General features: G+C 37.9%; 4 protein-coding genes and 1 long non-coding RNA gene across 9 annotated transcripts in view; 1 reads left to right on the top strand and 4 right to left on the bottom strand.

Annotated features, from left to right (window-relative positions):
- tomm7 (translocase of outer mitochondrial membrane 7 homolog (yeast)) overlaps positions 1-39 on the bottom strand; it is a 247-nt gene extending 208 nt beyond the window's left edge. The window contains exon 1 of the mRNA XM_039737407.1: positions 1-39. This exon is cut by the window's left edge and continues 208 nt beyond it. The gene's annotated coding sequence lies outside the window, so the exon portion shown is untranslated.
- Positions 40-10,330: 10,291 nt separating this feature from the next.
- On the top strand, positions 10,331-24,241 carry LOC120515845. The gene is made up of 6 exons (XR_005630713.1): positions 10,331-10,394; positions 15,647-15,725; positions 19,742-19,960; positions 20,640-20,712; positions 22,393-22,563; positions 23,473-24,241. It is a non-coding gene; the product is annotated as an uncharacterized LOC120515845 (long non-coding RNA).
- Positions 24,242-32,018: 7,777 nt separating this feature from the next.
- Positions 32,019-56,649, bottom strand: si:ch211-254p10.2 (solute carrier family 40 member 1). The gene is made up of 8 exons (XM_039737450.1): positions 56,368-56,649; positions 50,068-50,135; positions 49,019-49,178; positions 48,669-48,784; positions 44,364-44,490; positions 40,117-40,380; positions 36,000-36,677; positions 32,019-32,744 (listed from the first exon to the last, which is right to left on the bottom strand). The coding sequence occupies exons 1-8, from the start codon at positions 56,573-56,575 to the stop codon at positions 32,485-32,487; spliced, it is 1,881 nt and encodes a 626-aa protein (XP_039593384.1). The 5' UTR covers positions 56,576-56,649; the 3' UTR covers positions 32,019-32,484.
- Positions 56,650-96,108: 39,459 nt separating this feature from the next.
- Positions 96,109-224,657, bottom strand: fam126a (family with sequence similarity 126 member A). 5 transcript variants are annotated; one of them, XM_039737701.1, is made up of 12 exons: positions 224,517-224,657; positions 215,707-215,952; positions 159,533-159,614; positions 150,995-151,096; positions 137,880-138,059; positions 133,253-133,333; positions 132,168-132,283; positions 130,017-130,112; positions 111,728-111,844; positions 108,835-108,922; positions 107,208-107,367; positions 96,109-97,841 (listed from the first exon to the last, which is right to left on the bottom strand). In XM_039737701.1, the coding sequence occupies exons 3-12, from the start codon at positions 159,581-159,583 to the stop codon at positions 97,276-97,278; spliced, it is 1,557 nt and encodes a 518-aa protein (XP_039593635.1). In that variant the 5' UTR covers positions 159,584-159,614; positions 215,707-215,952; positions 224,517-224,657; the 3' UTR covers positions 96,109-97,275. The 5 variants fall into 5 exon arrangements, with proteins under 5 accessions (XP_039593635.1, XP_039593633.1, XP_039593632.1 ...); XM_039737699.1 differs by lacking the exon at positions 215,707-215,952 and adding an exon at positions 180,338-180,434; XM_039737703.1 differs by lacking the exon at positions 215,707-215,952 and adding an exon at positions 102,323-102,597 and having other exon boundaries at positions 97,737-97,841.
- A 23,750-nt stretch (positions 224,658-248,407) lies between these two features.
- On the bottom strand, positions 248,408-282,738 carry si:ch73-345f18.3. Its single transcript, XM_039736847.1, has 4 exons — positions 282,564-282,738; positions 272,774-272,828; positions 258,771-258,980; positions 248,408-250,288 (listed from the first exon to the last, which is right to left on the bottom strand). Exons 1-4 carry the CDS (start codon positions 282,636-282,638, stop codon positions 249,921-249,923), a joined length of 708 nt encoding a protein of 235 aa, XP_039592781.1. The 5' UTR covers positions 282,639-282,738; the 3' UTR covers positions 248,408-249,920.
- Between the last annotated feature and the right edge of the window lie 5,620 nt (positions 282,739-288,358).

Raw genomic sequence — 288,358 nt, 5'->3', positions numbered from 1 at the left:
TCGTAAATCAACGTCCCGGTCTGCTTGCCAGCCGGGGTTATTTCAGCAGCCCCGAAGACTCCACATGGTTATTTCAAACGCGTTGTCCTAGTCTTTATACTGCCACCTAGTGCGCAAACGGGGTTTCATTAGCTCTTCACAAATTGTACTTTAATCTGTGTTTCTCTAAACCAGGAGTTCCCAAACGTTTTTTTGCCGCAGACCCCTTTACCAAAAACTTTTAAAACCATTGACCCCCCTAGTCACATGCAACGGTTTTTCATGTCCACGCTTGCTTTGATAAGTTCGTTAAGACAATGCACAGACATGTTTGTGCTACATGTATTTTCATGCATTCTTACGTGTGACACACATTTTACCTTTTCGTTCACAAATTTGGTATGTAATGTGTTTTTAAAGTGTTTTTTTGAATTATTTTGCTTCATAATTAGGTACCTATTGGAATCATAGATATTTTGAAGTAACAAACAAATAGCAGTAGTAAGGGGGTCTATTTTTGCTGTCGTCGACCCCCAAATTTTTTTATTGAAACTATCGACCCCAGGGGGTCAATATCGACCACTTTGGGAAGCCTTGCTCTAAACTATATTTCAAACATACACGATTGATGTGTCATCACTGCCTATTTTCAGACTAAAAAATTATCGGTAAGAATTTGTCCTATTACCCTCATCAGTACATTCAATAGCACACCAGCTTAAAGGAGGTATTATGTTTTATTACAAAATACTCCAGGGAATCTATTTCAAAACAGACGTCAACATTCAATTCTTTCTTATAATGCTGTACGTCCACCATCATGAAGATCTTCGAAAAGCTGGTGCAGAACTGTAGGTATCCACTTGTGAAAGACCACATGGATCCACTGCAGTTTGCCTATCGGACAATGAGTGGGGTGCAAGAAAGAATTCTTTACCTGCTGTACCTTCAATAGGGTTAATCCCATTTGGACAAAGGTAGCCACATTCTGAGCGTTATGTTTTTTGATTTATCTAGTGGCCTCAGTACCATCAAGCCATCCCTGTTAAGGGGTAAACTCAGAGATATGCATGTGCATAAGCTTTGGTGTCCTGGATAATGGACTATTTATCAGGCTGACCAACATTTGTGCGACTCAAAGACTGTGTCACTGATGTGAATGGGATAACACTGAAGCACCTCTAAGGAATAGTCTTGTCGCCTTTTTGTCCTCCCTATACACCTCGGGCTCAAAATGTAAAACAAGGTCCATCCACTTGCAGAAATTCTCAGATGATTCTGCACTAATGCATTGACAAAGGGGGTAAGACCGAGTATAGGAGTCAGGCAGAGAATTGTTTCTTGGTGTAAAATAATAATAATTTACATCTCAGCATCAACCAAACCAAGGGACTGCTTCCCCAAAGACCCTTTGTGCCCAATCACTATTCATGGAGTAGATGTAGAGGTGGTGCACTGCTGCAAGTACTTGGTGGTCCATATTAATGACAAGACTGGTCTAGTAACACAAAGGAATTATATAATGAAAGGAAGAGTCGAATCTTTTTTCTTAGGAGAATGCAGTCCTTTAATTTCATTACTGTGTAGTGACTTCTTTTACATATTCTACAACTCTATGATGGCCCATGAGAATTTCAGCATTTTGGTGTGATTGGCTAGTAATGTCACTTTAAGAGAGGCCCACCAAAACAACACAGTAATTAAGAAGGCAGGCTCAGTTGTGGGACACATTCCTGGTCCACTGCAGTTAGTAATGGGGGAGAAAATGTAGACAAAACTGAACCATGAATAATACTGCACATCCTTTTTGTGACACAGTATCATTTCTATGACATACTATCAATAAGTACTTTCAGCTAACAAATTATTCAGTAGATGTGTGAAAGGAAATACTTTTGGGTCCATCATACCTAAGGTACTGCGGTGGGGTGGCACCCTGCCTGGGGTTTGTTCCCTACCTTGCGCCCTGTGTTGGCTGGGATTGGCTCCAGCAGACCCCTGTGACCCTGTAGTTAGGATATTGCGGGTTGGATAATGGTGATACCTAAGGTAATACACCTTTATAATGCTTTACCATATCTGCTTTCTTATCTTCAGCCAAGTCAAAAAAGATAAAAGTACTAAGTTCCCTAATGTCAAAAAAGTCAGAATTAGTTTAAACCACCCTAATTCCGTGTAATCATACGAAATGTCATGATTTACTTCATGAAGTAGATGTACATAATAAACAAGAATAGTTGTGTCAGATATCTGGAATTATAAAATGTGTGCTTCAATTTAAATGTTTATAGTCGAAATATTCTTGCTTGTAATAAACATTTGTCATTTTTCAGCATCTAATAGAGGTCCAGAGTGGGGCAGACCCTAGTAAAGGATCAAAAATTAAAATAACAGTAATAATAATGTCATGTTCATAATTACTGTCCTTGAAACAGTTTAAAATGATACTCCATTAGGTTGTTTCAATTTTTTCGTTTTTAACCTTCTGGGAGTGGCTCAGAGGGCTGGGACCACCAGTAAAGAATCAAAAATATTATATTTGTGATAAGCAACCTCAGAATAGCATAAAATCACATTCCACCTGCCTATATTACTATGCCTGTTTTCAAAGTTTTGTGAAAAGGACTAACTTTGACCCCTCATATCCCATTACAGAGTGAACCCCTAGGGTTGGTTGATGTGACATGCACAACCTCAAGTCCTTCTGATCATTTTTGCTAAGGATGCCTATTGGTTTACTCTTTACCATAAGGGTATAATTGCCTGCTCATAACATGATCAAATATGGCCTAAAAATGAGCTTTTACCAGACCTTCTTCTTCTTTCAGCTGCTCCCGTTAGTGGTCGCCACAGCAGATCATCTTTTTCCATATCTTTCTGTCCTCTGCATCTTGTTCTGTTACACCCATCACCTGCATGTCCTCTCTCACCACATCCATAAACCTTCGCTTAGGCCTTCCTCTTTTGCTCTTCCCTGGCAGCTCTATGCTTAGCATCCTTCTCCCAATATACCCAGCATCTCTCCTCTGCACATGTCCAAACCAACGCAATCTCGCCTCTCTGACTTTGTCTTCCAATCGTCCAACTTGAGCTGACCCTCTAATGTACTCATTTCTTGTCCTATCCATCCTCGTCACATCCAGTGCAAATCTTAGCATCTTTAACTCTACCACCTCCAGCTCTGTCTCCTACTTTCTGGTCAGTGCCACCGTCTCCAACCCATATAATATAGCTGGTCTCACTACCGTCTTGTAGACCTTCCCTTTCACTCTTGCTGATACCCATCTGTCACAAATCACTTCTGACACTCTTTTCCACCCATTCCACCTTGCCTGAACTCTCTTTTTCACCTCTCTTCCACAATCCCCATTACTCTGTACTGGTGATCCCAAGTATTTAAACTCATCCACCTTCGCCAACTCTACTCCCTGCATCCTCACCATTCCACTGACCACCCTCTCATTTACACACATGTATTCTGTCTTGTTCCTACTGACCTTCATTCCTGTCCTCTCTAGAGCATATCTACACCTCTCCAAGGTCTCTACTACCGCTACAGATCACAATGTCATCAGCAAACATCATAGTCCACAGGGACTCCTCTCTAATCTCGTCTGTCAACCTGTCCATCACCATTGCAAATAAGAAAGGTCTCAGAGCCGATCCCTGATGTAATCCCACCTCCATTTTGAATGCATTCGTCACTCCTACCGCAGACCTCACCACTGTCACACTTCCCTTGTACATATCCTATAAAACTCTTACGTACTTCTCTGCCACTCCCGACTTCCTCATACAATACCCCAGCTCCTCTCGAGACACCCTGTCATATGCTTTCTTCAGGTCCACAAAGATGCATGCAACTCCTTCTGGCCTTCTCTAAACTTCTCCATCAACATCCTCAAAGCAAACATTGCATCTGTGGTGCTCTTTCTTGGCATGAAACCACACTGCTGCCAAGAGGGCCAAAAACCTAAATGTCTTTCATAAATGGACATCAAGACGAGTCAAACTGTATATCATATGTGGGGGTCTTCCAGTACTGTGCCTTGCTCAAATTTGACCACAACTTTTACCCACATCAGAACTGGGTCACTGTCTTGCTTTTAGCAAACTTTAGACATTCTTTCATTTTTATTTTTTCTGAGTATTATCCTCTTTTCTGCCACCATCCCAATACAGGACAGTGTTAAACAGGGCTGTTGATATGGTTGACTGATGTACCTTTACTGTAGATTTAGGTACTGAACTCTGCAGCTCCTTCTCTTACAAGTGACACTCTTGTTTATGTAAAGCAGGAATTTGAATCTCACTTCCCAGAGAGTCACTGTAGCTGCAAGTTTTCCTTTCAGCCACTTTATTAATTAGTAACTAATAACAGTCCCAAATGAAAAACACTTTGTTGCCTCAATTTTAATTGACTTGTTTAAGCTTCCAAAACCTAAAGCATTTGATTTTTTCATTAACTAGCTGCTTGTTAACAAAAAATACTCAGCTAATCCATGTCAAAAAATATTTAGATAATATTTTTGAAAAGCAAACATAAACGCTATTAGAAACAATTGATTTGTTAGGCTGCGTGCACTGCTAAACTCTATTGTAGGGGTCTCAAATACATTTCCCAGATGTCAGTTATGCTTTCAAGTTTTTACTGAAATCAGTTTAATAATCAGAAGGCAATTCTTGCTGTTGATAATACATGCTATTTTATTTAATTATATGGTTTGGTAGTGGTAAATATGTTTAATTAGCTGTAGTAATTGGGTACTAATTACAAAAAAGCTGGAACAAAAACCTGAAGCCACTGCAGCCCTCCAGGAAATGAATTTGAGACCAATGATGCTAAATGTTTTGGGAGATGACCTTGCATCATCTGGACATTTCTACATAGTTTCTACTTCCTAATAATTCAATCAACAGTGTTCAATGTGACATCAAAATACAGTATTTGAAAACTGTTTTCACCATTTTCCTAATTTATTAATTTGTAGTATTTCATCTCTAACTTCTTTGGAGCTCTATTTAGTCTTCATTTTCATAACTGTCCTTCTTAAGCCTGAATAATGACCTCTTAATCATATGGTAAATGTTTTATACAGAAAATCATCAATGATTCATTGATAGAAACCTAATGTTATGCAATTATGTCATCTTCTGGCAATTGTTTTTCACCTGTGTAAGCTTATAGCTTCCACAGCACTGAGACTGCAAATACTTACACTAAGACTGTAAATACTTGTGCCTAGAGCATATATATATATTTTTATTTAACAAAAAATTAACAGAGATTTGAGTTTCAGTGCTTTGAAACAAAATTATTTACAAAACAAAATTTTTACTACTGGCTCTGCTTCTCACAGCTCACTTTGGGTCAATAGTAGCAACTCAATCTGCCACACTTTTCCCCAGCTCCATGAGCCTGAAGCACTGCTGGACCTTAGCAGATGGACAAGTGGTGATGGAGCTGCAAAGGTGGCAGTCTCTCAGCTGTCTTCCCCCTTGTACTATTGCTGCAAATGGTAGTCTAGATGACAGATTTGAGCCTCGAGAATCTCAAACAACTCTTCCAAAGAGGCAAGCAGGTCCGTTTTAGGTCTCCAAGGCACTTGCCACTAGGCTAAACTGGACTGTAGGTCTTTTATTTCTGCTTCTGACACCAATTTAGTGTTGGCGTCGGGTACTGCAATGGACTGATTATCCGCTCTTCACAAGGCTCTTTGAGGTGGCTCGCTATACTTAAAAGGACTGCTCACCTTTTGCCGCACATATTGGAATACCACGTGGCTTTGCAGGCTTACCATTTATATAGGCGCCCCTGCAACTGACTTACACATAGCTGTTACAATATAATATACAGTATATACACACATATTTACAGTATACTGTCACACACGTGTGTATGGGAGGCAGCTAAAAGGGCTTGAGTAAGGGCAATTTCGAATCAGACCAGGATGTGGCAGAGTGCATTGACTCTTTTTCCCCCTTCTCTGCAGACCATTCACGAGAGATTCCACCTGGCCATCTTGATGTCACTTCCGGGTCCGAGCCTATGGAAGAAGACCTTGCCGGATCCGGCCCCTGTGATGTCATGTCCGGGCTTGAGCCTATGGTTGAAGACCCTTTATGAGCATGATCCCTTTGACCTCACTTCCTGTCTTCCCCTTTAAAAGTCTCCACCTTTTCCCTCAGTTCTGTTTTGGACTTGGTTTTGTGCACATCAGTGCGGTGTAACATATTCTCGACTTTGCAGCCAGAATACCAATTATACGGGTGGCTGCCCCAAACCTTGCTATGGCTCTTTGTGGAGTTTGTGACAATACACACACATACACCCAATACATTCTATCTTTCTCTCTATGATAGATAGAGTTTTCAGAATAATACACCCCATTTGCTATTGTTTATATATATATGTTTCATCTTGTTCTGATTGTGCACCGAGAGATATGAATTGTAAGATTTAGCTTTGCTCTTTATTTGGCATCTTCCTGTAGAATCAGTAGGCCTAAAGTACCAAATAAAAACAAATAAATAGGATGCTAGAAGAAAACAAGAATTACTTATTGTGGCCAGGTGCAGTAATGACAGACTGTCATATTAAAATCTGGAGTGCCAACTAGGTCGGCTCATTTAATATAAATGAAAGATTAACAAAAGAAACAACCATCTTGGCATAGTTGCCCTGAATTTCTGAGCAAGGAATCAACAAAAACAACATTTTTCTTGCAAGGTCACTTTTATTGGAAACTCAGTCTAGCAATTCACCTGTGCATAAATGACACCTCCTTCCGGTTATCCAGGATTTTTATGGGTGAGAAAACAGAAGGGACAGAGTCAGGTGCTCTCACTCAGCAGTTTCTCAGTGCTGCAGGGAGAGCAGGAGAAGACAATGTTAGCGATAGTACCCACAGTTGTCCTGGTAGGATGCATTGACAGAGACTGTAAGGAGATCTTCTGATATGCATGCGTGACAATGTAAATAATAAAATATATCCTGACCATAGGCAAATCCACAATATGGAATAACCAGAAAAAGTAAGAAACAAACCAATTACAGTATGTACCTAGTAATTGCTAATATTCACGTCATCTATGAAGTCTGGTGATGTCAGCAGGCTGCAGACATAAAAAAAGTTACTGTGTGCAAATGATATGCAAATTATATTTAAATAAATTATTTCATGCTAATTTGTCCTATGGTGTATGGACACCAGAAATGAAAGGATAACACACAAAATGCTCAGTTTAGATTTCATGTCATGATTTATGAAATTCAGTAAATTCTTATTTGTATACAACAGATTAATAATCAAACAAATATTTACAAAAAGTACCAGCATAACATTTATCATATTTTCATTTTGCGTCATAGTCATATTTTCATCTTATTACCTGTGTATATAAAAAACTTGCAATTTTCACTTAATTGTCTCAGGTCTTACAGAGAGCACTGCACATTATTCTTCAGGCATCACCATCCTAATTTAAATCAGTAATTACTTGTTGTAAGACCATTTATAATTCTTTCCAAAAACTCCTATTATTATATTTTGTTTTATCTTCATTTCTTCTTTTATCCTGCCACATTCCCATCATCTTTTCTTTAATAATACAATACTCTAATATTTGCTTTTTTATCTTTTACAGATGAATCAACTGTATCATTTTCCTCACCCCCACAAGCTAATGGGTGCTAATTGAATGAATAATAGCAGCTTTCAGCTAATGACACATTCCTAGATATAGCACTTAAAAAAAACAACTGATATTGTCTTTTTTTTTAATTTATTAGAAATAGTATAAAATCTGATCATTTTATTAACTTATACGGTTTTACTTATCCTAGTCAGTATTTCTTTTACTAATACACAAGAAACCACTGAAGAGCTTTTTACAGTCTTAGGAATATTAACTACTTTTCAGAAAAATTGTTTTTTTTAATTGACTCTAGTCATCTAAGAGTAATTTATACACAGTTTTACACTGGGCCAGTTTGGAATTAGCATTAATTAGATTCGATTAGAAGAGAATCAGTGTGAGTTTTTAGATATCATAAAAAAATACTCCAATATTTCTGATTATAGAGATTAGTGTAATTAAAATAAATATCCTACATACATAATGTTTGTATGTTTTTCAGTTTTTTGCTACTCACATACACTTCCAGTAACAAGTTAGTTTGCACACCCAGAAAGTTTCATGTTTTTGAGAGAAATTGATACCCTTTTTAAATCAAGATTCCATTAATTTTATTTAAATTCACCCAACACATTATTAGTGTTGCTAATGGCTACTGGTGCTTGAAATAACTGATTTTTTATTTATTTACTCACTTATGACTGCAAAGACCCATTTTCATTAGCCATTCCTTCAGTGTCCTAATGGTCAACTTTCTTAGCTTATCCTTTATTAGTCATTTTAAAAGCATCACAGGGTCGTTTTCTCACTGTTTCAGATTATACTGGTATTTGGTATGTATTTAAGGAAGAAGCCAGTTGAGGATCTGTACTGTGTTTGTTTTACCAACTACAGACTCTGATGCTTCTAGAATGGTCTTCTATGACTGTGTGCTGCTATTTGTAAGTGAGTGTTGGCTCTTGATTTTTTTTGCCTGATGCTGACAGGACGAACTGCATTAAGAAGATTCAATAATGAATGGATGGATGCTCCTTTGCTTACAGGGGGCACGGTATCTTTTTCATCCATGATCAGTTTATATAAATCTTAGGCAGCCCTTCTTGCTTCCATCATTACATTATTCTTCTGTCTTTCTGGTACTGATGAAAGTGTGCAGAAAATGAATAGCTGAAAATGCAGGATCCTTGATTTACACCAAGTACGTTATAGTGTATTCACATTTTTCATTGTGTTACTTGTCACAAAGTCTTCACTACTTATTGAACGTTTCAAAGCAGAGATCATAACAAAATTTCTAAATTGCTAATAAATGAAAAATAATCAAAGGTACTGAAATGAATAAAAAAATTGAAATCATATCACAGAACTTAAAAAAAAAAACCTCAGTGCCACCACTACAGCATTTAGCAGTTGTTCTGCACTTTAGGACATGAACTGGATATTCTAATAGACAGCAGATGTCATAAACATTCCTGAAAAAATCAAACCATTAAATTTATAAATACAGTACACAGCATTCATATATATTGCAAAAACAGCTGAAACTGATTCAAAGGGTTGGTGCCTTCTTGCACCTATTTGAATTTCCTGAACAATCAACGATTCCGCCTACAAAATCCTAAATGTTTCCTTCTATTAAATCACAACCTTATGAGGGAGGCCATGGATAATTTTGCTCATGAATAAAATGCAGGATTATACAGTATTTGGATATTAGCATTGTTATTTATAATCACTACTGTTGCTAAATTGTTAATTTCAAGCAAAACGAGTTGTTGCCCCTATCTAAATAAAATGTTCACTGGACTCAAAAATCAAAGCTAACAGTAATTCTGCTGAATTAGCAATGGTATTTTTGCTGACAGCGAATTTAACAAGCCACGGCTTATTTTGCCAGCAGATAGCAAATGCAGAAACCAAGCATGCACGGGTCAGCTCAGCAGTCCATTTCAATGCACACTTAACATACTCTTGAGCTAATTTACGATTGACCATTAACCTAACACTCCACCCTTAAACTATCGAAAAGAAACTCAAAGTACAGACATGGAGAGAAAATGCAATAAGCTTCAAATAAAAGGCATTTCGTTTAAGAACTAAGCTGCTATGGAGAAGTGCAAATATCCATTTACCACAATAGTTCTGCGAACTTAAATAAAAAAAAAAGATATACACGTTTACTGTGAGTTCAGTATGTTGTTGGCTAAATCTGACGCTTATCTTTAGAAATAAATTCTAATTTTCCTCATTTAGATGCTCACTGTATTTGAAAGTGATACCAGCTACATAAACAGTAGCTGAAATCTCTCTTTCACCTTGTCTCGTCCTGTGTATATTCAACAAGGAACAAGACACACATCCCGCAATGTTCCCGTCAAAAAGCACGTTCAAAACCTTTCACTGATCCGATCTCGGTGATCACCTACTGTTATACATAATTATAATACGGCTGCTTTTAATGGGTTATGACACATTCTGCCTTCTAACTTTTATTCGTCACATACTTCTTATCACCTGGGTGCGCGCACTAAAGTCGGTATAGCCCCGCCCTTTTTATAAGCGTTCGAAAAAACACAATTAAAAATGTTTTTATAATTCATACCACAATCTAGGGGTACATTTTGAATTGTACAGTTTTCTAAATGTAAACTTTTGTTTGCATTTATGTTTTAGAGGTGAAAGGTCAACCGTTTCGCAAATCTTTACCCCGGCGCGCGCCCCCTGAGCGCGCCCTCTTTACTCTTGTGAGCGAAGTGTGTTACCTCGTGGTAACACTGGTGAGTCCTTTTTAAAGTTTTTATTACTATTACTTATATCAGGGATGAAAGAAAAGTTGAAATCTGAATAAAAATCCACATGAATTTTGGTTTTAGAAAGTAGACGAAATGTTTCCACGCTGAAAAAAAAAAAGGTGTAGACTTTAGGATACCGTGAAAATCGAAGCATGCTTGAAGCGTATATACGTGTTGAAACGTTCAAGCTACAACGGTAAGTTACGTGTGTACATCGAACATGAATCAAATGTATACGTGTAACTTATCTTTTGCGATGAACTGTGATGCTGTTTGGTGCTAGATCGTTATTTTCCATCGGGTTCCCTGGTGTTCCTAGCACGTGCCAAAGACTTGCGTGTCATGTTAACTGGCAACTTCAAAGGAACTCCGTCTGAATGAGTGCTTTGCGTGCTGCTGCTGTGCTTAGGCTTCCCTTTAGCGACGGGCATTTCAATTCTTTTCAGTCAGCAATAGTCCAAAAAAAAAAAAATCTGGGGATCAGATTCCTTTGAATAAATGGCGAAATAACCCGTGCCGTTGCGGGTCAAATTGTAAATGCTTGTTACAGTCTGTTGGGCTACCAGCTTTGAAAACCAAGTAGTCCAGGTGTACTTTTATAAGCTAGGTTGAGAGATGCCTGCTACATTTTACAGCTATGTGTTTTTATAAAGTTTAGCTGTGTTGTACCACAGTACAAACACAGTCGGCATCTAAGACGAGAATATATTTTTTATTTGAAGTTGCTCATGTTGATGAGTGGTATTTTTTACAATGTACACAAACATATAAAAAATAAACTGAAATGCTCAATTAATGTTGTATTCTCAAATTTTGTTTTCAGATCCAATTTATACCCCAACAATTTAGTTTCTCTGTCAAAAACATAATCAGTTTAACGTTCATGGTTATTCTAAAGCGCAGTACTTGTATATCCTTTACAATGTCATACAACTTTAGTTGAACACTTGATGTCTGTGTACAGGTGAATGAAACTTTGTCACACTTGGACCATGAAGTGAGTCCTCATGTTACTAAACATGAGGTTTAGGCCTGAAAAAGGCATGTTCATATTCTGTAATGCCTGGACTAATATAGTAAGGAGCACTTTCACATCCTCTAGTGTATCAAGAGAGGAAGGTGCTGTTTTCAGTTAGAAGTCCAGAATATGTGTTAGTTTATGGTGAACACCTTATTTTTAATGATATTCCTCTTTGAACTACATCATTTGTATGTAAATGTGCTATAGTATAAACAAGTGTTTTGCCCTTTCAGCAACTTCATAGGTTGAGCTCTGTTTGTAATAGAGTATGGACCTCTGATTTTGAAAGGCTAATGTCCCAAACATTAAAAAGTGCCAGAGGAGTGTTGTTGGAACAATGCCATAATGTGATCAACAAGCTGCAGAATGTTAGTCTTTTTCTCATCTGTAGGAAGTTCAGTCAGTTGAAAAGAGTTACCTGCTGCATCAATGTACAAATTTATTTCCCAAGATTTATATTTCATCAAGTGACTCAGCACTACATCAATGTTTTCAACATCTTGCAGATTGACCAGCATAGTGTTGTAATGTTACTGTGCTTTCTCACCTTTTCAGTCCTAATATTAGTTTTGCCTGAAAAGAAAGGATCACTTTTCTGTGTTTTGTTGATGTTCTTGGCTCTGCATTACATCATTCATTGCTGCTTTGTGAAATATCATCCATATTTAATCAGCTGAAAGGTTTTTTCCTGTATTTGAAAAATTGTTGCCTTAATGGTGCTTGTTATTGTGATTCCCTTTACTTGTAACTGGTATTGAAGTAGTGGAACAGTTTGCCTTGTCCCCTAATCCTTCTATATAAAAGTGGTCGGGATTGTCCTTCCGTCCCGTGAGTGCTACGTAGGCGCGGAGTTTCACACACACCCCGTCCATTTTGCAATGCACGATGGCATTTGTAATTTCGTTTTTCCAGGTAACAGATGATTTTCTACTCCAGACTGTGCGATATCTTCTTCTTCTTTCTTACTATATAGAAGCGGTCGGGATTGTCCTTCTGTCCCGTGAGTGGAAAGCATAGCGGTATTCCGCTTATCACAGACTTACTACTTGCAGCTTGCAGTACGAAGCGACATGATGTGAGCAGAGTTCTGGTGCTCCCATCATTCCCTTGCTTTTGTGTGCGATGCGCTGGAAAAATAGACAAAATTATGTCTCTGGAAATAATAAATGTTGGAGTACAAATGCCTCACCGTGTAGTAAATATCAGGGGGGTTCAAAAGGGCGACCTCAATATAGAAAAAAAGTTTAAATTTCATCACAAAAATAACAAACTACGAGTATTAAAGTAATACAGCTCAAATGCAGTATAACCAAATTAATGAGTTTGTATAAAATATCAAATTGATCTACATATTTAATTGCCTTCAGAAGTGGTCAACTTAAAAGTCGGTTTAAAAGTCAAGCTGTAAGCATAAAGACAGTCTCGTATGCTATATTTGTTTATCAGTTTATTTTTGATTGGAAAAATATTACATGGATCAAAAATCTAAAACATCTGGCATTCGGCCAGGTTTGAGTCGTTTGGTTGTCTGGAATTAAAAACTTGTAGTCCCAAGTGTCTGGACTACCAATTTGTCCGTCCCCGAATACATTATTTTGTGTGCTAAATTTAAATATTAAACATCACCAATTCATATTGTATAACCTTTCCCTCAGGTAATCTTTCAGTTTGAGAATCAAATGAACAAGAATCGTGTAACTTGATTGGGGGTAATGAATTATTGAATATGTGTGCCTAGTGCACTCAATTAACCATAAAAAGTGTGTGTTAAAGTTCAGAACATACAATTGTTAAAAATGAGAGTAGTATTTTTGTAAGGTAAAATTTTGCGTGACTGATTCATTGTAGGTACAAAAGGCTATAAATGTCTGTTTTAAAACAGATTATATAAACCTATTTCAATAACTAATTGTACTCAACAGACAATTGATGCATTCTAATATAAATGTGTAGCTGTATTGTACTTGTATGGTGAATGAGAGAATCCTTGCTAACAGACTTCTCATTTGTCTGAACTTGAAAGATTCAGAAGAGAAGTGAACTAGAGTCATGAATCAGATGGGTGGAAGGTGCACATGTGTGTAAAACATCCACCTGCAAAATGAAAAGACACTGAAGACATCTGTTGTACTCTGTGGAATCAATCAGTATGTGCTTGCGAACCGCCCATTATTTCTTTCAAGGCTATGAACTGCATTAAGTTTAGTCAGTGAAGGTAACAGACCCTGTTCTATGGCCATCTTCAAGTGACAATAATGGGCCTTTATATTTCCTCCATCCTCTTTTGGTTTGTTTGTCTGTTCCTTTGCTTTGAAGCAAACATCACTTGGTTTGCATGTAGTTGAATTGGTAGAAGTCCATTTATACATGAAAGTTATTTACAGTTTGCTTCCAGTTTTGAAACAGCAACAATCTTAGTCATTTATTCCTGCTAAGCGCAACTTTAAGGGTGAGTTCATTTGGGGATAGGGAAGCCTTTTCCTGCTGAATCTGGTAAAGGCAAGAAGTTGCTACAGACAGGAGGCTCATGCATTGCTGGGTCTGCTCACATGTACACATTTGATTACACAAGAGTAAACTTGTGTAAAATTTCTAGTTAAAGTAACAAGTACGTGGTATGGAAGGTAACTATTCAAATCCAAGGACAACGTGTAAATTCCACTTGGGTAGCAACCTGATGCCTCACTTATAAGCTTGCGTAACCACATTTCAAGCCTTTTGTACATACGCAAACATCTGGATTTGTGAAAGAAATTTGACAGAAAAACATGGCTATATTCATGGCAACTCTGACATGTGTACACATTATTTTGGACGCCCTTGATCAAGCAGGAATTTACAGCCAAATCAGCTAAATGATGACTCAAATTCATAATTATTAGTAACACCAAGCTGTTGTGTGTTGACGTTACAAAACTGTTACATCTCAAAAGTGCCATATAAATTGTAGACACTAGCTTAGTTCCATTTTAAAAATGGGGTGATGCTGCCCAACTGGAATACCTCAGCAAGCTTTAGCTCCATTGTGCCAGCTGGGCTGGGAGCCCTTAGTGCCTTGCCAACTGGTTATGTCCAGTTTTGTCATGGCGTGGGTGCACATACATAAAACATAATATGTTTTTGACAACATAAGAAGGAATTTGAAGCAGTGCCTGGTTCACCTATCGTAATCTGAGCATTTTACTGCACTTGTACTGCAATAAGGGAACCTAGCGAGAATGAAATTGCTTTTGTTAACTGTAAGTAGTTATATTTCATTACTGTATGAGGAGTCTGTGATGCTACAGTGTGGCTTGGAAATGTGCCCCCATGGGCTGGGTCAACACGTGGTTCATTTATTTTGAGTCAAAGTATCTCTGACAGTTGTTATGGTGTTGTATGTGGTGACTGGCTTATTGATAAGGTAACTGCCTGAATCCTCAGTGTTTCATATGGCCTGTACTATTCATTGTAATAGCAATCATGCCAGTTAATAGCGGCTAAGTTTCGGAGCGCAGTCAGATACTCTTAAATGCAGGTGGCAGAATCTCTAAGCATCAGGAGCTAGACTGCTGTACCAGCTAATGAAGATCTGCAGCATCGTGACTGCATATGTTGGAGATTGATTAGCATGCTCCATATTTGGATGTTTCAGGATGATGTTTGTCATGCATTCCTGTACACATTTTTACACAGTGATTGTGTTTTGAATGGTAGATTGAAACTTGCATATTTCAGGTTTTATAAATCTGTTTTTTTTTTTTTTTTTTTTTCCCACTTTTCCCTTTTTTTGGGGTACACATTTTGATTTTTTGGCATGCACATATTTTCACGCTCAAATTCACAGAAAGTTTTCTAAATAATGCCTTTGGTCTGTGACTCGAACCAAGGATCTCAGTGTGTGAGATGCCAGTGCTATTGCGTAAACAAGTAAAATGCCAAAATTGCAATATATTAATTCTTATGATTTAATATTTTAATAATCCAGAGAATGAATTTATTAACTACCTTATAAAAACGGAGTAGAACTTGTAAACACTCTTAAATAGCTATACTTTTAAATTATCTGTCTTCATGTTTTCTTAACCTTTCTGTAATTGAAAGATGTCACTCAGGTTTCCTTTTTCTATGCATATTCCAGAGAGTAAATCAGAAAGTTAAATTGTGGCAGCAGTAATGGGATGTTTCACTGAATTGACAAGAACTGACACCTTTTAATCTAATTTTTTCTCCACAGTGGTCGTGGTCTATCTGAAATAATGAAATGCACTAATATGCAGTCACCTAGCAGCCTGTACAGCTGCCAACCTACTAGTGTAAGTAGTGTTTTTTTTTTTTGTTTTGTTTTTTTGTGTGTGTGATTTATAGATATATATATTTTGTTAATCTCATATGCCTTTTTATGGGGATAAATTCCTCTTGTGTTATAAACTGCCAGATAACCTCTTCCCTTGCCTGTGATGAAACCTAAATTCTGACAGTTCAATATTATTTGTTGGCTGCTCAATTCTGATGGTTCAAGGATTTACCTGAGGCTTCGGAAGAGTTTTCTGGTTAATTTAGGTATTTAACTAATTTAAATGAGTTTTTTTTCTGTCATACAAACCTCAATTTACCACCTTATGTATATTTGGATGAAAAGTTTACCAGTATACTTTATACAGTGGAGCAATTTCCCTTGTGCGAAAACAATGGGAACTTCTGTAGACATGGTGCAGACTGGTGCATGCTATTTATAAAAGAACCATGTATAATCATCACAGACCACTAAATTTGCCTTAGTATTTGTACATGGTAATTTTATTGCTTGAATTTTATTTAGAGTTAAAGTAAATAATGCTTAATCAATACTGTCATAGTTACAATCTAAACCTCATAATATTAATGCCGCAAAACCATCCATTACATCAATAGTATTAAATCTACTCTTACTTAAAACATCTTGCTTACATCTTAAACTTTTGTAACAAAGCATTGAAAATCAAGTTTGTCCACCAGTGTCTTTGGCAAGTATGTGTCAATTTAATATTAACAACATGAAATAATGCTTTTTTTTCTTGAAATTCATTACTTCAGAACAAATCTTTGTCTTGTTCTCAAGTCATCTTGCATAATTCATGAGATGTTTGGAGTTTTGCCTTTAGACACATCTAGAATTGTACTTAAAGCACTAACTTATTCGTCCATTAATGTACTTAAAACTGAAGACTGCATTTTATTCACTTCCATACCATTTAAATCATGCCATAGCTGCTTTTGTAATGTTTTAATGGTTACCATTTCAAAAACACATCAAAGGCCACAAACTTGGATCTTTATTTTTTTACAGTCCCACGTACTGTACATCTTGGTGAGGCTAAGCTGTTACTCAAATGAATAACATTGTAGTGAACTTTCAGAACAAGTTAAAACTGTACAGTCTAGCATCTACCTATGACACCACCTTCAAGTAGACAGCTACAAAACAAAGTTTTTGCCTACTTTTTGCCATTTGTCATTCCTTCAACTCCCTGTACCTAGCTGATTTCCAATTCTAGTTTATTCCTTATCACAAAAAAAAACTATTATTGGCAGTGGTGTAACTGTATATACCCTTCATCTCTGCTCACTAGGGTTGTTGCCCATTGTTTTACAAGAAATATATTCGGCCCTGCTCTTTCTGCTACTCTAAACTGCTTCACAAGCAGCTGTCATTGAGCCAGTCTGAGACATGCCCCTTTTTTCTTTTTCAGAGTATTCTAAGCTGAGAAACTTGAGTAGCTAGCTAATGTGAATGCTTGGAAAAAAAACAAACTTTGTAATGAACTTCTACATACACAGTGTATTGTAAAAGATTTCAGACACCTTCAGTTTCTGCACACTTTGTTATAGATTTATTATTAAATGGATAATTTGTCACTTTTGCCAATCAATCTACTCTCATTAATGCATAAAGACAAAGTGGAGGGGTGGGACAATTTTCAGAAATGCAAATTTATTAATAATAAAATGTCTCATCATAGAAAAATTCAGACCCTTTGCAGTGGCACTCCAAAGTTGTGGTCAGGTGCATCTGGTTTGCTTTAACTGTCCTAAATGTGTCTAGAACCTGAAGTCCATCTGTGGTAAACTGAATTAACTGGACATACTTTGGAAAAGCACACTCTTGTTTATATAAGGTTCTACAATTTACACTTCATGTCTGGAAAAAAGCCAAGCCATGAAGTTTAAGGTGAGTTCCACAATAAAACTGTGGTAAGGTATAGATCAGGGCAAAGGAATAACACCATTTTAAATGTTTTGGATGTTCCCAAGAGCATAGTGACCTCAATTATTGTGAAATGGAAGAAGTTTGGAACCACCAGGACTCATCCTAGAGTTGGCTGTGCAGCCAAACTGAATAACGGGTAAGAGCCTTGGTCTACCAACTCCATAAGTCCTCTGCTGTTATGGGAGAATTTGTCAGAAGGACAACCATTTAAATGGCACTCCCTAACTCTAGTGTTTATGGTAGAATGGCTAGGCGGAAGTATCTTTTTAGTAAAAGGCATATGACAACCTCCTTGGAGTTTGGCATTTAAAGGATTCTGAGAGCACAAGGAAAATTATTCCTGGTCTGATGAGAGAAAAATTGTTTTCTTTGGGAAGAACTCTAAGCTTGTTATCTGATGAAGTCCAGGAACTGTTCATCACCTGCCTAATACCATCCCTACTATGAAGAAGGGTGGAGGCAGCATTATGCTATGGGGATGCTTCTCTGTGGTAGGGACAGAGAGACTGATCTGAATTGAGGGAAGAATGAATGAATGCATCCAAATACAGAAAGGACTTTATAGAAAACCAGCCAATACAGGAGTGTCTTTGTAATTAGCCTTTGATTGTTCTTCAGTGGCCCAGCCAAAACCCAGTCTTTAATCTCATAGAATATATGAGGAGACACTTGAAGATGGTAGTTTTCAGATGACTCCCATTCAGTCTAACAGAGCTTGAGCAGATCTGCTAGGAAGAATGTGCAAAGCTTGTAAAGTCTTACTCAAGGTGATTTAAAACTGTTATTGCTGATATAGAGGCTTCTACAAAGTGACGAATTAGGGGTCTAAATACTTGCATGAATAAAAAAGTTCAGTTTTTGATTTTAAATAAATTTGCAGACCTTTCGGAAAAAGTTTTCACTTTGTTGTTCTGGGTTCTTGAGTGTAGAATTATCAGTAGAAATGTCAGATTTATCCATTTAAAATTAAATTCACAGCACAAAGTGCAGAAAGTGAAGTGGTCTGAATACCTTCTGAATCCACTGTGTATAGCACCTAATTTTGTCAGCATTTTTGACTATCAATGAATGCAAGTATAGCTATATGAAAAATTAAAAGCAATGAGCATTTTAGACCAGGTATAGAACATTATATTAAGGGAATAAATGTGTAGATTCTGTTTCCTTGGTGTGTAGTGTTTTTTATTTGACAGTAATTTTGTCTTTGTATGTCCAACCATTTTCTAAACCTGCTTTTCCAGGGTATGATCACAATGCAGCTGAAGCGCAGCAAGCAATACGTATAGGCATAAACAACCTATGGCCAGGGCACCGACCCATTGCAGAGTAAACCGAGCACACTCTCACTGGGGCTAATTTAGCATTGCCAGTCCACCTAACCCTCATGTCTTTGGACTGTGAAAGAAAACCCATGTGGACAAGGAGAGAATGTATCATTTCTAACTAGTTCATACCTGACCAAAAAACAGCAGTTTGTGAGGCTGAGAGGCTGTGTGTTGGAAATGGTGGTGTGTAATATTGAAGCACCTCAGGGAACTGTCCTGTTGCCCTTCCTGTTTACCCTCTACACAACATAGTTCCAGGACAATATCAACGCTTGCCATCTACAGAAATTTTCAGATGCCTCCTCCATTATAAGCTACATTAATAATGGAGATGAGTCCGAATACAGGAAGCTTGTGGAGGACTTTGTCCTGTTGTGCAGGGAAAACAATCTGCAACTCCACATCAGCAAGACAAAAGAGCTGGTGGTGGATTTCCAGCATGCCAGGGAATCTCTGAGACTAATCACCATTTGGGGGGTTGTGGAAGTGGTGTAGGGCTACAAGTTCCTGGGCGTTCACAGAAACAACAAACTGGGCTGCTCTGACAACACAGTGGCACTGTACAAGAAGAGCCAGAGCAGACTGTAACCCCAAGGAAACTCTCGTCTTTGGATGTACAGTATGCAGCAAGCTGCTGGAAATGTTCTATCGGTCCATAATAGTCAGTGTATTCTATACAGCAGTCTCCTGGGGAAGCACCTTCTGCTCAATAAAGAATTTATTCGGGCATTGTGTTTTATTATTTTTTTTTCATCAGGAAAAAATGCTGCATCATAGGATGATCCGTGGACACTGGAAACTGTTGTGGAAAAGAGGGTGGTGGTGAAATTGAATGCCATTATGAAAAGTCCCCTCCAGGAAGTGCTTTCTTGGAGTACTTTTAGCCACCGTTTCATTCCATTACGATGTGTTAAGTACCACCGGTGGAGGTCTTTTCTGCCCACTGCTATCCGGCAATTCAATGCTTCCTTCCAATGTACGTGTTAAGTTAATTTTGAAATATCTGCACAATATACATTTATTTGATTGGCAATATTATCTGTGCTGTGAGTATGTATCCTTTTATTTTTTTTTTGTTTCTGCTGCAGTATGCATCTGAATTTCTCCATGGGATTGATAATGTCTGTCTAATAATTTAATTCCTTTGAATGTTCTGTTACTCAGTAGTAGCCATTTCAGTTTTCTACACAGTAGTGTGCTGGGCTATTGACATCACTTCAAGAGACGCCCATCAAAAAGCTAATAAGAAGCCTAGTTTAGTAATGGAATTCATGCATGCTTCATGCACACTGCAGATAGTGGCTGAAAAGAGAATGAAAACTAAAATGGATAGCTATTATGAACAGTGGCACACATTTCTGATTTAGTCAGTAAAACGTTCAACAGACATGTGTCACTAAATGCCACTGGGACTCCATGCTTGCAGCAGTACATATTTATATAATGCCTCACTTTTTTGGAATGGTTACTATGTATGTATTTTTGAGCTTCAGTAAAAGCTGTTTTCCCCTTCATTTTATTTCTTTTGAGATATACTGTTCATTATTTTTCTTTGTGTCTGGGAGTATATCGACCAATTCAAACATAACCACAGTAATGATACATTTTGCCAAATGAATAGAAATTCTCATTTTCAATCTAATATTTCTCTACAGTGACTTACCTCTGTTAATGAGATGTGACCATCTGCTATCATCTACCACCCAATACAAGTACCCACCAAGCCATGTAAGTTTTTGTCTTCTGTATCTTCATTCTTCAATGGCTGCTGGTGATGCATTTATCTTAATGTTGTAAACTGCCAGATATCCTCCGCTTTTGCCAGTGATGAGACCTGAACTCTGATGGTTCAGCAGTATTTGTTGACCAACCTAATCTGATGGTTCAAGGATTTACCTGAGGTATTGGAGGCATATTCTGGTTAGTTTAGAAACTTAACATTTTTCAACTGAGTGGTATTTCTGTTGTATAGAAATGTACTCTTCTGTCTCACATAGTATTGGAAGGGAGTTTACCAGATGTACTCATGAGAGTATACTAGATACTTTATCTGTCTAATTGTCTTTCTAAAATCTTTACCATTTTTCCCAAATTTTATATGTAAAAAAAAGTTTCCTTAGCACCTTTTTACCTTATCCAAACCAAGGGACACAAGTTTGCTTCTTTTTTGGCACATATTTCTAATAGCAAAGATGCATTGTAACTGAAACTATAGATGTTTCTTCCATTGCTACACATTTTTTTTTTTTTCTTCTATGAAATGAAACACGGTTCATATTTTTTTGTTAAGACTACAGCTTAACTGAAAGCCATTTTTGTGTTTTAATGTAAGATGGTAATCAAGCTACTGTATGTCATAGTTAAGAGGATAAAATATGTTAAGGGAATGCAATTTTTGCTAAACAAGAACTTTGTCTTTAAAGAACAAATTTGCCCCTAGCTGCTAATATCATGCTTTTTTGCCTTTCATACAAACATCTTGTTGGCACTAAGCCTCAGGAAGCATTAGCAAGCTGAGTAGCCTTCCTCAAGTCAATTTAGTGAAATCTGTCCTTGCACTCTTTACTAATAACAAGCTCAGAACACTTGCACAGATTTACAAATATAATTTAACGGTAAATTACAAACTATAAAATATTTACATAAGCATTGTTTTGGATTACATTAATTACATAGTAAAATAGAATAATTAGAATAATCAACTCTCAAAAAATTATAATTGAGATATGAACTGTAAAAGAGGAAATTTTAAACTGTGGTCAACATTTCTGGTGGAGGTTGACGATCAGTAATAACGGTTGATACCACCATTCTCATAAAGTAAGCCTGCTGACCCGTCTTAATCAGTTATTGTAGAGAATCAAAAGTACTAAGATCAGGCAATTAAACATTTTATCTTTGTATTCTATGACTCCCAATATCCCTGGTGCCTCTTTTAATGGACAGGAGTAATAACTTGGTAATTAAGCATGGGTAGCAAATGCCACTGCACAATACTGAAGATAAATGAATGGTCAGTATTTTGATAAATCCATCCATCAATGAACCTAATCAGTTCAGTTGTACTGCAAGTTAAGAGAATGGCCAGAGAAAATCCTGGCAGGTTTTAGTTCAAGGCAGGATCCAGACTTATAAGGGGTGCGTCCAATATGGGTCACCTTGAAGATGATTTGATTTTAATTTTTTTGGGTCAGTGATCCAAACTATGTTGATGCTTCTGCTTTAGGTATAATTTCATATTTTTTATTTTACTTTATTTTGCATGCTACCAAAACTGCCTCTTGAGTTGAATGTAAACCACTAATTAGAATGTTTTGACAATTTATACTTCAAAAATGTCTTAAACAGTTGCTATAGTTTACATCTATCTGTAGCCTTGATATTTTCCATATGTTCCTTTAAATACAGCTTTCAATTATTTTGCACTCTACTGAACAATGCTAGTGATTTCTCGGTAAACATGCTACAAACTTTCATGAGTTAACTGTTGGTGTGGAATTTATATGAAAATGAAGGACTGCTTGTTTGGAAACAACAAATCTTTTACCCCTTGGAAACTCGACCTACAGCATGATAAAGGTAGGTGCTACTTGTATATCATTCACATTTATTATTAGGACTAAATGCACTTATACCCTGTAACTGCTTAAAGTTAACACTCTATTTTAATTTTTTTTTTTTTTTTTAACTTCAACTGTTCTCCCTAACATAAAAGCCTGATAACAGTATAAACTAATAAATGTCAGTTTTTCTGTGCCATACAGAACCATGACCATTTGAAATGTGCATTGTCTTTGTCAGTCTTGTGTAAATTTGTGATTGGTAAATGCAAGAATTTATTTAATTGATTTCAAATCTAAAGATGACCATTTCAACATATTGTTTTTATCTGCTCTAACTTGCCTTTAATGCCAATCTCCACATGAGTTTTCCTGCTTGCAGGTTTTTTTTAAATGAAAGCTCTAAAACTGGCACCGTAGTCCCCCCTCCCCATACTAAGGCAATTAATAGGGCGAATTAACATGGCTGTCAAGAAGTGTAAAGTGGTGTAATTTAAGATTTTAATATTTAATGCTTTTTTTAACCTAAAATTACATGATAATTGTTAATTTAGTCTCAAGTTGTTTTTATAAGTTCTCTGGAAAAAGAAGCATTTTTGTTAGCTGTAACTAATAGTTAGCCAGAATCATCTCAAGACTTATGTGTTAGCCTCACACTTCTGTCAGTTTGCAAAAGCAACTCGCTATAACCTTGTAATATCTGTTACACTTTTGAATACCATTTATATAACGTAGGTGATGAAAAGTGCAGAAGTTGGAAATTTCATTTTCTATCTAAAATTTGTCAGTTTACCTCTTATTTAATGTAGGTGGCTGTTTATTGAAGTAACGTTTACAAATGTACATTGTATATGATGTATTCTGTCTCTATAAAACTAATCCACACAATTTCATAAAGGTTTCTATTTTTTTTTTTTTTCACTTTCAGATCACCTATATATCAAAGGTTTACTCTGAAATTTTACATGTTGTCTAAGTCACTGAGACTGTATTTGGACTTGCCCAAGGCCTTATCAGGTGCTGCTTAACACAATGTTATAAGTTTTGTTTTTAAAAAACAATTTATATTCTAGTTTCTGATAATGAAGAGTGTTGAATGGGTTCATCTTTAATGCTAAAAATTGTGGTTAGTATTTTACAATAAATTAAGCCATACAGCAGAATTTCCCTGTTACAAATTGTGCATTTAATTGAATGTTAATGTAGTGTTGTTTGTTTGTGCAAACCTACCCAGCCAACTAGTAAAATTGCTTAAGGGTATACATAAATCACTATAGCCAACATACCAGCTGGCTAAGTGCTCTTGCTGTGCTAAAAAATCCTGTTTGAGGAATTGAATCAAAAATTAAGGATGTTGAAATCTTGGTTTCTGAATGTGTATGTTTAATTTAGGCATTCTTTCCTCTTTTTATTGCCATTTTAATTTTGCAATATTTAATTACTTTCTCATAGTGGACAAGATGTTGGCAAGTGGTAATGAGTGATTTATCTATGGGACAGTTTGTACTGCATTTAAGGGCTTCCCTTATTTTATTATTTTTTAATCTGGATCCATTGCCTGAAAAGAAAAATATAAATGTAATCCTCTAATTGTTTCAAAACTACCAGTTGTAAAAATGCATTATTGCTATTTGTGGATGTTTTGTTACTTTGTAAAGTCTGAAATGTCTAATTGATAAAAAGACAACTTAAAACTGTGTGTGTGTGTTTTTTAATTTTATGATGTAAACTTTGCACTGTTTGTTTTTAAATAAAATCTGTCAGTTTTTGTATCTTGTTGGCTGAAATTAAAATACTTTGTGAAATTTTGCATACACGTTCATAAATATTTTGTATGTCTTTATTTGTTACTTGGGCAAAGCAATGTAATATTAGTGTTACATTAGTGAGAAGGACTAAGTCAGGAAAGTGAATTTTATGACGGGGTTGGGGGAAGTGCCTCAAACAGGTTTGGTAAATGTTTCTCTGAAGTCTCTCAACCCCCATAGGAAAGCCAGGCTGCCTAACTGCCAAACTTTACCTTAAAATATGGTTTGGAGGGCAGGTGTGAAGTTGTTCTATACCCCATTGGTCTGAAGTATGGCTGTTTGGAACTGGCTTGTATCAGAAGCTTTGAAGTACTACAGTTGTGCTTGAAAGTTTGTGAACCCTTTAGAATTTTCTATATTTCTGCATAAAAATAATATTCGATCATTTTCCCTAATAAATGACCAAGTATAATAATTTTTGTCTCATTTGTTTAACTGGTTTCTCTTTATCTACTTTTAGGACTTGAGTGAAAATCTGATGATGTTTTAGGTCATATTTATGCAGAAATATAGAAAATTCAAAAGGGTTCACAAACTTTCAAGCACCACTGTATGAGGCCTTATTGGCTGTAAGGCTTGGTCAGAAAACCTATAAATTTGCTTGCTTTACCCAGCTCTCTCTCACCAAACTGATGAAAGACCATTTCACACACCATGAACTGAAAAGGACAACACAATGAAGAGCACAGCTCGGCAGCCATATTGAGACCGGCTTGTGGCCTGTTCTAAAGAAAGCTGATCACCAATGATGTCTTAAGTTTTAAGTAACTAAGTCTGTGTTCCGCCTGAAACTACACATCAACATTCATCCAGTTGCCAATATTCAAATGTACTTTGCATATTGTTGTTGTTTATGAATATTATCAATAATACATTGTTTAAATTGTAACTTAACTCCTGTTTGGCTTTTACTACACCTAACTGTGTGAGGTTATAGATGTAGAAGGGAAGGGTTGGAGAAGTTTATATGGTACAATACCTTAGGAGCAGTGGTAAGTCTGGGAGATTTGAGGCATTCTGACAAAGGCTACATATTAATAATATAAAAGAGGAAAGTAGAGTAAAAGAATGGTAATTTAGTCTGATGGTGATCAGAAAAATGGCTTTTTGCAATGAGTTTTAAGTTAATAAGTAATTTCAGTATGGTACATTAGCCAATTTACCAAAAGTATAATTGATGGTACAAACCTGATCTTGTGTAAAAATGTATATGTATACCTTATCAAGTAACCAGTCTGTTCAAACAAGGGTGTTTTTTCTTTGATAAACTCAACATTCACCGATAGTAGTAATTGATTTAAGGATAGATTAATTATTGGCAGATGAATTGTTCGCTATTTTTAGTTATTTGCCATGGGTTTGTGATTCAAATCTTCAAATGCACCAGGCACCTAATTGAAGTCTGCTTTTTTTTTTTTTTTTTAACTTTGGTAAAATAGATTCATTCAAAGATGAGAATTAGAAGTATAAACATCTGTGGTATTTTTGTCTATAGTGACAACACAGAACTTGATGCTCAGTTTTGAATTACTAGATTATCTCCCCCCAATGTTTATTTTTGACAGTGCCCCTCAACAAATATCCATAAAAGCAGACCCTCCATTCATGAAAGCATTGCAGCTGTGCATTTCTCAATGCTTCACTACCTCCTGAATTTTCTGTTTTCAAGGCTAGTCAAAAATAGTATCTCATAAATGCTCAGTCTCAACTTTATCTGGAGAAGTGCTTCATTATTTCAGAATCGAGAATCAGATGTCCTAGATATTTGTTGAATGAGTAATCTTGCAAAACAGTCTTGGTTTATATAAATGTTCATGTTATCTTCGATATAGCTATCTATCTAGAAATATCTATGGTGCATCTTAAGGCATCCATTATCCAACCCGCTCTACCTAACTACAAGGGGTCTGCTGGAGCCAATCCCAGCCAGGAAACAAACCCTGGGCAGGGCACACACTAGGGGCAATTTAGAATCGCCAATGCGCATGTCTGTGGGAGGAAACCTACGCAGACACGGGGAGAACATGCAAACTCCATGCAGGGAGGACCCGGGGAGTGAACCCTGGTCTCCTAACTGCGAGGCAGCAGCACTACCACCGTGCCGCCCCTATCTTAAGGCATAAAATTGCTTAATGAATTTTTCAAAGGCTCTGTAAGGAATTTTCTAGAATTTAATTAATTTATCTCTGGAATGGTAATACTGACTCGTACAGTCCCAATAAAAGGAGCCAAGGAGATAACACAGGCAAAGCAGATCTGTAACCAGAACAGGATATATTTTTGGACATGAGAGTTTTGAAACTCATTCCGTTCAATTAAGCAAACATTTAATAATGTCCAATGTTGAAAGGATATAACCTGCAGATGAGGGCTATTGTATATGGTCATTGTCTCTGTCCTCTGAATGTAAAGTAGAATGTGTGCTACCAATTCTAATAAGTTGGCACACTAAAACTGAAAATGCGCAGTACTTTATGCCTATGAGGTACTTTTTATTCAAGCCATTTTTACAAATCATTGGTTCACTCTTAACCTGACCTTGTTTTTACTGTGGTGTCATTCAGTTGTGTGCTGATGTAATAAAAGGCTTACATTTGTGGTTCTAAAGTTTGTGTGGACCACTGTGATTGCAGGTGGTCAATCCCTAACAACTCTTATTTTTATTAAGCAAGCTCTTGTTTCTCAGTTTCTACCTTTTTCTTAGTGTAGCAAACATTTTGTGTTTAGCATGGGCGAATTATAAAGGATTAACAACAATTAGATTTGTTCTAAGTATTTTCTTACTAATTAGCACACAAGTGAATATGATCCTCAAGTAGCGGTTTACCTTTGCCATTCAGTGTCAAATACACCCGTGACTCCACTACTCGTCACTAATTGTATTTGGAAAAAGTGGAGTAAAGTCTCCCCAATAACCAAATAAAAAGAATATGGTAAAAGAAAGATTGATGCATTTTTGAATTTCTTCTGATTGTAAATAGTATACCAGTGTGTTTCTTCGTGCCGGTCCCAAGCCCGGATAAATGGGTAGGGTTACGTCAGGAAGGGCATCCAGTGCAACATTTTGCCAAATCAATATGCGGACAACAATACAAATTTCCATACCGGATCGGTCGAGCCGCGGGTTAACAACGACCTCCACCAGTACTGTTAGCCAACAGGGTGCTGGCAGAATTTGGGCTACTGTTGGCTGAAGAAGAAGGAGAAGTAGAAGGGGGAGACGTGTCCGGAGGCAGGAGGAGAGGAGGAAAGTAAAGAGAGTGGAACTGAGGGCAGGAACTTTGAATGTTGGCAGTATGACTGGTAAGGGGAAAGAGTTAGCAGATATGATGGAGAGAAGGAAGATTGATATATTGAGCATGCAAGAGACTAAATGGAAGGGGAGTAAGGCTAGGAGGATTGGAGGTGGATTCAAATAGTTCTGTCATGGTGTGGATGGGAGGAGAAATGGGGTAGGAGTTACTCAGAAGGAACAGTTTGTCAAGAGTGTTTTGGAGGTGAAAAGAGTGTCAGACAGAGTAATGTTATGAAGCTGGAAATTGGAGGTGTGATGATGAATGTTGTTAGTGCATATGCACCGCAAGTTGGGTGTGCAGTGGATGAGAAAGAAGATTTTTGCAGTGAGTTGGATGAAGTGATGAACAGTGTACCCAAGGGACAGAAAGTGGTGATTGGAGCGGATTTCAATGGACATGTTGGTGAAGGGAACAGTGGAGACGAGGAGGTGATGGGTAGGTATGGTATCAAAGAGAAGAATAAAGAAGGTCAGAGGATAGTGGATTTTGTCAAAAGGATGGACATGGCTATGGTGAATACGTATTTTAAGAAGAGGGAGGAACATAGAGTTCCGTACAAGAGTGAAGGAAGATGCACACAGGTAGATTACATCCTATGCAGAAGAGTCAATCTGAAGGAAATTGAAGAATGCAAAGTGGTGGCAGGTAAGTGTAGTTAAGCAGCATAGGATGGTGGTCTGTAGGATGACGTTGGAGATCAAGACAAAGAAGAGAGTGAGGGCAGAGCCAAGGATCAAATGGTGGAAGTTGAAAAAGGAAGACTGCAAGGTTGAGTTTAGGGAGGAGGTAAGACAGGCAGTGGGTGGCAGTGAAGATAGCTGGGAAACAACAAGAAGGGTACTTGGCGTGACATCTGGAAAGAGGAAGGAGGAAAAGGAAACCTGGTGGTGGAATGAGGGAATACAGGAGAATTTACAGAGAAAGAGGATGGCAAAGAAGAAGTGGGATAGTCAGAGAGATGCAGAAAGTAGACAGGAGTACAAAGAGATAAGGCGCAAGGTGAAGAGAGAGGTGGCTAAGGCTAAAGAAAAGGCATATGATGAGTTGTATGAGAGGTTGGACACTAAGGAGGGAGAAAAGGACCTGTACCGATTGGGTAGACAGAGTGACCGAGCTGGGAAAGATGTGCAGCAGGTTAGGGTGATAAAGATGGAAACGTACTCACAAATGAGGAGAATGTGTTGAACAGATGGAAAGAGTACTTTGAGAGGATGATGAATGAATTTAACAAGAGAGAGGTTGGATGATGTGGAGATAGTGAGTCAGGGAGTGCAACAGATTAGCAAGGAGGAAGTAAGGACAGCTATGAAGAGGATGAAGAATGGAAAAGCCGTTGGTCCAGATGACATACCTGTGGAAGCATGGAGGTGTTTAGGAGAGATGGCAGTGGAGTTTTTAACCAGATTGTTTAATTGAACCTTGGAAAGTTAGAGGATGCCTGAGGAGTGGAGAAGAAGTGTACTGGTGTCGATATTTAAGAATAAGGGGGATGTGCAGGACAGCAGTAACTACAGGGGAATAAAATTGATGAGCCACAGCATGAAGTTATGGGAAAGAGTAGTGGAAGCTGGGTTAAGAAGTGAGGAGATGATTAGTGAGCAACAGTATGGTTTCATGACAAGAAAGAGCTCAACAGATGCAATGTTTGCTCTGAGGATGTTGATGGAGAAGTTTAGAGAAGGCCAGAAGGAGCTGCATTGCGTCTTTGTGGACCTGGGGAAAGCATATGACGGTGCCTCGAGAGGAGCTGTGGTATTGTATGAAGAAGTCGGGAGTGTTGTACAGGATATGTAGAAGGGACATGCGACCATGGTGAGGTCTGTGGTAGGAGTGACAGATGCATTCAAGTTAGAGGTGGGATTACATCAAGGATTGGCTCTGAGACCTTTCTTATTTGCAATGGTGATGGACAGGTTGACAGACAAAATTAGACAAGAGTCCCTGTGAACTATGATGTTTGCTGATGACATTGTGATCTGTAGCGATAGTAGGGAGCAGGTTGAGGAGACACTGGAGAGGTGGAGATATGCTCTAGAGAGGAGAGGAATGAAGGTCAGTAGGAATAAGACAGAATACATGTGTGTAAATGAGAGGGAGATCAGTGGAATGGTGAGGATGCAGGGAGTAGAGTTGGTGAAGGTGGATTTAAATACTTGGGATCAATAGTACAGAGGAATGGGGATTGTGAAAGAGAGGTGAAAAAGTGAGTGCAGGCAGGGTGGAATGGGTGGAGAAGAGTGTCAGGAGTAATTTGTGGCAGACGGGTATCAGCAAGAGTGAAAGGGAAGGTCTACAGGATGGTAGTGAGACCAGCTATGTTATATGGGTTGGAGACGGTGGCACTGACCAGAAAACAGGAGACAGAGCTGGAGGTAGCAGAGTTAAAGATGCCAAGATTTGCATTGGGTGTGACGAGGATGGACAGGATTAGAAATGAGTACACTAGAGGGCCAGCTCAAGTTGGACGGTTGGGAGACAAAGTCAGAGAGGCGAGATTGCACTGGTTTGGACATGTGCAGAGGAGAGATGCTTAGTATATTGGGAGAAGGATGCTAAGGATAAAGCTGTCAGGCAAGAGAAAAAGAGGAAGGCCTAAGAGAAGGTTTATGGATGTGGTGAGAGAGGACATGCAGGTGATGGTGTAACAGAACAAGATGCAGAGGTCAGAGAGATATGGCAGCAGATGATCCGTTGTCGCAACCCCTGATGGGGGGAGCTAAAAGAAGAAGAAGTAAATAGTATACACTTGTGTAAATAAAAGGGGGAGGGGTATCGGTTCCAAAAGTTACTCTAACCAGTGTCGAGTATTAAACCCATTTTGCAAGAAACCTAAAGTATAATTAAACTTACCTTCAAAAGTGAGGTTTAGCACATCTGTCTCATCACATGGAAACCACAGCTCTGAGTAGGCTCTCAGCATTTCAATTAGCAGAGCAGACTGGAGGAAATGTCGGTGGCCAAGTGGATTACATAAGTCAGTATCACAGGATATTGACTAGACAGGTCTTAAGCTGCCAGTTACTGCACATTTTCCCCCACAAAAGTATGCATCCAATACCATTGTGAAAAACATTTATTACAAATGACTGCCATTTTATTTTAAATAATACTGTTTGTAACATGGTTTACAATTTTAGGCATGTTTAAAGAGGTCAGTTTTATACATTATATAAAAAGTCTGGTAATATCTGTTAGCGGTGACTCTAAATTGGCAGTGTCTGAGTGAAGACTGGGGTAAATGTGGTTGTGGCCTTGTGTCCCTGAGCTGGATAAGCAGCTTCAGATTGGTGGCACTGTATAAGAAAGGTATTGGTTGGGTTAAATAAAGATATTTGTTTATGACAGAAAGGCAAGTGAAGCATTGAACCAGAAGCACTCACTTTCAGTTCCAGTCACCGTAGACTTCAGTCATATTTATTATGTAGTAGTAATTGTGGTACAATGAAATGTTTTAATTGCTTGTCCAACCAACATGTGATAAATAAGAATATATTCAAATACTTTTATTATTCTTCATCTCAAATGTTTTGACTATATAGCTGAAACATTATACTTCATCCTTTCAAATTAATTCCAATAATTGATATTAAGTGGGCTAGGAAGATGGATGGATGGGCATTTCCATAAACAAAGCCCCCAAGAACACAACGGTATTATAACTATGTTAATTTTCGTGTACATACACGAATCCCTGAGTTCATGTACCAAACACCAATCATATTTGAACATGATGTGGCGCTTCCACAAGCATACAGTAACTACTTGAATACTTTTTTGGGTGGATGCATATTGCATGTTAACAATCTCCATTTCTTCTGAATAATGGAGGACAAACCTATTCAGTTACAGAAGATGTTACTGTTTTCTCCGAAGTAGTTTGACAGCATACTGTTTTACATTATTTTCAGTAGTTTTCCTTTTTTATAATTTCAAAAGACACACAACCATCAGTTGTTACCTTAAATAAGTAAACTTCATCCTATGCAAAGAATCGCCATAGAGTGGACCTCACACGTATACACACTGGGGCCATTTAGAGTCACCAGTACTGCAGTACTGTACTGTGTTGGGGGCACAGCCCGGGCATCATGACCAAATCAGGAACTCAATTCTGTACTGAACTAAGGCTACTGTATGTGGCACTGGCAGCAGTAACTCCTACTACATGTACAGTGCAGTTAACAGGGTCACATTTATCAGTGAGTGGCTTTAATGTTGCAGAACCATGAATCGTACACAGATAGATGAAGTCCGGTTGTATGTTCTCAGTCACTACTACTCAACGTATCTGAATCAAGTAAGCTTCATTTTCTTCTTTCATCTGTACATAATGAAATGTATTCCATAATTAAGATTTTTTTCCTTAAAGGTCATAATGAAGAAAAACGTGAAAAAAATATTTAGCAGTCTTCTTTAGTCCAGGTTGGGAGGGAGAGATTTATTTTATGAAGAAAACAAAAAGACTTAGTTCTTCATTTTTAATCGAGCTTTCCTATCTGCATTATGGTACAAAGACTTTGGTGGTGCTGAAGTGGTCCTACTTGATACCTGTCATTACCATGCTGCATCTGTCGAGACATATTGCACTACTAGTAGCTTCTGCTAAACAGTACTCTTCCATTGCCATATTTGTTTTGTACACAGACACAGAAGGTACAGGTAACCATCTTAGACATACCCTGTAAAATGACACCTGCTGCGTAGGAGTGGAAATGTGTAGCTGTGAGGCGACTGCTGCCTTGTGTTGTGTCAATATGATCCTGGACTCCCAGTCCAGCGCTGTGGAAACGCATATTGAATTGATTCAATCTGACAAGCAAGCGTATGTCTGTAGCTTTACGTCTTGGGCTTATATTTTCTTTTTGCTTTTCTAGCATACATGAAGTACATGGTATGCCCTGCTGTGACAAACATGACAGAAATGATGACTAAGATACCAAAGTGCTGTGGCTGGGGAGCAGAGATCACCATGATGAAGTGCAGAAGATCCATCAGGTAGTTCATGGAGCTTTGGACCCCGTTAACTATACCTCTTTCTGACTCATTAATGTTCTCCTGGAGTAGTTGTGTGACGGTCAAATCGAAGGACCAGAGACCTGTGGAAGGAAACGACAGAATGTTTGAGTCACTTTAGTTGCACATCCATTTTCTGACCTGCTTATTCCATTTCAGGGTCACTGCTATCATAACAGCATCAGGGGAATACTTGGGAAAGACGTGTAATAACGTTAGGCATTATGAAAACATGAATATTCACCCTTCTTCATTTGCATGCCCTTTATTTTTAAAATATTTCATTTTAGTTAGTCTGTGGTCCTGCGGTGGGCTGGCACCCTGCCCGGGGTTTGTTTCCTGCCTTGTGCCCCGTGTTGGCTGGGATTGGCTCCGGCAGACCCCCGTGACCCTGTAGTTAGGATATAGCGGGTTGGATAATGGATGGATGGATAGTCTATGGTCTGCCTACTGATGTAGTTTGACTGGGTAATTCATTAAGCTCATCAGAAAATGAATGAAATGGTTATAAAAATTGTATAAATGACTTTAATACAGCATTTATAATACTGTGTAATATTGCATGCCAGTAAACTTAATGTGCATTACAGGTAAATTAACAGAAGCAATTATTAAGAAAAAGACTGAGTAGTACATGTCTGGAACAGGAGTACTGTATTAGCAAATAATCAACATGGGTTCAGATGAGGAAGATTGTGTTTCACTAATAGACGATTAGAAATCAATTAAAGGATGCAATCGGAGAGGTGCGTATTAAAATTAGTCATCTTGATTTTTAATAAGGTACCACACGAAACGTCAGTGATCAAACTTAAAGAAGTAGGAATTCAGGGCACACTCTGTTGGTGAGTACAGAATTGGCAGGGTAAGGGCGAGAGCTACTTCTTCAGAATTAGGCGATGTTAAAAGTGGAGTCCTTCAGGGGTCAGTTTTGGGGCTGCCACTCTTTAGTACACATAAATGATCTGGACAAGAATATAGTCAAGAAGCTGGTTAAGTTTGCAGATAATACCAAACTAGGCAGAAGTGCAGATAACAGACAGAGACATGGACAGCATACAGCCTTGGGCAGATTTGTTACAGATGAAATTTAATGTAAGTAAATGTAAAGTATTACGTGTAGGAAGTAAAAATGTTAGATTTGAAAACACAATGGGAGAACTGAAACATGAAAGTACGCCTTAGAAGAAGTACCTAGCAGTTGTGGTGGAGTCGTCACTGTCTATGTCCAGACAGTGGGCAGAAGTGATCAAGAAAGCTAGTAGGGTGTTAAGGTATGGATCACAGTGTGCGAAGTACAAGTCAAGGGAGGATATTCTTAAGTCATATAGCACATTAGTGAGGCCTCACCTGGAGTACCGTGTACAGTCATGGTCTCCATATTATCAAAAAAGAGCAAGTCCGCAGCAAAGCAAAGCTGATTCCAGGACTAAGAGAGCAGACTGAAAGAGATGAACCTTTTCGGTTTATGCAAACATTGATTAAGAAGGGACATGACTGAAATATTTAAAATTATGAAAGGCATTAGTGTTGTGAATCCCAGTATACACATGGAATAAATTACCAAGTAGTGTAGTGTAGAGTAGGACTTGATGTTACTTTAGGCAATCTAGGTGAACAGAATGGACAAGCTTGTTGGACTGAATTGCCTGTTCTCATCTCAATTGTTCTGTTTTTACATTTAAATGTCAGGAATGTTGTTGCTCAGCTTTCTCCATTGACCTTCAGTGACCCACTGATAATCAACAGTTTATTCCTCTGTGATCTAAGGTATGTTTTTTCTCGACTTGTTTTCTTAACCCTTTGTGGTCACTGAATTTTCGATACTGAACACAGCAGCATCAGTTCCAAGGCCAGCATTATTTCTGACTAGAAGTTCAATTGGTCGGATCACAGAACATCTCTGTACACACTAGCCAATAACATCAGACAAATAAGCAGTATGTAAGCTGTGACATTTCTCTGTCTACCTGGATATACTAAGCTGAAGGCACAAGAGAAGCTACTACAAGGGTTGACAAATCTAGATGCTTCTTTTTTCACAAATGGGCAGTGTCCACCTGGCAGGGATATTAAGTATATTGGGGAAATGGTCAAAATTGAGAAAGATTGTCCCTTCCAGTCAAGTGGCTTAAAGGTGCAATAAAAGGGTATATAAAGTACAGAACGAATGGCCGCTCACCTAATGTTAAGTTCCATGACAGTCAAAGATGATGGCTCATTTATTCCACAGAATCAGGGCCCTAAAGGGGGAGATGTAGTGTAAATCTGTCCTGCATGCTAGATCACCCACTCTGCTGCTTAGTGGGATAAAAATTATTTCCTCAGATGATACAGAGTGTGCCAGGATTAAAAACGTCAATTCAATAATGTAGCAGTTGGGCCATCTGAGCACCCTCAAATGGCCACAATACAGTCGACATGTAAACTTGCAATACGAATGGACACGAGAAATATAAGGCTGCAGTGACGTCACATACACTGTAATATGCCATTTCATTGACAGTTGCAGCTGCTCTCGTTTGATTTAGTGTATTGCTGCATATTTTTGAGTAATAAAAGACTCCAAACACACTGCAAAAGTACTGCAGTGTGGATTAGAAGACTAAATCGTACCCGTCGCAAATAGCCAGGCTTCGCTGGATAGTCTGTCTGCTATCCTTTAACACTCAGGGTCTCAAATATCATATCTTTCACACTATCAATATGCGGTCTAGTCTGCTGACTTACAAAAGATATTTACATGCTTATAACTCTCATTTAAAGGTGGTTTATAATTTGTCAACAAGTAATTGTTACGTTAAGAAATGAAAGGTGTTTCATGTGTAAGTAATCAGACCCCACACGTTATTATCTGGATGTTTCTATAACATATTAATAATATGTTAATTTTAATATGTCTTTCGGGATCTCCCAGCTTTGCTTTGCACTCTGCTTAGGAGTAGTTTGTGTCAATTCTGTTGGACAGACTTTCATGATTTATTGAAGTTTCTAAGTGCATTTGTTGGAGACCTTTTTCTAATTGTGTGACAGATATTTGACTTTGATTGGGTGGCTCATGAACTTTCAGTCCTTCCCTTCAATAGTCAGCGAACTGTTGACTGTGACCATTGTCCTGCTGATTTATGAAACTGGTAGGAATCTAAAAAAGTGAAAATTAAATGGTGCTAAATACAGTATGTGTCACTTAATGGTAGACAGAATTAAGAGTGCTTCTGAAATCATGTATTACAAATGTTTCTGCATACAGAGGTCAGCATGGAATGTGAATTTTTATGTGTCATGGCATACCATAAACAAGTCCCCTGCCCCTTGCTTACTGAATTAACACTGCTTACCTATTCTTGCAGAAATGACTCCAAGAAAGAGAAAGGTGATGGATATGTAGGAATTGGGACCACTTCCTGATAGAACATTGTCAAAGAGTACGGTGTTGTTGGTCCAGTGTATGGATGAGCGGTCAGGAAGCAGTGGTTGATTGACACTTCCATAAGATGGGTAGGTATGCAGCTGCTTCTGTCCTGAAGAGTTCTGGTTGGCAGACGAGTTGGAGTCTATGAGTGGAGATAAAATACTGAGGTCCAAAGGACTGCCTGGAGTAAAGACAGAAACCACACAAAGCATCAGACATGCTAGGTGCAGGCAGCTTGAGATGATTCCTGTGGTCAACAAACCATACATCTTTCTCAGCTTTGTAAACAAGATGGTGCCCAGGAGTCCTGTGATGGCGGAGATTCCCATCAGTAGACTGAGCAGAGATCCACTTATTCCTTGCGTGTAGGCATACCCCGTGGTAATACAGTCAAATCCCAAAACTGTAGTGTAGAGAAACGCTAATCCCATGCCAGCTAGGAACACAGATTGTCTATAATACGCTTTCCAACCATCTCTGCAGGTGCTCAGTAGCCACTTAAACTTGCGCAAACATAATGGAAGGTCAGCTATTTCTCTTACGTGGAGGTTGATCTGGCAGTTATCATCTGTAAGCACCGGGATTTGATTTATATGAAGTTCACCTGGTGGGAAAAAAAACCAATTTAAGAATTATAATTTTCTGCCTGTATGATGAAAGTGTTCTCTTGGAAATAAAACAGATTCTCAAGAACTTCCGAGACGCATTTCCAAGTACTGATAATGTTGATGGATAAAGAAAAGGTGGAAAAAGGTTCCTTTTACTTGATGGAAGTATTCATGCAATCTGACAAGGCAGTGACACTCAGTATATACAGTACTCCAAAATGTCATCAAGTGTGTGCTTTACTTTTCTGAGAAATATACCGTTTAAAAGTAACTTTTATCAATCTTGTTCTGATTTTGACAACAGAATTAACCTAAGAGACAAAGCGGAAAGATCAAGCAACCGCTATAGACCAGGAAATTGACAAGATCCTGAGAAAACCCAGACTTTAACATGGTGAGCTCAGTTCACTTTTTAAAGGCTCTACATACTCAGTCTAATTAAAACTTAAAATGTAGCCTGATTAAATATGCTTCTACAATTAGAAAGTTAAGTCACATCACTAGCATCTCTAAAAAAGCAACATTTAAGTATTTTTTTTTTGAAAAGCCGTAGCTTCTAAATCTTAAGATACAGAAGCAAACGCTTTAACAAAGAGAAAGAAAAAGGCTGACAGGAGTGAATATTATAGGATGTAAAACATTTTAGCATATTTGATACCAGTTGTATATATAAAAAACACTCTCCACTGGAAAAAATTAAATTCTCAGTTAGAGGATCTGTGCAGAACTTTTAAAAACCTGGCAGGATCTAAGCCAGGGGTGCCCACACTTTTTTGGCTTGCGAGCTGCTTTTAAAATGACCAGGTTAAAATGATCTACCTACATTAAAAATGTGCTATATACATATACATATATACATATATATACATATACACATATATACATATATATACACACATACATATATATATATACATATACATATATATATATATATATACATATATATATATATATATATATATATATATACTGTATATACTGAGTATCAGAGGTGGGTAGTAACAAGTTACATTTACTCCATTACATTTATTTGAGTAACTTCTTTAAAAAAAATTGTACTTCTAAGAGTAGTTTTACTGCACCATACTTTTTACTTTTACTTGAGTACATTTGTGAAGAAGAAACGCTACTCTTACTCCCCTACATTGGGCAACACTCGAATCGTTACTTTTTTTCCCATTAGATAAAGTCTGACAGGCAATTTTCAATCTTCTCTATGTGGCGTATGCTGTCAAGTTGCGCACTCGCCTTCCATTGCGTCTCCAGCTCCGACGCAAGGTTTTGGATGTTCCCCAAATCAAGGTGCTGCAGCTTTGAGGACAGATGTTGCATTTTTCATTTGAAAGCATTAACTAAGCTAATCATATTGACTATGGTTTTCTCTTTTCATTGCAGCTGTAAATTAAGCTCATTCAACATGTTGGTCAGATTAAAAAAAAAATGCCAAGACTAGCGGCCATTGATCGTTATTTAGTTGCTCATATTCTGCATTTTTAATGACAAGGAGAAACTCCTTTTTCTCTGGCCAGGGGCCTTGAAATCTCAGCAGGAATTTCTCCCTAGCCATCTGTCTCAACGAAGGCATCTTTTATCATCTCTCCATGTTGGAAGGACTTCTTATGCTCAATGATCGAGGGACTCACCAGGAATGATGCTTCGTGTGTCTGCCTTTGCTTTTGAATTCAGCCAAGTGAAAAATGACGGCTGCCCGATTAATTGCGATTTTAGTTCCCTCTCCTTTGTCAAACTCAGATCGCTTTTTGGAACGCTGTCTGTTTCGTAGTTTTTATGAACAGTTCAAAAGTGCCTTTCCACATTTTCCTTCTTTAGGATAGAAATGATAGATTGACAGATCAGACAAACGCACTTCGATTGTGACATTGTGAGAGAAAAAAAATCCTCTTCCAATTCCACATCCAGCCCATAAACATTTTTTTTTTTAAATCCCTTCTTTAGTCGATATAAATTGGAAGGCTAACTAGATCACAGCTGGAGGTTTGTGGTAGCTCGCACGTTTGATCGTGCATGCGGGATGACCAGTGTGTTAGAAGAAAAGAGATCTCAGACTGGCTGCAAAATTTTTGAATGCAACGTGATCTACCTGCACTACCTTTCCGATCTACCAGTCGATTACGATCGACACATTGGGTACCCCTGGCCTAATCAATAATATTTAAAATAAGCTCTTAAAGCACTGAGGAAAAGATTCTCTTCCCATATCCCTTTTTTTGGTCATTTATCCCACACATATGTGGTTCTCTGAGTAAAGAGAAAAATTGTCCTTAATCTGTTCTCATGTTGTTGAAGGCATTTTGAAGTAACGTTCCCAGCTCAAATCCTCTGGACTCGTTCCGTTTACCATTTTGAACATTTGCATTATGTCTCTTGTTAGCCTCAACTTGCTTAAGCTAAAAAGATTTAACTTCTTCATTTTTTTCCTGGTAGCTCATACAACATAGTTCTGGAACAAGTGTAGTTGTCATTCTTTGGAATTTCTCTAGTCCTGTGCTATCATTTTTGATAAAATTTGCACAGAATATTCCAGAAGTGGCCCCGTAGTGCATTGTACAGATTAAGAACAGCCCATTTTCATTGGTGCTCACCACATGATGCCTTTGTATGCACTTGTCTATACTCTCTTGATGTGGGCAGTGCTGAATCCACTTCAGCTCCCAAGTCCTTCTCATATGTTTCAATTGTAGGTTTCAATCCACTCCCCCTGTATATGCTAACCTATCATTTTTCCTTCCAATTCTTGCTTAAGTTTTCCTGTATTCAAAACATACCAAATTTTAACCATAGTGTAAATAGTTCATAGACAGCACTCTGTATTCACAGGCTGATGGGTCTGTGTCAATTGGCTTTTGTACTAACTTCAAAATTTCATTTCAGTGCATACAACACAATTCTGTAAGAAATCCCTTAATACATTCAGATCAAAGTCTCTTTCCCCTATTCATCTTCAGAGCAAAGAAAGATACAATTTGAATATACAGTTAACAAGACATCATAAAGAGCTGAATGATTGAGCATGTTCATTCAATTGAGGACAACTTTGAAGAATGTCTGCCAGATTCTAAGAAAACACTTCAGATTGCATCCTGAAAGGTTTATATGCCGGGTAGGGTTTGTGTCACCACACCAACCATGCCAGCTTATTCTTACTTCATTATTGCGTTTCACAGCCAATGTATGTATGTGGTTATTACTCATGCTATTGAATACTTTTTATAAATACTTCAGTTGGAATACCTCATATAGGCATTTATATTAATATTTACAAGTGACCAGTTATAGCAGGAGAAATGATAAGATACAATTACCATATCCTGTGGATTCTTTCATATACATCTCACAGATAAATACCGAAACACTGAAACAAAGTAGCACTCATGTGTTTAGATCATTAGCACTGCCGTTTTTCATACTGACCTTGAATATTCATCATTTCAATTTGTCGCTCAAGACGCTGAAGTTCGCTTTCACAATCTGTAGGGTTTGATTTTGTGGACAGAGCAGGTACTATTTTATAAACTCTTGAAAGAAAAATAAATTCAACAGTCAAGGAAACCAGGTTCCATCCCAGTATGAATCCACATCCGACTACGTTGGAGGCCAAAGTCATCACTTGACCCACCACTAGAGGAGCCAAGATATTAGTGATTTGGTCAATTCTTCTCATTGTGGCATTCATTCCTGGGGAGAAAGCATAATGACCAATGCAGTTTGATCAGCAGCTCCCAAATTAAGAAAGATCAGAATTGGGCCAAAGGTTCTGTAAAGCAGAGGATAGACCTGAGACAACTGTGAAAGTGGTGTAAATGGAGGGAACTTATAAGTTCCAGCCAAGTTCAGATCATTTTCTACCAGCTCATAATTTGTTTATTGAGTGCTGTAATGTTAAAAAATATGAATTAAATATCAGAGTATACAGTGGGTATAGAAAAGAATCACCACCTTCGAAATATTCACAAAAATATTTCTTCCCAACTTTACTTACTTAATGCAACCTATAACATCCAAGTGAAAGATAACACAGCTACAGTTGAGAAAAATGGTAAAATCATCAAAAACAAGACATACTGAGATTAATAAAGGATCATCCCAATGTCAATATTTTGTTGAACCACCTTTTGTTGCAATGACAGCCTTGAGTCTGCTGGGATAGTTCTCTATCAGCTTTGCACATCTAGATTGAGTAATATTTGCCCACTCTTCTTTACAGAACTGTTCGAGTTTGGTCAAATTGGATAGTGAGCGTTGGTGGACTGCTATCTATAAATCTTTCCACAGATTTTCAATGGGATTTAGGTCTGGGCTCTGACTGGGCCACACAAGGACATTCACTTTTTTCTCCTTCAGCCACTTTGTGGTCAATTTTGCTGTGTACCTCGGGTCGTTGTCATGTTGAAAGGTGAACACTCTGCCCATCATCAACTTTCTGGTAGAGGGTAGCAGGTTTTCTTTAAGAATTTGACGATATTTTGCCCCATCAATTTTTCCTTCTACCCTAAAGAAAGCACCAGGCCCTGCGTCAGAGAAACACCCCACAACAGGACGCTGCCACCTCCATGCTTTACTGTAGGTATGGGGTGTTGTGGATGGTGAGCTGCATTGGATTTCCACCATGTGTGCTGTTTGCTATTGAGGCAAAATAGTTCCACTTGGCATCAGAATCTTCAAGGTGCATTCTGGCAAAGCTCAAACAAGCCTTAATGTGGCCTTTCTGAGAAGTGGCTTTTTCTTTGCGAGCCTCCTGAACAAGCCACAATTGTGGGGCGCTTATGAAATCGTTGTCACATGCACACAATGACCACTCGTTGCCATAAAATCCTGTAACTCCTTAAAAGTGGCCATTGGCCTCTTGGTAGCCTCTCTTACCAGTTTCCTCCTTACTCTTCCATCGAGTTTGGAGGGACAGCCGGATCCAGGGAGGGTCCTAGTAGTACCAAACACTTGCCACTTTTTTATTATGGACTTTACTGTGCTCCTTGGGATTGATCAAGCCCTTGAGATTTTTTTGTATCTATCTCCTGTCTTAAGTCTGTCCACAACTCTACCCCCGAGATCTTTTGAAAGTGTCTTGCCACCCATAGTCAGTTGTTTGCTGTCAGTTGCACTACCAAGCAAGGGAATGAATGCTCCAGGAACAGCTGTTTTTATGCTTCACTAATCACACCGATTACAATTGACCGTGGTCTGCAATGGAAATGGTGGTTACTTACACCTGATTGAGTTTACAAATATTGTTGGGTGATCTTTTATTAATCTCAGTATTTCTTGTTTTTGATTTTTTAAAATTCTTCTGAACTGTAGATGTGATATCTTAACTTTGATGTTACAGATTGCATTGAGTAAGTAAAGACAAAAAAAAATATTGGTTTGTGTGTTTTGATTTAAGGCTGTAATGCAAAAAAATGGGAATATTTCGAACATCTAAGGAGCATATATACAGTAATACATACATATTGCAATGTTTCGAATTATCTACGATATAAATTTGTATTACTGATATAGGACTGAACTTAACCCATTGTTATCTCTTCATTATCTTGCACTATAAATGGACACAAGGCTGGAAAGTACCACAAATGGGATCAAGGCCTGTCATAAACACACAATCGAGTGCTGACACTTCCTGAGCCGATCATACAGGGATGTCAGAGACCGTGTGTGCATGTTTCTCACATAAATTGGTTCAGGCTGTATTCAGTTCGGGTATCCTGTTTCAATAAAGAATGAAACTACTAACCATTCCCTATGCCAAAACACTAGGTGTTATACAATTCAAAATAATATTAGTAAATATATTTTTAATTAATATACATATTAATTTAGAAAATAATTAAAAAAATGATTTTTCAAAATTAGAATTGAAATCACGGGTGGCACGGTGGCAGAGTGGGTAGTGCTGCTGCCTCGCAGTTAGGAGACCCGGGTTCTCTTCCCGGGTCCTCCCTGCGTGGAGTTTGCATGTTCTCCCGTGTCTCGTGGGTTTCCTCCGGCGCCCGGTTTCCTCCCACAGTCCAAAGACATGCAGGTTAGGTGGATTGGCGATTCTGAATTGGCCCAAGTGTGTGCTTGGTGTGTGGGTGTGTTTGTGTGTGCCCTGCAGTGGGTTGGCACCCTGCCCGGGATTGGTTCCTGTGTTGGCTGGGATTGGCTCCAGCAGACCCCCGTGACCCTGTGTTTGGATTCAGCAGGTTGGACAATGGATGGATGGAGAATTGAAATCACAAACTAATAAAATCATATTAAATTCATTAAAAAATTACAGCAGAGCTGGCATGCAAGGGCAATGATTACCAATTTGTTGTGCCGGAAAAGAGACAGCAGAGAAGTGTGGTAAACAGACCAGGAGGTGGAAAAGGCAAAAACGTTTGTTTAATAAAACCAGGCAATCACAACCAAAGATGAGCTAAGGTCAAAACCAGAAAAATAAATAAAATTTAACTAATAAAGCCCAACGTGTACTAAATGTATTTTAGGAATCCCAAATCTGAGATGATATAAAGTAGCATGTAACCTTATACAGTGGTGATCCGCTGACGTTCTGGTCATGGTGAGCTGGCAACGGAGGTTGTTACAAATGACAGCTCTTCTCACAAAATGGCAACATATTCATAAATAAAATAATGATTAAAAATATTTATATGTTCATTCAAAGTATCATTAGTCAGTCAATCAGGCAGTCATTGTCCAACCCACTATATCCTAACACAAGGTCACAGGGGTCTGCTGGAGCCAATCCCAGCCAGCACAGGGTGCAAGGCAGGAACAAATCCCAGGCAGGGTGCCAGCCCACCGCAGGGCACACACACCAAACACACACTAAGGAACATTTAGGATCGTCAATGCACCTAACCTGCATGTCTTTGGACTGTGGGAGGAAACCGGAGTACCTGGAGGAAACACACAGAGACATGGGGAGAACATGCAAACTACACGCAGGGAGGACCCTGGAAGCGAACCCTGGTCTCCTTACTGTGAGGCAGCAGCACTACCACTGCGCCACTGTGCTGCCCAAAGTATCATTAATCACAATAAATTAATTAGAAAGTAACAACTCAAAACTCACAAAAATTTCCTAACACACATCTGCCCCAGAGCTCTTGGGGGCAATATTTTGATGCCCATACTGGTCTTTGTCCATGGTGGGCCTGTATAGACTCCCCATCTCTGGTTTTAATCCTATATGTGATAGATATTCAATCCAGTATAAGTGAGTTGGTTCTCTCCTTGTGCCCAGTACTACCAGAGTAGACTGCAGCATGAGTTCTGAAAACTGATGGATTAGTAAATTGTAGCAATTTTTCAACTTCTTTTCTTTTCTCCCCATCCTTTCAAACTGATCTTAAAAATGAGCAGATAAAGGCCTGAAAGAAGTTATCCTTTCCTTCATGATGAGTATTTTGGAATCAATGGGCATGAAGGACTTTGCCAGCGGGCTGAAGCAAGAGGTATTTGTGGCATTGTGTTCAAGAAAACTCAGAAGTCAAGCTTTCAGTCAACAGGAAACACATTCTTACAAAAAAGGTATACTGGGCCCAATTTATGTACTACGACAAGCAGGCCAAGACATACTTGAAAAGCTTTGACAAAAATCTAAATTACAAACTGGGCAAATGAGGGTTATAAATAAAACAAAACTAAATGTAAGCAGAATGAAAATGACTTACCAGCAAGATGTCCTCTGTTGTAGCCGGTGATGACAATGATCCAGTCCTTCTGAATGGCAATGGTGAGGGCTGTGCTTGCGAGATTCGCCACATCTGCCAGGATGATCACCACCGTATAACAAACCACCTTGTGTGAGTCGTGTGATGCAACACGTTAAACAAGACAATATACATCAACCTCACATCTTCATAAAAGTATTTGAAGAAACAAAGAAGAACACATTAGGCTTATTGACTTATCAGTCATGTGAGGTGTGAAGCAAAGTTTACAAGGCCTACAATTTCAATTTCTTTTTGGACACTTTTCCATGGACATCTGACAATTATTATATGCAAATTACGTCTAAGGTGTGCATTAGGGTTCGGAAGTAAGCACATCCTTGTATTTTCTAGTATTGAAAAGAATGGGATACTTTTTGCGAGTTTGCTGGTGATTTAAGTATACAGTATATCAAAGCTCAACTTCTTTCCTCCAAATTCCACTTTCAATGTATCTGCAACTATAATTATTTCACAGAGATTGTTTATACATCAACCCATTGTGAAATCCTTTCATCAGTCTCTTTTCAGACCTGATTTATCCAGTTTAGAGTTGTGGGGTTCTGGGTGAAGTTTGGTGGTATGGGGTGGGCAGAGCCTTTTAATGTAGCACTGTTTACAGCCCTGAATAATCCATCCATCCATCCTCCATCCATCCATTTTCTAACCCGCTGAATCCGAATACAGGGCCACGGGGGTCTGCTGGAGCCAATCCCAGCCAACACAGGGCACAAGGCAGGAACCAATCCTGGGCAGGGTGCCAACCCACCACAGGACACACACAAACACACCAAGCACACACTAGGGCCAATTCAGAATCGCCAATCCACCTAACCTGCATGTCTTTGGAAACCGGAGCGCCCAGAGTAAACCCACGAAGACACGGGGAGAACATGCAAACTTCACGCAGGGAGCACCCGGGAAGCGAACCCAGGTCTCCTAACTGCGAGGCAGCAGCGCTACCACTGCGCCACCGTGCCGCCCTAGCCCTGAATAAGGTGTCTGTTAATCACAAGGCATGTTTACGCAGACCCCAGCCTTATTTATATGGTGCCAATAAGGACTTTTGGAAATGCGGGCAGAAAAAACTAAAGCCAGCAGCCATACCACATGCACTTCAGAGCAGGTCATCCACCTGAAGCTAAGCATGTTCACCCTGGCCAGTACTTGGATGGATGACCATCTAAGAAAAGGTTGTGTTGCTTCTGGAAGAGGTGTTGGTATGACCAGCAGGGAGCGCTTACCCTGTGGTCAGAATGTGGATCCCAGATTTCCCAGTGCAGTGATGGGGACACTGTACTGTAAAAATGGTGCTGTCCTTTGGAGGAGATGTAAAATCGAGGTCCTGACTCTCTCTGGTCATAAAAGATCCTTGGGCATCCTTCATAAAGAGTAGAGTGTATCCTGATGTCCAGGCTAAATTGCCTACCACAGCCTAGTCATTCTGGCCTCCTAATCATCCCCTGCCTTTAATTGTCTCTCTATCTCTCAACACTTCATCACCTAACAGCTCATGTGTGGTGTGTGTACTGATGCAACAAAATGGCTTCCTTTGCATCATCCGGGTGGATGCTGCACATTAGTGGTGGCTCACCATGTAAAAGCACCTTGAGTAGTGAGAAAAGTGCTATTTAGAGAAAAATTATTATTAAACACACAGACAAAGAGTAGACTGTCAAAATGACACACAAACCCTAAGCTTGGATTTTGCTTGTGTGAGACAGAACTGCTCAGCAGTGGGCCACTGATCTGTCCAAACAGTCAAACCCTCACCATACTAATTTGAAATTAATAGAAATTGGGCTTCATTTGATAGAAGACAAATTAATCACTTTAAATACGGTTATATGGTCAGTTTTTTTCATTCTTTAACTAAGGGGTCTCTGTCAATGGCAAGTGAGGCATTTTTGTACCATGGAAGCAAAAGCAGTATGTTCACACTTTAATATGGCAAGAATTGGTTAGCACTAGAATTTATTTTTTTTCCACTGACAGCACACTTGGTCTACCGTGTTCATGTATCGACATAATGGCCGTCCCTGTTATATTTAAAAGTAATTGATCTGTCCAGAAAAAGTTTGTTTTACAGTCCTTTGCATCACCCTGGGACCTCTGCAAACGGATTCTATAGAAGTGTGTGTCTGTGGTGGACTGACATCCCATTCTGGGTTTGTTTCCCTCGCGTTCCTGATGCTACCTGAATAATCTCTGGCTTCCTGCTCCCCTGTAAGGCAGGGCTTCTTAAACGTTTTAAACTGAGGACCTCCAATTAGAAAATTGTTACTGTACTAGGATTCAATTGTCATAATGACAGTAGAATCGTGAAGAGGCAAATAACAATGGCAATATAATTTTTGCTTACTTTCAAGCTCATTTTACTCACATGAATATTATTAAAAGAGGAAACTGGGAGACTAATATATTGTTAAAACAATACTCAGTTTATCCATGTTCCAAATATGTTTATTCAGTGCAGGTTGATGGGGCAGCTGACCCCTATCCTAGAAACCATGGGGTGCAAAGCAGGAATAACCTCTGGTCAGGATTCTACCTCAAGGATGAATACACAGACGCACGCAAAAATACACACTAGAGCCAATCCACTTAACCACCATGTGTTTGGACTGCAGGAGGAAGCCCCCATGGACACGGGGAGAATATGCAAACTCCACACAGACAGCATCAGAGGCTTGAAACCTAAAACGACTATTATCGTTCAAAACAAATAGATTTCCGAGGTGTACCACTGCCAGTGGAAATTCTCAGTTTAAGCTTTAGTAAAGACAAGACAGGGAATTTTTATGGCATAGTATGAAGGGTCACTTAATTTTGTCATTTGACACATGGTACCAGTTAAGGAATTAAGTAGTTAAAAAGGTAATCAATCAATGCCTCCTCTTTACTTGTCTTCAACATTAAATAAACAACACTTTATTCTAAATGACTTTGCAACTAGTTTAAAATACTCCAGTTTCCATTTAACGGATCAATTAACTGAAGAAAGCAAAATTATTCCTAAAGTATATACACTGAGTGTGCTTTATTTGGGTGATAGCATAAATCTGGCTGAATAATTCAGTGAACAGTCCAGTTTGAAATGTGTGTTGAACGATTTTAAATTTTGTTTTTTGCTCTTTATTTCGCCTTATACAATTTCTTGTATTAACAATTTGTTAGTTTTCGCATACCACTTGGGGTCAGAGCACAGGGTCAGCCATTGTTCAGCACCCCTGGAGCAATTGAAGGTTAAGGGCCTTTCTCAAGGATCTCTTTTTGGCAGTGACGGGGATTCGAACCGGGAACCTTCTGGATACCAGCGCAGATCCTTAGCCTCAGAGCCACCACTCTGCCCTAGTGTAACAGGAAGGAATTCTTCCTCACCAAGGCATATTCAACTTAGTACCATGTCTTCTTTGCTCCTCTGTTATAGATGTAGATTCATTGAACGCCGTAAAGGTGAACACTAATCAGGAATGACCACTGAAACTTCATTTAATATAAAACACTGTCATGGCACTATATATACCATCATTATATTGACTCACCCCTCACAAATCCCCGAAATATTTCAAACTTGCGGCACGGTTGCTTCACCTCACAAGCTTGTCTGCCATTTCCTCCTCTCTCCCACTTTCTTGTACGTGTCTTTACTGTCAGCCTTCTCAGTTTGATTGTTTCACTGTTTGTGAGATGGGAGGTGGGAATACTTATTATATTCCAGTGCCACAAAAACAAAAGCTCCCTGGGATGAATCAACAGCATTGTTTCACATGCTGCACTGCCTCCAACAGTATAATGAATAGTGGGTGGCTTATCGTTCGATTGTAGAATTCATGCTTGGACAAACTTGGTTCATTTTTCTGCAGACATGTCCACTACTGACCCATAGTTAAAGAAATCCTACTTGAAGATTGTGAAAGTGGATGGATGGACAGATGACTTTCATTTTTAATTGCAGTTGCACACTCTTTCAAAAGTATGGCTGAACTCTAGTCATCCACATCTACAGCAAGATGTTTAAATGCCACCCTCAAACAAAGTAATACTGAGAATGGCTAGTGATGTGTAGATCCAGCTACATCATTCATAGTAATATAACAGAAGAGGGAAAATTAGTTATAATGATATACTACTAGTCTATTTTCAGAATAAATGTATTACTTGTAAAGTCTCCCTTTAACATGGGATGCTTACTGTTCATCAGTTCTGTCTAATGAGAACAGTCCAAATGAAGGAGGTAATACTGGCTAGAATAAGGATACTCACAGTTAACCAGCCATCCCAAATTTGCTCGATCCAGTATTTGTAGGAGAACACCACCATCAACACAATGCTGCACACTGTGACCGACACGTTCTGAATAAACAGTGAGGCATGGGCCACTGGAACAGTACAAAGAGGACCGAATTACACCACTCACAACAAAGAAGACATCTGCAGTATTGCTGAGGCCATGTCGCTTAACTGTTTTATAAAACCAAAACTCACAAATTGTAAATATTAGAATCCAAAACGAAATGTTACCTTTATATTACGTGCCATTCAGATAAAGGACAGTGCTTTAAACTCTTTTAACAGTTAAATGTATGGTGAGAAAAGAGTATCCATTCACAAACCTTTATTTCGTGGATTTCTGTCCACCCAGTCGCCAATCAGTGCACCAAACAGAAGAACCGATCCTGCCACCACTAAGCCAAAGACTGCAGTTAGCAAAAGGCTGTGCCCATAGAGCTCAATCAGAAACACAGAAAGGGCGAAATGCCACATGCGGTCACCCTGTAAAAATATGAAGCATTCTTTAAATTGTGTAATTGCAAGTATATGTTTTGGAAGATGTGTGCATTTATGTAATTTAATCATAACAGTTTATGAAATTCTGAAAGACTAAATATGGTAAAATATACAAATAGCTGAGGCGTAACACTAAAATCTATTTGTGTATCTACTTATTTCAAAGAACCTTTTTAACACTACAATATTTATTTTTTTAAACCTACAAAGATATTTATAAACCTGTCTCAATATGATGAAAGACTTGCATTCTGGGCAACTAAGAATTTCAGGCTAGCTTCTAAGTAGCAAGCTAAAATATTAGTGTTGACTGTTGCTTCAAGTAATTTGGTATTTAGAACTTTGCCAGGCTTTTTATTCAAATACAAGACAATCCAGAAATAACAGGGTTTGTTTTGTACATCTGCCGCAGTAGCCATTGGTTGCTGTCCCGGGGCACAACTTGAGTCATGCCATTACAGCAAAAAACATCCATCTTAGCCAGTCAAGCCAATGGAGAACTTCTCTCACTAAGTGGACAGTTTGGGTTTTGACTAAGAGTGCTCATCTTTCAGTACGCTGAGTTCACACTACACTGGTTTCCAAAGTTAGATCATTCTGCTCCATAAAAACCGTAATACAATGGAAAAAAGAAAGAAAATATCTGCCATTATCTAAGACTGCCATAAGTTTTGATTTGAATATTCTGTTATATTAATGTAATTGTCAGTTGTGTATTTAGGCACTGAAAAAAATGTACAATAATGTTTGGAATTTTTTAATCAAATGCATTAAAATAATTTGTCTGCTTTGCACAGTTAGCTTATCTTTTAGGCCATACTGACTATTTTGGAGAAATGAAGAAAATTTACAATGATAGGCTACTTCATCTTACCCACATCGACAAGGCACCACTGACATAAATAAGAAACTTTGGACCCCTGAGGTAGAATAAAGCTGATCCTGAAAGAAAGAGACATGAATGAATATTAAGTAGTGTATTAAAAAAAACACCTACATAGACTATACACACACACACATCCATTTCTCTCGTTCTCTTTTCTATGTCAGATGAAAGTTACACGGTCTGTCTCTTTCGCTCTAATGTACAGTGTATTCAGAAAGTGTTCAGACCCCTTCACTTTTTTCACATTCGGTTATGTTGCAGCCATGTACTAAAATTGTTTAAATGAATTTCTTCCCATATCAAACAATGCTTAATACCCCAGAAAGACAAAGTGAAAACAGGTTTTTAGAATTTTGGCGAACTTATTAAAAATAAAAAAAACTGAAATATCACATTGACACAAGTATTCAGAACCTTTGCAGTGACACTTAGTATCTGGCTCAGGTACATCCTGTTCTGTTGGTCATTGCTGAGATGTTACTACACCTTGTTTGGAATCCACCAGTGGTCAGTTCATTTGTTTGGAAATGATAATGAAAGGCACACACCTGTCTACAGAAGGTCCCACAACTTATAGTGTTTATCAGAATGAAATCCAAGGCACAAGGTTGAAGGAACTGCCTGCAGAGCTTAGAGACAGGATTGTGTCAATGCACACACCTAGAGAAGCCTACAAATATCCTGCAACACTGATAGTTCTCAAGAGTACACTGGCCTCCAAAATTCTTAAATGGAAGTCTTGGACAATCCCAACACTTCCTAGAGCTAAGCGATCATAAGCAATCATTGGAGTTGGGTGACCAAAAACCTGATGGCCACTCAAGCTAAGCTCTAGAGAATCAGTGTGGAGATAGAAGAAACATCCAGGAAAACCTTTACTGTAAAGTGGCCAGACAGAAGCCTCAGTGGCCAGCCAGAGCCTAAACCTGAACCTAACTGAATATCCCTGGACAGACCTGACAATAGCTGTTCATCAATGGGCTCCATCCATCCTGACAGAGCTTGAGAAGATCTCCCAAAAGAATGGCAGAGACTCTCCAAATCCAGATGTGCAAAGCTTGTTGCGTCATTTCCACAAAGACTCTAGGCAGAAATTATTGCCAGAGGTATTTGTTCCAATGTAATATTGTAGTTTTTTAAAATTTTTAATACACTTTTACTTTGCAATTTAGGGGGTCTTGAGTTTTGCTTGATGTGGGAAAAATAATTTAACAATTTCAGCATAAACCTTTAACACAGCAAAACATGAAAAAAGTGAAGGGGTCTGAATACTTACATACAAACATATTATATATAAATATAAATAGGATATCTATCAATGCAAACATGTTTATCATTATATGGATAGAGAAACTGATCTATGCATAAATAGACAAACGTAAGGTGTATGAAGCATATAATCTCCCATAAGACGGAGGTTTAAGCTTCATGATGTACGCTGTGACAGTAGGGGGCGCTATCGCTCCCTTGAACCCTCAGGTACCACGTCAGACACCAGGTAAAAGTGCTAAAATTATTTGTTTTATTATAATAATGTGCACTAAGCACCCTCCACTCCACACTACTCATAAACCAAATACAATCCTTCAATAGTAATAACAATAACCAATCCTCCAACTCCCAGACGCGTTGCCCTCCTACCACCCAGCTCATCTCGCCGTCTGGGAGCTCTCACAGCTATTTTATACTCCCTGACCCAGAAGTGTTCCCAATCCCCAGTCCATATAATCTTGTGTCACTTCCGGGTCAGGCATCAGTCGTTTATTTTCACCCCGGAAGCACGCCGCTTTTCCTTTGACGCACTTCCGGGTTATAGGGCACAAAGGAATCTTCGGTCCTCCCTGCAGCTCCCTCTTGTGGCCCCTGTGGTATCCAGCAGGGCTGAGGATAAAAACTACAAAGTCCATGACTCCCTGCTGGTCTTCAGGGCACCTCCATCTGGCGGCCTGGGGGTATTGGCTGGGATGACAAACCGGCCAGATACCACAATGCGTATTACATATTTAAATATGATTGTCATGCATTCCAGTTTAATTAACCTTAAACGGGTTGATCATATTCTCAAAAGAACTTCTCCCATTTCATTTTTGCCTCAATATTTTCTACTAAGTAGTCATACTCAAGACAGGTATTCTTTTTTTCAAAATGCTTTCAAAATTATTATTTCACATTCTTAGCTCACGCTGGAACCTATTTCGTTGAGAATTTCTTTTAATCGAGTCATAAGTTATTGAAATAATTGCAATAAAAGAAGCTCACAGTCTATTGTTTAGTACAGCTTCTACACGCAATATGTAACCATGTCAGCTAAAAATACATCTAATCGTTTCCAGGGTGACAACATCACCTTTCATGAGAAGAAACAGATTATGAAACACACAAAAGAAGAAAATGGCGCTGCTTCTGTGGGATTGTTACACTTAACAGAAGTCATTTCAAAATCAATTATTGTAAAATTCTGCTGTGTCATATTAATAGATTTTTTATTCTGTTCATACTGAGTAACCCTTTCTACTTCCTTAGGTGAAGCTGCACCTTTTTTATGGGTTATATTTCTCCATATGTCTTATGAGTTAATAATAAATTACATTTTTGCTGAATACAATGTATTTAATATTAAAAATAAAGGATCATTCGAGCTGAGCAGAATCCTTGCTTCCTTTTTCTGCAGTGCCTTTTTATGTAACTTGCAGAAATAGAATCAATGAGGATAAAAAAAAAAAATCAAAAGACTTGATATTAGCAGTTTATAGGATTATTATTGTCACATTTCCAAACAATAATGAAATTCAAATGTCTCATATAACAAGTACTTGGGATAACCCATCAACATCTATGCAGGCACGTTGACCCAACACTCGGATGGTGCTTGGCTACAAACAAAGTGGACAGGAGCCCCATTTGGTTGATAGACGTCAAAGGAGCCCAAGATACCCCAGAAGGCCGTAACAGTCAAGCAGACCAATTTAGTGTTTTTTTCTTCAGCTCCATGATAGTGAGGCCAACTACATAGATACTACTGTTGAAATCCTATTTATAGGTTTCAGGATAATGAGGAGTGTAGGTGAAGACTAAGAACGATTTTTGTGTTTTGTAAATAAATATTTAAATATATATATATATATATATATATTATGTCATGAAAAGTACATTTAAACTTAAAGCAAAGTAAAACTCCACTCTGCACAGATCCCGATGGAAACAAATCCCTGGTGCACAAAGATCGCTGGCAAAAGTTAAACGTTGTAGGCCCTCTACAGTGATTCAACAGTATTCGGTAATCCAGTGTGTTATGTACGGTTATGATGGAATCACACAGTGGTCTGCTGTCAAGTCTGTCCACCAGGCAATGATACTGTATGTGGCCCACTCTGTGGTTTCATTCTAAAGGTCGCGAAGATCAACCTGGTAAAGGGAAAGTTCTGAACTAAAGTAAAAAGCCCTGCAGATTTAACAGCTTGTTCTTGGATTTTAGTTGACCAGACTCAGAAATGTGTGGTTATTTTTATTGTTTCACTGCACCATGATCATGAGAACCTTCACATGTGCTTCAATAACTCAGTTATTCACAGAAATCTGGTATCTAAAATGGCATGTGAACCCTTATTCCAGTGAGATAAAGTGAGTTAACACACATAGATTTCTCTGCCAGTAACCCTGATGTTTGGCCATGTAAACCCTTGAACAGGTTACAGTTATGGATTTCGTGATCTGTGCGTGGCTGTTGCACTGTTAGCCTGCAGCCACGGGTACAAAATGGTGTAAGCATCCACAAAGATCAATTTCCTGAGGCAAATGCTTGGGCAATCAAGTTGGTGGTTGAAATAATCTGTCTCAGTATTTTTGAAGTGGATAATTGTATGTTGACAAGATGAACATACGGTGCTAAGCTCTGCAGTGCTGTCCTCCAAGCAATAAGGTAACACGTTAAAAGTAATGTGTGTTAAATAATCCAGCTACTTTTTAAAGTAACAAGTAACCTACAACAATACTTATTTTATTGAAGTAAAAACACCTGCACTATTATTATTATTATCATTATCCCAGCAGCACTGGCTATAAGGCAAGAAGCAAACATACCAGTATGCTGTGACTTCACAGTTGCAGAACCAAGCGTCCAGCAACAGAGACATATTAATAAGGAGTCAGTTTAGTATTCGTCCAGCTGCTTCCTAGATATGTCGAGTGTGATGGGATCTGGTGTTTATACCACAAATCATTGTTGGCTCAGGACTGGGATTTAAAAGGGTGCCGAGTGTGATTTACTTTACAGCACATGAAGAACTTTATGTATTTATAATACACAGGACTATTATTATGTTTGGTTTGGTGTTTCTGGTATCACATATGTGCGCAGTGGGAACAGCTTAAAGGCTCTGGTGGTGCTGATACCTCTATATTAATGCTTTGTTCTATTCTTCCCTCTGAAGACCAGATGATTGACAACCGTACCACCTATGACATCACTTCCGGTGTCAGTGCACGTGGACCCACCACTTCCTGCTTGGCCTGTATTTAACTGGAAGTGTTGCCATCTTGGGCAGTCTATTTTCAGACTTATGTCTTCAGAGATGTTTCCTTGCTGAAAAGCACTTTATTGTTAGAAAGGATTTACTTCAGCTGTACTACATTCAAAGTTTGCTGGACACAGGCAACTGGCCACGTAGCTCCTTTATAGCTACTCAGCAATGTTCAGTAGTCCAGAATGTTGTACCCCACTAAGTCCCAATGTCCGCACTTGGGGCTAAGTTTCGCAAGATCTAAAGGAGAAGACAGAAAGGTATAAAGAGCGGTGGCCCAACGCTAGGCAGAGCTCAGCACAATTAAGTGCAGAAACTTCTAGATGGTTCAGGAACGTGGGCATGTTGTTTAAGTAGCAACTTTTGACTCTGCGGTGTGCCGTTACCAGAGCATGTAGGCTAACATGATTTCCACTCCGTCACAGAGATGGAAGGCGACTTCTTTACAATTGTATAGAGTAATGTTTGTTTATAAAGTTAATCTGTCCTTCTTGGACATCGGACTTTACTTTTATTCTGTGTTAGTGTTCCCTAGTTCTATTTTCTAATTTACTTTGTCTTTTATTTTTCTTTCTTCATCATGTAAAGCACTTTGAGCTACATCATTTGTATGAACATGTGCTATATAAATAAATGTTGTTGTTGTTGTTATACATGTACTTTTGTCTGTTTCATGGTTTTTAATCATGAGGATTACATTTCTGTTATTTTCATGTTTTTCTTTGTAATTTAAAATAAAATTTTTTATTAATATCTTGGTTCTTCTTATTTTCGTGATACTGTTTTGAAGGAAAGGTGTCCACAACTGTCCTGTGCATGACGTAAGTTACAATATAACTATGGTGGCGTTCGCACTTTATGTTATGGCTCATTGAATGAAGAACCTTTTGATAATCATAGCAATAGTTAGATTATTTATTAAATAGTCCCAAGTAGGGCGGCACGGTGGCGCAGTGGTAGCGCTGCTGCCTCACAGTTAGGAGACCTGGGTTCGCTTCCTGGGTCCTCCCTGCGTGGGTTTCCTCCGGGTGCTCCGGTTTCCTCCCACAGTCCAAAGACATGCCAGTTAGGTGGATTGGCGATTCTAAACTGGCCCTGGTGTGTGTGTGTGTGTCCTGCGGTGGGTTGGCACCCTGCCCGGGATTGGTTCCTGCCTTGTGCCCTGTGTTGGCTGGGATTGGCTCCAGCAGACCCCCGTGACCCTGTGTTTGGATTCAGCGGGTTGGAAAATGGATGGATGGATAATCCCAAGTATTATGATTTTGAGTTTTCATTACGACCCTCTTTTATATCTAGACTTAAAAGCTTTGCTTTGCTTTTTGATTCTGGTAACTCCATCTTGTTTTTTCTTCTCCTTGTTTATCTTTTTTGACCAAAATTTTTCATTTCTGATGTCTCTTCCTGACTGTTCTGTGCTCACAATACCACTCAGTGTGTCATATACAATAACTATACTGTATATGAATTACTGTTGAGTGTTATTTGATTAACTTGGTTGTTCTCTACAGAATTAAAAAGTCCACTCATTAAGTTCCTGCATTCTGCTTCTGTGAGTGTGCCCTGAGAAGAGTGCTGAAAAATGTAATATCGCCAGCCACTAGCCACTTGCCATTTGCTAATAGCATTGTGGTGGAGGACAGGATTTCTTCTTCTGAAGCAAATATAGGAGATCGCACATGAACTCTCTGATCGTTTATTAGACCACAGCAATGTAATCATTTCCAACCATTTCTTTGTCACACTAACTGAATTTTAAAAATGGACTTACCAGAGACACTCCTTGTTCCCTTTGTCCTAGATTCCTCCAGTTGTGTACTTTCAAACTCTGCGACAACGCTACCACACTGCATCACTTCTGTTTTTGGAGATTTGTTCTGTGTCAAGGTGAAATTGTAAGAGGCAGTTAGCATTGCAGGTTGGTGGCAAAATCCCCATATTATCGGAATTTGAAGCTTTTGATGACATAATATGGACATTCTTGAAAGTCATTATTTACATATGGCTACAGAACAGAAAAAATATGAGCAGTACCACCAATGAGACTGTGGTAATTTTTAATATTTAATCTTGCATTCAAGGCTGCCAGGACAGGCTAGGCATCCCAAAATTCTGCGTTTAATTATATGGGTTTGAGAATGTAATTTTAATTTCAGAATAGTTATTTAGGTCTAAGTAACTTTTGTAAGGCATCTGCACCCTACCATATTTATGCAATCTGAAATTTGCTCATAAGAACCAAAGACAAATTCTCTAATGGATATCCATAAATCATCACAGAATTATTGGCCTATTCTGCTGCTTTGCCAATTATTGCTGATTTCTCATGTTTTAGAATCAATAATCCATCCTTGTTGGATAGATGGGTTCAAAAAACAAATGGACATTCATAATATTGATCCTAAATTTTTGACTTTCGTCTTTATGCTTTACTTCTCACTCTAAAGTTCTGATAGTCTACACCATCCTGGGACAATTTACAAACCGCAGGGAGAAAGCAATATGCAAAAGGGTGTATAAATGCAAGTTGCAGTTAAAGAACATCCAAGATGACCTTTTGCAAATAAAAGGACCTTGATAACCTTTTATATCATCTTACCTTGTCACACTGCTTTCCTGTCACTTTCTGGGATCCTGAGGTGGTTTGTCATGTGGTAGGTACGGCATTGAGCTTTATCAGCGCCTCCTCTATTTATAGCGTTCCTTTTTGAATTGCTAACAGATTGAAACAATTCTGGCAAGATCTTAACTTGGACAAACCGAAAGGACAGTGTTGCTCTTTAGCTGACTGGACTACATGCATATCTTGACATTTTTAAAATATCTCCCCAGGAGTCCTCCTGTCGGTGGGTTATAATTTTCCCATTTTCGTAAGTCCCCTAAACTAATTATGTTCTTACCTTTCACTTGGATAGTAGGATATCAGGCCCCGCCATACATGTAGCCCAGCCACACTTGTTTCAGGTGGAAATTGCATGATTAATAGACGAATATACAAAAATTAAACAGTACCACATGTGGAATGGTTACTGAATAAGTTCTTACTATACCCTCTTTTACTCTGCATCCTTAGAATATAGAATTTTATACATTCTTCTTACCTTTCATTCTTAGTAAAATGATTAAAACACTCAGAAAATCTCAAATGACATTCGGCTACCAGATAGAATTGTTACAGATTTTATTTACAGGGGTTTTTAGAACTAAAGGCGCTTTTCCACTGCATAGTACGGCACAGCACGGTTCAGTACAGCTCACCTTGGTTCGGCTCAGTTCGGCTCGGTTTGCGTTTCGACTGCAGTTTAGTACCGCTTTAGAGTGGGCAGGATTATTCACGTGTCGTTATAGTTGCGCCGCCTCTACTGCCGTGACACCGTGGAACTTTTACAACAACACGCAGACAACGACAACACTTTAGCTGGACGACGCGCAAGGGTAAGCATCTAAAAAAAGCACATCACTAGCTAACTTTTATCACTGTTGCAAAGCATAAAATGACCTTAACTGCCAGTGTAACATTAAAATGCTGATTCTGTATATTACAGATCTTCCACATTTTGCAAAAGTCGCGCAACAGACCATCTGTTTGGACATTTAACCGTGCTTCAGAGTGGTGGGATGTGATTGTTCCCGGTTTTACAAACACTCAGTGGCTGGAGAACTTTCGAATGTCTGAAGAAACATTCATCCACTTATGCAACAAACTGCGTCCAGCGATGGAGAGACGGGACACAAACTTCCGTGTGTATAAAGAAAAGAATAGCCAGTGACGCAGTAATGACGATTTTCTCCGGCCAATCAGTGACCAGCAGTTTACACGTCACGTTTTGGTAACGGTTCGGCGCGCTTGGAACCTCGACTGAGGTGGTACTAAAAAAAGGACCAGGTACCAGGTACTGTTCCCAGTGGAAAACCCCCCAAAAGTGAGCTGAACTGAACCGTGTCGTGCCGTACTATGCAGTGGAAAAGCGCCTTTAGAGAACCTAACAAGAACAAGGTTGCCCAATCGTCTGAAGTTACATTTTTAGACAAATACATTATTTCTTTGTGTTACATTTAGCAACCCAAAACCTGCATCAAGACTGAAAAGTGACCCCAAATACATCCAGCGCCAAATATAAAATTTACAAAAAACGTTAGTTTGTCGTCAGTCCCAGGGATAATACAGGATAGGGATGGGATTTTGTTAAAAATTGGGTTCCCCTATTTTTAATATATAGGAGTATTGGGTTATATAATATTTAAATGTTTACCACCTTAGGAATAGCCTTATGATCCTCCCAATGTCCATTAGGTTTAAAATATCTATTTATATTTCAATTTTAAGTGAATTTAAATTTGATGAGTAGGGGGCGCTAAATATTGAATCCCTTACTTGGGATCAGAATTTTGGAACACACAATTTAAAATATTCTAGATATATGAAAACTTTATGTTTAGGACAGATTTAAAGGGTATTTAGGCTAAAGAAACAGTTAATAGTATGGGTGTTTTGGTTATAGGTAGAGTCAGTGGACTATAACCCCCTACCCCAATTCTGACCACAGGCTCAGTAATATTTCTTTTGTAGGGTTTATTCTATCCTCCAGGCCAGAAGTGATTTTCCATTTTGAAATTTCACAAAGAACCTTATTTGTCCCAAGAGAAGATTTAACTTTTATAGAAGCACAAGAAATATACAGATATTATAACAACCACCATACTTGTCAAACACACACAAGAAATATTCAAAAGAAAAGCTGTCACAATGAGGCAGAATAAAGGAATGTTGATGTAGGTATGAAGGCACCCCAGCAGTAGAATTTCCCAGAAATGGCTCTTGATGCACTTTGACTTCTGCCTCCTGCTTCTTTTCTTGTTCATATAAATAACTTCCGAACTTGAAACAGACACTCATGTTACCCTCTAAAGAATTACCCAAAAGCTCACCATCAGGCATACCCTACGTGCTTGTCTTTTGCTTGACACGTCTTCAGTGTTTCCATTGCCAAATGAGTCCTTCTTACTGTGCCATTTACCGCAGAAAAACTTGAGAAATGGACTTTCTGACAAAGTAGGTTCCTAAGCAGCTCTTCTCACACAAAGACTCTAGAACTTTAAGTCTCTGTGATGGTCCTTCAAACTGAATGATATTAATCAACTTGCATATTTCAAGGAGGAAGCTTAATGAAAAGAAGTCGTTTCCCATATTTAAGTAAAACTTTAAAGCTTAACAAATTTATTCTTGGTGGACTCACAAATTGATAGCAGTTGAAGGAGAAAGAGGAAACCTTTTTAGGTTCAAACATCCAGGGCCTTTCCTCTTTTAAATATCAACAAAGAAGTTTACACATTTAACAAGCAGAGTCCATCAACTGTAAAGAGCTCAACTGTACATTTCACTTTTGTATGAAGATACTAACTTTAAACATTGTGTAGCAGAAAATGGCTTTACTTTCAAAGCTAGAAGTATAGGAGGGTCTAAGAAACATGTTTATAATTTCATTAATGATTGAATAGCTAGTGCAATGGAAAAAACTGTCTTTTTTTAATATATAACACACAATAATAAAATATATTTTTTTTAAATGTGATTTTTGCATTCTAGGGTTATAGGACTACTTCATTTTTTGAATTTTTGAAACTGGAATTAAACCTGATGATTAATAGAACTTGCTTTATATGTATTTATCAAATGAAACCATAAGAAGTGCGACAAATAAGACAAGACCATTCAGTCCATCAGTCTCGTTGTCTCAGTATCTGATCCAAATACATTTTAAAAGTTAAGGTTTCTGCTTTAACCACACGACTCTATAATTTGTTTCCTTGCTGTAAAGAGCAGCTTACATGCAGTCCCCCCAATCACCACGGGTATCTGTGACTATGTGATTCACTATTTAATTCAAAGAATTCTGCTGGATTCGTTTTATTGATGCTTTTGAGAATTCTGAAGTCCTGAAGTAGCTCCGCACGTAGCCCCCTGTGCTCATAACTGACGAGGTTTCATTTCTTTAGCCGGTTAAAAGAAGGACACACCCTTTAATCCCAGGATGCACTTGGCTGCTCTCCTCTGGGTGCTGCTAGGTCTCTTTGTGGCATGGCGGGCGACCAGAGCTGTACAGACTACTCCAGATGTAGTCTCACCAGGGCCGAATACGCTCGAATTGGCCAGTGACTTATATTCAACTCTTTTCACTACTTAAACTAACATTTTATTTTCATTTATTTAATTGCTTCTGCATATAGCCCAGCTGATAGGAATGTTTTAAGAGGTTATTTCTTTAAGGCACAGTTATATTTAGAATTATTTTTCCTTTTGCTTACATATAGTGTGTTGCACTCCTCTACATTAAACTCCATTTTCCAGATTTTGCCCAGATTTGAAGATCATACAGGTCTTTTTATGAATTTTTAAACACCTTGTTAATATTTGGTATACATTATCTACAAATATTTTCAAGTAATCTGAAAAAAGTACGTATTGAGCCTCCTTTAAAAAATGGATATACACTGCCTGGCCAAAAAAAAAAGTCACCACCTGGATTTAACTAAGCAAACAGGTTCGAGCCTCCTATTGGATAATTACTGCATGGGCGATTATCTTTCAGCTGGCAACACGTTATTTAACCCCAACTGGTGCAATGAGTTGCTTCTCATTTCTTAAACAACCATGTCGAAAGACACAGGTCGTGGTCGTTAGTCTGTTTGAGAAGGGTCAAATCATTGGCGTGCATCAAGCAGAGAAAACAGGGTTGCAGAAACTACTAAAATTGGGTTAAGAACTGAACAGCGCATTATTAAAAACTGGAAGGATAGTGGGGACCCATCGTCTTCAAGGATGAAATGTGGCTGGAAAAAAATCCTGAATGATCGTGATCGGTGATCACTTAAACGTTTGGTGAAATCAAATCGAAGAAAAACAACAGTAGAACTCAGGTCTGTGTTTAATAGTGAAAGTAAGAGCATTTCCACACGCACAATGCGAAGGGAACTCGAGGGATTGGGACCGAACAGCTGTGTAGCCGTAAGAAAACCACTAATGAGTGAGGCAAACCGGAAAAAAGGCTTCAATTTGCTAGGGAGCATAAAGATTGGACTCTGAAGCAATGGAAGAAGGTCATGTGGTCTGATGAGCCCAGATTTACCCTGTTCCAGAGTGATGGGCGCATCAGGGTAAGAAGAGAGGCAGATGAAGTGATGCACCCCTCATGCCTAGTGCCTACTGTACAAGCCTGTGGGGGCAGTGCTATGATCTGGGTTGCTGCAGTTGGTCAGGTCTACGTTCAGCAACAGTACAGTATGTGCTCCAAGAATGAGGTCAGCTGACTACCTGAATATACTGAATGACCAGGTTATTCCATCAATGGATTTTTTCTTCCCTGATGACACAGGCATATTCCAAGATGACAATGCCAGGATTTATCGGGCTCAAATTGTGAAAGAGTGGTTCAGGGAGCGTGAGACATCATTTTCACACATGGATTGGCCACCACAGAGTCCAGACCTTAACCCCATTGAGAATCTTTGGGATGTGCTGGAGAAGGCTTTGCGCAGCAGTCAGACTCTACCATCATCAATGCAAGAACTTGGTGAAAAATGAATGCAACACTGGATGGGACTAAATCTTGCGACATTGCAGAAGCTTATCGAAACAATGCCACAGCGAATGTGTGCCGTAATCAAAGCTAAAGGAGGTCCAACGAGTGTGTGACCTTTTTTTTTGGCCAGGCAGTGTAATTTTAAAATAAGGTACAGTAAATCAGTGTATTCATCTTCTGAGACTGTGTCAGCAGTAATCAGCCACAGACTAGATGCCAGTCCATTGCATGGTACCCACTCACTCACAATAAACCTGAACAGAGTCAGCAGGTAGCTAAAGTTCCATTTTTTGGTAAGAAAGCAGCATAAGCTGAGAAGACCTAAATGGACATGAAGAAAATGATACACCAGTTGGGACTAGGAACCCTGTGAGGCAACTGTTCCTAACCACTATGCCACCATGCTGTCATTAAATTATTCACCAATGGCAAACTAAAATGGGGGTTGAAGGAATCGGGTCTTTCCATTTTCTCCAAACGTACAGAAATGTACATTATGCTCACAGGAAACATAAATAAATTCATTCTTAAACACACTCAATCTGTTCAGGATAGTCTGTGGTGGCAGCAGATGGCACATGACTAGAAACATTCGACAGCCCAATGCAGGACACCACAGTAAATTTCTTCCATCCATCCATTTTCCAACCCGCTGAATCCGAACACAGGGTCACGGGGGTCTGCTGGAGCCAATCCCAGCCAACATAGGGCACAAGGCAGGAACCAATCCTGGGCAGGGTGCCAACCCACTGCAGGACACACACAAACACACCCAACACACCAAGCACACACCAGGGCCAATTTAGAATCGCCAATCCACCTAACCAGCATGTCTTTGGATTGTGGGAGGAAACCCACGCAGACACGGGGAGAACATGCAAACTCCATGCAGGGAGGACCCGGGAAGCGAACCCTAATTTTTCCAGATTAGATGTTAACTATAAGGGGTGTTGAGTCTGAATGGCTAGGCAGAGGTGCTCCTTATTCCTCATGAATACTTGTGTTAATTCATTGAATTAGAGTCCCGATACTCCTCGTGAGCGGAGTGGTGCTGTTCATCACTAGCTGTGCTGGCACCATTTGGATCAATCTGCAGTTCAAACTGGGCTCCTGGTGTCAAGGATCAATCCCTTGGCCTGTTTTGGGGATCAAGAGTACTGCTGCCTACGGGCACTAAGGCTCACTGAACTAAAAGTCAGTCAAATAGGCAGAAATGTTCTACTCTGACAAGTTGTACAGTAGCCTCAAGAATTATCTGCACCGTGTAGGTCACTAGTGGTGCTGCTTTTAACATTTTGTGTCCTGCAGGCAATTATTCCAAAGTTATATTTTTTGGTAATGATTCAATTGTTAGAATGAATGAATCCCTGTGTGATCTTTGTGGCTGCACGGACAACACTAAAAGCCTTTTTCTATCACGTTTTATAAAGATACAAGCTGTGCTACTCATCAACGTAGACCACAGTGTTACCATTTGCAGTAAACCATGAGATGCATATGTCTCTGTTGTATGCCATTTGGTAAGGGATTCATAAAAGCAGTGTTCATTTTTGTCATGCACCATCTGTTGGAATGACAAATAAAATGCATTTTATTGGTAACAATTTTGTGATGTGCTGTGTCTGGCACAGTGGTTAAGGTTTTGGCCTTCAAACCCGGAGGCTGTGGGTTGAAATCCCACCCCTAACACTGTATGACCCCGAGTGAGTTGCTTCACCCTCCTGTGCTCTAATTGGAAAAAGAAATGTAACCAATTGTATCTCAAATGTTCTGTCACTTTGGATGAAGGCGTCAGCCAAATAAATAAATATAAATGAAATTTTAGAATTACAGGGACATAATAGCCAGATGGGTACCCAGACAGTCACACATTTTTCCTTTAATTCAGGTGGAAGAGAACATACTGGGTGCTGTGTGAACCATTCCTCCATATTTATAATGTCCCAAGGTCTACTGCATCCCTCAGTTCAAACAAATGTTTTAATCAGATTTAAAGACCAAAGAAAAGGTGTATGCAGGAATAATTTGCACAAAATGAAATAAATATTGTAGATGCACAAATTAATAAGTGTATTGTGAAATGGGACAATATATAAATAAAAATACAATGTGTGTGCATAAAAAAATAAATGTGTCATGCTGGTTTTGTTGCTTATTTCTTTACGCGTTTATTTCATTATTTATTCTTTTTTTTTTTCAATGATGCCACATGCAACATGAAATACCCCTTGACATGAAAACTGGCATTTTCACCTAACAAAGCTGATTGGGCAGATACAAGTGAGTACTGTTTTTGGTTGGTGAATTGTCGGTAGTGTGCAGGTAGCGTTTTGGCAGTCAAGTGCCACATTTACAGAAGACACTGCAGATAAGGAGGACTTCTTGAATTGAAGTAGCTGCTTCACACAGCAGTTCTCGGCAACTTTTTCTTACACTCGTATTCTCCACAGACGCACACAGTCACAACTTAGAGAAGGCGCTGTGTTTGCCTTGGAATCCTGCGGCTTATTGATGTGTGTAGTGCTATGACTGTGTGCGTGCCTTCTAGCAGTGACTCACCAATCAAAAAGCAGCACTCGCTAGAGTCCGCCCTCTCAGCTTTGATGGGTGAAAGGGACAGTTTACATTTCAAGATGCATTTCATGCTGCATGTGGTATCACTGAAATAAATAAAGAAATAAGTATAATTAAATAAGTACAGGATGGTCCAGATCTAATTATGCAGATCCAGATCGTCTGGATGACTTTGATTTATGCGGGGACGATTCCAGTTCAGCACGAAGACGATTCTTCATGTCGACAGTTCACACACTTCTTGATGGTCTGGGATTTTTCGTGTGATTTTCTATGTAATAAACCTAATAAGTTATAGCATAATGAAAATTGCATAATTAGATCTGGACCACCCTATACATAACGAAATAAGCAACAAAAACATCATTTCATGATAAATTACATTATTTATGCTAATGTATTGTGTTTTTATTTATATGTTGTCACATTGAACAATACGTTTATATGTGCATGTATTTATTGTATGTAACGTTCCACCTCAGCCTTTGGTGTATTTAATTTCATAATACATTTATTTGTTTGCATATTTACTTATTAATTTTAAATTTTTTTTCCACAGAGATGGCAATTTTAATGTCTATTTAAAGTCCACATGCCACCAGCATGCTGCTTTGCTACAGAGACATCCTCAAACTTCGAGTTCTTGACAGTGCCAGTGCTAACAAGGGTCTCACCCATGGTGGACGTCACACTGGATACAAGGTAAGATGATGGTCATGCACCGTTTAGTGCAGTGGTTTAAAACTTTATTTCCCAGTTTTACCCATTTATGTTTATTGTCAACCCACTTGGGAAATTGAAGAGGGAAACGAGATATTGTTCGTATTACAGCGTGACCCAACGTCAGCGGCTCACAACAAGAGCGAGTAGTTTAGAAACACTGACTTAGTGGCTTTCATCAGATTATTTCAATATCAGTGCCACGTCTGATACCAAACTGGCCTGGTATGAGTAAATATGGCCTACACTAACATGCCCAATAATGGACTGGCATTCCATGCAGCATTAGGCCCTGCCTTGTTCCTGACGTCATTGCTGTAGGCTCAGACTCCTTGTGACTTTTTATTGAAAGGCACAGATTCAAATAAATGATTTATGGACCTACCCCATGAATGGTCACTATACCCACCTTAAGTTTAATTTCATCCACCTGCCCATTTTTTGACCCACTTTATCAAATTCAGGGTCTTGAAGGGCCAGAGCAGATCCTGGCAGCATTGAATGAAAGGCAGAAACCAACACTGGCCTGGGTGCCACTCCATGACAGGACAGTCACTCTTGTCAGGCCAGTTTAGAACCACCAGTTAAGCCAATGTTCATGTCTTTGGTATGCGGAAGAAAAATGGAAGTACTCAGACACAGGGCGTACCTGCAAACTGGTTTAATTTCATTTCTGATAATCATGTGCTTTAATGGATAGTTTGTACATAATTTTGTTTAATGCTCAAAATAGAATCCTCATTACAAAATAAAACAATATCTGAATCTGCTAATGACCATTACACAATGAAGACTGAGAGCAAATCTTGAGCCATGAACAAAGACATTGCATTTGACAGACAATGGCCGACAGTGAGATGAATTGCGTTGCCATCCTCATAGAAGAACTCCAGGCACTCGACAAACAGATTCAGAAACTCCTGTCCAGACAAAGGTACCTTAGGGATTTGAAGGCTCGGCTGCTGGATAAACCATCCTCGATATCTGAAGTCGACGTAACATCAACCCCATGTCGTGCCGCTCACTTCCAACAACAAGTAAGCTTTACCCCACACCTCGTAGAAGCGACACCGATGCCGATGAAGACCTCGGCGTGTTTCAGCTATGCAGGCGGGGGCTCAAGGCTAGAACACCTCCATCGGCATGGGCGAGCATCTCGACCCAGAACCGGTTCGATCCTCTCCACGTCCCCAGTTTGCCTTCAACCCCGGGTGATGTAATCGTGGTAGGTGATTCGATTGTACAAAAATTGTACATGCCCTAATCAAAAATCTTTTGTTTCTTGTTTTCCCCGTGCTCGAGTCCGAGATGTGATGAGACGTGCGCCGACCGTCTACGAGAAGTACAAGAGGGCAGTTGGATCCATTGTATTACACGCCTGCGTAAATGACATAAGGCACCGACAGTCGGAGATTCTCAAGGCTGACTTTGCAGCACTAATTAAAGACACGAAGGAGAGGACCCTATCGGCAAAGATCTTCATTTCGGGTCCACTACCTCTCGTCAGGCGATCAAATGAATACTACAGTCGTTTGCTGGGATTAAACAATTGGCTGAAAGGCTTCTGCGAGAATCAAGACATCAGGTTCGTTGACAACTGGGACCTCTTTTGGGAAAGGCCACGTTTCTTCAAGCGGGATGGCCTGCATCTGAATAGATTCGGCGCCCGGGTCCTCTCCGAAAACATCGCTAAGGTAATTCGTCTATCTTGACTGTCTATTTCTACTTTAAACCCCTTCCGTAATGCTACTGCTTTGCTAGGACATAATGGCTTAACAAAGTCTTCTGTAAAAGTGCACAACATTAATACTCTAATTACCAATCTTAATGCATGTAAAAAATCTAAGCAGTGCGGCATAAACACCAATAATTTAATTACTACTTTAGATGAACAATGCATTAAAAATATAAAAACAGATTATAGATTACATAAAAAATACACATAGAGCGGAGCTAACAAAAATAACCTAGTTTCTATCTCAAATATCAATAACGCGCATAGAATTCAGCTCTGCCCCTCCAAAACATTAATTATGGCACTATTAAATGTTAGAGTTTTAACTAACAAGACATTTTTTATCAACGATCTTATTAGTGATAGAAAAATTGATTTTATTGCCAAGTGAAACATGGCTTAACTCAGACGGTGCGGCCGTTTTAACTGAATCTGCACCTCCGGATTACAGTTTTACTCGTGCGGATCGCCAGGGAAAAAGGGAGGCGGTTTGGCTAACATTTACTCGTGCCGGTTAAAATGCAAAGATGTCAGTTTTGGTAAGTTCAAGTCCTTTGAGTATCTTGCCGTTGTTATTCATGGAGATTCTCACGTTCTAGTTTTATCCGTGTATAGAGCTCCTAAATTTAACGCGTCTTTCTTTGAGGAATTCCTAGACTTAATGTCAATTTTAATTACAAACTATGACACACTCTTAATAGTTGGCGACTTTAACTTTCATATCGATAATCAGTGTGACCTAAAAGTAAAAGAATTCATGAACCTCCTGGACTCTTTAGATTTGAGACAGCTCGTTAATCAGCCTACACATAAAGCAGGTCATACGTTAGACTTAGTGATTACTAAAGGACTAAAGTTGATATAAAGCAGGTCATTGATACGGGTCTATCAGACCATTTCTTCTACTATTTAATATAGAAATAATGATAGAAAACATTCATGAGAAGCATATTGTTAAAAAACGCTTCTTTGACTCATCAGCAGCTTTAAAACTTACAAACATTCTAAGCAATCAGTCCGTTTATAGTGCCAACTATAATAGCAAAGATAATGTAAATAGTAAGGTGGAAAAATTAAATTCTAAAGTGTGAGCTGCTGTTGACATAGTTGCACCTGAAAAGACAGTGAAAAAATCTTCTAGCATTGTTATTCCATGGAAGACCCAAAGAGTGTCTGATTTAAAGAGAACATGCCGTAGAGCTGAGCGTAAATGGAGGAAGACTAAACTAACTATCCACTATGAGATATTGAAGGTTAAAATAACAGAATACAATAACACAGTCCGTCTTGAGAGGCACTGCTATTTCTCTAAGATTATAAATAACAATGCTAGTAATCCCAGAGTCTTATTTTCTACAATTGATCGTCTGTTAAACCCAGGTAACACAAAGGAATGCCTCCAAAATACTTCCAGTGAAACCTGTGAGGCTATTGCTGTATTTTTCAATCAAAAATTAATGATATTAGAAATAACATAGTACATCTCCCCAACACTGCGGATCCTCCTAAAGCCCCAGTACTCCATTATAAACAAATTAAATGCTTTCACCAGGATAGATTTACCTGATTTACATAAAATAATCTCTCAACTGAAACCCTCCACCTGCGTCCTTGACCCAATACCAACAAGGTTTTTCAAAGAAGTATCAGGCGTGCTAATTGATAATATTCTTGACATAGTAAATTCATTATTAGATACGGGGGTCTTCCCAGAATGTCTTAAGACGGCTGTAGTTAAACCCCTACTTAAGAAACATAATCTTGACCCCTCTGCCTTTGAAAATTTTAGACCCATCTCTAACCTGTCCTTCTCAAGTAAAGTTCTAGAGAAGGCACTCATTATGCAGTTAAATGACCACCTCAATAAACATGCTATTCTTGATAAATTTCAGTCAGGTTTTAGAACAAATCACAGCACAGAAACTGCACTCGTTAAAGTAGTAAATGACTTGCGGGTAAATGCAGACAGAGGCCATTTATCTGTTCTCATCCTCTTAGATCTGAGTGCTGCATTTGACACCATTGATCACAATATTCTTAGAAATCGCCTTAGTCAATGGGTGGGCCTCTCTGGCAGTGTCTTAAATTGGTTTGAATCCTACCTGACAGGGAGAAAAATTTTTGTTAATTGTGGTAATCATAACTCAAAGACACATGATATCCGATATGGTGTTCCACAAGGCTCTATCCTGGGTCCGCTGTTATTCTCAATCTACATGCTTCCGTTAGGTCAGATTATCTCAGGTTACAACGTGAGCTACCACAGCTATGCTGATGACACACAGCTGTACTTATCAATAGCACCTGATGACCCGATTCTATTGATTCACTAACACAATGTCTGACTGTATCTCAGAATGGATGAATAGTAATTTTCTCAAGTTAAATAAAGAGAAAACTGAAATTTTAGTGATCAGCAATAATGGATACAATGAGGCTATTAGAAATAAACTGGATACATTAGGATTAAAAGTCAAGACGGAGGTAAAAAGCTTAGGGGTGATTGTTGACTGTAATCTGAATTTTAAATCACATATTAATCAGATCATTAGGACAGCATTTTTCACTTAAGAAACATAAGTAAAGTTAGACCTCTTATATCACTGAAAGATGCTGAGAAATTAATTCACGCTTTTGTTTTCAGTCGACTAGATTACTGTAACGCACTCCTCTCAGGACTACCCAAAAAATACATCAATCGTTTGCAACGAGTGCAGAATGCAGCTGCTAGAATCCTAACTAGGAAAAGAAAATCCGAACACATTTCTCCAGTTTTGATGTCACTACACTGGTTACCTGTGTCATTCAGGATTGACTTTAAAATTCTGCTTATGGTTTATAAAGCCTTAAATAATCTCGCCCATCTTATATATCGGAATGTCTGACACCTTATATTCCAAATCGTAACCTTAGATCCTCAAATGAGTGTCTCCTTAGAATTCCAAAAGCTAAACTTAAAAGAAGTGGTGAGGCGGCCTTCTGCTGTTATGCACCGAAAATCTGGAATAGCCTGCCAATAGGAATTTGCCAGACTGATACGGTAGAGCACTTTAAAACACTGCTGAAAACACATTACTTTAACATGGCCTTTTTATAACTTAATTTAACTTAATCCTGATACTCTGTATGTTCAATCCGTTATAATAACTATTCATGGTGGCTCTAAAATCCATACTGACCCCTACTCTCTTTTCTGTTTCTTTTTCTGGTTTCTGCCACCACCACCTACTCAAAGCATCATGATGCTCCAACTTTGATGGACTAAAAGCCAGAAGTCTACGTGACCATCATCACCAAGTCTTTCCATGAGAACCCTAAATACAAAGAGGACTGTTTCATTTATGTTAGGTAGAATGACTGGGCGGTCTCATGGTCTGGAATCCCTGCAGATTTTATTTTTTTTCTCCAGCCATCGAGTTTTTTTTTTTCTGTCCACCCTGGCCATCAGACCTTACTCTTATTCTATGTTAATTAATGTTGACTTATTTTTCTTATTGTGTCTTTTATTTTTCTATTCTTCATTATGTAAAGCACTTTGAGCTACATTTTTTGTATGAAAATGTGCTATATAAATAAATGTTGTTGTTGTTATTTGAAACCTCGAGGTGCACAACCATCCTTCACAAGAGGACATTGTTTAATTCCTGTCAGAGTCAGAAATATGAAGTTTGATAAAAGTTGACATACAAGCATTTTAAAAAGTGTATGCCACTTGCATGGGTAAGGGAAAACAAAAGAAATCTGTACAGAAATGAGCTTACAATTTAACCATTAACCTTCACTGACATAAAAGGTGCCATTAGGAAAGTTGAAAACAGAATACAAACACAAAGTTTGACATGAGAACACAGAAGGAAGTCTCAGCGTCACATCAGCACACAAAAAAGAGAAATGGCTCACCTTGGTTTACTTCTTCCCAGGGTTCAAAAACAAAGTTGCCATTTAAAGTGCAGCACTACAGGTCCCTCTGAACTCACACAAGGTGGGTCAAACTATAGTAGTTGCCAAAGGCCGCCCACCACCGATGTGAAAAAGTGAACCATTGTGTGAAATTGCTAGAAAAGCAAAACTGCCTGATTGTTAACAAAAGCAGCCAGCATTTTCCAAAGAGCATGTGACACAGCAGGATAATGTCACCCACATCACACTATGCACGCAGACCTTAAAGAAAGAAAGATGTGAGTCACAGGCCAGCGCATCAACTACACTCTTTTTATATTTGCATTTCAAGCAAACGCTGTGGGGCGTCACTTTACTGTTTATATGACGAGTTCTGTTCAGAAAACAATGAGACAGTTCGACCAAAAAGCTTTCACATATGAAAAAAAACAAAAATTTGGCCCTCCATTGTCCTGCCAGATCCCAGGCACACACATGTTCTGTTCTAAGCCTGTCTGCCTAATGGTGGACTGGAGTCCTGACCAGCGACCATGTCATGGAAGCAGCAGGCGCAAAACATTTGTGAGACAATGCAAATCTGAAAATAAAGGTAAAAAGCTTCAGTGTTTGAAACGTTGACTTTTTTTTTTGATTAAGTCCATCCATCGTTCACTGCTTATCCGAGGTCGGGTCGCAGGGGCAGCAGCCCAGACCTCGCTCTCCCCAGCCACCTCCTCCAGCTCCTCTGGGAGGACCCCGAGGCGTTCCAAGGCTAGCCGGGAGATATAATCCTTCCAGCATATCCTGGGTCTGCCCCGTGGCCTTTTTCCAGTGGGCATGCCCGGAACACCCGAGTCGGAACATCCGAGTCTCTCCAGGATAACTAAACTCCTCACCCTATCTCTAAAGGAAAGTCCAGCCACCCTACGAAGAAAATTCATGTCGGCCGCTTGTATCCACGATCTTGCTCTTTTGGTCACTACCCAAAGCTCGTGGCCATAGGTGAGGGTAGGAAAGTAGACCGACTGGTAAAATCGACAGACTCGCCTTTTGGCTCAGCTCTCTCTTCACCATGACGGACCGTTGCAGAGCCCGCTTTACTGCAGATGCTGCACCGATCCATCTGTCAACCTCCCGCTCCATTCTTCCCTCACTCATGAGAAACACCCTGAGATACATGAACTCCTCCACTCAAGGCAGTAATGTGTTCCCAACCTGGAGAGAGCATTCCACCCTTTTCCAGCTGAGAACCATGGCCTTGGATTTAGAGGTGCTGACTCTCATCCCCGCCACTTCACACTCAGCTGCGAACCGCTCCAGTGAGAGCTGGAGGTCACTGTCCGATGAAGCCAACAGAACCACATCATCAACAAATAGCAGAGACGAGATTCTGAGGTCACTGAACCAGACCCCTTCCGCTCCTTGGCTGCGGCTAGAAATTCTGTCCATAAAACTTATGAACAGAATCGGTGACAAAGGGCAGCCCTGGCGGAGTCCAGCCTCAACAGGAAACGAGTTTGACTTATTAACAGCAATGCGGACCAAGCTCCTGCTCCTGCTCCTCCTGTACAGGGACTGAATGGCTCGTAACAACGAGCCTTGTACCCCGTACTCTTGGAGCACACCCCATAGGATGCTTTGAGGGACACGGTCAAATACCTTCTCCAAATCCACAAAACACATGTGGACTGGTTGGGCAAACTCCCAAGCCCCCTCCAGGATCCTGACCTGGTTATAGAGCTGGCCCAGTGTTCCATGGCCGGGACAGAATCCACATTGTTCCTCTTGAATCCGAGATTCGACCATCGACTGAACTCTCTTCTCCAGCAGCCCTGTTATAGACCTTAGGAGTGTGATCCTCCTATAGTTGGAGCACATCCTCCGGTCACCCTTCTTAAAAAGGGGGACCACCACCCCGGTTTGCCAATCCAGAGGCACTGCCCCCGATGTCCATGTGATGTTGCAGAGACGTGTCAACAAGGACAGCCCCACAACATCCAGAGCCTTGACGAACCCAGGGTGAACCTCGTCTACCCCAGGGGCTCCGCCACCTCGGAGCTTTTTAACTACCTCGGCGACCTCGGCCCCCGATGTGGACGGCCCTCCCCCCCCGGAGTCCTATAGCTCTGCTTCCTCTAGGCAAGACATGTTGGTGGAATTGAGAATATCCCTGAAGTTTTCCTTCCACCGGTCAATAACGTCTGCAGTTGAAGTCAGCACTCCACTGTATACAGTGTTGGTGGAACACCGCTTTCCCCTCCTGAGGTGCTTGATGGTTTGCCAGAACCTTCTCGGTGCCGACCGAAAGTCATTTTCCATGGCTTCCCCAAACTTGTCCCATGCCCGAGTTTTTGCCTTTGCAACAGCCAATGCCTCCGCACGCTTGGCCCACTGGTACCCCTCAGCTGCCTCTGGAGTCCCACTGGTCAACCAGACCCGATAGGACTCTTTTTTCAGCTTGACGGCCTTTTGAACCTTAGGTGTCCACCACCGGGTTCGTGGATTGCCGCCACGAGAGGCACCGACAACCTTGTGACCACAGCTCTGCACTGCTGCTTCAACAATGGAGGCTCGGAAAATGGTCCATTCAGACTTGAAATGAGGTTGAAGTTCTGCCGGAGGTGGCAGTTATAGATCTTTCCTCCTCCAGACGTTCCCAGCAGACCCTCATTATACGTTTGGGTCTACCTGGTCTGTCTGGCAGCCTCTCCCGCCATCTGATCCAACACCACCAGGTGGTGATCAGTTGACAGCTCAGCCCCTCTCTTCACCTGAGTGTCCAAGACATAAGGTCGCAGATCTGCTGACACAATTACAAAGTCGATCATCGAGCTGCGACCTCGGGCATCCTGGCGCCAAGTGCACTTATGGACACCCTTATGCTCGAACATGGTGTTTGTTATGGACAATCCATGACCAGCACAGAAGTCCAAGAACTTTGCACCACTCGAGTTTAGATTAGGGAGGCCATTCCTCCCAATCACACCTCTCCAGGTTTCACTGTCGTTGCCGATGTGAGCGTTTAAGTCTCCCAGCAGGACGATAGAGTCCCCAGGAGCTACACCTTGCAGCGCTTCTTCCAGGGACTCCAAGAAGGCGGAGTACTCCGAATTGTCATTCGACGCATAAGCGCAAACAACAGTCAAGAGTCCTTCCCCCAACTCGAAGGCGCAGGGAAGCAACCCTCTCGTCCAATGGGGAGAACCCCAACGTGCAGGCCTTGAGCTGGGGAGCCATAAGCAAGCCCACCCCTGCCCAACGCCTATCACCTACAGCAACTCCAGAGTGGAACAAAGTCCAACCTCTCTCAAGAGGAATGGTTCCAGAGCCCAGATCGTATGTAGAGGTGAGCCTGACTATATCTAGCTGATACCTCTCAACCTCTCGTACCAGTTCAGCCTCCTTCCCTACCAGAGAGGTAACATTCCATGTCCCAAGAGCCAGTTCAGCAACTGACGGATGGAACACCAGAGTTCCCGCCTCCGGCCACCACCCATATCACATTGCACCCGAACCCTATGGCCTCTCTTGCAGGTGGTGGGCCCACAAGTCAAATCTGTCTAAAACATTCAAATAACTAATAGCTGGGGATGCTGAACAGTTTGTAATATCATTTTTAGATTATCATATCTTTTGTAATATAAAAAAATACAGTGCCCTCCATAATGTTTGGGACAAACTAACATTTTTCCTCGATTTCCCCCTCTGCTTGACAGCTTAAAATTACAAATCGAACAATTCAGATGTGATTAAAGTGCACCTTGCAGATTTTCATTTCAAGATATTTGCATCCATTTTGCTCACACCATGCAGAGATGATAACATTTTTTCTACATGATTTCATAGCACCATAATATTTAGGGCACAGCAGTGGCAGGTATATTAAAGCTGTCATATCATAAGGACTGCTTGAAGTCTGCGATTCCTAGACAGCACCAGAGGCTGAGGATCTTCTCTGGTGATGCTCTGCCAAGCCTCTAATGCGGCCATCTTCAGCTGTCTTCTCTTCAGCATATGGACTGCCTGCTCAATTAGATTTAAAATGAGTGACTGGCTTAACCATTCAAGAATTTCCCATTTTTTAGCTTTGAAAAGCTCCTTTGTTGCCTTAGCTGTATGTTGGGATTATGATCTTGTAGGATGAAGCACCATGCAAGGATTTAGTGGAACTGGAGCAGGTAAGATGTTTGTATTCACCTCAGAATTCATTGTGCCATTGCTGTCAGCCATACTTGCCCAAGCCTTAACACCCCCAGCACAGATGAGGTGCTCTGCTTTGGATCTTGGGCCATTCCTTTTCATCTCCACACATTGCTGTTGCCATCACTCTGATTCAGGTTCATCTTTGTCTCGTCTCTCCACAAGACCTTTTTCTAGAATTCTGCAGGCTCTTTTGTACTTTTTCACAAACTGTAATCTATTCCTCCTGTTTTTGCCGCTAACTAGGGTACTGCATTCTGGATGGTGGTCTCTGTATTTCTTTTAATAAAGTCCCCGAAACACACACATCTGCCACCTAAGGACCGTCTCTGGTCTGTCAGACAGGTGGTTGGCTCTTTTTCTGTACCATAGTGACGATTCTTCTGTCCTCAGCAGTGCAGGTCTTCCTTGGCCTGCCAGTCCCTTTAAAACTACTGAGCTCACCAGTGTGTTCTTTCTTCTTAATGATATGCCAGCCAGTTGCTTTAGGTAATTCTAACATTTTACCGATGTCTCTGATGGTTTTATTCTTGTTTTTCAGTCTCATAATGGCTTCTTTGACTTTCATTGGCAAGAGCTCTCATGTTGAACAATGGCAGCCACAGCCTCCAAAGGGTAGAAGCAAGCTGAGGTATCTTATGAAGCACTGAAACACATCTTAGTATCACAAACATCTATGAAAACAAAATGTCCCCAACATTATGGTGTCCTGAAATGGGGGTGTCCTGTGTAAAAAGTGTTGTCATTTCTACATGCATGTTACTGAAATGTATGAAAATACTGGGGGATTCACTTGAAAGAGGCCCCGAATATTCTGTTGTAACTCCCGTTAGGAGTTCCATTGACATATGTGTAATCGATTGCATTACATGTGATGCTGGAAGTGGGTTCCGTTCTCTGCCAGACACATTTCGACGTCGCGCTCCATGTTCCTGAACGTATCGGCAAGCTTCAATTTCACGTTGGACGTTTTCCTTCAAATCTTCTACAGTGCGAGGCTTGTTCCGAGCATACCCCAAAGGAAGAAGTCTGGTGGTGTCAGATCCGCCGACCGTGGTGGCCAAAGCCCCTTTGAAATTACCCTGTTGCCGAAGACTCAATTTCGGCCATGCGCCTTGCCGATATGTGACACGTTGCTCCATCTTGCTGGAAATAACCATCCATTAACTCACGATCATCCAGTTGATTCTGACATCGCTTAAACGAATTGGTGACCCAGTAGGTTCGCACCATGAAGACGCGCTGCTCAGTACTGTACACCACCATCCTGATGAGAAGTCGAGTGACTGTGTGAAGGGGTACGGGCGGTACGCACCCAGAACTTGCAAACGAAGGTTAAACGTCGCACGGCTGTCCGGCGCCTACCTCATCACTCAGACGCAGCGGCATCCCAGCTTGTTCAAAGCTCCATATACTGAGGAGCACATTGCAGGTTGTTTCGTTCAGACTGCGTTGTCCTAGCAAGAGTTATTATAGAATATTCGGGGCCTCTTTCGATAGGAATCTCCCTGAAGCATTAAATGATAAAGTCAGGCAAAGTGCACTTTAATCACATCTGAATTGTTTGATTTGGTTTTTTTTCCCTTTTTATTACAATCCATACAAATCAATCAAGTTTTTACAAAAAGAGAAATTGAGTTAAGAACAAATCGGTCCCCTTCTCTCCCTCACTTAACCCCCAACCCTCCCTTTTTGCCTCCCCAAGTGAGGCTAGAGCCCACTTCACACAGTTCCAGCCCTCTGACATACCCAGAGACAGAGCACGTCCAAAGCAAAACAAGCCCCCACACAGCGGTGTTTTAGGGTTAAAAGATAGAGATATCTATCTATACTAATAAAAGGCAAAGCCCTCACTGACTCACTCACTCACTGACTCACTCACTCACTCACTCACTCACTCACTCACTCATCACTAATTCTCCAACTTCCCGTGTAGGTAGAAGGCTGAAATTTGGCAGGCTCATTCCTTAAAGCTTACTTACAAAAGATGGGCAGGTTTCATTTCTAAATTCTGCACATAATGGTCATAACTGGAACCTATTTTTCTCCATATACTGTAATAGACTTTAGCTCAATGGCCGTGGGGGGCAGAGCTGCGTGTCACATCATCACGCCTCCCACGTAATCACGTGAACTGACTGTGAACGCAGTACGTAGAAAAGAAGGAAGAACTCTCAAAGAGCGCTGAAGAAAAACACATACAAGCTTATTCATAAGTGCAGCTACTGCGGAAACAAAGCACGGTGTAAACCATAAGTTTAAATTAAGTTTATAGACACGTTCCCGCTGCCACTTGTCATGCCTACAACGAATACTTTATTCGCGAGATACAAGTTTAATGAGAAGACACGAGGTATAAGCAAGACTTTGGATCACTTTGTAACGGAGTTAAAACTGCTGTAGCGAGAAACTTTTAAGCACCGGGTCTTAGCTAACATTAAATAACACAGTGGACATCGCAACACCACACAAGAGAGCAGCTCACGTGAACTGACTGAACGCAGTACGAGTGATCACTTCCATGGATCAAACCTGTTCAAAAAACGAATTACACAATTGACAAGGTGGGAAAAGAATATGCTCCGAGCTGAGCTCCGCGGCTAACGCCGTCTTCCGAAGCAACTTCGTCACGCTGCCACCAAACACTCACAGAAAAATCCACAAGTTAATACACACGCTGTCTCTAGAATTTCTCCACACTCAATGTATTCCTCGCATCGCCGTTATACCCTCTGATCTCCCATTTCAATTGAAATGCCTCGAATTTCCAGCAAGGCTCTGCTTTGCGATGACAATTAATAAGTCTCAGGGACAGACCCTACAAAAGGTTGCCATTGAATTGAGGCAAGATTGCTTTTCTCCTGGACAACTACACGTTGCATTCCCAAGAGTGAGCTTGCGCAGCTTGATCATATTACAACCAGAGTGCTGAACTGACAACGTAGTATACAAAGAGATCTTTAACAGATAGTTATTGGTATATTTTCCCTCAGTTTAAAAAGGTTTTTTTTTCTTCTTAATAAAAATTTAAAAGCAGTACTTCGTTGCTGCAAAGCGCGGGGATTTTGCTATATACAGTATATATATATATATATATATATATGTGTGTGTGTGTGTGTAGAGATATATATGTATGTATGTATGTATGTACAGTATGTGTATATATATTGTGGGGTACAGCCCGGACACAGACAGGTAGACATGTTGTTTCACCACACACGTGTTTATTTACAATGCTATAATACAACTAAAGTGCACAAACTCAGTGCCGCAGCACCAATCACCCCTTCAAGTCCTGGCCGCACGACAATGCCTTGCTCAGTCCTCAGACCACCTCCACTCCTCTCCTCCGAAGCTGGCCCACTTCCACCCGACTCTTGCTGTCGACTGGAGGGAGACGGCCCCTTTTATGTACGCCCAGATGGGCTCCAGGTGCTTCCTGAGGAGCTTCCGCCGACACACCCCCGTGTGGCGGAAGCACCAACTGTGTAACCGGAAGTCCTCCGGGTGTTCCTGCTCCTCTTCCCCCCAGCACTTCCTGGTATGGCGGAAGTGCTGGGCTCCAGGTTTCTTCAGGCACCGGAGTGCCGCCTGGGGGTGGCCACGGGCCTCTGCAGGGTTGGGCTTCCAAGCCCCTTACATGAGGCCACCAACAAAACCAAGGCGGTTGCCCCCATGTGGTCGGGAGGAGGCACCAGCCCTCCTCTGGTCCCCTAGGGCGTCCCGGTTGGGCTCCACCCCCCACCGCCCATGACAGTGCCCCACTGCCAGCGAAGACCCGTCCGTCAGAGCAATACATCCCGAGAGGGCAGTACATCCCTGGAGTGGGTCCTACTCCGTACCCAGGGCCCACCACAGGACCCTGGGACGTGCCACTTCGGCACCCCTTCCGAGGCTTTCTCGCCCCCCTGGTCTGCATCGCTCCCGCCTCTACAGTCCCCACCAGTCGGGGCACCATCCGGTCGCCAGTGGAGAGTCCCCTCACGGAGCAGCCCATTCCAGGAGGGCAGGTTCTCAACGGGGCAGGTCCAACAGCTCATCGGGGCTTCAGCGTTTCCAGCACCACGCCGATCTGCCCACTGTCGCAGCGTCTTCACAGACGCGATCGCCTTCACTTCCAGCTCCATTAATCCTTTACAGTTGGCGCATTTTACCTGCAAATGTGACTCTGCGGGCTGCAGGCATTCCTCCAGCTCACGCAGAGCCGCCGGAAAGCACAAAGGGTTATCCAACAGCTCCCCTACCTTCCAGTCAGGCAGATCCGCCGGCCACCCCCTGCAGAGCCCTTCCTCCGGCCCCATGGGTCCTTCTTCAACACGGGATTGATATTCCTGAGGCCCGCCTCCATCCAATCATCGACGGGCACACCAGACACACCAACCAATCCTGTGTCCGCCTCAGAGCGAGACTTCCGGTCCACCTGTTTCTCCTGGTGCGGTGACGTCACTCCAAGCACCTTCCCAGCTGCAGCGACTCCGTCTTCGCAGCCCCTCACGCTGCCGCCTCTGTGTCGACGACAGCCCGAGGATCGGCATGCTGTTGCCACCAATGCGGATCCGGGCAGTCCCTGCCTGCAACACAAAAAGTAAGTGTGCCCCCACAGGGCCGTTCGCCATGGGGCAGGGCACTCACCTCCCGGATCCCGTCTCTCTGGGGCGCCATCCTCGCCGCACTGCCGTCCAGGATGTCCTCCGTGACAGCGGGCCTGCCGGAGCCCGCTGCAGTTCGGCAACGTCTTTTCCCGTCACACCGCACCAGGGGAATATGGTCGGTTGGTGGACCAGTGGCGGTCCATGAGGCGATTCGCTCCCACGGCGCGTGTGTGGGCTAACCTGCTGTTCCGGACTGCCCACAAAATAATTTTTTCGGGGTCCCTGCCTTGTATCAGGCAGGAAGTCCCATCTGGGATGCCATTGTGGGGTACAGCCCGGACACAGACTGGTAGACATGTTGTTTCACCACACACGTGTTTATTTACAATACTATAATACAAGTAAAGTGCACAAACCAAGTGCCGCAGCACCAATCACCCCTTCAAGTCCTGGCCGCACGACAATGCCTTGCTCAGTCCTCAGACCACCTCCACTCCTCTCCTCCGAGCTCCGTCCACTTCCACCCGACTCTTGCCGTCGACTGGAAGGAGGTGGCCCCTTTTATGTACGCCCGGATGGGCTCCAGGTGCTTCCTGAGGAGCTTCCGCCGACACACCCCTGTGTGGCGGAAGCACCAACTGTGTAGCCGGAAGTCCTCTGGGTGTTCCTGCTCCTCTTCCCCCCAACACTTCCTGCACTTGGAAGAAGTTCAAAACCACCAGGACTCTTCCTAGAGCTGGCCGGCCATCTAAACTGAGCGATCGGGGGAGAAGGGCCTTAGTCAGGGTGGTGACCAAGAACCCGATGGTCACTCTGTCAGAGCTTCAGAGGTCATCTGTGGAGAGAGGAGAACCTTCCACAAGGACAACCATCTCTGCAGCAATCCACCAATCAGGCCTGTATGGTAGAGTGGCCAGACGGAAGCCACTCCTTAGTAAAAGGCACATGGCAGCCCATCTGGAGTTTGCCAAAAGGCACCTGAAGGACTCTCAGACCATGAGAAACAAAATTCTCTGGTCTGATGAGACAAACATTGAACTCTTTGGTGTGAATGCCAGGCGTCACGTTTGGAGGAAACCAGGCACTGCTCATCACCAGGCCAATACCATGTTTTTCAGTGGCAGGAACTGGGAGACTAGTCAGGATAAAGGGAAAGATGACTGCAGCAATGTACAGTGACATCCTGGATGAAAACCTGCTCCAGAGCACTCTTGACCTCAGACTGGGGTGATGGTTCATCTTTCAGCAGTACAACGACCCTAAGCACACAGCCAAGATATCAAATGAGTGGCTTCAGGACAACTCTGTGAATGTCCTTGAGTGGCCCAACCAGAGCCCAGACTTGAATCCGATTGAACATCTCTGGAGAGATCTTAAAATGGCTGTGCACTGACACTTCCCATCCAACCTGATGGAGCTTGGGAGGTGCTGCGAAGAGGAATGGGCGAAACTGGCCAAGGATAGGTGTGCCAAGCTTGTGGCATCATATTCAAAAAGACTTGAGGCTGTAATTGCTGCCAAAGGTGCATCGACAAAGTATTGAGCAAAGGCTGTGAATACTTATGTACATGTGATTTCTCAGTTTTTTTATTTTTAATAAATTTGCAAAAACCTCAAGTAAACTTTTTCACATTGTCATAATGGGGTGTTGTGTGTAGAATTCTGAGGAAAAAAATGAATTTAATCCATTTTGGAATAAGGCTGTAACATAACAAAATGTGGAAAAAGTGATGCGCTGTGAATACTTTCCGGATGCACTGTATGTGTGTGTATATATGTAGTTATGTATATATATATGTGTGTCTATGTACATAAATATAAATATATATATATGTGTGTGTTTGTGTGTATGTATGTTTATGTTTGTGTGTGAGTATATATATATATATATATATATATATATATATATATATATATATATATATATATATATATATATATATATATATATGACAGCAACACTCATAACAGTGACAAAACAATTACATTGACAATCATGTTACGTTATTTTCAGAATGTTCCCATTTCTTTTTCATAACTTCTTTAACACACTACTTCTCCGCCATGGCGCGGTATTTTGCTAGTTACCAATATAGTCAAAAAAAAAATTGTGCACTTAAATGAATTGTTTGATTTGTAATCTAAAACTGTGGAGCAGAGGTGGAAATCGAGGAAAAATGTGTCTTTGCCCCAAACGTTATGGGGGGCACTGTATGCATGAAGTGAGAGAACACCTGGTTCCCCGTGTCACTGATTGATGTCTCGCCCTCTCCATTTCATATCCCGACACTCTGCAGACTTCATGACCCTGGCAATGTTCAAAAGGCTCCAGGCAGAGATTCAGTAAAACAGTTCTGTGAAGTCCTTGATTCTTTGCTGTACTTCAGGACGGCTGTGTGTTTTACTTGCATGCAGGACTTGGATGGGGTACAACGAATACTTCTGAAAAAATTAGCTGTTCTTGTTCAAATAAGATCTATCGTTTTTGTATTGTTACTGGCTTCAGGCCAGGCCTGTTGTTTCTGGTCCAGTGCTTATTGCTCAGAGCCTTCAAAAACATTTCAACCAAAATCCAACGATGATTGCCATACAAATTGTGATAGATAGATAGAGTACTGTGTGGGTCACTGATATACACCAGAGATGATGAGATAAGTCCAGGTTTCTAATTAAATCATCTTTATTGCAGGCACAACAACAGGAACAGGGTTTTTATTCACAAGGGAGCCGTCACTTCAGTACACACACACACACAGCAATCTGGCAGTGATAATTTCATCCGTCTTGCTGTAGCTCCCTTCAGTTTAAAAGAACAAAAAGTCTCCCCTTGTTGGGCACATTGAGACTGCGCCGGCTCGTTCTTAAGGAGAGCAGAAAGAAATAAAAGAGAGCAAAGCTAGGTCCTTGGCCAGTTTTAACAGTTCCCTGTATTTGGGTGACAGACCTGCAGACTACTAGATAGATTTGATGGAACTTTATTTGTTTCCAAGGGAAATTTGGTCTATAAATATATAAATATTCACACACTCACAACCGAATGAATGTCAAGCAAGAAAATTAAACAGAAAGAAAAGTTCTGACTTTGGCTGTCACAGTCCCAGTGAGGTATTATGCAGACGTATTGCTGTTGGTATAAATAAGCCCACGTGGCGTCCCTTGACACACTTGTGCTGAATAATACATTGGCTGAAAGTCCTCAGTGTTAGCGTGTCAGAGAGAGGATGTGTGGCGTTGTTCATAATGGCGCTCAGTTTTGTTTTAATTCGCTCCTTCACTATGGCCTTCAGGGGGTCCAGAGTGTGTCCTATAATGGAGTTTCATCCTTTAATTAGCTTGTTGATTCGGTGGGCCCCTCTTGAAGTGGTGATACCAGCCCAGCACACCACAACACTGAGAATTGCACAGGCCATCACAGAGTTGTAGAAGATGTGAAGGATGTCACTTCCCATATTAGCAGAACACAGTCTCCTATGAAAAATTCTTATACAATTCCTCTGTGTTTTGAGACCAATCCAAACTGTCATTAATGTGGACCGCCTCTCCATCCACCCTGGGAACTGTGACCAGCCGTAGAGGCTCTTTGGTGCAGGAAAATCAATTAGCAGTTCCTTGGTTTTGCAGCCTCTTGTTACACTTCCAGTAGACACATTGTGGACTCCTATCATTGGACAAAAAGTTTGTTTCTGGGAAAAATCATCACGAAGGCTGAGAAACAGCTACATTTGTGCTCAGCTGTATTTTGAGTAATTGTGAAATAACTTCCATGAACGAAATGCATATCATATATAAGTCGAAGAGTACAGGAAAATGATGAGCTACAGTTGTGCTTGAAAGTTTGTGAACCCTTTAGAATTTTCTATATTTCTGCATAAATATGACCTAAAACATCATCAGATTTTCACTTAAGTCCTAAAAGTAGATAAAGAGAAACCAGTTAAACAAATGAGACAAAAATATTATACTTGGTCATTTATTTATTGAGGAAAATGATTGAATATTACATATTTGTAAGTGGCAAAAGTATGTGAACCTCACGGATTAGCAGTTAGTTTGAAGGTGAAATTACAGTCAGGTGTTTTCAATCAATGGGATGGCAATCAGGTGTGAGTGGGCACCCTGTGTCCTTTAAAGAACAGGATCTATCAAAGTCTGCTCTTCACAACACATGTCTGTGGAAGTGTATCATGGCACGAACAAGGGAGACTTCTGACGACCTCAGAAAAAGAGTTGTTGATGCTCATCAGGCTGGAAAAGGTTACAAAACCATCTCTAAAGAGTTTGGACTCCATCAATCCACAGTCAGACAGATTGTGTACAAATGGAGGAAATTCAAGACCATTGTTACCCTCCCCAGGAGTGGTCGACCAACAAAGATCACTCCAAGAGCAAGGCTTGTAATAGTCGGCGAGGTCACAAAGGACCTCAGGGTAACTTCTAAGCAACTGAAGGCCTCTCTCACATTGGCTAATGTTCATGTTCATGAGTCCACCATCAGGAGAACACTGAACAACAATGGTGTGGGCTGCAAGGAGAAAGCCACTACTCTCCAAAAAAACATTGGTGCTCGTCTGCAATTTGCTAAAGATCACGTGGACAAACCAGAAGGCTATTGGAAGAATGTTTTGTGGACGGATGAGACCAAAATAGAACTTTTTGGTTTAAATGAAAGCGTTATGTTTGGAGAAAGGAAAACACTGCATTCCAGCAAAAGAACCTTATCCCATCTGTGAAACATGGTGGTGGTAGTATCATGGTATGGGCCTGTTTTGCTGCATCTGGGCCAGGATGGCTTGCCTTCATTGATGGAACAATGAATTCTGAATTATATCAGAGAATTCTAACGGAAAATGTCAGGACACGTGTTCATGAACTGAATCTCAAAAGAAGGTGGGTCATGCAGCAAGACAACAACCCTAAGGACACAAGTCGTTCTACCAAAGAATGGTTAAAGAAGAGTAAAGTTAATGTTTTGGAATGGCCAAGTCAAAGTCCTGACCTTAATCCAATCGAAATGTTGTGGAATGACCTGAAGTGAGCAGTTAATGTGAGGAAACCCACCAACATCCCAGAGTTGAAGCTGTTCTGTACGGAGGAATGGGCTAAAATTCCTCCAAGCCGGTGTGCAGGAATGATCAAAAGTTACCAGAAACGTTTAATTGCATTTATTGCTGCAAAGGGGGGTCACACCAGATACTGAAAGCAAAGGTTCACATACTTTTGCCACTCACAAATATATAATATTCGATAATTTTCCTTAATAAATAAATGACCAAGTATAATACTTTGTGTCTCATTTGTTTAACTGGTTTCTCTTTATCTACTTTTTGGACTTGAGTGGAAATCTGATGATGTTTTATGTCATATTTATGCAGAAATATAGAAAATTCTAAAGGGTTCACAAACTTTCAAGCATCACTGTACTTTGCACACTAAAGAAACAACACATTTCATCTGGGTGACTTGGCAAAACATGACAAGTTCTGCTGAGGGCATATACAATGTTAGGGCTTCTATTTGACGTAGACAGTAGACTTGCTAAGGAAGTTTCTTTCTTTTCGCTGATGTTGTGTAGTTCCTCTCCATGCCAAGTGTAGTCTACTCTATGAATGTTTGGTGAATCTCGAATCCTGTTTACAGGCCTAAGAGAGCAGACATACTGCAGTTATTAATAATGTTCATGTGAGAATGTCTGATTAACATTTACCACACAGTGTCAAAGTTAGTGTGCCTCTAGTGCCCACAGCGTGCCCAAAGAGCGAATGCTTTGATAGGACGCCACACCTGCACCTGCCACTCTTTTGGGAAGGATTAGGGAGTTCAGTTATCAGTCACACAGGACACTGTTAGTCATTTTCTCTGCCCACTGAATGTGGTTGGATTGATCTGATCACAAGGGACTATGCGCCTTATTTGAAGTTTTTATTAATTTATTTATTATTTTAAATGTCAACAGTTGCTTTGTGACCGCCGTAGAGCTGTAGTGACTGGTACTTGTGTAAACTGCTTTATGCAAGTTGTAGCACATTTGTATGCAAGTGTATGTATTTTTACATTTTTTGTGTTTAATGTCTTTGTGTTTTGTTAAGTTAATGTTTTTATTTTGTAACTATTTTTTATGAAATGTTTATAATGTATCTTACACATACACTACAGTATAGGTTTGTCAGCACAACTATCAAGGAGGCATCGAATCTACTCACTGCTCCATGTTTACCCATGACTCATTATGCTGAGATCGCCCAATTACTGGCAGCATTGGCGTGTATAAATTTTACCCATAGTGCACAGTTTTTCCTATAGTTAGATTAGTCCTGTGCTGGATCACCACTCCAGGGTTCGCCTGGCTCAAGACCACCACTTTTAAGCTGTCTTAGTCTACATCAAAGCACGTTTGGTGTATTCACATCCACCAAATTTCATAATCTGACTGCATTTAAATTTTTTGGGGTCATTTCATGGCCTCACAAAAATGTTAAGCTGCCGTTTTCAGTGTTTTGAGGTCAAGGAACTCACTGGTTTCATTCATTTTTTGTTTTGATGTGTCATTAGGATCATTTCTTTTTGAATTGTTTCTCACCTGTTGCCATATTGCTTTTGTATAAACACATCCTCCATTTTTGTTGTTGCTAGGCTTTATGATCAGAAGTGTGCGTTGCGGGATGTCATCTCTACCACAGGATAAACAGTCGCACTTCCAACACATCTGAGTATTCAGTTTACTTTGTTTGATTTCTGGGGTTTTACTTTGCTTTGGTTTCCTGGCTTTGATTCATCTCCAGTATTGGCTAATAAATATTAATCGACTTCCTGGCACCTGACCGGGGGGGTTATTTTCCATACGTCGCTTAAATCATCTGAGATCAGATGCCTCATCTTGGATGAGTTAATGCCAGTGAAGCTTATTCTGGATAAGTCAGTTTTTCAAACGCAGCCGTGTAGTAGATTAGTCTAGCTGGATCTAATCATCCGAGATGAATATGTGCGCCCGCGCTGATTGAAAAGCCCACATATATTGAGTCTAGAAAACATGATCAGCAAGTCTTTGATAGGCTGCAACAAAATTTTTTTACACAATCGGAGCAGGACCTTTTATTCGAAGGATATGAAGAATTTCAAGATTTAATATGTACAAGGGGTAACACTGCAAAAGCAGCCCAAACCACAAAAGACGGCTGGCAAAAAGTGGCAGACAAATTAAACGCTAAGCAGTGTGCATTGTACTTACTGAATGCAGCATTTTATTTCCTATGTGTCAGATTAATTATTATTTAATATGTCATAATTCCAGATCAAACATGAGCACAAGGAGAACATAGGAACAGGTTAAAGTGAAGTACAAGAATATACTTCAAACTGGTAAATATTGGTATATAACTATTTAAAGAATTGTTGACATAAAGAATCATATATAATATAAGAAACATTAATTTTAAAGCTAATAAGAAGGCAGACAAGCAAAAAACAGGTGGAGGTCCACGCGGTCCAGACCTAACCACAGCAGAAGAGTTGGCTCTCCAGCAAAATGTCCATCGCCCTGTTTCTGAGGGCATTTTTTTTTTTTGTTGGGTCAGTTGCAGGGAATGTCATATCCTTAGAACTTGTGTCTGACCAACGAGATATTGACGAAGGTCAAATATCTGATGAAGACACTGTGTCTGATTATTCATCAGGAGGAGAGGTACATTTTCCAAATAATGTTTGATCAAACTCCACTCTGATCAGTCCCATGTGCCCCAATCACATTTGGAAATCCTGGATAACGAGAATGTTAGGCTGACTGTGAGATTCTTTAGGGAACTGTGGGTGTTTTTGCCTGTGTATCTGCAATGGCATGAAACACCTCTTTTATTGTCTGCACACGCAGGTGTCCAGGAAACACTATGAAAACCCGAAGGAAATATTTCAGAGCCAAACAGACTTTACGAATTTTAGATAGATTTTCCGCATCGCCTCCAGTATATAAAAAAAGTGCCGCTTGCAAGAAACCTCAAAGCAATGCACATGGTCTGTGTGGTTGTGAGAGCCCGACTTCACCTAGTTTGACTTCAAATATAAGGAGCTAATAAATCTTTGAGGTACAATATTCCCCCTCGGCTAAAGCGGTATCTTTCAAAAAGAATTTCCTCCGGGAGCAATAAAGGATCTTGCCGATCGCGCAAAACCCTCTCTATATGAAATTCTCTTCTTATAAATTGCACACCGATACCAATTGGTTGCTCATTCATGAACGGCGAAGCCATGACTGAATGAATTCCACGCACCGTCACCGATTAAGTGTGTGAGCTAACCCTTGTTTACAAAGAACAAACCTGCACTAGGATGCGTTGCTATGACAACACTTCCAGCAAGAGTTTCGAAAAACCGACAGATCCAGGATCAGGCCAAATCGTCAACAATTACATCCGGCTAAACGAGTATGAAAAATAACCCCAGGACTACGGGGAGTTTAAAGCAAACAGGTGTGAAGACACCATTAATGTCTACTGACCACAGCTGCCGGTTCCAATGAAAAACCTGATGGCTAACTCAAGCTGCCTTGATTTGTTTTGCTCTAAGTATGGCGGTCTTCTGACTACCCTTCAATATACCCTGGCCTGCCAGGCTTGAGGTTATTTTCCCTCCTCTCAGATGAACAAGAATTCTTGTTGACTTCAGCACTGTGGTGTCAAGGGGTTCATATCACACATTGCGGCAGGCTCCATCTCCCACCTTTGCTCCACTATTACCTCCCAATATACCCTACTGGACCAAGGCCTTTATAACTGGGCAGCCCAGAATTTCTTGCCTAGTTGGAGAAAACGTAATTCACAAAGGGGGCCAAGGGCTGGCGGTGCTTATTATATTGGTTCTAGTTGCTCCCCTGAAGATCACGTCAGGATAGCTGATTTAAAGGTCTGTCAAATCGCAAAAGGGTGAGTAGACATATTGTTTGTGTGTGTGTGTCAGTCAGTCATTGTCCAACCTGCTATATCCTAACACAGGGTCACGGGGGTCTGCTGGAAAAAATCCCATCCAAAACAGGGTGCAAGGCAGGAACAAATTGCGGGCAGGGCACACACCCACATATTCGGGACAATTTAGCATCACCAATGGAACTAACCTGCATGCCTTTGAATTGCAGGAGGAAACCCACGCAGACACAGGGAGAACATGCAAACTCCACGCAGGTAGGACCAGGCAAGTGAACCCAGGTCTCCTAACTGCGAGGCAGCAGCGCTACCCACTGTGCCACCATGCCACCCTTTCTGTGTGTGTGTGTGTCGTAAACCCCATTGATTCAGTAAAACACTCAAGCGAGCTGAATAACCAAGCACTAGTTCATCTGAAGAGTACAGCAAAGCACCAGCAGCTCACCCTTTGAGCCTCCAACCTGCGGCTATGAAAGTGTTCCAGCTTTGGGGTCCTGCCATGACCTGTGATGCATCTTCAGCTGGTGAGCTGCAGTATTACAGCAAATCTGAACGTGTTAGCTTCTTCAGGGTTCAGACACTCAACAACCACTGGAGGACATTCAGCAAATGCTGCTGTGACACGGTGGGCACTGGTGCAATGGAGCTCGTGTCACCCTCTCCTTTATACGTCAGTTTTTCAGTTCAGTGCTTTGTTCATGTCATATGTTAGCAGTTGGGTGGTTTAGAGTGATTCACAGGGTCTCACTGTATTTGTACAGATTTTTGAATACTTGGCTATAATGTTAGAATGCCCAACTAAATTCTTCACCCAAGTTGACACCAATCACAAATGCAACTGCTACGGCGAGCTAGAAGGCCACATTAAGGCACTGTAGCCATTGTATTCAGAATGTCAAACAGGCAACAAAAAAAAAAAAAAAAGAATACAAATCACTAAACCCAAACTCTGAAATTTCATAATCAAAGCCATTTAACAAATGCTGTGCCATTGTTTACAAAACCTAAATGTAAAATGTTATTTCTCATGGCCGTTCTCATTTGGAGGCATACATATCAGGCTTGGCTTTAAAAACGATCTGGGCAGCACATGCTGCTTTTCTTTCCTCCTCTATAGCATATATTTTACTTATTCTCTTTAAACCGGAGCAATAGTGTTCCTCTACTTGAGTCCAGTGCCACCATTTTATATTTAAGGCTAGCCAAAGTATTCGGCGTTGCCAGTATAAATAAACGGGGAAAAAACTCAACTTAAGAAATTCAGAATGGCTAAACAAACCCAGGATGAGACATAAAGACGTACTCTCGGACAAAAGGCGTAATTCAAAAAGACAATGAAACTGTTATCCAGATTGGCTGAGAATAAACCGCAGTACGTGTCTGTGATCCTGAAGATCGCACTTTGACCGGTAGGACACTTTGCGCATAATGATAACGATATCCTTCATCAGCCCCAGTGTACTCCTGCTGCCTGATGGGAATTGTAGTCTCTGCATTGGCACTAGTTTCTGAGTTGCCCCTCTCCCATTATAACCGCTCTTCCCAGTATGCCACATAGCCTATATTTTAAGATGGGCCAATGGCAAAGCACAGACAAATATCTGTGAAATTCAGTTCAGCCATTTTTGTGTGGTAAGCAAACAGATAGGCAAACAAATGGCTTTTATATAGATGTGTGTCAGGTGACAAGGACGTAGAGAAGCAAATCACAAATGTTGACTGCTAGTGGACTTGAACTGTATTACGGGGAAAACAGGTTATATTCATGGCCTGAAATAAAATAAGTAAATAAACCCAAAGTCACTTTTTGGGTGTACTCAGACTTGGTTTGTCTGCATGTAAGCCCCCCCTCAAGTCCAGTTTGATCGCTCCATGACAGGCCAACCGTACTGTGCCGTGGACCTTTTGGAAGCGGTTGGCCTGGATGTGGTTCAGTAAGATTCAGGAGCAATGTGATCTCTAAACGCGCTTGAGCACAGAACACAGACGTCAGTGCTGCAGTGTCATTGCATTCGCTACCATTTCAGTTACAAACAGATTTCTGTTCTCACGTTGCAGATGAAGGTAAATTATAGTTGGCAAGAAAAGTTGCAAATTCCTCCCTTAACATCATTTGTCTCTGTCAAAATCTTCTTTAAGCGCAGCACAATTAAGAGCAAAATTCTGCACTACACACTCACATCTATACGCAGATTGTTATCGTGCCCAACATGACTCCAAACAACTTAAAGTAAGGAAAACCATTTTGACATGCATGCTGTCACTCCATGTTCAGATGTTGTTTTGCCTTTACACAAAGTCGCATGGTGATGACAAAAGCGTGGCGAGTGTCCCCCTACCCTACTCCCCCACTGGCCTGCAATCGTGCAGGGCAGGGTAGGGGACAAATGTCCCTAGTGCAAGTGCTGGCCAGTTTTGGGCAGCCCGTTAACCCCAAAATGCACGACTAAAGCCCCGAAGAAATGGAGAACTTTGATATACAAGTGTGCCGGTGGTGCCAACAACGGGTAGTTTTCTCTGTAATACCAAACCATCACTAGGAAATAATCACCAAGGCGAGGTATGGTGGAAGGGAGATATGAGATACCAGATGATGAAGTGGGGCTGCCAGCATAAAGTGCAAGAACCTAACCACGGTGAAGTGTCTGTTTCACACGTCCCCTAAAGGTCCTCCAGAGGTCCACTCCTACTCCTCTACCAAAAAGAGGACGTTGAACTTACCTGTGAGTGTCGGAGTGCACTACACCTTGGCATTCAGGCTCACCTATTTTTGAGGAGGTCTAGGAAGCTTAGTTTGACCTTACACTGCGATACAAGCAGAGGTGGTGGCCTGCCCTTGTGTTTTAACTTCTTCCCTACGAAGGATTTACCTTCATGAAGCACCAGTCATCTGCAATCCCTGAACAAACAGAAAAAGTGTTGGTTGTTGATTTGTAGGCAATAATCTTTTGGCATTTAGCAGTCCTGGCCAACAAAAAGACTGACTGACATAGCAGGTCCTATAAGACTGGCAAGCAAAGTTTTAATTATTAAATTAAAGTTTTAATAGTTAAAAAAAAAAAATCATTTGGCATATAAAGACTAGCTTTCATTCTTCCCATATATAAATGAGATGAGGTCCACATTTTATTCTCCTTTAGTGAGAAGGGCACTGAAGTGGTATTTGCTCATGGTCTTTTAAAAAGCAAAACATATTTATTTATATGCATACAGTATATTTACATGCAACTCTACTAATACACAACATTTGCTCTGCACAGGAGGAATAACCAGAAACGGATATAATGCATCCATATAACGTACACAATGTACTGTACAGCATATGGTATAAAAACACACACACACACACACAGAATGACATCAAAGTACGACAGCCATGCCACTTTACAGCACCAGACATTCATTCGCATTTGGACTTTCAACAAGAACACCAGGGACACCTTTGAAAACTTAAGGACAAGTTCTATACAAATGTCAGAAAGTTTTTCTTCACACAAAGTGTAGAAGGAAAATTTTTATATTAACATAGAGAATAGCAAATTAACATAAAAGAGCCATAAAAAGTAATTAAAAGCTTCTAAAATATTAAGACTAAGCATAAATTAGAATGTTGAGCAAATATGATAGGTCGAGCAAATAGTTAACTAAAAATCAGTTATATTGCATTATTTTTTAAGCTTACAGCAAAATATCTAGTCTAGGAAAGAACAGAAATTGACACATTGAAACCAGCTTCGGACAAGATAAGAGGTTGAGAACACCTATGATTCAAGGCTAGGAAGCGATAACACAGAGAAGATGACTCTGAAAGGCGCGTATCGAAAACCAGCAAGGTTGATGAATCGGCAGAAAGGCAACAAAAGGCTTTTGCTGTAAGCAGGGTCACACTGACATATTGCATGAAGAGAAAATCTTAGTAAATTCAGGCATTAGCAAAAATACTAGAAGAATATATTAGAAATTAACTTTAGTGTAGAAATTAAGACAAATCAAGCACGCCAAGCAATGATTAAATGAAAGCACATACTATACTTCTTTTTAATTAAAGCTTAAGCTTCAGGTCACTATTATAAAAAAGTTTGGAAGGTTTAAGAAAGGAAATGATGAGAGGAAACCCATATATAAAATTGAAGCCTTGGCCAGTTAGAGAAAATGGGAACAGCATAGAAAAATAAGAATGCCACGAGGGGGCCATTGATGAGAAAGTAAGGAGATAATAAGAGTTCCCATGGAAACTCAAGGTTCGGCCAGACAGGAGTAGAAGGGAGTCAGAGAAGATGGGCAAGAGAGCTCATTCGGGCGAGGTCAGAAAAGATAGGAAATGACATAGGAAAAGCCCAAAGATGGTAAGAGGAAGCCATCCACCCAGTCTTAGACCAATCAAAATAAGCCGAACAGATACCAAGACGAATAATGGACAGTAAAACCAGGTGCAGAATGAGCTAATCGAACAAGGTAAAAATGATAAGAAATTGTTATAAAAACTGTAATTGCTGTAATGTTCGGGGCTCAATCTCATTTGGCCGAATTGGGTTGAGTCCATGTGGCTGATTTATTGCAATAAAGCCTCAAAACTCTGTCTGTCTATCCCAAGTCCTAATAGCCTTTATTTTTAGGTAAAAAGCCTTCTGATGATGAATTTTTCGCCGCGACAAAAGAATGACAGACACATGGAATAAACAACCAAGCGGTGTGGTGGAGAGCAGGACTTTAGCGACCTTCAAATCTCAACTTGATGTTATTTTGGAGAGTCTAAGTCAATAGGATGCATGAGCTTGTTGGGCTGAATGGCCTCTTCTTGTTAAGCTATCACCGTAACTTAACCTCCTTAGTGTTATGTTTAGCCCCAAATAACAAGTAAAAAACATTGAATTTATTATTCATTTTTTTGTAAATGAAACATGTAAATACCAAAACACCAACTGCTGTACTGATGCAATTTTAGTACCTGTTCTTTGTGAGATCTGTTTTGAAACCGTCATGAACACACAACACGCTGCTGCAATCACAACAGTACGTGTGTTTCTTTGCACACTTTTCTTACAATGTTAATTGTGTTGCATGCGCACAAAGCGGTAGAATGTCAGTGTCTGATTTGCACAATCAGTGTGCCCCTTGTGTTATACTGTAGGCTACCACAGCGCAAGGCTTAGTGACTTCCACATTTCCCAACATGAATGACAGTTGTTGCACTGTGAACAGAGCTTAGGGGTCTAACAAGGGAGCTTAATCACGTTCATTTTGCCTTTTTTTTGTCACATGTCTACTTGCAGCACGATAAACCTTCATACAACTTAATTCAACGGGCATATCTTGGCGGTTTGGCCGCACTGTGCCGTTTGCCTCTGTTTCAATATCCATTTCACATTGTCATCAATATCGCTTGATTTAACTAATGGTTCAGTTTGTTTTACAAGTGGCTTTACAGCTTCTCGTTTTAGTTCAAATTTCCATGGCACTCATGGATATCAACGAGTTAGTTACCTTACAATGGCAAACCACATAAAAATACAGTATTTATGATTGCTTGCAGGGTGTTATTTTACCCACAAGATGGCAGCAGAATGCTGTCCCAAGCATAATTCAAACCTAACGCTGTACATTGGATTATAACATCTAAATCTTAGAAGATATTCAGGGTTACCTGTAGTTACATAGAAATCAGAGCCTGAGAGAGTCTTAAGAGTTAATGCTAAGGAGGTTAAATATGGAATGGAATATCCACACTGGACAGATGGACTAAAACATTATTAGAATCTAAAAGAAGAAATGCACTACAGTACAGGCAAAGACAATACTAACAAAAACACATATCGAGCAACTCCACTACATCTTGCATATTTATTGCAAATTTCACTATACACTGTACATGGCAGTACTGCTACAAGTAGGAGCCAGATAGCTTAAGAAGTAAAGAAATAATGAGAACCAAAAGCTGAAAAACTGACTTAGTGACATTGTAATTACCCCTTAAATATAAGACCCTAACAGATCAATGGAGTCTCAGGTGTCAGCAGTGAAGTTGCTAAGAAAGCTGTAGTGAGGAGGAGGAGGAGCGTCAATGGGCATGGCTGACGTCGATGCAGAACAACGGCATTCGGTTAACCTGATATGTCCTGTAGCTGGTCAATAACAACTTTTATTATGTTGTTCAAAATTTATGGGTTGGGGTGGAATGGGGATCAAAGAGCAAAACATATAGCACTGAAAATGGTTGGACTTTGAAAGGTTCCTTCATAAAACGCAGTTTATGTGGATTTGTGTAAAATTTGAGCAAACTGGTCCAGGAAAGAGATGTCTGAAAATAAAACCTTCGTTTTAAAGTGTCTTTCCTATATATATATAAAGCTCTCAAGCCGATGATGGTGGTGGTGGAAAGAGAAAAATAAAATCTAAACGTTCCATCTACCCATTTGTCTCCTAGTCAAGGGCTGTCAGAACCTGTCCAAGCAGCACTGGCCTCAAGTAGGACTTCAGTCCTGGATAGGTAGCCATGCCCAGACACACTCATTCTGTCATTAACTCTTAACACGCATGTCTTTTGAAAAACCAGGAGGACAAAGGAGAACAAACAAAGAGCACATGGTGACCAGGCCAGTCACAATAACCACTGCTCGACCACATACGGTATGTAATTATAATCTACAAAAATACGAAGGTATGCCCATCTTTCATACGATTACTAACAGACTAATGGGGCAGAACCTTGATCTTGGTATTAATTCAAATCTTATGACCTGATTTGATCTGGAAATTAAAAACAAATTAGTAGTGGCAGCCTAGTGAGCAGAAGAGTTTACCATAATTAAAGCACAGTCCCTGCAAGCTCATCTAGCGACACGTGTACAGAATTCATAAGTGCAAGCTCTTACGTTTGTAAGCAACGGGGAGAGTTTACTGTTGTTTATCTTCAGCCTTTTCTAACACTTTATTGAGGTGGCATGTTAGTGGGTGTTTGTCTACCATGTGAACTTCCTGCTTCTGTTTATCTATGAGAGTTGACCACAGGGCAGGTTTTTTTCTTCTTCTTCTAAATACAGTATTCTCTATCTGTGTTCAGTTTGCATGGTCTCCTTGTATCCGCATGGGGTTTTCCTCCCGTATCTACAAAGATGTCCAAGTTAAGTTAACTGGCGAGTCAAACTGGCCCCATGAGAGGGGGAGTGTTGCCTTGCGCTGCCCCGTTCAGTGCGTTCCTGCCTCACACCAGATGATTCCAGCAGAGGCTCCTGCCCGCTGTAGCCCTGATTTATGTTGTTCTGTCAAATAATTGGAACCAGAGTGTACATGGATAGTAATCATAAAATGATTAGGGAGCAGACATGAAAAGGTTAGTTGCTTTTATTAATGCAACAAGATTTTTGGGAGAAAGGCAAAAACATATTACAATAAAATGTACATTGCACACAAACATGAAACAAACCGAGACCCTTGCAGTGTTATGTAGTAAACCAGAGGACCACGTTCTGCTCTTTAAGAAACAGTAAATTCCTTTTCTTAATTCACTTAAAATACTAAATGAATTTAAAAATCTACGATACGTTTGGATGCTAAAAACAGAGTAGGGATCAAACTGCTGCACCTTAATGAAAACTGCACCACAGAGAGTTCATAAACAGTGTGTGAAGTGAAAATTAATAACCACTTTTTAGCATTAAATTTTAAACACCCAAAATGATACAAATACACCAAAGTGTACAGCAACGTGTCAGCGTGTTGTTTTGGCTTTTCCACAGGCCCCAAGTTACTCCAGTGCAGTATTTAGTTTACTTGAAAGAAAAATGAAGTGCCCTTATGGTGTTTGCTGCCCATGTGCATTTCTTTTAGTCAAAACGACAAAGAAAATGGACAAAAATGTGCCGCCTTTTCATATATCTTAAGTGCAAGTGAAAAACAGAAGCATGCTTACACAAATATCATTAAAAAAATTACACTTACAGTGAAACCCTCTTAATACTGGAATACAAACTATACTTACAAAACTGAACCAAATCATAGTGTTGCGATATCTGAATGCTACAACGTAAACACATCATTTAAGGAGTTTGAATTCTTTGTGGGTTTGAAGTGTGTTTTCAGACCAATAATGGCTTCATCAGTTAACCTCAACTTTGTGCCTCTAAAAATCTTACATATTATTTTACACATTGAGACCTAAAAACATCCCAAACGTAACAAGCAGTACAAATAATTATGTATGAATGTGCCAGTAATCTTTTAGTCCAGCGGCTTTATCCATGTGGTTATAAAAATATACATAATTAGGTATTATTCATTTAAGTGCTTTTGAGGCAATACTAAATGATTTTAAATTTATAGTTAAGGGATTTCATGAATTATTGCTGATTCAGTGGTACTTATGATGATCTCTTTCTCAAATATTTGCTGCCTGTTTCAGTTTCTTTGGGTCAGCCAATGATTTCCATTCACAAGCCACCGTAACGCTCAATGGATCAGAGCACTTTTCAGTAACGTCTTCGCATGGCAGAGTCAGTCAGAGGAGAGCTGAATGCTAATGCTTGGGGATCGCTGCTTCTGCTGGTGGTTCGGACTCAGATGTTCAACTCTGTCGGCACCATAAGCCAGTTTCTCTTCCTGAAGGCTGCAGGCCGAGTAGCGGTTCACATCTGTGACAATCGAGTTTGCGGAGCTGCTCTGATTATTCACCCCAAAGACATTACTGACCTGCTCAAAGGATTTGCTAAAAACCGCTGTGGCAGTCCGAGCAAGGCTAAGGCTGCCTGCTTTGGGTAGGGATTGACTAGTGGTCAGAGTGAGCCTTTTGATTGAAAGCAACTCCAGGTTCTCACTCATTGCTCTCGGAGCCTGTTTTCGAGACAAGTGGTCTTTGCAACTCTCTGTGCTCGACTCTCTTTCCTTAATGGCTTTACCTCCACCCAACCTACGCTGGCTCTTTCCAGGAGTCTTTACATTACTGCTGCTGTTGCTGATAACAATCACTGGAGGGCTGGCAACAGAAGGTGCTCTTGAACAAAATCCTTCATCGACTTCAGAAATTTCCATTAGTTCCTCAGGTGAAGTTAAATCCAAGGCGTCTAGACAGCAGGAACAAAAAAAAATAAAAAATTAAAAACTGCCTTTTAGGTTTTGTGTCTTTCATTCCTCATTGCAAGAATTATTAGACGTGCATCAAGCAAAGCTGAGAAGAGTTCAATCAACAATTTAGCTTTAGCAAGAATCTAAAAGGAATGCCACCCTTTGTAGCAGGTTGAGAGTTTAGTCAAATGGACAGCACACAGCAGCCATTTTACACTATGGCATTAGCAGAAAAGCAAAACAGGATTGGGCGCAAAATCTACAACATGCAAATGATTAAGGACGCAGCAATCCGATGATCTGTAGGAAGGAATTACTTAAAAAAAAAAAATCACATCCCCGCCTAAAAGGAAATATCGTTTCATTTTATTGGAAGGGAAGGAATTGCAAAGTGCACAATGCTAAGAAATACTGCTAATTATTCCATCTTAGGATTTACACCATCACAAAAATACTGGCAAAAGTGTGATGCACAAGTCAAAAACTCTGAAACAATAGTTTAGTGTTTGTTTTATTTTTTTTTTTTTTGAGCTGTGTTGGAGGAATATGCATTGCATACTCCTGATGGAATTTACAGCAAAAAATAATACAACAGGCCTCAAACGAGCTCAGTTATCCATCTGTAATGTTTATTAGTTGTATAAGAATGGCTGATATAAACATATCATACATTAAAAGGAGACCAGCTGAGTGAGTTTAGTCTAAAAACATTGGCATCCCTACTGACTGAAATATCACTGGTATACAGCAGCTACTCTGTCTTGTTTTATGGTAGCGACAAAGCTTTTCTTAAGCTTCCAGTTAAAGAGGTTTGGAAAAGAAATGTATTTTAATTTTCAGCCCTGTGTCGTGTTAATCACCTTCTCAAAATGCCTTTTATTGGTCCAATAGTTTAATACAAAAGGTGAATAATTCCAGAAAGCAGTCTCCTACACTGTCTCCTGTCTACTCTCCAAATCCAAACAGCTGGCCATTACGCCATTCAGGTCCTTTATCCTTATGGATGTTTTGATCTAGAATGTTTCTTCGGCGTAATACTTCTCTACAGCACTTAATAGAAAAATGCCTTTTCCTGGTCGGGTAAGTGCAGAGATTTGCTGGGGTACTTTAAAGTATGGTAACAGCTAGCTAGCTATAAAATTGAGGAAGGTGATGGAGCTAGAGACCTTCATAACGTTCTAGTGACAAAATATGTGATATTATTGTATATTCAGCAATCTCAATGCTTTCTTGTGTTTTTGTGGCAGCAGGAAAAGGAGCCATACCACATGCACTACAGAACAGATCGTCCACCTGAAACTAAGCATGTTCGGGCCCAGCCAATACTTGGACACGGGAGACCAACCAAGAAAAAACTCGGGTTGCTGCTGGAAGAGGTATTGGTGAGGCCAGCTGGGGACACCTACCCTGTGGTCTGAATGTGAATCCCAATGCCCCAGTGGAGTGACAGGGTCACTGTGATGTAAAAATGGCGCCGTCCTTTGGATGAGACGTAAGACTGAGGTTCTGCCACTCTGTGGTCATTAAAGATCCCAGGGCATCTTTTGTAAAGAGTAAGGTGTATCCCAATGTCCTGGCAAAATATCCCACCATGGCCTGGTCATTCTGGCCCCCAATCATCCGCGGTCTCTGATTGGCTAACTATCATTCGCCCCTTCACCACCTAACAGCTAATGTGTGGTGAGCGTACTGGCGCAAAAATGGCTGCTGTCACGCCATCTAGGTGGATTCTGCACATTAGTGGTGTTTAAAGTGGCTCCCTGCTAATTGTGTAAAGTGCTCCGAGTACCTTGAAAAGCGCTTTATAAATGTAATGAATTATTATGTACTTCGCCCCCATTTTTTTTTGGATCCCACTACCTGCTCCACATTGGTCAAAGTACAACTGCGTCACCTTTACAGTCTTAACTGACAGTTTATTTTGGTGGAATTTTTCACTCTGTTTATTAATTTATACACTGGTTTCAACTTTAAAATGAAATGCACCAGTATTAAACAGTGGACTTTATGACCTGCCTCTTCTCTGCTGGTGGGTATGTGATACCTGCCCATGCATGACTACCTGAACAGCACTTCCAATGGATGGTTCACACATCTGTCTATACCTAGATCTGTCTAATGAATGTTAGATTAGCACTCCATTCCCGTTCATTATACACAAAACAGACGTTGATGGCATGTAATGAGCAGGAAAGCTCCATCAGTACTGGTCAATAACAGGAAAGTTATCTTTTGAGTTTGGGAACACACATCTTTTTTTCAGTGCCAAAATTCTTTAAGTGTGTACAGCTGTGTTTCATGGCACCTTGCAGTGATCTGTCATTCCACCTTGTATTGTTAAAATAATAAAGCATTATACAGTTATAACAGGATCACTTCTGTCACTACTGAATGTACGAATTTTATCGCAAAACTTCATTACTTTTTGTACCTTAGAGCATTGCATCTTTTTTTTACAAATATTTGGAAACACAGAATCCCACTCCTGACCAGTAACACTGGACAAAAAATGTTTCAAAAAGTTTGCTTCCTGAAATATGTTTGGTGATTCAAAATGAACATATATATGATTTCAGATTGACTGCATCATGCAGGAAGTTGAAGAAACATTAAATTAATTTTAATTGAATTTAGCGTGTTTAATCACTTAATGATGCTGACACATGAGTTCAGTTGAGCTAAAAATGTTTTACTGCTGGTCTTTGTTTGTACTCAGCATCTGATGTTTCCCATTTCAGTGTCCAACAATTGTTGGCCAGAAAGACAGATTCTGCTTGCACCCTGATACAGTTTTTCCATTGTTGCGATGCCCTGGGGAAACCTGTGTTCATCACTGAAGGCACCAAGATTAGCAGTGGAGAATTCCAAGTGTGAATGTAAAAAATGTTTTGTTTTTTTTTTTAATTGACATGCTGCACTTTATGGTTGTGTATGCTTGAAGCACGTTGACAATCCACTGGATGTAGTTTGGTACTCTGTAACTCTCTGAAAATTCTCAAAAATATCCCTGAATGCCTTCCATGCAATTTCCTCTGGTCCACTAGCAGCTCTTCGAAACACCTGACATTGATGACACGCCTGAATTGTAGACCAAAATAAATGCTTTCCTTGACATCAGTTATTTGTGGAAACATTGCTCTCGGATAACACAATCCTTCACCTACCTTATTCATCAGTTTTACAAAATGTTTCATCAGTCCAAGCTTTATATGAAAAGGTGGCAAAAATATCTTTGTTGGGTCAACAAGTGGTTTATGTGCCACCTTCTCTTCCCAGGAATCAGATGTTACAGCAAGGCTAGTTCTTTTTAATGTAATGCGACTCTTTAGCATGGCTGTCCTATTCTCAAATAAAACAACAGTTCTTCTGTAACCAAACTGCATTCCTAGTAGCAGTGCCAGTACTTTCTGATCACCAGATGTTCCAGTTGTAGTTGTTGTACTGTATATACTTATAATATAAGAGGACGTCATTAAAATGAGCGATTGTGATAAAACAATATATGAAAAAAAAATGTAAAGGTGATTTTCATGATCGCAGACAAAAATCCATAAGATAGACTCAGAAGTGTTCAGGAAGCAAAGTCTTCATTGTCCAGTGTAATTGGAAGGTAGTGGAAGTGAAAGCATGTAGTTTGCAAAGTTAAAGTGGGGGCTAGGGGCTGTATTTATTTTAATAATGGACAGTCGAAATTGAAAGGATGAGGGTATGTTCACCCAGGAAAGGATAATAAAACTGACATTAATAAATATGTATGAAAGGAGGCTATTTCAGTAATTGATGGCAAAATATTCACCCCTTAATAAATGAAGCTGTCTGTGACTAGGATTGATGGCGGTAAATGGACACATAGCAAATGGAGGTTAATCATTCAGGTGAACAGTAAAATGGGAACAAATTGTTAGTGATGTTGCCTATACACTGCTAATGAATGAATGGGTTAGAAATATGTCATTTAAAAAAATCTGAGGATACAATAATAAAGGGGAGCATTTTCTAAGATATCTTCTTTTTAAGCACACATATAGCACTGCACTGTGTAGTGCGATGGAATTCCATCAGGAGTAATAAAGCTCACGTTTAGTGATAAATTATTTTCTAAATATTTACTAATTGTAAAAGTTTTCTTTTTTAATATATAGTTGAGCTTGGAAATCTACATTGTAAAAGACTTATTCGGTTATCTTTGCAAAACTAAATACATATAGTGCTATATAATAGTGACTATGTACAATAAGGGCTTTATAAAAAGCTAAAGGTCACTAAATATCTTCCTGTGGTGGTGCAAACCAGAAATGCATTAAAGGAGTGCAGTTACACAAACTCATTGATTGGTTTAGAAATCAGTAGGCAGCATGCCCAGCTTTATCTGATTCTTACTAAAATGGACTAGTTAACAGTATTATACACAGTATTATTCACTCCCCTGTTTCCAGCCCTCCCAATACCCCCTAACTCCCCAAATACTCCCCCATGGTACCTGTCGGTGCCAATAAACAGCACTCAGCTAGTACTGGACTCTGCCAGGTGAGTTAACGCCATCTTCCAATAGTTTCCTGAAAGACTTCTGCCTCCTGATCTCAGCCATGCCTTTGCTGTCTGAGCCTGAATCCTGTCCCCCCTGCGTTTCCCCCTCTGTTCTGTTTCTTTGTGCCTCCCCATTTGCGATGCGTTCACCGGTGACACCGGTCACACTAATTTCAGGGATTGGCATTGGTCCTGAATCTGTGATGTCAATACTGTTCTCTGAGGATTCTAGGAGTGGAGATGAAAGACACAAAAGATGGCTGAAACAAAAGTAAAAGAAAAGGAACAAGACCAAAAAACCAAAACCAGACGAGCAAGCAAGACATACTATGTAAAATAAGCAAATAAAAATGCAGAAAATGAAATATGGTTATGGAAGAAATAGCTTTATTCCATTAATGCTAAAATACTTTAAGACAACTAACTAGCACATACTTTAGAAGGCTGTTGCTTTGAATGTTTTTGTTCTATTTTGAGTGGAAAGGCAGAATTATCATAATATTCTAAGTGCCAATTTGACAAATGCATTCTCAAGAAAAAAGTCAACTAAACTAAAACTAAAAGACTCTCCATATAATACATTGTGATCAGCTTTTCCTGGAACATTACTTTTTAAAATTACTTTTTTCTGCTTTCTTTATTATCTTCTGATTGTTGTATATCATATATATATATATATATATATATATATATATATATATATATATATATATATATATATATATATATATATATATATAGTGCATCCGGAAAGTATTCACAGCACATCACTTTTTCCACATTTTGTTATGTTACAGCCTTATTCCAAAATGGATTAAATTCATTACATTCTACACACAACACCCCATAATGACAACGTGAAAAAAGTTTACTTGAGGTTTTGCAAATTTATTAAAAATAAAAAAACTGGGAAATCACATGTACATAAGTATTCACAGCCTTTGCCATGAAACTCAAAATTGAGCTCAGGTGCCTCCTGTTTCCCCTGATCATCCTTGAGATGTTTCTGCCGCTTAATTGGAGTCCATCTGTGGTAAATTCAGTTGATTGGACATAATTTGGAAAGGCACACACCTGTCTATATGAGGTCCCACAGTTGACAGTTCATGTCAGAGCACAAACCAAGCATGAAGTCAAAGGAATTGTCTGTAGACCTCCGAGACAGGATTGTCTCGAGGCACAAATCTGGGGAAGGTTACAGAAAAATTTCTGCTGCTGTGAAGGTCCCAATGAGCACAGTGGCCCCCATCATCTGTAAGTGGAAGAAGTTCGAAACCACCAGGACTCTTCCTAGAGCTGGCCAGCCATCTAAACTGAGTGATTGGGGGAGAAGGGCCTTAGTCAGGGAGGTGACCAAGAACCCGATGGTCACTCTGTCAGAGCTCCAGAGGTCCTCTGTGGAGAGAGGAGAACCTTCCAGAAGGACAACCATCTCTGCAGCAATCCACCAATCAGGCCTGTATGGTAGAGTGGCCAGACGGAAGCCACTCCTTAGTAAAAGGCACATGGCAGCCCGCCTGGAGTTTGCCAAAAGGCACCTGAAGGACTCTCAGACCATGAGAAACAAAATTCTCTTGTCTGATGAGACAAAGATTGAACTCTTTGGTGTGAATGCCAGGCGTCATGTTTGGAGGAAACCAGGCACCGCTCATCACCAGGCCAATACCATCCCTACAGTGAAGCATGGTGGTGGCAGCATCATGCGGTGGGGATGTTTTTCAGCGGCAGGAACTGGGAGACTAGTCAAGATAAAGGGAAAGATGACTGCAGCAATGTACATAGACATCCTGGATGAAAACCTGCTCCAGAGCGCTGTTGACCTCAGACTGGGGTGACGGTTCATCTTTCAGCAGGACAACGACCCTAAGCACACAGCCAAGATATCAAAGGAGTGGCTTCAGGACAACTCTGTGAATGTCCTTGAGTGGCCCAGCCAGAGCCCAGACTTGAATCTGATTGAACATCTCTGGAGAGATCTTAAAATGGCTGTGCACCGACGCTTCCAATCCAACCTGATGGAGCTTGAGAGGTGCTGCAAAGAGGAATGGGCGAAACTGGCCAAGGATAGGTGTGCCAAGCTTGTGGCATCATATTCAAAAAGACTTGAGGCTGTAATTGCTACCAAAGGTGCATCGACAAAGTATTGAGCAAAGGCTGTGAATACTTACGTACATGTAATTTCTGAGTTATTTTATTTTTAATAAATTTGCAAAAACCTCAAGTAAACTTTTTTCATGTTGTTATTATGGGGTGTTGTGTGTAGAATTCTGAGGAAAAAAATGAATTTAATCCATTTTGGAATAAGGCTGTAACATAACAAAATGTGGAAAAAGTGATGCGCTGTGAATACTTTCTGGATACACTGTATATATCTCAAAATGATTCTTATAAGGTCAAGCATATAATTTTCCTTATGTTCATAATAAAAACAAAGAAGAAAGTTAATTCAATAATTACATACTTCTTGAAACATGATTACTGGGATGAGAACTAATTTCAGGTACAATAAGCATGTGAGAAATGTGATGTTGATGTAGTGATTTTAAAGAAGTACAAGCATTCCAGTAGAACAACAAATGTAAAACTTACCACAATATGTACTGCATGAGCACTGTATGAATGATGAAAGACAAAATAAAAAGCACAAACGCACACAAACACACACACAAATGTCCACTACCATTTACATGTGACAGGAGGACACTTAATTTTCCCTCGTTTCAATGGTTGTAACAGTTTTTCCTCCCGAGTTTGTTTTACTGAATAGATTTAGGATACTATCATGCCATGACCATGGCAAGAACGTGGTAACAAGATTTAATCATGGGAAATCTTAACATTCAGAGAGACCAACATGAATTTAATAAAAGAAGATATTTAAAGAAATGAGGTACTGAACACATCCACCTATTCCTTAACTTGCTTCTATGCCATTTCAGGTCACAGCGTTTGAAATAAGTGAATTCTCAGTAAATGTATATAAAGTAATTTTTACCTATGTTAAACAAAAATAAAAAAGGGCAAGCAGTGAAAGGTGAAGAATCTTAACATTAAGACAATTTTTAGTAGGTTAAGAAATGAGCTAAAATCAAAGGCAAACAATGTAAGTCAGTTGAATTGGCCTAACATCTTAATGCTGTCATTGTGATAATCCACACAAATAATTTGCACTAGGTCCATTATTTTGAGAGCATAAAATGGTGAATGTGCAGAACTTTCATAAATATATTAGCTTTGAATATAAATCACAAAATTTAGAAAAAATAAACCATGCATTCTTATACAACTATTAAAATACAGCAAATGCTTCCAAGGATTCCATGGACACTTGTAAATTTTTGACAAATGTTCACAATTCTTTAGTAGTCTCTTTAAAAGAAAGCTACAGCTTCTACAAGAAAGCAGAGCCAACACAAAATGTAATATGCAGATATGTGGCCCTACAATGGTGACTGGATTAAAACTATACTTATTATACAGTTACTGTACACAAAACAGAAGAGATGGATGCCACTTGCATGTCTTTGGTCCACCACCCAGTTCCAGGCAGTGTATCGGCACACACTCAGAATGCTTGCAGAAAGCAACAGTCTTCATTCACGCATCAAGTTTGCTGTACAATGAAAATCAAACTGCATGATTCTCTTCAGCCTCAAAAAGCTAAATACTTGCAAGCAGACTGAAATAAAGTTAAAGACTAATGATTTTTCTATTTTCCTTACACACTACCACATAGTGTCTCTGTGAAAAAGCAAATATAGCATTAATGAGAGGTAGTCAGCATGATCAACAATTGTTAACATGAAAAGAACACTAACAAAAAACAAAAAAAATAAAACAATCCATAATTCCCATTACACGATCCCCTACTGAGGAATTTAACCAGCACAGCTAAAAACTTCATATAATGAGAAGAAAATAAATTCCTTTTGATTTTCACATTAATTCAGGTACTGTATATGACAGAATTAACAAATAAATAAAAATAAAATACTTTTTAAAATTGTAGCACAATAAAAGGCCCATTTTTGGTTACTACAAATGTTATTCAAAACCCAAAAATTTACATTGAAGATATGATACTATTGGTCTTTAGTACTATATATTGTTTTATATATAATATTAGGACAGATGGAGTGTGCCTGTGTGACTAAAACAAACAAATAAAAATGCATGCAGCTAGCACCAGTGACAAACAAAACCCTAAAAATATTGCACACATGTACAGTTTGTGCTTTTCCTGTTACGTGGCCACTCCTGTTCAGCAGTGCATTGAGCAACAGCTTCTCTTGTCAACAATGAGTACAATGCATTGTTTTGAACTCGTTTATGCAAAATGCATATTTACATAAAACTGCGTGAAAAAGGCCAAGCAACACTGACACTTTGGCAGCAAAATATGAAGTGAAACAACAACATTTTACTAAATAGTTTAAATTATCTATTAAACAAGAAAGACACAGAAATGGCCAAGTTGGCTCACTGTTGACCAATTAAAAGTTCACTCACAGTTAGCTTTTGTAATCATAAAATAACAGAAAAGAGCCCGTTAGTTTTCTCCAATGAGAACCTGCAGCTACTATTAGGAGACAAGATGGTCCTACTTCTCAGCTCTAACAACTTCTTCACAAAGAGCGACATTTGCAAACATTTGGGCCCATTCTGAGGTAGCCCAGCCATGTAAATACCACCCAAAAATGGCAACTTTTAAGTGCTTTTTCAAAATGGATTCAATGTTAGTGACTAGTAACATAGTAGAACTTTTAAATAAAACTTTGGTTATCAAGGCAAAATTTGCAAACTGAAAAGTAAAACAAGTCACTGTGCAAAATTCTCACCATGTCTCTTCCAACGATGACCACGGATGGACATGCTGGTCACTGCATTCCTTGATATCCTTGATGAAGTTGGAGTGATCTCCACCTGAATACAGCGAGCTCCCTCTTTGTTTGACTTTAGGGCTCCTTCTGGCAAAGAGGACTTGATTGCATTTCCCACCTACAAACAAAAAAAATACAAATTTTTAGAAAAAATTATATACAAGTGACAAAAGAACTAGATTCTTCACTTTCATACAGTATAATGTAACATGCTTTCTTGAAGAAGAGTTTGTTGCCATGTTTAAAAACAGACACATCTCAATAGGTTAACAGCAAAAGTTCCCAAATTCAGTCCCGGAGAACCATAGTGACTGCAGGTTTTTGTTTCAACCCAATTGATTATTAGCTGATCCTTACAGAGAATAGAACTTGATATCTAATTTTATAACACATCAGCCTTTTTAATTTTTCCCCCATTAGAGGATTCTTTTATTGTAGAATTTTCCTTTACAAGGATATCATCCAAATGACTTGTAGCACAGAACAGATTAGTAATTACTAGTCTTTTACTTTTTTCTCTTCCATTTCTGTCCAGATATTTTATTAAAAGAGACACTTTAATATGTTCACATGTACAAGTGTAAATGGGGACATATTAGAAAGTTAACTGCTGGTTCCTTGTCATTTGCATCTTATTGTTAATAAACAACAGGTTAAGAAAACAAGAAGCTAATTTTAAAAAGTGACTGCAGATGTTTAAGTTTAAAAGAAATAAGGTTTCGAAATCTTAGCAATGGAGTTAACTAAAATGAAGCACAAAAATATTGCTTTAAGAATATCCAAAGTTGAAGTCACTTTTTCAACAAAGTATATGTGTTATTATTTAGAATCAAGTATAAATTAACCACTGAAGATGAGGTTTTGTTTGTGTGAGATCACCGCATGTCATATCTGCAATATGTTCCTTCTCTCACTCTGTAAGGTCCTTCTAATATCATTTAAATAAGTCGCTCTGCTCATTTGACTTTACCTATAATTAAAGCAACATGCGTCATTTGTACATTTTTTAAAATCTATTATAGGATGTCAATTATGAAACAATATACTAGAAGGCACAAGTTCTAAGATCATCTCCTAGCTATGATCAGCCTGACCAAGAGCCCCATCTTCAAATCAAAAGCTCAATCCTGTTTAAATGTGCTTACAGTCTCTGCACTACTATTTTCTGGAAGTATTTATTTAACAATATTCTATCGAAAAATTCATACACTCTGAACATTGTGTGCATAATACTGGATAAATGTTGTGTGGATTATGCAACATGAGTAAGCCGGCATTTTTTTCATGAATGTTCTGATATTGTTTGTGGTTGTTCGGTACTGTCGTCCATTGAAGCCCATTGTATCATAAACTTTGTAATCTCCATTTTCTATGAAAGCATGCGTTCTAAAAATTTCCTCTGTCACCACTTCAAACAACAAGGGGTGAGTACTCCATTCAAAAATATTTTTATATCAGTTATTCTTTTAAAAGTTCACTCTATTAAAAGTAATAAATATAAAACTCTGTTAACTTAAGGAATGTTACTGACCCCTTATTTATATAAACTGAAAGCAAAATTTTAGATTTATTGATAGCTACTCACCAACAATGGCTCAGGATACAGTTCAAGCTGAGCTCTGTACAGAACGTCATCAAGTGCTTTACAAGCCAGCTCTGATTCACCATTATACCTAGAGCAAACCAGAGGAGAATTAAGGTAAACTTCTATTGAGCTACCAGAACATTTCAAGTACTTCTTACATAAAAAACAGCAATTAAAAGTCATTCATGACAATGTCAGGCAGTCATAGCTCAGGATATACAAACAAAGAACAATGTTAACAATGTACGGAAATGGCTAAAGGCAAGTACAGACTTCAACTTTTGCTTTGATTGATGACATAAACATGATTTCACTTAGAATATGAGATATTATATTCAACTGCAGAAAAAGGCCATTTTGAAATGTAAATAATGTTTGAAACAACTGCAGAACTAATAGCTATTCACAATCTTTTATATACTTGCTGGAATATTCTGGTTACAGAATAGGGCAAACTGGGAGAGAGAAGGTGCATAAACTGTAGGGAACAGTTTTATTTATAGGGGCAATTTTGTAAATTATATATTAAAGCATTTTATTGATTTTATTAAAATCAAATAATATTCCATAAAAGCAAGTCAATATAAATAATATTTGAATAAGATAAGAGACAGCTTGCTGATTCATGGGCTATTATAATGGTTTAACATTTGTGTGACATCTTGATGAAAGTCACAGAGTCGCCCAGCCTTTGCACCGTTTCTCTGAAGTAAGTATCCTTGACTCAGCTGGCGAAAGACCTTAGCAACTGACAAGAAACCTGCTCATCTTTCGGTTGTTTCTCACGCTTTTGTTCCATCAGGTTGATCTGCTGCCTTCACTGCTGTTTGGGTCAAGTAGTTAAATCAACATTAAAGATCAAGTTAAGCTCTTGTGCAATGTTTTAAGTGTTTTGTTCATTGCTGATTGTTTTGAGCTTTGTATGGATGTATCTTCCAGCTAACATTATGCAGTAACAAAAAAAGAACCCATTTTTCTGAGAGCATGTGACCTGTGTGTAATGCAACAGTCTTTCTGGTAAAATACTTGGTAAGTGGTGTATTCAAATAACTTCATTTCTTAAAACTATATTGTACTATCTTGCTAAATTTTGGATCTGTAAATTATAATTTTTAATGTAATCATGGGAACAACTGCTGTAAGCACTGCATTCCATAAACCATTTCAGGAGAAGAAAGTTAAAACATTACTTTTTATTCCATTTTTGCAGATAATAATCATTCAACTTGTTACTGTATTATACAATATCTTATTGATTTCCTTTGTACAAAATTTTGCTTGACACACATTGCTCCTGGCACATTGTAGGTGGATTGTAGTTGGACTTACATGAACATTTTTCTGATATTAAAGTCTTCACCTCCTTCTGGCATATTCCCAGCAGTCACCATACTTTTTGTTGTTGGTCTGCCTGCAATGGTCTTCTCAGTTTCTATGAACTTTGCTGATCTCCCAGTAGCTGTCTTGTCAGTTGTTATACATGTCACTGAACTGCTTGTGGTAGGCTTGTCAGTTGCTATGCTTGTTATTGTTCTGCTTATAGTGGTCTTCTCACTTGCTGTGTGTGACACACTTCGTGTAAGGGACAAAGACCGGTCTCACTAGATGTTGAAAGCACCACATTGTTTCTTATCCCATCAGATAGAATGCTCTCCGCAACTCTGAGCAAGACCTGCATGTCAGTTGCATTCTGTCTCTTTCAGTTAGCACACCACAACTCTCGGACACAAAGGAGAACAGGGACACAGGCTTTGTGTTATAAAGCACCAGGTATACAACTCTGTAAAGATGGCAGAAGTTAATTTGTGTTTAATAAATCACCTATTGAGGCAACTCCTGTTTTGGCTTTGTCCATCTAGCCAACTACTAGAGATATATGCTTCTATTTGTCTGTGGATTTCCTAAATTACCGTACATGAGGCAGCCTTCTCTTCTTTGTCTATGAATCTGCCCAATTCCTTGTATTTATTTTGAGCTGCTGTACATTCCATTATCTTTTTTGCAGCTTTTCATTCCGACTTGGTAGCACAGCTAGTCAGTCCCATGTACTTTGTGGCAGCTCTGTTTCCAGTCTACCTGTTACCCCTTGTGAGCAGCAGCTCTTTATTTGTTCAGCTTTCACCATGCTTAAAATAGAACTCCTTGTTTTAAGGACTGTGTTCCCCCTTTAAGAAAGTGCTATTCATTTTGTCCACAAATTCCTATTTGTGTGTGTACTGCTTAGGTACTTGAACTATGTTACACAGAGGTAAAAGATTCAGTGGGCATGAAAGATACATTTTTTTTTTTATTGTTTGCTGATCCAGGTTGGATTAAAACATAACCATAACAGCTGGCATCCAAATGGCAGAGAGATAGTTGTGAGGCCAAATAGACAACATCATCTACAGCAAAAAAAATCTTCTGGCCCACAAAGCGGATCATAAACTGGAGAGGGTATAAGATGTGCCTTCAATTGAGTATTATTATTCTCACTTTAAATTGATCCACTTTAAATCCAATTATTGTAATTGTGGAAAACAAAACTTCTTACAGTGGTCACTGTGAGGACTACATAATTATAATATAGTGCTCAAATAGACTGGATCGTGTTTAATAAGCGTGCAAGTCATAAAAGTATGACATGTGGGATTCACACGCATTGATGGAAAAAGTGTAACTGGTTTAAAGTGTCCAAGGAGGGGACACTGTAGGGGCGCTCAGCCAAATGAAAATTTTAAAATGAAACCCAAGTGCCTTTTTCACATAAACTGTTCAACCAAAGCCCTATTCACAATAAATGCATTATTTGCACAATACAATATTCTGCTTACTTGAACTAGGGATCAGCTTATTTTATAAGAATAATTTATTGTTATAAAGCATATTTACAAGAATAAGTTTATATACTTACAAAGCATAATATATTCCTGTTATTAATTGGACAAGAAATTCTGAAGATACGGGCATCCTGTTTGTCAGGCCTCTGAATCGTCTCAAGTTTTGCCTGGGAAACCCACAGATGCTTATTCTGACAAAGAAAAACCCAGATATGACATTTAAATTTAATATTAACAAAAGGTCCAAGAAAAACCTAGCTTTGAACGCAAAATACAGCCTTTCTATAACAGGTTACAATATCTACGCATTTTTATGACTTATTCACTTGATAATAAATGATCGGTAACAGCCTGCGACACGAGCCCAGCATTTCAAGGTAATGAGATTATATAACAGTTCTATTCTATACGCACTTCTTTGTTGCAATAGCCTCCATCTGTGAGCCACTTGTAGGTGTATTTCACCAGCAAATCAGTTATGGAAGTTGTCAAGGATTTTCTTATTCATTTTCCAGTGAGACATAAATTTCAAAAAATAGCTCAAGTAAATGCAAACTGAAGGAGGATATACAGTTTAGTTTCTTAATTATTTATTCATTAAACAAAATAAGAAAACACATTTTGTTTTACTAGCAACTCTGCACCTGCTTGCTTATCTTACAAATTCAGCTGTGTGGACTTTGACCATATCACTTGTAGCCTTCAGGCTTGGGCTTACACAGACTTCCTAATGACTTGAGTTTTAAAAAAATGGTTGTACTCATCAGGGCACATAGTAATGAACAATGACATCAGCCCTAATAAGGTCCTAAAATTGAAGAAGTATCTAACCTGGGGTGGAGTGGTGGCTCTGAGGCTAAGCATCTGTGCTGGTATCCAGAATATACTGCCAAAAAAAGAGATCCTACTCTGCTGGGCCCTTGAACAAGACCCTTAACCTGTAATTGCTCCAGGGGCACTGTACAATAGCTGACCCTGCGCTCTGACCCCAAGGGGTATGTGAAAACTAACAAATTCCTAATACAAGAAATTGTATAAAGCGAAATAAAGAACAAAAAAAAAAAAAAACCTTGGGTATCAAACACAACACTTTCAGCGATTCTGCACGCAAATACCAGAGATTGAGATGGAACATGATATTTTCAGACAATTCGAATGACACATTTCAAACAGAGGAGGTCTATATTTATATTGTCAAGAAGAAATTGCCAGAAATCAAACACACAGAACCTGCATTTCAAACAGCACAAAGAATTAACAAACCCAGACTGACAGGTCCTTGTCAGTTTTTTTAACACATTGTTTTCTGTGAGCTCATTGTGGCCTAGTCATATGTAAATAAACATGTAGACCACCACAACATAAAATAATTATTTATAAATAAACTGTTAATAAAAATAGTACTTGAACTGAGCATGTGTTTAAAAATTGGATAAACAATTTAAAAACCAATGATTGAAAATGTTCTTAATATTAACAATTATCAGATTAGGATATTAATATTCTTAGTTATCTGAAATACTGTCCCTAAAACATCAAAAAGGTAAAGCCTTTTTAAGTATTGGTGACATGATCTGATCAGAGACCAGTGTAGAAAATGTCCAAGGCCTTGTAAATCTCGACTTTCACTTTGTGTGAGCTTAACAGACTTCAGGCAAAAATGATACCGATTAGTTTGTTCAGGTGGGCAAAACTGATAGAGACTTGTAACCCCGATTTAAAAAAAAAAAAAAAAACTAAATGTACAGAATCAGCTTTAAAAAAAAAAAAAAAAACTGAATTTAAGAAACACTTAAAAATGACAAATTTATGCTTAAACGGTTATTGACATAAATTAACACATCTCAAGTAAATACAATAATATTACAAAATACATCAATTATATATCAGTGAAATGGGAGTAACTACATCTTATTGGAAAAGCAACTAAAGAAATAATACGCTTTACAGTACCATGTTAGAAAGAATATAAACAAAATCAAAAATTGTACTGGAATAACAGTTTCTGATTTTAATTAGTGGCAGTAGAAGACAGACATTCATTTTTTAGGTTTTCTCATTTTTTTGACTTTGCCATTTTTAATAGATAAACTTTTAATGTAACATATTTTTTGTTAGGGAAATAATTTCCCAGTAACCACACCCATGTCTCCAATTAATTTCATTCTATGCACATTCTGCTTCTGCTTTCACCTACAACTACAGAATATTTGCTGTGCTTCTATATGTTGCCTTTTCATCAGTGGATAATATGAAAAATGAGTTTTATACCAATTAAGAACTTAGATGATTCAGATATCAGCTGTTACTGTGGGAGTGAAATACACAAGTGTCAAGTAAAGACAAGTAGATATCAGATGTTTACATTCATTAAAGGTAATATGGGCCGCACTATATGTGTACTATGATTGAAATGCAGTACAGTTGTATTATTTAAACACAGTGCTATGCAGTAATGAATACTTTTTTCACCTCAACCAATAAATTCATAAAATTTATTATACAAATCATAATAAAAAAGTCATCTGCAATTTTATAACAAAAATAGCTTTAATATTTTGTTCTAGAAAGTTGATTCTGTTAATCTGGACATAGTTCTTTTTCCCGATACGTTTCATCACTCATCCAAGTGGCTTCCTCAGTCTCAGTTGACTGCAGGTTTCTCCAACCTTATAAACAGTACCTTGGCCTAATGACCGAACTAGCACCGTTGACTAACAATGGGCCGTGTGATCAATGATATTCAAATTGTCAATTGATCAATGGCCATGAGTACCATTCACAGAGAGTTGGGGAATGGCTGCAATCACCGCATTGTAAGATGGTGAAAGATGTACCCTTAGGCCCTCTCCTCAGTTCAGTGATGGTCATTCCTTTTCCACATAAATGACCCCTTTGACCCCTCGTTCAAACCAGCTTTCCTCCATGTCCAGGATGTGCATATCTTCATCACTGAAAGAGTGACATACTGGTTCATACCAAAAACTGTTTTTTATTTTTGTTATGGTATGGATTTCCCTTATACCGAAACACCGGTTTAAATAGCCTAAACAACGTTCGGAATGTGGTGCAGCGAGAAACTGTTTAAGGGGGGACCTTTTTCACTGCTACACCGCTAAATTTCCCCTTGGGATTAATAAAGTATCTATCCATCTATCTATCTAAACAGGAATGCAACAGAGCACATCATAGACAAAGAATTACTAGACGCTGCATGACCAGCAGCACTGTACGTCAACGTTGCCACCATATTGCGAGTGGCACTGTTGTGGAGTTAAGTAATGAATAATGTGCTGCTTGGGATTGTACAAACCGCTGTATGCTCCAAACCAGATCCTGGGGGATTACATTTCATGGGTAAGGCTGAACAATTGTTTTGATTATATTTGGCCGTTTTATAATCTTAGCACCCAAGGTCACCTTACAATAAAATTAAATAACATTAGTAAAAGTAAAACAAGAGAATGATAAATTAAAAAGCAATAATTAGCAAACAAACAGGCAGTAACTGCAAAATTCACAATTGGAATGCCAATCAGGACGAAGTCTACAAATGTTTCGGAGATGGAAGAAGGCAGTCCGAGAAATGCTGCCTATATGGGAGGAATTATTTAATAACAATAATTATTATTATTTAATAATTCCCATCATTAGTGTATAAATGGAAATAAATAAGTAAACGATTCGCCAAAATCTGTTGTATGTAAACGATACCGTTTTAAATGTTATTGTTTTTTCAGCAGAAAATCCGGTTTCCACGTCTACCTGTATTAGTTTAAATGGCACTTTTGCCACTCGCAATAGGGTGGACACGCTGACTTACCATGTCGACTGGGCAACACAGTGAATGTGGCGTCTATCTATATATGTCTATAGAGTACATGCGTTAGTGGAGCCATTGAGCAGTGAGAATGGACACAAAACATTCCTAAACTGAAGCTGTAGCAGATGATAAAGTTGAACATGATGACACAGATGAACTTTTGACGAAAAAAGGTGCCTTGTCTGTTGTTTGAAAATACTTTGGTTTTAAAAGTTCGGATGTGGACCATTATGTTCAAATGTGTGAATACTGTTTCTATACTACTGGATAACACTGCAAGCCAAGTTGTACTTGTTTTATTTTTTTCCCCAATACTGTGTAATGTACCTGGTTACTGTGTAATAGTGTGATGATGCTGGTCCCCTACAGACTCCCTCTTCCCACATAGGAATCTGTTGAACCAACACCATCGATAGTTATGACCGAGATGAGCTCAGAAATAGTGGATAGTGGAAAGTGCTCAAGTGCTTTTGTTAAAAACAGTCAAAAATAAAACCAGAGGTGTCCATTGTGCAGTGTTCAGAAAAATACAGTACCAAAATAAATAGCAAATCCATAAAAGCAGTGAAACGTGGGGATAAAATCCATAATAAATAAATCCGTTAAAATAGAGGTTAAAATGCAGTCTCTCTCTCTCTCTCCTCGCCCAGTCGCAGCACATCACCTTCTGTCTCCAAGGGCTCACCCTTCACGGGTGCTGCTGGCGGAGCCTTTGCAGCACGAACTGCTTTCTGCCAACTCCTGTTTTGGCTGCCACCACACTCCACAGCCAGACCGTCCGAGATGCGCACACCTCCCATCTTCCTTCGCACTCACTCAGACACTCCTCAGATCTATTGGGAGATCTTATATGTCGCTCGCCCCACTCTACACGCTTAGTCAGTGGGATGAAACAGCCCCTAGATCGCCTCAGCCTGCGCTCCCTCACGGAGCCCCAGTTCGCGTTGCCTTCACCTTCCTGGTGTCTGTATCATCTCCCATGACTGCCCTTTCCCTTCTTTAACCTCCTTGTGTTCTCTCTTTTCTTTTTTGCTTCCCCCTATCCTACCGGCTCATAAATATATATCTCCGTGGGCGCAGTGCCTTATTTACATGCCGCAGTAAGCCGATGAAGCAATAGAGAATGATCGGGTGCTACTCGCCCCAATCACCTTTTAGTTCAAATGTGATGCAAGACAATTGTTGTTCAGCCACTAGAGGGCAGTCACGACACATGGCTACTATGGGCCACTCTACTGTACAGTTTCATACTAACAGCAAATGCAACACATTATTTGTCAATAGCTGGTTGGGTGCAAGTACTGATAGAGGAACAAATATGTATCTTTTTACATAGGAGCATTAATAACAGAAATTCATTAAGCAGGCAATGTGTCAAGGGACATATAAAGCTGGGCTTCTTTGCCCCCACTGAATTTCAAGGTCAGCATTTCAAAGTGTTTTATTTATTCAGGTAAAAGAAATGGAAAGTTGTAACCAAAAAAACAATCTAGTGTAAAAGATATAAACAACAAATAGTACAAAATTTATTGTATTATCACTTTAAAAGAAGTACAGTGCCATAAGAAAGCAAGCCTCTTTACTAAAATGTGTTTAGTTTTTTAAAATCCAAAAATCTAATCCTTTTTATTTTCATCTTTTTAAATAATCCAAAACTGAAGGCAGAATATAAAATTTGTTTCTTGGGAGGAAATAAAATGTGTACCACCAGCTTTAGAACCTTGTGTTACCCTCTCTGGCTGAAAAAAACTTCACATAAGTACTTCTTGTAAATATTTATGAGTCACTTACTTCAGCTAAAGGAATCTTCTCCCTCCTCCACAAAACCACTTCTACTGGGTGATGTTACTAGAAGGCTTTCTAGAATATACAGCCCACTTAAAAATCAACTCATCATTTCAATATGATTCAAAACTGCAATTCCAACAGTCCTCATTTCTTCATAATCATTCATTATATTGTGGTCTGGATCAAAATTACAATGTAATGTATATTCAAATTCACCTTTTTAATAGATGGCAATATGGTCTATATTGTGAAATTCATGGCTGACTCAATGACAGCAAGCTGCACTGACAATGGAACATCTCCAAACACTAATACTTTTCTCGCTATGTTTTACAGTTGGCATGAGGTTCCTCTATTCAAAGAATTTTTGGATTGTTCCAAATATGATGTCTGGATGGTGATATGGTGGAGAATTGGTTAGCACTGCTGCATCACAGCTATAATACAGTGTCTGCATGCAGTCTGCACATTTTCCCAATGTTTGCTTAGGATGTTCTAGTTAATCCAAAGTATATAATTCCAAAACACAAAGATCTCAGGCAAATGTCTGTGGTGGTGCTTTTGCGCTTCAGAAAACATATATCTTCATTCCTGACGGTCCATTCATTCCAAGTTTGTTCAGTCTCTACATGTCAGTTATTCTCTGAATTAGGGTCAGTACAATTTATGCAGGAGATATAGTCTTCACTTATAAAGCCCTCAAACCTTAGAATTATCTGCCTAACAGTATCTCTTTGGTTGTAGCATTTTTGGTAAACCTAAACTTACCTAGACTCACTATTTTCTTCCAGCATAAACTTCGAACCAGCTGATTAGGCTATTTATGTAATGCAAACATTACCAGTTTCCCATTTTGATTTTGTTTTTGATATCCTGCTATGGTACTTGTTTCCACTGCTGTGGCAACTAAGCCACTTCACTTAATTACTGAGAATCTTTAGTGCTAGACTAAATTATAGGTTTACACGGTCATTATTGTAATGTGTACAGAGCACATTGAAATTCTTACTGGCATGTGCTAATCAACGTGAAACACATCACCACTTTCTTGTGCCAAGATTAGCAAGTATAACTACCTTGCCTATGAAATGTATGTTTTCCTCACTGTAGACCTGCAGTCTTCCTTATTCTACATTATGGAATTCATTGTGTAGTGTGTGCCGCTGCATGCTTTCTGTTCGCCAAGAGAAGAAAGGCAGTGGCCTTGTAAATATTTTTTCTAGCCAGTTAAATAGTAATGTTAGCAATCTTGGTAATTTCACATCTTTCGAGCATCTTGCACAAGTTACTCAAGGAGTTTCACACTCTCTGCTACTTACCATTTATAACACATCCTTTATTGATGAATTTTAAACTGTATTATCTATAATAATAACGGCTTATGACAGGTTTGTAATACTTGGCGATTTTAATGTTTATACAGATGATCTGGGAGACTCCAAGGTATGAGAATGTATGAACCTTCTGATCTCGTTTCATCTTAATCAGCATGGCACCCAGCCAACACATAAAGGGGGCCACACTCTGGATTTAGTCATATCAACAGGGCCTAATATTAACATAACACAGATCCTGGACATCTGTATCTCTAATCATTACTGTATTCTTTTTACAGTAGTACTATCTGTAACTAGAACCAAATAGGAGTGTACTGTTAAGTGACATTATTTTGACACCACAGCTGCTGCCAGATTTTCTAATATAATTAAGAGCCTGAATTCACTGATTTTTCCAATGCAAACAGTAATGTAAATAATATGGTAGAGCATTTCAATGCAAAGATGCAGGTTGCAGCAGACCTGGTAGTACCCGAAAAACATGCCAAGAAGTCATCTACAGTCGTAGTACCATGGAAAACTGAGACAGTCTGCAAACTTAAAAGGGAATGCCGAAGGGCAGAATGTCAATGGAGAAAGTCTAAAACTAAAGGTCCATTAGGAAAAACTAAAGGCTCATATAGCTAAATATAACTCAGCAGGAAATCAAAAAGTCTTATTTTCAACTGTTGATCGCTTTTTAAACCCAGCTCCATTAGCACTGAAAGCATCAGAGGCTAAAAGTGAAGATTTTGCAAAAATTTTAAAGACAAGTGATATTAGACTTACTATAAAACCGACTTCAAATAAAAATTTTGAGCCTCAACAAGGTCAACATTGTGAACTAAGCTGCTTCACTAAAATTAGTTTATCTGAACTTCACAGAATACAGTACTCCGTTAAAACAGTCCACTTGTGTATTAGACCCCATTCCTACAAGTTTCTTTAAAGAAGTTTCTGATCTACTTATGAACAAAGTTCTTGAAATAGTAAATTTTTCATTAGATTCATGCATTTCCACAGATTCTTTCAAAGCTGCTGTAATTAAGCGTCTGCTCAAGAAAAATAACCTCGATTGACCAATAATTGTCTAAGACAGAAAAGTCTCCAATTTGCCTTTTCTCAGTAAAATTCTAGAAAAAGTAGTTTTCCAGCAGTTAAGTGATTATTTAAATAAAAATGTTTTTCTTGATAAGTATCAGTCAGGATTTAGATCAAATAGTTCTATACTGAAACAGTTTTAGTGAAATTAGTAAATGATCTGCAAATTAATGCAGATGCAAATACAATATCTGCATTTGTTCTGTTAAACTTGAGTGCAGCATTCGATACTATAGATCATGATATTCTTATAAACCGCCTTAGCCAGTGGGTACAGCTTTCATGTACTGCCTTAGATTGGTTTAAATCATACATAACTGGAAGGAAATTATTATTTATGGTGATTGTACATCAAAAATGAACTATTTTCTATGTGCTGTACCACAGGGATCAATTTTAGGACCATTATTATTTTTACTCTACATGCTTCCGTTAGGCCAGATAATTTCAAATAATAATGTAAATTACCATAGCTATGATGATGACACACAGCTCTATTCATCCACCGGGCCTGATGACCCGGAGGCTCTAAACCCTTTACTAGTATAACAGAATGGATAATGTGAATTTCCTTAAACTAAACAAGGAAAAAACAGAATTATTAGTTATTGGCAGGAATAAACAAAGTGAGATTCTTAGAAAGAGAATTAATCATTTGCGCCTGCAAATCAAACCAAAGCTCAAGAATGTAGGTCTTGTTATTGACTATGACCTTAATTTCAGATCACATAATAATATTACTAAAACTGCTTACTTCAATCTAAGGAACTTTGCAAGGGCGTGAACTCTTATAACATTTAAAGATGCTGAAAAATTAATACATGCATTTGTATTTAGCTGATTACTGCAATGCTTTCCTATCAGGATTACCTAAAAAGGATGTAAATCAGCTACAGCTTGTCCACAATGCAGCAGCAAGAATTTTAACCAAAAGGAAAATATATGAGCATATCTCTCCAGTACTAATATATTTACATTGGCTGCCAGTGTCCTCTAGAACTGATTTTAAAATACTTCTACTTATATATAAGGCTTTAAACAATCTTGCCCTTACCTACATCTCAGAATTCCTGTTTCCTTATGTACCATTTCACAATCTTAGATCTGCAAATTCTGGTTTCCTCATTATTCTAAGATCAAAGCATAAAAGAACTGGTAAAGCAGCATTCTGTTTTTATGCACCTAAAACTTTGGAATAATTTACTAATAGAAATGTGTCAGGCTAAATCTGTGGAACATTCCAAAAAACTCATAAAACCCCCTTTTTAAATCTGGCTTTCTAGTAATTATAGTTATAATTAGTTTAGCTATTTGATGTGTTAAGAAGTACCCAGCATTAATCCACTGCTTTATGTTTTTAGTCTCCCATCCTGAGTGGTGGAGCTATGCGCATCCTACACCTGTTCAAAGCGCTCTATTCTGTTGGAGGAACCAAGGGGGACTTGGACACCTTTACTGATGAATGTATTAACTGTGCCCAGTGGAGGGTGGGCGACCAGCTGGCCTAGGTCATTCTAACTTTCATGATGCAGAAACTGACTGCTGTCAGATTACCTAACTATTTGATTTGCTGATTTCTGTCATCCAAATCGTGACCCTCCAGATGTTTATTTTTCTCCCATGGCCATCGCATGAGTTTTTTGTTTTCCTCTCCTTCATGTCAGCTGGTCAAACATTCACTTTCAGAAACCAAGAATTCCATCTACATCCTAAATCAACTGAAACCACAATGGACTGTTTTATTTACTTTTTTTATGTTTTCATTAACTTTAACAACAAACTGTTTCTGCTAAATAAGTTGCCTACATAAAATAATGATTTATACTATATAAATTTATCTTTTATACATATTAATTAGATCTGGTTGTTCTACGGTCAATCATAATGTATAAATATTTTAATTAGAAAACCTTTTTCCACTCACTTAGAATCTGGAACCAATGTAGAAAGCATTTTAAGACGGAGAAGCTTCTTTCTGTGGCACCCCTGCAAAAGAACCACCTCTTTCAACCTTCACAAACATATGCAGTTTATAATATCTGGAAAAAATTTGGAATTAACTTGCTTAGAGATCTTTATATAGACAACGCCTTTGCATCCTATGAACAATTACATTCCAAATTTAACATTCCAGCTACAAATTTCTTTCACTATCTTCAAATCAGGAACTTTGTTAAACAGAACCTTCCAGATTTTCCTCATCTTGCACCCTCATCCACGCTGGAAAAAATATTGCTCAATTTTGAGGAATTAGACTCCATCTCTACAATATATAAAATCTTTTTACAATCCCTTCCTTTCAAAGATCCAAGAGGACACTGGGAAAATGACCTCTCAATTAATATATCAGAAAAGGAGTGGAAAGTAGCAATGCAGAGAATTCACTCGAGCTCCATATGCGCAAAGCATACAATTATACAACTCAAAATTATATATCGAGCACATCTGTCTCGACTAAAACTCTCCAAAATGTTTCCAGGGCATGATCCAACCTGCGAGCGTTGCAACCAAGCCCCAGCCTCACTGGGTCACATGTTCTGGGCCTGCACCAAATTAACATTATTCTGGACAAAAATTTTTAATTACCTCTCAGACAGCCTTGGACTCACAATCCCTCCTAACCCATTAACAGCTGTGTTTGGGGTTCTTCCAGAGGGTCTTAAGGTGGAGAAGGACAAACAAATTGTGATTGCATTCACTACACTATTGGCACGCAGACTTATTCTGATAAACTGGAAGAACCCAAACTCTCCTCTTTTAAGTCAGTGGGAAACTGATGTGTTATATTATTTAAAATTGGAAAAAATCAAATACTCAGTTAGAGGATCTGTACAGACTTTTTTCAAAACATGGCAGGATCTAAATCAGTAATATTTTAAAATAAGTTTATAAAGCACAGAGAATTTATTAATTTAGGTATTTTTACAAGCCTTAAATTTTACACCGCTTTGGCTTGCTCTCTCTCTCAAGGGTGGGGATCGATCTGTTCTTAGCATAATTCTTTTTTTGTAAAAACTTGATTGCTATGTATTGATTGTAATAAAATTAATAAATAAAAAAAAAAAAAAAAAAAAAAAAACCTTTTTCTGATAAGAGTGAAGGTTTGTTTTGCAATTTAATGATTAAATTTCACTTAACAATACCTGGGTGATTTTGTATTTAGTATCCTTATATTTATTAGAAATGATCATAGTATTAATTAATTATAATAATCCAAGTAACTGTGGTATATCTTTTTTGTTGATTAATCTGTGGAAAGCACCTTGAGTTGCATGTAAATGTATGTTAAGGTGCTATATAAAGTTATTATTATGAAGTGCTGGAGCTGATTTTTAAAATACAGCTTATCTATAAATATGTTGCAAGGGACACTGTAACCGAACAGTGAGTTTTATCCAGACACACCATCTACAGCACTTTCCATCTGATGTACCAGGCACAGTCACCAAAACCACATAACTATAAATCATTAGTACCAAGTACTAAGTCTACAAATGATATTGACCACTTGGTCACATATAGAGCACTTTTCCCTATTAGATGCATGTCGATATTCATCTTACTGTTAATTAAACTTCATCTTAAATTGAACAACTGAACTCAAAGCCCATCAAAAGACAGATTAACATTTTAAGAAAGTCTCCTACACTGGATGCAATAAAGTCTCCAACTGAGAAAGCAGTTGGTTTTCAGCAATAATTACAAAGGTAATGCAAGCTTTGTGATGACAATGAAAAGAAATGCCTGCTTTACTTGAGCAGAGAATTGCTATGACTCGCAGGCACATCAGTATCCCGCCTCAGAGAGAGATTTAAAATGCCAAAAGCTAATTACTCTCACATTAAGAACTACAGGATTCCAAATCTATATGATTACATTTCTAAAATGGCAAAAAAAACTTTTAGCATTTTCATTTCAGATTGCAAATTATTATAACTTTCTACGAAGATAAACACAAATTCATTAAAAAAGGTTTCTCCTTACAAAAATGTTTTTCTTGAATTCATAAAGGCTAATAATTTTTATATCTGAACTTAAAATCCTATTACTTGCCATCTTTTAAAACCTATGACTGGTTTCTGGGATTAATTTCTCTCAGAATGCCCAATACAGCATATAATAATACACTTTAATACAATGCATCAAATTCCTGGTCAGCTATTTAAGAAATTACTTTACAGACATAATGACAGACTGCAATACAGTGATAAGGATAAACATGATTGTGAAAGTATATTGTAGCCATGGGCAATTGCAACACAACAACTGGAATACTTTTCCTTTAAGCTTCCTTAAAAGTGTCAATCCAAATTGGGTTGCTGTTCAGTTTCCCACTGTATTTTATAAAGAAAGGTTACCCGTCAGTCTCCTAATTACTGCGGAAGCGTCAACAGATAAGATGAAGGCATGTTTGCCTGACACATTTCATTCATTAACGGACACCCAATTTAAAACGAAAATCCACCGATTGACTTAATATTTTGTTTACAGTTTTACATTTATGAAATGTAACTTTGCATTCTCCATAATTCCTCTTATGCAACTCTTTCATCTGTGAAAGTGAGTTGGCTCTATTTTGGAATAAAAAGGCACATTTTAGTAACCTTTGTAAAAAAAAAACAGTCTTGAATTTCTATAAATCTGCTTTTTACAGGGGGAAGAAAAAGAGGTGGGAATTTTAATGCCTTATGTTATTGATATCTCCTACATAAGTAACCCTATGATGGGTGAATATACTATAAAAACAAAAACCTGATCACATTTTGAGAGAGAGAGAGAGAGAGAGAGAGAGAGAGAGAGAGAGAGAGATAGAGAGAGAGATAGAGAGAGAGATAGATAGATAGATAGATAGATAGATAGATAGATAGATAGATAGATAGATAGATAGATAGATAGATAGATACTGTAGATAGATAGATAGATAGATAGATAGATAGATAGATAGATAGATAGATAGATGTCACACATGTGCGACTAGGAGTGAGCGGAGTGGACGTCACACATGTGCGACTAGGAGTGAGCGGAGTGGACGTCACACATGTGCGACTAGGAGTGAGCGGAGTGGACCAAGTGGAGGTAATTACCCGCAAGGCCAGGGATGGGGGGGGGGCACTAAACCTACCTCTGTTATCTCTACAGGCCACAAACGGGAAAACCTGCCTGATTCAACGACACTTCCGATTCCGGGCCCCAGACTGAAGTCACTTCCTCCGTTCAGCTTATAAAGCCACCATCTTTCCTCCACCAGTCAGTTCAGTGGAGAACTCAAAAGAATGCACATGAGTTGTGTAGAAAAGACCTTTTGCAGCCAGGGACAATATATGGGTGGCTGCCCCAAGCCTTTTTGTGTGTGTCAAGGCTATTCATTTCATGATCGATAGATGGATAGATAGAACGAACAAATGAACCACAGGAGCAATGATATGTTTACTGTACACTGTAGTTTTCAACCATGGCTCTGAATAGTATATATCAGGAATGTCAAACACCCGGCCAGCAACAGAAATCTGTGCGACCCACATGACAGATCCTAGTTAGCACTAAACTTGTACAAAATGATTACTATCTTTTGTGATTGAATCATTCTGCATCTTCGGCATTACTTATTGACTTTTCTTACTTCTGCCTTCTGACAAAAGCATGTTTTCCCATGGCATTACAATACCGGAAACATCATCTGCTAGTATAGCCACGAACCATGACCAAAGTTAATGAGCCATGATGTCGCAACTGAAGTGCTAGGCTGCAGCAGCCTGGAGCAGGGGCGGCCTTAGGCATGTGCAAACTGTGCACCTGCACAGGGCTGCCAAATCCCAGGGGCCGCCATGCCAATATATATTGAATATAAAACAGAAAGAGAAAATAACGACATAGTTGACGGCAATGGGGCCAAAAAACATTGTGTTTCTTATTAATTAGTGTGCTGTATTTACCAATGTCGCTAGAGTCGGAGCAGTAAACTATATTTAGTATTATAATGTTCTGCTGTAATGAGAATATCATGGGCCGCCACTTAGTTTTCAAGTTACAGACATGCGCATATAAAAGCATGTCATGAGCACGAGGCGGCTATGCAGTTTCCGCAACGGATGTGTCCATCCACTGTGCATAAGATACCATACTGACATTGGCAGGCAAAGGGGCCACAGATTCTCTCTCTGCCCAGGGCCGCCACGAGCCTAGAGCCGCCCCTGCGCAGGTTACACTACTGGCTGGGCTAGTATTGTAACGAACAGTTAGTGCAGACTACAACTGAAGATCTGAAGTGGACGTGAGAAGTTGACGAGTTGTCTATTAACAAATTTTTGTGATTCTGAGTTTGTAAAATTAGTGTAGATCAGGGGGCTTTTTGCATATCGGCTTATTTTACAATATAAACTTTGAAGTAAACTTAGTAAAGTAAAATTTGATTTTTGGAGGATTTGTTTTCCAGCTAGAATTACCGAGCAATGAATTCAGTGACCGTTTTCGTGATTTCAGTTCACACGAACAGGACTTTGCGCTGTTCTCTTACAACGTTGAGAATGCGCCTGAGAATATCCAAATAGAATTGACTGAACTGCAGTCAGATTCTATTCTGATGGCAAAATACAACAAAGTTGGTGTGCCAGGCTTGTATGCTTACCTGTCACCCTCGTATGTGCAGATCCGTAAGTTGGCATAGAGAGTACTGTCTATGTTCAGAAGCACTTACCTTTGTGAGCAATTGTTTTCGTTAATGAAAGCTACCAAAATCCCACATCGCTCAAGACTTACTGTCGAGCACCCTTCATCCCTCATAAAAGTTGCGGCTGCACAAGATTTCAAGCCTGATATTGACGAACTGGTTACTAACAAGAGATGCCAAGTGTCGGGACAAAAGAAATAGATCTCAGACTGTAAGACTCCTATATAAGCAATGAATATAATATAATGAATATAATATAATAATATAAGGACCTAGCAAAGAGGCTACGCTGTTGTACAGAGATTGTATGGAAATAAATTGCTTTTCTTTAAACTTTAAGTGTTACATTTTTTAAAGTTTTCAGTATTGGAAAGAAATCTACATTAACTTTGTATAATAGTATAATAGTATTTGTTACAGTGCAGCCCGTTGATGCACGTATGGCAGTCAAAGCGGCCCACCAATGGTAGTGAGAGTTTGATATGCCAGGTATATATAGTATATACTGTGTACCCAGGAGAAATCCATTGTAATCACATAAGAGTCTGTATAGAAAACAATGTTGTAGTCTGGAATTAAACCAAAGCCTTAAAAGCCATGTACTAATAATCACTCAGCTGCTACAACCACCATAATGCATACAAAAGAAATATATTGAAAGAGTCACTCTGGAAGTGTATTTTCACTGATACATTTTCTGAAACAATATTTAACATTACGTACTTACTGCTTTTTCAAATCATTTAAATTGACCAAAAGAAAGCAAATCTGGCACAAATATGTTACTTCAACATGTCATATATGTCTCTTACAGTAAGGGACGTATCTGCATAAGCTGTATCCTGTACAAGTTCAGGTTTAAGACTTTACTCTGGCACCGCAAATGAATTAAAGTGAAGCAATTTTATTCGACACAGCAATTAATATATTAGTTTATTTTATATATTTTTCCATTTATCAGGAACCTGTACCCAAGGTAATTAACTTAAAGCAACAAGTCACTTGAGTGACAGATGGTTTGAGTATAAGAAAAATTCCCTCTAAAAGCATGCCTAAAGTGATCAACATATGTCTCCTAAGGACTAATCAGTTGGCATGTGTTGTCACTGAGGAGAAAAAATAAAACAAGTGAATGTGTCACACAGAGGGTTTATGAGGCATGTCATGTCAGGTCACTTGGCTATGTGAACTCCTTGTATCCTTTGTCAAAATAGTGACTGGGTGTGGGTGTGTACTCAAAAAGTAATTCCTTTAAAAGTTGGAAGCGATTCCTGGATTAGGATACTTGCCTGAGGCAGAATCTGTTCCAACTTTGTAAGCCAGGTGGTGATGTAAGGAGGGAGAATAAAATGAACTTAATAAGCTTTATATGTGAAAAATACATTTTAAGAATGTATTTTTACATTATGCATAATTTACATTAAAACAATTCCTTCAGTTTGCAGATCAATCTGGTAACATAATTAAAGCCTTATTTAACAATGTTGGTTTAGTTTTCAATTTTGTTTATTTAAGTCACCAAGGAAAAGATCTATACTGTCCTCGCTTCTTTCTTGTAAGATGCCAGTATTACAACTAAACGTATCTCATACTTGCCCAGAAGGAAAGCATATGAAGTATAAAGATTTTTTGTCAGTCCTTTGGTATGTGTTGTTATGCCTATAGCAGCTAGAGAAATCTGTGTAAATCACATTCTGCCTATTTTGAACATTTGCTGGTTGTTCCTTTCTACTGACCCTAATATCCATTAGCCAAGTTTGATTTTCTGTTTGTGAGTGGAGTTAGAAGACCATGGAAAAGTTTAATTATGTTAGCCTGCAGTCTTCTGAATATCAGAAAATGCAAAACTTCAAGAGTGGTTTACACCACATGCTTAAGTGTTGCATCTTATTTGTATTCTGGACACACAATATATTTATATTTTTCAGCGCTCATGTTGGGGCTGCATGGAAGTGTCTTGACTTTTAAGTGCTCAAAATTTCTTTGAACCTTCCAACTCATGATTATGGGTGCTGAAGAAAAAAAAATAGAATGCTTGATGTAAAGTTGTCTTTTGTCATAGAACCCAAACACGATCAAAACTGGAAACTTCCTCAGATGCTAAAATTCTGAATTGTGAAATGTTTATTTTTTTACTTACAAAATAACTGTCACAATAACCTTTGAAGAAAATATTAAATACAAATCTGAAATACAGTACAGTATATTGAAAAACCTTATTGTTATATATATATATATAAAAAAAAAAAATCGCTTTAGACAAGCTGAAAAATCATGTGTTTTTTAAAAAAAGAGAGCTTTTGATAAGGTTTTCTAATAAAAGAACTGGATCAGAGTATTAAAACCATGAGGAACATATAAAATGACTACTAGAGAATTTAAACAATGTCTTTAAAGCGTTCTATAACTATGTAGGAGTTGGATGATTATAGAATATTATAGACACTAGTTTGCAGAATACATGTGACTGGGTAAAATGTATCTAAATAACAGGATCAGATGTTTCCAGCATATTATTCACAATAATAAAATCAACCTTTGTCAGTATTACTTATACAAACAAAAATCAGTATATTTTTGGCCACATGTAATGTATCCATTTTGTCCACGTGCACACATACAGCATACATTTTACACAGAATTCTAACAGAATGACATAAAGAAAAAAAGGGCTGAGAGTGAGATTGAACTTGCCATACTTTAAATCCTTTGCAAAGGAACAGACTCCGTCAGACAGCACGGTACTGGCCGTCAAAAAAAGAGGCGAGCTGGCAGTTCTTTGGAAGTGATTAAATGTGCTGGAAAGTTGTTACAAAATCGTATAATTTGACATGCCCAGTAATTTTTAGTTGTGTAAATTAACATGCTTTGGTGATAAGATCAGCAACGACACTTGACATTGACATCCCCTCTGACTAGAACTTGTGAAATGCAACATCAGATTAAGTCAGACAGGAGTGCTGTAGGACAATGGGGGCACTGCCTGCTTTACTAGGCTTTTTAATGGCACACAAGGCATTTTAAGACAGCACAATTAACAGAAAACCAGAATGTGTTTTCTGTTAATTGTGTGTGTTATATGCTTACTTTTCTCATCTGACTTGTGTCCTGTATTCTATGTCAATATATATGCAATTATTATATTTCAGTAATCCTTCTGTTTATCAATAAATTTTAATGCATTCTGCTTCTTAAAACAAGTGTGCTTCAGTCAGCTTGATATAAGTCTAATGGTTGGAGACCCACTCCTACAGAGAAAGGTAAAGAAAATAAAGTGGGAGCCTTACCAAATTATTACATTAATTACTGCCATTGCAGAAGGCAAAACTGAATAAATTAACCAAGCTGGAATTCTCTTTTTCTTCCTACTTTATTTTGGTGTCCCTGGGCGGGCAAGTTAAAATCCCTTCTTCCTACAGTACACTCCCTGAACTACATTTCTCCTTGTGAGCATAAAGCAACAAAGGACCAAAAGAAAACATACAAATTAACTAAAAGGCACAAAAACAAAAAAACATGCTTATAAACTATGCGGGAAACACTCCAATAAAGGAGCAAACTGCCAAAGGGAAAAAAATGAAAAGTTCAATTTATTATGACTTTTTCCATCTTGTGGAAAGCAGGATGGCACAAGGCAGTTATAGATTTTTAGAATTTTACTGTCTTACCTAGAGCTTACACGGCAGAGAGACTGCAGGGACATACTTGACAAGTAACTTAAGGAGGCATTGTAGCACAGAAGAAGGACAGTCAAAACCTCAAACCTGTTAAATAAAACACAGACTGTGGTGAAACACTTTACGCATAGAGTGATCAAGAAACTCAAATTGTTAAAGTACTTTAAATGCTAAATATTTAGCTATTTTTCTCCAAAAAACTTCAACATTTTCTAAAAGTATACTTTCATACTTTAATAAGTAAACAGTACATATTTGTGGGGCGAATGGCATTTATTCTTAATTTCTGCAGTGGATTTATATTTTTGCTTACAAGTTACTGCTTCAAGCATAATTACAGTTGGATTCTCTTCAATATAAGTGAAGCACACCTACAGCAGCAATAAGTGAGCCCAAAAAGTGCCTGTAGCATGAAATATAAACAGTAATATTATGTGAGTAATTGTAAATAAATTGATGGACATATCAAAATTTGGTAGCAATGATTACGGCTGTCATTTTTTAATAAGCTTGATCAAATCAAATTCTATGCAACTGATGTTTTTAAGATAAAAGTAAAATAGAACTGAACCACAGTAAGTATGGACACATTTCAAAACTTAAAGGAAAGTCTGATTACAGTACACTAAGACTAACCGATATTCAGACCAGACAAACAAAAAGGCAGTTTTAACTAAGTTGTTTGTCTTTAGAGGGAACAAGAGATATCTGCCATAAATCATCTGCTGAGCAGTTTATTTTCAGCACAGACGGTTTTTTCTGTTTGTTTTTCCATGTTAGATTAATCTGGAGCTTTAAATTTGCCTGGCGTGACTTAGTGGGGGTGTCTTTATCTGTATGTTTGCTTGCTATTTCTTCATGGGTTGGTTTCTGTATTGTTAATGTTGCAGGAATAGATTACAGAATAATTCCTCTCAAAAAGAAAGAACAGAAAATGCTACAAAAGAAAAGAATGAATAGTTAACTTGATGTTTCGGAAGGGGTTAAACACTAAATGTGGGGTTACATGCTCTTCTGATATTCACATGCATTTCCAGACAAACTCCCAAGACATGATTTTCAGATTACTGCCCTAGTAGACACACAGTATTACCACATTTGATGGTTCCCTGTAAAATAAGGAAGGCTCCATCTAGTGAAGCCTGCTACCTTTATGATAAACATTAATTCCCTGACTTAGATTTCAAATTTGCAAGTTTAAAAAAAAAATGAAAGAAATAATGTGAAGAAGTAGGAAAAAGAGATTATTGACAAAAGTGTTACATTAAGAAGAATATTTACATATATTGCAAAAGAAGTAGAAAAGAATATATAACAATTTCTTTCTTCAAAGTAAATAAAGCATACCTTAAACTTAAAATACTGAAGCTGAGAGGAAAAAGTGCACATTCAAATTATTTTCAGGGACTACGTTTTTATAAATGCATAATGGCAAAATGTATCTGGGAAATGAGGGAAATGAAATGGAATTCTTTACATAAAAATAAAGACCTGGATAACATATGACCACTTTAGTCTTCCTTTATGTTCTGTAGAATGTATCTTCACCATTTACCTAAAGTACTAAGCATGCTGTTCTAGTGAAATGTTCAATAATCATTTAACAAATAAAAAAAACTGAGCCAAGATTATTTTTTCCCCCTTGTTATAAAGAATGCAGAAATATAAGATGTGTACATATAATCTCTTGACTTTTGTTTTAAGTGGTGCTTACATTTCATATAGAAACATCCATATTCAATACAGTGCTCTTCTAAACAGAGGTCTGGGCAAAATTAGATAACTAAACTTTTACAGTTATCATACAAGTCTGGAAAATGACTGATGGCCAGTTTTGTTCTCATTTCATGGCCTAAAGGAAAGTTTTGTATATCAAGGTCACTCAGTTAACCATTCTATAATCTGCTATGTAATTATTGTGATATGTATGCAATTAACTGTCATCTACTGTAACATCAGATGTCATGATGGTTAATGTGACGAAGTGTCAGTACAGCACTAGGTTAACCATGCACCAAATTAAACCCGATCAATAAAAACATAAAACATTTTCAGTCCTTGTAATAATATCCACTTTGCAGCCTAGGATTACCATACAAAAGATCAGAAGGGAACATGAAGGGGGGAAAAAAAAAGGGTTACCGGTTCTGAGCAGTAAAAGTTTCTCTTTGTGGATGTGGTCCACTATATACAACTCTATTCAGGCCATGCTTAGCTAAAGCACCTTCCGTGAGAGCCAAGGAACCAAACGTTGAGGGCTGAAAAATAATAGTAACAGACAGTTAAAGATACTGTTTGTAACTGCTAGTGAACAATGCATGCTTGAGTATAATTAAGAATTTTTTATTTGTTTTTAATAATTGAACATTTTGAAAGAAGTGTGGCTTGCAGCAAAGATTTTTGAACATCAACAGCAACAATATGAACAGAATGGATTAATTAGGACTAGTAAGCTTAAGAACATTAATTCTCAGCTGAAAATTCCTGGTTATTAAGAAGCTGAAGAAGGCCAACATATTACACTTATAACTTTACTTTTCAGAATAGAATTAATGTGGAACCCCCAACAAATTGTTTAATGCTGTGTGTGGGTTAATTCTGGTCTTGGTCAATTTATGTATTTGTCTTTTGGATGGGAAGCACAAATATGCCTGCCTCCTCTTGATGTGCCTTTTTTTTCCAGTTGTGTTGCTTGATTTCCTTCAGACACAAACAAACCAATCATTCTGCTGCTGAATGGTTGTGCAATGGGTCAGATACCATATGCATGGTGTATGAAAAATTGGTAATCATTACAAGTTTACTACCTTAAGAACGAATATGGTGAGCTTGTTATAACCTTTTACTACATTACACAAACTAATAAAATAAATATTTATAAATGCAAAGAAAGGGAGTAAAAAATAAAATTATGAAAGAACAGGAAATTAAAAAACCAAGTTAACAGATATCAATAATCTTATATTCATGTACACATAATCCACATCAGGTTTAATTAAGAGAAAAGCAGTTTGGATAAACAAAACATAATTTGAGCCACAGTTCAAAAAGGATATGTGAAGGGCTCAGTCACAGGATACTGACCTTAAAAGTCATTTAATCTCAGTTGTCAAGCGGCTTAGTAGCTTAGTACATTATAAATAATTGATCATTTGTGGTTATTATAATTGGCATGGAGTCTTAAATATTATTGAATAGTGGGGAAGACAGAAAGAGTTGGTACATACCTCATGGTACATGGAAGGTTTTGAAAGAGATGGTATACAGAAGGATAAAACTTTGCTTTGTCCATCTTTATCAACTATCTCCTGAAGTGTAAAAATATGAAAGATATTAATAGAAACAAATTATATATCTCAAGGATTCCCAAAAGAAAAAATTCCTGGCCAAGAAACAGACATCCTAAGTTGACAATGTTGCATAGAGAAGCTCAGTGCAACATGGAGAGAAAATAATAAAAGTAAGGAAATGCAGCAGAACCACTGCAGGGCATATAATCAGTACATACACACACTTACATATATAGGGACAGATTACAGCCCAATGTAACATGAAGTTATGAACTTGAATATAGAGGAATGGGAGGTTAACTCTCTAATAGTTCACAGAAATCATGAAATTTCAAAATACATTAACTTTCTGGTGGTAACAACAATGACACATATTTCAAACTATACTATGTAGAACATTTATTTTATAGTTTAGAATTCAATTTATTGTTAATTTGAACCTATGCCTAAAACAATTTTTAATTTTATAAACAACAGGATTTAATTCTATCACAAAGAATTTTATTTAATTCTTAAGATTTTAGCTATTAGTTAAGCAAATGAGCTTAATTGACTAATTGGCCTTCAGTCATTTGTTAACTTACTGTATGTTCTTATGAGAAACGCAATAACTAAATAATATTTAACATCAACAAAACATGATAATCCACTACAAACTGGACAGAACCACAGCAGAAGATTATAACTATTAACTGTTGCTAGTGAATGATTTTACTTATTAATTTGGGCAGAGGACAAGGGTCACTTGCAATGTAAGCATTTCACTGCTTTGATCCTGACAATAAATGCATTATATAGTATCTGTTGATGTCTCATATTTATGTTGGTTGGTTTTGTGACAACATTGGGAATCATGGAAACCCTATACATACTCTTTGACCAAAAGATGTCACCATTGATTATGATGGTTACAGCCTCTGCAAAAAATACTAGACAGACCATTAAATGTCATTAAACCAGTAGGAAGTAGGAATATACAAACATAATATATGGAGCTAGAGGTCAATCAGTCAGTCATTATCCAACCCACTACATCTTAACACAGGGTCACAAGGTGGGGAGGGGGGGTGACGGGTGGCGGGAGGGGTGTCTGCTGGAGCCAATCCCAGCCAACACAGGGCGCAAGGCAGGAACAAATCCCGGGCATGATGCCAGCCAACGCAGTGGAGCTAGAGGTGTTAATACATCCTAAAAAGAAGACAGAGCTTTGAAAATTAAAATTTGCACAAATCTGTAGTTGATTTTATAATTATCAAAATATTGATCAGTAGCCATTTTAACACTGTAAAATTGCTTCAATACTAATTTTTCATGGTACTGATTTTAGATCCCACATTACAAATACACTTCCAGTTTGTACTGGCTTGTGACATATGAGCCTCATAGGCCATCAGTCAGCATGGCCAGGCATGATGCCCCATTTCTACCCACTCACAGGTGTTAATAAAATGGATACCATCCAAATGATCTGAGGCCCGGAGCATATTAATAATTCACAGTCCTCCACTTTTTTCTCCTCTGAATCATTCCAGATATTTTACTAAAACAGGGGTAAATGGAATCAAATTAAATGGCAAGTTGCTGGTTAAAAAACGGTCCTCCCTGCGTGGAGTTTGCATGTTCTCCCCATGTCTGTGTGGGTTTCCTCCGGGTGCTCCGGTTTCCTCCCACAGTCCAAAGACATGCAGGTTAGGTGCCTTGGTGATTCAAAATTATCCCTAGTGGGTGGGTGTGTGTGTGTGTGTGTGTGTGTGTTCATGCCCTGCGGTGGGCTGGCACTTTGCTCGTGGTTTGTTTCCTGCCTTGTGCCCTGTGTTGGTTGGGATTGGCTCCAGCAGACCCCCGTGACCCTGTAGTTAGGATATAGCGGGCTGGATAATAGATGGATGGATGGATGGATGGATGGTTAAAAAACCAAAAATCAACCAAACATTGAATGCAGCCGTTTAAGATTAAAATGTGTAACTAAGAGTTAGAAATCTTAACATCTAAATGAAATAAAAAATGTTGATTGAGTCATAAGTGGCTGAGCAGCAATAATTGGCTTCTAATTAAAATTGGACTAGAATAAAAACCTAGACTCATGGGAGCCCTACAGGACTGAACCTCGACCCAAAGGAAAATGCACAGAGAGAACATCCAAATACCTTAGATAAAAAACGGGCAAAGGATTTAAATCCAAATGCTTCATTAATAAAACAGCAGTACTAACCACTACAGCCCTGTACTACCCCAGCCACGAGTAGGTGAATGCAGTTAGACTGGTGAAGTTTACATTTTTAGTAATACAGCTTTGCTGGAGATCTTTACACACATTTCACATTTTTTGTGAATCAAGATTGTACTGTAAATTTTTAAGAAAAATTCCAAATTTTAGTGCCACTGATGAGCACATTTTTGGAATGCTTATATACTCTGCAATAATGCTTAGTCTCATATATTATTTATTAAATAGCATTTCATTTACATAGTTTTGTAATTATCAGGAAACTATCCTGGAATAGGACTTATTTAAATGTGTGCTTTAATAATGAAAAATTGTAACATATAGACATGCAGATCTCATTATACATTATTAAATAATTTGTTTCAGACAAGAAAACAATCTGTACATATTGCATAAAATATGTACCTTATAGCTCATGAAAAATCATAAGAGAAGGTGAAACTAACACCACCCCTGAAAATGACATGTAATATAATTTAAAAATGTCAAATAAGCAGCCACTACCACATGGTAATCTAGTATTCTTTCATCCTCCCCACCAAATACGCAATAAGAGCTAAGCTTATAACTTACAGCACATTAACACAGTATCATCTGAAATTTCTTTATATTGTTTTGCTTTAGTAGAAACATAAAAATGAAGCTTTAAATATTCAGAGATCCAATCTTATATACACACTTTATATTCTGTATTACGTAATAGTGTAACTTTCTTAGAAATCCTTTCAAGAGAACTGGAATAGCTTTTCTTTTGTTCTCAATTTAGAGCCAAATTTAGAGATTCTCTATCAATGACATTCTGCTTCGAGTTGGTGGGGATGGTTCTTATGACGTTTGTAATCTGCTCTGCCCACACAGCCATCTATAAGGTTAGCAGTGTTCTTGGCATGCTTTGTACAAACTAAACTAGCTAAGCCTCATTTTAAATTATTTGGAGTACAAATTCTATATTATATATAAATACATTGCTGATATTGTTAAATATCTCTTTTACTGAAAATGAGGGCTGAAAATCGTATGAAATTAAAGAGCTGGAAAAAAAAACAAATACATAGTCTCAGCAATTACCATGGAAACAAAACACTGTTTTATTTTTCTGTCTCTTGGTAACAAAATAAAACAAATGTAGCTGAAGTTAACTTCTTTAGGTAAACCCTTCTTCAGTGCATTAACACTGCAAAAGAAACAATCATATTTTGGGTTCTATTTATTACTTTGGAAATTAGCTCACTATCAGTATGATTACATATCTGTAACAAAAACACCCTTACTCCACTATGGAGAAAGATTTGTAAAGGAAAAATATGAATCAAGTGAAATCAAATTAAGCATTCCACCATACAGTACATAGACAAAAAAGGCAACAAAATGAGAATATGAAAACATCCCATTTCCATTAGTTAAAAGGTGAATAGTTTAAATCATATGCTTCACCACTTTACGTTATTTATGTTTTAATGCATACCTTTGCTCATAGTTAGATGGATTTTAGATCTGTAAAATGACATTTTTAAGTGAACCAAGTGACAACAGACCAGATTTTAAAATAAATGCTTGTTTGTGGAAATCCACAAAGGAAGAAAATGAATCATGCATCTTAAAATAGTTAAATAGTTTTTTATTCCCAAGCATTTGACTGCCATCAGGAATCATCACCAGAGGAAAATGAATAGACTGACAAGAATCCAAGGCAATATATAGCAAATAAGGATGGGTGATAGATGGATGTGAGGTGGGGTTTGGAGGGTGTTGGTCATAAAAGTCTTATTTATTATGTGCCTGTTCTTCTTTTCAAGCCTGCATATGCTGGGTTCATATCCAAATATTTGTTAATGATGTTTTCACTGGATAGACACGTTTCAGCCAGTTCTCTGGCACTTTTAGTATTAAGTACTTGCACTGAGTCCCATTTAAATGTGTGTCCAGACGAACTTGTATGTGTGCTGATCAGAGACTGTGGGTCCTTTCTTCTGACCGAATTGCAATGTTCCTGTTTATGTGGAAAGTGTTTTTGACGCTTGTTCCACATATATAGCTGAACATGATTTACATGATATGCTATAAAACGCATTCTGTGTCTCTGCTGCCAATTTCTAGCTTTTAGAATTAAAAAGGACTGTGTGCAGAGTGCTTGTAGGCTTGTGCACTAATTTGGTGCCTAATCTGAACAGGATATGTGTTGTACTTTCTGATACCCAGTGGTGATAAGGAAGTGTGTGCCAGGTGGGATGTTGGGGGGGTTAGGGATCTGAGTGGAGTCGATTGGTTGCTGCAATATAAATGTATATAGATTATTGCGAGAGGGGAAAACTTAGTGTAGTTCTAACAAGTACTTACCAAGTTGTAAATACCCAACAGAAGGGCTTCTATGCAGCCACTGCTGTGCAGATCCCTGTTTACAGCAACAGAAAGGTAACACCAGATGAACTCCGGAAGAAACTGAAGAGTGAAGCGCTGAAGACGGACATCTCCACTGCGGTAAAATTCAAATAGCTGGTGACAAACAGGCTCCAGTAGCTTTGGAAATAAAGACAAAAATCACTTTTTTTGAACACTGAAATATTTTAGAAATTGAAAAATATTTTAATGGTTTACATTTGGATTGAAAATATAAACAAAATAGTTTTGTTCATGTCTGGGCATCCACTAAAAGTAACAAATGTAACTGAACATTATCTCATACTACATAAAAGTATGCTGTATTCATGTGACAAAAATATTATCCATGAAAGAAAACAAAAGAAATTTTATTCAACATAGTGCCTTTCATTGTAAACTAGCTGAAATTCCCAGGGTTGCCAGGAAGGAAAATAAAGTTGTTTTTTTTTGTTTTTTTTTATTTGATAAAAACAATTTAAAAAAAAAACCTTTAAAAATAAAAATAAATTAACAATCAATAAACCTGGGTTCGCTTCCCAGGTCCTCCCTGAGTGTAGTTTGCATGTTCTCCCCGTGTCTGCGTGGGTTTTCTGCGGTGGGCTGGCGCCATGCCCGGGATGTTTCCTGCTTTGCGCCCTGTGTTGGCTGGGATTGGCTCCAGCAGACCCCCCCCGTGACCCTGTAGTTAGGATATAGCGGGTTGAATAATGGATGGATGGATAAAGACTCACTAATGTGCTTGTCTTGCAATGTTGTATGTATGCTATCATCCAGTTGATGCTCGGAACTGGCCAAATGCATTTAATTTGAAAAGCAACAGGGGTGCGGTGGTGCTCAAACATAAAGAATGCTGGCAGCCACCTCCATTTCGCCCTTGTGTTTTTTTTAATTGTTTGAGAAAAAAATTACTAAAAAAACACAATGTTAAAAATAAATTAAGAAACAAAGACTCATTAATATCCTTGTCTTGCGGTCTTCTATGTATGTTATTATCTAGTTGACGCTCGGAACCGGCCAACTATTTAATTTCAGAAGCAATGGGGGCGCGGTGCTGCTCAAAAATAAAGAATACTGGCAGTTGCCTGATACAGTCACGGCCGAAATTATCGTGGAATTTTCCCAGAAAATGGACCATTTCTCCCAGAAAATTGTTGCAATTACAAAAATTTTGGTATACACATGTTCATTTCCTTTATGTGCATTGGAACAACACAAAAAAACAGAGAAAAAGCGAAACCTGACATCATGTCACACAGAACTCCAAAAATAAGCCGGACAAAATTATTGGCACCTTTTCAAAATTGTGGGTAAATAGTTTTATTTCAAGCATATGATGCTCATTTGAACTCACCTGTGGCAAGAAACAGGTGCTGGCAATATAGCAATCACACCTGAAGCCAGTTAAAATGGAGAAAAGTTGACTCAACCTGTGTCTGAGTGTGCAACACTAAGCATGGAGAACAGAAAGAAGACCAGAGAATAGTCTGAGGACTTCAGAACAAACATTGTAGCCTTGAGATTGTTGGTATTTTTCCACAAGTCCATCTCCAGAGATCTTCATGTTCTTTTGTCCACTGTGTGCAACATAATCAAGAAGTTCACAACACATGGCACTGTAGCTAATCTCCCTGGACGTGGACAGAAGAGAAACATCGATAAAAGACTGCAACAAAGGATAGTCCAAATGGTGGATAAACAGCCCCAATCAACTTCAAAACATATTCAAGCTGTTCTGCAGACTCAGGGTGCAACAGTGTCAGCTCTAACTATCCGTTGACATCTGAACGAAATGAAACGCTATGGCAGGAGAGCCAGGAGGACCCCACTGCTGACACAGAAACATAAAAAAGCCAGACTGGAGTTTGCCAAAATCTTTCTGGGCGAACATCGTGTTGACAGATGAGACCAAGGTAGAGTTTTTCGGTAAAGCTCATCATTCTACTGTTTACAGAAAACGGAATGAGGCCTACGAAGAGAAGAACACAGTACCTACAGTCAAACATGGTGGAGGTTCTAAGATGTTTCCATCAAACGATGTGGCATCCTTTCGTTCCTAACACATTACACAGTCTATATCAGTATAGATATCCAGGAGGATTTCTTTTTCCCCATTGAGATCTGATGTGTTTTCAAAGTGTTCCTTTAATGTTTTTGAGCAGTTTATACATATAATATATTATATATACATATATATATATATATATATATATATATATATATACATATATATATATATATATACATATACATATATATATATACATATACATATACATATATATATATACATATACATACATATATATATACATATATACATATATACATATATATATATATATATATATATATATATATATATATATATATATATATATATATATATATACATATATATATATATATATATATATATATATATATATATATATATATATATATATATATATATATATATATATATATATATATATATATATATATATATATATATATATATATATATATATATATATATATATATATATACTAGCAAAATACCAGCAGAGAGAGAAGTAGTGTGTTAAAGAAGGAAAGAAAAAGAAAAGGAAACATTTTAAAAATAACGTACTAACATGATTGTCAAAGTAATTGTTTTGTGTATTTGGCGGCAGCGTCACGAAGTTGTTTTTGTCTAGCTGCATCAGAAAATGTACCACGACGTCTGACACGTCTCCTTTTTACTGTTTTCTCACAGCTTGGATTGCTGCTGTCATAATGGGTTTGAGTCTACATATATTATATATATACATACATATATACAGTACATATATATACACATACATATCTTCATATCTATATACATATCTATATACATATCTACATATACACATATATATTGTCACGCATGCGCGAGTAGGAGACTGCGGACGGATTTGAACGCATCAGGGAACACATTCGCCGGCAGGTAATGGCGGGGTACTAACTTTCTCCCTCTGCTTCCTCATAGGAAAAAGGACCCTCTGCCACCATAAGCCGGGTTTTGACCGCAGTACGGTACTTCCGCCCTTCCTCCGCCATCTTGTCCTGACGTCATCAATCCCATTCCTCCCTCACAGTCCTGCCCAGCATCCCTCCACTTCCGGCTCCTCCCTAATAAAATGGCCGCCAACGCCATGATACGGCGTCGTGCATATGAACAGTTTTGTTTGTGTTTTGACCATATATTTTGAATATATATTGTGGATTGTCGACAATATACGGGGCCGGAAAACCTCAAACCTTTTTGCTGTCTTCTCATCAGTCTTTTACAATATATATATATATACATACCTATCTACATCATATATACACACACATACATACACACACACACACAAATTATATATATATATGTGTGTGTGTGTGTATTTATGTATGTGTGTTTGTGTATACGTTTGGACACACCTCCTCATTCAATGTGTTTTCTTTATTTTCATGACCATTTATATTGGTAGATTCTCACTGAAGGCATCAAAACTATGAATGAACACATGTGGAGTTATGTACTTAACAAAAAAAGGTGAAATAACAGAAAACATGTTTTATATTCTAGTTTCTTCAAAATAGCCATCCTTTGCTCTGATTACTGCTTTGCAAACTCTTGGCATTCTCTCGATGAGCTTCAACAGGTAGTCACCTGAAATGGTTTTCACTTCACAGGTGTGCCTTATCAGGGTTATTTAGTGGAATTTCTTGCTTTATCAATGGGGTTTGGGACCAGCAGTTGTGTTGTGCAGAAGTCAGGTTAGGTGGATGATCATTTATTTTTCAACAGGACAATGACCCCAAACACACCTCCAGGCTGTGTAAGGGCTATTTGACCAAGAAGGAGAGTGATGGAGTGCTGTAAATGGTCATGAAAATAAAGAAAACACATTGAATGAGGAGGTGTGTCCAAACTTTTGGCCTGTACTGTATACACATACATACAAACATACACAAAGGTATATATATGTGTATATATATGTATGTGTCTATATGTGTGTGTATAGCTTTGGTCACTGAGTGCAAGGGAAAAATAATAAAATGTAGTCTATAAGTTATTAAACAGTAAAACATTAACGTTTTAAGAAGTAAAGGTACATTGAGCAATACTGGAGTGATTGCGGGTAAACTACATTTTAAAGACGGTGTAACAGAACAGGTAAGTAGTACTAACAGCAGCTAAAATGTGTATGGATCATCTCTCGGTAGTTGATCTCTTTTGAAAGGTGCTACACGACGGCTGTGGTATAGAAATGACATTTTCTATGTGAACGTTCAAATTTCTGCCTCTGGTAATGTGCTTTGCCGGCATTACCAGCAATTAAAGAAAATTAGTTTTGTGTCCTCTGCAGTGTTAAGAGAGAAAGGCTTTGATTTGGGATAAAAGGTGTACAGAAAGGAAAGTTGCGTTTTTCTTTTATATAGTATAGAGAGATGTCTTCGCTGACGATATGAGCGCCTTTTGGGGACAGTCGCGGTGGGTCTTGTGTAGACTGGTGAGATGTCCCTGCCATTAATCGGCTGTGATGGCACTGTCAGTCCTGCACTCCTGTGCGTGTCTTCATAATCCGAGCTGACGACCTCATAAAAGTATACGTGCAAAAGAAAGTGCGAAGCGCCTTAATATTATTTTGCTGCGAAGTAGAAAAGGGGTTCCGTGTTTGCACTTGTCTGGGCTATAGCTCAGGGGGAGGATGAAAAAAATGAAAAGTGCTCACTTTGACTTAAGGCAGAAACGCAGTAGCGTCTCAAAGGCCGGCACAGCTATGCGCGCGCACCGGCTGCTCGACTTTTACTGGGCAGGAGACGCCACTTTTTGCAGACACGTTCACGTTATCAAACGTCTCTGCACTCTTTGGAGGTCATTCATATATACTGTATATATATATATATATAGCAAAATACCCGCGCCGCAGTGAGAAGTAGTGTGTTAAAGAAGTAATGAAAAGAAAAGGAAACATTTTAATAATAACGTAACATGATTGACATTGTCATGAGTGTTGCTGTATATATATATATATATATATATATATATATATATATATATATATATATATATATATATATATATATACACACATACATATATACACACACACACACACACATAAACATATATATACATATACACACATATATACAGTATATATACATATACATCTACAGTATATATACACATATATACAGTATACTGTATATATATGTGCACAAAACCACGCTTTTATCAAGGCTTCCGTCGGGTAGTCTTTTGAAATGAAATTTTCCTCCAATCAGTTGTAGCAACGGCTTTCTTCCGACTGTTACATTTTGTAGCTCTGATGTGTGCATTAATGTAATCGGTGTACCAGGAAATCATGCATTGACAGAAGTTTCCCTTTGCTTGGAATGCAAAGTGTGATTAAATGCGTTATTTTTTAACGCGTTATGGTGCACATGCATCAAAGCTTCTCAGCTGTGCTTGTGCTAAGAAAAGGAAACATTTTAAAAATAACGTAACACGAATGTCAATGTAACCTTTTGTAAGTAGTGCCTGGAGAATTCAGAGTGTGTAGAAACTGTAGAGACAGCGTGTGTATTAACTTATGGATTTTTCTGTGAGTATTTGGTGGCAGCGTCACAAAGTTGGTTCCGCAAGACTGCATTAGCTGCGGAGCTCAGCTCACAGCGAAATGAGGTGAATGGGAGGGGAGATGATGACGTGACTCACCCACCCGCCTTAACTGTCAATCCTCCCACAAAGACAGTCTCTCGGAATTTGCATAAGCACAGCCCGTCACCAGTAATTTTAACTTAGTTACAAAGTGATCAAAACTCTCGTTTATATCCTGCGTCCTCTCATTAAACTTGTATCCCGCATTAGCCGTGGGCATGACAAACGCCAGCGGCAGCCTGTCTATGAACTTAATTTAAACTTTAGGTTTACACCGTGCTTTGTTTCCGAAGTAGCTGCACTCATGAATATGGTTCTATGTGTGACTCGCTCGCTTCTTATTGTTTCGCTGCCTTCTCAATTGTATTGTATAATGCATGTTTTCTTCTGTGCTTTTTGGAGCTCTTCCTTGTTTTCTACGTATTGCGTTGACAGTCAGTTCACGTGATTACGTGGGAGGCGTGATAATGTCACACGAAACTCCGCCCCCCACGGTCATCGAACTTAACTCCATTACATTATATGGAGAAAAATAGATCCCAGTTATGACCATTACGCGTAGAATTTCGAAATGAAACCTGCCCATCTTTTGTAAGTAAGCTGTAAGGAATGAGCCTGCCAAATTTCAGTCTTCCACCCACACGGGAAGTTGGAGAATTAGTGATGAGTCAGTGAGTGAGTCAGGGTGCCTTTTATTAGTGAGTGAGTGAGTGAGTGAGGGCTTTGCCTTTTATTAGTATAGATATATACACATATATACATACATATATATATACATACATACATACATACATACATATATATATATATATATATATATATATATATACACACATATATATTATTACAATAGCCACAGAAACATTTACACAGAAATTTGTGGTTTTACAATTAAAGGAAAAGCAAATTACATCACTTACTCATATCATACACAGTTAACAGTACAGCACAGAACAAAACCATATTAATGCATGTCCTCAAATATGTTCAATCCACTTCAGTGATGATGAGGCTGGAAATTACCTTATATGTAAAATTCTGAAAACCACGCCTGACAGATCACCAGTCCAGAACAGGGGGCACATTCATGCACACACGGTGAAGCCAATTTACAGGTGCCAATGCACCAACGGTAATCTGCATGTATCAAGGATTTTTGAAAGGAATGCCCGACTACCTACAGTAAAACACACATAGACATAGGTGGAAGAGCCAAACTCCAAACAGACAAATGACCGGTCAAAGTATTTGAATCTAGAATACAACCATATTGACAGTAAACATTGTGTTTTTTCCCCATAGTCCACTAAATTAAATGGCAACACCATGATGACCTGAAAAGTTATCCCTTTCGTGGCAGCAATGCTGTGATAGCTGCTGCCATTTCCATGTTTATCAAGTGAACACTATGGAACCTGTATTCCTCAGAATGGATGTCACAACATAACATTTTTAAATCTGCTATATTTCACCAAAAATCAATATTACATGTCTGCATCATACTATACCATAGAATGTCCAGAGAGGGGCAGGGGAACCAGATGACCAAGGGCAAATATACTTTTGACTTTTTTCAGCAACTCCAGTAACTACAGGGCAAAGAGGTTTATTTTCTTGATAATCTATATACAGTAGGTCTCTTTCTGGTCTCAGCTTATCATTCTAATACTTTAAAAGCCTCAATAAAAACACTACGCAGTTCTTGTGTGTTATATTGTAGGTTTTCTTGTGCTTCTTTTACCTATATTATGATCTACATTTACTTATTTGGCTGACAGTTTCATCCAAGGTGGCTTACAACATTTTATGATACAATTGGCTACACTTCTTTTGATTTTCCTGTTGGGGCACAGGCAGGTCAATTGACTTGCTCAGGGTCACAGAGGGTCAGTAGTGGGATGACTGTACATGTAATAATTTTGTAAGACATGGAAGAATATTTTTTCTCATCCAAATATAAAGCAACAATCAGATGCACAGTTTCAAGGAACAGATACAGACTATTTTTATAGCATAGTAAAAAAATGTTTAGACTGCCTTTTCTTTTTAAACTACTTTTCATGAGAAATATGAGTTTTATACTACTAACTGCCTCTCACATAAACTAAACTCTAAACACAAAAATGCTTATGTCAAAAGAGCTTTCATTTTTTTTCCATCCAAACAACAAAATACTTTTTATTTTCCATTAAGATTTTTAATTGTGCTGAATCAAATTACCTGTGCTGGGTTATTATTTATTCATCAAAAAGGAAGCATACATTTGTACCCATACGATAACGCATGCTGCATACTAGTGCAAAGCATAAAGACACAAATAAGATTTAAAAAATTCGTTCAATGCCAAAGCAGGTGAAGTGAGGAGTTTCAAGCCAAAATGCTGTCTTTTCATTTCAACATCCTTTCTAAAGAAGTCATTAAAAACCGAGCCACAGAGACTCACAGCCTCCAAGCTTTAATGAACATCCTTTGTAACAAAAGAAAATAAAATGCAGTTATCAGTATAATGCATTAAAAGCAAAGGATATGGTTGTGATGCTTCAAGTCCTGCCACACTGAGAAGCTATTTACTGTGAAAATCTGGACTGGTATCCTTTCAACAACAAAGGTATTTTTTGTAAAAATCATTATTAAGAAAAAACAACTCATTTCTTTTCATAACAGTTTTATTGGGTAGGTAAGTAAGTATGTCCAGCATCTCCATATCAAACAGATATTAAATATAGTACATCAGTTGTGGTCTCTAGAGGTTGCTATTGAGCCAACTCAAATATAGCATGTGAAGCAAAAATGAGAATAAAGAAAAAGCTATTTCTTTACACAAGACTTTATTGGGTTGGTAAGTATGTCTGGTAGCTTCATATGAGTCCGATACTACAGTACTATATGTACAATCTATGTGCTAGCTTATTATTACTGCTGGGGGTGCAATATTCACATTGCAATTTGCACCATGCATCATTATTTATAATTTCAGTACACCACAAAACCAGCACAGTAATTCAAAAACGAATTCCACATAACTGTTTCAAATTGAACCGACTCCATCTTCCTTATGTTGATGTTGGATTATATACTGCATGCTTGGTTTATACCCCTGTGCAATAACCTTGCTGTTCAGCTCTAAAAGTGGCAAAAGATTATAGCACTTATGGAATGTGAAGTTTCACTTTTATAACAGAGAAAAGCTAAACACTTCCATGGATATTTCTGATCACTAAAATGTTATTAGAAAATACGAAAAACAGCATAAATAAGCATGTTTAGTAAATACTGTATTGTACATTTCAGTTGTCCTGCCTAAACACTTTGTGTCTTTAATATTTAATATGTAAACACATTCTGGACATACATTGAAAAGAATACACAGAGGTCCCTTCCATGGAGTGGGGTAAGGGCTAATAGTCCCTTGTATTTAGACCCTGAAAGTTTTCAAATCTTGCTGGAAAGAAACTTGCACAAGACAATAAAAAAGCACCTCCATTTATTAGAACCATGCTGATACTCTTTCCAAAGTTAAGGTAACACAATTTGTACACATACAGAATTTAAACATATGGAAGCGTTTGAGCTTCTCAGCCACCGATCCTTTATATTCTTCTATATAGTGGGAGGGATGGTGGCACAATGGGTGGGCTGCACTGCTTCCTTATGGATCCAGTGTCCTGGTATCAAATCCTTACCCTGTTCAGTTTCCTTGTGGATGTATTTTACATGTTCTTTACATGGATCTTCTTTTGGTACTTTGGATTTCTCCCCTCATTTCCAAACATTTGCAAGGTAAGTTAACTGGGGGACCAGAGTTGAATGAAACAGGTTTGAGAATGCCATTACACAGTGAACACCATCCAAACTTTTTACAGGTGCTAAGTTTGTTTACATGCATACAGGTAGGACTGAACTAGCAATCATCTAAGTTAGTCCAACACCTTAACCACTATAGACCACCCTGCCAGAAATATGTTATAGAAGTTGAGTGTATGAATTAAAGGTTAACAGTTTATTACAATATAAGAGCAGTGCTGAGCGGCACGGTGGCGCAGTGGTAGCGCTGCTGCCTTGCAGTTAGGAGACCCGGTTTGCTTCCCGGGTCCTCCCTGCATGGAGTTTGCATGTTCTCCCCGTGTCTGCGTGGGTTTCCTCCGGGCGCTCCGGTTTCCTTCCACAGACCAAAGACATGCAGATTAGGTGGATTGGCGATTCTAAATTGTCCCGGGTGTGTTTATGTGTGTCCTGCGGTAGGTTGGCACCCTGCCCAGGATTGGTTCCTGCCTTGTGCCCTGTGTTGGCTGGTATTGGCTCCAGCAGACCCCCGTGACCCTGTGTTCGGAATCAGCGGGTTGGAAAATGGATGGATGGAAGAGCATTGCTTAAAGGGGCAACAGTCCAATTCATGAGGCTAAAAATCCTATTTAAATTTTAAATTTATTTTTTTTTATTTTAACATTGTTTTGACATGAAAGAATGTCTGCATAATAGACCTACCCAGCCATAATCAAATAGCATAAGTGATTATTATACAGTTGTAGATCTCACCAACAAATATAAGAAGACCATAACACAAAAAAAAACTTTAACTGACAGCTCCTTAAAAATGAAGAAACAAATTTCACAGGATCTAGTCACAATGCAACCCTTTCACAGTATTTCTGCAGTGGGCTTTTGAAGAGCAAACATAACACAAAATGGGACTAAGTGAGCAATGCTTCTGCACTTGAGACTTCAAGTACTAGCAGCATGGCTGTATGGATTGGAACAAAATGAAATATAGTATTATAATAATAATATTTACAAATAATGTGTGAACAAAAAGAGCTTCTAGGCCAGGGATCTCAAACTCCAGTCCTAGAGGGTGCCAGTGGCTGCAGGTTTTCATTCTAACACTTTTCTTAATTAGTGACTTGTTTTTGCTGCTAATTAACTTCTTTTGAATTCATTTTAATTGACTTGTTTTTTTTTTTTTTTTAATTTGTTCTCCAGAATTTCTCCATCATTCCACTGAATTGCTTTATTCTTTCCATAAACAAAAATGAAATGTGAAGCGAGTGAGCCAATAGAAGACGAACTAAGTCAGGTCCTCAAACTCCAACCAATTTCACTCCAACCAGTTGCTTAATTAGGTACAGAGTCTTGTCATTAATTAAACCCATTGTTTAGTTCCATGGCGTTATGTTGCTCTCATTGTGCAATAGCAGACATTTTTAATATTGTTGATTTTTTTCTTTTTTCCAAGAGCAGTGTTAAAATTTTTTGGGGACCTGAGCAAATCAACATGCCTGAGACTTCTACCCTTTTTATTTTCAAATATTGTAGGATAGTCATGTTTTGGTTCATTTTGTACCTCATTACTGTTTGGTTGCTAATTAAGGAAAAATAAACAATTATTGAGTCTTCCAGAGCAAGTCAATTAAAATTAATTCAAAAAAAGTGAATTAGCAGCAAAACAGGTCACTAATTAAGAAAAGGGTTAGAATGAAAACCTGTAGCCATTGCAGCCCTCCAGGACTGGAGCTTGGAGTTTGAAATCCCTGTTTTAGGCAGTAAACATGAATAAAATGAGGTTGAAGACTTGTGAACAATACATGGTTTTTGTACTGAATCAAAAAAAAAAAAAAGATTAAAACTACCAAAGCAAACAAAACAAACAATCTTACCCTATATGGCAGAAAACAAACAAGTAGTACACATATGAAGTAATTAGTTTACAATGACTCGGCATGAAACTGCCCATTTAGAGGAACTTGAAGAAAACAAACAATAAGTTTCTAGCTAACCTCATCTATGCCCCCGGCCAAACTAGTATTAAAGCTTCATGACCTCAAAATTTCAAAAGTCAAACATCATATCAAGCATGTGATGGTAAAAAAGGTTGACTGTTATTAATTTTCACAAGATTCACAGGGGCTTAACTCAATGCATTAAGCTAATTGTGTGTTAATCCTTGGAACCTGCACCCTGCATAAGTGTCCAATTAGACAATATGTGCTGCTCACATGCAGGTAAGCCTCCATATTTTTCATGACTGAAACAGGCTTGGTATGAGAAATAAGAAATAAGAGTTCTGATGGAAGCAAACCTTTCATCATTATTACATTATGGCTTCCTACCAAATACTCTCCAATAAGTTATTAAACTGTGGGAGTATAATTCCTTTCCAGGATATTGAAGACAAAGCACTAAATACTTACGCAGATTCAACATGTACTATACTTGCACAGCAACAACAGATTAACTGAACAGAATCATAGTTAACAAAGTGAAAAAAATAAGCCAATTTAAACACATTGCACAATTCAGGTTCCCAAACTGTAATTATAATTCATAGGTCTCTTAAACTGCAGTAACTAAGTGTGCACACATTGAACATTTAAACTGTATTTCAATAATAACCTATTGCATCTAAATACAACATGCAAAATAGAGAATGTGGGTTTATCCAATATACCAACTAACACAAACCCAACCAACCAAGTGTGCCTATTATGGCTTGTATTGTACAAAGTGCAGCACTTATTCACTGCAACGTGAGCAACTTCCATCTTGACGAGTGCATTTCACAATGCCTAGTGGAACACAATCTCTATTGACCTTGACTTTTCTGCATTTGGTAATAGAAGATCAAGACTTCTTGAACACCACTCCCACTTTAAGTCTTGCTGGAGAAAAAATATTTTTCCTATGTTGATAAAAACCAAAACACACCACCAAGGAGAAAGCAAGCACACTACTACATTAAGACTGTACTTCTGTATTAATTACATATTCATCATATGTACATGTGCATTATTTATTTTTTGTATTTTTTTAATTAAATTTTAATTTGTAATTATCTTGTAAAGCACTTTGAGCTATATCCTTTGTATGAAAATATAGTATAGAAGTAAAAAAGTTTTTCTGGTTGATGTTTAGCACAAGAATATGTATATAAAATATTAAATTTCAATGTACATCTACCCACCTATTTCCAAATCTGCTTATCCAGGACAGGCTCACGGGGAAGCAGGAGCCCATCACAGCAAGCACTAGGCACAAGGCAGGAATAATCGGCAAATTAAAGTATAAAGCATGGAGTGAAATTGGTTGGGAACTATTAAAATTCAGTACCTGCCTTTTAACAATTTTATAAAAATAAAAAGGCAGAGTGTTTTATGTTAGCTAGTGGAAAATCAAAGGCTATGCAGAGCTTTGTCAGTGAGAGTAGAATAAACTGCTTTAAACAGGCTCTCCAGGCCCCATTCCAATTCATGTGTTAAGCTGGTAGTGCAGTTAAATCCATTATGAAGTAACATTAACTGGGGATTTAATTAAGTGCTCGTCTCTTTGGGATAATTGGCTAAATTGAACAGAGGCTATTTTAAACTATTGTAAGCAAAGAGGCAGGATTTGAGCAGAGAAACTTACTAATGTCTAAACATACCTCATTCTGGGTTTCTCTTATCACCTTATACAACGCTGGGACCAAAGAGGATTTGTCCTTCAAGCTTGCAGCATATGAGGCGATGGAAGTCTCGGGAAGAGCCTAAAATAAGCATAAGAAAATATGACGAGAGTCAGCGGGACTGTACAAATACAATTTCTAAATATTTATTTTTTTAGTAAGGCAAGTAGTTTGAGCAAACACACTCCAGCTGAGAGGGGGAAAAAAAAAAGTCTGTACTCATCATGTCAGTTAATGAGCATAAACACTGACAACGGGAATCTACAATGGAATAAAAAAACAGTTTATCTTACGAAATAACTGAAACATAGACACAGTGCCAGCTTGCCATTTTAAATCTACCTTAATGATGCAATTGTAAAGCTGATGATTTCCCAGATAAAGTATCACCACGATATTAAGAGGGAGGGATTTAAGAAGTGTGGTCTCTAGATTAAACATAGTTGGCAACCACAAAATGAATACTATAAGTAGCAATGCCTCCTTACCACTAGTGGGCACACTGTTGAAAAATGCCGTGATGACCTTTAAATCCAAAAGAATGAACGGGAACACCATAAGATGCCAGTGGAGGTTCAGGTCAGGTGACCCAGACCCTAGAAGCAAATTTGGGGTGTGTCTAAACAAAGAAATTTGTGTGTCTGGTGTCCACAGGAGAGTGGCTGGCAAGAGCTTAACTGGCACAAAGAAGAGATGCCAGAGCAGAAGAGACAGACAGAAGGAGGGAAAGTAGCAACCAAGGGTAAAATGAAGTGACTCTGGGATGAGAAGCTGCATTGATGTTACTTCTCATTGTTCACAATCTCTCTGGTCTCTTGACCCAACATTATCATGTTGGTGCTACATTCAGACAACTGTCGCCACACTTGCCAGTTATATGCCAGCATTTAGGTTTCAGCAAAGGTCATTTGAGTCCAACTGGAGATGTTGTCCGTCCACCTTTTTTTTCCTGCCATTCCTTGCAAGACTGTCTTAGTGATCTTTTTGCTCTCATATCTTGTGATACAAACATATCACTTCAGCTTATTATGGTGAGGAACTCTTCATAGATTACTGTTGAATGATGCAACAGATCTCAGTGGTGAAAACCGTCAAAGTAAGAAATCCTCACAGCAGTTCTGTGGCAGCTCATGTCCACCATGTAGATTTTTTGCTGCAATTCTGCTGTCAAGTAGGGCTGCAACGATTAGTCAATGTAATCAATGACGTAGACTAAAAAAAATCGTCAACGTGTCATAAATAGAACCTTCAATAGAGGCTCCAGTCACAAAGAACCATATTGGTTTTTGTAACTGCAATGCACTACATGAACGTCTGGGGGCAGTATTGTTTGATATTGCTTGTCAAGACTGCACACAGTCCTACCAACGCAGAAGAACGACTGAAGAGAAGAAGAATGTAGAGGAAAATAAATGTGGTTGCAATGGTGAGTCGGATTGAGAAGGGGGAAGGAGATGGGAAAAAAAATTGAGACAGCAACTTTCTAAAGTGAGGGACCACTTCACCGAAAAAGAAAAAAATATTGAATGCCGATTATGCAAAGCAGAGCTTTCTTATCATGGCAGCACCACCGCGATGCATGAGCATCTGAAACGCAAGCATCCTGGAGATGTGATGCCGCTGTCTCTTGAGAATTTATGCTGGTGCTCTTAGTTAGTTAGTCAGTTAGGGTCAGATCAGGAGGGGATGGAGAGCGTGACTGAGAAGATAAAAGTTGAAAAAAAGCTAACTTTTACAAGTAACAAATTTACACCCGATCTGTTCGTTTTCAAATAATATTGCATTGGTGCGATGATGTTTTCTGATTGGTACTATTCAGGTCATACAACGATTTCTTCAAAATGTCACATATATTTGTCTCTTTCTTTCGCCTAACCCCCCGGTGCTGCGCGTTGACACCAGAAGTCGTGAGCTTATTCAGTGCTAGCAGAAGTACGCAGGTGGCCGGTTGCTAGTGCTATAACAAGCTTGACCTGGCGGCGATCAAAGTACATGTACTGTGCAAGGCATGTACGCGGTCCACTGAGAAAAGAAGAGCGTTCATGGCTCACCTTGCATGTTCTTTCCTCTGCATGTTCTGGAGTCCTGTGGAGACTGGGCAAGATGAGGAGAAAAAAGCAGTCACGGATTACAACCGCAAGAAGGTACACGAATGAATATGAATAATGTTGCATCCGAGCCACGTTTTCTGAAATGTACTATAATGTCTTAAAATGAATAATTCCAAATATCATATACTGTATACTTTTGTCTCTGTTTTTTTCTCAGTGCAGCTTTGACATCACGGGCCATGAGGCGCATATTAATTCAGCATAAGCAGGAACACTCAATAAAATTTAATAAAAAAAAAAAAATCAAGTGACAATGAGATGCGAATAAGGCAGATTCGCCAGTGTTTGTGCCTCAGCTTTAATCCATCCAGATCAGAGAATTTCCAGTTCAATTGTCTAAAAACACCACTCACATCTACAGTTATTCCCAGTTTCAGATACAAAGTAATAGCATCAGATCCCTGGGGGGCGGTAGTATGTATCGTTATCGTGAATGCCAGAACAAAAGTGAAAAAAAAAACAAAAAACGTAGCTTTTACAAGTACTATACATTTAATACAGTGGCTGTTACAGACGCAAATTAAAATGTACTGTATGTGTTTATTGTATAATATTAACAATAAGAGCAACTCACTACGAGCAAATATATGAGGCAGTCAGGATCGAACAGGGGGACTCTTGACTATAAGTCAGCAATTCCTACTGCTGCACCACGGAAGCTATTGTATTGTCCTTGAACCTTTTGTGAAAGTATTTGATCTTTGCATTTCAGGCTTTACACATTATATAGTTTATGTCTACATTTTGTCATTTATTACTAAAATATGAAAAACGTTTCAGCCTTAACGATGTATTTTTTGGTTAAGTTAAATGCACTTTTTTTGTTTAAAGACTACGTGCACTTTAGTTTGTACTGTTTAATGTATTTATTTTTTATTGTGATGGTCACACCAATATAAAAACATCTGATTATTTTCAAATTCATGTATTTCACTGGTTATTTTAATTTGATTATTATTAATTTTAATAGTGTTAATGCAGAGACATCAGGGTGATATTCAAAGGTTGACAGACGTAAGCAGATGAGGTAAGACATGCACTGGAGCCCATAACAGGATGTGCAACCACAGGTCACAGGCATCAAAATAGTCAGGCACGAAATAATCGTGACTAATCGAAAAATAAATTGAATGATTAGTCGGCTACCAAAATAATCATTAGTTGCAGCCCTACTGTCAAGGTTCTTGGTTAACAAGCATACAGAAAGATGTTAAGAACCATGAGCCTCGTGAATAAAATGTGCTTACACTCAAAACTTATTTTAAGTAAAGATTATAAAACACAAATTGGCTTATTATGGAAAATTTTGCCCATCTGTAAGTGCTATGCAGACTTTTTTTTACTGTTAACATATTACAGACTCCATGCAGTATGACAACAAAGTTAACAGAATATTTTATTTCATTCAAGCGAAATATGCAGTTAAATCAAGATTAATGACGTGTCAGTCGCATAATGTTTTTGAACTAATTTTAATACAGTTAACTTTCTCAATACAGCGGTCTTTATCGTTGGTAGTAACTCTTAATTTATATGCTCAACATTAATTGCCTTAGTGTGTAGCATATGTAGTTTGTTTATAAAGAGTATGCTTTGTGTTGGAAGACATAACCAGCCATGGCAGCATTAGTGCTTTTTGGATGAAACCACCAATGGCAGGCTATCAGTGTTCACATTCTTTGGCTCATGATGATGACTGTCGTATAAGCTGATTCAGGCTTCTTAGAGCCATCCCTCTTGGAATTATATTCTCCAGTTCAGAACACAATACAGAGACCATGATGCAGAAATCATGCAATCCCTGTTCCATTACAGCTTTTAACAACCATTGGATATCTGACGACGAACACTTTTCAGCGTGAATTGGCTTGCTGGTCAGCAGTCTCACAGTCATGCCTGTTTTGTGTCATACTATGTGTATGGGTTGGAAAATTAAGATGATACTCCAACACATCCAACTTCCTTAGGGTAAGGGTGAGCAGGCCAAGATCAATAAGCATTTTGCATTGGTGATTTTCTTTATGTAATCAGTGCACTTAATTGCATATATGCTGTGATAAAAGCACCATCACAGACATGGGCAGAGTTTGGTATTTAGACTTGGGTGTGGCCAGGCAAACCAAAAATATAATTGCTTTTTTTTTTAAGTCCCAATCACATCCCATGTCAAATGGGTAAAGTGTACAATTACATTATGAAGTCCCACTTGTTTAACAAGTTTAATACTTCTAAATTATGAAAATGTACACAAATGCCATTAATAATATTTAAAATGACAGAAAAGATTGCATTTTTATTTGTCTCTGTATTTCAATTTTGTCAAAATAAGAACTTTTTCAAATTTTATTCTGGCTATGTCATATTACGCGACTTTTAATATGATTTTCAGTTGTTTCCTTCATTTACATAATCTTAGAGTCAAGGGAAGTCAGAGGTGTGCGCCCATGAAGCCGATTGCCTAATGGCAATGTCAATGTCATACCCAATGACTCAATCCAAATGGTCTGCGACACACTCTGATAAAATTAAACAAGTCTGACTTTTCTTTAGTCGTAGGTAAGGGCTACGTATGCATGAGTGCTGACAACCAATGAATGCTCATTCAGAAGTACAATGCAACAATGAGGGATAAGGAACATGTGTGTTTTGGACCTTGCAGACCAAGGACATGCTTGTCTATTTGATGTCTCATGTTTTGCATACCACAACAGAATGGAAAAAAAGAAAAAGGGCAGAGAATGCAGCTGAACTCACTTTAACATTTAGCCCTTCATATAGTGCTGGCTCCATCAAGCAGCATCCTTTTTGCTATCACAAAAAAGGGTGAGCACAACTCTACTGGAAAATCAACAGTGAGATGGTAATGGTGACATGGGCAGTGAATTTCAGTCATTAAAACTGATATGCTCCAGCAACAAATAAAGCAAATCTGACATAGCCTAAGACTAGAAGATATAATATGACATCAGCGTTACTTAACCAATTTGAAATTATTTACATTAACTGTGGCCTTAAAAAATTGAGAAAAAAAACATACTAAAATAAGTCTCAGATTAAGGGTAACATATTGTGCATCCATTGGAGGGGACAACTCCTCCCATGTCAGTAATATCGCAAGTTTACATTCACTGATGTTTCATTTCTTCTGCTGTCCCGTAGTGTGTAGTAAAGACGTCACTTAGGAACATGGGCAAATTTTTATAGCAATTAGATCATTGAATATTCAAAAAAAGGCATTTTAAAGCCATAAATGGTAACTGGTGGGAAGTGGCTAAAAAGTGTGCGATTTGTTTTTATCTGTGTACACCACATATTTTAGTATGGAATATAAACAAGGATTTATACATGAGCTCCCAAGGCATACAATAATCTGCATTTGGCCTTAAGACTGACCCGTGTGTCTCTCCAGATTGGCCATGGCCGCTTTTATCCACACATCCCTTGATAGACTTTAGTTTTTGAATCCTCTTTGCAGATGATAAAGGTAGCTGAACATGCCCATGAGCTGTGACTGGCTCACTGCGATTGGTTTTCCAATATTTGCCACCAGCTTGGTCTGTTCAGATTTAATCTCCATGCCATTAGTTGATACGGTTTCCTTGAGTTATTTCACCAGATGGTCAAGCTCAGTTTTACTTTCTGCCACCCTGCCAATGTCATCTGAAAATCAGAGGTTTGTGATGATGCGTAAGCTTATGCTTACAGTACCCTGGTGATCTTGGAGGGTATCAGTTATGGTATGCTCAAGAAAGAGGTTAAAAGGAGTGTAGATAATAGAATACAGGCATAAAACACTTCTACTGGAGTGTGGAACCACTCCCCCATTGACCAATGGATGAGTACTGCACTGCAAGCATTAGCACACAACCGATGAATTAGTATGAATCTGCTTCTGGCTCATGTTGTAAGTTTTTGTAGCAGCTCAGATTGTGTCATGCCACACCTTGTCAAATGCTTTCTTCAAGTCAACAAAGTCATTATAGATGTCCTGCAAATTAAAAATTTGTTCTGTGGTACTTCTACTATAACAGAATCCAACCTGTTTTTCAGCAAGTATTTCCTCTGCTTGGGGCTTGAGTCTATTCAAGATGACCTTCAATGTGGCCTTGGGGGATGCTAAATCTCATACCCACACTGTCACCTGTGGGGTCCCACAAGGATCAGTCCTTGGGCCGACTCTTTTTAATATCTATATGCTGCCCCTGGGTCATATCATCCACAAGCATGGAGTTTCATTCCATTGCTATGCTGATGATACGCAGCTCTATGCGAGACTGGATTCGACTTATCTTACACCTCCATCAGCCCTATCCTCCTGCTTGGATGAGAATGAGGCCTGGATGTCCAAGAACTTCAAGCTGAACAGCACTAAAACTGAAGCTCTTTTAATTGGCACTCCCCCACCCCACCCCACCCCCAAATCAACTTCGTTCCTCTGTAAATTGCATTTCCTTTTCTGACCGTACCATTACCCTCTCCCCTTTTGTTACAAATCTGGGTGTCAAGTTAGACTCCCATCCTTCATTTGATACACATGTCCATCACCTTTGCAAAATTGCTTTCCTTCATCTCTGAAACATAGCCAAACTCCGTCCCTAACTTTCCCTCTGTGATTCTGAAAAGCTGGTTCATGCCTTTGTTTCATCCAGGCTGGCTATTGTAATGCATTCCTCATCGGGATCCCCAGCAAGAGCCTTCAAAAGCTCCAACAAATTCAAAATTGTGCTGCAAGAATCCTGATGAGGGTGCAGAAATACAAATATATTTCACCAATCCTTCGGTCACTTCATTGGCTCCCTATGCACTGCCGTATTGAATACAAACTCTGTTTGTTTACTCATTAGTGGATCCATGGAAATGCTCCACAGTATCTGAAGGAACTCCTTAAACTACAAACCACTGCAAGAAACCTCAGTTTTGCAAATACCTACTGCCTTTGCACCCCTGTGACCAAACGTCATACAATGGGTGACCGAGCCTTTGCAGCCGCTGCTCCACGGCTCTGGGATGCCCTACCAGACAGCCTAAGAACACAGAAAATTGTGGGCTGTTTTAAAAAACAGCTAAAGACTTTTCTTTTTAGGAAAGCTTATTAACAAGAATGCTGTAATTATTGATGTTTTATCTCTGTTTTTATCTTGCTTTGCTTTTGTTTAAACTTTTTATGTAGCACTTCGAGATTTACTGCTAATGTAAAGTGCCCTATAAATAAAATTCATTATTATTATTGTCACTTTGCTTGCATGGCTGATAGGACTTCTCATTCTGTAGTTTTGGCACAGCTGGAGATTTCCTTTCTTGAGGTGGGCGACAATAAGTAATGAGGTCCATGTTATTGGACACTCATGTTTATGTCAGACCTTATTGCAGATTTTTGCCAGTAGCTCAAGCATAACCTCTTCAATGGATGATATAGTTTTATTTACTGAATTGTTTACAGTACAAACAACAAAAATCAAACTGTATTTTTACATCACTTTTCACAGTGCACACGATTACAACAAATTTGATGATGGCAGAAAAATAAAATTCAAAGCAACAAGACAGAGAGCTTTCTTAATAATGTGGTTTGAAAGACTTGTGTGTCTACTCTAGAATAGTAATCAGTTAGTTTCTAACAAAAGTAACAGGGAAAAGTGTGGGCCTGGACAGACTGACTATCTTCTGGCAAATGCTGCCGCTTATTTAAACACTTTAGGTTTAAACACAGAGAAGCGTGGGTATAAAGAATAAATTGTACAGGGAACTACAGGTTAAAAAATCATTTTGTAAGAATTAACAGTATTACTAACTGCACAACTGTATAAAAATAAGACAAACATCTGCAGTTTTTAATTGAAACAAAGACTCTCTTAGCCTGTTTCTAGTTAAAACAGAATTTATAATTGATCTGGCAACATAAAATTTACTGAATGCCCAGTAAAGAGCTTTGTGATGCGGCTCACTGTGACAGATACAGTTAAAATAAAGGCAAACTAATAACTACATGGGTTAGCAAGATAGCACGCTGGTTGCAAAAGCTTCATAGCTTCGTGGATATGGGTTCAATAGAAGGCCCTGTTATGTTGTGCGAGGCTCATATTAATGTGGGTTTTCACTGGAAACTTTACTTTCCTTGCATATCCCAAAAAGGTCCATGTTATACTGACTGAGTTAAAATGAACATAAGAGACCATAGGTGTGTGTAAATCTTTGTGATAGACTGGAGCCAGCCCTGTGTAGGAAGCCAGTCTTGCTGTTGTTTCAAGGAACTGGAGTACACCCTACATTGTAGTGCAGGGAAAAATGTTCAGAGAATACACAGAAGTTTTACACATTCACTCTACAAAATTTGACATCTGAGACATTTTCTGAAAAACTTTAGTTTATTATTGTGAAAAGGTTTAGAAAAGAACCAGTACATTACCTTGAACTCTGATAACCACTCCTCCACTATCCCCTGTTCCATAGCTATCATTTTCCTGCATTTGTTGTTTGTGTGTTTTTACCTTAAGAAAAAAAAAATTAGAAGAATTATAAGTTAACTTTCAAATGCGCTATCCACTCTTTCTTACACACAATTACAGTGGGGGGAGAAACCTCTTGTATTTAGCAAGACAAAATAAGTATAGCCTCTTTTTACAGCCTGACACTAGCAACATGTTACCGCTAAAATCTCAGATCACAAAGTATATGATTAACATGTCTAGTAGTCTTTAATCAGGCTTACATTTTTAACTGTATGTCTCTAGCAGGAAGCGATAAAATTAATTTGAGTAAAGGGTTCTTTTCACTGATGCAAGAGCAGTGCAGTACAATTTGTAAGGCTTCTGCTATCTTCTGATCTTCTGTGCATTTGTAATACAGTTCTTGCAGTGCCACAAAACTAGTGAAAGTTCAGGGAAAAAAATGACAACACCTGAATAAACTAAACTGACAATAAAATGTTTAATTTTTAAAAATGTGATCATTATATCTTTCAAATAGTTATATCAATAGTGTTCTACTTTGTAAATATGACAGACAAAAATGTTCTGCATGTGCATCGTCCATTAGTGGTATTCCATGTTTCCGGCTTAGAGCAATGCAGAAAAGACATGGACTCCAGCTGCACACTTCAGCAAACCGGAGCGCATTTACACTCAATGGCCTGATCTTTATATTTTTAAATGGTTATTTAAAAAAAGGCTAGCCATTGGTACATCAAGAATAGGGGAGAGTAAGATTCAGCTCCTGCTCTGCAGGGCATTCTCTTAACTACACCTTCCCTAAGTGTTTTTATTTGAGTCAGACACCTTTTTATAGTTAAGTCCCAAATAAAGGTGAAAATGCTGCCTAGTTTACTGTATTTGTTGGAATAATAAAACAAACCAGAGGGTAGATTTATATTGGAAATTGTTGGGGTTTCCAGAAAGACATTAAATGATGCACTTCACTGAAAATCAGTTATTAACTATTTATCTTTTGAACATCAGAAATATGTATTTATCCAAGCAGAATAGATATCACAGGTTTTATTGCAATGTTATAATATTCATTTTTCCTTCCTTTATTTTGATAATACAAAAAACTGTATAAAAATATTTTTTTTGCTTTTGGAAATCACAACCTCCTCCATTCCCCACAGCCAATATCTGACAGCAATTATACCTTTAAGACTTTTTGGATGAGACATTCTGAGCTTTATGCATCTGGATTTAGATTTTAGGTTATTCACAAATTCTTCCTTGCAGCTTTGTTTAGGTTCTGTTAAACTGACTGGGAAATATCTATGAGGCACAGTCCTCAAGAATTTCTGCAGATTTTAAATTTGATTCAGGCCTTAGATATGACTGGACCAATCAAATATTTATTTCAGTCATGTTCTGAAATGTTGTAATTTTGGTTATATGTTTGCAGTAAAACATGAAGCAATTACTTGATATGGGGAAAAAAAGGTATGCTCTGTATTTTGTCAATTTCCTAATAGGAGACTGGAGTATGTCCACCGGAAGCATTCAACAAACAAGAAGATATAATTCTATTTTGATATACAGAGACCATTTTTATTAACTGCCAGTTGTGGGATCTTATTTGATGCTGACCACAAAAACTCCACTCTGGAAACTGGAACCAATAGAAGGCAATGGTGGTGTAACACAGGGATTAATTCTGGTGTCTCACAGATTGAGTATCTTGGGTGTCACACCCATTTGCTGTCCATGTTGCATGTTGCTAACACATTCTCCACACATCTACCCAAGTCATCCAACCCCCAAAAAAAGCATCACATACAGCATGTAAGCTAAAGTCCAAATTGGTCCCTAAAGGATTCCAATTATGGGTATGTGAATGACTGGCCCTCCAATGGACTGGGCTGCATTCCATAAATGGGATAAAGACTTAAGTTTCAATATAAAACGTGTTTTTTTTAATTTCTTATTTTTTTCATTTCACTTTGGCACTGGATAGTTACTCAAGCAGATATGTGACAAAAATGTCATAAATGCACTTTAATTAATTTGCAAAACAAGATATGAAAAAAAAATCCAAAGTCATAGAATAATTTCTAAAGGCAAAGCCAAAACAGAGTTATCAAGGTCTAGCTTCAGAAAATTACTAAGAGAACAGAGTCATAATAGTACAGCAGGTTGTAACAATCCATGCAGAGGCTTTCTGGTTATGAATGGCACTTCATTTGATTTTTTTTTTTTTTTTTTTAATTCTGACATGAAAGCTAATTTACTTTGACTATAAAATTTTGATTAGGCACCCTAATTATTTTACATATTTTAAAGAGACAAATAGCATTGTGTACCAACCAATATTTTAGCACTCCTTGTGCTTTTAAGTAATCCATTTGTACCAAAGCTTTCCTATATAAGGTAGCATCTTTTCACTCTGATTTAGTCACGGCACATTGTAAATTGCTTAGGATGCCATTGCTACTTAGTGTCAAAATTTGATCTGAAATGAAATCACAATAATAAAATTAGGCTCATTATAAAAATCAGACTAGAAGCGACTTTGTGAGAGCTGTTTCATTGTTTACAATTATGCTACAGCACCCATGACTCCTTAGTTGATTTTATACAGTTGTTAATTTCTACTGCCTATAGCCAACAACTTAATATGGCAATATATGTCCAAAAATATCTATGCTTACTGGCATGTTGGTATGTTTAAATCTAATTAAGCCAATGGTTTTTTAGTAGCAATGACAGAGTGTAAGAAATGGGAAGCAGCCAACTAACCTTTCTCCTTTAGGAATGTGAAACAAATTAATATATTTCCACATCTGTGACTTCTATTTGACTAAGCATTCATCTAATGTTTCAGTAGGAAGTGAAAATGTGTCAGATTCAACTGCTCATATGCCAAGACTGTATCCTTGGTAACAAATATATCCACATGATTTCGTATGTAACACAAATCTTAACAATTTCAGTCTGATCAGTGTCTTTATACTACCTTTATTTTTATGTGTCCTTGATGTAAAGAACATATTTAATGTATTAGATAGATAGTATTATGCACATAAAAAGGTTTAATTACCTGTATTTTAGGAAACTGTGTGCTACATGTTAGTAGGAGGAGATCTTAATTTACGCTGGTCAATAAACAAAATTATACAATATGACCACTATATACATGCAGGTAACCCTATTTAAACAAGTGTGCAAATATGAATGGAATGTGTGTGTGTGTTTATGAGAGAGAGAGAGAATAATTTAAAGACAGATCAGGCAAAAAACTATGGGGGCCATGAATGTGCCACAGTAGTGGACCTCAGAATTGTTATCATGAGTGTATTTGTAACAGTAACCACACTGAACTTGTATATACAGTGGTTGAAAAATTATTTGCCCCCTTCCTGATTTCTTATTCTTTTGCATGTTTGGATTTTTTTTCCCCTAAATAATAAAAACCATCATTTAAAAACTGCATTTTGTGTTATATTTGACTAATGGTTAAATGTGTTTGATGATCAGAAACATTTTGTGTGACAAACATCAAAAGAATAAGAAATCAGGAAGGGGGCAAATAGTTTTTCACACTACTGTATTGTATACATGACACTATGACAGATATAACCAACCAAACAATCCTGGAAAAAATCACTTAGAAAAAGGTAATTGAAAAAGGATTCAGATGCAACATGTGCAGAGTTTCAGCCAGTAATCTGAGAGTATACTACAAAAAAGCATATCATAGTGCAAAACATGATGAGGTGTGATTAAAGCCAAGTTCTACTTATGCCAATGAAAAACAGTTTTGATGTCAAACAGTTTAAATAATCAGAATTAAAGTAGCGAAGTAACAAAGCTTGACAGAAATGATGTTCTGATCAATCAGCCGCTAATCTACAAATCACTCAGTTTTCCCTCAAAATTGCTCGATTGGTGACGTCTAAAGTGACTGATCTGAAAATCGGATTATTTTGGGGCACTGCCATCCTCGGCATTATGGCAGTGAAGCCACGGAGTTCCATCAAGACAAAACATATAGCCAATGTGGAAATGTAAGGACTGATTATTTGAATATTTTCTTTATCTGGTACTAAAGGGGAGTGTGGTTGTTGTTATTGTTACACAGGTACAAACATAATTATTTTATTTCCTGTTTTGTACAGTTTTATGACAGTCATCTCATTTCAGTATTAGTAAATGGCCTTTTTGTATGCCCAGTGATAGTCTTAAAATGAGCAAGAAACAAAGAAAGCCTTCAGCATCAACACAAAATTCCAGTGAAAAGGATAAATCCTTTACAACCATTTACTCTATATATAAAAAAGGGCAATTCTTACATAAACTATGGATTTAAAATGGCAGGGATCCCACTATCACGAAATCCCCTGTGCATTGTATGTGGTGAAGAATATTCCAATGAAGCAGTTAAATCATTCATACCTCTTTCACATATGGAGTCAAACCACCCCAACTTATCAAGAAAGTAATATTAAAAAAAAACTTTTGCAAAGCAAATAAGCAAATCAAGGGACCCTTGGAGAAACTCTTAAATCCAGCACTCCAATTATTAATGCTGTGCTGAAGGAATTGCTGGCTAAATCAAAAAAATATATTCAAAATGGAGAGGAATTAATCCTAACTACTGTAAAAGACATTGGAGGCATCTAGTAAGCAAGTAACTCCCCCTTTCTTACAACACTGTGACTCACAGAAGTGGCAGTATAAACAAAGACCCTGGAGCTCAGATGCTGGAAAGAAGCAATAATTAACGCTGTTAACACCAATTAGGTTGACGAATCAACAGATATGAATAGCAAGGTATATTATGGCAAATAAGTCTTTCAAGATAGTTTGCGTGAAGATGTGGTGTGCACTGTCACTGCTAACAAATACAATAGTGTCCATCAATTTTAAAGCAATGAATGGTTATATATTGGGTAAATTAGGCTGGTCATTTTCTGTATGAGTTTGCCCAGAAGAGGCTGCGACTCTGAGTGAATGGACATCTGGTTTGATCTCTAATGTGAGAAATGGTTGCTGTGATTGATTGTCACTTATGTAATTTTTCCTTTTGTTAACCAAAGAGTTCAGTTTTGTTATTTATTTTGTGCTAGACAGCTTCCGTTAAAAAAAAATATTGTTGTATCATTATTTTTGATTCCAGTTTGTTTTCATCTTGGGCACCACAATTTTCAGGCTTTTTCGCATGTTTTGTTGCTATGGCAGTGTTTCCCATGATTCATCTGACTCACATGATGTGCAACAACAGTTCAACAGTATAAAGGCCACAGCGTGAATTCCTGAATCATCCATGATTTGGATAAAAAAATTGCATTAAGTGTGACTTATAGTGATTCCATGCATTAGAATTGTACTTTTAACAATAACTTTGATTTTTGTTTTAGTGTTGGGGGCTTTGAATACCATTCTCGACTCCTGGTTTTGACCTTTGCTTTGTTTTTAACTTGACCACGTCTCATCTCCCACTCCTTCTACATAAAAAATTCCTACAGTACAGTACCACCTTTTGTGAATTTATGCATTGTGTTAAACCGAGAAATGTTTGCATGCAGAAAACTGTCCCAAATCTGAATAGCACCTACTGAAAGATGTGGTTCAAATCAACTTTGTAAAAGTATGTGCACAGAATTCCTATTTTTACTTTCTCGTGTATATAGTATAGAGAAAGTATAGGAATCGTGAAAAAATTCGACCATGACATTTTAAAGAATCTTGATGTTTCAGACCTTCCTCAGTACGAAAATACAGTTCTTGAAATGATGTTTGTCTGTGTGTAAACATGATAATTCAAAAACATGAGATTTTATATACCTGTTTTATATCAAAAATAAAGGAATCCTAACAACTAATGGGCTACTTCCGGCAAGCAGAAGTGGTACTTTAACTGAATACTTTCACAAACTATGGTTATAATTACAGATAGATGATTCAAATTTTGTATAGGTATTTATAATGATAATGATTACATCTTGCCTGAAGAAGGGGCCCGAGTTGCCTCAAAAGCGTGCATATTGTAATCTTTTTAGTTAGCCAATAAAAGGTGTCATTTTGCTTGACTTTTCACTACATTCATAATATCTAACACGGTACAACACCCTAGTACTAATGATAAAAAGCAAATAGATATGAAATTTGAGAAAAATAAAATACAACTTCTGGTTGAGTAATTTAATTATTCACAGAAATATAAATGTGTACACAATATTAAAAACTGTATTCAATATAATGCATAGTCTTTCAATAAGTATTATTAATTTAATTAAAATTTATACATCATCAATTTAACAATAACGCATAAAACAAATTGAACATGCCATGTAAATATAAAGATGTAATGGGAACAATAAGCTGCTACGTCCCCTTCATGTTTCTGGTAATACTGTACATAATTATTTATATATATATATATATATATATATATATATATATATATATATATATATATATATATATATATATATATATATATATATATATATATATATATATATATATATATATATATATATATATATTTTTTATTATTTTTTTAATTTCTACAATCATTATCATAATTAAATGTAGCTAAATGCAGTTTTACCTATAGCAATTTATTGCAACAAATATTATATAATACTAACACTTTTCTATGTTTTTAGGTGACTAACTCTTTTCACATGTAATCTAGGTAATGCATATGTAATCATGAAAAAATTCCACCATCATTTTTGACCTCCCTAAGTGTGAAAATATTATTTTAATATAAAGTTTGATTATAAATAGAGATAAACAATTGTGTATCGATATTATCAGTTAGTTTTGATGAGAAACAAAGACTATGATATTTGAGAAATATTGCACAACCGGAAATGGAGGACAAGGTCATCTGAACTATCTCAGTATATGAGAAAGTCGAGGGAAGCACATTCCCGATTTTTTTGGAAAGCTTTGTAAAGATATGGATAAAGAGTACAAGAATCTGCCATCAAAATTTTGATGGGTTATCAAGTTCTGCTGCCTTGGCTCTTGTGCTTGTGTTATATAAACCATTCCTCTAGAGGTTTATTTCAGTTACCAGACTTGTTCAGTGAAAGTAGCACGTGCGATATGTTTAGCTCATTAAATGAGCTTAACCTTGTAATGCAGGGGAAAAATGGTAACTGTTTTGAAAATGGCCAGCAAAATATTTTCATTCAAGGCTAAGCTGGAATTTTGGAGTAAATGAAACAAAGACAATTGTTGCCCAGTTAGTATGTCACTTCTTTTGTGCACTTTGTGAAAGATAGTTCCCATCAGGCAAAAGAGCTAAGGATTGGGAATGAGTGAATCGGTAATGCATTCTTTAATACATCCAACAAGTTGTCTTTTACAGTGCAACCATAGAACCATGTTTCTTAAATATGCAAATGGAAGACTTTGGTTATATTTTTTTTATATAAATACAACCTCACCTCTATCCTTTTTTGGGTGCTTTTGCAACAAGATTTCCTAAAACCTATATTTCACAATGACTGATATAAACAACAAAAATTAAGGGGCTGAGTAGATGTGATCAACACACTGGAGATGTCAGTATTCAATAATAGCCCTCAATAGGACTATCTGCTGTCAAAGAAACAAGTCCATTGTTTCCATCATATCCATTACTTTGATAAGGTAATTTTGTTTTAAATTTGTATTTATTTATTTAAAAACTTGTCTAGTCTGTGGAAATAATTGTACATGCATTGTCAACTATGCTGCCAAAAAAGGTTTGGGAAACTACTACATAGTGTAAAGAAATACAACACCAAGAAAGTGCCTGTAGTTTTTTGCAAATTGGAAACCTATTAGGGGACTGTTTAGGAGAGAAAAGATCTAAACTATCAGCTTTCAACTTAAAGAAAGTGGAGTAAATTGAGAACCTAACATTTGTGGAACTGGTCTGTGCATGAAAAAGCAGACACATGTTTTGTCCAGCTAAACTCAAAACAGAAGAAACAGATCACTATGCTGTGGCTCCCACCAAAGACAAGGAAAAGAACCCCAAAACAGACACTTTTTTTTTTTTTAACAAAAGAAATAAGTTACAGAAGTATGCATGGCACAACATTCAGATCCATTCGAGGACTGCACAGCGTCTGTAGTCTTCAATGGACTGAGCGAAGTAGTTCTAATATTTTCTCAATTCATTTCAGGGTTGTAAAGGCCAAAAGGTTCTCACAAAGATCGACCAAAAGGCTGAAAAAAGGCCTGGACAGGCTAATCCATCACAGGGATCACTTTCTCTCACACACACAGTGTGACAATCTGCAATTGGCAATTAATATTACATGCATTTAAAAAACGAACACAACTCATGTAATTAATTTCTTCTTTGCTTGAGCATGTCTGGCTGTAGTAATTTTCATGAAATGTGCAAACTATGTTAGAAATCGTTTACCGTTAAAGACACTTCTGTGAAATGAAATTAATCTAGTACAGGGTCCAGTTCAAACATTTTTTTTTTATATTTTTAATTATTATTATTTTATTATTATTTCCATAAGAAGCCAATGTTTTATTTCACAAACCATTTTGGTTGGGGGTGTTCCTTGATTACGGAGCACATTTTTTTTCTTTCATTATTCAAAACACTCGTGAAGATCCCTGTCCCCTCATCCCACTGAGATGACACAAAGGAGGGACACACACACAGGAATTCAGAGAAGGCGAGTCAGTACACAATACACACTGCCACTGAAAAAGAGATCAAGAGCTACTTGATACCTGAGATGGACAGTGATGTAAATCCACTTGAGTGGCAGGAAACACAAGAAGTACTTTTCCCTAAATTGGGGAAACTTGCAAAAAAGTACCTGTGCATCCCTGCCTCAAGCCTCAACCCCTTCTGAGAGAACTTTGTTTGGGGAAATGTAACATGTAACCATGCTGCTCTGAAGCCAGATGCTGTGGATAGACAGGTTCTTCTGTCATACAACTTGAAGTTTCCTCAATAGAATTTTACATTTGTTTACATTTTTTCTGATATCTTTGTGTAATATTGGACAGAACCTGAAGGTAGCAATTTATTTAAAAATGTTATAGGGTTTTTTTTGTATCTTTGTGCAGTATATGACAGAACCGGTTTACAAGTGCTATAGCTTTTTTTCCTGTACAGTTTGAGACAGAATTTCGGATTTTTACACTATAGTACAGTATGTTAGATTTTTGTTCTTTCTTGTGTACTGCACAATTTACCCTACATTACAGCAGTTTATCCACACTGTAATGTCCATGCCCTTTATTTCAATTGTGATTAGCATTTTATTCCATTTGGATTCATATCTTGTTTACATTAACGGTAAGCATCTGTTTAAAATGCTCTCCTTATAATGGTTTTGTTGGTCTTAGTGCAATTTTTGTGTGTAAATCCTAATCGGCCACTTTGAAATGGTTTACTCATACTTGCACCGTTTGATTTCCATAATACTTTGACTAGTGATTTTAATGTTTTTGTGTTATTTTACTTCAGGTTTTCCTTCAACTGTTGTTTCTATTAATCTTATTAGTAAGCTTCAAATAATATCATATTATTGATCTACCATGGACTTAAGACTTTCACAAACACATTTTTAAACGATGCAAAACATTGTCTAATTATAGTTTTGTCAAAGTCCCCAGAAATAGAGATATCATTTTTTTGCCAATATTGTGCACACCTAGTCTCATCAAATTTTCTTGAAATACAAGTGTGCCACATTTCAACAAAATCGGTCTCTTAGTTATTTGGCATGGACAAACAGCTTACATCACTGTCCACCTCAGTTAGCTTTAATAAGGTCAGGCATGTAAAAGTTCATATTTATATGTATTAGCATGTTGTTAACTACTGCAGTCATTTATTTAGCAAGGCTTTTTAGTTATATCTGAGTTTTTGTGACCGATTTAGTTTTATAATTAATAAATCAGATTAGGCATTTTACCTAAAAGCGCTCTTATTAGTGTGGTTTGTTTTTTACTGCTATATGTATGTACATGCCATATATGCAGGAATATAGAATCTGTACATAAAACCTTTGACTCCAACTCAGACAATTTACGGTAAGAATGACTCAGACTCTTATATTTGTAATTGGAATAATATATGTGCTTAGTTGATTGAAAACACAAAACAGGCTACTTTTTAGCAGCCTAGCCTATAAATGTTTAGGTTTTAAAGGAGGCAGCGAAGCCATTGTGGGTTTTTTTATATAGTTTATTAAAGAACTAGCAAAATACCCGTGCTTCGCAGTGGCAAAGTACTGCCTTAAAATTTTTATTAAGAAGAAAAGTAAACCTTTTTCAAACTGAGAGAAATTATACCAATAATTATTTGTTAAGGATCTCTTTGTATACCACGTTGTCAGTTTGGCCCTCCTGTTGTTCACTTGAAAGAGACAACCGAACAATTCAGCGGCAGCCATCAACTCACATGCAGAACCATAGATGAAGGGCTTAAGCATTTCACTCTTATAGTGCTCCTGTGTAATATAATTATCTCCTGTACCGTCATCAGTCCAACCTTGAACCCGTCTCAGTCGTTCAATACATAAGACACAATGTTCCTCCGGATATCAAGAGTGAGCCTGATATGGCCGTGCAATATGTAACACAAAGAATGGAAAAGGCAGGTGCCATCTGAGGGCATGGAAACCACTCGGTAAGTGACAGTTCTTTGATCGATGGTGATCACCTCGATAGACATATTAATGGGGGTACCTGAACAATGTAAAGTAAGTCTAAAATACCTACACAATAACTATAATCATAATAAACAAACAATAAAACCGCCGAGAAGCCGTGGATTAAATAAAAAGGCTGAAGTTATCAGCAGGGAGACGTGAATCCCAACCCAATATGTATAAAAAAAAGAAACAAACAATTTTAGAGAGCATGTTAAGGATGAAGTGAATACCATTGCCGACTTACTGCTCCAATAGGCTGGATTCAATTCTTCAATTGTTTTGAACCAATTTCTATATCACAGGAATTTAACACTTACAAAATAGCAGAGTTTTGTTTCTCATTGAACAAGAGAAAAAAAATTAAGTTTCAGTGCTTTGAATTGAAAGTCACAAAAAAAAACCAAATAAAAAAACACATCAACGGAGCACTGATTATTCAGTAAAGGTAGAGAACTGTAAAGGGTCTGAATGCTTTTGCAAAGTACAGTAACTGTTAGTGACAATAGTTTCATGGCTAGCATGACACTGGGCAACCAGAACAATACATTTTTCTCCTTTCACAGTTCTGCCTGATGTAGCCGAGTAGCTAGTCATTGTTTAGAATTTGGATCAAGCCAGGATGCAGAACTTCTCACTGACTGTTTCTATCCCTGAAATCATAGGAAACTGACTCACAAGACTATACAGAGTACATTGTGACAAAGATAGCAATTATAACAGTATTGCACATTTCATAGAAAAAATGCTAAATTAAATTTGATTAAGTAAAAGGATGGATGAAGAGTTGAAGTACTTGTTACTATTTAGTACTAGTTACTTTTTCTTCAAGTCTTCTTGACCATTCCAACAGCACCTTTCATTATGTGTAAATGCAGATTGTAAGATGCACATATACAGTATGTGTGAACTCGATGCAAATGAGCCCACGGTCCCGGAGTATACTGTTTCAGTTTGAGGTACAGCAGCACCACAGCCTAGATCTATGGGCCTATCTATATATAGAATTCACTAAGGCAAGACGACCATGGAAAGCACGTCGGAAGGGGCGTGGATTCACTAAGCTGCCGACAAGTGAGACATCTATGGCGCACGCAGGAAGGAGCCACGCCCACCAACTCCAAGACCAGTGGATACAACGACAACTCACAGAGCCACACCCACCAACTCGGACGCAACGACACAGAAAAACCGGCGTCATTTATATTCGTCTGTCGTAGAGGTCACATGCAGCTCCGACCCACGTTGACTGCTAATAGAGGCATGTTTCTCGTGGAGGTGAATCGCCATATGCGGCGTGTAAAACTGTTTGCAGGGTATCCCATGGGATCCTTAAAGCGTTCCTTTACAAGTGAGGTTAAAACACAATGAAGTGAGCAGTCTTTAAAAAATGAGCTTTTGGTTACGACGCACGACTGCGTGCACCATAGCAAACTGTTTTACATGCTACATACAGCAATTCGCATCCGCGACAAACATGCGTCTTCTTAGATACTCCTGCACTTTTTTCAAACCCCCCTCCCACCGTGGTCGGGTGTCTTGGTGGATTATATATAGAAAGGCAGCCAGTGTTGGTTCGTTCCGTGCATTGGTTAAAACCCAATGAAGGAAGCAGTCTTTAAAAACCAATAAGCCCTGTGCCTCTGCTTCATTACCGTCTCACCTGCTTCACCAATGCAGGCCCCGCAACGGGTGATCCGGCTGCGTCATTCCCATGACCCGCCGGGCAGCCAACCGGGTAACCAAAGTCTTTGGGTTCAGGGGGGAGTATGGTTACAAAGCTGAAACTTAAAGGAATTGACGGAAGGGCACCACCAGGTGTGGAGCCTTTCGCTTCATTTGACTCAATTCAGGAAACCTCACCCGGCCCGGACACGGACAGGATTGACAGCTCTTTCTCGATTCTGTGGGTGGTGGTGCATGGCAGTTCTTAGTTGGTGGAGCGATTTGGCTGGTTATTTCAAAGCGAGCGAGACTCCGCCTGCTAAATAGTTACACGACCCAACAGCGGTCGGCGTCCAAATTCTTAGAGGGACAAGTGGCTCTCAGCCACGTGAGATTGAGCATTAACAGGTCTGTGATGCACTTGTATGTCCAGTACTGCACGCGCGCTACACTGAATGGATCAACGTGTGTCTACCCGGCGCGGGGAAGCCGTTGAACCCAATTCGTGATGGAGACCGTGGCTTCCACGAACAAGAAATTCCCAGTACGTGCAGGTCATACGCTTGCACTGTTTACGTCCCTGCCCTTTGGAAAGCCCCCCATGGTCGAGTGACTTGGTGGATGATATATAAAAAAAAGCAGCCGGAACCGCAAAGAACAATGAAAAATCAACATGGAAACCGACTGAGGCGGTGTTTGGAAAATTAACAGTCAACGTGACTCACAGGTGCGTGTGGACTGTACACAGACGAAAGCGACTCAGGTAGGGAGTTGGGGCGGGCACATAAGCGGGCAGTGCATACTGAGCGGCGCCGTTCAACCCGTCCCCGCTTTGGAAGGAGAAAGCGCGACGGCGCTCCTCCAGTTTTCAGTCACGAACAATTATATGTTGGTTCGTAGCGTGCATTGTTGCAATGTTACTTTTCTTGGTGGTTTATTAAATTACAAATTTTTCAAATGTTTATTTTTTCCTCTGTGCTTAAAAATCATTTAAAAAGCGGCCTGATTATGCGGGGCTAGTTAGCCAAATTTTGTTGATTCTTGGGATTCTGTTTTCGTCTACAAGCCCAAGTGCCGGCACTGCTCAGCTCTTTTCTCGAGATTTACTGAAAAACAGCTGCTATATTTCATGCTGCAATTTATTCTAAACACCCACATGAAAAATAGTACTTTTCTCTATTAACAGATAATACAGTATACAATAACATCACTATTATCTTTTAACCAGCAATTCTAGTGTTTGTGTGCACTCTTCAGGTAAAAAAGTTGATAATCTATTTTTCTATGGACTATTATTGAAAAAAAGACTGCTGGGTGTTTATACATAACATATAATTAGATCTGTAAAATAGTTAAAACTAAGAGCAAGAGATCAACTGGTTCTAAAGAATTAATAATTATTAAACATTATGTATTCAAAACAAGTATTGTAGTGTTACAATAAGGAAAAAAGAAAACTGGAGAAAAGACACTTGATTGTTTAATTGATTTTGATATTTTATTAATTAAAATGATCCATAATTTTCAGCATTTCTGCCAGATGTGATCCATTCATCAAGACTGGCCTCTTCAGAGTTTTTAAACTAATGTAGTGATTTAAATGGATCCACCTCCAGAAAAAATTATTCATAATTTTATATAGCACCATTCCAAGCAAAAGTCCAGGTCAAGTGTGATGCAAACAGATAAAGAAAAAATAAAATTACAAATATATATTAAAGCAATAAAAATTCAAATGTAAAAATCCTAACTAATGTGAACATGAAATAAAAATGAAATAATGCTTCCTGCCCTGACTCCATTCTTTGGAAGAAATTGTCCAGCAACTTTAAAAATTCCTCAAAGTCCTTTGTACATATCCCAATAATATCCACAGTGGAGTGTACTTCAGTCCAGTTGACATTCTGCACTTTCTTTCTAAGTCATTAAAAAGTTTGCCCCAACCTTTTTTTGAAACTTTTTGAGAAGTAATGCCCATGACCTCATTGAGCTCCTCCTATATGTGAGCTTTAACTTTTGCCACTGTTTTTATCTCTCTGTCAAGCTTGGTAATCTTCCAGCTACCACTGCAATAAGCCTCCGTTTTTTTTTTACTTGACCATTGGTTGCTATTTACCTTCCAGCCCAAGCTCCTCATAGCTGTCTTTAATATGTTGACCTAATGAGCAAAGAATCGTAATAGATAAACCTAACCAGAATCTGAATCCATAAGAAACAAATCAGTAAAGTAAAATTCAAAGACAACCACAATAGTTTTATTACTTTTTTCAAGCCAGAGTTTTTTCTTTTTAATACAAATCAGTTTTACTGCAGAACTTGACTTTTAAATGCGTTGCATTTTCAAACAAGTGGACCATGGAAGATTTTCTAAAAAGCAACATGATGCATTTAATTGAAACATACTAACAAATGTGGATATACATTAGGGGTGTCTTGGTTCATTCAGTTCTTCAGCGTTGAGGTGAAGGACAGGATGGTGCCTTGAGATTGACCAACTAGGGTTATAGCTCTCATTTTCATATTTAAAAAAAGGGTGGGGAAAACAAGATGTTATGTTGCCAGGGAATTCTGGGAAAGCCCAAGCCAGACAACCGAGTCTCCAATTGTTAGTCACTCATCAAATTCTATAGAAATGTGCACCATCTTTTTATTCCTGTACAGACACTTGACAGGGCATGAGCCTGAAAATATTATCTGCACATACTTTATAGACCAGAAGGAGGTCTGCCTGTGTACTCCGTTGAATCTTTTAAAAAGAGGTTACAAAAGAACAAGTTTCTGTGGACAGTTGCTGTATACCCCTTATTCGCTGCATTTATGAAGTAAAAAGTGTTTGCATACTTGGACTACATTTAAAATGTCTCTTGTTCTTGTGGATGTTGTTTTCCTGACCTTATGAGAGGAGTTAAAATAATTAGCATATCTAAATTCATAGACATTGCCCTCTGCTGGAAAAAAGACTGGCCTTCTCTTTGCACATTAGAAAGGAGCAACTACCCAATATAGATAAATGCAATTACCTTAAGATGTTGTATATGTATAAGAGTAGAGGCGATTGAAAGACTAACCAGTAAACTGATGAAGCAGCAACTTTTGCTAGACTTGTACTTTTTCTGTGGTGTTAAAGTGGGAACTAAGCCCTTAGATGCACAGTTCAATTTACTGATCAATCTAATCATGCTAACCTATGATCACAATCTCTGTGCAGTGAGCACAAGATCCTGAAATGACATTCCTACAGAGGTTTTCTCAACTCATGCTCTATGGTAAGGGAGGATGGAAACAACAAGAGAGGAATTGCTGCTTCTCTGCAAGAGGAGAAATTTAAGGTTGCTGCAAGGTTATTGCCTAGTTGGCTCCAAACATGGGTTATACCAAGAACAGCCCAACAAAAGAACATGTGGATGAAGACTTGCAAATTACAGAGGAATAACCTCCCTTGCATGGTCAGTGAAAGGCTGGAAATTCCTGAAGGGTATCTGGTAACACTTGCTAAAGATACAGGATCCTAGACTGTAAAACTCTGCATGTTAATGTAAGCCTGATGAAGGGAAGCTGGTGGACAATAAAGTAAAGTTACACACTTAAAAGATCTTTCATTTATTAAAACAAGTGTGGATACACATGCTGTTTTTATAATGGAATGTTTTGAAAGATTGTTCAGTTTTAGGTTTATAATGTAACTATTTTGATGTGTGTTTTAAAAGTGCTTGTCATTCTGTATACACAAGCTTAATTTACTTGAAAATGTTTACAAACCTCCTTATATATTTTGCAAATGCTGCATTAAATTCAGAAAACAAATTAACAAAAAAAAAAAAACACACACACTTCTATTCATTCCTCAGATGATATTCTATATACAACTTCCAGTCTACAAAGTCTTGAAAATATAAAACTCCGGTCAGCAGGCCATATGTGACAAAGATGACAGCCACAGACAAAAAAGACTATCCCTCATCTGGTTTTCTCCGTTATATAAGAAGACAACCATAATCCTTATCACAAAACAGCTGCAGATTTTCTTTCACCCCAATGTTTTCATCCGATTCAAACCTACTGTTTAATGTTCTTTGAAATTAATATAATGGACTGCATTGCTTGATTGAGCTTCCAGTCTACAATCTCAGAAATGCCAAAAAGTGTTTTATATTCTGTATTTAATTTTGAAATTCATGAAGATGCATATTGTTTTTACACCTACAGTACTAGATCTATTAATTCCCCACACTATTAACTTTATTTCAGCTCCTTTTGTAAAGCAACTTGTTATAAAAAGAGCAAGTAAACGGGTAGCCAACAGTTAAATGATTAATATTTGCATTGCTGATCACTGAGGATCAGCTCAATTAAATCCTAAAGACAGAAAGATATGTGGGCCACACTGTAAAGCAGAGGTTATTCTTGTTGCTATACAGGCATAGAATTGTGGGTTTAAATCCCGGCTATGTCATACGTTTCAAGTTGTCCTTGTGTCTGTGATTTTGTGAATATTCTGGTTTACTCCTACATCCCAAAGGATGTCCAAGTTAAGTTAACTGGAAACTCAAAATTTTCTCTGTATGAGTGAGCATGGGTGTGAATGAATGTGCTCTGTAATGTACTGGCACTCTCTCCAGGGTGGGTTTCTGCCAGAATAGGTTTTGGCCCACTGCAACACTATATTAGAAATAGCAGAAAGAAAATAACGCCACAGACGTTAAGCACCAAGGCTAGTAATTCACTTATATAACAGTTTGATTTTCTCAGAGAAAGCACACTAAAATGGTAAAATAACCATCATCATAAAATAGAACTAAGCTCAAGCCATTTTATTAAACAATGTTACTTTACAGCAGTGCTTCTCAATTATTTTCTGTCATGCCCCCCCAGGAAGAAGAAAACATCTCGCGCCCCACGCGCGACTATAAATAGTATCATTTGTCTATAAAATTGTTATAAGTACATCTCTGCATAACACTGTATCCTTATTAACGTATAAGAGAATAAAAAAAAGAAAGAAATATGGACCAATTTACAACAAAGAATAGCTTTATTAAATGTAACAGAAAAGATTTAAAGTGCATTCTAAATTCAAAAAAAAATTAAAAGAAAAATAAAAAAGCATGTGCCCCGAGGTCAAACGCGCCCCCCGCGCCCCACTATTTGAGAAACACTGCTTTACAGTAACAGTAAATTTCCTTAACAGTAAGGAAAAGCTTCTATTTTCAAAACTGACTAAAAGGCTGCATTCACTGGCATTCAATGATGATTGTGAAAACAGTGTCAAAATGTGTAAAAATCCCAAATTTGTACCAAAATATTTCAAACATACCATTAAATCAGTTTTTGCATTTGTTGAGCCTAAAATCTACACTATAGTTAATGTGGAATATTTTAAAAGCATATTAAAACAATGTACATAAAAATATCCTAAACAAAAATGTAGCTGTTTAATTTGCAATATATTAACAAATGCCTTTAGACTAAATGTCCAACAAGAGTTATATATAGTATAATAAGGCAAGGATAATTGTAGTTAACCTTAAGCTCTAAAGCGCAGTTACTGATCTGAAATACACATTTAAAATTCTTTGAAGATTGACATTATACTAGAAAATCCCTTTGCTGCTCTTCTACCTTGAAAGCAGGAAGAATCCAAAACAGCAGAAATCAAAATATGACATAAAATTCCAAATACATTAAAACTGTTTTCATTCTTAACCTCTGAAAAGCAGCTTATCCATGAACTAAAGTAAAACACACTAAATGAAATTACTTACAGCAGAGGTTAAGCCGATACCTTGTGGAGAGCTGATAACTGATACTACAGGAAACAGTGTCAGTTCTAAAATAGTAAAACAGACTGCTTCATTTCCTTTCAATTTGCTAATCTAAAAATCATTTTAAACAAGACACAAACCTTTAGAAGTTACATTAAAAAAAAAAAAGTTATGTAAACAGGGCCGATAGTTTCTACAAGTACAAGAACCCTAAGGGGAACAAAAAGACAAAACCAATTACCTGCAATACTTCCACTGATGCATCATTTTTTAATCTTTTATCAAAAAGTTACATCTGCATTTTGTACAACTCAGATTTCATGTCCTCATTTCTCCAGTTGTACATCCTCCAAAATGTGTTCATTTATAAACCTTTACATCAGATAAGTAGTTGACAAAATATAAACATTTTATGGTGCTGGCAGCTATAATGACCTACAGTACTGCATGAAAAGTGACAGTTTGTCTGCAGGATCTTCAAAATCTTGAATATCAAGTACTATTGTTTGTGCGTTTGTAACACTAAATGAACTCTAGTCTTAATTATATTCTTCATACCATCTAAAACTATCCTGCCAAAATGTCTGCCTATTATCATAATTTAAATGCTTAAAGCTATAAAGGTAATATATACAGTAATCTTAATACATTGTGAAGTGGTGTTAAACTGACAAAAAGTGCCCACCAGGTTTGACAGAAATAGATCCCACAAAGGACCTTTAAAATAGTCACACTGGTGGGTGAGGAGCCCCAGTGTTTTGATTGTGCTCTCTGTGAAGAGTGTAATCTATATATATAATTCACTAAGGGCACGCAAGACAGTGAGCGCAAGCAAGACGGTGAGCACGTGCAAGACAGAGAGCCACACCCGCCAACTCTAAGACCATGAGATACGCTCGACAGAGCCCCGCCCACCAACTCTAACTAAGGGCAAGCAAGACCGAGAGTGCATGCAAGACAGAGAGCCACACCCGCCAACTCTAAAACCATGGGATACGCACAACAGAGCCCCGCCCGCTATCTCTAATCCTACCTCCGCGTCTATCGTCGCTCTCGATCAAACAGCAATAATTAGCAAAACAAACAAAGATAACTGGCAGTAACAGTGCAAAATTCACAATTGGTATGCCAGTTTAAAAAGATACGTTTTGACGGTAGTTTTAAAATGTGTTATTGAATTGAGCTGATGTACTGTATATGAGAGAGAAGAGAATTCCAGAGTTGAGGAGCACTATGAGAGACGCTCGAGCTCCCATAGCACAGAATTTGATGTGTGGTACAGAAAGTACAGCTGCAGATGAGAACCAGAGTGAGCGAGACGAGTGTCAGTCTATAGGAAATCAATGAGGTTCTGGAGAGCTTTAAATGTTAAGAGCGGTATTTAGCATTGTATTCTGTAGTTAACAGGGAGCCAGTGAAGTTGAGAGAGAATAGGTGTATGTTCAGTGGATTTAGAACAGGAGGTTATTATCCTGGCAGCAGAATTTTGAATAAATTGTAAGCGATGGATACGTTTTTGTGGGATGACAGACAGAATACCATTACAGTAACCTATACATGAGGTGACTATGGCATTAACCAATACTTTAGTACTGTGTTGCGCAAGAACAGGACGAAGTTTAGAAATGTTTCAGAGATGGAAGAAAGCAGTCCGAGAAATGTTACTTATACAGGAGGAATTATTTAATAATAATAATAATAATAATAAATTATTATTGTTATTATTATTTAATAATTGCCATTATTAGTGTTTAAATAGATATAAATAATTGCATGTAAACGATTTGCCAAAATCTGTTGTATGTACACGATACTGTTTAAAACATTATTGTTTTTTCATCAGAAAACCTGGTTTCCCACTCGCAATAGGGCGGACGCGCGGACTTATCGTGTCGACTGGGCAACACATTGAATGCGGCTTCTATCTGTATATGTTTATGCTTTCCGTAGCCTGCTACAGGAAGGTACTCTCTTGACCATTGCCATTGGTTTCGCTCCTTGCTATTTTTGTTATACTGTGACGGTGGTTTTCTAAGCCTTTGTTATACTGAATTCCTTTCTCACCATTTTCCATTCCTAATCTTACACCGCCGTATGCTATGGCGGGCTTCAGCTAGTATAATAATAAGGGAAAATTGTTTGCAAGCTCTGTTTGCACTGGGTAGCATAAAATCAAAACTTAAGTCTGACTTTCTGCTGGATGCAGCACAAACAATTATGAGCATGTCACTTAGGGGATTCCCGTGTATGTCTTCAACTGCAGCTCTACAATGACACTTTTCAGTAATCCACGATGAAACACAAACCACATATAAAATAAAGTGGTAATAGGTTAGTATGCACTTAAATTAAAAGAAAAAAAAAAACCTCACCAATAATGCTATCAGTCGATTAGGAAGCTGTATAACTAACACACAGAAAGGCAGGTCACACACAATCATATTTCTACACTTAGATTGAAATCATTATTTCAGTCTAACAAGACATCATTACACTGTGTAAGTAATATAGAAGTAGAAAACCCACAACACCACATAAAACTCATTAGGCAAAGCTTTGAATCACCACAATTTAAACAATTTAAAAGCTCAACTGATCAAAAACTGATAAATGATGTAGACTACATTTAATTAAATGCTACTAAAGAAACAGGTTAAAATGGAATTGCTCCTACCTTGTGCGATTCTTCAAAATAACAGCTATTCGCGGACTCATTAACTACTCATAAACAATGCCAAGGATCAGTTAAAAATTTTTCTTCTCCAATATTGCTAGAAAGAAGGGGGAAAAGTGCTTATGAGAAATGTAAGTGCTCAACAGTGAAAGTTGAGAAGAGGAGTGTACTAAGCTTTTACAAAGAATTGATATTATATCATAAATTAATCAATTTGTTTTAATATGTACACCTATTCTCTAAAGGACTTTAAGGCAGGTGTCAGTTAAAAAAAACAACACACATCATTTAATTCTGGCAATCTCTATCAAGCCACCCAGAGAACACAAAATTGCAAAGACGTCTGTGCTTAAGTAATACATTAAGTGGGAGGTTTATAAACAATTCCTTTCTTTCAAGCTGCACTTGTAGTTTAACTACAATATACAGCATGCATGACTGCAGAGATAAATGGTTGACATTTTTTACTCTACAGTTCTTATTAGTTCTGTAGAGAATAAACACTACTAAATACAATATGCTTGCAACAACAACATTTATTTATATAGCACAAGTTCACAATGAACGTCTAAGTTCCGCTTGACTATTCTGTAGATTACTACTTAAGGAAAATCTCATTTCTGGGACAAGATAAATGAAAATAAATCTCTAAAATAAAACTTCATCCCCATTTTTATGCAGACTGAAGTTGAAAGTTGCAATTGATAACAAAGCTCCCATGATAAATCAAAACCTGTAAGAGACATGCCCTCTTACTAGGAGTTACTCCATTATGTTGCACATGAGGAGAACTCCTCTTGACAAACTATTCTCTTTCTGAATACATCAGGTTGTGCTGTAAAGTAGATGCTGGGGATTCGTAATGTGAATTCTAAGGTCAGTCACTGTAAATTTTATGAGCCCATCTGCCTAATAAAGCACTCTTCACTCTGAGGTGCCACAACTAAGTATTACAAAGCTGCTTTGCTCTACCTGTTCTTGGGAACAGTATGTTTAATTTTTGAGTCTGAATTTAAATATGAACTGCATAATTTAAACTTGGGCTCCATGGAATTATTTTAGGCATTACAGAGTCCACTGTAGCAACACTCTACATTATGTAGTGATAACCCATTCATCCATCCATCCATTTTCCACTCTCACATCAGATTACAAAAGCAGCACTGGCAAGCAAAATCCAGCTCTGGGTGGATGGATGGAACATCCATAAGAACACTCTGAGTACTGCATATGCACACTCCAAACTGCAGGTAAACCCATTTAAAACCCTAGGGTGCAAGTGCTGTGAAACTGAATATTGTCAGTATCTTAACAATTAACAAGAACTCTACCCATAATTTTCTAATTTCAAAAATTAGGCCATTTTATTCATCTTAATTGTGCCAGTTTTCATGAGGTATAGTTATGAAAATTGCCCAACACACCACTTAACACTTTTCTTGCATAACTTCAACTTTACCAGCAGTATTCAAATTCCATTTTTAAAAGTGAATCTACACTTGGCATACAACCTAAAAGCTAATACTGTATACGCAGAAGCAGGGAAGAGCAATACAGGCCAAAGAAAAAAAGTAATTATCACAACACTCAATAAACAATGCATTATATACACCAGAAGGATGCTTTTCAGTTTATCTACAATTTAGGATGCACAAAGAATCTGAATATACCACCAATGCTTTCTTTTTATTTTGAGAAAAAAAAAATGAATATACATCTGGAATAATAAAACTGAAAGCTTCAGTGTTGCAGTAGTCACATGGTTACATTTTAATAGTTAACCCAGTCATTTCCTGTAAACAAACTGCATCCTCTGTGGTGTTACCCTCTAGCAGTGTTGTGGAACATTACTTTTAAAAGTAACTTAGCTACATTACTTATTAATTATATAAAAAAAACACAAAATACATTATATAGTTATTTGTTATAAAATGTATTGCATTACAAAGTTTACTTTTTCTTATGTATGAAAAACTGCACATTTCACTCACCAGCATCTGTTACTAAATCCTAAGCCGACATATGAACCTTCACGAAACTGAGCAAAAATACAGCCAAATTTAATCATTTTCTTGTGTTTAATAAATACATTTTAAGCACTTTAAGCTATAAAGTAAATAACATTCATTCCCCTTTTTCTTCATGAACCCGTGCCCCTGAAGATTTACGGTATAACCACTGTCCGCTCTGCCTCAAAATCACAAAGTTTCAAAAGTTCTACAGCAAATAACTACATTAAAGCTAAATTAACATTTTATTTATAGGTTTCTGTTGCTGAATTGCACACAGCTCACTCTTTTCTGTTTGCTTCTGCTTGGTTGTGCAATTAAGTCCTGCAAAGGACAAGTGTACCATCCACCGCATTTGCTTCTTGCCTTGTACTCTTTGGTGCTGCAATAATCATTGGCTTCTAATGACCCTAAACTGGACCAATTAAATTTACCCCTCAGTACATGCAGGATTAAATGTAAATGTATAGTTTTTTTCAGTTCTTTTAGCTTGATTGCATGTTACACGTGTGCTTAACCCCTTCCTCAGCGTGCACATGCACAATGTTACACTGACAGCAGCAGGCAAAGTTTTGGTGAAAAAAAGGCAATACTTCTGTGAAATATCACAGTATTCTCCCCCACCAAACACAGTGACACATTTTTTTTTGTAATACAGGTTTTTTTAGCTCAATAAAATAATTATTGCATTAGGTTGCTCGATACTTTTAAAAGCAATCCAACTATGTAATGCACGTTACTATTAATGATTACTCCCAGCACTGCTCTCTATTTATTTTGGTTGACTACAACATTCCCAACATATTAGCTCTTCACTTATTTCATATGACAAGGCTTGCACAACACTGAAATTAGTTGAAATTCTGTCAACTAGCTATGGCTGTATGTGCATGTAAATACCTGTATTCTCAAGGAAACTAACTTCTGTCTGTATATTACATGGTACACAGTGATTGAAGAATAAGATGTCAGTATAAAATTTACATCTTAAAAAATTGTTTTGTACATCTTTTATTTGTTGGATAAATCTTACTTGTTTTTCACTTCTCCCACCCTGTGTGCCAGCACAGAAGATGAGAAAGGATACTGCAAAAGAATAAGCGAAGTTGACAATTACAACAAATACAAAAGTAGCAAGTGACCTAAAAACATTACAAAAAACGCAGCCCTCTCAGATTGAAGATCATCACAAGACATTGAAAATGACCCACCAAAAATGATCATCAAGTCAGTCAATAAAATGAATAAATAAATCAGATATTCTGCGGTGGGCTGGTGCCTTGCCCGGGATTTGTTCCCGCCTTGCGCCCTGTGTTGGCTGGGATTGGCTCCAGCAGACCCCCATGACCCTGTGTTAGGCTATAGCAGGTTGGAAAATGACTGACTGACTGAAATCAGATATTTATCGATATCGTATTATTGCCCAGCCTAAACAAAGGTTAAAAAAAAAAAATGTAATTATTGAGACATCACCTGCATAGATGTGATCTACCCTACCCATTTCAAAAATAGGCCAGCTGTATTTGATATCAGTAAATCTGCTTGCTATAAAGAAAAGAAAAAGTTTCAAAGCAACCCACCACCCACACACAGTCTCAGAACTAGACTGTAAACTCAATAACCTCAATATTCAAAATCAGCCACACCAAAAATAGTAGTAGGGGAAGAGTATTAGACAGCAAATACTCAATATAATAAATACTGAGTAATGTAAAATATGCCACACAAATTTAAACTTGAAAACAGTAGATTTACAACAGTTTTATTACACAGAGCACATTCTAATCGAAGGGGAAAAAAATTACATTATGTAACAGATACAGAAATGTATTGGGAATACAGCAGCCCTGATTAATATTTAATCTCTGTAAAATTGACCGTTTTTCTAACTAGATACATTACACTTCATACACATCATAAAACATCAGTCCATAATTTTATGGACATCCAAAACATTCTCTCTGTCATGACTGATTGGTATGAACATCAGGATACAAACAAATCAATTCAAAAATATTACAGTATTAAGCAGGGATTATTTTAATCAAAAACCCTCAAACACATTCTTGAGCATTATATCCTATAAATGTGTTATCCTAATGTTACTTGCCATTATGTATTCCAATTAGCACCATTTTCTTTAATGAAAGACCTTGTGAGAAGACTTTCAGTGCACTTTGGGGGAAAAAACATTTTAAAAAAAAAAATGTGCCAAAGAGATTTGTAGCCAGAAGGAGTTTTTGTTTCTAAAGGGAAGACTTTATGGCCTTGTTACTTTGATTTTTATGAAATTAGAAATTAGAAAAGTCTAAATCTAAGATAATGTCATGAAGGCAGGGCTGATTTGGCTGTGCCTGATAAAGGTTATTACTGGAAATGTTCTGTTCCTGCTAGATGGGTACTTGTATCACATGGGTATTCAATCCTAGCCCAAGACACAAGCATGACTGCATGTTTTAAAAGTAACCAGTACCTAAACAAGAAACTGATTTCTGTATTTTTTTGAACTTCCAGTGTTCTTGTTAGCTACAGTACTTTAATTTTAAAAAGGTCCCAACGGTGTCTGTTTCACTTTTCACTGAAGTGTGCACAATAACATCTGTGTTCAAAATGTTTTAAAAATAAAAAGCTTAGTGTGTGTGTGTGTGTGTGTGAGTGAGTAAGAGTGTGTGCCCTGCAGTGGGATGGCGCCCTGCCCAGCGTTTGCTTCTTTCCTTGCGCCCTGTGTTGGCTGGGATTGGCTCCAGCAGACCCCCGTGACCCTGTAGTTAGGATATAGCGGGCTGGATAATGGATGGATGGATGGAACTTTTTTTTTGTCTGCCCTGGGGAATTTGTTTAAGTGTTTTTTTCTAAAGCTTAAATGATTTCCTTTTTCAGAAACATCTATGTAGAACAGATTGATATAAACTAAAAAATATAGTGCACAGATCAGTTTGTTGTCATTCTCATTTCTGGTTGGTCCCTTCAAATTATATAAAGTATGTATAAAATATATATAAATATATAAAATATGTATAAGTGTGCAGAAAGTGAAGGGGGCTGAATATTTTCTGGATCCACTCTATATAGCAGAACTATTAGGTGTTTACATTAACACTTTAAACTTGGGATACATTACTCTCATTTGAGGTTTACAAGCAAATAGTGTTATAAAATATTGACCCACATCTTCATACTATACATATTACGCAAAATGGAACATATATGTAATTTTGGAAGAAGTAAAATGCAAATCATTTTTGTGAGAATCGAATATTTTAAAACAAGCCCAGCTGTGTGCATCACCTTACTGACTGTCTACCTCCTGGGCAACCTTTCAGCTCCAGGAGTATGCTTTCACTTAAAGTCATCTTTAAGTGCTATTGTTAAAGTTCTTTAATGTTGAAGTCTAGAAGAGAACTGCTGCCTGTTCTGTACTCAATTAGGCAACAGCCACTGAAAAAAATGTAACAAATAACAATGTCATTATGCGTAATGCAAATAAATTAAAAAAGGATTTAAAATTTCTGTGAATTCAGAACTAGCTCACCATATTATGGGCTTGAGTAAACATCCACTAGGAAGAAAACAGTGAAACTTAATTTACACATTCAAAAAACTTTGACATCGGTTCTTTTATTACCATAAAATATTTTTTCTCTACAAGGGATGGTACAAAGTTTTTTTGGAATTTAGCAAGAACTTATTAAACACAGTTCTAAAGTGAAAACGTCAGCAGAGGCACAGCTTGTTTATGTCTAGGATTAATGAAGAACTACAAGATAAGATGGAATGTGGTGACTCAATTAAATTTTGTAATACAGTACATCATAAGATGTATGTGGCCTTTATATTTCACCTCAGCATTATACATTTTGCAGCAAATTCACCAGTGTTTCGTACACAACATTTCCAAAATGAACAATGCTTCGAATGCTTCATTTTTACAAGAATTCTGCCACTTCTATTCTCAGTACCTTAAAACTCCTCCTGTGTCTATTTAAGTGAACAGCCTGTATCAAAATAAGTTTATTCAAGCACTCATTTTAATCCACCTGTGTGTCCATTTGGTTGCTTTATCTCTGTCATTCCAAAGGATATTTCATCACAAACATTTTAGTAATAAATCGCATTGCATTTGTCATTCCAATAGATGACATATCACAAACATTAACCCTGTTTTTATGAATCCCATACCAAATGGCATATAAACAGAGATGCATTTGCATTATATTTTGCACTGCAAATGTGAACACTGAGGTTTACATTGATTACTTAGATTTCAGCCCTAGCACAGGTGGTTAATCAAATTTCAAGAGAGTAATGATTTAAACATTTAGTGTAATTTAATCAATGGTTAAGTGTTAAGAGTTCCATATAGTTTAAAATTTTATACCATGCACACACACTACTGTCACATACATAATGACTATAAACACACATTCACATATTGTACATACATAGGCAATTCGAACTGGTATCACTTCCTTGCATTACATTAACAGAACCTGGTTCTAATTAGCTTCCCAATTCATATGGAAGTAGTTATGATTATACTCATTTTTTTCATACTGTAAATGGCTTTTGTATGTTATTTTGTTTTTATTGAGTAAGTGATGTCAAGCTATTTAGCTATTAGCTAAACCAGCGGTTCTCAAACTAGGGTCCACGGTCCCAAAACGGTTTCGGTGGGACCGTGACAAATGATTACATATTTATACTATTTATGTTTTTATAATTATTAACCTTTACCATCCGAGTGGACTAAGTGACTGAGCTCCGTCGTTACCCCCACCACATAGACCCGACCACTAACCCGCTGTTCCGTTATTCGCTGCTATCGCATTGTCTTCCCACCGTTATCGCTCGGCACAAACCAGCCCTTATTTTTATCATAATCAAATATTAATCGATTCTTTCGTAGAATCAAAACACTCTGAACAGTTTTCGTATATTTTAGAAGCAAATAAGAGCTCTAAAGGTGGATACAGATAATCAACAAACAATAATTTTACATTTTTTGTGTTTTTAAGTGGTGAAATTGCCCGCTCAACGCAAATGAAGTAAAAGTGTTCATAATGAGACAATTCAAAATAAAGAGATTGCTAAGAGGCGGTTTAAAAAATCGACAATGAAGAAAAGAGTCTTGATGATCTGGTCGTTCCATTGATTTTGATTTGAATATAATTTTAAGGTCTCATTGAAGCAGAACGACATCTAACAGTGGATAGAATTAGATAAGATCCAAATTCTTCTTGTGAAATAGTGTTTAGTTCCTAAAAGGAAATAGGAAAAATACTTAAGCTTAGGAACTTTCATATTACCCGAACTCTAGGAAAACAATCGCCCGCTGAGAGTAAATACCCGTACTTATTTATTGACATGACTTGAATGCAACATATTTCTGAATTTTATTGTGATACGGAACGAAAAATGAATACTGTACCACAATATAAGAAAAGATAGACATGGTTAAAATGCTTGTACAAGCGGTCTTTTTTTCCCCTGAAGAAGTTACTCTCTGGGATACTCTCTCATGGGTATTTGAAATCTTTTACCATGATCACTTAAAAAATGACGACGAATAAAGAATGTCTAATATTAAATTATATCCTCCTCCATCACGATAACGCTAGATAGCACAGCGCAATCCAAAAAAATTAAAGACTTGACGGAGTTCCTACCTCACCCTTATTTCGTTGACTTCAGAAACTTTTTAAAACTGACAGCTTTCAAAATGAAGCTCGAACTATGGCATGGAAAGTTAGAGAATAAGAACTTTGCCCCATCTCCACAGCTGAACACATATATTGATGAAAATGAGCTTAATGTCGATGACAATATCCTTGAGGTGATGAAACAGCATGTATCAATTCTTAGCGAAGAAATTTCTCACTATTTTCCTGACCTATGAGAATTTGAAAAATACCAATGATTTATCGATAACCCGTTTGTACTCTCCATTAGTGACCTGCCTTCGGAGGACAATTTAATTCAAGAACTGTTTATTGATTTGATAAATGATGGGGGTGCAAAACATGTATTTTGTGAAATATGTTGTAGTGATTTTTGGATTGAATTGGCACAGTCCTATCCCGATGTTGCAAAGATGGCTCTAAGAGTGCGGATTCCATTTGCAACCACCTACGAGTGTGAGACAGCTTTTTCCATACTACTTACTATCAAAACAAAATCTCAAAACAGATTAGATGCGACAAATGATATGAGAGTTGCACTGGCCAAAACAAAGCCAAACAAAGAAGAACTGGTTAAGGCAAAGCAGATGCATCCATCCCATTAAAACTTTAACTTTTAAATTTAATAACTAAGATGTACGTAATATTTTTGGAATAAATAATTGTTAACATATGTTTTATTCACAGTAGCCTGTACCGATGCAGTGCCGCGCAGTGGGTATGTGGCACCCTTGTGCAAAGTATTTGGCGCCCCCAATTTTCTTAAAATAATATTGATATTTTCATTTTTAATAAAAGGGTCCGCGAGCCATTGAACAATTTTTAAATGGGACCACCACACAAGAAATTCTAAAGAAGTTTGAGAACCACTGAGCTAAACAAAAAAGTTTGATGGACTAAATGGTCTCCTTTGTTTGTTATATTTCTAATGTTCAATGCAAGATTTCTTATGTGTTGTCACTTGAAATTAGACATGTCAATTTTAGGACTTGGACTTTGATATCACTGTACATTATTTTCATGTACCGAATACATTTCTTATGCAATTAAGCACAAACTACAAAAAGCACAGTAATTAAAAGAATAATGGAAGAATACATTTCTGCATTTGAAGAAGTCAGTTTCTGTGTAAAACAGGCAAATGCATTCTTGTCACTATCCATCTTCCACCTAAAGACTGAGCTTCTGCTTTAGACTCAAACAGCACAAGTGAATCCATTACTCCTTAAAATTACACTGAATTGTTACTCAAGTAACAAACTCACCAATTACTTTAAAACAAGTCAATGACTTATGTTTACATTTAAGGTTTGCTAAAGATATGAATGTATGATTTTTTTAAAGGACTGCATTTCCATCCAAAAAGATAGAAGGACTTCTATCCTAAACCTTGATATAACAAAAACAAGCTAACCTGTGAAAATATAACATATTAGCCAATAACAGGGGGGTGTAGCATAGACATATTCTTAGTTTGTGAAATCACCAATTACTAATAAATAACTCAACTCAACACTGTGCACTGGCAAGGCATCACAAAACTTCTACATCATATTGTCTGAAACCATTTTGACTATGACAATTATGACATTAATATGGATACAATGCATACAATAGCAAATAAACTAAGTATTATCTGAATTAAAGAAAAAACATAAGAATTAATAAAATAAATGGACAGTCTATGATTTATTCAATATTCAATTTTTATGTCTCTTCTACCCTGGCCAGGATATATTTCTCGGAATTAAATCAGAGATACAAACTAAATTCTTTAACCAGTGTTTCCTACTAAGAAAAATACACTAGAGCACACAAAACAAAAATATCTAAGTCATTTTCATTCCCTTTGCTACATTAATACAAACCTACTGATTAAATCAGTGGTTTTATTTAATGCTTGGCTTTAGTCGATTAGCATATTACAGCATTACAAAGCCAAATGCATACTATGCTGTGGACAATACACAAGATGACACATTGTACATGTCATTTTCTTTTCTGGCATATTTCAGCCTAAACCTTGTACATTCTGCTTCCAGGAATTCAATGTAAATTGTCATCTGACACAAAAAATAAATACCACTTATCCTTTTTTACATAAGTGATGATTATCTGTGATCACTAGCATCATCTGGAAAGATTGCACAGATACTCTATTCTGAAACTCCCATCTATAAATAGAATATTCAGCATGCAGATGCATCAGTTTATTGCTTTTCTTTAGCATTTTATTTTGTGCCAGTTTCAGATAGGTCTATTCAGGCTTACGTTAACACACCAGAGATGGACATAATGTGGAACAGACATTTTGGGAAATGGTAACATCAAAGTCTGTGGACTAAACTGGAAAGCCATTACACTTTATAATGTGTCTTCATGATTAAAACAGCACAAAAGTAAAGCTATAAGTCAACATACTATTCTTTTATTCCAATTTTTAGTTGAACAGCAGTTTTTAATTTTATTTAACACATTTTCTTTAACACATATTAAAGTGTTCCACAAATGAAGCAATTTTCAAAATAGACATCTTTATCTTTTGAATGATTAATGGAGATTTTCATTATTTTATATTCACAAAAAGCTAATGAAACCAGTACACAAAGGCTATTTTAAGTTAAATGCAACAGATATGAATAATTAATTAAATTGAGGTAGACACAGTCATGTAAAGAACTGCACATTTTATAATATTTTGTAAAAAGTACTTCCATGCACATCTAGGGAATACTTCGTAATACAATTTTAAAATACAGTAGGTAAAAAATATCCTATGGCTCACTGGAAGGATTGGCATGTAATAATGCAAAGATGCATAGCATGGATAAGAGTAAACAATAACTATATAAAGAGAACACCAATAAAAATCAGATTGTGCACATGTCCTTGCTGTGCTAAAATCACTATGCAGCTGTCAGTTTTGTATCATTCATTCACTTTCTGGAAATTGATTCCTTAGTCATGAAAATTCAAGCAATGCTAAAAAATGCTACCTTTTCTTAGTTACTTTTTACAGCTATGTACAATTGCGATTTTGAAATATAATTGCTGAATTTTTATTTTATTGAATGTTTACCGTTTACTTAAGACCTGTATCCTTGAATATCTATTGTAGTATAGTTTTCAGTGTAAAATTAACTCTCACCTATTTTTTTCATTTTGCAGATACATGCAGGTGTGCATCATGTCACTCATCAATAAAACATAAGAACATATTGCACTATGATATCTATTACAATTTAATTTGTTCATTTGTCCAGTAAATCACCAATTTTAAAATTATTCTAAACAATCCACAATCCACTTCAGTGCCACAGCCTATCCTGGCTATATTAGGTACAAGGCAGAAACCAGTCCAACACAAACCTCATTTAAGGACACACTACCACTCACATTGATACAGGGGAAATCTGGAAATCTCAAGTTAAATTAACATAAATCTTTGTGGAAGAAAACTGGACCACACAGGAAAAAAAACGGGCAAAAATGTAGAGAACAAGCAAACTCTAAACAGACAGTAAATGGGCACAAAATTAAGACCCAAAATGATCAGTGAAGCAAGAGTACAAACCGATGTGTCACCATACCACAACATCCAAAAAACATGTTAATTCTTTGCTAACAGCATTAAACTGAACATTTCATTAACACAACACACATCCACAATGTAATGATATACTGTGCAGTTTGTATAACTTGATTCTTAAACACAGCATTTGCAGCTGAATTGGTACTGTCGAGATTCAGTGCTGCATAACACCACAGGCATTTCTAAGTTTAGCACTCAGAGTGAATTTTCAATGAATGCACTTTCTGTTATGAGCTCTCCTACACACTCATTCATTAAGAGGAAATAACTTTACATTTACCACCGTAAATCAAAAGGTCAGTAATATAAAAGCCAGCAACATCAAGGCTAAATGAGGTCAGCAATAAAAAGGTGTTTATAAAGTACCACTAATATGAACATTCACAATTAATTGTACTCACTATAAAATTTTACCATATGGTGCAGTAAGCTAAATAATCTTCCTTCTTAATAAACATTGGACCTCTTGGATCATTAATGAATTAAAAAAGTCTTAATGTCAATATTTTAAGATATTTTATGTACTGTACATCAAATACAGTTAATTAAACCACTTGTATTATTGTTAGACCTTTCACAAGACTTCTGTTAATCGTTTCCATGAACAGTGAACAAAAACCTAGTTTAAAGGCTTTGTTTCTTAACTTAAATCAATATTATAAATTGACACAAATAAGCTCCTTAGTTCTCTTCCATTTTGAACATGCAAGATAGCACATTGATGCAGTAGTTAGCATTGTTGTCTCAAAGCTCCACAAGGCTGTTTCAATCCCAGCCAATTTACTGAACTTAGGGAGTATGAACCTTGGCCCAATCAGCAAACGTTCATCTCTAGATACAGTTAAACTACTTAATTAGTGGGGCTAATTAATTACTCTAAATCAGCCTTGTACAAGGGAGTGTGGAAATGTCTTTTTGTCTTGTTGGTTCCTGCTTTGAATTTGATTCTTTTGGGACAGGCTCAAATTTTAGAAACCCTGAACATGAACAAACAGGTTTAGATAATGGATGTCCGAATGGATTCCTGTATTAGAACATCTGTACTATGATGTACTAATGCAACACAAATGCCTCTCCAAATATTTGAGGATACAGATGATTTTGGAGGCATACATTTAGTTAATACAGTACATATCATGAGCTTTATTAAGTAAACCAGTAACAGAGCACTGCACGATAACATGCAGTGAATAAACTTCACTTGACGTGACTTGAGCATTCATAGTTTTCATATTCTCTCTGTACATTTAGCATTCATTTGCTCAGACGTTGATGCACTTGCTGCTTCCTGAGCAACTCCTCTATTCTCCACCCTAGCTGCCCACTTCTTCTCTTCTTTTGTCGGCATCTTTTTGCATTAACATTGATTAAGTCAGTGTTTGTGTTGCAATTATTTAGTACATTTTCTTTAATTTTTCACTTAAGCTGGCACTTTAAGTCTTCAATCTCCCTCAAGAATGATTTAAGATATGAAGAGGTAGGGGAAGCGACGGCAAAGGTGGTAGGGATGAGAACAGCATCCATACGAATGTGCTGCACGGCCGCCGCCGAGAATTGATTCTACATTAAAATAAAATAAAAATAAAAAGAGGAATAACCTTGGAGGTTAATCAACACCCTAAAAGTGGATAGTAGACTTCACGTAGTAGAAGTGTACCAAATTCCAGGTCAATAGGTCCAATGGTTTGCGAGCTACAGGTGATTTAAAATCCTGGACAGACTAACGGACAACCACGGTAGCATATTATATATAAAAAGATAAAATTGTCCCTTAACCTTTGATAAGTTTAAAAAAAAAAAAAACACTGTTGGTAGAACTCTCCATTAAAGAGAAAGATGATAGCCTTTAAACTCTTGTACAATCACGGTTTCAAATAATCAGACCTAGGAGGAATGGTTAAAGTCGAGTCATTTCAAATATCAGTCACCTTAAACATGCATCTTTATTACATGACTTTAAAACCTAGAAAATGAAAACAGCTTGTTAGGAAATATAACAAAGTATGTGATACTCTTATTTATTACAGGCTGGGATTAAAGTACGAGTTATCACATTGTCAATTCAATACAATGTATTATACAGGTTTTTAGGGTCATGGTTATATAATTAAAATATGAATTTAATCTATTCATGTATATCAATGAAAACATCTGCTACCTGAGCAAAGCCTCATTATATTAACTAAATACTATGGTGATGAGGTGTCAATTTTAAAGTATTAATCAGTCAAACCTAATCAAGGAATGTTATTTAGTGATTATTTAACAGCCTTGAATCCTTACATTTGCATCTCTGTGAAAACACTGTGTATACAAAAGGTACTATGAAATTAATTATAAAATAATGAACCATTGGTCTATGGTTTGAGAAGTGTAAAAAAGAATAATTTGGAAAAAAACACTATTTTTGACAGCCTAATTCATACACAAGAAAAATCAGAAAAGTGCTAGATTTAAAATAGCAAGAAATGTTACAGCAGCTAAAGAACAAATTAAGTGCTGACAAGAATATTGGAAGGAGCTCCTTTTCATGCAAGCCCTCTACTAAACATTTGTTTTCCTCTTATTTAAAAAGAGACCAAAGAGATGAATGAAACATGTAAGAAAAGATGGAGGTAACCTTATTGCATAAGCTGTAAGGCATGAAGCAACATTTTATATATTATCATCTATATATCTCTATCTCTATATATATATATATATATATATATATATATATATATATATATATATATATATATATATATATATATATACATACATACATAATATACATACACACAAACCGGATTCCAAAAAAGTTGAGACACTATACAAATCGTGAGTAAAAACTGAATGCAATGATGTGGAGGTGCCAACTTCTAATATTTTATTCAGAATAGAACATAAATCACGGAACAAAAGTTTAAACTGAGAAAATGTATCATTTTAAGGGAAAAATATGTTGATTCAGAATTTCATGGTGTCAACAAATCCCAAAAAGTTGGGACAAGGCCATTTTCACCACTGTGTGGCATCTCCCCTTCTTCTTACAACACTCAACAGACGTCTGGGGACCGAGGAGACCAGTTTCTCAAGTTTAGAAATAGGAATGCTCTCCCATTCTTGTCTAATACAGGCCTCTAACTGTTCAATCGTCTTGGGCCTTCTTTGTCACACCTTCCTCTTTATGATGCGCCAAATGTTCCCTATAGGTGAAAGATCTGGACTGCAGACTGGCCATTTCAGTACCGGATCCTTCTCCACGCAGCCATGATGTTGTGATTGATGCAGAATGTGGTCTGGCATTATCTTGTTGAAAAATGCAGGGTCTTCCCTGAAAGAGATGACGTCTGGATGGGAGCATATGTTGTTCTAGAACCTGAATATATTTTTCTGCATTGATGGTGCCTTTCCAGACATGCAAGCTGCCCATGCCACATGCACTCATGCAACCCCATACCATCAGAGATGCAGGCTTCTGAACTGAGCGTTGATAACAACTTGGGTTGTCCTTGTCCTCTTTGGTCCGGATGACATGGCGTCCCAGATTTCCAAAAATAACTTTGAATCGTGACTTGTCTGACCACAGAACAGTCTTCCATTTTGCCACACTCCATTTTAAATGATCCCTGGCCCAGTGACAACGCCTGAGCTTGTGGATCTTGCTTAGAAATGGCTTCTTCTTTGCACTGTAGAGTTTCAGCTGGCAACGGCGGATGGCACGGTGGATTGTGTTCACTGACAATGGTTTCTGGAAGTTTCCTTTACAGTAGCATTCCTGTTTGTGGTGCAGTGTCGTTTAAGGGCCCGGAGATCACGGGCATCCAGTATGGTTTTACAGCCTTGACCCTTACGCACAGAGATTGTTCCAGATTCTCTGAATCTTGGATGATGTTATGCACAGTTGATGATGATAGATGCAAAGTCTTTGCAATTTTTCGCTGGGTAACACCTTTCTGATATTGCTCCACTATCTTTCTGCAACATTGTGGGAATTGGTGATCCTCTACCCATCTTGGCTTCTGAGAGACACTGCCACTCTGAGAAGCTCTTTTATACCCAATCATGTTGCCAATTGACCTAATTAGTGTTTATTGGTCTTCCAGCTCTTCGTTATGCTCAAATTTACTTTTCCAGCCTCTTATTGCTACTTGTCCCAACTTTTTTGGGATTTGTTGACACCGTGAAATTTTGAATCAACATATTTTTCCTTTAAAATGATACATTTACTCGGATTAAGCGTTTGATCTGTCATCTACGTTCTATTACAAATAAAATATTGACATTTGCCATCTCTACATCATTGCATTCAGTTTTTATTCACAATTTGTTTAGTGTCCCAACTAATATTATATATATATATATATATATATATATATATATATATATATATATATATATATATATATATATATATATATATATATATATATATATATATATATATATATATATATATATATATATATATATATATATATATATAAAAATGATTAGTAGTTTCATGACAATAACACCTTTCAATGTTATTATCAAGTGATTAGTAGTTTCATGACAATAACACCTTTTCAATGTTATTATCAAGTAACATAATGGAACATGAACATTAAACAACCTTAAATGTTTTTTCATTCCCTGTTCTCCATGGCGTGGTCCACCAATAAGCCATCCAGATCGATACACGCCTGAAGAACCACCCAACTTTGAAAGGTATTCACCACAAGAGCTGTGTTTCGCATCGGTACACACATTCCTGGGCCTACCTGCTCCTGTCACTTGCAAAACAGTAACGCTAATGTCAAATTTTGTGTTTATTCTTGCGATGGTTAGCAAACTAGGGCCATTGCCTCCAAACTCGGCTTCCATCCTCCATTTCACCACCGCATAGTTGTTTGTTGTGAAGTATAAAAACGCATACAATGTATCCGCTGCTCTAGCAACAATCGATTCGCCGCCATTCTGTATTCGAACACAGTAGGGGTTGCCTGGTCCAGCACATCATTACTCCCATTCTTAGGCTACACAGTGATGCCATTTTCGATACTTTTTGCTAGTGGTGCAACGGATCAAAAAAACACACGGTTTAGATCGGATCACGGTTTTAAGTCGCAGATCGGATCAATTTTCCGATCATCATCAAAAAAAGACGACAAATTTAACTCTCCATTTATTTAGTTACGTTTTTTTTGCCCATTAAAAAACAAACAAACATTCAACTCAAGACTCATTCCACTCAATTATATAAATACAAATTAAGGTGCAATATAGGGCATGATAACTATTTCCTTTAATGTGGACACAATAAAAAACAACTTTAAATGCAATTTAAGGCATCATTGCTTCTTACTTTGAACATGGAAAGAGAAATAAAAATTAGCTTATGTCCACATCATCAAAAAAGAAGAAAGAAAGCAAAGCAGACCTGAGCTTATAATTTCAATTTTTTTTTCAAAAACATGAGGATGTCTACATTTTCTGGGGAAAGTGTAGATCTCTTTGCTGTAACTATGTCCCCTGCTGTTGAGAACACCCTCTCGATAGGCACTGAAGTGCCAGTATAGGGCTTTGTATCTCCCACTCCGCTGTGATGTAATGAGTGGTCACGGTCACATAGCTTTCTGTTGCCCTGGAGGTCCACCTGTCTGTAGTTAGGGCCACAGAAGATGCCTGGGACAGTTCAGCCATAACTTTTGACTTTTCCTGCTCATACATACCTTGGACGATATTGTTAATGAAGTGAGTGCGCGACGGAATATCATAGCGTGGCTCAAGCACGTGTATCATATGTTTAAACCCCTGGTTTTGCACAATGGAATATGGCCTCATGTCTGCAGCAACAAACACCCCAATAGCTTTTGTAATAGCATTAGCCCGGTCTGATTGGGCAGCAAAGGGCTGCTTAAATGCCACCGATATCTTTGGTTGTTGCGCAGCCATCGTCTGGGGTCCTGTCACATCAGGGTGGTGTTGTTTTAAATGAGTGGCCATGCCCGACGTGTTGCCAGTCTCATAGGGCTTTTATCCACCACCCTTTTCTCATCAACATATTTAACAGGGAAGCCAAAATGCTCCCACACATGAGACAAATTATGCTGGAGGTTTGTCGAGCTCCTCTGCTTGAACTGCTACCGCTGGCCATGACCACGCATATAAAGCAGCAAACCGGACAAAAGTCGAGCGAAAATACGCGAGAGCGGTTGAGTTAGTGCGCTAGAGAGATAGTGTGTGAGAGAAGTTTAATTACAGTTCAGTGCACGAGAGCTACCGAGTTAGCGTGAGAGAGGTTGAGAGAGTGCGCGACAGACACACGCACAATACAGTGGAACTTTTTTTTTCCTCTGATCTTCGGATCACGTGTGTACCAAACCGTGGACATGAATCAGTTTGGATCACAGATCAACAGTGATCCGTTGCACCACTACTTTTTGCTCAGTAATTTAAATCCTACAGCCAGTGAAAGGTCATATACATAAATATGAGCCACCCTGTAGTATATAGTATAGTAATCCCTCCTCGATCGCGGGGGTTGCATTCCAGAACCTCCCGCTATAGATGAAAATCCGCGAAGTAGAAATCATATGTTTGTATGTCTATTTTTATATATTTTAAGGCCTTATAAACTCTCCTACACTGTTAACATTATTAGAGCCCTCTAGACATAAAATAACACCCTTTAGTCAAAAGTTTAAACTGTGCTCCATGACAAGACAGAGATGACAGTTCTTTCTCACAATTAAAAGAATGCAAACATATCTTCCTCTTCAAAGAATGCGTGTCAGGAGCAGAGAATGTCAGAGAGAGAGAGAGAGAGAGAGAGCCGAGAGAGAAAAGCAAACAATCAAAAAATCAATACGTGCTTTTGGGCTTGTAAGTATGCCGAAGCACTACGATAAATCAGCATTTTTTTTTAGAGGAGCGTCTGTATCCTCTAGGCAAACAGCCCCTCTGCTCACACCACTTCCGTCAGGCAGAGAGAGTGAGAGAGACTGAGAAAAGCAAACAATCAAGCACCACACGGGAAGCATATCGTATATCATTAAAGAGTTTTATTTAATACGTAATACATGCTCTGATTGGGTAGCTTCTAAGCCATCCGCCAATAGCGTCCCTTGTATGAAATCAACTAGGCAAACAAACCGAGGAAGCATGTACCATAAATTAAAAGACACATTGTCCGCAGAAATCCACGAACCAGCAAAAAATCCGTGATATATATTTAGATATGCTTACATTTAAAATCCGCGATGGAGTGAAGCCACGAAAGTTGAAGCGCGATATAGCGAGGGATCACTGTATATGTCCTTAGATATCACAGAAAACTGAATTGTTCTTAAAAAATAATTCACATATCCTGTTAGGATTAATATTAATGTTTTGTTCATAACTATGCTCTTTTATTACTAGTACAACTCTTATTAATAGTAATTGTATAACAATCATATAGTATACCCCACTTTTTTCCTTTCTACACTATTACTACTATCATAATTATGTTCTTTCATTACTAGCATATCCCTTTTATAACTGTCAGATACCCAGAGCTCATTATTTTAATGTTGCTCATTCACTTACCTGTATAATGGAATTGTATCTTTCTATTTTTGAGATATATATAAAAGGCAAAGCCCTCACTGACTGACTGACTGACTCACTGACTGACTGACTCATCATTAATTCTCCAAGTTCCCGTGTGGGTAGAAGGCTACGCTCAAATAGACAAACCACACTCCGTGGCGCAATATTAGAGGCTTCGCCTCTAGCGCCGGCGTCTGAGGTTTGATTTCTGAGAGGGGATGCACTGAGTATGTACGCGCGCTCTCCGATTCATTTTAGCCTTGCATCCCCTTGGTTTGAGACGTATGAAAAAAATATGCAGTTAACGCAGAAAGACAGATCACCAGTTGAAGCTCTATGAATAATGGATACTTTATTCGCGATCAATGATTGTTTTGGTAAAGCCATACTCAGTGTATTCATTAGATGAACGGTAAAAAAATAAGAGCGAGGGGAGGGTAACTTATTTAGGCACGCAGGCAAATCCACAATAGCACGCGGGCTCGATGTACTGTAGTGCGCGTCAACTCGATCTGAATTGCGCGATCACATTTGAAAAATATATCTTTTCAAGTTCTATTTAGTCCATATGTGTCAAACTCAAGGCCGCAGGCCACATCCGCCCGGCGTAATTATATCCGGCCGCGAGATCATTTTATATATAATTGTTATCAATGGCCCAGGGATATGAAGGCTGGTAACACAATAAACTACAGATCCCATAATGCAGCGCTTCAGCTGCCTTGCCGAACACTTACCGCGTTAATCAAGTCTAGCTTATGATGCTGCAAGTTATTGCGAAGCTAGCCACACGATGCCAAAGAGAAAAGGTGATTCTGAACATAGAGCCTTTAAAAACCGATGGGAGGCTGAGTATATGTTTACTGACATTGCCGGTAAACCCGTGTGTCTCATTTGTGGAGCTAATGTGGCTGTAATTACAGAATTTAATCTAAGACGGCACTATGAGACAAAACATCAAGATAACCTGAAAGACCTGAATGCAATGCACAAGATACAGAAAGCAGAAGAGTTAAAGAAGAATCTGACACTTCAGCAGACGTTTTACCGTGCAAAATCACAAAGTGATTTCAAGTGAAGCTACTTTTATGGGAGACACAAATGCACCAGTGCAACTTGCCCCACTTTCCCTGTTGCCAAGTAATGTTGAACCAAATTGGCACTACGGTGCTCCCAAATACGCACTTTGCTGATAAACTGAGCGCACTGCGCACTGAGTTTGCACGGCGCTTTGGTGGCTTTGAAGAACAAAAAAAGAATTTTGAGTTGTTTCGCAACCCATTTGCGTCGATGTGGAAACTGCACCTGTGCAGATTCAGATGGAGGTGATTGAGCTGCAGTGTAATGGCACACTGAAGGCAAAGTACGATACTGCAGGGCCCGCACAGTTTATTCACTCCATTCCCAAACAAATGCTCCAGCTCCGTCTACATGCGGCTCGAACCTTGTGCATGTTTGGTAGCACATATCTGTGTGGAAGCTCTTCTCAGTCATGAAGACTAACAAAACAGCACACAGCAGTCGCCTCACTGATGAGCACCTGCAGTCCATCTTGAGAATCTCCACAACACAGAACCTCACACCAAACATAAACAAACTTGTTGCCAAAAAAAGATGCCAGGCCTCCAGCTCTGATAAGATGACATAAGAGCAAAGACAACTGAATGATTTGATTTGTTATTGCTGAAAAGAACAAATTTTATTTATATTTCCAGGTTGTTATGCACCGTGTTCATATTTGAATTTGTATAATTTTGACAGTATATATTTTTATGGGGAGCAAAATCTTTTGGGATATTTAAAATTTAAGTTTATTTTTTATATAAAATTACATAAGAGTAAAGAAATTTGAATGTTTATTCTTTTAACAATTACTTTATTTCTAACTTGTATAATTTTGACAGGATATATTTTTATGGAGAGCAAAATATAAGTTGTTATTTAAGGTAGGGGTTGATTTATTCCAGGATAATATTCTGTCGACTAGATAAAAATTCCTTCTATTTAAAATTTAAATAGAACTTGAACAGATACGATAGTTCATAATATCCATAATAACCATTAGTCAAATATAACACAAATGATGGCTTTTATTATTTAGGGAGGAAAAAAAAAATCCAAACCTACATGGCCCTGTGTGAAAAAGTAATTGCCCCCTGAACCTAATAACTGGTTGGGCCACCCTTAGCAGCAATAACTTGCAATGAGTCTTTTACAGCACTCTGGAGGAATTTTGGCCCACTCATCTTTGCAGAATTGTTGTAATTCAGCTTTATTTGAGGGTTTTCTAGCATGAACCGCCTTTTTAAGGTCATGTCATAGCATCTCAATTGGATTCAGGTCAGGACTTTGACTAGGCCACTCCAAAGTCTTCATTTTGTTTTTCTTCAGCCATTCAGAGGTGGATTTGCTGGTGTGTTTTGGGTCATTGTCCTGTTGCAGCACCCAAGATCGCTTCAGCTTGAGTTGTGAACAGATGGCGGACATTCTCCTTCAGGATTTTTTGGTAGACAGTAGAATTCATGGTTCCATCTATCACAGCAAGCCTTCCAGGTCCTGAAGCAGCAAAACCACCCCAGACCATCACACTACCACCACCATATTTTACTGTTGGTATGATGTTCTTTTTCTGAAATGCTGTGTTCCTTTTACGCCAGATGTAACGGGACATTTGCCTTCCAAAAAGTTCAACTTTTGTCTCATCAGTCCACAAGGTATTTTCCCAAAAGTCTTGGCAATCATTGAGTTGTTTCTTAGCAAAATTGAGACGAGCCCTAATGTTTTTTGCTTAACAGTGGTTTGCGTCTTGGAAATCTGCCATGCAGGCCGTTTTTGCCCAGTCTCTTTCTTATGGTGGAGTCGTGAACACTGACCTTAATTGAGGCAAGTGAGGCCTGCAGTTCTTTAGACGTTGTCCTGGGGTCTTTTGTGACCTCTCGGATGAGTCGTCTCTGCGCTTTTGGGGTGATTTTGGTCGACCGGCCACTCCTGGGAAGGTTCACCGCTGTTCCATGTTTTTGCCATTTGTGGATAATGGCTCTCACTGTGTGTGCTGGAGTCCCAAAGCTTTAGAAATGGCTTTATAACCTTTACCAGACTGATAGATCTCAATTACTTCTGTTCTCATTTGATCCTGAATTTCTTTGGATCTTGGCATGATGTCTAGCTTTTGAGGTGCTTTTGATCTACTTCTCTGTGTCAGGCAGCTCCTATTTAAGTGATTTCTTGATTGAAACAGGTGTGGCAGTAATCAGGCCTGGGGGTGGCAACGGAAATTGAACTCAGGTGTGATGCACCACAATTAGGTTATTTTTTAACAAGGGGGCAATTATTTTTTCACACAGGGCCATGTAGGTTTGGATTTTTTTTCTCCCTAAATAATAAAACCATCATTTAAAAACTGCATTTTGTGTTTACTTGTGTTATATTTGACTAATGGTTAAATGTGTTTGATGATCAGAAACATTTTGTGTGACAAACATGCAAAAGAATAAGAAATCAGGAAGGGGGCAAATAGTTTTTCACACCACTGTATATATATGTGTATATGTATGGATATGTATATGTATGGATAGATATTATAATATATATATATATATATATATATATACATACATATATACACATATATATATATATATATATATATATATATATATATATATATATATATATATATATATATATATATATATATATATATATATATATATATATATATATATATACACACATATATATATATATATATATATATACACATACACACACATATACATATATGACAGCAACACTCATCACTCACAACAGTGACAAGACAATTACATTGACAATCATGTTACGTTATTTTCAAAATGTTTCCTTTTCTTTTTCATTGCTTCTTTAACAAACTACTTCTCCGCTGCGAAGCGCGGGTATTTTGCTAGTATCCTATATATTCATGATTGTGTAAACATTTATGCCTCTTTTGAACTGCTCTCTCTTTTAATATATGTGCAAATTAGAAATTTTACGATGTCTAATTTTCCTCTTCACTGATATTGATTCCTGAAGTAATACTGACAAGTTTAGATGAAGATATGGGTATTATTTCTGAGCTTTCTTAACATGTTTTAACTAATTCAACCCTGGAAAAATAATTCGAATTTCATAAAATGACTGGAACTCCGCTATAAATATGTTTTTCTTTAGTTTGAGCAAAGCATACTATAAAAGGTAGATACAGTACATCTGGTATACATATCTCATTCAAAAGTGTCTAATGTATCCAGTAGAATATCTGAACAGTGAACGCTGTCATTAGGTACCCACCTCATGAGGTCAAATGTTTTTAATGTTCTATGATTAATCCATTTTGGGCTATAATTTCTGCCTATCCTTCAAACTATATTTTATTCTCTTAAGTAAAATGTAAAAAAATAAAACAAATGTAAAACAAGTTAGACTGTTAAAAGGAGACTAAAAAGATCTGTAATCATATACCTTTTACTCTTTTACTTTACAAGCATAAAAGAAATACAAATGTGATCTAAAGCTTACTAGTTTAAAATTGTTATCTGCTAAAACCTCTTATGGATTAAATCAATCAAATTGCTTTAGTTTCAAATTCTATGTATCCTTTATTTTTGCTTTTTTTTTTTAATTGACAATATAGAATAAAAAGTTATGAACTTTTAAATGTGACAGTGAGGGAGAAAAAGTTGAGGGCATATAATCAACCAAACCAAAAATTTCCCAGTTTTACTTTTTTTTTTTTTTTTGAAAATAGACTGCAGTTCATACCTCCCAATCTTATTTCTTAATATAAATATTAACATAGTAGTAAGGTGCTTGCCTGGCATCTCAAACCAACCCTGACATTTACATTTGTCCAAGACAAGCCAGACTATTTTAAAAAAAAAAAAAAAAAACACTTTTTTAAAATTCTGCTTTATTTAACGTTATATTTACACTTCTTCTGTGACCACATTTTGGGTTCTCTTAGGTAAGAAACATAAGGAATTCAACAAATGAGAGGAGACCATTCAGACCATCAAATCAATTTGTTTAGCAAATACCTAAGCTGTCCCAAAGTATAATCCAGATTCTTCTTAAAGGTTGTCAAGGTTTCTACTTCAACTCCAAGTCTTGATAGATTGTTTCAGAGTCACTAGCAGTGTTGATCAGTGAACTTCACCAAAGCATTATTTGCAGGAAATTTGTAGCATTCACATTCACCCTTGTTCAAATTATTTACGAATGATTTGGCCGGTTTAGGAGAACTTTTTTCACTAACACCCCTCAATGCTTTGTGAGGCCAGCTGATCATTTGCATTATTGAGTCTGTGGGACTTAGTGGTGGAAGTTCAGATATGTAAATATTGCAGGTTCTCAAAATTTTATTTTTATGAAACATGTCTCTCTATTATATAAAAAAAAAAAAAATTTTGGGAGGGAGATGAGATGTGATCTTCTCAGAAGACACTTTGACGTCACGCGAGGCAAGGCAGCGAGACAAAAGGACAGCTGCTATATAGGCTTTTAAATGATCAGTGCACAGCGCGACAAGTAGAACATGCAGCTCGTCAGCAGAAGCAGCAAGCCATTAGATGATCCGACTATTAAACGTCCCACAAGAAAGAGATTTAACCATGCCCAGGGCCAGAAATAAAGGACAAAGAGTGGTACACATGCACAACAGGTTAGAGATAATGGAAGTACAAAATTTAAAAGTCTCAAAAAAAAAAAAAAATGGAAAGATTAATAAGAAATTATTGCTTGGTGAAATAACAGAACAGCGAAAAGAGGTCGAATATTATTGTTCTGATTTAAACTTTAAGTTGGAGACTTGTAGATTTTCTAATTCATGTTGCCAGCGCAGAATGAAAAGATTCCAAAAACGTTGTTGCGGTACGAAGTCCCGTGAGACGGAGACTTTTAACATGAGATTCTTTCAAGTCATGCCCTACTTACAACTATTTTCAAACAAGACCACGGTCATCTAACCTCAGTTGTGTGAATGCTTTTGTCAGATACACTTCCTGTGCTCTCAGTAAAATTTTATATGTTCTAGATGACACGTCAAAGACAAAGCGAAGAAAAAAGAGCATGGACAAAACATTCGAGAAAGTCGTTTTATTTATTAGCGAGAAAGAAACGATATTCACTCACAGGCAGATAGAAGTTGAGTTGTCACAATACAAGTCCAAACACGGAATCAAAATTCAATACGCTCTTGAAGAAAAGTTAATTCCAAATATTGTTTTTACAAAAGTTTTAAAGAAGTGAAAATAATGCATATGTAACAATTCCCACGAAAATAACAATCTCTTTAAAATTGTATATCCGGTAAACCAAACCCCGGGTGGCCAAGCAAAGCGAGCAGGGGGCCCTAATACATCATAAATAATTAATTATCTCTGCTTGCAACCAAATCTGCAAGTCAATCTTCGTCAGTATAAGAGAAAGAGGCGAGTGCCATATACATGCATAATTAAGCACCTGGGGCTTCATGCATAATGCTGTGCATAGTATTCACACTAAAACATGGTGTACAGACAAGTGGAAATGTGCATATGCAGAAAAATTTCAGATGCACAAAACTGTGCATAAGCCAACACACTACTGCTCCATAAATCTCAGTCAACATGAAAAGTAACACATGTGCATGCTCCTGCCATCCCACCCCGACTCCTCCCAGAATTATGCCACTTTGAATATGCAAACGAACATAAACAGCCCCTTAAGTTAAGCGTTTTGTAAAACGACACTGGCTAAAGCACAGGGGGACAAAAAGAACAATTTCAGTGAATGTGAAGGGGAGGCAAGGACAAAAGTACTATTTGTTGACTTAAGCAGAGGCATAAACAACAAAAGGAAGTTGATCGAGTACAGCATGGCGGAGACACTCGAAAGTTCAAGTTCAGAAAGGAGCACAGAGCCCAAAATTAAGAAGTGGTCAGATATCACAGTGAAAAGGCGAGTCATAGCTCATCGTCTGAGTGTTGTATGGAAGCATATTAGGGTACAGAGAAAAGAAAAACACCCCAAAAAAAAAAAAAAAATAGGGACATTTACTAGTTTATCAAATCCCATCGTAACTAAAGTATCATGTTAAATGCTTTGTATTCTAGGTGTTTATCTGTGTGAATCACTAAGTGATTCTTAAAACAGACTTTCTCTTATGACAACAGGAGCACATAGGCACTGATCTCCACACAGAATACATTACATTCATGATATTACAGCTCTCTGAACATTTTATAATACTAGGACATCATTTTAATGATGAAATGCATTAAAACATATTAAACTTGGGTATGGGGGGGACGGAGGCGCAGTGATATAGATGAGCTGGCGGCCAGTCTAGGGATTATTCCTGCCTCCCGCAAGATGCTTGCTGGGACATGTGCAACCCTCGATGAAATAATTTATTGCAGCAGTATCGTCACTGTCAAATGTACCAGCCCCTAGTTACTTCCATTTTCCTTCTCCCTATAACCAATCATCACAATATAAGCTATATAATAAATGTCAAACTAGCTGTAAGCTTAGAACATCGATTCTCCAAAAAGAATATTGAAAAATCTTCTTAATACATGTTGAATTATACCATCTATCCACCAAGGGTAGCACCAGTCCTAGCAAGCATCAAGCATGAGACAAGAACAGTCAATGGATGGGGGCCAGCTCATCGCTGCCGTTGCACCACTGTGCTGTAATACTACATTTTTCTTTATGTCACTGTATCTGGACAGTACTGTTATGAGTTTTAGTCACATGTGCATGTTAACTGTGGCACACACGGGCTCAGCAGTTAGAATTGCTGACCAAGCATTGGATTAGATAGCCAAAGACAACTGGAGGCTTGTATAGTCAGCTTAAACACAGGTTAGGGTATTTCTGTCCTCTATCAGCACAAACCTTCTTTCCTTCTTGGGAGAATGAGAATCGACATGTAAGCACTATATTTCTGTATTTTGTGGGAGAGGAATTCAGCCCTTGTTTGGAGACGGAGAAGACCAGCAAATGAAGCAAGAACCATATAAAAGGTCTGGACAGTGGCCAGACCCTTCGAGGCTGTGCCGACACACGAGGTGTTGGAAAACCTCCCAGCGTAGGGACGGAGAAAATGGCTGACTGTGTTGATCCAGATTCCCACCTGGATAAAGTCTGTCCATATGCCTCCCCGTCTGTAACTGCGTAAAACGTCAGTAAATGTAAGCTAAAAGATATTTTGTCTCATGTGATTCTTGTACCGCCGTAATCACTATGGGAGGGATATCGCCTTTTCTGGTATATTATGATATTGTTTAATTATTTAATAAGCCACAATATTAAAAGAACACATTTCCAAGAGAGCTAATGCCTCTGCAGGAAACATGTGCCCAACATGTTTGATGATTATTAACATAAATTGTTAACTTCGTGTAAATAATGTATCTGTAAAATGTAATATGCATGCTTGGATTACTACTAATGGATTTCATCATAAAAATGATATGAAGTATACACCCTAGTATTTTAACAGCACAGAGCTCCAAGAGGATAGCTCTTGGAAATCTAAATCAACTTGGAAGCCAGTCATCATCATCTACAAATACATGCTCTCTGCTATTTAACTGAATTGAATTCCTTTATTGTCATTGTATGGTACAATGAGATTCAATATGCAAATCCTCCATAAACATATTTTTCTATAAAATGATAAAACAACAACTAATAATAATAATAATGATAAAAACATGAAAAATATGCATTATGAAAGCATAGATACAATATACATGTACATATCATGCAAATGGTTCATAAACTTGCTCCGGTTGAGCAGTATTACAGCTGTAGATCAAGTTTACAGTGAGATAATTGTAATTATCAGTGCACAGGTCTACCGGGAGCACTTGATGGACTGATTGAGTGCATTTATAGCTCTTGGGATGAAACAGTTTGAGCCTCGAGGTCCGTACAGGAGAGACTCTGAAACATTTTCCAGATTGGAGAAGTTCAAAAAGACTGTGTGCATGGCTGAGTGGAATCCATGCGGCAGTGTGTGCTATAAATATCCTCCAGGGCTGGAAGCAATATCCCAATAATCCTCTGTGCTCTCGACAAAGCCCACCGTAGAGCTTTCCGATCAGCTGCTGTACAGCCGTTACTCCACACTTAGATACAACGTGGTACACCGAGTGTAACAATACTAAAGCAGCTGTGGTATTTGGAATAGCTTGGTCATTCTGTGCACCATTATATTGTTAAAGGTTGATTACAATCAGGTGCCTTAAATTAAGTAACAATATGAGATTAATTTCAGTGTACTTGATAAAGCCAGCGTCATGAATGTGAATCTAAAAATGAAAGAGAGATCACACAGAGAGTAGCACTGCTTTGATGCTGGGTGCTGCCAGTTTGCAAAACTGAGCAGAAACATGTATGCACTGTGGGGTTCTCGTGTGAGAATGTGCATGGCTTTATGGCAAGTTTAGTTTTTATACATTACGATGTGAGCCTGGAAATGTGCATATGCAACATTTTTGTGTGTATGTACCTGTGATGTGTGATGCCTCCACCCCCCAAAACACAGGAGACTATGAAAAATAATAATAATAATAATAATAATAATAACAAAGGACTTATTACTATTTACAGCACATTTCAATGTTTTTGACAGAAGGAAAGATGCAAAGCATCAGCACAGACAGTTTGGAGAGCTTTCAGCACAACTTCAAAAAATGGTACGAGCCAGCAACTTCAATTATAAACATGTCTGCCTTTAAAAGACCTATGTATTTGTTCTGGCTTTTGACTGCGGTTTCGTCATTTCTGCTTTATTTTGACGAAATATACCATTGTGCGTCTCTGACTGTTCCTTCTTCTTTGATCTCTTGGATGCAAGATGGTGCAGTGGTTGGCACTGCTGCCTGCACAGTTCTGGTCATCTTTTTGGCCACAATCAGTCCAGTATAGTTGGCAGAGGTTTTCCTAGCCCTCAAAGACACTTGAAAGATGATTGTACCATTATAATCCAGTCAAATCTTGTTCCGTTAGTCCTTTCCCATTGACTTTAATACATTTCGCCAAATTCTGCGATATTCACAAACAGTTCCATGATTTCTCTGAACTCGAGGCGAATCAACCTCGATCTCACTCATCACTACTCACTAGTACATTATATAGTTTAAGCATAATTTCCCTTGACTAATATTCAAGAGTCTTTATGATATTCTGTACATTGCTCTTGATGTAGAAAAGACATTTGAGTGAATTAGGTGGGATTATTTGTTCCAAACCCTTGACGGATTTGGAGGTTTTTTTTTTAGCTTTATTCCTTCCCCAGACTTCTGTGCATACTAATATCTTTTCTGTTTATTTCTATTTATACCAAAAATTAGCCAAGCATTGTATAATGTTACTCTGGATTTTACACTAAATGTAAATTTGCCAAGTGAGGCTGATGCAACTAGTCATCAGAAATAGTAGCACATATACTTTGTCCAAGCCCAGAGAAAAGACCAAATTTACCTTCATTGATTTACTTTACCTTCTGCACAAGTTCTACCTCTTTCTACTTCAGAGACATTATGTTCTACGTCTCAAAAGCTGATTTTCCGTTCCAAGGTTAAGCATGCCCAAATCCATTCCAGTCTTTTCTGCCACCCAAATGGCACTTTGTTAGGTGGCAAGCCCGCAAGGCAGCTCAACTTTTCCTTCTTCTTTCGGCTGCTCTCGTTAGGGGTTGCCACAGCAGATCATCTTCTTCCATATCTTTTTGTCCTCTCTCACCACATCCTTAAACCTTCTCTTAGGCCTTTCTCTTTTCCTCTTCCCTGGCAGCTCTATCCTTAGCATCCTTCTCCCAACATACTGAGCATCTCTCCTCTGCACATGTCCAAACCAACGCAATCTCGCCTCTCTGACTTTGTCTCCCAACCGTCCAACTTGAGCTGACCCTCTAATGTACTCATTTCTAATTCTATCCATCCTCTTCACACCCAGTGCAAATCTTAGCATCTTTAACTCTGCCACCTCCAGTTCTGTCTCCTGCACACAACTTTCTTAATCAGGCTACACATGACATCCAGCCACCAAGCACATTCTTGTTAATTTTAACGCATGTCTCTTTCTAGGCAAAGTTCTCTTCATTTTAATAATAATATTCATGAGGCTCAGCTATGGAATTTTTTTTTGTTTGGCACTTACCCTTACAGCAGATAATTGTATGTAACACTAACAAGAGCACCTATTTCCAATCAGTACAGCCCTAAGAATCACAAGCTGAACCCACCTAAATAAAAGACAATATTTTACATCTTTATTAATTGTGACAAAAGCAAGGCATACAGTATGGTTTATTTAGAGTTCTGAAAAGCCTGATATGTTCATATGATATGGCAGTTTTCATTCACATGCATTGCGCTCATTTGCATTTCCATTCAGATTTTTTGTAGAAACCGAAGTTGCTGTAGATTTGCAATTTGGTCCACACAAAGGCTGTGTTCACATTACTAGGCTGAAGTGACTAAAAAAAATCCAATTTTTTTATCTTGATGTGACACAAGCCCGCCATTTTTAGGGCTGTGTGGAGACAGAAATTCAGTCTTTTCAAATCAGATTTGAGTCACTTTCATTTGTGGTCTTAGATCAAATATAGATTGGAATTCATGTGTTTTTTACCTATACACATTGGCTAAGCACTGTTGTCACCAGCCACCACCAGCAGCACGGCAAAAACAACAACAACAGGAGCCGTTGCTAGCTCCTTTCTTGAACTCACACACCTCTTGGTGAAGTAGCAGCAATAGCTGCAAACACAACGAAAATCAGCCATTTGCATTTTCTTCACTTTCTCAACCTAATTATGTACAGTTGATAAATGGTTTCCCATCCTACACAGCAAAATGCAATCCATTTTTTGATTCAGAGGACTAAGGCACAAATGCATCAATGTGTGCGTGTGTGCAGTTTCAGAGGACAAAATACTCTCACATTACAGATAGATACAGATCACTTGTACTTGTGAATGTAAACGGTCAACAAGGGCAAATCCAATATGAGCAAAAATATCAAAATTAAGTACTAAGGCTTGTTATATAAACTTAGCAAAAAAAACCAAAAGCATTTAAAAATAGACAACTCTTATATGAATATAAAGTAAACAATAAACACATTAAAAAAAAGTGTCCTGCATCACACCCAATGCAATTTGGCCACATAAAATGCTATTCTATTGACTGAGGTGAAAGATCAGTATTACTTCACAATTTTGAGAATTCAGACAACATTGTCTTCTCAGAATTATTCAGCTTGGAGCTCCAAATGTGCAGGGTGTTCATGTGAAACTTCCAACTGTTAAATTTGTATTGCCCAATCTGTCTCATAAGCAGATGAATGCAGCATAATTCTGAAAATGGAATTAGATACAGACAAAGCACACAAGAAAGAGGAAGAAGTTCAATAACTTTTTCTATTTTACAATATATAAATGACATTGATTCTGTGCGATACCCAGGTCCTGCAGCCATATTGATATTACTGGGATTTTGTCAATAACAGTAAGTTGAAGATATTTTGTATCATTCGAAAATGTGTTTTTAAATGTCATATTGTACTAGCTCCAGCTCACTCTTATTAATACTGTTGAAAGCAAGTGTTGCTTATTAATGATTAGAGATGTCAAAAGTATATCAAAGAAACAGAAATATCAATAAGTATTGATTTTAACACTCATTTATCATGGTATTGATTCTACAGCATACACTAACAATGCTCATCCGGTTGGCACTGGCTTTTGACAAATTGAACCATATAGGCTATCAATCAGCATGGCTGGAGTTGCAGACCTGTTTCCATCCACTTACAAGTGTTAATAAGATGGCAACTTTAGTTCCTTTGAACCTTCACCAGCAGGCTTAATTGACTAAAAGGGCAGCTGGATTGGCAGCTGGAAAAACTTCCGATTTTGGCAAGTGGGGACAGAAAACCACAAGATACATGCATAGCCTATATGTAGGATTTCCTGCCACATTAAACCATCTAAAGGGGCTAACACAAACAATTTAGTCACACACTTGGAGGACTGACACACAAGTCAATATAAACAATTTTGAGAGGTATCGTATTTCTAAATTATGGATACATTAAGTATAAATCAATAAACTGATTGATACTGATTTGAAGTAGGGCTGTGATGTTTATTTTTCTATAGGTTAAAATGTGTTTTGCAGTCAAACATTAAACGTATCAAGACAACTGTCTGAAATTAATTTTTTTACTCTGCGAATTTCATTCAGCACTCTTTAGTACTACAGCCATGTCACTTCCTCGATTTTTAACCCCTTGCTGTGAAGTGTGCTGCTATAGTATGTTACTTTATTTTATTATGAGAAAAATAGTGTAAAATGTGTATATTGTTTATAAAATATTACAATACTTATTCAATTAACATCTAATTACATCTATAACATTTCTTTGTACTTCCTCCGTAACAGTATTTTTTTATCAATGTAAAAAAACTTGAACAGATTTAAACTTCTTTATTTTTTACAGTTTACAGAACTTTACTCTTATTTGCATTTAATGACTAAAAAATTACTATTTGTTTTCATCAATGTAAAGATTTTAATGTATACAGAATTGCAACTTATTTCAATATTTTTATTGAGTTAAATTAGTATGTTGCAATTGGTTTCAAAATTGGTAGTAAATTTCAATACATTTCTTAGCATTATATCAAATTTTGAAATTTTTGTAACATAACTACATTATTAATGTTGGCAAGTTGAAATATATTTAAGGAAAATAGGTCTTATTCATTTACTTAAAACTAAAGTATTCAAGCAAAAACAATACAAAAATATCAAAAGCACCAGTGCAAGTATTACTGAGAGTACATCATTTCAAAGTCCTACAGGATTTACTTTGCAAAAATGTATGCCAAGACCAAGAAAATCTATTATAATGAGAAAAATAGACTCTTCCTTGTAATGTAAACAAAACATGAATCCAGGGAAATAAAATACTACTCATAATTATATTACATGGCACGGATAAACATTGAATTGCTTTGCTTTAAGGTGAACCATGCAGCATATAAGCAAGAACAAAAATCTAACATATCTATATATATATAAATTGACTAAGTCGCCCGACCATGGGATATGCATGACAGAGCCCCGCCCACCAACTCTAACAATCCTCCCGCATCCATCCCCGCTCTCGAGGCATGTACACTGCCTGCTCATGTGCCCGCCCCCAACACCTCACCAAACACATGTTTACACGCTGCATACAGCATACCCATCCTCGACAAACATGCTTCTTCTTAGATGGTCCTGCAGAAACAGGGAAAACCTTTGTCTACAAAACCCAGATTCACACCATCAGAGCTAGGAAGCCAGGACCATCGTCCTGCTTCCATCTCAAAACCGGTCCCTCCCACACGCAGCCGACAAGGCATTTTTCAATTCTTATTTGTCCTCTTCCAAACCCCTCCCCATGCTGCCAGCGGCTCCTCTTCAAAACCGGTGCCGCCCAAACGCAGCCAACACAGCATTTCTCGCCAAGCTTCTCAAGTACGCTTACAAAATAAAGCAAACTCTACATGCAGCAAAAATTTACTTCTCTAGCTAGATTCCATGCTCAGAACCATCAAACCCTTCGTTAAATCATACAAACACATGCATGAAATTGCTCAGTCCAATCCAACAGCATCTGTACGAATGTTTTTCGAGGAAAACCCTAGGCAGGACTTACGACGATACAATGCCCCGACATGTCACACCAATGTTGCAGCGATTTTCGTCGGAGAAGATGGTGAACCGCCTGCTGAAAGGGACATTTGCATCTGTCCCATAGGCATGTCCTGTAAACAGATTTCCACGCTCAATATGAATTGCGATCCTGTGGTTTACCCACTTTTATTCCCTTACGGAGAAATTGGCTGGCACAAAGATTTACAACATGTTCCAGATAAAAGAACCGCCAAGCGAAGAATACTTACTCAAAGCCAATTTTAAACATACAGATTAGCAATGAGGAATACATTTAGTATTTTGCACTCCAGCAACGAACTATTCCAACAGTACGTCGTAGATGCGTATGTTAAAACAGAGGGCACGCGTCTCAGCTATCTCAGATTAGATCAACAAGATTTGCGCTTGGAACAATAAAAAGGACTGTCAGACGCACTGCAAGCAAACGCTGAATATAACAACGTACATGTAGACAAAATGATCATATTACTGTCCACATTTCCAGGAAGTCCAAGATACATGCAACAAAACTATCAGGATGCCATGGCCATAGTATGTAAATTCGGACAGCCTCATTCATTTATCACTTTCACATGTAATCCTGCTTGGCCGGAAATTCTACATGCACTGTCAGATACCCAAAGACCGGAGCACAGACCCGATATTGTAGTACGCATCTTTTGGATTAAGCTGCAGGAATTACTTAGAGACATTCTACAACAACATCTTTTTGAGGTTGCTATTGATTATATTTACGTAATCAAATTTCAGAAGCGCGGCCTTCCTCATACCCACATGCTGTTTACTCTTCACAATAATTCTAACAACCAGTCTTCAGCCACGGTCAGTCGTACGTGGATTTTTCTAGGGTTAGATCTTTCGACTCATTATCTGTTGTCACCACCAAAACACCTATTTACAACTGTGTCTTTCAAGAAGTATTTATTTCTTCTTGATTTCTGAATTCCTTTCTCGTTTTCTGTTCCTATTCTTACACCGCCGTATGCTACAGCGGGCTTCGGCTAGTTGTACTATAAGTCACAAAATCCAAATTTCAAGTTATCTCAAATATTGCACAAAAAAAATTATGCAGTCTCGTTGCGCCAGACATATACATGTCAGGAAACAAACATTAGTAGTGGAAAAATGTGATTGCTCATAGTGTCACATTTCTAAATGAATTCAACGCCTCATGAAGCTCAAAAGTAGGGGCAGTGATTTTGAACTTCAAAGTGCAATGGTGTTCTCATTAATTTGATCCAACAGTGAGCAAGCTTCCGATTACAATAAACTGCTATATTTGTGAAAATATGAATTGCAAAAATATGCATTTGACATAAATGTGCCACAGTTCACCAAAAGGAAGTGAAAAGAACAGCCGTTGACAGAGTTGATTTTGAAGAGCCACATGCAATGCATATTTCAGTACTCAAACACTCAAACCAACAAATCTGCCTAAAGGCACCAGTAGAAGCACAAAGGAGGTTGCACAGCCTCCCAGCCTCCACCATGTGAAGGCACACCTAAAACGAACAACTAAAGGAAGTTAACTGTACTGTGTTTAAAATGATGCTGATTCTGTTTCTGATTATTGGAAATGCCACACCAGAATACCTAGTGTTTTAATAAGTAGTGCATTCATAAACCACAATGATTATTTAGACTCTGCTCACTGTTATGACATACAGTATAGTGATGCAATAGTGAAAATGACAGAATGATATTGTAACAGACAGGAGCACTTCTCAAATGTGACTCTTCTGTCACTGCACTCAATGAAATGTACAAACTATAAAGCTTCACTTACCTTGTCCTACTGGGCTCCTAAACGGATAACAGCACTTTAGCTTATGTTTTCTCAACATCAAGTACTTTGTTCAGTTTCTTTTACTCTCTCCCTGAACCCCAGTGGTGTGGGTGTTTAGGAAGATGGCCTGTGGGTGTAGCCTTTGCAGCACAGGATTTCACCACTATTTACTACAAACATTTGGGTCATTCCATGTCAAAGCAACTGACTTTCCAGAAATCCCATGCAGTTTGGTCTCAAAAAATTCTGGAAAAAAAAAAAAAGGGTACATTGGTACACTTGGGAATTTCTGCAGAATGTATTGAGCCCGAAGCGCATAGGCCATTGGTTGATTTCACGTGGAATGACCCTTTTAATGAGTTGTCCCCAGACGTTTATTCTCTTTTAAAATCACATCTGGAAGTGCAAGACAAGGTTACATGATGCATTTAATGCATGGATTCTGAAGGCGTGTTTGTTGATTATTTTTTCCAAAGTGAATGACATTCTTGATAATGTTAGTTCACACCTCATTAAAACAGCAATTAAGATATTACCATAGACGATACATATAATAGACCTTTATCCATGGGCATTACCCATTTCTTGGGACATTGATAGTCAAGAACTGGGGATGAACCACGGCAAATGAGCAGAGACTTAAAAAATCAGAAATAAACAGAATTAAAGTGCGAACATTCACATTTTTAAACTAGAATAGTTTAATAAATAAATCCATCCATACAAATGTACCCTAAAACAAACTAGTGTCTTAGGGCGTTCTTAAAATAATTAATAAATAAATCCAAATAAAACTGAAATCATGAGGTAATCTTTCACATTTCTCCTTCTGTCGTGGTCAGGGATGTGGGAGACTTCAATGTCACAGCCCACCACATCCCCGGTCCACCACAAAGACCCAGACTACATCGCTGCCGGTTTGCACAGTTCTTAGGGAGCTTTGCTTTTCTACAGATGCCACCGCAACTTGCCTCTTCTGCTGCCTCCTAGTTCCATTAGACTTTCCCTACCCTACCTGCTCCCCTGTTCAGCAGGCAAGAATACAGCCACTTCACACAGCCATTATAGCCCTCGGTCCAGCTTATAGTTGAATGGCCTGACTGGTGCTGCCCTTTTTGTCCACTCATTTACTCACTCACCTCTCTGACCAGGGATCACACTCTCTCCAATATTTCTCTTCAATAGACATCCTCCCTTTTCTGCGCTAACCTGTTCCGTTTTATTTCATTCATCCTGCAGGAGGTGCCTACTAATTACCATCACAGCTCGACCGGTAATTATCTAATTAGGTTGGCGTACGCCTCCATATGCGGACCTTGCATCAGCACAAGTTAAAACAGCGGGTTTTACCTAAAATCAATAAAACCATTAAATAAATTAACAAAATAAAAACACCCACCTTACATCATGCTTCTGAGTTTCTCAAAATTGAAAGGTGGCAGATACAAAGAACCCTGGCATATGAAAAAAATCTTCTGTGAACACTATGCTTAATCATATTTTGCAGATCCATTATTTACTTGCAGAATAGGAAGAAAACACATTTTCTGGAAAAACAAGCTTGTGAAAGTAAGTGAATGGCTAATCAATATAGCTACACTGAATATAAAAGTCTGTGTACCTTACTTAAATTTTAGCTTTTGTTAAAGGAAAGGCTTAAAAACGAGACAAATCTTGCAAAAAAAAAAAAAAAAAAAAAGAAAGAAAACAAGTAAACAAATGGGTTATTTAAAACACCTTCTGTGCTTTGGTTACATAAGTGTGCACACTGTATTATTCCATTTTCACTATACACATTCTAAATCATAAGCAAACATAATTTGATTTCAGACATTACTGGGGATTCTGATTGACCATGAATAAAATCGGCTTCTCCTATAGGATTTCCCTTAAGGTGGCTTGGTTGCAAAGTGTAATATATAGACAATGATGTTTTCGATTCACATGGGGCTAATAAAGGATACACAGGATTATTGTGTATTGTGCTATTAAAAAGTACAGATCGGGGAAAGATATTTTTTTATATCATGGAACAGTGTGGTAATCATCTTTAAGAAATAGAAGAAAATATGGCACTACATGGAACATGTCTTATACGTTGAGAAGATCAAAGCAGGACTTTATGTCCTTAATTCAAACATACATGTTTGGTGCAACATGCTAAGAACTCATCATCCAAAGAATGCACTATATTTTTTTATATATTTTATATATATATATATATACTGTATATAGAAAATCCAATGTCAGTCTGTATTTCTGTCTGCTTTTCACGAAAGAACTACTTAATGGATTTAGATCTGTTTTTTTTTTCTATAATTTGCTTGAATATTGCAGTTGATTTTGCAACTTCTCTCATTGCACTAAGTATCAAAGTTCGCTTGCAGGAACGATTTATTCGCGCTAATCAGAAAGCGAGGTTGTGGGCCAAGGGGAGGGGGAAGCGTGACATCAGAAGTGGAGAGCCAGGCGGGGCCTCCTCACTCTGGCGCCAACCTCCGTTCGAGTTGGTCTACCTGTCGCCACGTTTTGGAGCGTGCCTTGCCCCCACTTAGCTTGCGATACCTGTTTGTTTATTGATTTTTTAGGTTTGTCCTGTTTCAGCACTATGCGTGTGGAACCGCAGGGGACAGCTAGTACTATATAATCTAGGTCAGGGGTGCCCAATACATCGATTGCGATCGAGGTAGTGCAGGTAGATCGCGTTACATTCAAAAAAATGTTTTTTTTTTTTTTTAAATGTTAGTCTATCATGTATCCTCCCTATGGCATTTGCCAGACTGAGATCTCTTTTCTTCTAACACACTGGTCACCCCGCACGCACGATCAAACGCGCGAGGTACTGCAAAACTCCAGCTGATCAAGTGATCTAGTTAGCCTACCAATTTATATCGACTAAAGAAGGGATTTAAAAAAAATTGTTATTTATGGGCTGGATGTGGAATTGGAAGAGGATTTTTTTTCTCACAATGCCACAATCGAAGTCCGTTTGTCTGATCTGTCAATCTATCATTGCTATTCCAAAGAAGTAAAATGTGGAAAGGCACTTTCGAACTGTTCATAAAAACTACGAAACTAACTTCCTTCTGAAAAGCGATCTGAGAAAAAGAAAGGAGAAGGAACTAAAATCGCAGTTAATCGGACAGCCGTCATTTTTCACTCGGCTGAATCACTCGATCATTAAGCATAAGAAGCCTTTCCAAGATGGAGAGATGATTAAAGATGCCTTTGTTATGACAGATGGCTAGGGATAAATTCCTGCTGAGATTTCAAGACCCCTGGCCGGAGAAAAAAGAGTTTCTCTTTGTCATTAAACATGCAGAATACAAGCAACTTAATAACAATCAATGGCCGCTAGACTTGGCATTTTTTTTCTGATCTGACCAACATGTTGAATGAGTTTAATTTACAGCTGCAAGGAAAAGAGAACTCCATGGTCAATATGATTAGCTCAGTTAATGCTTTCAAATGAAAAATGCAACATCTGTCCTCAAAGCTGCAGCGCCCTGCTTTGGGGAACATCCAAAACCTCGCGTCAGAGCTGGAGGCGTAATGGAAGGCGTGAGCGCAACTTGCCAGCGTGAACTACACAGAGTAGATTGAAAATTGTCTGTCAGCCTTTACCAAATGGAAAAAAATAACGATTCGAGTGTTGCCCAATGTAACAGAGTAAGAGTAGCGTTTCTTCTTCACAAATGTACTCAAGTAAAAGTAAAAAGTAAGGTGCAGTAAAACTACTCTTAGAAGTACATTTTTTTTTTTTTTTATATATAAAGTTATTCAAGTAAATTTAACTCGTTACTACCCACCTCTGATACTCATATAGATAGATAGATAGATAGATAGATAGATAGATAGATAGATAGATAGATAGATAGATAGATAGATCTATCTATCTATCTATCTATCTCTATATCTATATCTATATCTATATCTATACCAAAAAAGTGTGGGCACCCCTGATCTAGGTAATACTAAGTTCATACTTACATATCCAAACAGATTTACCTACCAAAAGTAGTTCCTAGTATTAGTTAATGGCCATGGGCACTTGTGTAAATGAGGTATTTTTCACATAAATACCGTTAGTTACAAGACATTATTAAAGGTGAAGAAAGGTCTAGCATACTGTAGATTGCTGCTGTCTTTTTGATACTCTAACCTAAACATAAAAAGCGCCGTCCACCATGTTATAAAAAACAAAAAAATCTTTCACTTACAAACAAAAACACAGGGTAATAAAAGAAAACCAGCAAAGCAGAAAACAACAAAAGTCTAATATGATCTGTACCTTCCCAAAGATGTACTTTCTTGCCTATTTATTTACATGACTGTAATTGGATTTAGCTTGTCTTTACTCGTCCTAAGGCCTCTTTATCAACTGCTAAAGGACCTCTGGCTTTGGCGCCCCACTGCAATTTCAAACAGTTCTAATCCACTGTATGATATACTGTGAATACAGGTCAAAGGTTAGCCTAATAATCTTATTTGGCTGCCAAGACAAAGAACCAGCTGCTTTTGCAACTTCTAAAATCCATAAAGCCCACAGAAAGTCCAGAAAAATTATACTGGGTCTGCCTTCTGCTTATAGTGGAGCCTCTAAAACACTGCCTAGGAGATACCTCCCTCCAAGTTAATAGGCTACATTCAGAACACAGAAATGTCTCCTGTCTAGCGAACATCATAGTACAGTCTACTCCCTGGCAAAACTTGCAGAGACACACTGGGTTCTGGAACAACCCCTCATTCGCTGGCCTGATACACTCTCTTTCCGTAACTGCAGAGACTCTTTTGTTCTCCTCCACAGAAAATGTATTCTACAGAAGTTTCACACACAGTATTGTAGATCAGGGACAAGTGTCCAGAAAATAAAAGGAAGCTTGGTAACTATAGTAGCACTTGGAACGTGTTAGTTACACAACTAAAAAGGTGTTTGTTCGTTCTCTCTCTCTCTCTCGCTCTCTCTTTGTGCCTCTCATTCTTGAGGCGAGTCATCATCTCCTACACTGAAAAATTAAATGACATTTTATCTGCAGCTTTAAGACAAACAATACCTTGAAAGCCAGGTATAAAAATGAATAAAATAAACCAAAAATACAACCGCATTTACTGCACTGTGATGGTAAGGTCATGAATCATAAACTCTTTCTGTGGAGGCACAATACTGCAAGTCCTGCTGACCCATAACTATAGAGATTCAGCTTGGATTGCCACTACAGTCACTATTAGTGTGGAGTTTGCTCATTCTCCCGTTTTTTCCACAAATGTCCCAGTTTTCTCTCACACCCTAAATACATGCAGATTATTTTATATGATGTTCCTAAATTGGGCTTGTATACTAAATGTGCCCTGCAATGGACTGCCATCTCATCTATAGTTGGACCATGCCTTAGGTGCAGTATGGGCAGGATAGGCTTTGTCTATTTGGGACCCTGCAAACAAAATTACCCAGGTTCAGAAATGGATGTATGACTAGAAGCAAGCATGTATTGTTTTTGTTTATGTTAAAACAGGTGATCAATAAATTTGTTTATGCAACAGGTGCTTAAGTTTTGTAGTTTCAACCTTAAACTACATTAATTTTGATAAATCTCCCATCACTTTTTGTCACTGACAAAGTCACTTAACCTTGAGATTACAAATGCTTAGCACTTTAGATATGTACATTTAACAAGTCTTGAAACAGTGCCTACTACTGAATAGGAAATATATACACATTGTGTACATTTATAATTATTTTATTTATAAATCATCTCTACCATTACCTGTGGAAGTCACCCTGGGATGTTTGGTACATAAGACATTTCCATATTCTTTTACTATAATTCACTTACTTCAGGTTAGGTACAACAGAAATGTGATGAAAAAGTTAAGTAGCCCAAGGCTAAAACAGTCTACAGCTAATTTACCCTATCAACTTACCAAAGAAAATAAATGAATAAAAACTTTTAAAAAGGGGCATAATCTGCGCTACCAGTATTGAATGAGAATCCCTTTTGGGCAAAAGTCTACTTTGTACCCAGTGTCTCCAGGCTCCAAACACCCAAAACATTAAAATTAAATTAAGTATGTTCAAAAATACATAACAGGAAAAACACTGATTTTTTGGACATTACAAATGGGAGAACTGGTTACAAAACAAACTATACAAGATGGAGATACAGTACTACATTTTTACTGTTACATGTTCATGAATTTGAACAATTTAAAGCATATTCTGAAATTTATGTTAAAAAGACAATACTGTACAGTCATTATACCTTAAACTGAACTGCCTCGGTTTTACAGATATTAAAAGAGAAGTAGCCTGATATACAAAGAACATTTTAATATTCTGGCCTATCTGTTTTTCACTCACAGACTAGATTACTGAGCTAAATCTTTTCTTTCAAATACATCTTTAATTAACATACTGCAAACTTTATATGATCAGAGCTTATTGAAATTGAGAAATTAGCCTTGTTCATCAATAACTTTTATTTTTATACAGTAAATCAGTAGTATCAAAGCTGTAAAAGTTACGTATAGAGTACAGATTGATTATGAATACTGTGTATCAAAATTAAAAATCTACAGTACATATTTGACAGTTCAGCAGCATCACAGAAGTCAAGAACCACTATATTAATACCATTCATTAACAAACAAAAATTGTTAAAACTGTCAGTTTTCCATTCATATTCCGTAACATTCCACTTTTAGTTAGTAGAAATGGATGTAAAATATCTGCTTGCCTTTGACTTCATTCTGAACACAAAATGCATTTGATGGAACATCAATTGTTTAGGTGCACAGAATAGAACATTCTGTTTAAAATAATTGAACTGTACTCAGATACTTTGTTTCTAGTGTTCAGTGAAGTGCATTCCTTTTCTTTTCTAAGTTATACAAACATAGGGGTGATTTATTTATAAATAATGCAGACTATACTAGTTTATGTTTCACAAGTCACAAACATGAAAGCTATCTCTTATTCCAATCTGATCTGATTGAACCTATATTAAACCCAAAATTACAACTTGTCTCTTTACAACTGCATTTTCATCCTCCTTTTGTTGTATGCCATATATTAACAAATGCTGCATTTGAACCTTCCTTACAAGATCCATACACTGTTGGATTTTCTTACTTATATACTTAAACTTACTATAATTTTCTTTGATCCCTTCTATTGCAATTTGCAATGTATTAATATTTAATACTGTGCTTCTTATGAAAGAAACCATGTAATATTACAAGCCATGAACACAGCAGCATTAATCTGTTAAAATAAAAAAATCTCAAATCACAGCTGCCAACATTATAAACCAGACAGAAATTCCATCTGACTAATCAGGAGGGGCGCAGCTGATGACTAAGCTGGATAATTCTAAATTGGATTGCGAACATTCCGTAAAAATACACAAATTCCTGATTTAAACGTACATAGTCATTTTAGACCCGTTACTTTTACAATAGATATTATGTTACACTTTCAGCTTTTAGTAACGAGTTTGTTTTGGATGTTTTTAGAAAACATATTGGCTGACAAATCTTATATATTTGTACCCGATCTAATTAAAATAATCTTCTCTTTAGATAATCACTACTGAAAATTAGCTCCATAAAACTTCACGATTCTAATTCTGCGAGTCGCTATTTATATTTTCCCTTCACCGCTTTTTCTCCCTTCTGTGTAATAATTTCAGCGGTTTTTTTTTCTTATAATATTTAAAGAGCTTTCGGAATCATAACATTAAGAATGTATAGTGGACACTCGTCATTAACGTTCCCTTGCTTAAAGGGGCATTTTTACTCAACGTTTTTGTGTTTGCTCTTGTTTCGCTTATTTTGACACCGGATGCTGAAGTACAAGCTGAACATAAATAGATGAAGTCGAGGTTTTGCTGTTAAGTGTGAACGATCATGTATTAAAAGAGTGACCTTCGCAGCGACACAGTAAATTTATTTAGACTGTAAAAACTGCGAAAATTCGACCATCGGGCTTGCCATTTGTATGCCACGCTACGGTCTTGCAACGATGCTGCCCACAACACATACGACTACCCTAAAACAAACACAAGGTCAACATTAAAAAGTGCCCGCCTACAATACACACTGTCAATGTTGCCTAAAAAGGAGGAATATTATACTGCACCTTACACACGAAGTCCACGAGACTCTTAACCTGCTGAAAGAGAACTTGGTGCCAACAGAGGTTCTAGTATTCGATTTCACCGTTCAGATTACGAGACCTCAGGGAAAAATCGCCAGAACGTCCGAAAACTACTGGCAAAAGGTGTCTAAAGTAAAGGATTCCGTAAGGGTTTTAGGAAAAAATCAAAAAGGGAGGGACCAGCTAGGCAAGAGCAGCTCAATGTTGCCCGGTACCAAGCGAGTTTCGCAGCTGAATACGCGGACTTCCCATTCAACGCAAGCAGAGCTCAGAGGCTGTCATTTCTGCACGCCGGCGTACAAAAAGGCTAACTCTGAATTCTCCCACCAGCGGTGTCAAATGCCAGATCTCACCTTTTGTATCTGCTACTGGTTATTATAAATGTCGCTGCTTTATACTCTGGGAACTTGTCAACCTGTTACTCTTATCAAAAATAATAAATCCTACTTTTTAAGTCGCTTAGAAGTCGAATGCGAAAACACTAAACTGTGTGGTACCTTACACTTTGTGCAACAGCAGTTACCATAGAGATGCTGCTCACTTATTTTAAAACTGTTCTCTTTACTTTACTAATCATGCAACAAAAAAAAACTCAAGCTAAGCGACGTCTTAAACTAAATCCGCCTTCTACAAGTGGAGTCCTTCAGTCACTTACCGGCATGCTATCCTTTCGGCACTTCGACTGAAGTCTTTTGTCCAGTTTTGGATCCTCCGAATTACTCCATAATTTGAGTTAATAATTAAACACCATCAGCTCCTCCATCTTTATCACTTTCACGCCTCATACTAGCTTAAGATCTTAACATAGCAGGAGGCGGGAATGTTGACTGAGGCCAATAAGAACGGCCCTCAGGCGGCGGGTTTCAGAAGTCCACCAATGAGAGACAAGCAGAGTCGTTTATTGGAAGTACGAGCAGGATAGGTTACAACAGCCCCCCAGCCCTCCCCATGTTATAAAAAAAGTGTCCCAAAACTGAATAGGTGTGATCTCTTTCATTATGGTAATATTACCTCTGTCGCACCTGGGCAAATAAAGAGCTTCGTACTGCGTTTTAGCCAATTTAATCCAGACGTATAATTTAAAGATCCATTTGATAAAGTAGTAATTATTTTATAATTGTTCAGATTTTTTTAATTAATCAAAATTTTCGTGAAGTATGCAAATTCCAAGTGTGATATATTTTTTTATTATTGTCCTTTCCTGTAGTGCTTTAAGTAGAAGTATAATTACATTTTATTATTCTTGTTTTTAATGATGGAAATATTTCTTTCCCTCTGTCATCAGCGGTAACTGTGGAGAGGTACATGCTTTGGTCATTAGCTAGCGTGCCCAAGAGTCTGTGGTGGAATTCTACCATGCAACACTGAGGTTTCATTCAGTCTAAAAAAGTTTCTTAAAAAAGTGGAAAAACTTTTTAGAAAGACTGAAATATATTGTCATCCTGGGTATCTAGGAGACAGATGAAAGAAATTAGTTTTCTTACACTGACTGCTGGTGAATTGCCCTACAAAAGACGATTGGCATCTTTAGTGCCTCTTCCACCACACCACTCAGGTCCTCTGCAGCAGTACAACATGCATTTACAGCTGCTTTGCCCCTTCACCCTCTCATACACATCTCACCCAGGGTCAAAGGCAATCTGTATACCACACTATGCCCATGTTCCAGGAGCCAACCCAAAACCTGGATCTATATCTGAGGCTTACCGGTGGCCATATATACAGGCTGATGTTTTTTAACAGCTGGGAGATGCGATCAAAGTGTTCTCTAAGTGTTGTGCCTGTGCCCGTCTACCTGCTGATCACTGGACTGCTTCATAGCTGGTTTCCCCAGGTATTCCTGTCCCATCAGACAGGTCTCAGTTACCCTCTCAGGACCCTAGTCCTGGTCCCGGGGTCACTACAATATTTATGTAACTAAAGTTTTTGTCAAATTTTGCATTTCTGTCATGAGAAATGAAAAAAAAACATTGGTAGGTCTCATTCTCCGGAGATTAGAATATATCACAAAAGGTAGTTTTGTAAGCAGAAGTTATTTATTCTCAGTTCATTAGTCAAAAGGCTATGTTATCAATAGTCTAAATAATGGACATGAGAAAATCGTTCAAAGGAACATCTTATGCAGTTAAATGACCACCTAAATAAACATGCTATTCTTGATAAATTTCAGTCTGGTTTTAGAACAAATCACAGCACAGAAACTGCACTCGTTAAAGTAGTAAATGACTTGGGTAAATGCAGACAGAGGCCATTTATCTGTTCTCATCCTCTTAGATCTGAGTGCTGCATTTGACACCATTGATCACAACATTCTTAGAAATCGCCTTAGTCAATGGGTGGGCCTCTCTGGCAGTGTCTTAAATTGGTTTGAATCCTACCTGACAGGGAGAAAATATTTTGTTAGTTGTGGGAATTACAACTCAAGACACATGATATCCAATATGGTGTTCCACAAGGCTCTATCCTGGGTCCGCTGTTATTCTCAATCTACATGCTTCCGTTAGGTCAGATTATCTCAGGGCACAACGTGAGCTACCACAGCTATGCTGATGACACACAGCTGTACTTATCAATAGCACCTGATGACCCGATTCTATTGATTCACTAACACAATGTCTGACTAGTATCTCAGAATGGATGAATAGTAATTTTCTCAAGTTAAATAAAGAGAAAACTGAAATTTTAGTGATCAGCAATAATGGATACAATGAGGCTATTAGAAATAAACTGGATACATTAGGATTAAAAGTCAAGACGGAGGTAAAAAGCTTAGGGGTGATTGTTGACTGTAATCTGAATTTTAAATCACATATTAATCAGATCATTAGGACAGCATTTTTTCACTTAAGAAACATAAGTAAAGTTAGACCTCTTTATCACTGAAAGATGCTGAGAAATTAATTCACGCGTTTGTTTTCAGTCGACTAGATTACTGTAACGCACTCCTCTCAGGACTACCCAAAAAAGATATAAATCGTTTGCAACTAGTGCAGAATGCAGCTGCTAGAATCCTAACTAGGAAAAGAAAATCAGAACACATCTCTCCAGTTTTGATGTCACTACACTGGTTACCTGTGTCATTCAGAATTGACTTTAAAATTCTGCTTATGGTTTATAAAGCCTTAAATAATCTCGCCCCATCTTATATATCGGAATGTCTGACACCTTATATTCCAAATCGTAACCTCAGATCCTCAAATGAGTGTCTCCTTAGAATTCCAAGAACAAAACTTAAAAGAAGTGGTGAGGCGGCCTTCTGCTGTTATGCACCTAAAATCTGGAATAGCCTGCCAATAGGAATTCGCCAGGCTGATACAGTAGAGCACTTTAAAACACTGCTGAAAACACATTACTTTAACATGGCCTTTTTATAACTTCATTTTAATCGTAATTTAACCTAATCCTGATACTCTGTATGTTCAATTCATCATAACAACTATTCATGGTGGCTCTAAAATCGGTACTGACCCCTACTCTCTTTTCTGTTTCTTTTTCCGGTTTCTTTGTGGTGGTGGCCTGCGCCACCTCCACCTACTCAAAGCTTCATGATGCTCCAACAATGATGGACGGATTAAAAGGAAGAAGTCTACGTGACCATCATCATCATCAAGCCCTTCCGTGAGAACCCTAAATCCAAAGAGGACTGTTTCATTTATGTTAGGTAGAATGCCCAGAGGGGACTGGGCGGTATCATGGTCTGGAATCCCTACAGATTTTATTTTTCTCCAGCCGTCTGGAGTTTTTGTTTTTCTGTCCCCTGGCCATTGAACCTTACTCTTATTCGATGTTAATGTTGATTTATTTTTTATAATTATGTCTTTCATTTTTCTATTCTTTAATATGTAAAGCACTTTGAGCTACTGTTTGTATGAAAATGTGCTATATAAATAAATGTTGTTGTTGTTGTTATCTTCAGTCACCACCAAGTGTAATCTAGCAATGGCACTAATGGAACAGCAATAATAGAGACAAACAGTGTGCTTGACATCAAAAATAGTATATATCTGAATAACTTAATTTCAGTCATACTTTATATACTTTGGGGTGCATTGCTAGTAAAATGTCACCAAGAGGACCAGCACCACTAGGCTGATACAGAGTATTTAGAATCTTACAGAAGACCTGGCAGTAGAAGAAGTGCCACACATACCCAATAGGGCAGTGCACCCTTTAATGTGCACTGGGTCTCCTTGAAGGACAACAAGCAAGGAGCATCAGTACACAAAAGAGAGAGATGCTGCTTGGTAAATAAACCCAGCCCAGAGAATAAAGGCATCTCTTAGTCTACTCTAGGTGAATTTGATACTAAAAGCTTAACTGGAGAAAAGGAGAGTCCTGGATTGAGCAAGAAACAAGAGATGAGAAAGGGAGTGTTAGTACATGTGACGTAGGCAAGTGGGCGAGCCACACCACTGGGTAGACAGGGCAGGGCATACAAGGCCCGTAACAGTCAAGCTTTCAGAGACAGCTGGATTTTGTTTCTGTTGCAATTGTTTATTCTGTATGCATTATTCCATTTTCTTGTTTTGTTTACTTTTGGACATCTTGGTAATATTCTGGGTAAAGAGCGCTGCTCAAAATGTTCCAGTATCACAGTATATTGTTTGAATAAATTGACGTATCTGTTTCACATGGCTATAGTAATTCATTTTATTGTCAGAACATTCCATTCTTTTGCCAACTGTCATTATTCATGCGGGCATCTAATTATTTTTGAAACCTATTCATCAGCTCAACTATTCATCCATTTCTTAACCCACCTAGTTCTGTAAAGAGATGTAGGGAGTCAGACTATATCAGAGCAGCACGGAGTATAAAGCACACACACACTCAATTCATACCCACTATCATGCATCACTAACAGCAAGCCAGTTCAGAGACTCAGACTCACCAAAGTTTCACATTTTTGGAATGGGAGATTAAATTGGCATGCCTAAAGAAGAACCATGCAATATATATGAGTATATTGATCCATCCATCTTTTGAACCCAATGAAGAATCCTGAAAGCTGAACCCTAGTCTCATAGCTTCTGCATTAAAAGGAGAACAATCACCAGAAAGATCTAGTATAGATCAGATCATTTTAATGCTTATAAAACCCGTATTTCTATCCAGAATTCATTCATAGTAAAGGAAATGTAGAGTGTTTAAAGATTACTACAGAAGCACATGAATAGCAGAGGTTTCTGTTTAGATTTGGATGTCATTTAAACTAATGAACACAAATGAAACAAGAAGCTATAAAGCATGCAATATAAATTGAACAGCATGAATTTAATTTTTACCTCTTGAATGTCACTTCTATCCCAGGTGTGCTTAAATATTCATGGTCTTCTTTTAACTGTAAACAACTGCATTCAAGCCCTTTAGCCCTTTGTAATTTAGTTTTTATAAGCCAGTCAATACACATCCATGGTCAATGCATCTTACCAGAAGTAAAGCAATTATGCAATAAAAACCGTATACATAAAAGTACTGTATATGGATACCATAGATACACTGCTTTCAGAACTACAGTGTTATGTATTCTCTTACATGAGTTTCCAAGTTGTATTTGTACTTCGCTGCAGTGTTATTAAGAACAAATTTTCTTGCAGGACCTGTCCAAGGAATAGGTAGATAGTGCCAAAGTATTTCTTAAAAGGTGACACCCAGCAGGTAATTTTGCACAAATGCAAACAAAACACTCCTAAAAACCTCCAAGGAAAACAGGATTGTTTTTTTTTAAACTTTATACAATTACGTTTTTATTATGTATGTTTAATAATCTCCAATCTCCATTAACAAGTTATAATAAATGCTTTTTATTTTATAAAAATTCACATTTGGTATACAGCATGGTATTATTTACATTGATAGCCTTCTCTACAAACCACCCTTGTTTTTTTCTGCTCAATATAATCCTTTGAAGTGAGTGTACATTAGTGTACATATATATACTTTATAAATTGAAAGACATCAGCCCCAGAGTGCTGACAATATTCTTGGAATTTGCAGAAGGCTTGCCATTTGTGGAAAACATCCTGCGTGGATCTAGTAGCAAAGAATGGGCATTCCAGTGATCCCAAGGACTTCAGACTAGTGGCTCTTATTTCATATATCATGAAGACCTTTGAGAGACTGGTTCGAAAACAGCTATGACCCCTGGTTTCAGAACCAGGAACCTCTGGGATGTTTGCAGTTTGCCTCTCAGACATATATAGGTGTGGTAGATGCTCTGATCAACATGATTAAGAGCCTAAGCCTACTTGAACAAAGCTGGCAACAAAGTCAAGAAAATGTCAAATTCAAGATATTCTACCTCATCGACTGTGGACAAAGCTCAAGGCTTTGAATCTTGATGCTCCTACAATCTCCTCGTTCATGGACTACCTGACCAACAGACAGCTGTTGTGAGGCTGAGGGATTGTGTGTTAGAAATGGTGGTGTGTGATACTAGAGCTTTTCAGGGAACTGTGCCGTCTCCTTACCTGATTACCCTCTACACAACAGACTTGCAGAACAATACCAACGCTTGTCATTTACAGAAATTTTCAGATGACTCCTCCATCATAGGCTACATTAATAATAAAGATGAGTCAGAATACAGGAAGTCTGTGGGAGACGAAAGAGCTGCTGGTGGACATTTGACGTGCCAGGGAACCTCTGAGACCATTCATGGGGAGGATATGAAATTAATGCAGAGCTACAAGTACCTAGTGGTCCATATAAACAACAAACTGGACTGGTTTGACAACAATGTGGTGATGTACAAGAAGGGCCAGAGCAGGCTGCACTTCCTAAGGAGACTCAGGTCTTTTGATGTGTGTATGTTCTATCAGTCCATAGTTACCAGAGTGTTGCTCTACAATGCAATCTCCTGGGGAAGAAACTTGAGATAAAAAGATACACAATGCTTGAACAAACTTATTAAGAAAGCCAGCTCCATCACAGGGGCTAACATTGTAAAAGAGGAAGGTGGCAAAAATAGAGTGCACCCTCCAGCACTTTTAGCCACAAGCTTATTCCACTTAGGTGTGCTAAGAAGTGCCCCTGGGTTTTTTTTCTGCCCATTGCCTTAAGGCAATTCAATGCTTTCTCCTGATGCACTCTTTAAGTTAATTTTGAAATATCTGCACAATACACAGTACATTTATTTATTGATCCATTAATTGATTAATTGAATGATTGGCTTTAGTATCTGTCCTGTGAGTCTGTATTCTTGTGTTTTATGTTTCTGCTACTGTATGCATCTTAATTTCACCATGAGATTAATAAAGTTTATCTAATCTAATTAATTGTATGTTTACATGTTGCATGGCACTTCCGTACTCAAATGGGGGTTAAATATTTTTTGTCTTCTTTAGATAGATAGATAAATAGATGCTTTATTAATCCCAAGGGGAAATTCACATACTCCAGCAGCAGCATACTGATAAAAAAACAATATTAAATTAAAGAGTGATAAAAATGAAGGTATAATAGACAATAACTTTGCATAATGTTAACGTTTACCCCCCCTGGGTGGAATTGAAGAGTCGCATAGTGTGGGGGACGAACGATCTCCTCAGTCTGTCAGTGGAGCAGGACAGTGACAGCAGTCTGTCGCTGAAGCTGCTCCTCTGTCTGGAGATGGTACTATTCAATGGATGCAGTGGATTCTCCATGATTGACAGGAGCCTGCTCAACGTCCGTCGCTCTGTCACGGATGTCAAACTGTCCAGCTCTGTGCCTACAGTAGAGCCTGCCTTCATCATCAGTTTGTCCAGGCATGAGGCATCCCTCTTTTTAATGCTGCCTCCCCAGCATATCACTGCATAGAAGAGGGCGCTCGCCACAACCATCTGATAGAACATCTGCAGCATCTTATTGCAGATGTTGAAGGACGTCAGCCCTCTAAGGAAGTATAGTCAGCTCTGTCCTCTCTTTCACAGAGCATCAGTATTGGTAGTCCAGTCCAATTTATCATCCAGCTGCACTCCCAGGTATTTATTGGTCTGCACCCTCTGCATACAGTCGACTCTGATGATCACGGGGTCCATAGCAGTGTTGTCAGCGAACGACTTCTATTGGATTACACTGCACACCATATATGTATACTCTATATGCATACTTAAATACTCTATTTCAGCTTCCTGTTTTCTGGAGCCTCATCTTGAAGTCTTTAGCAATTCAGTCCTAGCTTCCATTTGACACACATCATGTTGCAGAATCACAATACTTAGGAAACAGATGATAAATAGTGTGGTTAAAGGCAGCTTCCTTAAAATTATGCAAGCCTGGTTTTGCACAGAAAAGAATGAACATATTGTCCACATAAAAATATGGTGCTTGCAACGTATACTTTTTAATCCACTGATTGATTTTATAAGTTAAATATGGAACTGTTGCAGTGATTTCTGCAGTCCTTGGTAAATTCAATCCAATTTAAAAGTAGAAAACACAAAGCAGAGCCTCTCATATCTGTAAAACCTTCTAACACCACATGTTGTTATTCTTTCATGTAAGTGAAAAGGGATTCAGCTTTAGATGAAAGAAGGTTAAATAACACAAGCTATATATATTTTTCATTAAAAAAAGAAGAAAAATTACAGTCATACTACTGCCTAGAGACATGATATACAGAAATAGACTCATGACATAAAATGTATTTTGCCTCTCTATTGGGTACATATCAATAATTCAAAATGTTTTAATCATGAATGAGCAATTTACTTTCCTCTTTTCAAACATGTAATCTAAATAATATATAAACATGTATGTATAACAGATAACTTTGTCTAGGTAGAGAAACGAGAGCCGTTGTTTTATTAATATCTTATATATACATAACCATATTTTTTGCATCTCATGCTTATAATTAATAGATTTAAAAACTATATCATCAATAAAAAAGTTATTAGATTTCTTAGGATATAATTTTTGCACTTTTTGACATTCCTTTTTTTTTTTAAAAAAAATTAGTATAAGAAGAAATCATAAAAGTTTAGTCCAAATTTAGTTTGTTTGGCAAAGACTTTGCACTAGAAAGCACACAGTAGCAGTTTCATCCACACAACTGGCTCCCTGGGCGATTCCATAGAAATACATTCACAATTTCACCACTGTGATGCCTAAGTCACTTTGGAAAACAGTCCATATCATTTTCAGCCCATTTTCATATTAGCAGGGGTGTGTGCAACATCTAAAAACCCGTAGAGAAGACATTTCAATTATTGTACAAAATCCTATAAGGAATCAAATTGGAAGCTTATTACCAAATGCAGTATGCAATAAAAATAAAAACTAATTATTTACTACTTAAGTAGCAAACAATAGTTACTTTTAAAGTACATTTCACCATATGCTGCGACTGTGACTGCCTTTTACATTTTCTTAAAGTAAACAAGTACTCAAAAAGTAATCAGTGAATAAATCGGTACTTCAGAAAGGCAAGAATGCAGGTCTCTCACAAAAACAAAAGGAATATATAAAAAACTCAGCATTATTTTTAAACCGTAAACAATTTTGATATTTTCTGTGAAAATCAATGGCTTGATATATAAAGGAATAATATGCAGTTCCTTAACTTAAAGGTATCCTAATTGAAATTCATAAGACATATTTAGAATCAGACTTAAATTATATACAGTGAACACCAGCACAAGAAGAACAGAAATACAGAACAATACTTTACACATATCATCTTTACAATTTGAACACAGGTTGGTGGAAATAGACTTGGCTTTTAGTGCCATCTGCTGACTTCAATGCACAAAGAACACATACTGAGACACCAAGAGGGCAATTTAACTTTCAGTATACATTGGTTGAAATGCAGGATATTATCTTAATTACTGTGCTTAATGTTCCAAAATAACACCTTTAATTGTTTGACACACAGTAACTAAGAAGAACGTTCACATTTATTAAAAGTAGACAACATGAAGGCCAAATGAAATGTATAATGAATACATGAACCATGTACTCATCATTTCACTTCTGGGGATGAGTTATCTGAGTAATCTGAGATATATGAGGAGCTAAGTAAGCACAATGTCAACCTACGGTATCACATATAATGTTACAGACCAAATGAGGAAACTTTTGTTGCCTAGAACTAGTTACAGCAAAACATTCTGATTAAAAAAATTTTGTAGCTGTTGTTATACAACATATACTGTAATATATTGTTTCTGAGGTGATTTAGTGAAATCACAAATAATTAGGTTGGGAAGTATTTTGATTAGCATACACTATTCTAGTCAGTATGATTATGTTTCATACCCAGAATGCTTATTCTGCGCTGGGGGTAACTCAAAATTACCTTACACAGAAGTTTGTGCATACATCCAAAATCGTCAGTGTAGCTTGACAATTACAAAGCAAACACCAATTAAAAAAAATTCAGACTGATACAATAGCTCTATTGATTACAAAAAGGACATTTAATTAGAAGGTTAACGTAAAAAATAATTATTCTGATTTACTGATGGACCACCATACAGGGTGAGTTATTATTTTTATGTTATTTTTCTCTTCTTAGCAGAGTGTTACACCCACCACAATGTTTAAATTGTTTATACTGTATATACCTTGGTGATGCACTCTTCTGATGTTCAATCTAGTGCTCAGACTGACTAGTATGTCAGAACTGCTGCTATTTGTTAAATATGAATTCTTTGCTTATTAATGCTTTATTAAAACAGTTTTCCGAACAAAGAAACTCAAATTTATGTTGCAATTTTAAATTAACTAGTCCTCGCGCATTGAAATTAAGATGCTTATAATTTGGTTTGGGTGTCAGGTGTGAGCATGCTGTATTCAGACAGTGGTTACTTTGTTAGGTACACCTTCTTGTAAAAGTAAATAGCCTGCTACTCCAAGCAACCAATCATGTGTCTGCGGGTTGCATGTGAGTTGCTGTGTATATCCTGTAGACATGGCCAAGAGGTATAGTTGTTGTTCAACCAAACATCAGAATGGATGAGACTTTAACTTTGTTCAATTTTTCCTATTATGTGTTTTTTTCTAGCATCTGAGAAACATTTGTTTTCCTTGGAGTTTCATATGCTTCAGAGTCTAAAATTTACAGAACATGGTGCAATAAACATCCAATGAGCATCTGTACTGTGGACAAAGAATACCTTGTTAATTATAAAAGACAGAGAAGCAGCAAAGTCAGACATTGCAAAATGGAGGGGCCTGGAAATAACTGGATGGGCAAGCCATAAGCTATTTTTAAATTCTGCATTTTTTTGTGAACTAGAAGTGAATTCCAAGGGGTTCCCCTCTTGAAGTTTAGTATGGCTTGATTCATTCAGTGGCTTTGCCCTACAGACAGAATAAAACATGCAACTTGTTCAAGCTAAGACAGATCAGAAATACTCAACGAAGAGCTGTTTACAGAAGTGCCTCTTTGAATGGACAGCATGTTGGGTCTTAAAGCAGCTGGATTACAGAAACATTAGATGCCCTTACTGGGTTCCACTCCTGTTCACTCAGTAAAGCATCAGCTGTCCAAGGAATCTCAATGTATTCTGTGCAATACAGAAGATAGGGTCAGAATTTGTCATAAACAGCTTAAATTCATGGGTTCACCCTACCTTGTGTCACCAAAACAGGCAGGCAGTGACAGTACAATGTTATGGATAATGCAGTCTTGCTCTTCATTTTACTTTTAGAACCATCTACTGTATGTGTTACTGACCATGCCCATTATTGTATGGCCTCAATCTACCCTTTCTCAAATGGGTATTGCCACCAGGATGATGAGTCATGTCTCAAAGTGACAAATGATATCTTAATAACCTTGAACTCAGGTTCTTGTACAATCTTAGTTTTATTAGATCTCAATGCATGCATACAGTAGACCATGGGGTTTTGTTAAAATGGCTTGAGGATGAAGTTGGCATTCAAGGCTGTTTACATAGATGGGAACTTCTCTGAGCCAGCACCTCTCATACGAGGTGTTCCGCGAGGTTCTATTTTGGCTTGTCTTTTATTTTCCCTTTATTTGCTCCCCGGAGGACCATCTTTCAAAAAACATGATGTTGTTTCTCATCGTTATGCTGATGATGCACAGCTATACCTCAAAGTTAATCCTGACATCATTTCATTGGTAAAACAAACTGAGGGAGTACTTTGAGGATATTAAATATTGGTTGACGCAAAATTTCTTACAATTAAATGAAAAGAAAACAGAGGTCATTATTTTTGGTTTCACCACATCAGCAGTTGAAATCGGCACTCAATTCATAATGATGTCAGGAACCTACATATCATCTTTCAGTTGTCACTAAGCTTTGATTAACAAATTTCTTTTGTAGTAAAGGCCAGTTTTCACCAACTGAGACAAATTTCAAAATTAAATTTTTTTCTTCCACAGAATGACTTGGAAACAGTTGTTCATGCCTTTATCACATCCTGGCTAGACTATTGTAAGTCCTTATATGTGGGACTGACCACATCTACTCTGTCAGTACTTCAGCTTGTTCAAAACTCAGAAGTTTTAAATTTGGTCTAAAAAAACTGATCTTACCTCACCAATATTATCCCCTCTCCACTGGCTACCGGTGAGATGTGACGTTGATTTTAAAAATTTGTTATTTGTTTTTAAAGCCTTACATGGTCTAGGCTCCAAAATACATCTCTGGCCTCCTTCACTCCTACTCACCACTAAGAGCATTGAGGTCATCTGGACAACTACTCCTCGTAGTTCCAAGATCTCAGTTGAAGCCTAAGGGAGATAGAGCTTTTTCAATTGATGCTCCTAGCCTTTGGAATGGTCTGCTTTTCTACTGCATTTACAGGGGTATATCACTCTAGGGAGCATTTTTAAAAGACTTCTTCTTCTTCTTCTGGCTGCTCTTGTTAGGGGTTGCCACAGCGGATCATCTTCTTTCATATTGTCCTGTCTTTTGCATCTTGCTCTGTTACACCCATCACCTGCATGTCCTCTCTCACAACATTCATAAATCTTTCCTTTAGGCCTTCCTCTTTTCCTTTTGCCTGGCAGCTCTATCTTTAACATCCTTTTCCCAATATACCCAGCATCTCTCCTCTGCACATGTCCAAACTAGCGCAATCTTGCCTCTCTGACTTTGTCTCCTAATGTGGACAAAAGGAGAAAACGGAGACTAATGTCTGCATTTTTAAACAAAACTCTAGTAGTGTGGATGAGGGCAAAATAAGCTGCTCTACCGGAGATGAAGAGAAATCCTGGTGTGATTTTGAAGACTAGCTTTCAAAGATGAATTCTCAAAAGAAGATGATTTAATATATTCCTTCTCTTCACTGCATACAATTGATTAACAATTGCAAACAAAATGAGTCAGGTGGCTCCATTATCATAAAAGTTTCTATAGCAGTTCTTCTAAAACAAAATGCAACTGCATATTGTAAATTTACTCTGCCTTTGGAAACCAAGGGATAAAGAGCCGAAAATAACTATCTTTGCAGAGGGGATTTTTACCACTTTAAAGCAAACACAAAAAAAAAACTTAATTTAGGAGGTTCTAATATTTGGTAATATCCACACCCTTGGTCGAAGTTAGTGAATGACCACATTGTATCCCTTAGGCAAAAAATGTCAGAAAAATACAGTATTAAAGCTGCTTGTCACTGACTGGTCCTATCTGGTGACATAAGTAGTTTAACTTTTTTAAATATTTTGCAACACATTTTCTGAACTACCATAGTTGTGACCAAGATATACAGATGAATAAAAAGAAGGAAAAAACTAATATTACAATAAAATCACAATAAAGTAGTGCATCTCTTTGGGTTACAAGGGGCACTAGTGATATTCCAATATCTATGCAGCTGTTATTTCCAGGTGAGTCCTCTACTATCTTAGCCTCATATCGAACTTCCTTTATTCTGCACCAAGCATTTGTTATTTACGCCACTGGTAAACCTTACCAGCTTGGCAATTCACCTCAGTAATTACTGGGATTGTAACTCTAATTTCCTGTGCCAATAATTATAGGGGCCAGAGCAGTGAAACCAACTAATTTCATTGTTAGCAGGCTGTAGATATTTGAGTAAAAATTCAAAACATAAACAGATATCTCAATTTTGTAGTTAAATTGCCTTCTAAATTTAAAACTTTAACCCTAAGCTAAATAATAAATTGTTAAGGTGCCTTGACTAGCACTCCGCCTTGGCTAGAAGGCTCCTAATATAATTCTATGTAGCACAAATAAGGTCCCTGTAGCCTGCATTTCTCATTCCCGAAGCTTCTGAGTCATTCGCTGTCTGTCTCTGCATTCACTTTTAAAGAGGCAGCTTGCTAAGCAGAGCATGCTGTTGAGTCTAATTAACTGTAATTTCCCACATGCCTCTAACACGTGGCAATTAGCACACCAATTAAAGCCCATTAAACATTATTACAGTTAACCCTAAAATTAGCTGAACCTTGACAGAATGTAAATTAATTCTGAAAATCTGGTTTAAAATGATTTACACATATAGTAGGTGAAATAAACAGTGATGTATAAAGTGTTTAAACTAAGGTGTTAAGATTGCCAGGTTATATGACCACGTTTGCTTCATCTTCAGAGCATACATCTGGGCTCATCAAATTTTTTGTATCACTGTGTCCTCTGGAAGGTCTCAGCTGTAAGAAGTTGAGCATCAAACACTGCAATGTAACAGTTTTGTGCTCTGGCTCTAGAATAGCTTGGCAGTCTTTATTGACAAGAGATCTTTTACCTTCAGTATGTCATATCTGTTCTGTGTCTCCTTCCAGTGGGCAGCCTGATCCATTTCAAGTGGCTTCTTTCCATCTGGAACAGCAGTGATTCTGAAGTTCTACTGGTCTATGAAGCTTTCATGCTGCTTCGGAGAGTGAGCTTCATAACCCAGCAGACAAAAGTAATTTCAGACCTTGATGTCATTTATTTGGCCACTGTTCAAACCTCATAGCCATCACTAAGCATAGAGATGTAGACAGAAAGGTAACTTGAACACTTCATCAGAGAGCACAGCTTCCTATATACTCTCATGGGCCATTGCACTACCTAGGCTTGCGCTGCTGAATTCCGATCTCATAATCACTTTTAAACAATATCATGATCTCTGAAAAAGAGTATTTTTCAATCTAAGCAATCAGGGAAGACTCAAAATGATTTCCATTAACATCATCATAAAAGTGTGTAATTGATATTAATGAGTAAAATAAATCATATACTGATTACATACTGCTAGCCACATTACCTGTTAAAGACAGCTAATAGAATAATTTAAAAGCAATTGCTATCTCTTGCCCTATGTTCATTTTCAGCTACTCTCTTGAGCACATTCCTATAAAACCTGCTTCTCATGCCTCCCTTGTGAGTCTGACACTCACACTTCATCACTTGTCATGTCACCAAAGCCAAACTGACCAATCAGATTGCTCAGAGGGACTGGACCTACAGACTTTAGTGTTTTATTATATAGTGGACTGACATTTAAAAAAAAAAAAGGTTACTTTTTTAATTAATTCATAATCAAAGACGTGGGAGTTCAGGTTGTAGTATGAAAAAGGTATAGAATTGGCTAAAACATAGGAAGCAAAAAGGTGATGATCCAAGGAATGTAATCAGAATTGGGCAAGGCTAAGAGTGGTGTCCCTCAGGGCTCAATGCTAGGCCCACTGCTATTCTTTATATAAATGATTTGGATAAGAATATAAGTAACAAGCTGGTTACGTTTGCAAATGATACCAAGCTAGGTGGATTGGCAGATAATCAAGACTCTGCTGAATCATTACAGTGGGACACAGTCTTGGACAGATTTGTGGCAGATAAAATTTAATGGAAGTAAATGTAAAGTATTACACATAGGAAGTAAAAATGTTAGGTTTAAATACACAGTGGGCGGTCTGAAAATTGAAAGTACACCTTATGAGAAGGACTTAGGAGTCATAGTGGACTCAACACTATCAACTGCCAGACATTGTTCTGGAACCATTAAGAAGGCGAACAGAATTTCATGGTATATATCACCCTAATGTGTGGAGTACAAGTCCAAGGAGGTTATGCTCAAGCTTTATAATGCACTGGTAAGGCCACATCTTAAGTACTGTGTGCAGTTTTGATAGGATACAAAACAGACATAAAAGTGCTAGAATAATTCCAGAGAACAGTGACTAGGCTAATTAAAGACTGCAAGGGCTAAGTTATAAGGAAAGATTGAAAGAGCTGAGCTTTTTCAGTTTAAGCAAAAGGAGATTAAGAGAAGACATGATTGAAGTGTTTAAAATTAAGAAGGGAATTAGTAAGGTGGATCAAGACTGTTACTTTAAAATTAGTTCAACAAGAAAATGGGGGCGCAGTTGGAAACTTGTTAAGGGTAAATTTCACACAAACATTAGGAACTTTATCTTCACACAGAGAACCACAGACATATAGAATAAGTTACCAAGTAATGTGGTCAACAAAGGACATTAGGGACCTTCAAAATGCAACTTTATTGTGGAAGAACTGAGTAGATAGGGACAGGCGAGTTTTGTTTGCTAAATGGCCTGTTCTCGTCTAAATATTTCTAAGGTCTTTCTGGTATTCCAAATGTAGGTATATCGTTGGCATGCAGTTTACCATTTTTCAGACATATATGCGAGACAATACATGTATGCTTTGGTGTTATGGCCATGTAGGTTGACCATGAAAAAATGGAAAGAAAATAAACGTGTCTTGAAATTACTGAGGTAAACGATCTACCCTAAACTTGCATTTTTCATTACACAGTTTTTAGAATAGGAGACTGGTCTGACAGCAGTGAATACAAGGCAGGAAACAACACTGGATGAAATGGCATTACTTTCCTGGGTACACTTCTGCATACACCTGCGCTTGCTCTCATTCACAGTGGGCTAAATCAGAGAATCCAATTTACCTGATATGCTATTCTTTGACAACTGGGAGGAAACTGGAATGGGAGCAAGACAGACTGTGACCTGGCTGGGACTAAAACAAGAACAACTACTAAATCATTTATTTCTATTGCGCATTTTCATAAATAACATGTAGCTCAAAGTGCTTTACAAGATATCAAATAAAAAGTTGCATGAAAAAAGAAAAACAACAAATTAGTACTAACTATGGTGGGGGGTATGGATTTTGCAATAAGTACTTTGTACAATTCTGTAAATTATGGATTTGTTTTTAAGTCCTTCATGATTATAACAATAAATCTGATGCTGTAGTCAGATGGAAAAGGCGGACAGAAAAAATAAAACAAAACTCCAAGTTTGAGATGCTGAAGAATAAACAATCTGCAGGAGTTCCAAAGCCAAACAAATCACCCAGCCCCAACTGGGCATTCTACCTAACATCAATGTACTTAAGTAGTTCCTTATTGTTTTCATGCTTTGTACAACAAGATTTGATGCAGTGGGTCTAATCCACAGTCATTTTAACACCATATGCGGCTCTACTGTACTTTAATCAGATGGTGGTGGTATTTTGAAAACAAAGAAATGTAGAGATTAATGATAATGATAAAAAAAAAAAAGCAAAACCAAGCCCCTGTTACTCTGTAATATTAGATGAAACTCAAGTAAATGTTTTAACAGATTAACTCTCTAAAGTGAAACTCCCTAATGAATGTTTTACAGTGATGTCTAATCATAATAATGTATTATACAATCTTGTTACCAACAACATGTAGGAGCAAATATGCCCTATCAAGCAAAATTAAAAATAAGGAAAACATTTAAAAAAGGGTGTTAAGGTCAAGGAAGTGATTAGAACCAAGACTTTCTACATTCTTCTACTTATCTGTGACAAGATCTGCTGAAAGAAGGGTGGAATTTCCTAATTGCTGTGTTAATCATCATCATACTGATACTAACCCAAAAATTATTTCTTCACGTTCCTATAGTGTCTAAAATAAAATAAATAGGGGTTAAAGTGGATTAAATGAGTTTCAAAAAGTTATGTTATGATGCCACATGCATTATGCTCATAATGTGTGGAGGACTGCTATAACATCTAAGATTGATACTTGATTTGTACTAATTGCTGTGTGGCCCATAAGGACTACTCTGCAGGTGACCCTGAAGAAAATGCAAAGAATCCCAAAAAAAAATGCAAAAGCAAAAAAAAAAAAAACCCTTATTATAAAGCGCAAGGATAAACAAAAGGAATACAAGTGTACAAAATAAGCAAAGGAAAACAAAAAAAAAAAAACTTTTTAACCCTTATTGGCCTACCCAAGCAGGATTTGTACCACAGTGTAACAGGCGGAATGACTTGCACACATCCCCACCAAAAGTACAAATACTTCTTCTTCTCACCTCCCATTACTTGCAATTAATTTTGGTGAATTTGATAAAGCCTGCATCATAGACGTTAATCTAGAAAAGAAAAGCAGACCACAGAAACAGCAGCACTGCTTTGATTCTGGGTACCGCCAGTTTGCAAAACCGAGCACAATAATATGTACGCAAGGAGAAAGGCTGCTGTAAAAATGTGCGTGGCTTTACGGCAAGTTTAGTTTTTATAAATCTCAAAGTGTGCGTGGAATCAGGGGAACATAATATTTTTTTGCGTACATGCCATTTATACAAGAGGCCCCAGAGAGAGAGAGAGAGAGAGAGACACAGAGAGGTTAGGAGCAGACACTGTTATAGGGCATTGCCACACCCACCACATGACAAACCAACTCAGGATCCCAGATTAAGACACAAGTGCAGCCATGCAATGGGTGACACCTCGGTACCACACTATTTCAGATGGAATGGAACAATGTGAGGTTTTTTCATGGTGGCTGGAGTGCCAGTTCTGCCACAAAACCCCCAGATTTTTCCTTGCAGGCCCCAGATAAGGGAAATATCGTACAAAAAGATATATATATATTTAACTTGCTCTAAAATGTTGCTTTCACTCCCAATATACAATGTAGTTTAAATATAAATATATATATATACATACATATACACACACACACACATCCCAGCTGAAGAGAAGCCATTGGAACAGTACAATCATCATGCAGTTCTTCAGTGGGGAATGCTGATGAATGCACATCATCCATTTCAGCAGAATGTAGATGCAATGAGGACGGCTTCTTGCTTCTCGATGGTTTCTCCCCATTTTATATTCTCTTTTTTTGCCAGATATGGGCAACTGTCAAATGATCTGTGTATTTCTCAAACCCACATAGCACTTTTTGCTCTAATCACTTATGGCTTCTACAGACAGTGGCCTTGGCCATATTTTATATAGACGTGTATATTTGAACCCAATATATACACAGAGAGAGAGAGAGAGAGAGAGAGAGAGAACATCGGCACTTTTTAAATAGCCAACCTATGTCATCCTTCATTTGTTTCTGTCTATTTCCCTGGAAGTTTCTCTCTGTCAGCTGATTTGCGTTGTTTCAGCTTTATGGCCTAAATGAGTAATGTGTTTGAAATAAACTTCACAGATCACAGTGCCACTCTTCAAACCTATGGCTATAGCTAGTTATCAAACATTTCTTCTGTTTGTCAGCTTTGAAATAGCCAAGTTCCTTAGTGCTCATAGCTGTATTATATATGCATTATACTTCTGGATGAGCTGGATAATTTGGCTGTCATAGCTCTCATGCACACAGAACACTATCATATGACTTAAGGCAAAAACAAACATATCTGAATTTTGTCAGATTGAGTCAGAGATTGGCTGAGTCGCTGGCGATGTTCAACTATATGGCTACTCTGGTCTTGCTATGATCATGTAAATGAAATCTATGACTAAAAAGCACTGAAGAAATCATGTAATGCGATAGGGTCCTAACTCAAACAATTTGAAGCCAACGGTCAGAAGGCTTTATAGGCTTCATTCCTAAATGTACTTCCTGATAACAAAAGAAAGGAACACATAACCTGTGCCAAATCATAAGTCATAAAGCTTGGTAAAGAATTCAATATAAACAATTAATGTAAACGTCTTGTGGGAGACTCCATAATCTTGAACTGCCAGGAATTGCACGGCTTAAACTTCATTCATTTGACATGGTGATGTCATGTACTGCATGCTTCCAATTAACCTTGGCAGTTGTGAACAATTAACTCAAAATATGGCAGCACCCATAAGAACAACAACATGATGTCACCAGTGAGCATTATTTTCAAATTTCTTAAATGTGTATCAAGTAAGAGATTCTTTGATCTCTACGCCTCCTAAAATTAAGTCTCAACAATGTGAAGAGAAATATTATTACTGCACATTCCTATGTGTAGGGTCAACACGAGGAATGCTAGGACAGTCCCTTTTTCACTTCTGTAGCCTTGGACAGTGTGGTCTGAGTATCAAATTATAAATAAACTGAAATACAGTGGGGGAATCAACCTCATCTGAGTTCACCTCTCAGCAGTAGATGCTGTATTGTGTTAAAAGTACAAAGAAAGAGAGAGGAAAAAGCATAATCGTCACACAGTTTGCTTTTTCCAGATGGGATTAGTGCTTGTGCAGTCAGATGATGCCGTTATCTACCCCAGTGTTTCCCAACCTCGGTCCTGGGGGTACAATATGGCTGCAGGTTTTTGTTCCAACCAGCTTCTGTTTTTAATTGGACTCCTGGGCAAATTAAGTGATGTGTTATTTCCCCAAGTTCTGTGTTTGGGAACAATATAGAAATTAGAAAAAAAAGAAATTATATATATATATTAAAATGTACCAAGTAGTTATATGGGAATAATGTATTTTTTTTTTTTTAACAATATTTTCATCTTGATTTTCATTCTACTTATCTAGGTGTTCTAATTGTTTAATTAATCCTTTATTTACTAATTAGTGGGTCTAATGCTAAAGTAGTTCCAGCCTTTGATTATTCAGTGTTGTTTGCCAGCGTGCCTGCTCTGCTCATTTTTAATTGTCATTATTAAGATATAATGAAGGGAAAAAACTGCACAGGGAAAGGACAAAATATAATGAAATTAACAAAGGAGAGTTAAGTATTTAAATCTATAGCAAAAGCAGAAATATTTTTAAATGTCTTATAAATGTAAAAATCATGCTGCTGTGCTTTTCTGAATGTAGAATAAAAGAAAAATACTAGCTAATTAAATGAGTTCAGTGTCATCAAGTGTTGGCACCGATTAGGAATCTGGTTGGAACGAAAACCCACAGCCACAGTGTGCCCCCAGGACAGAGGTTGGGAAACAATGATCTACCCCAATACATGCATAATAAGAGGTCTAATGGTGCTTGGTCTGGATTCTGGGGTGATAGAGTACAAGCTTTTTCAAAGTTTTCAAGAGGTGAGGGAAAAGGCCAGAGGGCTTTGATTTACTACTGTTTTCTACTGAAGGAATATTTGATAAGGCTGTCAATACAAAAATAAGGGTTCAAATACTCATACTAAAAATAAGTAAATATTCAAATGTTTGAATGTAGTTTAAAATTGTAAGCGCTACTACAAGTACATTTGTATTTAAACTGCCTTGGTATTTTATATTTTTTTAAAAATGTTGCTCACAATGCACCTACACTGATGGGGCTTTCATGAAAATGGGAAATGTCTGGAAAGTGACATGATTAAAGAGAAGTGGAAACAGGACACTTTTCATATATGCGCTACAAGCATGTAACCTATGCAAAATCATTCAGGATTACATAACTATACACTTTTAGTCCCTGCACCATTCCCCTTCCTGAAACCCCCAATCTGCTATTTGAGTTTCTGGTCCTTGGGTGAACCTGTATTTTATATATACACCAAGGTACAGCAAAACTATTCCCATTTCACAAATGGACTTACTGAAGTGGTACAGTAATGATCTTTAAGTATTTCCTCCTCACATAAAAATTCTGCAACTAACTTTGTATAGTTGTCTGTCTCTCTCTCTCAGTCTCTCTCTATCTATCTATCTCTATCTAAAAAAAAATCCTGGGAGAGAAAGATGGGAGACGAGATGTGATCTTCACATTAAGATCACGTTAGACACTTAAGACCTGCGAGACAAAAGAGATTGGCCACGGAGTGTCTCGCGTTGACGTAGAACATGAGATTCTTGCAAAACACACCCTACTTACTGTACAACCAATATCAAATAAGACCACGGGCAGTAAAACACTCAATCGTGTAAAGGCTGCACACACAGATCCAGGGCTCTCAGCGCATATAAAGCATATAAGGACAATATGTTATAAATGAAACATCGACAACTAAGCGAAGAAGAAAGTAGCATGGCGTAAAGAGACTCAAAAGCATTGGAGAGAAAAAAGAGCAAAAAAGAAAAAGAATAATCTAGGTGCAAATTCAGAAAATAAGGAAAGTAATTATCAGCCCAGAACAAGTGGAATTGAAAAAAAAAAGCACGTCCAATTGTGCTCAGAATTAAAAGAGTAAAAGACAAAGCAGAACTTCATAAAGACGTTCACAAACATTGGCGCTATACACATGCAGAGCAGGTTACAGATTATGAAAGCAGTGGAATTCGAAAGGCAAAAAAAAAAAAAAAAGGCACGATACACATGGGGAGAAAGTTAAAGAATATGAAAGTAGGAAAATTAGAAAGTATAAAAAAAAGAAAGTAAAGATCGCAGTAGTGCATACAAACGGAAATTATTACTTGAAAAAAATAATCACAACGGACAAGGTGTCATGGGGGGGAAAAAAAAACAGGACAAAGGGAGGTCAGAAATAAAAGACAGAGTAGAAAACAAAGTAAAACGTCATAAAGAGGTTAAAAAACAAAGGGGCCAAACACATGCAGAGCAGGTTAGAGATAATGAAAACTGAAAAAAATGACAGTGTCAAAACAAAGAAAGTAAACATTGTATTAGCGCAAAAAAAGATAATTACTTGGAGAAATAATGAAAAGGCGAATAGAGTTCAAATACATGGACACAGGCGATATGTCAGAAGTATATAAATATTGTAAGGCTTAGAAGATTAAGTCAGAGAATTTCAAAAATGTGGTTTACCTCACATGCATTTATTGGTTACTTTGCAAAAAAGTGCCCTTTAAAATGTCAATTTTAAAGCTGTGGTAATAAAAAAAGGAAAAATCAGAAATATGGCAGTTAGTCTCAATTACATTTAATAAAGAAAGGGGCTAAATTTAGTTTTGTTAAGCTTGACTTGATAGTATGGAATGTTACTTGCTTTTAATAAAAATAATTAAAAAAAAAAAAAAAGCAAATCAATGTTTGCTGCGATAAATGCTTAAAGAGTTTAACATAAAACAGCAGCAAATCAGGTATCTGAGGTTCAAGAGTAAAATAAAACAGGATCAGGAGCTAAATGATAGCTTCAGGGCACAGGCCAACTGTTTAAAATCTGTTGTTAACATACCCATTAACCAAAAAGCAAAGCAGTGTGGTATAAAAATCTGTCTATGACACAAACAAAAACTTAACACACACTAATCATGGAAGGGATGTGCAAAACGTATGCAAAAACATAACTGTTGCAGTATAGCCTGCCTGGAGTAGCACAATGGCAAAATTAGTGCAAGGTTAAAATTATTTTGCAATCGAATGTCATTGTATATTTAATACAATTTTTTTCAGTATTCATTCAAATTATAATCAGATAGCCATGTTTATTCTAACAACCCTAATAAGAGATGCAGAAGAAGAAGAAAAAAAAAAAGGAATTTCTTGGAAGTTACTGTCCAGGAAAAACAAAAGAAAAAGAATTTTAGATTGAAAAGTCATGACAAGTTTGATGTGATGATTTTTACAAAGTTATTTATACTCTGAATTATATTCTTTAATTGGTACATACAAATATTAAACAGCTGTTAAAAATGCATTTCATATTAAAGACACTATTTATTAATATTTAGATTAAATACATACACAATTTTCTATATATTTTGCAATGTAAAAGCAAACACTATACAGAAGTATTTAAAATAAACTATACCAGCTGAACTGAAATCTTTGTTCCAGAAAATCAGAACCACTGTTTAGATTACTTGCAGATCCTAAGTATGCTGCCAGGGCCCATGAAGAAATATTTCAGTTTGTTCAGTTGTATGTGCAAAATTACACAAACTGAATATAAACCCACAAATGCATAACAATACAAGGATTCTGGAATACCCCCTCATTACAACTTTTAAAGATAAACAGTGACAAAAAATTCACACAACCTGCAGGGTGTAATCTGGTTGTCCTTAGTTATTTTAGCTATGTGTTAGCCCAGCTGTCACATCACACAAATTATACACTGCACTCCAAATTACAAACAATTTAAGAGTTAGAACTATTCAGACGGCTTCTTCACACATTCTGTGTACCAGTTATGGTACATCATTGCAAAGGTTAATCCTGAAGTTAAAACATTCTCCAAAACATTATCTATCTGAATAAAGATGACAAATAATTACTCCAACAAAAATTGCCTGTGTCATTTTTTTCTCCACCAAGATATTCTGTTTTAACAGTACAGTATTCTGACAGAACAATTCCAAAGAAGACATTGCACCTTTTGTGAATCAAAATGACAGAACTTAAGACTGTTACACACACATTTGCTCTGAGTGTCAAGTGTTAATGCTGTACCATATGTCCCACTGTGCTTCAAAATCCTGCCTAGCCTTACTGCCTGGTTTCCATTAAATGTAACTGGAAAAAATAATAATGAAGTGGATACAAAGAACCCTTTGATGCACAGCTCACATTTTAATCTTTATATTAAATTTGCATATCAAAGAAGTGGAAGCTGCTAAAGACTTGTTAGCAAAAGAAAGAAATGACTTAACATAAAACAGTGAACAGACCACATACAAGACAAAAATGCTTCTACTGCACAACAGTGCTGGCAGATATTTGCACTTTGAAACCAGTTCCACACATATTACCTTACTCTTTTGACACTTCCCAAAAAACAGTCCAAAATTCTTTGTTGTTTCAGTTAACAAATGCATACAGTATGTCACCTTCACAACAGATGAGCTGTGATTTCCCTGTCTAGCACTTAGTTGGGGTTACTGGTCTGACAGCAGTCACTGAACTTCATCTGTCACTTCCTATTAAGGCCATTAAATAGGAAAAACTTGGTGCTGACAGACACATTGTAATAGTATGTTACATACAAGGTGGCACCAACGTGATTTAAGCTACATTTCCAAGTATTCTGGGGCTAGTCATCTTCTTCCTGAAAGGGATTTCTGCCACAAAGAAAATATACTATATTTAAAAGCCAAGGACATTAGCCTGTGGTATACTTTAATAGAAAGTGACTGATTTGTTGGAGTTTGCTCCTGCTGGAGGCATGCATTCACATTTACATTTATTAAGTCAACCATGGTACATCTCACCAGGCTGCCTTTTACCTCCCACATAAGTACAAAAATAAAAACTAAGCCTGCCAGTCTATGGCATTTTCTACAATGTTTACTGTATATTAAAACAGTTTCCTAATTTTGGTTTGATTTGATGAGCAGGACAATCAGAATTGTTAACAAGCACCAAAGTTCTAATAAGGGTATTAATTAGACAGCACAACAAGAAATACTTGATAAAATAAAATCTGCAGACTTTACATATCTTTATATTTACAATTGCATTTCATAATGTTAGGAAAATCCATACACATTGTGGAAAAGAAGTGAGAAAGAAGAGAGAGAAGAACGGTTTATCTATGACAGACGATCATTGACATCTTCTCTTAGCTTTCCTACAGTATGTTTTATTATCTTAGATGTTCAAACATTAATACAAACTGATTAAAATATGTTGGGAAAATCTGTTAATAAAATACAGCATATATGTTGCTACCAACATACAAAACATGACATGATCTTAAGGCTTATTTACTTTTTGTGCTGTACACTGTTTAAAACTACAAAATGTCCTGACAAATTCTGTCTTGCAATACTTACAAAACCTGGATGCCGTTTGAAATGAGAAACATCTGCATGTTAGAAGTCAGAGGTATCATTTAGATTTCATTTTCTTGAAGCATGAAACTGTCTAATTAGAATCCCTATATAGTAAACATATTTAATTTCTGCACATTAGTAGAGACTCAAGCTTTTTCAGCTAATATTGGCATTAGCAAGCATTCTAGGATTTTGAGGAATAATTTTAGCATTTTCTAAATCAATTCATTCCTTGAATGAACAAAAAAAAAGGTATGTGTTCTATTTTTTTCCCCAAATCGAACTGCAATATTAAAGTGATACTCTAGCAAGCAAGGCAACCTCAGTGAGTAAACTGCTGGCATCCTCTCTGTATTCACTAGAAAGCTCTCTTGCTCTGTGAATTTCCTGAAAATTGTCCTGTAGATTGGCTTCATAACGTAGCTGCTCCTGATATGCCTGGTTTGCCTTCTGCACCATCTCTGTGATCTGATGCTCATTCTGAAGCATCGAGCTGATCATCTCTTGAAGCTTTGGGCCAGCAGCCATGATTGATTTTGAATTTTGAGACAAACATTTTACGTGCTCCTGCACCGCTTTCAGCTCGGCAGGAGCATTTTCTGGCTGTACAGTGGCTGAAAAATCATAACCACTCATTTGAACATCAATGGAGAAAGCACCTGAAGAAGAAGCAAAATGTAAATAAAAAAAAGTAAGCTTAACCACTAAAAAATAAATTTATATTATGTAAGTAAAAGTCGGTATTTTAACACACAAAAAATGTATATAAATGTAAAAAGTACAACAATGGGAGAAAGTTTCAAAAACCAGATCACAAACAAAATCCCACTACATCACTCTGGACCTACAGTACCTATACATGTTGCTGCCGTGTCTCCTCAAAGGTGTGCCTTTGCCATTTCCCCACCTTTTGATGCCACATTTAAGATCATCCTCGCACCACTCACTCTTTCTGTCACTTGCTCTGGTCTTTCTTCCACTCTGCCAGTGAGCCTTCATTACAAATAACCTTTCCACCCCAACGCATTAATCTACTGATAACGAAGAGTTTTTAATTCCCACATTCAGATTACTAACAGGCCACATTCCGAAATCAAGTTTGAGATCAGCACAGATGTATCACCAAGACTATCCTTGAGCCCCACTCAACTTTACAAAGGTTGAAACAAGAAAATATCCTACTGGAAAGGGCAACACTGTCCTCTCTTTCCCGATTTGATGACTGTGCGCTGCTCTTTCAGAAGTCCTGAGGAGATGAATTAGCCTCCTTTCAACTCCACAGGACCTCTCTTGTTAACTGGTACACAGAAAGCATTACTTAAGGTCACTACAAATACTGTATTTATACTTTCAACCACCCACAGTGCATGCATGATGTTTGTCCTCTCTGATAAACAGATTACTTTGACAACCACTTCTAGTTCCTTTTTCTCTGCATGGGCCTTGGCAGACCTCTTCATCTGCATTGTGCCATCTTAATGCCATTTCTACCCCAATAAAGGTGACCCTCCAGAATATTCCAATTTTTGACATTTTTATGAAGCTTAAAGAAAAAACACAAAAACACACAAAAAACACAAACACACACCAATTAACACCCTGTTAAAGGACACATGTTGCTAAAATTAGCCATTTTTACAGTCTTGAGTGCTGAACTTTTGAAAAATGCACATATTTGAAACCTTTGAAGACTTTTTTCCATATTCTACACATAGATATAGTCAAGGCGGTACTACATGACAAAAAACGTCAGAGGGAAGTGAATGCAACTGCAACTGTTTCAAGAGCTTGTGAAATCCCTTAAATGATGAAGCAGTTTAAGGCTGGAGATAAGAGTAAATAAGCGGGCAATTTCATGATAGAAAATACAAAGAAGATACAAAGCTCAGCATTTTGTCTAATTATCTTAATGAAGGTTCAACTGCCAGTAGACGTCATGTAGTATATGTGTACCAAATTTCAGTTCAATAGGTGAAACATTTTGCGAGCTACAGGTGATTTTAAATCCTGGACAGACAAATGAACAGCCGAATGAATGAATGAATGAATGAATGAATGAATACATACATACTGTGGTCCGGGCGTGTGCCTCCTCCAGACCGAGAGGGGGTGTCCGTCCTGGTTATGCAGGAGGCCTCGGGTAGGGGGCTTGGAAGCCCAGCCCTGTAGGGACCCGTGGCCACCGCCAGGCGGCACCCCAGTGCCTATTTATCCCGGGAGCCCGGCACTTCCGCCACACCAGGAAGTGCCGGGGGGAAGACGACAGGGGACACCCGGACGGCTTCCGGGTGCGCAGCTGGCACTTCTGCCACACAGGGGTGTGGCCAAGTCTAATTGCCGGGAAGCAGCTGGAGCCCATCCGGGTTCCTATAAGAGGGGCCGCCTCCCTCCAGTCATTGGTGGATGTCAGGAGGTAGTTGGCAGAGCTGGAGAGAGGACAGGAGGCGGCCAGAGGAAAGGCACAAGGACTGTGAGCCCTGGACTTTGGGGGAATCGGTGCTGGAGGCACTGGGGTTGTGAGTGCACGTGACTTATTTGTGTAAATAACTTGTAAATAAACAGTGTGTTGGGTGGAACTATGTTGTCCGTCTGTCTGTGTCCGGGTCATAGTATATGATAAGTTACAGCCAATAATCTGACATACCTTTTTTTTTTTGGGAAAGGCAAAACAGGGGATGATTTCACTTGATTTTGTACAACATGAGATAATGTGCGACAATTAGCCACTCTGGGATTTTTAACATATAACCTCAACAATATTCCTAGCATTTAGGACCCTGGACTAAAGTTCATATTGTATTCTGAAATCTTAAATCTCTATAGTCTTCCAGCACTCAAGGATTTAAAGGATGACTAAAATCAGCAGCTGGTGGATACACTTGCAGTTACAGTCCTCTCCTCCTGACTCCCGTCTTGGCTGCCCCATTCGGCGTCTGGCTGACCGCTCAGGGTTGGTTGTCCTCCCATCCTCTGTAGTTGTTTCTCAAATCCCTAGGAAGGATGCCACCTTGATCGTACCCACTCTTCCCAGAATTGTCAGCGGACACGCTCGACCCTGAGGCAAACACCCCTTGATCCTACGTGGGTCTAACGACCCATCTGCCTTTCTCCTTGCTGCTGGCTTTACCTGCATCTACACCTACTGCTTTTCTCATGGCTCTTTTTCTGTTCTCCCCTTTTTCCCTGTGCCAGCCCGTACTTACATGGCTATGTGGGCGCAGTGTCTCAATCACGCACTGCAGGAAGCCTATGAAGCAATTGAGAAACATCACACCCTCACGTGCAGGTGCAACTCGCCCCAATTACCTCACCAACTCTCCGCAGCTGTGCGAGTGTGCCTTTCAGAGCCACAGACCCACTACACCACACCTGCCCCCATATAAACAAAAAGAATGGTATGGTGAAAGATGGGTGATGATATGCATTACATTTTTCCCTCAAAATTTAATTCACAGCCCTGCACACATGAACTAGCTGTGTATTTGTATTTCTTATATTTTTACATACAGTATCATAAATTTAAATGGCTATGTGCTTTTAGTTTATACAAACTTACTCTGGTGTGTTGCTGTCTTGCAACTCCGGAGTCCTGGAATCAAATTCAAGCACAGGGACTGCCAGTGCAGGGCCTGCATGTTTTAGTTGGCTTTCCTATCACCTTAAAAACATATACATGTTATTTTCATTGTCTTATGCAAACTGGCTCTGAATGAATGTGTGCGAGTGTGTACATGAGTAGTCCAATGCTCTGGCTTTCACCTTTAACTAGAAAACAGGGTGGAAAATGGATGGACTTGTGTTATTGTAGTCAAAAGCATGAATGCACAACATTCATTAAATATTACTTTAATTGAACACTTACTACAGCATTGCATTTACACTACACTTAGCATATGCTTTATTAACCTTCTTCCGCTAATAAATCCAAGGCCAACTCAAGCACAGCTCTAGAGTTGCCACTGTATATACTGTAGTCAATACATTACATTATTCTGAAGAGATGTACAAAGACTTTCTCCAACTGTGTTATTTGTGCAGTATTTAAAAATGACAGACTTTTCCTTGAGAGAACTCAAAGGTTTGAATTAAAATAATGAACAATGTCATCACAACAATGGCCTCTTCTCTGTGCTGCAGTTAGGTAAATGCTACTGCTGCCTCAAAACCAGCTCGGAGAGACTGAGGGGAGGTTTACTCAACAATCCATCTGAATCCTAAATGAGAACAGTTTCTGCAGCAACATGTAAATTTTCGTATATGATTTATATATCAATCATTATGTATTCATTACATAATTTACTATAACGCATACTATAGCTGTAATTTAACAATGATTTTTACTAACATTAATAAAGCTGTGTATTACTGTTTATTGTCCTTTTATATTCTGCTTAATGCACAGCCTCAAAATTTACCAGCAAAGCATTTCTTTACATTTATACACTTGTGTGACAAACAAAATTTAATTTGAACAGTTCAGATTTACCAGGCAGTATCATCGTGCTTTGGGACAACTGCCATCTAAGATACAAAGAAAAGGGTAATTACCACAATCCGTAGGTGCTTCCAGGAGCCTCTTGAACCCAAAACCATCGTAAACCAATATGAGCCAGGCAAATGAGGACACACACACAGATAGCAAGGATTTGGTGCAAAGTGTTCAGTGCTTTTATTAAAAACCAGACAGTGTTCAAAGTGGAGAATAACAAAAATTAGCCCATAAATAAATAAATCTATAAAACCAGGCATCCAAATAAATAAATCCATTAAAACGAGGTTAAAATCAAGGGCAAACATACCCCCTTAAAATCAAGAACCTTGGTGTTTCTCTCTAAAATCTGTCCTTGGCTTTCTCTTTACAGATTCATCAGCTTTGCTCCTTTGTCCCTCCATGCCCCAGTCCTTTGGGCTGCTATTGGAGCCTCCTGGAGTACTTGGTCATTCCTGCTCTGAAGTGTGCCCAGTAGGATTGCAACCTCTGCCCTCCTCCTGAGTTTCTGGCTAAACGCTCTACTCATGGAGCTCCCTTTACCCATCTGCCTGCTTCCCCTCACAAATCACCACCTTCCATCCTTTTTACCTTTAAGCTCCACACCATCCTCTAATTTACCTTATTTTTGTTCTCCCCTGTGTGCTCTGCAGGCTGCCTGCATAGCCCTGACTGGTGCAGGTACTATTCTCCACCCACTCTGTTCATGTGTCGATCATCCAAGTACCCAAATCAACCACAGAGAGGCAACTGCATTAGCACGCTTGTAGCTGTTCCGATTATTTAAAAATTGTGTTTTGCCATGGAACTCCTACCACAGGCCTGCATTTCTGAGAGTGGTTGGACTGGATAAAGCAAATTTAAAGAAAATTAAAACTTCAAAACAAAATTAAATTACTTCATATGGACTTGCATCAAGCAATTAGGAAGATAAAAAGAGAATGGCTTCTTTGGAAATATTTGCAGTGTATCAAACAAGGAAAAAAATCTAACAGCAAAAAGCACTCAGACTGAACAAGAATAGAGCCATCAATTCAAAGAGTTTATACAGAGGCTTGGCTTCTGCCTGAAGCCTCTCTATCTTCCTAGCCATTGAAGGGGAAATTCAACACATTGGGACTTTGATATCAAGTACTAATCTCATTACAAAGTTTTGTAATTTATTTCAGGAGTATATTCCAAATAATTCAACATCAACTTCATTTACTTTTCATTATTACACTTTGCAAAATCTGCAGAACACTGCAGACCTTACAAATATAATAGCTATACTATACACGTTTTTACCAGGTGGGAAATTCAGTATCACAGATTTTCTTCATTGTAGAGATCAGCAAAAGGTGGCTGCTGGACCTCATTGCCTTGAAGATGACAGACTCTTTAGCTAGGAATATGAGGTTGACAGATTACATGATTCCTTCACAACTTTTGAGCTCACTGCATTTTGACAGTCAATTATCATGGGGCCAAAAAGTATCGGTCGCTGCACAAATACTTCCAGGTAACATCAATACTGGCCCATCTTTTTCCATTTAGCTTTGATTTCTCATGTTTGTGATATCACACAGGCATGCCTCCCTTTTGTTTGTATCAGGAATGTCATATTAGCCAAAAAAAAAAAAACACATCAGATATGAGAGTCAATAGGCTTTGCACCCTAAGAGCCGGTAATTATTTAATTATTTACCACTCCGATGCTGATCTTTCTGATCATAAAATAGGCCATTAGCAAGTGAAAAGAATTCATAATCAATTGCAGAATTACGGTATTTGAGGGTTCCTTTAGAGTGCCTCTTTCTGTTGCACCATTTGTCTCAAAAACTAATCCGCACATTGTCATCTCATAACACACTTAAGTTTCAAGTTTGGTATTTTTCCCATCCAGCCATTTCAGCTCTAGACCGTTCTCATGAAAATGTGATACACGGACATAGATATTTCAGTGATGGGTGTGTGTCCGTCTGCGTTTTCGGTATGAGACCACCCTAAAATGTCGAGATCTGTCGAAAACTGGAGATGAAAATTTGACGAATCTAAAGCTTTTGCTCCACCCCTATAGATGACAGGTTATGGTGGGGGAGGGCGCAAAAGCAATAAGATTTGAATAGTACAAATTAAAAACAGTATTAAAATATATTCAAACTTAGGGTAACTATTCTGGTCATTACATGTGCTTTTTTATATGTATAATATTTTAGTATTTTGGCAACAGCCCGAGCAAAAAAACAAAGAACAAAAAAAAAAAAAATACTGTAGGAGTACTCAGGCAACTGTTGTTTAAATATAAAAGCCATCAAAGTGACAAGCAGCTGCTGTCTTGTTTTTGGTGTAGCACTGACAGCTGGGTGGGCAAGTCTTAAACCCCTCAGTCGGTTGGGCATGGGAGGACTTGTGATCTCACAAAAAGCTTCCCCCGGGCTCTCTACTGCCCATTCCACACAGCTGTTCTTGCAGCAGCAAGGCACATCACAAAATGTTTGCAGCACAGAACACCAGCTGAGTCTTAAAAACAGGACCCATACAACATTTCGTGCTTTACAGAATCAATGCAAACTACATTATAATGTATAGGCTGTAAAAGAAATGTCTACATGATAATACCCTGAGCCTCATACCTGAGATATTTACATTTATAAAAGAATTATAATTTAGGGGAAAGCAAAACATATTTTACAGCAGCTGATCACATGACATTATCCATCTTGACTTTCAAGAACTATTGATATAGTGCCCCATGCAAAGTACAGTGCTGGTGCATTTGGCTTAGAAGGAGTTAAGCTCCTTTTCATGGCTGTTTTTATGGCTTGCTGTCCTGACAATGATTAAGAGGAATATGGGTCAGTTTGTTCTCTATTCTCATCCTGTCACGGTCTTACTAAGTAAAAGAGCAGGCAGGAGGCATGCAGAATGAAGGCAGACTTGTTATTTTGGAGGTGTCTAATGGGCAGTAGCAGGGTATCATTTATATTGTGGCATTCAGAATGAAAACTAAGTCTGCGTCAGAGAATTCTGGGAAAGCAGGATTGTCACAGTGTCAAGTCAAGGTCCAAACAATCAGTTTACTTTAACATACAGTGTACCAAAGCACCAATATTTTAATTATACCTCGTTGTTTTAGGTATTGTGTGTCAGATCAGCAGCCGTGCAAGACAGAGAATGCAGTAAGTGGGAACACAAAGTGGGAATAAAATGTGGGAAACCTCACCAGAGAAGCGTTAAGAAAAACTGCTCCAAGTCCACTTGTGAATCAAAGTGCAGTGTGCTGGGTCAAAAAAAGTTTAAATGAAGAAAACAAGCTAACCATTCAAAATTATGAGAAGCCCGGTTGTGGATGTGAAGTATAAAAACAAATCAGTAAAATTTAGCAGATAGGCTTCTGGAGTAACTCAAAGCCAAACTTAGTGCAGGTAAAACAAACAACTATCAAATACCCTACCGTGGCTGTTCATTTGTCTCTCCAGGATTTTAAATCACCTGTAGCTCGCAAACCGTTTGAACTATTGACCTGAAATTTGGTACACATACTGTATACTACGTGACGTCTACTATCCGCTTTCAGGGTGATGATTGACCTCCAAGGTCAAAGGCCAATCTAGGAAGGTCAAGTTCAAAAATCAAATAACCTGTAGCATGAAATTTGGTACACATATACTACGCTGAAACTATGCACTACAGCTTTATATGAAAAGTGAAAAGTTTTGGAATTACTCTATTTTTATTTTAATTTTAGAGTAAAATCAACTCTCAGCAGCAACCAGCAGGGCGGCTGTGCAGCACATGCGTACAGGCACCGTTCTCATCCCTACCACCTTTGCCATCACTTCCCCTACCCTCTTCATATCTTAAATCATTCTTGAGGAAGATCGAAGACCTAAGTGCCAGCTTAAGTGAAGAATTAAGGAAAACGTACCAAGTAATTGCAGCACAAAAACTGACTTAATCAGTTTTAATGCGAAAAGATGCAGACTAAAGAAGAGTAGAAGCGGCCCGCTAGGGTGGGGAAAAGAAGCAAGCACATCAACCTCTGAGCAAACGAATGCTAAACATACAGAGAAAGAGAATGAAAACTATGAAGAGCGCACTCAGCATTTACGACAGGCTGACACAGAGTGAAAGAATTGCTCGAGCAACTTAGACCAAAGTACAGACCATACAATGAAGACAGGCCAACACTGAAAGAAAGAGAATCACAAGAGCAAATGAGACTGAGTAAGAGGCTAATCGATAGTCAAGTCAAGTGTATTCATTGCACATTATCGTGCAGTGCACCATTACTGGTTCTTTAATAATCAAATGTCAACTTTTGCCTGTAAATAAGAACTTTTTCAAATAAGTCCAAATTGCATTTGAATAGTGACGTTCAGTCTGGAAGTGCTAGTGTGCATGGTCCAAAACATTCGCTTTCCTTGAAGTCGCATTGTGCTCTACAGGACTAGAAGCCACTGGCATTCGCCACAATAGTCCACAATTCACAAACATTACTTAAATGAAGGCTCGGCTGAAAATCATTGGAAACGTTGTGTACTGTAATATCAACCTAAGCAGGCCCTCCAACAGACCATTACACTTTCAAGGGCTGGTTCATGCCTTCTGCCTGTTAAAAAGAAAGGTAAATTAAAATGCACAGTAATATACATATAGACAGTACTTACTGTGTTGTTCTCGTATTTTATGGAAACATTCACTAAAGGAACTTGCAGGCGAACATTTATAACATTCTTTTAGCAGTCTTAATTTTTCAGTCAGGCACTGATGATGCTCTTGCTGCTTATTAAAGGTGTCAGCAATATCCATGAATCGTCTATCAAGCTCTAATACTCCCACGTGCCGAAGAAATATTTTACCACTTTTATAGGCCACATCTAAGGAGAAATTGGGGAGGAAAAAAAAAAAGCACCGTAAATATTTTCAGATAGTCAATTTTACATATCACAGTTTGCTTGGAACAAACTAAACAGAAAAATAAAGTGAGAAAAAGGACAGTGGATCTTCTATTTTTCTAAACATGGCAACATAATAGATGCCATATAGATTAACAAGCACACCTTTGTTAAATGGAGTACCATGATTACTCCAGAAACAGTGGTCAGGCTTTGTCGTTTATTGCTATTCCAAACAGAAATAACTTTAAATATGGTTACTCAAAGCAGTCTCTGGCTACATATATAGGATTTCAGATACTTGATTGTGAAGAAGCAATCAAGCCCAAGAGACTACTTCAAAATTACAGTTTTCCTAACAGGAGCCCAAGTTGGGTTTTACACCTAAAAGCCATCTAACTCAGTCAGCCCCTTTAATAGTCATTAGTTATTGGTGTACATAAAGATTTTGGGGGGTTCTATGATTTTAACATAATGTTACTTTTCATTGCTGTTGCAACAGGCTGTAGATCTCAATAAGTAATTCTTAAGGAAAAAAAAATACTGTAAAATAGGTTGTTTAAAAAAAGGAATCTACCTCGGTTAGAATAAATTAGCAAATAGTTTATTCCCAGTCAGAATATGAGCAAAACAACTTGACTTCTTAATAGTAAAATGTTGAAATCCTCAGAATAAGGCCTTTTTTGGCTGGCGTGCTTTATGATCTTTCATAGCAGATTTAACTATTATAACTAACGGCATATGAAAGGGCACCTTTGTTCACAGCATTATCAAATGCAAATGTCTAACAGAAAGGTTAGAGTGATTCTGCACTAATTAGCAGGAAAACAAAAAACTATACACATTTTCAGAGGGCACAGATCTGCCATAATATTTCATCCTCTGAACTTTTGTCCGATGCACATTTTCTTTTATTAATGTGTTAAGTTGACGAGTATGGCTGAAGTGACAGCTCCTGCTGTGTAGAACAATGTTAATTCTATCCTCATAATATGTAGCAAATCCTAACAACTACTAAAACAAAAAACAAGGTCTGGCAAGTTAACATGCACATGTAATCAAGTGATCAGCTTAGTCATCCGCGTTATCTGCACCAAGAGTTAATTAGAGCAACGCCTGCATATCAGGGATAAATTGCTAAAGCAAGGAGGCCAGTTGTTGGGATAGTTAGATGACAGAAGTGAAGAGGCCTGTCTGAGTTTTTTTCTCAACTGCCTAAAGTGGCAAAGTCTCTGCCTGACTTCACTGATAACAGAATCTGTATGCAAGTTCCTTAGCAACATAAACCCCAAGGTACTTATAACTGTGCACCACTTCTAGATGTGAACCACTGATGACGAAGAGGTTTAACTTTTCTTTCAAGTTCACCTAAAATCCATGAACATCTCCTTGGTCTTGCTGATATGTAGGCTTAAATGATTGTCCGGACACCACTGTGCAAGATTGACCACTTCATCCATGTAGTAGCGGTCATCCTGCCCTAAACTGCAGCCCACACTGCTGTGTCATTCACAAAGTTCACAACAGATTCAGAGCTATACCTAGCAGTGTAGTCATAGATATACAGGGTATAAAGCAAATGACTAAGAATACATCTCTGTGGTACTTCTCTGTTGCCAGCGAGTGTATTTAAAATGATACTGCCCACCCGCACTCCTTGCAGTCTCCAAGTAAGAAAATCCAGGACTCAACAGCAAATGGAAGTGTCAAATCGCAGGTCATCGAGCTTAGCAATCAGAATGTGGGGGACTATGGAGTTAAACACTAAACTATAATCTGCCAACAGCAGTCTCACAGAACTCCTACACCTGCTGTCTAAGTGATTTAATGTGGAGTGCAGTAACTCTGTGATGGCATCGGTAGTCACCTGATTTGAGTAATAAGCAAAGTGCAGAGGATCAGAGATACACAGATAGGGTCTTTAGCAAGCCTTTCAAAGCACTTCAGTCACTACATACATCATTTATTATCACATTTCTCTTAATGTCAAGCATGTGAGCACAACACTTGCTACCAAAATATATGAAGTGGCAGGTGGCAATTACCCTGAAACCTTATATTCCTAAAGCGCCTGCCATAAGATACTACACGGTATATGATCATAAGCTTTATCAAAGTCCACAAAACACACAGACAGGACTGGCAAAATCCCAAGGCACCTTAAATATCTCAGCAAGGAAACAGAGTTGGTGTGCAATTCCACTGTCAGGACAAGATCCGCTTCACTCCTTAGATCTGAGGTTCAGGTCTCAGGTGAAGTGTTAGTTTTGGTACATGTACGTTAGTTTTAACTTGGAAGGTAAACAGTGTGATCACTTTCCAAGTGTAACACTCCCCACCCCGCCACTTTCTATATGGCAACCAGCACTCCTTTTTGTCAGTCTAAAGGCAGCATTGACACCTTCAATGCAACACTGAAGAGAAGTGTGAACTAAAGCAACTCCACAATAAACAATTTATTTTATTGCATTTAATCAGCATTTCCTGTTGTATTTAATCTTTCCCTTTGACTTTGTCACTTTGGAGCTTTTTAATTACTGCAGCAACCTAAGATATGGACCCACCCGCAGCTGGTACTCCTCACACTGCCTCCTCGAAGAGGTGTATCGACGGAGTTTAAGAGTTTTTTTTAATCAGTCCTTCTGTCTCTCAACAATATCCTAAGTTGAACCATTTCCCAATTCTCTGAACCAGTCTTACTTGCATTTTAGGACAGATGAGTAGTTATTTCCTTAAGCTAAACAAGGAACAAAATGTGAATAACAGTGGTTAGCAGGAATGAAAAAAATGTTTGGGTAATAGAAATAATTACGATCACCTGGCACTACAAGACAAGGAGAAAATAAAACATTTAGGCGTTAGCAACCATTTTACCAGGATTGCATTTTCATTTTTGTAAAAGTTAGACCTCTTATAACATCACAAGATACTAAAAAAATCAATTCATGCTTTTGTTTTTAGCCAACTAGATAACTATATTACACTCAACCCAAGACAGACAAAAATAGAATACAGTTAGTTCAGAATGAATCTCAGCCAGTAAAAGAAAATCTGAACACATCCGACAGGTCTTAGCATTGTTATATTGGTTACCTGTGTCCTTTAGAATCGATCTTACAATACTATTAATGGTATAAAGCTGTGAACAATCTTGCTCCTTCTTATATTTTATAGTGCTTGTCCCCTTATATTTCCAGTAGTAATCTTAGATGCCTGAATAATAGTTTGCCGGTTATTCCATGAGCTAAGCATAAAGGAAGTGGTGAAGCGGACTTTTGTGTTTATATGTCTTACCCATAGAGAGACGCCAGGCTAATATCTAAGAACATTTTATAAAATAATCTACAAAAAAATATTAAAGATTCTATATGCATTGCAATATCATATAATTTATAGGATTTGCAAGCATCATTTACTACTATTCTTAATTTTCTTTTCCAGTTTTCTATAGTTTTGCATCACCACCATCTGATCAAAGAATGGTGCAGCTGTTTGTGATGTTGGAAAGAATTTGGATACTCCAACTGTTGATGGGATCCACTGCATTGAATCATCTAGGATGAAACACAAAAACAAGGAACTACTACCAAATATAGACGTGCTTAAGAATACCCAGCGATTTGGCAATGGAAACTCTGTGGGTTTACTTTATTTATTTGGGATTTTGTTCATTGTAGAGATTAGTGAAAGGTGGCTGCTGGACCTCATTGCCTTAAAGATGACAGACTCCATAGCTAGGAATATGAGGTTGACAAATTACATGACTCCTTCACAGCTTCTCAGTACAGTTTCAAATTTCCAAAGCATTTGTGAGCTCACTGCATTTGGACAGTCAATTATCATGGGGCCAAACTATACTGGCTGCTGCACAAATATTTCCAGGTATGACAAAGGCAACCTCAATCCTGGCCCATTTTTTTCCAATTAGTTTTGATTTCTCATGTTTGTGATATCACACAGGCACGCCTACCTTTTGTTTGGATCAGGGATGTCATATTTGCCAAAACAACAAAACAAAAAGGAGACCCTAAAATGTCGAAACGGGAGATCAGAATTTGACGAATCTAAAGCTTTTGCTCCTCCCCTATAGATCCACTGCATTGAATCATCTAGGATGAAACACAAAAATAAGGAACTACTACCAAATATAGATGTGCTTAGGAATGCACAGCGATCATTTGGCAATGGAAACTCTGTGGGTTTACTTTATGTTACACCTTGCATGCTAGAGTTTGTGTTTTTCTCTCCTGTCTGGCAATATAACCATAGTATTAGACTCATTATAATATATGCAGTGGTAGAGCTGCTGCCTCACAGTTAGGAGACCAGGGTTCGCTTCCCGGGTCCTCCCTGCGTGGAGTTTGCATGTTCTCCCCGTGTCTGCGTGGGTTTCCTCTGAGCGCTCCGTTTTCCTCCCACAGTCCAAAGACATGCAGGTTAGGTGGATTGGCAATTCTAAATTGGCCACTAGTGTGTGCTTGGTGTGTGGGTGTGTTTGTCCCGCAGTGGGATGGCACCCTGCCCAGAATTGGTTCCTGCCTTGTGCCCTGTGTTGGCTGGGATTGGCTCCAGCAGACCCCCGTGACCCTGTGTTCGGATTCAGCGGGTTGGAAAATGGATGGATATAAACAAAAAAAACAGTAGCAAATAAATCCATAATTAAGAACATTGTTTTATCTTGTTTATCTCCATTATGTTTGTATTGATTTATTCCTATTTATAAATTTTTGGCATTTCATTTATTTATGCATTTATATACTATTCTGTTTCTTGTTTTTTTTTTCCCCTTGCTTTGAGCTACAGTACTGTACATGTTTTGTAAGAAAATGTGCTATAGAAACAAATATTGTTATTTTTGAAAACAGCCTGGATGACATTCTGCCTACCCAGTTGAGTCATCAAAATGGTGTGCTAGAATCTCTTTGAGGCCATCTGAAATGTAACCTTCATGGCTTCGCCAAGTTCGACCCACACAGTGGCTTTTGCTTTAGCCACTGCTGTACCTTTTTTCTTTTTTAGGCCTACCAGTATCTCTCAGGCAACTTTAGAGAGCCTGCTACTAACACTGCATAGAAGGCAGCTTTCTCCCATATGACAGCTTTCTTTACTTCTGGTTTCTACTACTGAATCCTAGGATTGCCAGCATGGCAGGCACGATCAACCTTCATGCTGCATTTCATTATTACTGAGATATTCAAGAGGGACAGAGTGTATGATCCTAACTAAATTGCTGAACAAACTCTTCAGGGAGTAAAAGCTGAAATCGCCTCAAACTGAGTCATCCTATACAGTATAAGTTTTGACTTACATACAAAATAGGGTTATAAATGTCATCGGGAAAATCATAACCTAAATTTGTATGCAAATCGGAAGTAGCAAAAATGTTCATTATTAGAAATACTGGCAAAAACTGCATAATGCATTATTACTTTTACTGAAAGATATTGTTTCACTGTCATTTTACTAATAGGTTTGAAATATCACTGCACTTTAAATCACAACACACAAATAATGTAAACTGCAATAAACCACAGGTATATACATTACTTGTGTTTATATTATGTTAATTGTATGCTTAAGTATCCTTAAGTGTTTGATAATACATTACCTCAAAGTTGTAAAAGGTAGAATGATGCCACGAAAAGCCACCACTAACTGATGAATGATGCCTCATTAGTGAGGTGCCGTTTGCTAAGGGACCACTAAAAGATGCCCCCTTCCCCTACCACCAGCTATATGCTCTATGGCAGGGGTCCTCAATCACGATCCTGGAGGGGCCGCAGTGGCTGCAGGTTTTTGTTCCAACCATCTGCTTAATAAGAAGCCCTTATTGCTCCAGTAACACTTCTGCGTCACTTTAATAGTCTTGCTCATTAAGATTTTGAACCCTTATTGCTTATTTTAGTCTTAAACAGCTATATTATTGGGTTTTAATTGCTCCTAATTAGGAATAACATGCAAACGGCAAAAGAAACCAGCGTTTCTCCATTTAGCTTGCTACCATTTATAAGTGTGTGTATTTATCATGTACTATTGGGTTTAATTAAACACTAGGAAGGAAAGTGAATATAAAAAAGTGAAGGACTGAGAATTACTCCATTTTAGCTTTCAAATCATTTGAATGATATCCTTAGAAAGGGGAAAAAAATCTAGTATATGAGAATGACTTAAAGCACTAACAAGCCATGAAATTAAATTATTAGCAAGAAATGCTTTCTAATTAAGCAACCAGGTTAGAACAAAAACCTGCAGCCATTGCAGCCCTCCAGGACTGTGATTGAGGACCCCTGCTCTAAGGCAACATGGATATATACTTGGTACACAGAGTTAAAAAGTAGCGATTTCTACTGCTCTATTAAATGGACAGCTGCCAAATAAACTGCTTGCCAATCGCAGAAATGATTCTCTGGATGCACATGCTGCCAGTTAAATTCAATGACACATGCATGTGAAAGTACAAAATAACTGAAAATGGTGACAAAGCCTATAAATCTCATCTATATGAATACAAGGAAATGATTAATGGCCCAACTATGACACATTTTAATGCAGATGTATACACATATAACATACCGCATCTCAAAATAACAAAAGTCAAATTGGTGAGGATTTTGACAGAGAAACTTATTGGTGGGATCTGTTTTAAAAAAAAAAATAAAAATAAAAAATAGAGAATACAACATTAATGTAGTATTCAATTAATTTTTATATTTTTGTGTGTACTGGAGAAAGATCATGCATCAATGTGACATAATCCTTTAAGACTAGAATCCCTGAATCCTAAGAAAAAACTTGTAATCCAGGCCCACCTTAAATTCCTTTCGCTCCTCACCATCAGCGTCTTTTGGTTTGTAAAATGTGTTGATCAGCACAAGCAGCAAGCCGACAGCTATCCCTTCCCCCCACTTGACAGAGCTCAACTCAGGCAAAAAGTTTTCCCAGCTCAAGCCAAGGCTACTTATCTGCGTTTAATGTGCCTGGAGTTGTATAGGATGGTCCGGAACCAATTATGCAATTTTCATTACGCTATAACTTAAGTTTATTACATAGAAAATCACACAAAAAATTCCGGACCATCCAGAAGTGTACAAACTGATGACATGAAGAATTATCTTCGCGCCAAACTGGAATTGTCCCCAAATAAATCAAAGTCATCCAAATGATCTGGATCTGCATAATTATATCTGGACCACCCTGTATAGGGTAAATAATACAGTATATCGTTATTTCAAATACATGCATTTCATGTGTGTTCCATATCTACAAAGATTTGGTTAAGTATAGGATGAAAGGAAATGCGAGGCAAGAAATGCTGAACATGTACCTAAAGCACAAACTTTTTCCATGTTATACTAATAATGATGTGAAGTGTATAATGTGTGAAGACTTTAATCCAAATATCAAACACATGCTCTTTTATTCAAAAATATAACCAAAGTTTATTAAGGGAAAAAAAAAAAAAAAAAACACCATTCAATTTACATGTTGCTGTCAATGAGTTACAAACCCAAGCTCAAATGTCAATCGACAGAAAGCTAATACGTATTCCTGGATAGTGCAGCTGCTGCTCATCGGTTCGAGACCGATCATCTATTCTCTGTAATATTCACTGTGTTTATATTGTGGTAGAAGATGGAGTGTTATGCACTTGTGTACAACAAATCTTTATAAATAAACGTTGCTGTAATAAGTTGCAGATAAACCCCCCTCTCCCCATCCTGTATATAAAGCTGGGCTACAAGAAGGTATATATGGTAGCCCAGCAGACTACCATATGCATTTACATTTGTTCACCCATTGCTAGGGGGCGGATTGGCTAACATTTACTCGAGCCGATTAAAATGTAAAGATATCAGTTTTGGTAAGTTCAAGTCCTTTGAGTATCTCGCCGTTGTTATCCATGGAGATTCTCAAGTTCTAGTACTATCCGTGTATAGACCTCCTAAATATAACGCGTCGTTTTTTGAGGAATTCTCTGACTTAATGTCAATTTTAATTACTAACTATGACACACTTCTAATAGTTGGCGACTTTAATTTTCATATAGATAATCAGTGTGATCTAAAAGTAAAAGAATTTATGAACCTCCTGGATTCTTTTGATTTGAGACAACTCATAAATCAGCCTACACATAAAGCAGGTCATACGTTAGACTTAGTGATTACTAAAGGACTGAAAGTTGATATAAAACAGATCATTGATATTGGTCTATCAGACCATTTTCTTCTACTTTTTAATATAGAAATAATGATAAAAAACACTCATGAGAAGCATATTGTTAAAAAACGCTTCTTTGACTCGGCAGCAGCTTTAAAACTTACAAACATTTTAAGCAATCAGTCCGTTTATAGTGCCAGCTATAATAGCGAGGATAATGTAAATAGTAAGGTGGAAAGATTTAATACTAAAGTGAGAGCTGCTGTTGACATAGTTGCACCTGAAAAGACAGTGAAAAAATCTTCTAGCATTGTTATACCATGGAAGACCCAAAGAGTGTCTGATTTAAAGAGAACATGCCGTAGAGCTGAGCGTCAATGGAGGAAGACTAAACTTACTATCCACCATGAAATATTAAAAGTCAAAATAACAGAATACAATAACACTGTCCGTCTTGAGAGACGCTGCTATTTCTCAAGATTATAAATAACAATGCTAGTAATCCCAGAGTCTTATTTTCTACAATTGATCGCCTACTAAACCCAGGTAACTCAAAGGAATGCCTCCTAAGTGCTTCCAGTGAAACCTGTGAGGCTATCGCTGTATTTTTCAATCAAAAAATTAATGATATTAGAAATAACATAGTATATCCCTCCAACACTAAGGATCCTCCTAAACCCCAGCATCCTGTTATAAACAAATTAAACTCTTTCACTAGGATAGATTTACCTGATTTAAAAAAATAATCTCTCAATTAAAACCCTCCACCTCGTCCTTGACCCGATACCAACAAGGTTTTTCAAAGAAGTATCAGGCGTGCTAATTGATAATGTTCTGGACATAGTAAATTCGTCACTAGATACGGGGGTCTTCCCAGACTGTCTTAAGACTGCTGTAGTTAAACCCCTACTTAAGAAACATAATCTTGCACCCTCAGCTCTTGAAAATTTTAGACCCATCTCTAACCTGCCTTTCTTAAGTAAAGTTCTAGAGAAGGCAGTCATTATGCAGTTAAATGACCACCTAAATAAACATGCTATTCTTGATAAATTTCAGTCAGGTTTTAGAACAAATCACAGCACAGAAACTGCACTCGTTAAAGTAGTAAATGACTTGCGGGTAAATGCAGACAGAGGCCATTTATCTGTTCTCATCCTCTTAGATCTGAGTGCTGCATTTGACACCATTGATCACAACATTCTTAGAAATCGCCTTAGTCAATGGGTGGGCCTCTCTGGCAGTCTTAAATTGGTTTGAATCCTACCTGACAGGGAGAAAATTTTTGTTAGTTGTGGGAATTACAACTCAAGACACATGATATCCGATATGGTGTTCCACAAGGCTCTATCCTGGGTCCGCTGTTATTCTCAATCTACATGCTTCCGTTAGGTCAGATTATCTCAGGGCACAACGTGAGCTACCACAGCTATGCTGATGACACACAGCTGTACTTATCAATAGCACCTGATGACCCTGATTCTATTGATTCACTAACAGAATGTCTGACTTGTATCTCAGAATGGATGAATAGTAATTTTCTCAAGTTAAATAAAGAGAAAACTGAAATCTTAGTGATCAGCAATAATGGATACAATGAGGCTATTAGAAATAAACTGGATACATTAGGATTAAAAGTCAAGACGGAGGTAAAAAGCTTAGGGGTGATTGTTGACTGTAATCTGAATTTTAAATCACATATTAATCAGATCATTAGGACAGCATTTTTCACTTAAGAAACATAAGTAAAGTTAGACCTCTTATATCACTGAAAGATGCTGAGAAATTAGTTCACGCGTTTGTTTTCAGTCGACTAGATTACTGTAATGCACTCCTCTCAGGACTACCCAAAAAAGACATAAATCGTTTGCAACTAGTGCAGAATGCAGCTGCTAGAATCCTAACTAGGAAAAGAAAATCGAACACATTTCTCCAGTTTTAATGTCACTACACTGGTTACCTGTGTCATTCAGAATTGACTTTAAAATTCTGCTTATGGTTTATAAAGCCTTAAATAATCTCGCCCCATCTTATATATCGGAATGTCTGACACCTTATATTCCAAATCGTAACCTCAGATCCTCAAATGAGTGTCTCCTTAGAATTCCAAGAACAAAACTTAAAAGAAGTGGTGAGGCGGCCTTCTGCTGCTATGCACCTAAAATCTGGAATAGCCTGCCAATAGGAATTCGCCAGGCTGATACAGTAGAGCACTTTAAAACACTGCTGAAAACACATTACTTTAACATGGCCTTTCTATAACTTCAGTTTAATCTTAATTTAACTTAATCCTGATACTCTGTATGTTCAATTTCCTCATAATAACTATTCATGGTGGCTCTAAAATCCGTACTGACCCCTACTCTCTTTTCTGTTTCTTTTTCCGGTTTCTTTGTGGTGGTGGCCTGCGCCATCACCACCTACTCAAAGCTTCGTGATGCTCCAACAATGATGGACGGATTAAAAGGCAGAAGTCTACGTGACCATCATCATCATCATCAAGCCCTTCCGTGAGAACCCTAAATCCAAAGAGGACTGTTTCATTTATGTTAGGTAGAATGCCCAGAGGGGACTGGGCGGTCTCATGGTCTGGAATCCCTACAGATTTTATTTTTTCTCCAGCCGTCTGGAGTTTTTGTTTTTCTGTCCCCTGGCCATTGAACCTTACTCTTATTCGATGTTAATTAATGTTGATTTATTTTGTTTTATAATTGTGTCTTTCATTTTTCTATTCTTTAATATGTAACGCACTTTGAGCTACTGTTTGTATGAAAATGTGCTATATAAATAAATGTTGTTGTTGTTCTAACACCAGATGAAAACTACTGCCTACCGCCAGGTGACCAGAGAGGCCCAGTGGCTCAGCCAACAAATGGGTCATTAACACATACTCTGCATTATCACATTTGGCGACTATACAGCTTACTACTCTAAAAGTTCTTGGATGACACACTTTTTAATGTTACCAATCCTTTCCTCTTTACCTACTCTCCAACACACCCTAATAATACGTACTTTATTTCTTGACAGAAAGCACATCCAAGGTTGCCCAAAGAGCATTGCAAGATATGTTAATTGGTACATCTCCTACTGCATAATATGATTGTACATGATTCTTTAAATACCTCCTAGGTATCCTCACAGCCTCCTTGTTAAGAGATGCAAAAAGGACATCCACCATTTCATACCACTGCTATTTGGCTCTGGATATTGAGACTGAAAACCCCAAGCATTACAGGTAGTGACAAACCTCACTGTGGAAGTAGTCAATGAAATTTCTGCCTGCATTGGTTGGCCTATGAACGGTCACTCTGCAAAACCAAATGGCTCTTCATGTACTACCTGGCCTGCCATGGAGGCACTTGTGCAGTTATTGGGACCCCGTGTTGTATCTACATTTCTGATGAGAGTTTTTTCCTTTATTTCAGATCTTATTTGACATGATTTGAATGAACTGAACAAAAAGGTGAAAGCAATGACCACTGGTTAACTGGCCCGACGAATGACATACCTCAATGGCTGCAAGGGCTAATTTTTTTATTCCATTTAAATGTATTAGCTTAGCAGACACTTTTACAAAACAGGTCAACATAATTGAGTAAACACCAGTACCAATTCTTTGGACACCCCATACTTGCTTGCCAAATCCATAGCATTTTTCCATGCCAGGATACAGCTGAATCTACACAAGAGGTAGGATTTAAACCATTTAAGAGCATTCATAGTGATACTGAAGTCAGGCTTTATGGTTCCTACTTGCAATAATTATTTTGTATAAGATAATCAAATGTTGTATGTTAGTGTGCCAGGAAACTATAATTAGCAACATGGTTGTTGTAATTTTTACTGTTAATATGGGAGAAGATCCGAAGAACTTCTTTCTGAACTGAACTTTCTCTCATTCGATATTAGGATGAAACGAAAAAAGTTAATTGTCCTAGAAGAACAAAAAAGGCTGGAATTGAGAAGAAAAATATATTTCTCTATATGTGTATTTTCATATTTCTGTATAACAGGAGTATTCCTAGACATACTCTAAAATGATGACAATCTGATCATGTGAAAAGTGGTCTTCCTTAAGCTTCTGACTCTCATTTTAACTTTTCATTCCCTTGGAAGGTATCTAACCACTTTCTAGCTGTTGATATATACAGGTATGTACATTTTTCTTTATCTTAGAGATTTATAAGCTTAGGAATTTCCTGGTTTAGGCAGGATTTTAAGTAACGACACTTGCTAAGCCTCAATCATTAAAGTAGAATCCATGACAAAGGCATGACATGATTTGTCTTCATTTTAACCACTACACACATAAAATATGAAATTTCAGTAAGGTTGTGCAGAGTTGTGACATCTACTCTATGTATTAATAATTTAAATTCAACCAAATCCTGGAACCACTGTGGCCATCCAGGACCAAAATTGCTAATCAGTATCAAATAAGTAAACATTACTTGCTGAACTGAGATTATAACTTATCAATTCTGAAATAGTGTAAAGCATTACATTCCTGTTCCTATTGTATCTTATGGATAATTATTTTTTAAGGTACAGTACAGGCATCTGTCAGAGGAATTGCGAGAATGCAAGGAGTAGAGTTGGCAAAGGTGGATAAGTTTAAATACTTGGGATCAACAGTACAGAGTAGTGGGGATTGTGGAAGACAGGTGAAGAAGAGAGCAAAGGAAGGGTGGAATGGGAGAAGAGTGTCAGGAGTAATTTGTTACAGATGGGTATCAGCAAGAGTGACGAGGATGGATAGGATGAGAAACAAGTACATTAGAGGGTCAGCTCAGGTTGGATGGTTGGGAGACAAAAATCGGAGAGGCGAGATTGTGTTGGTTTGGACATGTGCAGAGGAGATATGCTGAGTATATTGGGAGAAGGATATTAAAGATAGAGCTGTCAGGCAGAAGGAAAGGAGGAAGGCCTAAGAGAAGATTTATGGATGTTGTGGGACAGGACATGCAGGTGATGGTGTAACAGAACAAGATGCAGAAGACCGAAAGGTATGGAAGAAGATGATCCGCTGTGGCAACCCCTAACAGGAGCAGCCGAAAGAAGAAGAAGAAGGCGGCAGCATACTCATAATCATGTCTGATTTAGATATAAAAGTGTAGACAGAGTCTAGAAAGTGTTAAAAATCTCTTTTCGTTTTAAACAGATAAAAACAAGCCACGCTTTTTAAAGTGTTTAATATTTATAATAAAAATGTGTGGAAAGCTTTAGTACTTTTGACTCATGCCGAAAATGAGACACTAACAATTGTGTCCTAAATTTGGTTTTAGAGAGAAAGAAAAAAAAGATAGCCACCTTTGTACATTAAGAATAAAGTATGCAATATAAAGTAAAGCAGGTTCAACATTTTCTGTTGTATGAAAGGCTTAGTAGAAAGATAGGTAAATAGTTTTCATCTTCTCATTTAGTAGAAAGACAAAAAAAAAACGAATTTATAAAAAGTTTACCTTTATTGTTTATTTAACTAAAAGTGGTATTTTAAACATTTCAGTTAAATATCAAAATCATTTGTTTTTGTATACATTATTATTGAACCTAAACACCACATAGAACGGGGTGGCACTTAAAAAAGTCACTCATAAATAAGGGCTTGAACTACATACCTTGTGTGGATCGATATACTTTTCTTGCAGATTTGGCTTGCATTAAGCCCTGCTTCTGCAAGAGAAAAATTATAAACAATCTTAAGATGAAATATGAACAAAATGTGGCAGCACTCCCCAAGGCTTTTTTGGCTTGTGGCAAAAACAAATGAACAGTCCAAAATGATATTACTTTTTCTAAACAACAGTAGCCAGGTTGAGTCTCAATTAAAACAGTACATTAACAGTTTGATAATTAGAACAACTAAAATGCATATCACATGAAGGAAAAAAAAAAAAACTGGTCTAGTAAAAGGCTCCTTTCTCACATCTTTAATCACAATTCACCAGACATTGCAGCCAAAGCTCAGGAGCGGTTAGAACCGTAAAATCAATGTAGGAATCACAATATCCTGACCAAATATTAGTGATTAAAACAGACTATTGTTCAGAACATCTGCTTAATTACAGCTTCACCCAAATTCCAAAAAAGGCTTTCAATAGTAAAGGGAAGGCCAAGTGCTCATTTTCCTTTCAGTTTGTATTCTTGAGAAGGTACTGTATTGTTAACACCAGAGGTGGAGCTACTTCTATGAGCATCTGCCAATTACTTTTATACATACCAAAAACTTCCATGAAATACTGCCAGCAGGTAAAACAAATGAAGGCATTTTATAAATTAGTTGTACTGTATAGCACAGGCTGATGCCAATGTTATAAAAACAGTTCAATTAATATGTACAGAAAATTATGCATATTCAAATAAAATAATTATCCAAACTAAATAAAAACACACATAAGTAATCATTTATATACAGGTTGCTTTTTAAACCCAAATAGCTGATCATTCAATCAATATTTTGTACATATAACACCATTTTCAACAAGCATAATACTCTCTAAAAAGCAAACAATAACATAACACCAACTGACAACAATTGTTAAAGTTCATAGATAGATAGATAACATATTTAAGAATGATCTCATACCTTTCAGACTTTCCCAGTCAATATGGGTCCCAAGCATGGTTGCTCACCTCTTCGCACTTTTAAACACTAGACAACTGGTATATTTCAAATTTATAACAACATGACACAGACAGTGGGCAGTATTGTAGGGACACACTCACAGAGAATACTAAAGAAGCCCAGATATAAAGTCAGGCTTATTGTCATCTCTCTACAGATCCATGTAATCTGTACTTGCATGTCTCCTCAAAACAGTTGACTGTATAGTCTTAAGAAGATCACAGCAAGTTGTAGACAGCTGCAGAGCCCATCAGTTACAGTCAATTGTGGAGTGTGACACCTCCAGCGACTTAATCGGAGCGCTTGGTGACTTGCTATGACAAAAGTCGAACTGCTTTCATTTTCATGGAGCGAGTCACACTAGTCATAGGGGTAGCCTTTAATATTTAATAGTCAATATGCTGTCAAACAGAATTATAATGCCCACAGACAGCGAGGAACCCTGGCAGCTAAGTAAAGTGACTATTTAGACTATGCAAATAGAAGACAGACTTGTTGAACTTTACCGCTAGCTGTTTGACGTTTCATGATTGTCATATCACGTGTAAAAAGAAAAGATAGACAAGAAGTTTGTAGCTTACTCCAGTGTGCTCCAAGTTGACTTGCTGCCAAAATGGATAAGTCGTAGCACTTTCAGGACACAACACAAAATTTGGAATTGTGATGAAAAGTCATAAGGTAATCATGTAATTTCATTCCCCACGAGTCCTAACTGAGTATCAATCAATCAATCAATCAACATTTATTTATATAGCACATATTCATACAAAAAAATGTAGCTCAAAGTGCTTTACAAAATGAATAGAGAAATAGAAGACACAATAAAAGATAAACATAAGTCAACATTAATTAACATAGAATAAGAGTAAGGTCCGATGGCCAGGGTGGACAGAAAAAAAAAAAAAAAAACTCCAAAAGCTGGGGAAAAAATAAAATCTGTAGGGGTTCCAGACCAAGAGACCGCCCAGTCCCCTCTGGGCAATCTACCTAACATAAATCAAACAGTCCTCTTTGTATTTAGCATTTTCATGGAAGGACCTGATGATGATGGTCACGTAGACTTCTGGCTTTCAGTCTATCAATGTTGGTGCATCATGATGCTTTGAGTAGGTGGTGGTGGCGCAGGCCGCCACCACAAAGAAACCGGAAAAAGAAACAGAAGAGAGAGTAGGGGTCAGTACGGATTTTAGAGCCACCATGAATAGTTATTATGAAGAATTGAACATACAGAGTATCAGTATTAAGTTAAAGTGAAGTTATAAAAAGGCCATGTTAAAGTAATGTGTTTTCAGCAGTGTTTTAAAGTGCTCTACTGTATTTGCCTGGCGAATTCCTATTGGCAGGCTATTCCAGATTTTGGGTGCATAACAGCAGAAGGCCGCCTCACCACTTCTTTTAAGTTTAGCTTTTGGAATTATAAGGAGACACTCATTTGAAGATCTAAGGTTACGATTTGGAATATAACGTGTCAGGCATTCCGATATATAAGATGGAGCGAGATTATTTAAGGCTTTATAAACCATAAGCAGTATTTTAAAGTCAATCCTGAATGACACAGGCAACCAGTGTAGTGACATCAAAACTGGAGAAATGTGTTCGGATTTTCTTTTCCCAGTTAGGATTCTAGCAGCTGCATTCTGCACTCGTTGCAAATGATTTATGTCTTTTTTGGGTAGTCCTGAGAGGAGTGCGTTACAGTAATCTAGTCTACTGAAAACAAAAGCGTGAATTAATTTCTCAGCATCTTTCAATGATATAAGAGGTCTAACTCTAGCTATGTTTAAGTGAAAAAATGCTGTCCTAGTGGTCTGATGAATATGCGATTTAAAATTCAGATTACAGTCAACGGTTACCCCTAAATTTTTTACTTCCGTTTTAACTTTTAAACCTAGTGCATTAAGTTTATTTCTGATAACCTCGCTGAATCCATTATTGCCAGTACACGTGGAGTATTGAGTAACGTCACACAATCACAGTCAACAAAAAAATAACTGCAGTCATTAATTTCACAAGCTATCTGACTAGTCTTGCAATGTCACGTCTGACTAACTGGTCTCCAACCCCTGTCTTTCCGGGGGTAGCGGCTTGACTACCTTAAAAAGTGTCATACAGCATCCCCAATCTCAATTTGTATCTCTCTCTCATACCAGTCAAACCCATGTCTCAATTCACTTCCTCACTCCGAGCTCAGTAGGTCTCAGTAAGTCAAAGTGTATTTACCCACAAACAATCCCAATCAGGGTAGTGCTACATATGCAGTAGGTAAACTTCTGAGCCATCAGTTTACTTAATATGTGACATCTTTATGGCAGCTAAATCATTGCTTCGCCACTTAAAGAGGCAAATCAACTGTTGCTCTACCAGCCTAGGACCATGCCTTTGATCAGGAGAAACCATTATCATAAACATTCATATCTTTTTTCCAGACTGAACTGTGAATGCTTTAAAGAAACCAAATTTTTTTTTTTTGTTCTATACCCCAAGTTATTTCTAGTGATGGACAAAAATAATTGTTGATCTCATGCTTGCATGGAGAAACAAAGAAAAATCCTGATATAATGAGTGCCAGTAGGCTGCAATGCTGAGCAGCTGCAAATAATACAAAAAATGTTCACCCAAAAAAAAAAATCTTTAAAATTACTTATGTCGCACATTCCACGTGTCTGGTATCCAATCATATGCTGACAAAGTTCCAAACATGTATTAAACTGTTAAAATACAGCAAAATAAACCATTTTAGGAAAACCAGAACAAAGTGAGCTGAAGCCCATAAAACTCCACCCACCCCAAATGCCCACCTAGTAACTGTTCACTTATTGGCTATCATGCAGCATCATGTGATATAAACATTTCAGAGTTGGATCTCAGAGATATGTAAAACTAGAGGTTAAAAGTTAAACAAAGCCTTGCGAAAACACATGCCTCGTATTTGTGCATATCCAAGATGCTTCAACAACCTGAAAATCAATTCACCACTGTTGCTAATGAGTACTTGATTTATGGATTAACAAACAAATAAGGGGAGAGGAGAGTCTTCAATTCAAAAACTGGACTCTTGAGTACATTCCTTTTGTCCACAAGATAATTTTCTGGAAGGGGTATACTTAATAGGGGCGGCACGGTGGCGCAGTGGTAGCGCTGCTGCCTCGCAGTTAGATGACCCGGGTTCGCTTCCCAGGTCCTCCCTGCATGGAGTTTGCATGTTCTCCCCGTGTCTGCGTGGGTTTCCTCCGGGCACTCCGGTTTCCTCCCACAGTCCAAAGACATGCTGGTTAGGTGGATTGGCGATTCTAAATCGGCCCTAGGGTGTGCTTGGTGTGTGGGTATGTTTGTGTGTGTCCTGCGGTGGGTTGGCACCCTGCCCAGGATTGGTTCCTGCCTTGTGCCCTGTGTTGGCTGGGATTGGCTCCAGCAGACCCCCATGACCCTGTGTTCAGATTCGGCTTGTTGGAAAATGGATGGATGGGTATACTTAATATTTTTAGCACATAACTGGATACCTGACAAGCATGTTATGCAACATGAGTATTCAGAGAACTTTTTCATGGAGATTTTCATATCGTTTATGGTTGTTCAGCATTGGTCCCCACTGAGATCCATTTTATCAAGAATTTTGCTATCTGTGTTCTGTCATGAAATCTTAATGTTCAATATTGAAAAGAAAACGTAAATGTTTTTATGGGTTATTAGTATAAGCAGTTTGTGACTATGTGCCTAGGATAAAAACTCAATTGAAAAATCAGACCACAAATGTTAGGATTAATTAGTACAGAAATCTAGTTAATTCTGAAGGCTTTACAAACATTTTTCCTGAAACAGTAGTTTCTACAAAGGTTTATGTAGCACATTCATCCTTCTATGTGTTGAAACTGTTTTATTTAGTAGAGTGATGTGGGACAGCAGGAGCATTTCCAAATAATAATAGGCACAATGAAAATTCAGGAAGAGGCACTATTTCATTGTAGGACACACACTCACACGCACACTTAAATTAGGTAAGTTCACAGTTGCTAGTTATCCAGCAAGTAAATACAGAGTCAGTTGTAAAAACAGAACAGTTTGCTTTTTCTATGTTGTCACACATGCATATTTAGGAGGCAACTAAAGGGCTTGAGTACATGTAATTCCATGCCAGACCACGGGGCGGCGAAGTGCACTAATTCTCTCTCTCGATTCCTTACAGACCATTCTCGGAAAATCCCGCCCAGCTCTGGGGCAGCCAACGACGTCACTTCTGGTTCCAGTCCTGGTGACATCACTTCCCTTACTGGCTCTTAAACCTGCCATTTTGTTTCTACTAAATCAGTTCTGTTTTGGACTCAGTCATGTGAATATGTCAGTTTTGCAGCCGGGAAAAATTATATGGGTGGCTGCCCCAAACCTCAGTGTCGTTTGGTCGTTCTTGTGACAATGTATATAACTTTTATTCAAACTTAACGTTTACATTTCTTCATTCGGCGGAAACATTCACCCAAGCAACTTGTAAACTGCACTGTCATATCTATTTACATATATAGAGGGAGCAAGATTAGGTTTACAGTTGTTTGTATGGAACAAGACATGCGGGTTGTGATTATTACAATAGCTTTCTAAACTTTATTAACTAAAAAGAATGTCACAGTGCACTTAGGTACAATCTTCTAAGTGCTCAAATTGCTGGCTGACATTATTTCATTACCTAAAATGGGTAAGGAATCAATGGCCTCCATGCCGTTTACGGCCCGAAAGGCAGTTTAATCCGGCCCACCAGGCATTTCATTAATTATTATTTTTTTCCCATTAATGACTAACACAAAAAGCAACTCATAAAAAAATAAATTTTGGCAATTATTTTTTCCCCTGAAATAAAATAATAAAATAGCGGAGAGGGGTGTCTGGGTGGAACGCTCTGGCTGTATGCCAATCTGGGTAAAAGTCAGAGTGAACACAACAGGCTTATCATCACTTATCTTTGACACATCACAGCATCAGTGAAGAAAAGAAAAGTAGATGTAAAATGTAGAGTTTCCAAAGAGAAATGGATACATGATTACTTTTCTGTTGACGTGAAAGATGGACCGGTGTGCCCAGTTTGTGGGGATATGCTCACAGTGAAGAAAAAGGCAAATCTTCAGTGTTGTTACAGCTCGAAACATGCTAAATTGGATGAGCTGAAAGGACATACCCACTTGAATAAAGTTAATGTTCTTTGACATAGTTTGGATGCCCAATAAGCTGCTTTCACAAGATCGCGTTCTGACAGGGAAGCAGTCATGCGGGCGAGTTTTATGGTAAGCAAGCTAATTGCTAAGAAACTGAAACCTCATTCAGAAGGAGAATTTGTGAAGGAGTGCCTTGTTGCTGCTGCAAAGCTGCTAGCATTGGACAAAGTAAAATACGTACCAGAGTGTCAGTTTGTCTCAAACCACCATTGCAGAGCATATTACCGATATGACGCAAGATATTGAAAACTCACTGAAGAACAAAGCAAAAAAAATTCCAGTTTTTATCTCTGATCTGTGACAAAACAATGGAAATAACAAATACTGCCCAATTAGCAATTTTTGTGCGAGGGATTACTGATGAGTTTGATACAAGGGAGGAATTGCTGACTTTGCAAGCCGTACATGACACTACTAAAGGTGAGGATCTGTTTGAGCAAGTTGTTTTAGCTATTAGGAACTTTGAACTACCCTTTGAAAAAATTAAGAGGCCTTGCAACAAATAAAGCCCCTGCCATTGTTGGCCTGCAAAAGAGATTGACAGCATTGATTAAAAAAAGAAATGATTTGTTTCAGACTCAATCCAAGTGATTCAGTTGTATAACACTGTGTCATACATCAAGAAAGCCTGAGGGCACATTCCCTGAAGCTCAAAAACGTAATAACTTTCCTCAAAAGTATAGGTCAAAACCACCACCACCACTTCAAGGAGCTACTCAGTAAGCATGAGTCCGAGTACAGACAGTATGTATTAAGTTATCTTTTCAGTCGTTTGCTGGCCTCACTTGTCCATATGGTTGTAAGTACTGCTATTGGATGTGCAGTTTGAGTCCAGCAGAGAGTGTGTGTGTGTGTGTGTATAGCTTCTGTATTCTTTCCATTTTACTAGGGCTTATCGTTTTTTCACCTCAAAGCGGTTTAATTCAAAACTTAAGGTATTGCCATTTCAATTCAGGCTGTTCACAACCAAAAAATTCTTCTGAAACAGCAGATGATTGTGAGGTTCTCACTTTAGTGTTTAATAAGGCTCTTTTGTCAGATAAGGACATTGTCAGAGGATATCGCAATGATTTAATGGCAATCTAAACAGACCAGACACCAGCATCCCATTGTTTGATTTTTTTTTTTTGGGTGCAGGACTGAATATGATTCGCGAGTCATTGACCAAAAGACACTGAATGTTTAGTGCATTGGCCAATTTAGGCAGATAGGGAAAAATTAACAACAGCAAACAGCACAACTTTGTCATTGATGGTGTATTGATTAACAATAAATTGGCACAGTTTAAGTGAATCTGATCTACAATGGACTGGTGCCTCAAGCAGAACTCCCCCTTGCCTAGCACCTGTTGCTACCAACTTAAGCTTTGGTTGCAATAATTCATATGGTCCAGAAATCACCTATTCATTCGGCACCAATACCTAACACACGTAGTAAGCGCAAACAAAAGATGTGATAAGCTCTGTGTCAACTACAGTAATCGCAATATATGACACGCCTATAACAGAGAGAGTAAAAGTTAACGCGTTTCTCCTTGGAATAATTAACTTTTCTCATTAGTTTGCAGGGCACAAATAAGCGAATAACCCTACAGGGATGTGCAGTCAGGTGAGGCATCACAAAAAGTAAAAAAAAAAAAAAAAATACTAATAATAATATCAAATCAATTTGTCCACTAGTCTGTGCTATAAATTTGTTTTCTGTAGGATTCCAATAGTTTTGATCATTTTTATTGGCAAATTCGCTGATTTGGCACATTTCATGCTCATATACAGGGGAGAAATGTGAGGTGTGGTAGCGACAAGCCTCACCTCGGAAAGCGCTCTCCCTAACACATGGGGTAGATGCCAGCTGCTTGATCTCTGTATGTTACCAATATAAGGTTTGCAGACATGTTTATTACACACCCTAACTTTCCACAGTCTGGCTAATATCTTTAATGAATGTGTGCGACAGTCTTGCTGATACAACATAAAACCGCAGTGAAAAGGCACAAGGTGAGGCAGACAGTACCGCATCGCACCGAAGGGGGAGCATGTGAGCCAAACAGGTGCTTTTTGCTGCGGTTCTTCTGGGCAGAGGCTCTGGGCGCCAATAAGTTTGCGATATCAGAAAGTCAAGTACACTGCAGCAGTCTGTTTCTTTTTTTTGTTCCGACTGACTGCCAAAATGGAGGATTAAGAATTTTAAAACTAAAGGAAAATACGGAGGACTTTTACAAGAAAGCGACAGATTTTCGTGGAGAAGTATAGGTGCATGAACTTTTTACAAATAAAGGCAAGACCATAAACAGATTTCAATTTTATAAATAAAAAAAGGGATCAGACAAAGAAAAAAAATCCAATATTTAAAAACAACATTTTTACCTTAAATAAAATATTCCTTTATTTTTCTGGTTATCTTTTTGCTGAACAGTCTGCATTAAAATTTATTAAAGCATCCAAATTAAAAGCTTTTTAAAAGCCAACTAAATAATTTGATTAAAGTCAAAATTGAAATCCGTTTTTTGTATACCACTCTGTAATTTCATTTGTACTGAATGAGTATTAACTGTGAAACGGCAAAGGCAAATTCGGAACACGTTCGAGGGTGCAGAGCAAATGCACTCTCACCATTATAAAAGTAACGTTCTTTCTTAGACAAATATGTACCTTATATGTGTTTGTAAAGAATGCTGACGAGATATGAAACATAACCATAGTCAATGTGCATGCTGCCAAATGATTAGTGAATAAGCTACTCTTTTGGGTTCATATATTTCTCAATGTCACTCTGCAGGAGCTTGTGCCTCACCAGCCATGAACCTCATCGCACGTCATTGTAAGCATACAGCAGGAAAGTTTCCGCAAGGCACGATCAAGTCTATACCGTCCGACTCTTTCGCATGCACTTGCATTCACTTGTACCAGGTTAAGATCGGAGTCTCCGCCTAACTTCATACGCACGTATTTTTATGAAACTGGTGCAGCCATAAAAACACATGGCATTGTGACATGTTTCCCAGGTAAACAGTTCTTCAGATCCAGCTTAAAACCGTGAAGATTCAACTAAGAATCTTAGAAACATGTCCATTGCTAGTTGAATGAATAACCCAAATCTATTTAAACTTTCCAAAAAACAATGACGTTGATTAAACAAGATAAAGTTATAGTACTAGTTTTATGCAAGTAACGTATATCTTAAGGGCGAGATTTTAAAGTTTCGGTTCAACCCAGAAAACTAGCGTGTTTCCAAATAAAAATCACACACACTACTTAATAACACGTCAACCAAAAGTAAAGTCTGCTTTTATGACGACGACAGAAGAAAAGTGCGCAAACAAACTTGATAAGCAGGTACGCCACAAACAAGGAAAGAAAACAAAAAATGCGAAACTCGCTGGTGAAAAATAACTGGGCGCTTCTCCGAGTCGGTAAGGGCGCACCCAGGGCAGCGCTTTACACCCACCACGTCTTTTCTGCTAAATGACACGAGCGAAAGCAGAACTGACTGGAACATCTCACCGGACACCTGCAGGTAAAAAGGAAAAAAAAAAAAAGTTTGTGTCTATCAAAGAAAACTTTGTACGTCTCAATCGCTTACCTCAGCTTGCTCTTCGGATGGGTTGTCGGCGTCCCCAGTACGCACACACGAGCAACAGCTAATGAGGCAAGACATGTTTTAAAGCAATCATAAAAGGAAGCTCCCCAAAAAATCACCGGGCCGCTTCAGGGCAATTGTTACCTAGTCAAACGCTTCGATGACGTCAGAGTCATGAGACCAATTAAACAAGTTTACAGAGTGCGCGACTGAGCACTCGTAGATCGCTTTTACTGAGGAGTCCCGTCGTTTAAAATATTTTTGTAAATACATGCAAGTTCGATTTATTCAATTATGTAAATACTTTATTATAAAAATCTATTTATTCAATTATGTAAATACTTTATTATAAAAATTTAATACCCAGTTTTTTTTTTCAATCAGATCCGGACTTTATCTTATAATTGCATCAAAGGAGTCTGTAACTACAGGGCAAATTGTCTTTATTGAACATGAACCATTGATTTCAAGAAATAATTTTTTGGTATATATTGGGATAAGCTGCCCCTTGTGAGCAGAGATGATTTTTTACGGCAGACCCTGGTTATTATTATTGTTGTACTGACACCGTTCTCCAAGACCACTTAGAACTTTAGGTTATTTTCCTTTTTCCAACTAGATCCCATGTAGGTGAAGTGACTTTCTCATGATCACACAGTGTCAGTGGCTGAATTCCAAGGTTTTAATAGCTATGCCATCTCACCCTTTCCTTTGTCTCCCCCAAGGTTTCTCGTTCCTGGTTCATATGTGGAAAACATTTTGATGAGAACATATTCAACAAGGCCATAGTGAAGTTGCAGTCACTGGTTTCAGCCCTTATTGTCATGTAGATGACATTTCTGCAGTTGATGTATTTGTGTTATATCTAAACACTTAATTTTGTTGTTCAGTTTAGGATTGCAGAGTATTCACAACATAAAGTCCTAAATATTCTGGCCTGAAGATAAAGTTTAGACTGTTTGCAACATTCAGTGCCTAATTCTATCATAGAAGAAAAGCAGCCAAAAGCAGGATAGTTAACAGCTATGGTTAAGTACAGATACTGTATATCTATTGCAGTGGTTTACAATCCCTGTCCTGGAGGGCCCCTATGGCAATAGGTTTTTGTTCCAACCAGTTTCATAATCAGCAATCCATTTTGCCTCAAAATGATTTTACTGTTAAACAGCTGGTTGGCTATTTTCTTCTATTTTTCTGAATTTATAAAAGAGCAGTAGTATGAGGGCGGCACAGTGGGGCAGTGGTAGCGCTGCTGCCTCGCAGTTAGGAGACATCGGTTCACTTCCTGGGTCCTCCCTCCGTGGAGTTTGCATGTTCTCCCCGTGCCTGTGTGGGTTTCCTCCGGATGCTCTGGTTTCCTCCCACAGTCCAAAGACTTGCAGGTTAGGTGGATTGGCGTATCTAGTGTGCTTGGTGTGTGGGTGTGTTTGTGTGCGTCCTGTGGTGGGTCGGCACCCTGCCCGGGATTGGTTCCTGCCCTGTGTTGGCTGGGATTGGCTCCAGCAGACCCCCGTGACCCTGTGTTCAGATTCAGCGGGTTGGAAAATGGATGGATGGCAGTAGTATGAGGTTTATATAAAATTTTAAGTTTTTAGTTGTCTTTTGTTGTTTGCCTATTGATTCATCTCTTTTCTGTAGGAATTGCTCCCATAATTGTGTTCTAATAATATCAATTAACAATGAACAAAGTAAACACCATTACAAACCTAATAAGTGATTCAAATTTCAAAGGACAGACTTGACACTTTTGAAGCTCCTTCATATTTTTTCACATTCCTTGACCTATATAACTCGATGTATAGAAGATACAGTATTTGTTATAATTATTTGTACATTTGATTAGGTTATGTTATTTATAATCTCTATATCAAACATGGCATTTTCCATATCAAGAATTCTGAATCTGAGGTCTAATTTTAGGTATGTAGCTTCTATCAGTTGTTCAGCTTTATTTTCATTTTGCTCCTATGACATCTTGGTTTTTCTATGAGCTCCATCATCTTTAGACTTTGTGCTTCACTTGTTGACAAGGAAACAATTTCCATAATTGCATAATAACACTCATTCAATATTCAGCCTTGATGAATATATCTTCAAATCACCTTGCTAAAAAGATTTTTTGTTTGTTTTTCCTAGTAATCGAATCTTTGCTTCAGACTTTGTCTTTGAAATTTTTATCACCCACTTGCTTTGGTGAAGGGTCAGTTTTGGATTTTGGTATTGGCCTTGGCCTGTCCTCGATCTCTGCATGTCCTGGTTATAATTACTTTCATTTAATGTCTGTCTGTTTTGGGTCAGAATAATAATTGATTGCTTAAATTAGCCAATTTCTGCAATCTATATGTTTAAAAACTAATATGGAGTACATGAGTTCAGAAAATGGATGGATATTTTTACATCCAGTTATTTTGGATTACAGGCACAATGAGTGGAAATTAGTGAGTTCTTAAAATATTTTTACACAATGACACTTTTTCAGAAAAAGAGGCATGGGTAAATGCCAACAAATTCACACTCTTAAACTGCTAATCTTGTGAACTAAGCAAGCAGAAGAAAGTGGATGATCAGAAATGCAGTTCTTTCTAACCAAGTAAAAACAACAGTTTTTATTTATATAGCATATTTTCATACAAAACGTGCACCTTAATGACCTTTGTGAATAGGAAAAGAAAAGATTACAATTACAAACATCAATAAAACACAGAAATGTTAGAATACCTACCAGCTGTGAACATAAATTAAATTACAATTGAATTGAGGGAGTTTGTAAGTCACTAATGATTATAATGGGAACAGTCAATGTCAAATGGGATTATATTTGCTACAGTCAGATGACCAGGGAAGAGAGGAAGACAAAAACTTCAACTGGTGTGGTGGCTGCCCACCCAGCTCCGAACTAGGTATTCTACATTACTGAAATGCATTAAAAGGTGGCAATGTATAATGAAATGATTAAGAAGATTAGATGCTACGAGTATATTTCTGGCTTTCAGTGCTCAAAAGCAAATGTTCTCCTGACAGGTACTTTTATGTTTCACTATCAGCACATCAAGCAAAGTAGTGATTGAAGATCTGAGATTATGATTGAGGATGTGTGGGGACAGGCATTCTGGAATACAGGAAGGTGCAAGATTGTTCAGAGCCTTATAGACAATCAAGAATATTTTTAAATCAGTCCTAACAGACATAGACGTTTATATTTCCCCTTTTTATTAATATTCTTGCCGCAGGGTTTTACACATGCTGCAACTGATTTGTATCTTTTCCTGTTAGACCTGATAAGACTACATTGCAATAATCCTGTACTGACTGGACAGAATCTATCAAAAATACCCTCAAGACAGTATATAAAGCTTAGATTTTATAAAGTAATTTTTATTCATACCCAATGTAATATCCCAATTGGTCTTGATGTGAGCATTTACTTGTATCTGCAAGGATGCTGTTAGACCTCTTGTGTGGCTTTTTAGAGCAGTGCCATGGAGCACAAGCAAAGCAGGAACTATGATGGCGTAATATTAAATGATGCTCTTTGTGCACTTTGAAACATACACCTTTAAATAGATGTAAGCTCCATGCTTACTAAAATATGGTCAGTGTTTTCCATCTGTTATTTTTCTGAGCTTGCTTTTTTATTATAGGGTAACAAGGATCTAAAGCTTGATCAGGAAGCAACCCTTCAGCACGTCAGTATGTGAAAAACTTGAAGTCAGAATTTAATACACAGGTTAATAAAGACAATGTATTGGAATTGCAGTTTTCACACACTGAAACAATTGATAATTATTTATTTATATTCATGAAGAACGTTGATGTTGTAGCACATCTTACAGTTACGCTTGCCAATCAGCCTGAAATAAAACTGTATGCTTCATCATGCACTCCTAATTAATTGTGAAAGAAGCACAAAATGAGATTAAAAAGAATTAGGGTCCCAGGCAGGTACTCCCCATTTATTTGAAAGTTGCTTTTTCAAATAAAGGCATAGTTCCTTTAGAATACAGTTTACCGAATCACAGGGATGTGTTCATCTTGACTGCTACCAGTAGAATGATGATTATTTCTTGTGATGGTTCTCTTTTATGTTGTCTGGAACTACTCACATAATACAAGGAATATCAAAGAACAAAACTAAGCACATGGAACCTAAATAATAAAATAAACAAACATTAAATACATAAGTAGAGTAGTAATAAAAATAATTAACAATATTAAAATTAATAATAATAATCAAAGGATCAAAAATTAATTTAAAGGTAAACCATCCCTGACGTAAACACTAAAGGCCGATATACTTTGGTTCCCATGAGTAACCTAGACACATGGGGCTAATACACATTAGTTAATGCTACTTACCACCAGGGACAGATCCCATGTCAATGGACCCCTGGGCCTGACAAGGCATCAGGACCCCCTACCCAATCTCTGCAGCCAGCCAGAACCAAACTACAGACGCACCCAATAAAGACAAGCTATTTAAAAATGTATTTGTAGAACATAACACACGCTCTAGTACCTCAATTATAGGAGCCACATAGATAGCACATGATGGTTGGTATATTAATAAAATGAAGAGATTAATGGTGTATTCTGCAGGACACATGCTTGAGGTTTCAGGAGGTGCTGAATTTTGTTGACACAATATGCAAATTATTTCCATTGGCTGTTTCTTCGTATGTTTATGTTTAGTGGATATGCAAATTATTTCCATTGGCTGTTTCTTCGTATGTTTATGTTTAGTGGATGTTTTATCACTGTATTATGAGTAAAGGCAGGTACCCGCTCATAATGTGTGGCACTCTCAAAGAATCAGTTTACAGGTGTACAGATTTATAGGATCATTATAGTCACGTACACAGAATACAGTGAAATTCATATTTGCATGTGATAATATACATGTTGCTAATCTCCACTTGTAATTTTATCTACCTTATCTCAAAACTTGTGTCTTCTTTACCTGAATAATTTCAGAAAATATTTGTCATAAATTATTACAAACAAATCACAGGTAAATTATGAGTAGAAGGGGTATTACTGATGCACTTTCACATGTTAGAGTGGCAGCCAGATATTACTTTTCTTGTGTGTTTTGGCTCATGAAGTTTTTAAAGCCTAACAGCTACAGTAGGAGAAATGAATATCTAAGGCCTTGTTACTTATTACTTCATTCACTCTGGATATAAAGACAAAGAATAGAACGTTAAAAGTAAAGTGGTATCTATTAAAATAGCAATAGAAGAAAATATAATCTCTATACATAATCTTCATTTGGATCTTGATCTTTGTTTGTCTGCGAATGAATTAGAAGAAGAAGCACTAGATGGCAGTAGAGAGACAGCTAAAACATAGGCATTGCATTAGGAATCTCCTCCAGACTTATACTACTGAAGACTGTAGTACTCCAGTCACATCTCAAAACACAGACATTCAAACTAAACAAATTGTTGTGCTTTAAATTAACTAAAGAGGTCTTCATTTAGATCTTAATCTTTGTTTGTCCGCGAATTCCACACATGCGTAGACCACCTTCCAGTTTAGTATGTTGTTGTTACTCACGGATGTCAACAATGTGCCGGAATAACGAAAGGGGTGGTGGACATTGTTACGCTGGTTAGCTCCTGAGGCCTGGTTAGAGAATGAGATTGCTGAAGATAAAAGGTACGTGCCTATGTAACATATGAATGAAAGAAAGACAGTGGGTAAAATGAATGACAACGTAACAGCACGTTCTGGAAATTATTATTGTTACGTTGTAGCTGCCGAGTGCTGCGCGTCTCACAGTTGTACTGTGCCTTGCT

The sequence above is a fragment of the Polypterus senegalus genome, chromosome 15, assembly GCF_016835505.1.
Source record: "Polypterus senegalus isolate Bchr_013 chromosome 15, ASM1683550v1, whole genome shotgun sequence".
Taxonomy (NCBI): domain Eukaryota; kingdom Metazoa; phylum Chordata; class Cladistia; order Polypteriformes; family Polypteridae; genus Polypterus; species Polypterus senegalus.
This window is presented reverse-complemented; position numbering and strand designations above follow the sequence as displayed.

Bases quoted from the DNA above. Each gene is read 5' to 3' on its own strand.
- si:ch73-345f18.3 (XM_039736847.1), bottom strand. From the start codon at position 282,638: ATGTCTTGCCTCATTAGCTGTTGCTCGTGTGTGCGTACTGGGGACGCC. The intron at 258,981-272,773 runs GTATGTAGTTCA...ATTTCTCCTTAG, and splicing joins AGTATATCGATCCACACAAG to ATGTGGCCTATAAAAGTGGT. The intron at 250,289-258,770 runs GTAAGTACTGTC...CTTCTTCTTCAG, and splicing joins TAAAATACGAGAACAACACA to GTGCTTTCTCCATTGATGTT.
- si:ch211-254p10.2 (XM_039737450.1), bottom strand. From the start codon at position 56,575: ATGTCCATATTATGTCATCAAAAGCTTCAAATTCCGATAATATGGGGA. The intron at 48,785-49,018 runs GTTTGTGAATGG...GTACTGTTCCAG, and splicing joins CAGAAATCCACGAAATAAAG to TGGCCCATGCCTCACTGTTT. The intron at 36,678-40,116 runs GTCAGTATGAAA...TTTTCCCACCAG, and splicing joins TGAAATGATGAATATTCAAG to GTGAACTTCATATAAATCAA.
- fam126a (XM_039737701.1), bottom strand. From the start codon at position 159,583: ATGATAGCTATGGAACAGGGGATAGTGGAGGAGTGGTTATCAGAGTTC. The intron at 138,060-150,994 runs GTATGTTTAGAC...TTATTTCCAAAG, and splicing joins TAAGAGAAACCCAGAATGAG to CTACTGGAGCCTGTTTGTCA. The intron at 108,923-111,727 runs GTAAGTATATAA...GGTTTGCTCTAG, and splicing joins ACAGGAATATATTATGCTTT to GTATAATGGTGAATCAGAGC.